Here is a 282,226-nt window from a genome sequence, read left to right as displayed (position 1 = left end):
CTCCTACCTCTGCCTCCTGAGTGCTGGGATTAAAGGTGTGTGCCACCACACCTGGCCACATAAATAATTTTTTTTTAAAGGAGATGGTTATGTTTTGTTGTTTTATAGTGCTGGGGGTGGAATTCAGGGCCTTGTATATGCTAGGCAAACACTTTACCACTAAGCTACAGACCTCAGCCCAGGAGAAGAATTCTGACATGTTCTATAACATGGATAAACCTTGAATATATTATGATTAGCAAAATAAAATAATCGTGGCTTAGTGGTTAGGTTTGCCTGTGAAGCCTAAGGATGCCGGTTCAAGGCTAGATCCCCCAAGATCCACAATAGCCAGATGCACAAGGGGGCAAAAGCATCTGGAGTTTGTTTGCAGTGCCTGCAGGCCCTGGCATGCCCATTCTCTCTCTCTCTCTGCCTCTTTCTCTCTCTGTCTGTTGCTCTCAAACAAATGAATAAAAATGAACAACAACAACAAAAATCATCACATACATACAAAGTAAACACTGCATGCTGCCACTTAATATGAAGTACCTAGAGTAGTCAAATTCATTGAAACAGAAAGCTGTATGGTACTTGCTTGGTGTCTGGGGAAACATGGAGGAGCAAAAAAAGTTATTTAATGTGTAGAGTTTCAGTTTTCAGCACGATGGAAAAGTTCTGGAGATTATTGCCCAATACTGTAAATATACTAAACATTACTGAACCTAAAAATGGTTAAGTACATGAAATTTTGTTACATGTACTTTGCCACAGTTACAAATAAATCATGCCCAAAGCAAGAGAAAGCCCTCCACAAGTGTTAAAGGGCTAATGTAAAATATGCCGAGATGACGAATGTCCCTTAGCTACCAACCTGTTACATTTCTAGTCAATGCAGCCTCAGATCATGGACTTCACCTAACTGAGCCACAAATTTGCATTATTAAAGCATATTGCATGTATGTGTGGTCGAGTGAAAAGCTACCAAGCTCTTCTTCACATGAAAAAGACTTCTCTAGTTCCTAACTGGTATAAAAAATATACTGTCACTTTAATGCATAAAGTAATCTATGGAAAATCAAATAATCCTATTTATTGTCATTCTAAGTTTTCAGTGCCTTCCAAAGGACAAAAAGGAATTTTGCTATGACTCTGAAATAATTCCTGGATGATCCTTATAAAAATCTATGTATCGGTAAGCCATGACTATTATCTAAAGATGTTGACATTTATACTGCATCAGTATACCTGTGCTCAAGCTAATATTTCTTTATTCAACTATCATTAAGCCAAAAGCTATTATTATAAAACAATACTAAAAATGATTTACATTACAAATAAACAGTTAAACATATGTTGCAATCATCTACTTTTGATGTTCTTAATAGCTTCTATTTTAGAGGAAGGGATCAGTAAGAAACCACTGGCTTGAAAACTGAGGTGTCAAACACATACAAAGTCATGTAATTTATTGAGAACCAGTAACACAAACATGAAATACTGTGACCATTGGCAGGTATAATTGCAGTTCTTTGACACTCAAACTTGCATACATTTTGGAAATTTTCTCAGCCAACTCAATATGTTTTTTTCCAAGGTCCAATAACTTCTTTGTCTTTTTCCCTTCCCCCTCTCTATTCTCTCTCTCTCATAGATCTAGTAGCATATTTCAGTCTGTGTGGAGGAAAGCCGAGTCAGATGAGATAAAAAATGTGTCACAAAGTGCATTTTACTGTGGAAATGCTCAAATGCTACCTGCCTCTGGAAGTGTAATTTCCACTGTCTTTTAAGAGATGAGAAGGTTTGTAAGAGCTCAGTCACACTTCGCAATTATAGGAAATTGGTAGGTGCATTTAAATCAGTCAACTGTACAAATGGACCAATTTGGTTTTAAAAAAAAAAAAAAGGTCTTATGAGCCAAGTCATTCAGGTGCCACACACAGGAAAAGAACAAATGATTCCCCACATCTGCATGCACGCACACACATACACACATACACACATGCTCACGCACACAAGACAAGAGAAACATCTCCTGTTGTTTTGCAAATATCAATCTGAGAGCAACTTACATCCAAGACTTTTTTTTTTCACAAAGATGTTCAATTCTAAGAAAAAGCAGGACATTTAGTAAGTGAGGATTTTTCAGTTCCAAATATTATAAAAGGTCATTAAGAATATTTGGTCTTAGCTGGACATAGTGGCACATGCCTTTAATCCCAGTACTTGGGAGGCAGAGATAGGAGAATGGCCATGAGTTGGAGGCCACCCTGAGACTACATAGTTAATTCCAGGTCAGCCTGGGCCAGAGTGAGAATCTGCCTCAAAAAAACAAACACAAAAACAAAACAAACTAACTAACAAAGAATATTTTATTTGGGACTGGAGAGATGGCTTAGCCATTAAGCACTTGCCTGTGAAGCCTAAGGATCCTGGTTCAAGGCTTGATTCCCCAGTACCCACATAAGCCAGATGCCCAAGGTGGCACATGCATCTGGCGTTCCTTTGCAGTGCTGGTGGCCCTGGGTGCCCATTCTCTCCTCCTCCTCCTTCTCTCTCTCTCTCGAATAAGTAAATAAATAAACAAAAATTTTTTTAAAAGAATATTTGGTCTTAAGGAGTAAAATAAAGAGATCAGTTCTATAGCTTCAAAGTTATTCTTTTTTTGTTTAAGTTTTTAAAAAAATTTTATTTGCAAGTGAGAGATACATAGAAAGAGAGATATACAGCAAGAGAGCCCATTTTTGAAGAGTTTTTTTAAAAAAAAGTTTTGGGGGCTAGAGAGATGGCTCAGTGGTTGAGTCGCTTGCTGGAAAAGCCAAAAGGACTCAGATTCGATTCTCCAGGACCCATGTAAAGCCACATGCACAAGGTGACACATACAACTGGAGTTTGTCTGCAGTGGCTAGAGGCCCTGGTATACCCATTCTCTCTCTCTAATAATAAATAAATAAAATATTTTTAAAAAGTTTTTGTACATGCATACATTGTATGCTAGGCACATTCCCCTCATGTTCCAACACTTCCTTTTCACCTCCTCCCCCTCCTGTTAGTTTCTTTTGTCACTCTAGATATCTTTACCTCTATTTTCATGCCATATATGCATACATGATTTCTTATACTTATATAAAATCTAAGAATCATAAGTGAGAGAAAACATGATATTCATGTTTCTGAGATTGGCTTTAGTATAATGATTAATTCCAGTTGTGTCCATTTACCTGCAAATGACATGACTTCATTTTTCTTTATTGCTGAAAAAAATCCACTGTGTAACCCATCCTTTCCTCATTGATTCCTCTGTCTACACACCTAGGATGGTTCTATAATTTAGCTATTGTAAATAGAGCTGCAATAAACATTGCTGTACAAGTATCTCGATAATGCTAGGAGTCTTTTGAGTAAATATCCAGGAATGGTACAGCTAGATCATATGGAACAACTATTGTTAATTTTTTTGAGAAGCCTTTATACCTATTTCCACAGTGTCTGGACTAGTTGACACGCCCACCAGCAGTATATAAGTGTCCCCTTTTGTCTACAACCTCATCAACATTTGCTTTGTGTTTTCTTTATGGTTGTCATTCTCACTAAGGTAAGATGAAATCTCAATGTCAAATGATTTACAGTTTTCTTATGGCTAATGAAGTTGAACCTTTTTTCATGACTTTTGAGACACTGGCTGTTCATGTCATTAGCCCATTAACTGATTAGGTTGTTTGATCCTTTGTATACTAGTTTTTTTTTGAGTTTATCTAGACTAGATATTAATCCTGTCAAGGGTATAGCCTGCAATATTTTCCTCCCATTCTGTAGGCTAAGACTTCACTCAGTTATGTATTTCCTTTTCTGTAGAGAAACTTTTCAATTTCATGAGTTCCTATTTGTCAGTACTGGCCTTATTTCTTGTGTAACCAAAATCCTATGGAAAGTCCTTGCCTAAGCCTATGTCATAAAGTGTTTTTTCTACTTTGTCCTCTAGCATTTTCAGATTTTTCAGGTTTTAGTCTTTGATCTGACCAAAACCATGATAAGAATAACTCATATGGAGTTACGTTTGATATGCAAGAAACTCACAGCTTTGTTTTCCAAAAGAAAATTAACTCAGAATTCTTGTGTATATAAAATTAAGCTTTTGGAAAGTTATGACTAAACATCTTTAATTTATGCTTAAATGAATAAATTTGTGGCTTGTTTATGGTTTCTATACATGCTATAACTTTAAATGGATTTTTAACATCTAAATTTTAGTCCACAAGTAGTAGGGTTTTTTTGGTGTTTGTTTGTTTGTTTGTTTTTGAAGGATGGTTCCTGTAATATGGAAGAATGAGATCTCATGACCATGGTTTTAGATTGAGAGACTGTGCTTCCTTGGAAAGCTAGCAGGGCAGAGTTTCTGGGAGTCATGACTGAGTATGTAAAGTGGTAACTCATTAGGACAAGAGGAGTTTACATGTCACATAATCATCCTTTTGCTCTGCTGAAAGAGAAAAAAAGATACCCATAGAATAGGTCTTGTGAAATTGAAAATGTTCAGCATGGCTAGGGCTATAGTGAGACCCACCTCAAAAAAAATGAGAAAAATAGTTATTAATGAGCTAGGCATTGCACATGGTGCCAAGAGTATGACAGACATGACTCTGAAACTTCTTGTTGAACTCCTCTGAAAGAAAGGAAAAGACTTTAAAGAATATTTTACATATTCCATCATAATAATTAGGACCTTTCATTCTGGAATAAAGAAGAAAAGAACTGGGTAGCAGAGAAGTTGGGAAAAGATCATGTCTTGGGCACTACCTCTATCACCAGTTCTTATAAATGGGGTGGTGTCTTCTGTACTCTTGACACCCTGTCCAATGCCTGGCTCATTAATAACTATTTTTCTCAATTTTTTTCTTTTTTTTCTTTTTTTTTTTTGAGGTAGGGTCTTGCTCCAGCCCAGGCATGCTGAACATTTCAAAAGGGGAGAAATCTGAAAGTATTTTACAGAGAACAAAAGTATACTCCCTATTCTTACTTCTCTCTCTTTTCCTCCCGCCCCCTCTGAGACAGGGTGTCACTATACAGCCCAGACTGATCTCAGACTGACTACTATGTAGCCCATGCTGGCTTTGAATTTGCAATAATACTTCTGCCTCAGCCTCCTGAGTGCTAGGATTTAACACTTTAATGCTTTGCTTTAGCCATTGATTTGCCCAGGCATAATCTCTCTCTCTCTTTTTTGTATTTCCCAATAAGTCACAGCTATCATTTCACATCCCTAAATCCTTCTATATGCATATGAGTCAGTAGGGTTACATATTTGTTTATAATCCTTTTATCTGTTTTTGAACACATAATGGCATACACTGGTTTTAAATGTACTTGCTAATGAATTTTTGACAAATGCCTACACCTATTATCCAAGCCCCTTTCAAGATAGAGCATCACTTCCCTCACCTCCAGAAGAGCCTTAAGGATATCCCGATTTCTACCATCTTCCTTCACCCATGTCATACCTTTTCAACCATAGACTAGTCTTTCCTGTCCGAGAACTTCCTACAAAGGGTTTCAAACAGATTGTACTCTTTGAGCCTGGCTTATTTCCCTCCACATGATCTTTTTTAGATGAACCATGTTGCTGCTTGCAGCAGTGCTTTTCAATAAATATTGATTAGTTGATTTCTATCAGTGTTAATCAACCAAGGATTTCAGCTGATTTTTAAATACAGTCATTATAGTTTGAATGTGTCTTATTAAACCCTTTGGGGATTTAGAACTGCTGTTGGTTGATGACTCAATAAAGGTGGGGCAAGTTTTGTGGAAAAGAATTGAGGCAACATCGTTTGAAAATTAAAGATGAGATCCAAGGATGGGTATGACTTCAGCACGTGCAATAGGCCAGAGAATAACTGGTTACAAGCCTCTCCCTGTCTCTCAGGCATAGGTGTGATGCCTAAATGGCATTTTTTCACTGAAATGTTTTCTGGACCACTCACAGTTGGAAGACTATGGGAAGGGAAGGCAGGCTACAGTTTGACAGGGGCAGGGGGATGTCCACATTTGAATTCTTTCAACCACAGTTCCCCGTTCTCTAGAGTGGGAAGGATGATCCAGGAAGTGGAGGGCCATACTTCCACCCAGTGCCTGTTGCCACAAAGGTGACTGGCTTCTTGGGGGGAGTTCCAGCTCACTGGAAGAGCCCTAGCTGAAAATTTGCAAAAGAATCCTCCTGTAACCACAACCGTATTCCCTAAAAGTGGGTTCCCAGGTCAGAACAGATAAGCAGCTCTATTTGACACGAGAATTTGTGTTTATTAGTGATTTGACATTCCTGTTAAGTTACTCAGGTGCTCTTTACTCCTCAGAATTTCCTCTTAACTGGGCTAAAATCACCTGTATGCAGGAGCTGACTCTGGCTTAGAGAAGCCCTGATTGCAATCTGGAAGCACCAGCAGGCCCAAGCTCCCCAGGTGTTGAAGCAAAATTCTTAACTAAGGGCTTGGCTCCACAGCCTCTTTCCAGAGCGCTGTCTGGAGCATGGGATACAGCATTAGGATACATTTCGATTTAGGAACTTTAAAGAGTGTACATTCTAAGACTTCATCAGCCCTTGGGGATTGTGCCTCTTGTGGTTTTATTTCCCTTTAAAATCAATATTGAGTACCCTAATTTGAGGACAGTAAAGGTGAGAGGAGGTTGAGTAGGAAGTAGGGGATTACTACATGTAAACTAGTAATAAAAGCCTACACAGGATTGTGATTGGTACTTTTGCTTTTAGAATAAGGGGAGGACTGGGCACATTAAGAAACACCCAGGTGAATGCTGCCTAAACCAGCTAAGGTGATCATTTGTAAACTCATCCTGCTCCTGGCTATGTACTCCCCAAATATGGATTAATTTCTTCAGGAATGATCATGATGGGACACGTCACCATGAAATCACTTTCCCAAGGTGCACATTTTGGACTGTTAAAACACCAAGATTGCCACATCACCTTTGGTAGCTTTGAACCAATATACAGAGCAGTTAGCTCTGTTGCTTCACTTCCCCCACCCCCGAATAGCTGGCACTGGAGATACTGTCAATACGGAGCCCCGCGTCTATTATCACAAATATCTGCCTTTTCGTGCTGTCGTAACAACACGTTGGGAACTTTTCCCTTTACCCACCAGGTCTAGGCGGGCTGGGACTCCAAAACTGACCTTTGGAAAGTCACGATTTCCGCAGGACAGTAATGTTAAGGGTAAAATCTGTGCCCATACTTCCATGAAACTGTTGTCCTAAAGAGCTTCCCCTTCAACCCGCCTGGAGAGGGACTGGCAGAGGCGTCAGCCAGCCCCTGGGTTTCCTTTGACCTTGGTTTTGACCAGGAGTGTCGATGTTAATTGCGAAGCCCGCCTCGAGGTGGAAAGTGGCATCTGTTTCCACCACCAACACCCGAGAAGCCAAGTTCAGCTGCCAGCAAGGATGGTGAGGTCTTTTCCCAGACCCACATCTCGCCGCCACCCAGAGAGCTGCTCGGAGGCCGCCTACAGGTGTAAAGCCGCCACTGCGCCCCGGCGCCGACGGTGTCTCCGCGCGCTCGCCGCCCTCGCCCTGCGCCCCGGCGCGGTCTGGGGAAGGCAGCCGGGAGCCCGCCGCGGCTCCTCGGGCTCGGATTTGGGTGTGGGTGGCGCGCGGCCGAGGCTTTCCCCCGCTCCTGCGGCAAGCCTGGCTCCGGGAAAATTTTGCAAAGTTCCCAGCAGCGTCGGCCCAGGTCGCCTCCGCCGGACGAGACCGAGGCCAGCGCGCCAGCCCCGCCGCCGCCATCAGCGCCCCGGGCGGCTCGTGCGCTCCCGGGGGGAGGGGGGAGGCGGGTGGCAGGCCCTCCTCCAGGGAGACAAGCCGCAGCTGACGCAGGCGGCACCGAAGGCGGAAGCAGCCCGCTCCGACCGACCCACCGACGGGCCGCGGCGCCTTCACCTGGGCCCGCTCGGGCAGGCCGGCGGAGGCGCTCATCCCAGGGCACCCGAGGAGGCGGGCTAGCCGAGGCGCCCCGCGGGTCCCAGGCGACAGCCCAGTCCAAGGTCCTCCCCTCCGTCCGGCCCCAAGGCGGGAGAGTCTGTGGGGGGGGGGCGCTGGGACGTCCGCACCACCCAGCCCGCTCCGGAGCCCCCAACCCCTTCCAAGTTCCTCCCCATACTCCCCCTCCCCAACACCGAGGGAAGGGGCGTGGTCGTACGAGGCACGCCTCCTTATGAATATTAATAAGCACGCATGCGCCTTGCTCCGCGTGCTGGGTAGAGGTGGCCAGCTTCGGCCGCTGCTCCCAGACGGGCTCTCCGAGTCCCTCACTGAGAGAGAGCCGGGCGGCACGCGTCATTGTGTTACCTGCAGCCGGCCCGCGAGCTGGGCTCAGGTTTTTTTTTTTCTTCCCCTCCCTCCCCCGCCTTCCATGCAGCTGATCTGAAAGGGAATAAAAGGCTGCGCATAATCATAATAATAAAAGAAGGGGAGCGCGAGAGAAGGAAAGAAAGCCGGGAGGTGGAAGAGGAGGGGGAGCGCCTCAAAGAAAACGATCAGAATAATAAAAGGAGGCCGGGCTCTCTGCCTTCTGGAACGGGCCGCTCTTGAAAAGGGCTTTTGAAAAGTGGTGTTGTTTTCCAGTCGTGCATGCTCCCATCCGCGGAGTATATTAGAGCCGGGACGCGGCGGCCGCAGGAGCAGCGGCAACGGCAGCACCGGCGGCGGCGGCGGCAGCGGGAGCTCCAGAGCGAGCAGCAGCGGCGGCGGCGGCGTCTGCAGTGCCCGCGGCGCGCGGCGCAGCGATGCGGTCCCCACGGACGCGCAGCCGGCCCGGGCGCCCCCTGAGCCTCCTGCTCGCCCTGCTTTGCGCCCTGAGAGCCAAGGTAGGAGCCTCTTTGCCGGTTCTCTCTCCCCGAGGGCCATCCCCTGTCTTCCCTTGCGGGGTCCTTGACCCTGGCTGTGCTCCCGAGAGGCTGCACCTGGACTGGGAACCCCGGCTCCCTGGGGACTATTTGGCCCCGAAGGGTGACGCTTCCAGGCTGAGCAGAGTGCATTCGTTCCACTCTGGGCTCCTGGGGCTATGGTCTTTTTTTTTTTTCTTCTTACACTCTTTGTGTGTGTGTGTGTGTGTGTGTGTGTGTGTGTGTGTGCGTGCCCTCTAATCACGTCGAGTCCTTGACGCTAGTTTTGCAAAGTAATTTTCGCTTGGCGCCGAAGGTTCATCGGGGCGAGCGGGAAGGAAGTCACCACCTTCCACCCTCGAAGCAAACTTTCTCCTGCGCTGACCTTCTTCTCTTCCTCGCCGGCAGGTGTGCGGGGCCTCGGGTCAGTTCGAGCTGGAGATCCTGTCTATGCAGAACGTGAACGGGGAGCTGCAGAACGGGAACTGTTGCAGCGGCTCCCGGAACCCTGGGGACCGCAAGTGCACCCGTAACGAGTGTGACACCTACTTCAAAGTGTGTCTCAAGGAGTATCAGTCCCGTGTCACGGCCGGCGGCCCCTGCAGCTTCGGCTCAGGGTCTACGCCTGTCATCGGGGGCAACACTTTCAACCTCAAGGCCAGCCGTAGTAGCAACGACCGCAATCGCATCGTGCTGCCTTTCAGTTTCGCCTGGCCGGTGAGTGACTCCCGGAGGGAGCTCGGGCCAAGCGCGCACCCCCGCGCCCTCCATCCCTCCCTTGCGAGAGAGATTTAAAAGGCTTTGGCTTGAAACTTGGCGCTAGTGGGAGGCGGGAGGAGTTGGAGGACGCTTCTAGGGTGGCGGGATGAGGAGCCCAGACTACAGCTAAGTATGAGCCAGACTGGGCAGGACGGGTCTCTAACAATCACTGATGTTTGCTCAGCGCAGCGGTGGGGACCGTAGATGGTGACCATAGGGTTGAGGGGCAAGACTCCCAGGAAGGCCGGTTTTAGCGGGCAATTTCTTAGCCCTGGAAGACCCACCCCACAGCCAGGAGGTCACTGTAGGGGATCTCTTTTGCTTGACCAATTAAACTTGGTGCGCCGTGGAGGGCCTGCGAACGGCAGTCCGAGTTGGCACCCTCCCCTTTCCCGAGAGCTGCCCCGAGGGCGGGTGTGTCCTTCCTGGAGGGGGCGAGCCGGTTTCCCGCGGCTTCCCGGGAGATGTCGGTGTGTTCCAGGGCGCTGTGCAGACTTGAGCTCCAAAGGCGGGGCCGAGTGAGTGTGTGAGTGTGTGAGTGAGTGAGTGAGTGTGTGAGTGAGTGAGTGAGTGTGTGTGTGTGTGTGTCGGGGGTGGTTGTCTCCGGGCCCGCGCCCGGGCTTTAGGCCCAGGAACCCCCGCCCCCTGCCTGCCCCTTCCTGCCCCCGCCCCCGCGCCGAGTAACCCTGGCTGCCTCGCTTCCAGCGGTTCCCGGGCTCTGGAACAGCTGTGTTTGCAAACTTCCCCGGGAAGGGCGGACGCACGCCCTAGTCCGGCGGGCACACGGACCTCCGCCAGTCCTTCCGGGGTCGTGCCAAGGCTTGGGAGGGGCGACCCGTTCGGAGGTAGCGCTTTGGAGCTACAAGTGCATTGCATCCCAATCCCCCCGCCCCTTCTGACGCCATTGGAGCTGTTTTAAGGCCAGCGTACAACTGGCAGATCCTTGTAGCAAAACCCTTGCAACATCCCAAGATGGGTGTAAGGAAGATGGGTGCGATTACAGAAGGAGAGGAAAGGAAAATGTTGGGGGTGTGCCTGTTGTCCTGGAGGCGTGACTCGTTGCCAGGACTGGGACTTGGCCAAGCTTGTGCTCAGAGGGTGGGTGGCAAAAGCTGGGGAGCTCGGAGCCCTGAGGATTGCCTTCCGCCACGTGCTCTGGTGGGATGCGCTCTGCTGCCTCCTACCCGCCGCCTCAGGTTGCGATGCGCAACTCTGGGGTGAGAGAGAGGAGTCTGACTGGCTCGGTCTGTGTGAAGCTTGAGGTGGCTTTTAAAGCCCGTATTTACAGGAGCTAGCCTTTGTCGTAGGTGAGATAAGATAGTTATATATTTAAAGAAAAACTTGCCATTAAAAGGGTCTTGTTTTTAAAAAGTTGCCTTTCTGTGAATTTCTCTTGAGATCTGAGGGGCTGTTTGTGCTGTGGGATTTCACTTTTACAAAGAGTGTTTGTCTTGTTTGTTAATCCCCTATTAGGGAGAACTTTAAGCTAAAGAGGTTGGCCACCTCTAAATCTGGCTGGGCCCAAGCTTACCACGCATACTGCCTGCCCTTGAACTGCATGTGTTTGGAGTTGAGGAGGAAGGGGCCTGCAGGTGGTTCCACCCTCCCTAGAATCTGTCCGACCTCCTCGCTTTTCACAAGACCATAAAAGGAGTCTTATTAGTGATGTGGAAAAGCTGCAGGCCTGGCTGAGGTTCATTTTTGAAGAGAGGGGTCAGAGGGAGGATGGCTTGGATGAAAACGGGGAGGCTTGCTCCACCAGCTGCCTGGGGAAAAGCAACCTAGAAGGTGTGGCTGTCTGCTTTTGACACCTGGTGGAGAGTCCTCTCTTTGGAGAAGAAGCCGGAAATTGTGGGAGAGGGCAGGAGAGACCACTGATTTGTTGGTGCTCTTCTGTGCCTCCAGGTCCCTTGGGTCACTAACCATGAAATAGACTTGCCTTTTCTCGAAGGGGGAGACCTCCGGGAAGCAGAGAATGTGGTTCTTTTGAAGTTGGGCCAAATGCATGTATCACTCATAAACAAGTCTCCACCCTGCTGCCCCAAAAAAGGCCTCCTATGAAACATAAGCTTTACTTCCCAAGAGAAACTGGAGTTTGGGTGTATTGTTTTAGTTTATTTTCCTGAATGTGGTTAGAGGAACACTGCTGTCTGTAACTTTCAAGAATGAGTCCAGGGTGAGTAGCTTCACTGAAAGCCCTTAGCTACACAAGTGAAGTGGTAATACAGCTTTCTTCAGTTTGGCAATTAACATTAGTGTCTTGATTTCCAGGGTGGGGGTTGTAGCTCTGTGGTTAGCATGTTTGCTGGGTATTCTCAAGGCTCTGGGTTTGATCTCCAGCACCAGAAATTTAAAAAAGAAAAAGTGATAAAATTGATTTTTCTGGGATAGGTAATAACTGAATGTGACATGTAATATATACATACTTATTTCAAGAAGATGATATAGAGTTTAAAAACAACAAAACTCCAGCTACCTTAAACTCCCAGGCACATAAGCTGCCTACCCCCAGGCAGCCACAATTGTCATTTGTGCTAAACCCCCTAAATTTGCTGACATGGGAAGAGCTGTGGTTGGAGAGCAGGGACAGGTCAGGGGAGAAGGGCATGTCTTTTGTTTGGAGTTATGGCCTCAATCAAGCAACCAGTCATGTTCTAGAGAGGAAGAGGAGGAAATGATGTGGTCAGTTATGAAACACAATTATATTCCACTGTGTATGTGAGAAGCCTGTCATCTCACATCTGCTTATGTGACACTTGGTATCCACTGCTCCTATAGATATCTGCTGCAAGGGAGCCTGGCTTGAAGCAACAAGCCCCATTTATTATCCTCAGATTATAGGACTGAGTGATAAGGACATCTTTGTGAGCAGTAATTGAGCTTAACACATGATTTTGGGAGTTGCCATTTGTAAATCATTGGAATAGTTAATTTGCTCCTCCCAAATTAGTGCAAAATCCCAGTAGGGCCCGCTTATTAAAAATGCATTAGAATAATTACCTGTCAGTTTTGGAAACCATAAGAATCCCAGTTCTTACTTGCATTGGTGGTCCTTAAGCAAATGACTCAGGAAAAGCTTTGGATGAAACGATGGGGAGGGGGATGGTGGTAATCTGGCTTCATAGCCTGTATTTAAATACCACCGATCCCCATTCAGAAGTTTACTGAGGTCAATTTACTTGTTTTAGGAAAACCTGATGGGATGTGATTCTTACAGGTCACAGGGATGCCAGCTGTATCCCCTTCTCACACTTACAGTGTGAATGACTAAATGCCAGAAGTTTGGGTCAAATTGGCTGTCAGGATGCTAATCACAAAATGTCACTGAGCAGCATTTACCTACAACTGTATGCCCTTTGCCAACTTTCCTGTGTAGTCAGGGAAGCAGAGGAGTGGAATTCTCCTTCAAGTTCTTTCTGCCCATCTATATGGGTGAGCATGTGTGTAGATAGCAGCCCCCCCCCCCATGTATGTGCTTGATGCAAGGGACTTTCTCTGTATGGAGGAAACACCCCTTTGCCTTAAGAAATCTACTGAGAGCGATGGAATGTTAATGTTTCATGTTGTAAAACCTTGAGGACAGTGAGGCTGTGGTGATTTTAAAGGAGCCATAGAATGACTAGCAGCTCCCCATATGAAATCTACATGGAATCCCTGACTCAGGTATTTACTTAGTTTCTGATATTTTTCTTCTGTTGCAGGTATAACCTTCCATAGTCTTCCTCTTCTTGTTTCTTAGCAACTTACTCAAATCTCCAGTACTTACATGAGTGGTCAACCCACCAACTCCATACCCATAATTCTATCGAGACTTAAAACATCTGTAGAAACCAGTGAAGATTTGAACTAGGTACTACTGAATTAGAATGGGTCAGGAGAAGAGGCAGCAGCAATGTAATAGACATATAACCTCCCAGAAAGCCAGCAATCTGAATGCTGTCCAAAATCTTTTCACCAAATAGTGGTGCCTGCAGGGACATTTTGGATAGAAAGCATGCAGGAAGTTTAGTATGGAGGGAAAAAAGTTTCATGAAAAAACAAGACCAAGGCAATAAATCTGCAAACAGGAATGCAAGCAGAGGCCTTGGCTAGATATGTAGCAGCCACTGGTCCCATTGTAGAAAAGGCCCAAACAGATGCCAATGTCAGGCTTTAAGATTAGCTATCAATATACGAATGCATAATCTCTGGGTGTGCCTTACAGTTAGCTTCATAATCCATAATGACAAATATTTCTGAGAATTCTCATTTGTTAAAACTAATCTAGAGACATCCTCCCCTCCAAGGTTGGGATCCAGGCTGTTCAGAAGAAGTTACTCTGGGCTCCAGTACTTTTTTTTTTTTTTTTTTTTTAGTTAGAACCAAACTAGATTAACCTTAACGAAGTTAAGGGAACTTTCAAGGGATGGAAGATGTATTTGGAAGGCTTGAAAAGTAAAGGTTGTACCATGGAAGTGGAAATGGAAGGTGTCCTGGGTTCAAAAATGCCTCACCATTGCTGAGTGACCATGTTTGAACATCTTGCTGTTTCTGATGACTGTGACCCGCAGCAGCCCCTTCACCCTTATTTTTATGTTGTCAGTGGCATTCTCATTGGTGCAGTGCATGTTTTGGGAAGACATTTCCAGAGTGGTTCCTCGTGATTAAGGGAGCATGTAAATAATCAGACCTAGAGTCCTCCACCAGCTCAGCTCAGTTTTTATGCACTTTTGGTAAATAAGTAGAAAGGCTTCTTGTTCGGGCTTGCTCTGTGTGAACCGGACCGTTGTGCTTGGCTGGCTTCTCGGTATTCTATCTATTAACCTCACCACCCTTTTGTAACTGGCGCATTTAATTATCAGTGGGATGCCTTTCAAACAGGTAAGGGTAATGATGGGAAAGGGGGTAGGGGCCTCTCATTGAGAATCTCAAATCTGGATGTGAGCTCTGGGGCCCCTTGGTGAGCCTTTGAGGTGGGCTTTGATGAGAAAATCACCCTTTGTAACCAGATCACACTCTATTGACATGTCAAGCCCTGCAGACTTCCACTGCTTTCTGTGGCTGGAACCTCTGCTTGCACGCTGTAGGGGAGTGGTCTTTACTTCATCCCTCACCTAGCTGAAACCCCTGTGAGACATGCATTGTGTATGCCCACCCGTGAACTTTTTTAGACCATTTTTGTTTCATATGTTATGTGATGGAATATTTTCTACTTTGGCCACCCAGACACAGACAGGACAATAGAGCTGGACAAACTGACTGAAGTGAGGATTACAGAGAAGAATGGGGCCTCTCCAGAAATACTGCTAGTACAGGACAAGCGGCCGGAAGCAACAGTTGAGTCAGCACAGTGCTCACAGGGCCCCCTGACAAACCGGGGCCGGCGAGTTGTGCACAATGGCCATGTTGGCACACTGGGCATTCCCAGGATGTGTGTGCCTCTGGCGGGCCTGCGTGTTGCAGCGGCCTGGGGTTTTGGACTCCACACGTGCCTTTTGGATGGTGGTTTGTTTGTGTCCCTCAGCTTGGCAGGAGGGGAGGCAGCAGCTTCTCTGGCCTTGGTTTGGCCGCCACTGTTGCCAGGAAAAGGAAGCTCCCAGCTGCCAACACAATTACCTTTGTTTCTTACATTCCCCCCCCCTTCTTAATGTGGCAATTAAGTACTTACTGATCTTCCCAGTGCCAAGGTAACCACCGTAGTGGGGGACAGGAGTCAGGACAAAACCTGAAGCAGCAGCCCATGTGTGGAAGGTGGAAGGAGTTGCTGGTCACCTAGCCTTGGTGGGAGCACCTGGTGACTTGCCTTGAGGATTTTGATGCTATGACTCTCCGGGGTACAATGGCATGAAGATCTCCCCAAAGGCAGTTTTGAAAGCTGACCAGGTCTTTTCAATGCTGTACAAAAAATGGAAACCAGCTGCCGTACTGCCAGATGTCCTTGGGCTTAGAACTGGGATGGGGCAGAAATGACTCACTTTGCAGATCCACACCAAGGGTCTGTTAACTAACTACCCATGCCTCCTGCATTGCTACAGAGTCTTGCTCTGAGGAGATTGAAGGACAAAAGATGAAATCCATGTGGCTCCTCCTAAAATGCCTGTTTTATTGAGCATAAGAAAAACCCAGTCTTGGCTTTTTTTTTTTTCCTTGTTTGTTTCTTTAGTGAGATCTTAACATTGAATACAACTTGCCCTTCTTCCAAGCCCTCCTAAGACTAGAGACTCAGCCTCTGCTGGGGGTCAGATTTTCAGCAGCCAATCATGTAGGACTGATTTGTGGCCTGGTACCTGCTTTGATGGCATTAGGTCCACATGGTCTGGGATCTCAGTGTCTGGATGTATATTTCAGGATATACAGAGGTCAAGCGTGGGCCTGGGAAAAATTAAAGCTCCCTAGCAACTAATAATCATTGCCAAATTATCTTGATTGTTGATCTATAATGTGGGGATGGAGTGGGAGGGAACAGTGCCTCTTAATAGAAGCCTTAAAGGGAACCCTTTTCTCTGCAGGCTGGGCACCCATGCCCCAGGAGACCTGAACCCTTAATCCCAGCTCTGAAATAAGGCAGAGTGATATTCAGGGAATGGCTACTGGTACTGCTGGCCCTGTCCTCGCCCCCATCCCCTACCTCCTAGAATAGAAGGAAGGCACTTGGTGGGGGATCATACCATCTGCCTCCAGAGCTGTGATTACTATTCTTTCCCCTCGGGGTGGGGTGGTGTTGGTCAGCAATTTCTGAGTCCAGGATGAGTCTGGTAGACTGTGTGGTCTTCCAAGTTCTTGTGCAAGGCCTAAGAATGTCTTCTGCCTCAAGCATGAAGCTGAGTTAACACTGCCATGCCAGCTCAGGCCCAGGGCACCTTCCCTTGCAGTGGCGTTTGTGGGTATTATGTGTTTAGTGCTTGTGCAAGACTGTCAAAACTCTTGGTATCAATGCATTTAATCAGAGGATTAATTACAGCAATATTGTTGAAGTGAAGGATGTGGGCCCCAACGTGACCAGCAAATGAAGGGCTTAATTATACAGAACCAGCCACACATCTGGCCTCATTTTGATTTGGCTCTCACCTCCAATCAGTAGAAAAATATAATTTCTTGCTGCTCTTTGGGAAGAGTCTGTAATTTGTAGGAAGTCCTAGGAAACTTAAAGAGGCTGTAAATAAGGTGTAACTTTCACTAATAAAACATTAACGATGACAACAATGTATTTAGACCTGTGGCCACTCACAGGAGAGGGCTGGGTATGTGCCCCGGCTTGCCCGGTTTTGCTTGCTTTTGTGAGCATTTTCCCACAGTTATCAGTGAACGAAATGGAATCCTGCTGTGAGTATGAAACATATTTCGGCTGAATTCCAAGGCAGGGTCTATCACAAGATATTTTTGTAGTTAGAGAAGACCTGCTGTGTCACTGTGAAAGTAATGAGCTTGCCTTGATTTATGAATGAAACTTTTCTCACTTTCCTTTTTCTTTTCTTCTTTTTCTTTACCATATTGTCACCTTTTCTTCTCTGGCAGGAGTGTTTCTGGTGGCCCTGTGTTATTTGATCACTATAAGCATTGCATTGCTTTGTGTGACAATGGCAAAGTAGGGCTGCATAAATGGACTCCTGTTCCTTTTCTCCCCACCTGCCATGGGTGTATTTCCCAAGCCCTGAAGATAGGGGTATGGAGTCTCACCTCATTGCATATTGTGGGTGAAGATGCCAGTAAAAGCAGGAATTTGCTAATGGTGTGGGTCTTGTGGGGCGGGAAGGAGGAATTCAGAGATAAGCTTGGAAGATAAAAAGTGCCTTCAGTAGAAGAGCTGGCATCTTGCCAGTATCCAGGGAATTTGTTTAGTTACTGGACTCTGCTTATTCCTGGAATGTGAGATCTTATTGATAGATAAGCTCATCAATAACTGTAACCCATGGGTTTGCAGTGATCTGTCTTTGTACTTCTGTTGTCTGCTGGCCACCCCTTCACCCAAGCTGGGTTACTGTCTTTGTCTTGGAGTCTCCTTGCACTTACCCCTCCTTCTTCCTAAAGTCACCTGATACTTGTGGGAGCTGGGATGGTCTCACACAGACAGGGCTTTCAAAGGGGTTCTGAAAAGGAAAAGAGGGCCTCCCTGGGGACTGCCCTATGAGGGCCCAAACTGTAACCTTAGCAATACTCTCTCAGCACAAATACCTGTGTAGGTTGGCTTCGAATAAATTCTTTGTGTAGGCTTTTTTTTTTCTTCCTCCTTTATGCACTAAGATTGGGGTCTGGAAAGCTTTGGAAAACTATGTGCTGTGTTCCCATATAGGGAGGTAGTATTTCATGATCAGGACTTTGGGCTGCTTGCTTATATGCATGGTGATCCCTGTATGTCCCTCCCTGCCAGGTGAAATAAGTTATTTGTCCACCTAGGGGGAATGCCAAAGAGGGCAACAGAGTTGGCCCAGCTTTAAATATCTAAGACTTCAATATGCTGGCCAATAGGATTTTCAGCTTGGCTTTATGGTTTGGTGGGGTGTACAGGCAGGCCTTGGGACTCTGACATTGGAAAGCTGATTCCAATTTCTGAATCACTAACCTTTGCTTTCCTATCTTGCAGAGGTCGTACACTTTGCTTGTGGAGGCGTGGGATTCCAGCAATGACACTGTTCGTAAGTATCTCATCAGCGGATTCTCTTCTAAATGCATGGAGAAGGGCTTGTCTCAGTGCTGGGGAAAGTCATGCCCTCCCCCCAGTGCCATCTGCTGCACCCCTACACAGGAAGAACCAGTGTGTGGAGTCTGTTCCTTAGCATCCCCTAGAACTTTAGCCCGGAATATTAAGTAGCCAGAACAGACTCCCAGTTAACTTGGTCCCTGAAAAAGGTACCTAGATTATCTCTGGATAGAGATCTTAATAGTGTCACAACTTTAAAACCTTGTAGACTGCTAAAGGATCAAAGTAGTGACTTTTTAAAAGTCCATTTAAACTTTAAGTGAGCATTTAATCTCTCATCAGAAAGATAAAGCTATAAAGGTGCGTTGGGTTCTAAAGACCGACCTTGAATTTCACTTGGTGGGCAAGGGAACCTTGAGTCTTTTGAAGTTTCCCACACTGCTTACCACAAACCTCCCATTGAAGTGGAATTTCAGAGCCCCACAGTCATGACCTGCCCTGTCCCCTTCTGAAAGATGGCTCTGTTTCCAGGGCAGGTTGCTTTTCAGGCCTGCACGGGGGGGGGGGGGGGGGGGGTTGTGGAGAAAGGCTGTGAAGGTGTGTGTTTGGGTGGTGGTGGTCTGCCTTCTACAGTCTTGCTCTGTGATCGTAACTGCACATGTTTTCCTTCCCAAGTCCAGAGGTTGGTTCCCTTTTTGCCAGAGGAGTTTGGGTTGTTGTCATTGGAAAGCTTGATTCGCTTCTGAAGATTCTTGGTCTGTTTATGAGGAAGGAGTCAGTGGATCTAACTTCTTATCTTTGCCCTTCCATTCTAAGATTGCCTTGTGTCTTTTGCCTCTCTGGCTCATGGACCCTTTCTTGGGTTTTCACTGCTAAAAACATTTTCCCATTGTTTCATCTTGCTTTACTATGGGATCTGAGAGGTTAGTGTCCAGTGTGGACACAGTATGGACAGGATACATGCTTCTGTCATCTTTCAGCATGGCAGGTTCCTTGGGGCTCTTAGGGTCACAGAAGCCCTGCCAAGTCCTGGCAGGCTGCGGGCTTCCTGCCACTTGGGGCATCCTCTTGAGTTGGCATCTTCCATCCAGCTATTTGGACAACAGGAGAGCTTGTGGGAATCTGTGGTATGAGCTGTCCCCCTGGAGGAACTCTTGTTCCACTGTGGGGAGTGTTTTACATTTAGAGGGGTGCCAGAGGCACTTTGCCAGCCTTTCCTACTGCTCCTGCAAGTCAGCGGCCTTGGATACATGTTTGTTTTCCCCTCCCACAAACACTGAAAACTATGTGTACATGGTGTCACTATGCCCTGCTTACAGTGAACAGTGAAATGGATGGGGACAAGAGAAATGGACCTGCCAAATACGCTGGCGTAGGCATGGTGTTTTCTTCCTTTCTAGATGTTAATCCCAGTGATGGAGTGAACATCCTTAAAAACAGGTTAGGACAATTGTTAGAGGGCTGTGAGAAGATCACAGCCATGTTTACCTTCTTTGTTTGGGATGCTTCTAAAATATCACAGATCTAGCACCATCAAAGATAAACATTAGGTCTCCTCTTCAGAACAGTTTCCTTCCTGGGTACTTTCTAGGTGATGACAATATTTGTATAACCAGTGCCTTAGGTATAAATCTGGCAAGCCTCTCTTAGTTAGCATCCACACCTACCTATTTCTGAACAATCTTATTTTCAACTCTTCACATGAATCCATCTGTCTCCCGCCATGTCCCTGAACTCTTGGAGTAATAGCCAGCTGGTCCGCCCAGAGCTGCTCTGGCTGACCTTCAGTGCTTTCTCTATTCTTGAACCTTCCTGATCATCTTGGAACATAATATTTGATGGTCACCCTAATGCTAAAAGCTGACCACTCAGTGGCTTCGTGAATCTGGCACAGTTTTGCACAGCCCAGCCCTGGCTCCCTGCTAGGTCCCTGCAATGTTGCCCATCATATCCATATGCTAGCCATTTCTCCGCCATGTCCATCCTCGACTGCAACATGCTTTCCTGTCTTGGGGTGGGCCTTTGCATGTCCTCTTTGTTCTGTCATGATGTCAGGTTTTCTTTGGTACCTAATCAAGTTGCCAACATCCTGGATCTTAATGTAGCATATAGGCAGATCCTTGAGTGTGGGGATGGAATCCTCTCACTTTGGCTCTGCAATGAACCCTCATAAATAGTCTGGACCAAATTAAACTCAGGTTCTGTTGATGTGTTAACACTTTCTAGGTCTGCTATTTCACTATCAGCCCTCTGAAGTCATTTCTTCTGTTTCACGACTTTAGCATATAAGGATCCAAATCTGTCTTTCTTCATCAGAGCATAGGGTTCATAGCAATGCTTAATTAATGGGTCAGTAAGGAAACAGGTTTGTTTCTTTTCTTGTACATCCTGGGGTTATGCTTGTAACTTGTAACTGGTTGTCCCTCCTTGGCATGCCAGGCTCCTGTGCTTTGTGACATGTCTTCATGCTGTTGAAATTTGCATCCTTTTCCAGTGATGGGGGTGCATTAATCTGTTGGTAATATGGAGAAGCAGCAATCTGCAGACTCAGTAGTCTCCATGACCTAGACTGTAGAAAGCATGTCAGACACACCAGCCTTGGCAGGGTGAAGCTGATTCTTTGCTCCATTAGCCCCATTCAGGGCTCTGAAGAGATCATCATCATAGCATTTCTTGGAAGGAGTTAGAAAATGCACCGAGCAACAGAGAATCCCATCATTTTGCACCCTTGAGCTGGCCCTGACCTCTGGGCTGTATTGTTGGTACCAACCTGAGACAAGCTAGACACCTTTAAGCCATGGCTTGTGTGTTTAATAATTCCTTCATTAAGCTCTCATAACCATGTGGTAATAGCCTACTACATTTCTTAACTAAACCTGCAAAGCAAACACTGAGTTAATGGAGGAACATTTTTGTCATTCTTCGTGAGCAAAGTTACCTGCAAGTGGTTCTGTACATAGTGGGGTGTGAGTCTGCAGGTGTGTGCTTGTTCAAGGCTTGTCCTGCCCACACGACAGTTTGAGCCCCAGTGGGTGAAGGCTGGAGCTGCGTTGGAAGAAGAGGGTTCAGAGGGAGCCGCCCAGGAGTTCTTCCTCTGGTCACCTATAGGGCATGCCTAGCTTTGTCAAGGAGTACAGACAGGCCCAGTGCCTAGAAAAACAGTGGTGGGCGTGTAAGAATCTCAAAGACCTTGTAGGTTGGACCTAAGCTGTCTCTCCAAGGTGGCCTTGAATTTGACAAGGTGATGAATGGTTAGTGCTGGCAGGTTTAAGAAAGCAAACAGCACCAGACTGGGTGCTGACCTGGTGCCTTGTTACCTGTTTACATCCCTCCCCTGCACTCGTGGCACCTGGGGATGGGAGCTGTCAGTACCTGTCTCTCTCAGACTAGATTGCAAGTGACCTCAGGGCAGGGGCCACTTCTTAGTGCTTCTGAGCACTGTTTGGACTCTGGGCGTTTATTTTCTTCAGTAAGTAACTTTCAAGGAGCCTAGCTTAAAATACACAGTTATACAATAAGTAACTCAATTTGCTTGTCTGTAGGCTGGGATGAATTATTCTCCCATCCTCCCTTTGGGCAGAGGAGAAGGTGGAATGCATTATGTTTGTGGTGTTGCTGCTACTGAAATGCCAGCTTCAAAGGTGCCACAATCAAAGTTTTTAAAAAATGTGTCCCAATCCATCTGTTGGCTTCTTGATGACGTTTTGTAATGACCAAAGCTTTTCCAAAGTAAGACATAGACCTGTAAACCCACAGTAGAGATGACGATTAACTTTTTCTGGAACAGCAGATCTTAAGGGGCAGCCTTGTGTAGCATAAAGTGTTTTTGCAAACAGTATGGCCAAGAGTGTGTTAGAAAAAGCTGAGAAAAGAAACAGGTTGCAGGTCATGGGAACAAATTCAAGTGGTTTGAGAAGTACCTGAAAAGGTAAGGTACTACTTGCCATCACGTAATTAAATGTCAGTTAAAACTGAGACACCTCTTTTCCTATCAGACAGATCAGAATGTTTGCTAGTCAAAGGTGATGGTGCCGGTGCTAGGAAGGTAGACTGACTGGGCCTCATGGGTGGGTAGCTGGGCTTGTCGACGGCATGGAATGGAGTGGTTGTGCACATGCCCTGCATCAGCACTTCTGTCCTTAGGATATTGTTCAGTGCTGGCCTCATACTCATAGGTGGATCTGTTCAGCATGCTCATTGACTTCAATAGCAAAAGGCCAGAACTTGAATACTTGTAGGTCAGAGACTATTTAAGTTTATTTAATGGTATTTCCAGGCAAGAAGATATGCAATGGACCCATTAAAGAGAGGGAATAAGTAGTTGACAGTGACCTGTGGGGAAGAAGATGAATTTTAGTTTCTGCTGTTTTGTACACTGTTTGGATTTTGTACTGTGTGCATATGTTTTCATATTTTTAAGTAGCCTAAATGGGCAGAGCAGAAATTTCTGGTGTGAATGTTAATGTGCCTCTTTTTTTTCTTTTGCCTCTAGAACCTGATAGCATTATTGAAAAGGCTTCTCACTCAGGCATGATAAACCCCAGCCGGCAGTGGCAGACGTTGAAGCAGAACACAGGGGTCGCCCACTTTGAGTACCAGATCCGAGTGACCTGTGACGACTACTACTATGGCTTTGGCTGCAATAAGTTCTGTCGGCCTAGAGATGACTTCTTTGGACACTATGCCTGTGACCAAAATGGCAACAAAACTTGCATGGAAGGATGGATGGGCCCTGAGTGTAACAGAGGTGCGCGTGCATATGCTGGCTGGTGTGCCTTGCATTGCCTGCCCTTAAGTTTGCTGTCTGGTTCTCACTGCTCCATCCCCCAGGAGTCAGGTGGCAGGGTGATTTTAGTATTATCTGGGACAGAAGCATGAAGATGCAGAGTGTAGAAGATGCTGCTGGTGCCCCATGCAGAATCCCTTTACCAGCTGGTGTCCCCACCCCCAGCTGCCATGAGTGTTGGCTGCTAACAGCTAGCAGCTGCTCCTTCTCCAGGGAATCATCCTTGGTCACGCAGGAGCCACTCCATGTCCCCATCCCTGCAGCTCCCAGTGACTGGCAGGGGAGGTACAAAGGCCAGCCGCTTTGCCTTACCATTGGTACAAGATTCATTGAAGAGCATCCCAGGGGAGATGAGGCTGAAGCTATCAAGTCCAGCTGAGACCACATCCTTGCTTATAGCTCCTTGTCCTGCCCCATCTGTTACTCTATCCCTTCCTCCTGTTTGTGAATCCTTCTCTTGGGCTCTCCTCCTGAGGACTGGGATGCTAAGTGAGATTGGGCTAACCCAGTGATGTCTGGAGTGACATTGCCATGGGGAGTGCAGTCCCTGGGCTCCAGTGGCCCCTCCAGTGAGCTTCAAGTTGTGGTATTAAGTGGTCAGTGGTCACCTCGAGCTTTCAAATTCCTTTAATTGAGCCCCCCCCCCCCAAAGGAGTATGTTTTCAGAATCCCTTGCTGTCTTCTGTCCCTCACACTCAAATTCAGTTCTTTTGATTCCTAGCAATTGGATGGGGAATTCTAGCACAATATATACTATATTGATGTACTATGTATTATGCCTCCCCCATTAACAAACCTGATCTTGAACTCTGCTGGTCAGGCATGATGATTAAATAGACTCACGATAAACATGGCAGGCAAAGGTTTGAAATGTGAGGGATAGGACACAAGGAGAAATTTGAAGACTCCAGGGCAGTGTTTCTTCAGTAACTGCTGACAAGACTTTTAAAAGAATGCCATTTCTGGGATTTATATGAAAGAAGGAATTATGCAACATATTTTAACTAGTTAAGTTTTAGAAATGAGTAGCAATTGCTTAAACTCTCTAATGTTAGGTTTTTTCTAAATGTCATATCAGTTTTTCTTGTATTGAAGTGTATTATAGAATTGCTCTGTGAGGACACTGGACAAAAGTCCCACCAGACTTGGTCCCAAGATTAGCTTGCCAAATGAAGCCAGGCTTTCTTGGCTCCTTAGCCCCTTGGTTATTGAAACTAGTCATTTGATGAGAAGTTTTTAGGAGGCTGGAGCTCACCTGAAGACATCCTGATGGGACAGAGGCAGAAAGGGGGCAAGGAGGATTGTGTACACCTGTCTTGGTGAGAGGGAACCCGGCTCAAGGAGCAGCAGACATGATGAGGAGACCCCTCCCCCATCATTTTTCCATATTTGGTCCCCAAACAGTATGTGTTTTGAGGGTCTGCTGGCGTGGCCTTGAAGTTTAAATCTGGATTTGTTTTGGGGCTTCTCCCATTTCTCCTTACAACAAGCTTGACATGAGATCTAAAATCATGGGTTTTATAGGCTTAGTGTACTAGAGCATTCTCATGACAGTGGGCTACAAGATGCAAGCATTATGCTCATGCACCCTTCTGTGTGTTTTGTCTTCTTTTACAGCCATTTGCCGACAGGGCTGTAGTCTCAAGCATGGGTCTTGCAAACTCCCTGGTGACTGCAGGTAAATGGCTAATCTGATCTTCTGTACTTTTCTTTTTCTTTAATTTTTTTTGTTTTTAATTTAGCAGAAGTATTGGCTTCATTGTAAATATGCCTTTTTTTGTTTTTGGAGGATGAGAAAGTTAAAAAAAAAATGGATAAGTACATCCAAAGCTTATTAAATTATACCAGCTGTCTGGTGGAATGCACACACTTTTCCCTTGGATGAAAAAAACTTATGGGCATAGCCAGTGACTTCATGTATTAACTGTTCTGTAAATTGATAACACATTTTTGTAGTCTTCCCTTAAAGTGCTAATGGACTGGACAGGGATGTGGCTTTGTTTGCTTGGGTCTCCTCCTCCACCCTGGCTTTTCCTCTCCTGCCCTCCCCCACTTTTCTCATCAATAGGGGAAAGTCCAGCATTCTTTAGAATGGGATTAGTACAATCTCCTGGCCCCTTTGCAGGCGGGAGCTGGGCTGGTGCTGAGAGGTTAATGGCTGCGCTGGAATCTGCTCAGTTGATCCTGATGAATGCAGACTTTTGCTGTTGGCCTTTGAAGTTTTTTTCTTTTATGGTCCAGGGACAATGCTGTGGCCAAACGGAAACCTACCCTGTCCGCTTCCCAGTGACCATTTGGGGGCTTTTTGAAATGTATATTATGCCAATGTGGAAAAAGGCTTGTTTTAGGAAATATTTTTGGCTTCTGTGACATTTTCACTGTCTCACGCTTTACTTCCCAACTTTGAAGGATTAGCAGATTTCATGTGACGCTAAGTGGACCCTTTGGGCTTATCACCTTTGCTCCGGAAGCTGCTCTGACTTGAGCCAAGGGCAGCTTATGAAACAGTCTAAAGGAGCACACCCCAAAGAATGTGGTACCCAGGGCTCTTATTAAAATGTAGTTCCAACTCTGTAGGGCTGGGCTAAGTCCAAGTGTCTGTATTTCGAGTGCTGGCTGTGTTGTTGGGGGATCCATCCTTTAGAAGATACTGCCCCCAAACCACAAAGTAAAGAACTGTTAAAATTGCAGGTTTCCTGGCTCCATCCCACTGCCATGAATTCATTTGGCCCAGCCCCAGAATCTAGAAGTGACAGACTTGCTATTGATCTCTTCTCTAGCTGAGGGCTACCATTTGAAAGAATTACCTGTAGGCTTTACCTTGATCACTCCACCTGCTTTGAATGGTGGCCTCATGTGCCATGAAAACACTGACCTTGAGGCTGGAGTGGGATTTGAGACAGCTGGAAGTAAACTAACAATAATAGATTTCCTGATTTTTTTTTTTTTTTTTTCTGGAAGGCCGAAGGGGAATGCCTGCTACTCTTCTCCGTGGCAGCTGACTGGTATCTCACAGCATAGCTGTTAGATACAGAGCAGGAACCCACCTATGATGACTCTGCCTAATTAAGGGTGTTCTGGAGAAAGTAAGAGCCACAGTGCTATTAGGGCCTTGGAGCCTGCTCCCAGCTCAGATGCCTATCAGTGAGGCTGACAGCAAATTGTGCTACAGTCATCAGAATAAACACGGCTGTGCAGGGGAGGGCTCTCCGAGCCAGAACAACAGGCTTTGTTTCCAGAATTTAGTCCTTTCTCTTTCGAAGTCTCGCCTCCCACTCCCTGCCCAGACACGCACTGGTGCCCTTGTTTACTTAAGGTGCAACTTTCCCACACGTCATTTGCATAGTCTCCCAGCCCAGTTCCTTCTCCTTGCCTTGAAAGAAAATCAAAACAACCTTCCAGCTCAGGAAGTTCAGGTTGTGTCCTGCTGCAGAAATAGTTGAGTGACAAGTTACCTGTAAGTTGTCTTTTGGGTTATGTATTACACAGGTTTTGTTTTGTTTTTACTCCTCCCTCACCCACAGGAGAAAACTTTACTGGTTTTGTTGTTCCAGTATAGACTCTGGTCACCCCTTAGTGGGTGCACATGTCGCTCTATTACCAGCCTGCCAGTCATATCAAACTTAATTATGTAATATCTGAGAAAGTCACTTCATTTCTCATGAGAATCATAACCATACCTTATTAACCTGGGATAAGTTGGTGGATGCATCTTTTTTAGGGTCAGTATTTTTATTTTCTTTGAAGTTATCCATGGCCTCTGGTGGTTTCTTTTTTTGCTTAGGATTGAGCTTTCATTAATTAAGAGGGTAGGTTGGGTCCTCAGCTGTTTCTGCTTGCTTTTATTAGGCCAATTGAAGAGGTGTACCCATCCTTCATTATTTGGGAGGTTAAGAGAAGACAGCAAGAGTATTCCTATGTCCCTAGCAGTTTCTTCAGATTGTATTCTAGGCTAAGACTCTTGGCCAGACAAAATGGCTTTCCAACTTCCCACTAATTTGGGTGTCTGCTTTTTAAAAGAATTATGCCTACCAGCTGAGTTGTTCTGTTCTTACTTTACTCTTGAACAGTTGCTTGTCATTTAGATTGAGGGTCTATTTTACAGAAACCAGAATCCTGTGTCTGATTAACATTAAACCTCACATTTTAGTGGCTCTGGTGTTTGGGTGTAGATGGCTGTTACGAGAAGTTAGGAAGTAGTGTTCTCAGGGGTTCAGTTGATTCTCGGCCTGGGTGATTAGCTATGAGCTAGATCCCTGTAATTTTCCCATGACAAGGATTTGCTTGCTTGTCTCCAACTCTCCGGATCTGAAAGCCCTTCCTTCTGGGATGTGTGTGTGGGGTGGGGGGACTTTTCCAGAGTCACAGCTGAACAGCTTACAGGCAGTCGACCCTGGTCATGCTTTCCCCAGGTCCTGTTCTGCTGTGACTTTGCAGGACCTATGTTCTACCTTCATGTCAGCCTTAGGCTACTGGCTGGTGTTCCCTGCTTTTCTCCAACCCCTCTTTTTTAAAGCTTAGTTTTAGAGCTTGAAATGAGGGGAGAGTGGCTTCAAACACCCCCCCCTCCAGCCATGAAGGCTTGTTGTTTGCTTTGTTTGGGGATCAATGATGCCATTTGGCCTCAAAAAAAGTCTAAATAAGGTACTTATAGAGGAAACTGAAATCTCCCCAAAGTAGACTAAGCTTACTCTCACTCTCCTGCAAGGGAGAAATAACTATAAATGAGCATGTACAGCCAGGGTAAGGGTTATAACTTATCTATGGAATTGGTTCTAGTGCAATTGCTACCCTCTCCTGCCCTCAGAAATGGGTTTGGTGAGCCTGCTTTTTGCAAGGAGGGTGCCGTCTTTCCCTCCTGTTGGCTTCTATAAGCCAGTGAAGTACTTTCCTATGACACTGGGTGTCTTGTTGAGTTTTCTGTGCACTGGGGTCACGCAGACAAGCTGAGCAGAGCTGTGAGCACAGATTTGTGGAGACTTTCACACAGCTATTGTTGTCACCCAAGACTCCTTTCCTTGTATGGTCTGTCCCAACTAGGTCCTGGGATTGATTTATTCCAGGCTCTCACCCTCAGCTCATTCGTGAGAGTCTGAGGCTGGTTTTGTGGAGGCCATCTCACACTGGCCCCTCCCTGAACAGCCCTCTTTTTGTCAGAGTTGGCTGGGAGGGCATGTTGGCCCAACTGTGAAAAGGTGTGTTTATAAGGAGCCCTGGCAAGCCTGGAAAGTCTGCCATCCTGTCCCCTGCAACTAAACGGAAGCAGTCTGGACTTTGTAGTTTTCTGTTGTAAACACACTGATCACTAAGGCAAGTGTGTTGTCTGTCTGCAGGTGCCAGTATGGCTGGCAGGGCCTCTACTGCGATAAATGCATCCCGCACCCGGGATGTGTCCATGGAACTTGCAATGAGCCCTGGCAGTGCCTCTGTGAGACCAACTGGGGTGGACAGCTCTGTGACAAAGGTATGCACATTTTGGAGCCCTGAGGGTGGGATGCATACCTAGGGAGGAATTGGGATTGTGGGGTAGGACGGGGGTCATTTAGATTTACTAATCTTTTCAGTGTTGCTGGGGACTGAACCCAGGGCCTCATGCATGCTAAATGCTCTACCACTCTGTCCCTGGCCCCAGGTTTCGCAGGGACTTTTCTTCTGAATGTGTTTGAATTTGCCTTTAATGCTATGGAGTTATTTTATTTGAAAGGGGGCTTGCTTTTAACACAGGTGTGGGGCTAGAACCATGTCTGACAGGTGATATTTTTATAATTCTTTTCATAACTTCATAACTTGGGCAGATCTCAATTACTGTGGGACTCATCAGCCTTGCCTCAATGGGGGAACTTGTAGCAACACAGGTCCTGACAAGTACCAGTGCTCCTGCCCTGAGGGCTATTCTGGACCCAACTGTGAAATTGGTAAGTGGTCCAAGCTGGGTGGGATCTCAGCTTCTTTTTCTGTACATTTGACTTTAAAAGTCAACACCCTGCAACACATTGAATCACCTATTAAAAAATGAGAATAAGCTGGGCGTGGTGGTGCATGCCTTTAATCCCAGAACTCGGGAGGCTGAGGGAAGAGGATTGATGTAAGCTCAAGGCCAGCATAAGAGACTATACAGAGAGTTTCAGGTTAGCATGGACTGGAGCAAGACCCTTCCCCCCAAAACACACACACACACACACACACACACACACACACACACACACACACACACACAAAAAGAGAGAGATGGAATTAGCCTAGGACTTGTTATCCAGCCCTTCCATGAGTCTGTGATGTGAAACCTCCCAAGTCACTGGAGTTTTGGGGATGATGCTGCCTAGCACAGGGAGTAGTGGGAATTTCAGTGACTCTCAGCTTCAAGAGGTGTAGAAACATGGCTGGGGGCTGTTTAGTGAGAAAGATGACTTCGTTTCTTCTTTCCTGCACACAGCAGGGTTATATCACAGGCTTATTTTCTAGTGGCCAAGGCGGGGACTAGGTCATGGGGAAGGCTGAAGGCACAGCACATCCTAGCTGATGGCTCTTCTGGTTTTTGCAGCTGAGCATGCCTGCCTCTCTGATCCCTGTCACAACAGAGGCAGCTGCAAAGAGACCTCCCTGGGCTTTGAGTGTGAGTGCTCTCCAGGCTGGGCAGGGCCCACGTGTTCCACAAGTAAGTCAGTCCAAGGTTTGACATGCATCTGGTCTGGGCAGGCGATGGGGGAGGAGGTGGTCACTGTATTGAAATACAGGGTTAGTGGGAGATACCTAGGCTTGTCCAACAGGCTGACCTCATGACATGTAACAGTCTGATGGTTAGTCTGATGGCTTGAAAGTCTCCCAGAACTCCTTTGCTACCCACCAACATGGTAAATGTGTCTGTGATGGGCAGAAATTTGTTGTAGAATTCAGCTCCTCTGCATGTGATATTTAGAGCTCTGTCTCCCAGCTGGGTGTGGTGGTGCACACTTTTAATCCCAGCACTCGGGAGGCAGAGATAGGATTTTTGTAATTTTGGGGCCAGCCTGATACTACATAGTAAATTCAAGGTTAGCCTGGGCTAGAGTGAGACCCTACGGGGGGGAGGGCTGTCTTCTTCTTGGGAAGGCAGTTCTGGTCATCAACTACTGAATTTTTGTCATAAGGCTTCAAATGAAGGGCTGTAGTTTAGCTGTGAGACTTGGCCATATGTCAGTACCTCCTAGGGTGCTTTTCAGGGAAGAGTTGTAAGTTCCATGGTATTCCCTTCAGAATAGGACAGTCCATGGTCTTTAATGAGTTCCTGGAATTCTGAGGTACAACCAGGCCTCAGTACCACTGGCACCCTGAGAACAGCATGTGGTGTTGTTAGGGATATGGGTTTTGGGGTCAGGTTGTCTGGCTTGTACTGGAGCTCTTGCCCATCACTCATGGGACTTGAACAGCTCTTTTAACTTGCCTGTGCATTATTTAAGCAAGCTAGTAGCAATTCCCATCTCTTGTCATGAAGTCTTGGTGAACACATTCCTGCGTAGAGTGTGGCACATGGTATAAATTAATTAGGGCTCCGACAAGGAGTATGTTTGTTATGGTACTTGGGGTGGGGAGAGCTGATCCCAGGGCCTTGTGTATGCTAAGCAAACACTTTATATACTACATCCCCAGCCCTTGAGTTAGATTTTGACAGTCCAATGCAGGCATGGGCAGAAAACCCTGGGTGTATGATTTGGGAAAAACTTTGTTAGGTTTTCTGCAAGATTGTGAAGAAGAGTGACTTTCCCATTGCTCCTCTTTGTGACCTCTGAGCCAGAAAGGAACTATTTCTTTAGAGATTAGTCAGATATGAATGTCCCTGTCACCACTGAGTTGATGCTTTGAGTCTCCAGCTGTCTTTTCCCCACTGCTTAGGAGGGATTAAATGAACTGGGGCAGTGGGGGATTTGAAGCTAAAATCAAGGATTGGGCCTTATCACCCTCCCTCTTGCCCTGCTGTGGCTTTCCTTGTCATTTACTTACTTGTAGCAGGTGTCTGGTGTCTTCTAGGAGAGCCGTTCTTGTGAAAGATGCTGTTGCCAAACATTGATATTAAATTGTTGCCCCCTCTCTTTCTCACTGGCAGACATTGATGACTGTTCTCCAAATAACTGTTCCCACGGGGGCACCTGCTTGGACCTGGTGAATGGATTTAAGTGTGTGTGCCCTCCCCAGTGGACTGGCAAAACATGCCAGTTAGGTAAGAAGACTCTTGTGACCATAATTCTTGAACCAGAGTTGGCTTTGCTCATGAGTGCTGTGCAGAAAGATGAGCATGTGGCTAGCGGTGTGAGTTTGCACTCCGTCATACTAAGTGATTTATTATCAGGAGCCTAGTGGGCCTGAGAGAAATAACTTGCATGCAAATGGCCTTGTTCTTTTAGGCCCTGTGGGAAAGTTGTGGGATTCCTTGAACCATGTCAATCGTCTGTCCGAGGAGTGTTCAGCTGGGTTCCAAACGGGGATGATCTCATGAGGAATGAGCTGTCTGCATTCTTTTTGCCACATTTAAATCCCAGCAACTAGGCTGTGCTGGGTTTTGCACAGAAATGTTGGTGGCTTTCTGCTATTCTGTTGGGGGCCAGTTGTTAACCAGTAGCCAGAAAGTTATCAATTAGCGTTCCTTATTGGATAACGACTGGGGAGAAGGCTCAAATGCTTAAAATAGAGGACACTTAACATTTCTTATTTAACTATCTTGTTAAAATGTCTCATATTTCACACCAACTCTATGGTGTTTCTTTTCAGGGAGACAGGGGGAGGGGTCCCCACTTCCATTTCTCACTGCTTGCTCTTGCTTCCTTTCAGATGCAAATGAATGCGAGGCCAAACCTTGTGTAAATGCCAAATCCTGCAAGAATCTGATTGCCAGCTACTACTGTGATTGTCTTCCTGGCTGGATGGGTCAGAACTGTGACATAAGTGAGTGTGACTTTGTGTGGATTTTGATTTTCATGACAGTTGGGTGTTATTCTTGTCCATCCTTTTATGATTGTCCTATGATTTTTTTTTTTTTTTTCTGTTTCCGTGTTAATATACAAGGGATTGAACTGCAGGCTTTGTGTATGCTGTGAAGGAGCACTCTTACACAGTAGAAGGGAAACCTTATAGCGGGAAGGGACTGTTTTGGGAGAGGGAGTGGCTAGCCAAGCAAGGAAAACAGGCAGTTTATCAGGCTCGTTAGCTGCTAAAATTGGCCATATTCTGATAAGGCAATTAAAACAATGATGTGAAGTTTTACTGGCTGGTTTGGAAGAATTAGGGAGAGTCCCCGCCCAGTGTAATAACCTTATCTTACCGGAAGCACAAGGAAATCTGATTTGAAATTTTATCAGTCCTGGGCTGAGAAGACTTTTCAATTAAGCCCAATCTCATAGTCAAGTGCCTCTTTAATATGATGACTTACTTATTTTTTTAGACATCAATGACTGCCTTGGCCAGTGTCAGAATGATGCCTCATGTCGGGTATGTAAATTTTTGCTTAAATGTAAACCTTTTCCCGTTGACAACAATCTTAAAATGTATATAATGCTTGGAATGCCCCTTCTTGGTGAGATTTAAAACTATAGGTAGAAAGTGAGTCCCTGGGAGTTTCATGTTACTATCCCCAGCCTCCCAAGGGAGTTATTTAAAGGAATGCATGCAGACTGCTAACCCATGTCCAGAGGCTGGCCATTTGACTGTTTTCAGGAATCAGCTGAACTTCAGCACTCCTGCTTAAATAGCTAGAACCTCTCTTTGTGGAACTCCTAGAAAAAAACAAAATGTATGTTTCTCCCCCCTTCTCCTCTTCCAGGATTTGGTTAATGGTTATCGCTGTATCTGTCCACCTGGCTATGCAGGTGATCACTGTGAGAAAGACATCGATGAATGTGCCAGCAACCCCTGTTTGAATGGGGGTCACTGTCAGAATGAAATCAACAGATTCCAGTGTCTGTGTCCCACTGGTTTCTCTGGAAGCCTCTGTCAGGTGAGTGGAGGCAAAACTTCAGATGACCACCACGTTTTTATAGTGGAGCCTCGTCACTGTCATTCACCCTCCCTCCCACCCTCAACACTCGTGTCCAGGACTCCTGAAACCTATTACTACCCTACTGATAAGGGAACTTGTGCTAGACAAATGCTGGTGGATGGAGACATGGATGAATTATTTTCTTTTTGCTCCCTGTAACCTATTTGGCTTTGAATTTTATTTCAAACTTCATCTTGGCTGCTCCCTGCCATTCTCTGCCCTGTGTTGTACATGCTTTCTTAGACTAAGAGTGTAAGCTGTGATTGAGTTTATATATGTAAAATACACACACATATATATAGTGTTTCCTCATAGATTCCAATATTTGCTGCCCTAGAGAAATGATGGTGATACCTTTGTTTTACTTTGCTCCCTCCCTCTCCCCTGCCCTCACTCCTTGCAGCTGGACATAGATTATTGTGAGCCCAATCCCTGCCAGAATGGTGCCCAATGCTACAATCGTGCCAGCGACTATTTCTGCAAATGTCCTGAGGACTATGAAGGCAAGAACTGCTCACACTTAAAAGACCACTGTCGCACGACACCCTGTGAAGGTACCTTCCTTGCCGTAGACCTAGCTATTGGCAGACTCTACCACCTTCCCTTAACACCTTAGAAGTGGGTACCTGGGGCTTGTACCGGAGACTACTTGATCTGATTGCTTCTGAAGCAGGAACACGTAGAGGCAGTCAGTTGAGGCCACCAGTGTGAGAATTGCATGTACGAGTGGCCTGGGGGAGAAAATGTAAAACCCATTGATCATTCCCATTCTGGGGTGGGCAAATTTGCGACATAGAACTCCGAGGAATACTGTCATAGAACTCTGAATCTGCATCTAGTTGTAGCCACAGGTCACATGTAGCCATTGGCATTTCAGTTATCACTAGTGCACTGAGACACTCATATGACTTCAGTTCATGTAAATGTAGGTGTTACTTGTGGCCCATGGACAGTACAACTTTAAAGCTTCTGTGTTAGTTCTTTAGCTTTGCTTAAGAAAGATGGAGGAAGAAGTTGAGCTGGTCTTTTTGCCTTAATAAGCATTTAAAAAAACAAATCATATAGATGTCAAAGGTGTTGGGTGAAAGGATTTAAAAAAATCTTTGCAAAAGAATTCTGTCCAGGAGTTCTCAATTTTGCCTGTCATAGGTACATTGCTGGAGTTTTGGTCTCCAGGGTGCCTTTTGACGTCTCACCTCCTTAGCCAAAGTGCCCCTCTCCAACCAGACAGGCATGGATTAAGCCAGTACTTTGGTCAGGAATTCTGGGTCTGGGGGTCTGTGGCTGGATTCTGATCCCAAGCCTATCTTCAGTGATTGACAGCTGCACTGTGGCCATGGCTTCCAACGATACGCCTGAAGGGGTGCGGTATATCTCCTCTAACGTCTGTGGTCCCCACGGGAAGTGCAAGAGCCAGTCAGGAGGCAAATTCACCTGTGACTGTAACAAAGGCTTCACCGGCACCTACTGCCATGAAAGTAAGACTCCTCACCGGGAATGGAGCAACTGTGCCCCAACTCTTGCCACTGCCCAGCTTGGGGAGCACAGGAACTAGAATTGCTTTAGTCAGAAACTGAGGTAGAGGAGACCAGTAAAGGTTTATCTATCTGGGTTGCAAAACTGAGATTTCAACAGATCACCCAGCCATCTCTGAGCCTCTGCTCCTTTTCTGGAATGTTTTGGAATCTTACTCATTTGAGTGGTTCCTCTTTTCTTTAGAAGTTCCTTCCCTAAGCTCACCCAGTCAGTGTGAGAGGGCCTTAGAGAAAATGCAGAGGCACCTTGTTGGAAGCCTCTGCTTGGTAAGCTGCCTATCTGAGGAGAAAGGGTCCCTGGTAGAGTTGAGTATTGAGGTCCATGTGCATTTTCTCAGGAGGCAGCCCTGTGCTGTCTGTAGCACAGTGCTTGGCTATGACCTTGCTTGACCTTCACTTCCTCATTTCCCCTTTGCTTCCTTCTGCAGATATTAATGACTGCGAGAGCAACCCTTGTAGAAATGGTGGCACTTGCATAGATGGCATCAACTCTTACAAGTGTATCTGTAGTGACGGCTGGGAGGGGCCCTACTGTGAAACTAGTGAGTCTGGGCTTCTTTTGGGATTAATGGCACCCAAATGTGGGGTATGGGTAAGTGGGGGGAAATCCCACCTTCACCTGGGAAATCTTTCTTTGTAATGGAACTCTCTGGAAGTGAGAGCCCAGCATTCTCTGCACTGGAATTTCACTGGCCTTTAGTAAGGCCAATGACAGAGGTTAGAACTTCTGATGGTGAACTATGAAACTAGACTAGAAGTCAAGGAATATCTTTGCTTGCAAGGAAAGGATGTTTTCTTGTTTTGATCTTAATTTCTGTCCATCCTGATTTTAATCGCCATGGGAATTCCAGGGTACAGTATCCTGTATTCTCTCTTGCCTTATTTGTGGCATTCCTTCCCAGTTGGAAGCTTGTTTATTCCTTGAAAAGGGTGATGGTGTTGGAACTTTGGGTTGCTCACCTGTTCTTCAACATGGAGAGTGGAAGCAGGGAGTGAGGGTAGTTGTAGGAAAGCTTCATGCTGTGAGTGAACTTGGACTCTCCCTCAGCTCCTGTCTCTTTGGTTCTAGACATTAATGACTGCAGCCAGAACCCCTGCCACAATGGGGGTACATGTCGAGACCTGGTCAATGACTTCTATTGTAACTGCAAAAATGGCTGGAAAGGGAAGACCTGCCGTTCACGTAAGTGTCTCTACCTGAGTCCTATCTGTCTGCCTTGGGAAGATGTGACTGGAGGCTCATGCTGAGATTGTCTTCTTCCAGGTGACAGCCAGTGTGATGAGGCCACGTGCAACAATGGTGGCACCTGCTATGACGAAGGTGATGCATTCAAGTGCATGTGTCCTGGTGGCTGGGAAGGAACAACCTGTAATATAGGTAACTTTCTGCCCTGAGCCTGGGGGGTGGGGGGGCCAGTATGTGCAATGACAAGGCCAGCTGAACATACTGGCTGTTGGAGCTTTGGGTCATTCTTCGGGCATTGGCTATTATCCCTTCAGATTTAACTTGGGGAGGGTGGTCTTGTCTCTTGTCTCGTAGCCAGAAACAGTAGCTGCCTGCCCAACCCCTGCCACAATGGGGGCACCTGTGTGGTCAACGGCGAGTCCTTCACATGTGTCTGCAAGGAAGGCTGGGAAGGGCCCATCTGCACTCAGAGTGAGTGTTCTCCCCCTTGAACTCTCCCTGAGCTACTGGAGCCTGTTCTGACAGCCTTGGGGCCTTACAATCCAAACCAAAAGCAGGAATGTTTGATGACTGCCTTTATGTCACCTGGGTCCTTATTAATGACTTGATGGAATACAGCCCTGACCTGGGCATGAGAAAGTCACCCATGAGATAAGTGGAGACAGATGGCATGTCTGTTCCCAGCTTGGGGGTCTGACCAGCAGCCTGCCTGCCTTTCATTCTCCCACTCCTACCCCCACCCAGGCCTCTTCCTGTGTACATGTGTCCCACAGCACATGAAACTGAGTGTGGTGTGGGCCTGGTTCCAATTTAGCAGAGGTTTTGAGCTGGTGTTAACTGCAACTCCATCATTTCGGAATTATGGAACTATGTGGTATTTTTACTTCAGGCAAAGACCTTATTGAACTTATGGTTGTCTTTTCTTTGCAGATACCAATGACTGCAGCCCTCATCCTTGGTAAGTGAAGTGACCTTTTAGTTGGCACTTATCAGCTGTGATGCACCACTTGTGGGAATCCCCTGGGGACAGTGCTGAGCATGCACGTTCTGATGTAGGCACTCTGAGATGGGGCTGTGCTTTTCTAACAAGCTCCCAGGTACGCCTGCCCTGCTCCTCCATGGACCACACTTTAATTAGTCAGGTTGTGTCTTCATTTAGAGAAATGATTCTCAACCTTGGCTGCACGAGGGAATCATCTGGGAAGCTTCTAAAAGTCCTCATGCCTGACCTGCAATAGAGACCTAGGAAATTAGATTCTCCAGGGGTGGGGTCGAGGCATCAGTATTTTTCAAGTTCCTTAGGCGGTAGCAGAGGTGAGACTGATGGGCATGGCTTCATGTGATGAATGCTCAGGCAGCCTGGGTCATGGACTTTGAAGGTTGGTAACTGACACAGTCGTTTTCCCTTAGTTACAACAGCGGCACCTGCGTGGATGGAGACAACTGGTACCGGTGTGAATGTGCCCCTGGTTTTGCTGGACCTGACTGCAGAATAAGTAAGGACCATCCTGTTTGTTTTTCTCAATGGCTTTAGTTGCCTCTACTGCTCATTAGCCTTCACATTTTTTATGTTTTCAAACAAGACCATAGTTCTGACAAAACAAGTAATCTGCCTTCAGCTAGGATTAAGGTACTCTTGGCTGAGTCATCCCTAGTACTGGCTTGGTAGTTCCCTGGGTGGCCACAGCCTTACTTGTTCTTAGGAAAAGTGGCAGCTATAGAGTTTGTCTGGGGCCTTGAGGAAAGAGTGCTTTTCCTTGTGACTAACATGAAATTATGGGCAAGCTGATGCTAACCACAGCTGCACTGGTATAGTAAAGACCAAGCTATGTAGAAGGAGGGGCCTGGCTTTGTAGCTTCCATAGACTGGTCTGTGATGGGTTTAATCAGGCCCCAGAGAATGATTCAAACCAAAAAGCTGGAGGCAGACAGTATTACGAGCTTTTTTTTTTTTATTACTTACTATTCTTTTTGTATCCTTCACATATTCAAAAAAAAAAAAGTTGGAATAGTTGTACTGTAATTTTTTTTTGTTCTTTTCCTTAAATTGTTTGAAATTTTACTTGTACTTAAGATCTCCTGTCTGGATTGGCTAGACCACAACACTAGATGGGAATCAGTTATAAATATTTTATGCTTCTAAATCAGGTTTGGCAAATGACAGCCTGGGGGTCACATCTGCTGTACTGCCTGTTTCTGTAAATGATGTTTTACTTGTACATACGTAGAAAAGTGTAACTATCTGTGGCTTCTTGTGATGCTGCAAAGAGTCCAAAGTTCAGTCAGAGACCTTATGGCCTGTAAAGCTTAAAATAGTTGAGTTGATCCTTTTCAACAAGTTTGCCAGACTTGTGTCAGAGGAAAAGGAACTTTAGTAAAAAATGCCACTTCTAAGAATGTTTCTCAGCTGTTAGAAGCCAGGATAGTGGTGATCTTTCAGGGTCGGTGACTAGTAGGGGCTTTTGGGAGATTCATGATCAGTGGCATTACTTGGGTGTTGCTACATGAGTAGAAATTAACCAACCTTGTATTTAGTTAGAACTTGAATTTAAGTTTGAGTAATTTTTGTTTGCCATTGGAGCCTAAATTTAAATTCTTTTTTTCCCCAGATATCAATGAATGCCAGTCTTCACCTTGCGCTTTTGGGGCTACCTGTGTGGATGAGATCAACGGTTACCAGTGTGTTTGCCCCCTAGGGCAGAGTGGTACCAAGTGCCATGAAGGTAGGTGTGCAAGGCCCTGGATGCCTGTGTGTTATCTGGGTAAGCACTTACTGTATGACTGTTCACAATGGGGCCTATGGGGCCTATGCCCAGGGAGGAAACACATAGTGCGGGCTGCGGGGGGGGGGGGGGGGAGCAGGAGGGGTCATCCCCAAATAGGATGGTTGTTGATTTCTGTTCTCACAGTGATGTGTAATAAACAGTCTAAAAACTGGATGGTTATATTAAGTGTGTGTTTTGTGGCTTGTGGCATATTAAGTGGGCAGGATGTTATGCCAGGTCTAGTTCAGGTTGCCAGCTGCCTCTTGAGCATGCTCTTTTCTTGACAAATGGCAGGGGGGCACAGCTCAACTTTGAAAGCCTTGTTAAAGGGTCTCTCAGGTCACATCTGCTGATACTACATTAGTCAAAGCAGGGCACGTGGCCCAAGTGACAAGTCAGCAGGGACGGCCAGTACACATGCCCAGTGTTGTGGGAGGAATTGTCATCTTGTGGCAAAGGGCATGGGTGTAACCATTTCATAACATGGAAGGAGTGAGGAATTATGAACCATGACCCAGTGTGCAGAAAGAAACTCCTCCTCACGTATTTCTACCTCTCAGTTTCAGGAAAACCTTGCATCACCATGGGGAGGGTGCTACCTGATGGAGCTAAGTGGGATGAGGATTGTAACACTTGCCAGTGCCTGAATGGACGGATTGCCTGCTCCAAGGTAAGGCACTAGACTTCTGCAGTCCTCCACTGTTTCCACGTCATGGCTGGTCTTTCCTGCTAAGCCACTGGCTCTTACTTTCCTTTATCCAGGTTTGGTGTGGCCCAAGACCTTGTCTTCTCCACAAAGGACACAGTGAGTGCCCCAGCGGACAGAGCTGCATTCCCATCCTAGATGACCAGTGTTTTGTCCGCCCCTGCACCGGTGTTGGCGAGTGTAGGTCTTCCAGCCTACAGCCTGTGAAAACAAAGTGTACCTCTGACTCCTATTACCAGGATAATTGTGCAAACATCACTTTCACCTTCAATAAAGAGATGATGTCGCCAGTACGTAACAAGTTCTTTGGGGAGTGGTGTGTGTGTGTGCTTGTTTCAAAGGATACTTACAGGCTAGGGTCCTCTACTTCTTAAGACTGAATTCTTACAGCATAGGAAGGTTTGAATTGGGTTGATGAGAACAGGGGTCTTTTTTTTTTCCCATTGTGTTACACATGTATGGATTTTTTTTTTTAAACCATTGTAGGGCCTTACCACTGAGCACATTTGCAGTGAATTGAGAAATTTGAATATTTTGAAGAATGTCTCTGCTGAATATTCCATCTACATAGCTTGTGAGCCTTCCCTGATGGCAAACAATGAAATACATGTAGCCATTGTGAGTATACGACCTTTTTACTCCTAATTTTTCAATTGTAAGGGAGTTTAACATCAGTTATCCAGTGTCAAAATGCAGCCAAAACATTGATCATTGTCTGTATTGTCATGTTACTTTCAGTGAAGGCTGCCATCTGACAGTTTTGCTTTTTCTAGTCTGCTGAAGACATCCGAGATGATGGAAACCCCATCAAGGAAATCACAGACAAAATAATAGATCTTGTTAGCAAACGTGATGGGAACAGTTCTCTAATTGCTGCTGTGGCAGAAGTAAGAGTCCAGAGGCGACCTTTGAAGACCAGAACAGGTGAGTGCTTGGTGACAGGTCAAATCTATTTCATCGTGCCTCCAGCAAAGCATCAGATGGAGATGAACTGACAGTGCCCCTTGTATCTCAGGAGCCTGTGTACTGGTGAGAAGATAGATGAGCTTACTTGACCAATGCCACATGGCCCTTTTCCCCTACCAACAAGCCATGGGCACTATTTATTTGGTTTTATAAGGTAGGGTCTCTGTCTAGCCCAAGCTCACCTGAAATTCACTATGAAGTCTCATTGTGGCTTTGAACACACAGAAATCCTCCTATCTCAGCCATGTGTACTCTTGAAGGCTCTCATGCAGAAAAGATGTGCTCCAAATCCATTGCCCAGTCCTATACCTGCCCTGAGCTTGAAACAGGGCAGAGTCTTGCTTGGCCATTGTTGTCATGGCATAGCCTGTCCTGAGCACTGGGAGACACTGGCTCCACGGAGGCTGTATGGCCTCACACTCTGCTTCCTCCCCTGCCCCCCCCCCTTTTAATCTCGAGTATCATTGTTCTGGCCAAGGCAGGGACATCTAATCATTGGGAATTTGAGCTGTCCCCACTGGCATCAGTGTTCTGATCATGCTGAAAGCTAGCCTCAGTGTTGAGTTGCCTGAGTCATATTTGCCTGGACTTACCCTGAAACCATGCTATCCGTGTGGAGTCAGAGACTAGGAGCTGCCACCCTACCAGGTCTCTGGAGACAAAAGTGTCAGGGCCTCCAGGCCCAGCACTAGCTTATCAAGCTGTGAAGTGACAATGTGCAGTTGTGAGAAGGAACGTGTCCCCAGGCGCCCCTTTTGGTCACTCCGGACAGGAGAACCACTATGGGTATTCTTCAGTTCCCATGGTGACAGCTTTCTTGAGTTAATTGGTTCTGCGTCTGTCTTGTAGATTTCCTGGTTCCTCTGCTGAGCTCAGTCTTGACGGTGGCTTGGATCTGTTGCTTGGTGACGGCCTTCTACTGGTGCGTGCGGAAGCGGCGGAAGCCAGGCAGCCACACTCACTCAGCCTCTGAGGATAACACCACCAACAATGTGCGGGAACAGCTGAACCAGATCAAAAACCCCATTGAGAAGCATGGAGCCAACGCTGTCCCCATCAAGGACTACGAGAACAAAAACTCCAAAATGTCTAAAATAAGGACACACAACTCTGAAGTGGAGGAGGACGACATGGATAAGCATCAGCAGAAAGCCCGCTTTGCCAAACAGCCGGCATACACGCTGGTAGACAGAGAGGAGAAGCCCCCCAATGGCACACCCAACAAACACCCCAACTGGACAAACAAACAAGACAACAGAGACTTAGAAAGTGCTCAGAGCTTGAACCGGATGGAGTATATCGTATAGCAGACAGCGGGCACTGCTGCCCTAGGTAGTCTGAAGGGCACGTGGGGCTGGTAGTTCTTTACAGCTGTTGTCATCTTCTGGTCCAAACTGTGTTAATTTAAGTTCGACAAGCTGGCTGACACTGGCAATGGTAGTTTCTGTGGTTGGCTGAGAAATCAAGCGCTGAGTCTCACAGCTATGCAAAAAGTCATGAATGTGCCCTGGGTACGTTCCCCTGCAGCCGCCACATCGCCCATCGGGCTCCCAGGACCCTGCCCAGCCTCTAGGCTTTGAGCTTCCTCTTCTGCCAGAGGTCCTAATGGTGATGCAGTCTTAGGATCATAGTTTTATTTATATTTATTGACTCTTGAGTTGTTTTTGTATATTGGTTTTATGATGACATACAAGTAGTTCTGTATTTGAAAGTGCCTTTACAGCTCAGAACCACAGCAACTATCACAAATGAGTTTATTATTTATTTTTTTTATTGTATTTTTGTTGTTGGGGGAGGGGGGGCTTTGATGTCAGCTGTTGCTGGTAAAATGAAGAATTTAAAGAGGAAAAATGTGTCAAAAGTAGAATTTTTGTATAGTTATGTAAATAATTCTTTTTTTATTAATCACTGTGTATATTTGATTTATTAACTTAATAATCAAGAGCCTTAAGACATCATTCCTTTTATTTATATGTATGTGTTTAGAATTGAAGGTTTTGATAGCATTGTAAGTATATGGCTTTTTTTTTTTTTTTTGAACTTATTTTCTCATTACCTGTTGCCTATAAGCCAAAATTAAGGTGTTTGAAACTAGTTTATCTTAAAACAATAGGATGGGCTCTTGTGCCTGGGCATACTGATGGAACTTTTTTTGTACGATGTCAGATGTTAAAACACCTTCTATATAGCATCACTTTAAGACAAGTTTTAAGGACTGACTGAGGCAGTTTGAGAATTAGCCTAGAACAGGTTTTTTTGTTTGTTTGTTTGTTTGGTTTTGTTTTGTTTTTCTCCTCTCCTCTCTACTTTAGACTTGAAAAGCCAGACAGGCAGGTGATCTGCTACAACAGAGCAGTTTAAGGGAACAAACTGAGCTATGACTTAATGTAGCCAAAATGTGAGTGATTGAATATCATTAAAAATATCAAGTTGATTGTGTGAAGTTGGAAGCACGTCAATCTTATTTTGTAAATTCTGAGTTCTTTCTACCATTCGTATGTAAAACTGAACCACATGTAGGTTTGAGTTTTGTTGTCGTCTACTGCATTTAGGGAGTATTCTAATAAGCTAGTTGGATACTTGAACCATAAAATGTCCAGTAAGATCACTGTTGAGATTTTCCATAGCGTACACTGCCTGCCTTAAGTGAGGAAATCAAAGTGCTATTACTAAGTTCAAGTTCACAAAGGCTTATACAACAGAGTCATCTTGTTGGTTCACCCTGAGACCATGAGGATACTTTGTATTGTCCTGTTAGTGTTATGACCATAAAGATGCATCTTTGATGTGGTGTTCCTGGCAATAAATTTCGAAAAGTAATATTTATTAAATTTTTTTGTATGAAAACATGGAACAGTGTGGCCTCTTCTGAGCTTATGTAGTTGTGCTGGTTTTTGGTGGAAACCTTTGGTACCCCACTGACCTACCTGTGTTGGTCATCCTGTCTGGGCTGCAGCCCAGACAGGGACAGGAAGAAGTGCTCCACAGGACAGGGTCTTTGATAGAAAAAAAAAAATGCATCTGAAGCTCTCACCAAACCTTGGGGACCCCTACTGTGAAAGAACACAACCATGGCAGCCCCATTCCCTTGTTATTCAACAGCAAGTGTGAATACTGCTTGAATAAACATCACTGGATTATGGCTTACAGTGTGGAGGTGAATTGTTTGAGTTTCAACTCTTTGGAATTGGTGTAGATTTAGTGCTTTCTTGTCTCCTCCCTCCCCCTCACTCGTCTAGTGTTTGGATTAATATGATATCCTGCCATCATTGTAGACCACATCCTTGAGGCTTTTGTACATCTTAGCCATAGTGGTCAGGAGACAGTGTCTCTTGGCTGCATAGTGGGGAGTTCTGATAGGGGCCATGTGCTCACCACACTGGCCCAAGAAGTGCTGAGTCTCTTGACAATCAGACTGTGCCCCCACCTGTGCTCCTTGCCTATCTTCACATTGTAGGGTAGGGGAAGTTTGCTTCTGGTTCCTCCTCAGCAAAGGATGAGTCCTGGTGACAGCTTCCAGTGACTGGGTGGAGTCGCCCCCGAGTTCCCTGCTTCTGGTCAGCCAAAGCTCACCTTTGTCAGAACTGTTGGTAGCATTTGAGGCTTCAGGCTCATCTTCTGGACTTCACAGTATAACGGAAACTTGGCCAACAAATATTGAACAGAGGAAAAGCTTGGCATTTCTTTCTGGGGAATTATTTCTACTTTTTCAGATGGGCAACTTAATTAGTGATGAGCTTCAAACATCACTGCTGCCTTGAGCATATTCAAGGGCCCTGAAAGGATTCAGTGTGAACAGCCCCCAGAGTGAGGTTTCTGTGCCTCACTCAGGAAGCAGCTCAGGGATTCAGACAGCGCAGAGTCTGGATTCCCACGGTATCTCCCTGTCTTGGTGTAGCAATACTGTCATTAATTTCCGTGGGTAGACAGCTGGCTTTTGCAAGGTGGGGTCAGAGAGGGAGAAGCAGGGGACCCTATAAGCCAGCAGACAATCCGGTCAGACAGCACTGCATTCAAACAGCATTCTGAGGCAATACCTTGTCCTGGTGGTTTGTGAACTTGGATTCTGCAGGACCCTAGAATTCCTTGGATAGCTGCCAAGTAGTTTTGTGGCAAAAGAGAAAAATAATGAGCCTCTGCAATTCTTTATTCCAACAGGGAAGTGATCTTAAGATTCACCGGTGCTGTCTTGATGAGCCTTTGGTTCCCGCCATGGAGTAGTAGGAGGGCATAGGTCAGGCTCCTCTGGGGCACTGCTCTAAGACAGGATCTTAGTTGTGGAGAGAAGAAAGCAGAGGAGCTCTAGTTATCCTGGGGTCAGGGGTGGAAAAGAGGACTCTGCCCTTACCACTCCCCAGAGATGTACTCAGCCCTCCTTAAAGAGGTCCTGGGAGAGAAAAATTTCCATCCAGAAAGCTCACTAGCTAGAATTCTAGCACTGGATTATATCATGAAATATAGGAAAGAATTAACTTGAAGCTGATGGTTTTAGCATGGGACAACCCTTGAGGTTCTGGACTTACTTATGTGATGAAGTATTAGGAAGTGGTGGGGGGTCCAGTATACCATTCTTGACTAAGTGCAAGTGAGGCTGTCATGAGAAGTATGACTTGTGTTTTCTTAAATGCAGATTTTCAGGCCTAGCCCAACAACTTGTTGGGCCATTTTTTTTTCAACAAGCGCATGCTCTCTCTCTCTCTCTCCTGTTCTTTCCTGCTTAGCTATATTCAGTAAAATTGAAGAACAACCCTGCTAATGTACTAAAGTATAAGCTGTTCATTAATTACAATGTTTTTCCTCCTTGTTAAACTGAATTAAGTAGCCTGGAAGCCAGTTTGTTGCTAAATTGCCACCTGACATCATTTTTTAAGTAAAATAATTACACTACCCCTTGAGCAAGTTGTGGTCTAAGTGCTTCATCTTTATTAGCTGATCTGAGGGGTCAGTGAGTCAAAGGTAACTTATTTAGAAATATTTCTTAGGGTAGGAAAGAGAGCAAGCAGTGTAGGTTTCTCACCTTTCTAAGCAGCTGACACCTGCTAGTCCCAAAGTGAGGAAGTGTGCAGCTAAAAAATAAAAAAAAAAAAAATCTGCCTTTAAATAAGGAAAAAAGTCCTACAGGCCCATAGGGGTTTGAACTTGGGCTGTGCAAAGCTCTACCACTTCCGTTTTGACCGGGTCTCTTTCTTGTCTCTACTGGGAATGAGAAACAGGAGTTCAGAGGTTCCTGGTCAGGGAAGACACCAGCACAAGGGTTATGGGAAGCCTTCTCCTGCCCATGTGTATTTATACTTTGTAAGCTCTGATTCATCCAAGCGTTGGAACAGAAATCTGCTTCCCGAGGTTCTGTTTTTAAATAGATAGTTTGCAAAAACAACAATTATTTTCTTAACATTTTTTTTTCCACCCCACAAGCAGCTAAACATCCTGGCTCAGGCGATGTTAGTCTCCAACAATGCCAACAAAACACAGCACAATGATCTAAGGTAGCAGAGTACCCCTGCGGCAGTTCTTTGGGGCTCTGGGCCCAGAATTCTTAAAGTTTAGAAGCCATTAGGGCTGTCTCGTTGCATCCCTTTAACCTCACCAGGTATTTCTTAGTGTACTGAAAGTAACAAATTTTCCTTTGTGCATAATTGCTTTCCAATGGTTGTGGGAAGGGGAAGCTAGCAGGACTTGGGGGAGAAACGCTTGCAGTGCTGTGGCATGATGTGGTTGCCTGGCAGTCGGCAGTGGAGGGCCCTAAAATCTGCAGGGCATCTTTGAGACAGTGTAGACAGGGCAGGGCTCCCTTGCTTTGGATGTTACTTGCTCCTGCATGCCAGGCACAACCTTCTTGGCATAACATGGGTTTCTTTCAAGTCCAAAGTAGCTTTTACAAGTCTCAAATTATGTATCATTATGCACGGGTCCAGTATTAACCTGTGACATGCAAGTCAGAGAAATTAGAGTAAAGGTTCTTAAATCCAGTAAGAACCTTGAATGGAAATCTGCCCACAGCCTCCCACAACCCACCCCCTCCCCAACCCATCCCTCTGCAAATATCTAGACCAGAATATCCAAGGCTTGAATTACCCACAGAGTAAAATCAGGTACCAGCAACATGAAAGTCAAAGCTTTGTTCTAAAGATGTGTTGCCCTGGCAGGGCTCACCTGTGGTTGTGGAGAAAGCACAGGTTTGCAGCTGGCTTCCTAAATGACTACTCAGGTAACCACACGAATTGCAACCCCCTTCTCCCCCTACCCATTTTTCACTGAAAAGTGAAAAGCTGCTTGCTTTCATCCTCACAGAGATGCGTGCAGTTGAAAGCCTTCATGGTAGGCTCACTTAATGTAAGTGGTGACCTTACCCATTAAAGAACTTTCCTAGGAGGATAAACTGAGGCCTGGAGAGGCTTAGCACTTTGATAAGACAGCAACAGCAAGGGCTTTGGGAATCCTGTGTCCAGGGCTGCTTTCTTTTGTGCTTTACCTGAATTTGGCCAGGTTTACACTAGGATCCAGCCTTGGGTGTGATTTTCACAAGTGAAGTTCTGGAGATCAGTGAGAGATGGCTCAGCAGTTAAGGGACTTGCCTGCAAAGCCTAACGACCCAACTTCCATCTCCCTTCTTGCACCAAGTGGCACATGGCATCTGGAGTTCATTTGCCAGTGGCTAGAGACACTGGTGTGCTCATTCTCATTCTCTATCTGCTTGCAAATAAATACATAAGAGCCAGGTTTGGTGGTGTACGCCTTTAATCCCAGCACTCCGCAGGCAGAGGTAGGAGGATCACTGTAAGTTCGTGGCCACGCTGAGACTACATAGTTAGTTCCAGGTCAGCCTCGACCAGAGTGAGACCCTACCTTGAAAAATCTAAATAAATAAATAAGTTATGAATTTTTAAAAAGGGGAAAGCTCCAGGAAGACCTCAGGAAATTTGAAAAGGCAGTATGACTGAGCTCAGGTACCATTGCCTAGAAAGTGGCATCTTTATAAATTGGGGAGCAATGGGGTATTTTCTGAATCAAAGGGAGATTAAATGCCCTGTTTCTTTGTAGACTTCCCCTTTGTTCTTGGGTAGTTTCAGACTTCCTTTATAAGCTCTGCTGCATAGAATTAGAAAACGAATCTCAGGAAAAGGGATTCTGAAAGGAAACCAACAATTGCCCTTGGCTCAGCTTCCACTCCTCCCTGCCCGTGTGCACAGCCACCCGTGTTCTGGGTTGCGGTGCCGAGCCCACCTCAAGATGAGTCCCAGCTGCAACTATTCTGGCTGAAGCAGTTACATGATTAGACTTCATCAAGTGTGTGTGCGATCCCTCCTAACTACACCCACTTCCTTTGCAGGTTTCTTCCAGATTACAACAGAAAAGCCACCTGAGCAGTTTATAATAGTAAAACCTCTTGAATGTGCCCTAGTTTGCTACATCCAGTGGGCAGCTGGCTGCCAGAGACACATCCAGGAGTTCCTAAAATTGCCTTAGGTAGCTCCACTCCCTCTCCCACCTTGGGTGGATGGATTAGAAATGGACCCACAAGACATCTTTTACCTGTCTGTCCTGGTTTGTTGTGTCAGGGTGGCCAGCCTTATCCTCTGCACTGAGATACCCATGCAGAATAACTTGGACAAACCTCATCCAGGGAACAGGAACATAAACCCTCCAAGTTCAAGACTGGAACATTCAAGGAGCACTCCCTGGATTTGTGATCAATGCTTTTTTGGATATATGGCTCAGAAAATTCAAAACACCAAGTAGATAAAGAGGATGGCACAAGACTGAGAAAAGCACCTCTGAGTAAAGAAAAAGAGGGAGAAGGGCTGAAAAGGGAAGAGGGTCAGGCCTCACCACACCCTTCTCACTTTCTACAAACTCCATGGCCCACTGGTTCTAGTGTCCTGTGAGTTCACACTTGACAGTGCTGGCTGTAGTGTAGTTATCAGAAATCCTGAACTTTTCCTCTGCTGCTGCATGGGCCTGGCCTGCCACTTGTTACTTTAACCTTGATTTGCCAAGCCAGGCTGTATGCCATGTGGGCAAGTACATTTGAGCCATACTTCCTTGATTACAAAGCTCTTCCTTCCAAATCTGTGTATTGGAATTTTCTCTCACTGTAGCCTCACAATAGCTTCTGGGCTTTAGGTTTGTAACGTGTCCATTTAAATGGATCACCAACTTGACAGGACTTATAATCACCTGTGCTGGAGTAGTTACATTAGGTTAGCCTCTAGGTATGCCTGTGAGAGATTATCTTGACTAGGTAATTGTGGTGGGAAGACCCACCTTAACTGTGGGTGGCCATGGACTCTGTAAAGAGGAGAGCAAGCTGTCTGAGGACCAGCATGCATCACTCTTGGTTCCTCACTGTGGATTGAACACGACCAGCTACCTCAGTCCAGTTCCTCCTTCCATGCTTCCTCCACCATGATGGACTGTAACCTCAAACTAGAAGCTGAAATAAACCCTTCCTCCCTTAATTTTTTTTTTTTTTTCCCCGAGGTAGGGTCTCACTCTAGCCCAGGCTGACCTGGAATTCACTATGGTGTCTCAGGGTGGCCTCGAACTCACGGCGATCCTCCTACCTCTGCCTCCCAAATGCTGGGATTAAAGGCATGCGCCACCACGCCCAGCTAATTTTTTTTTTTTTTTTTGGTCAGGTATTTTGTCCCAGCAATGATAAAACAACCAATACAGACAAATTTGGGTAAAGTGGCCAATATTCTTTGTGCCTTAGTTTCTTTACCTGTTGTAGTATCAGTGAGCATGTGGCATTGTTAATATTCATCAAAAGAGCTGTAGAAAAAAATGTATGTTACTGGTAGTATTTAACCAGCCTGCAAAAGGATGCAAATCCATTAAAGATTAATGAATAATTAGATTCCAAATACAGTCTCCTTTCTCATTGGCATTAAACATAGCCCATGTCAGAGAAGAGCTAAGGGCTATTGGATTTAGTGTTAGGCAAAAACCATGATGGCCCTCAAAGATTTCTAGCCTCTGGTAACTCAACCACCAATCCAGTTCAGCAGCACATTTGGCAGATAAAAAGTCTCAAATCAGGGTTTGTGTGTGTGTGTGTGTGTGTGTGTGTGTGTGTGTGTGTGTGTGTGTTTTCCCTCCAAATAAAATTTTCTCTGGCCACAAAAGAAGAGAGAAGATTCAAAATGTACAAGAGATTTAAGGCAATAGAGGTTTCTCAATTAATAAAATAGAAGGGGCCTCCTGACAAGGAGCTAAGAACACTTCTAGGAAATCCCTGGCCAACAGCCAGCAAGACAATGGGCATCCTAGTCCTGCAGCTGCAAGGAACTAAATTCAGTTAGCAATGCCAAAGAGCTTAGAAACAGACCTTTTCTGGCCTGAGCCTTTATTTAGATGTGGATGGAACATAAACTGACACCTTGATTTCAGCCTATGAGACACCAAGAGGCGATCCAGTTAAAATGTGTCATTAACAGTGAGATAATAAATCTGTGTGCTTTTAAGGCACTATGGTCATAGCAATTTGTTATAAGGCAATAGAAAACTACTGGCCCCTTACAAAAGGAATAGCAGTAAGCCATGATCACATATAGATGTGCTATTTGGTTGTGACTATACAAATGGTCTGTTTTTTCCTTGATCAATTCAGCACTTGCTTCCAACTACGGGACTAAAAAAAAAAAAAAAACTTGGTGACCAATTAAATCTTATCCAGTGTGTGGTCTGCATGTTTAGATCGCTGACCACAGCCTGTGAATGATGAGAAACAAAACATAGTGCTCACCTATCCTTCCATCCCCAACCACTGCTTGATAAAATTAGCCCTGAGGACTAGAAAACAGTGAAATAGTGTAGGGCCAGTTTTCAGTTATGAAAGGACCTGATATTGGGCTGCTTTTCTTTTTGTTCCTCAGTGAGGTTTTCAGTGAATACCTTTTGTAATGGCCCCTTCCCTTTGAGGCCTTTCCCTCCATGGCTGTCATTCCTGCATGACAGCTTCCACCCTTCCCCCCCCACTCTGGATGCAGAAGAGGCTACTTGTCAAGGCAAACTTTCCGCATCTCCTTCTAAGGCTGCTCTAAGATGGTGGGCAACTGCTCTAGGTAGACTTGCATAGTTGCTGGCAAAAAAAAAGACTACGGTTTTTCTTGAATTCACAGTTTTCCTAAAATATTCTTGGCATCTGGAATTAGACCTAATGAACATGCAAAACAGAGCCAAATTTATTCCTGCAACCAGACCTATCAGAACATGAAATTTAATAAACCAGCCTCAAGGAATGCTGCCTTCAAGGAAAAGCATTAACAATTTGCTGCAGGAAACACACAGGAATGGACAGTCTGCTTGCCTTTGAGTCAGAACAGAGATTTTAGATGAGATCTAGAATTTTCTTTCAACTAAAGATTGTTAGCATCAAAGAACCCCAACACCAAGACTCTGTCTTCTGAAGAACTCTTATTCCCAGAAATGCTTTCACATGGATAGGGCCCTTTCCACTGGTAAGCCACTGGAGAAAACTTGGCCATATGCCCCAGACTCTGCACATGGGTTTCCTACTGAGCAGAATGGCACTGAGGAAAGGCTCACTCAGGAACCATTTTTAAGAATATACATATAGGAACAGGTGTGCGGGCACATACCTTTAATCTCAGAACTAGGAAGGCAAAGGTAGGATGATCACCATGAGTTCAAGGCCACCCTGAGACTACATAGTGAAATCTAGGTCAATCTGGACTAGAGTGAGGCCCTACCTTGAAAAACCAGAAAAACAAAAAGAAGAGAATATACAAATAAGGCTGGAGAGATGGCTCACTGATGGTTAAGGTACTTGCCTACAAACCCTAAATACTTAGGCTCAATTCCCCAGTACCCATGTAAAGCTGGTTGCACAAGGTAGCACATACATCTGGAGGTTGTTTGCAGTGGATAGAGGCCCTGCTTCACCCATTCTCTCTCTCTCTCTCTGTTTGCAAATTAATAAAAATTGAAAAAGAATATACAAATAAAGCCATGCTGGCTTTCACAAGCCTCTGTTCTTTCCAGGGTAGTCCTGTGATACATCCAAAACACCAGACCCAGCCTTCCACATTCTGGCTAGAGGTCATCCGATTTACCAGCCCACCTTTTTCTTCTGACAACAGGAATGGATGAGCTAGGATGAACCCTCCCAGACACCCAGAGTGGGTTTGGGAATGAGTCCTCTATGTTTTTCTCACCAGTCAAGGTTGAATTAAAAGGGCCTTGAGAGCCACTGGGCTTAGAAAAATTCCCAGTGAATCCATCATCTGCCTCCTCTGGAGCAGGGGCTACCATCTATCCACAGTTCAGGGACAGGTGGAGAGAGGGGTGTGAGGCACTTAGGGGAAACAAGAGCTGTGTGTGTCCTTGTGTACGTATGAGTGGTGGTGGTGGTATGTGTGTGTGCATAGTACGCCTTAAGCAGAGACAGGACTAGTAACAGGAGAGCAGGCGAAAGAGCGTGGGAGACTGGGAACTCATTTATAAAACTTCTTCTGCCCTAAAGCAAGTCAAACTCCCCGCTGAGGCGTGCTTTCCCTTCCTCCCTTTGGAGTCTTATGTGCTGAAGTGACCTCCGCCCCCCACCCCTCCTCCAAGAGGTCAGCAGCGCTCTGCTCACCCTGACACACTCAGCCTTCTGGGGTTTGGCTGCCTTAGAGTCAGGACGAGAGAAGTCTTCAGCTCTAGTTTTTGAGAGAAAAGCTGCAGTAAATCTCATGCAGAAGCAAGTCATTTTCTTTTTCAAGAAATATGTACATGTATAAATATAAGCATTATGATTAAAAAAAACTTTTGGGAACTGTGCAGAAAGCAAAAAGCAACTGTACTTCACCAGAGTCCTTGCACAGCCTACTTCACCCACTAAAATAAATCAGGCTGGGTAATGAATGAGGTTTTAAGAAATGTAACTGAACTTAAGTACAAGGTCAGTATCTCATCCTAGGTAATCCTTCAGAGGATGAGAAACTCTCCTGATTTTCCCACAGGGTTATTTCACATGCGCTTCCTGAGCCAAACTATTTTAAAAGCGTTCATTCTTCCACTGCTCTGCCAAATGCTAGCCTGAGATTCACATGCACTTTTAGAGAGACTATTAATGATATTAATGATCATGGATCAAAGGCAAACCCCAGAGGTTTATGTAAAAACTTCAGACAATTATTTAGGCACTTTAAAAACTCATCTTCTGAATGAGGGTAACAATTTCTCAGTGTTGCCAAAGATGAAATGGTGTTTGTATGTGCAGTGTCCAGTGCAGCACAGCAAATGCTGAGGGGCCTAGGAAAAATAAAGCACACCTGATTAAAGTGCATGATGTCTCACAGACACCTGGTCTCCAAGCTTTCCAGCTCATCTTTCTGAAAGTAGGTACACTTTGGATTTGCAGAAAACCCTTTTCTGAGGGACACTCTCAGTGATTAGTCAACCTTGCCTCTTAAAATCTGGTAGTTACATGAGTACACATATACCCATTTTTGAGACATTATTTGAAGAGCTTTAAAAATACCAACATCCAGGCCCAACCAACCTCAGACTGTGCCAACAAGCTATGCAGGTGATTCGAACACATGGCTACCATAGAGAGTCATTCTTAAACAGATGGAGAAATTAATACATGGCAGTGTGCATACTTCAGCATTCAAAGAACTATGGGTGACACTTAAAACATTTCATTTAAAAATATTTTATTTTTATTTATTCATGAGAGAGAGAATGAGAACGAATGGGTGTGCCAGGGCCTCCAGCCACTGCAAATAAACTCCAGATGCATGCACCACCCTGTGCATCTGGCTTACATGTATCCTAGAGGATTGAACCTGGGCCTTTGGCTTTGCAGGCAAGTGCCTTAATTGCTAAGCCATCTCTTCAGCCCAAAACATTTCATTTTAAAAAATTATTTTGTATTTACTTATTTTTCAATATTTTATTTACTTGCAAGCAGAGAGATAAATAGAAGAGAGACAGACACAGAGAATGGGCACTCCAGGGCCTCTAGCCATTGCACATGAACTCCAGATGCATGTGCCACTTTGTGCATCTGACTTTACATGATTTCTGGGGAACTGAACCCAGGTTGCAAAGCCTGCTGGCCAGGGTTCAGTACCCTAGGTTACCCACAGAAAGCTGGATAGGCATTTGTTTGCAGCAGCAAGAGACACTGGCATGTCCACACACACACACACACATATTAATAAATAAAAATAGGCCTGGAGAGATGGCCCAACAGTTAAGTCACCTGCTTGCAATGCCTAACAACCCTGGTCCTGGCGCAGCAGAGACCCAGACTTGCTGTTACATAGTCCCTGAGCTCCAGCCCAGGCTCCATGTTCAGGGCAGGGCATTTTTCCCATGGGTAAGGCTGCTTGGTGAACCACATGACTAAAACACTCAACACTAACCATGATGACCAAAGCACCAATGCAGGCTGGGCTTCATCATTTGTAGCCATTCTTAGCAGCTCATGCACAGGATCACTGCATTTCCACTTGATATTGAGAAGGTCAGGGATAGGACAAGGGAAACCTATTTTCAAGTGACTAGAGAGACCAGAATTACTGAAATATAAGGCAATGTGGAGAAAGAGTTGTCTCAGGACTTGAAGGTCATGTATTTAAAGCCCCACATACAAGACCTATACCTCTGTTGGGAGCAGAAGTGGGAACACAATGACATGGTAAAGAGCACCCAGAATCTGTCTTTCTCACTGAATTTTCTATACCTAAAGCTGGAGGGCTAATGGTTTAAACAGCCCCTTTAATTAAGTTTCCAAACTGAAGAAAGGCTCTAGGAGTTTAAAACATATTCAGAAAAGGGAAGTTTGAATATACATTCCATGATGCTAATTCTCCTGTTTCAAAAATATTTTTATTTATTGATTGAGTGATTGATTGATTGACTGATTGATTTGAGAAAGGGAGAGATAGGGCTTGTTGCCACTTCAAATAAACTCTACACTCATATGCTAGCATGCTTTGCATGAAGCACCTTTAACAGCAGATCAATCTCTCTAGCCCTTAATTTACTTGTTTTTAAAGAACAGAAGTACAGCACACACACAGGTCATGGTGGCACATCCCAGCACTCAGGGTGCAGATGAAGAACTGAGATTTTGAGGTGAATTTAGGTTACTTAGAGAACATAAGAAGAGTCTGGTCTACAGTGTGACCCTCTCTCTCTGCATAAAACAAAACAAACCCCCTAGTAATAAGAAAATAAAATAAATTTTAAAAAGTGACACACTAAGTTTTAAACAATTTTTCTCTTTATTCAAAAGCAGGTATTTTCACCACATAAACACTTTTATCCCTATACATTCAGAACTATTGAAGCCACGCAGACAGTTTAAAACAAATGAGAAGACAGGAGCTCTCCTGGCAATGATGGCTGTACTTGGCTTTCTAACTCTATTACAGACACTCATTCTGGGAATCTTCCTGATCAGATGTGTCAGGGAGCCAAAGGGTTGATTTTACTGATCTTGACCTAAGTAAATTAAGAATCAAAACGTTTTGGTAAGGAATTGTATGCAATGGCAATTTAGTGTGACATGGTAGTTTTGGTAACATGCTACAAATAAAATTTATTTGAATATGATTATCTGAACCCACTACTGAATAGTTCATAGATGATTAAAGATAATTTCATCCATCTAAGTCTCTTCTGTTATGTTACATATTGACAGCCATCTGTTCCCTGTCTTGTTAAATATATATAGAAACCAAATTAGAGGGAGTTCTACAGATTTCTGAGAGTTTAATTATACCTTGAAAGTATAATACCAATGATATATAAGGTTGAACTTCAGTACTAGTAATTAGCTGAATTAACTTCATTTTACAATACTTAATTTATTTTGTACTGAGGAAGGCTTTAAACTATTTAAGAGAGACCAGCTTAATTTTGATTTGTTTTTTGGTTTACTTGCTCCAACTTGTTTCGATTCATTACCGTTTCAATACTAAGGAATGAACTCTCTTGTCTTGACAAACCAAGCATGGAAATTTCCTCATAAGAGAAAAGAAGAAATTAAAATTATTTCCATCTTCAAGTCACAGCATGCTGCATAGCATGCTGGCTCCTGGGAAAGCGGCTTGTTACTGCAAAGGATGGCCACTCACTACAGCTTTGTGGAAATATTACAGTGGGGCCTGCCAAGCGCTCATGGAAATGTCAATGGCGACACTGATCCCAGACCATTCTCTTGGGCCCAGAGGTTTCCTTCTGTGTCTGCACTGGCCAACTTCTTTCTGAAATCAAAGACCACTGATATACACAGTAACTTCTGCTGAAATCCAAACATGATGCCAAAAAGAAAAGTTACACTGTGATATCAAGCCCTTGATTCCCCAAGATACACTCTGAGCTGTTTCACTCAGAGAGAAGCTATGTTCTTCATAGATTGGTCAAAGTCCAGAGAGGGTCTGACACATGCAAAATACCCACTCTAGGGTGGTTTATGAAAAAATACACTTTCCATACTTTTTTGGTATTAAAGTAGGGAACAAAAAGCTGAGGACTTACTCCCTTCTCAGAGCCAAATGTTTGCTCCTTTGCATTTATCGAATCATATGCATATCTGAATGACGGCTAGCCTCTAGTGGCAGAGAAAAGCAAATGTATAAGAAAAATCACATGGATTGTTCCCACACATTTCTTGTATGTGAACATTTTTTAATAATAGCCAATTGCCATCTTTTAAAATGTCATTTGAAAGCACATGGAAAAGGCTTTGAATCCAAGACACTGAGAAAGTTAGATTGCAGTTATAACTTTAATTAAATTTTATTAACATCTTCAAGCATCAGAGTCATAGGGACTTGAATCTAAATTTAATGTGGAATATTATATAGTTGAAGAATTTGTTGTTTTTGACTATCAATATTCATGTGCTCAAACTTTCAGATGCCAAATTATTATGATTGTTAGGAAAATAAAAAACACATCATTCCCAATAGTAGAGAGTCTTTCATATCACACCTAATAAACAATAATAAAAAAAACCTTGGCATCCATTTTCTCTTTTGTCCCAATATGCAAAGAACACAAAATCACTTAAGTAACAAGAGATTCAGACATGTGGAAGGAGAATGCTTAAAGGCAAAACTCCTCATAGGCCGCAGTGAGGAAGCCCAGAACTATTCCCTGTTAATCTAACCAGAATCTTGTTAGAAGAGAAAGCTCAGGGACATACCTAAGTTATAAGCAAGAGCAAGCCTCCTCTATGACTTACCCCAGTGTTCGGATAAACTACCTGTAAGGTTCTGACCATCATAAACATAACTCTCAGCTCCCTAGGTACTGTAGCTGGCATACAATAGAACCTGGGAACTACGTGACTTGCATACCAAGCCCAGTTGTTTCACAAATTTGAAGAAGCATGAGTGTATGTGTGAGCACGTGGCTCTAGCTGATGAGCTCAGGCCCATAGTAGCCAGGCTGGAGGAAATAAGTACGTTGGAAGCCTTCAGTTAATGCCTCAGAGGTCTTAAACCTGAGCATAGTTCAGAATTACAATTCTTATTTGGTAGATCTGTGAACCCTCTGCCCCCACCCCCACGTTCTGATTATGATGCTAGTCCTAGGACCATATTCTAAGAACTGCTAGTCTATCTTCACCGCCCTGCACTCATTTTAAGGAATAAGAGAACTAACTGCATTGCTAGAACTGAACCATAGCACATGCCACCATTTCTCCATGTTTTATCATGAAGTCTTCAGTCATGTGGGGAGGGGCCAAGTATGACTAGTTCTCCACACAGTCCTTACACACATGGCTTCTCTTCTATCTTCAGCAAATAGATGGCTCTTTGTCAATGAAACAATGTCTAAAGACAGTCACCAAGTATGAGTAGAAAAAAAAAGCATATAGTCTCCTTGAGGTTACTATGTAAAGGTTAATTCTCAAATATTTTTGATTTGAAATAATTAGCTAATTAATTCCTTTTAAGTTTTAGCAACTATACACACAGCTTTCTTGTCACACATTTGGCCATGACTTCCTCAGCTACAGCTTTGCAATCCTTTGCAATTTCTTTCTTTTCTTGGTCAGGCTACCCTGAATAGTAGCTAATCTTTCAGTGGTTGTGGCTGAGCTGGTTTGCTGTGCCTGCATTGGGTTATTTTTCATAATATGTCTGGAGGAGAGCTTTTCCAAAACATGCAGCTCTTCCTTAGACATGACTAGTGCCAAATCTTGTTTCAAATGTAACCCCGTATCTGACAAATGTGAAGTTGGCAAAGTATCCACAGCTGTGCTTTTCTCCACTCTTACTTGTCTGGGGACTGATCAATCACTTCCAAGAGAAACGCTTGAGGTGGTCGGAGTCTTCCACAGAGCTGCAGTTCCTGCCTTTCTGTTGTGTTTTGGCTGGTCATGGACTTTGCTTTGGACCTGTTAGTGCTGACTCACAGCTATAGACAGGGCTCCTGCTTAGCAGCCCTGTCTTTAACCGCACCCCAGGATGAGGTTTGTGCTGGCTTCTAGTGTCTTCTGGCTGGGTCTGATTAACATTTTCCAGCTTTTGAACAGGAAGCCCCGGGTGGCTCTGGGCTGTCTTTATGTAATCCAGTGCTTGACCTGTGGGTTCTGGTAGGAGGCTGGCTGAGGCATCCCTTCTCCCTGGTACCAGGGTAATCACTGAGTCACTGGACGTTCCCACAGGGTTCCTGCTGCTCTGTGATTTGCTCACTGCACTGCTTTTCGTTTCAGTTCTTTTCACACTAAAACAGACAACAAAGCTTTTATGCTGTGTGAAGCTGCAACGGAGTGATCCACCTCTCCCTGCCACATTCCTACCTGAGAAACCTCTTTATCAGCCCAGGAAATCTAGAAAAACCTCAAGTGTATATTTAAATACAGATTGGATTCAACAGTAACTTTCATACTTTTCATTATACTAAAATACATTTTAGTGTTTGGTCACTGGGTCATGAGGTATGAAGGAGGTCACATTTTAATTGAAGCAAATAGGTACTCACTTTAGATGTCAGAGGCAAATACTGGCTGTTTCTAGGAGCAGATAATTAGATTTATTCGAAGCTCAGGCTTGTGTTGTTCACACACACATGCACAAATACACACAATTTCTATCTGTGGGTAGAGGATACTCCTGGAAATTTTCTTAGGCCATTTCAGGTATTGTTCTGTCGGTGCCAGGCTTGCTCATGATCCACATGGGTCTAGGATTCAGTAAGCAGAATTTGATATGTCCTGCAAAAACTTCAGACTACCATAATGAGAGAAAGCATATCATGGCAGTATGTCTGCCATGTCTGTCTGCCATGTCTGTCTGTCTGTCTGTCTGTCTGTCTATCTATCTATCTATCTATCTATCTATCTATCTATCTATCTATCTATCTATCATCTATCTATCACCATCATCTATTTCCCTTTTCTACAGGACACAGAACATAAAAGATAAACTTTATTTTGACTGTAAAATAAACTGCAAGGGTCAGGACAGGAAAAATTTGACATCAAAGACTTTAACCTTGCCAAGAAGTTGATGGCAAGATATTTGTGAACAGCAAGAAATTTTCTTGAACCACCATTCTCAAAGGATTAAAGCTAGAATCTTTACCTTGACTAAGTATATCAAGTATAAGAAAAAAATATATATGTATTTCATGTTCTTCCTGTTGCTATCAGGGCACAAGGATTATCGTAATTACATTAAAGTGAGAACAGGCATCTTAGAAAAGAACTGTAGTTTTTCAGCCTGCCCATAGCCACCTCAAGAGCTGTAGGAAACATATCAGCAGCAGGTGCTTCATCTTCAGAGCTTATCACTAATTACTCCTTGCAACACACAGGTGAAGCCCAAGCCTACTCCCACTGTCCAGAAAAGCAAGAGAAGTAGGAAAGCGGGAAAGGCAAGCATGTAACTGGGGGGTGGAACCAGTGTTGAGCTGCTTATGACTGGCTTCCATGCACTCTTGTTTAACTCTAGACTTCTGGGATCTGTTCATCCATACAGGCAGTCAAACACAAAACTGAGAACAAGCAAACATGCTGGACCTACGTGTCTTTCAGAGTACTTCTGAGCTCTGTGCGGGGAGGAAATGGACTCTCCATGCCCTCAGCAAAGTAAGCAGACATTCCATGGAGACCGCTTTTTGTCTCCTCCGAAAGATAACAAGAGTTTAGCCAGAAATCTATTAGCTGAAGATGAGAGAAAGCAGTTATACTCTCAATGCTCATAAGAAAAGCTTTATCTTTATAAAGAACAAATAAAACTAATTGCTGTTATAGGATATTTTAACTGTTTCATCTGGGACTTTATGGTAAATTACAATTTCAAGTCAACACATTTCATACATTAGTATGTAGCACAAACATATGGGACAGTAATATAAAACATGTTGATTGTAAACCATCTGGGGACTCTTGGAGAATATTTGGTATTTCTGTGACCCAGACTTTGGTAAAAGCCCAGAATCACTGAACCAGGAGTCAGCATGTTTGAGAGAAGACTTGGTATTAGAATGATCAACACCCTGGTTATTCTAAGAATTCATGCATAAATTCTGTATTTAAAAATACAGAAATGTGTGGGCTGGAGAGATGGCTTAGCAGTTAAGTGCTTGCCAGTGAAGCCTAAGGACCCCGGTTCGAGGCTCGGTTCCCCAGGTCCCATGTTAGCCAGATGCACAAGGGGGCGCACGCATCTGGAGTTCGTTTGCAGTGGCTGGAAGCCCTGGCGTGCTCATTCTCTCTCTCTCTCTCTGTCTTTCTCTCTGTGTCTGTCACTCTCAAATAAATAAATAAATAAAAAATACAGAAATGTGGCCTTTGTAACCCTTAACACAGTATCAAGTTAAACCTTTTAATAGTGTCATCTTGAAAAGTTCAGTCTATCATAAACAAAAACAAATAATAAACTGTCTCCCTTTCTTATATAAGCCATTATAGTTCTATAGAATGCATAGGTTATCTGCCTTGTTTTATATACCCATTGGAATATACTGAGGAGGTAATTATAACATTTAAAAACTTTCCAACCTTTGCCCACACTGACTCATAAAAAGCTTATGGAACTTTTTCCTTTCGGAATAAGCTGATAACCCAGACAAGGTGTTAACTACTCTTGCTTTCTGGGACACTAAGCACTCTTTCCCATCAAATTCCAGTACAATGTCACTATTACAAAGAACATTTTGGTAGGTCATAAGTAGGATTTACATGACAATGAACAGTGACAGTCCCAGAGATTCTGGCAACCATCATTGTTAGGCTGGAGTATTCCCCCCCCCCCCCCGCCCGGGTGTGGCAGGCTGTAGCTAATCACTGCTCACACCACCAAGCTGTGAGGAGTCTTGAGCTCTTGAGCACTGCCTGTGGCTGTGAACCCAGGCCAGCTTCACTCAGTCATATCCGGTTGTAACCAGGTCCATGTAATGGTGACGGAAGAATATTTTGGGCTTTTCTGGATTCTATTACATTTTGATGCATCATTCTGTTTTGTGTTAATATACATTGTTTTGTGTGCATATATTTTGTGTGTACATATGCACTGTGTGTACATGTATGTGCATGTTCATATGTGTGTGGACATTCATGTGGAGGCCAGCATTATTGTCGGGTATCTTTCTCAATTATTATTCTTCTTTAAGACAGGGTCTGTGGCTGAATTTACTGAATTGGCTAGACTAGCCACTGAGTCCCAGGGATTCTGTCTACACCCCTCAGCACTGGGATTACAGGTGTACCACCAGGCATGGTTTCTGGGCATTGGAATTCAGGTCCTTATGCTTTGTTGTCAAGTACTTCACCCAATAAGCCATCTCCATAGCCCATTTTTATCCTTTAAATTAGTCAGCTAAAAAAGAGTAATAGTTTAACAGAGAGAAAAATGAGTGAGAGAAAGGGAAAGAGTGGGAGACAGGCTTGCTGAGATTGGAAGCGATAGAGATTTATATGTGAAACACTTCTAAACATGTCTTGTAAGTACAGTAGATTTTCCCCTTGCAGCCACACCCTGTAAGTGCTGTATTTTCTGAGCTGAACAATTAACATGAGGCGCATGAGTCAGGCTTTGAACAACTGTGTGGGAACCAGAAAGCCTTTTGCTATTAGGAATGATGTAAATTCCCCAAGGCTGGAAGAAGTCCACAATGGAAGGCAGACAGGGTCATAAATAACAACAATGGTTCTGCACACATTACACAAAGTACCATATACTGATAGTGACACCTTCAAATCTTGGATTCAAGCAAGCACTGCCTATTTTTTAAATTTAGTTTGCAGAGCACATGTATTTCCTCCTGGAACTTCAAAAACTTCAAGAAACTCAACAGTCTACTTTCATCCCACATTTCTCTGACAGCATTGGGGAAAATAACAGTGGAAGAAAAAGAACAACAGAAAAGATGATTGAAATGTCAAGTTCAAAAAATACAAATTCTGTGACAAAAGAAAGAAAAGAAGGAAGTAAAGAAAGGAAGAAAGAAAGAAAGAAAGAAAGAAAGAAAGAAAGAAAGAAAGAAAAGAAAAGAAAAGAAAAGAAAGAAGGAAGAAAGAAAGAAGAGAAAGGCAAGACAGGTCACTTGCTTCCAAATTAAAACCACATCTGGCAGTTTGCTAAAGGAGGCATATTTACATTTGTATGAAGGCTGGGTGGGCAGGAAAAGAAAGATTAGCCTGCTTCTACAGCCCTTGAACTGTCAGATCTCATTAGAAATCTCTTATTCACACATTTCCAGGGTCAGTTCTCTTTCCTTTGTCACTAAGTCACAGCTTCTGGTGTCTGGTGTAGTCCTGTTTATGCCCCACACCCCTAAGAGGCTACCACTTGAGAACAGGATTTCTCAGAGGGTTCTGTTCTGATTGTTACTGCTTTTCACATCTGGTATAAAAATGAAATCTCAGTTTACCCAGAGACAAAACTCCAAGGTACAACTATGTGGAATATGGGAAGGGAAGAATGCCTCCAAGGTTCACAAGGTTGTCACCACTACTCTTTATATTCTGTGTGAAGAGAGAGCTGATCTACTGCAAGGAATACAGACAAACCTCACATAGTCAAAGGCTATCTTTTGGCCCTCCAACTCTAGAATGGAAGTGAACAAACCACAGAGACCAAGAATGGCCCTCTACATAAGTGATTCTTTACAACCCTGGAGGCAAGCTCTTTGTATATTCTCAGGAATAAAATTCTGCAAATATTAGTCCTTGGCACACCTGTCCACCATTCCTATCTACCTGTCCAATCACTACCATGCCCCTCAGTTTAATTTTTGTGATATTTTAACGATATCAGATTTAAAGCTTTCTATCTGTAAATAGTATCAAACAAGGAGGACAAAGTCACTGGTCTGGAAGTATAACATGGGATATTCCTTGCCTCAAGAACCTGTGCAGTTGAGGGAGGCCCCATAGCAAAGCAATCAAGCCTTTTCTAGATATCTGGGGATGCTTTGGAGACCAGTCAATGCACCTCAAGTTTGAAGCCAGTCTAACCCTATGTCCAAAGGGAGAGCTGAGCTAGGTGAATGTGGGGGTACTGGGAAGCAATTTAAGTTCCTAGACAGAAAAAATGATGGGAGAGTCCCCACCAAAATGAGCTATGCAAGTATGACACCACATGTTCTTGTATACTTAACTTGGAATGGCTACGGTTGGCTGGGGATGGGAGTCCAAGCCCCTGAGAGACCCCACTCTGGGAGATCAGCCCAAAACATTGCGGCCAGGGAGACTGAGTCCTGGCTGGCTGCTTGGAATGCTTCGCTGGAGTCAGCTTGCTGGCTCACTTTGTTCATCCCCAATTCAAAAGATCTCCCAGCCCCTTGAGGCTGAGGTAGGAGGATTGCTGTGAATTCCAGGTCAGCCTGAGCTGAGACTACATATTGAATTTCAGGTCAGCCTGGGCTAGAGTGAAACCCTTTCTCAAAGAACAAAAAAACCCCCAAATTCCTGGTAACTACTAAACTTTCAGCAGGGCATGGTGGCGCACACCTTTAATCCCAGCACTCCGGAAGCAGAGGTAGGAGGATTGCTGTGAGTTCGAGTCTGCCCTGAAACTACATAGTGAATTCCAGGTTAGCCTGAGCTAGAGTGAGACCTGCCCTCAAAAAAAAAAAAGGTTTATCTTGCTGTCATAGAGGGGCTAACATGAAGGGAGGAAGACCACTGACAGATAATGAGCCCTGCAAGAAATGGTTGTTGGAAAGAAAAGGTTATATTAGAAATACAATTTGAAGAGAGACTGGGAACATGCTAATGAACTAGATATGGAGACATGGAGCAATTAAAGTCAAGTATAACTCCAGGTCCATGATTTGCATAAAGGATGCTGTACATTTGTCACTGCAGGAAATACTAGGAAGGGGAAGGCTTGGGAAAGTAAAACCAAAAAATCAGGTGTAAGTGCTGGTGTGGATTCAAGTATTGCCAATGTGATAGAATTTAGAGGAGAGCCTTTAAGAGGTGATTGAGCCATGTGGGGTTTGCCTTCATGAATGGAATCAGGTGCCCTTGGCAGAGGGAGTTTGCTCAGCTTGCCCTTCTGTTTTCTACCATGTAGGGACATGTTGCCCCCTACTCCAGATGTTAGAGCAATAAGGCACCATCCTGGAAGCAGAACTTAGAACCTCCCAGATGGTGAGCCTACTGGTGCCTTGTTCTTGGACTTGTCAGCTTTCACACAGTGAGAAAGAAACCACAAGCAAGGCTAGGAAAGCCTCTCCAGAGCCATTGTTGGGTCAGGATGGGCTCAGCAGGGAAACATGTCTGGATGAGGGGGGAAAAAAGTGTTGAGGAAATAAGGAAGACCCAGGAAAGGAGAGAGAGGGAACCCTGGGCAAGGAAAGAGAAAGACAAGATAGCATTATGTCCTCAGAGGCAAGTGAAGAATGTAGGTGACAAGTGCACGCAATGCTGCTGCTCATCTTTATGAGTGAAAACTGACAACTAGGGGAAGATGATGCTGACATGAGTTGTTGTGGATGAAGGGCTGGGACCCAAGCCTACCCAGGATAGGGCCAAGACGTAAGTTGAAACATAACAGAGATTAGAACTCTCCAACAGAAATATAATGGGAGCTGTTCAAGTAACCTGGAATTTTCTACAGCCTATTAAAAAAAAAATAAAAGGAAACTGGTGAAATTAACTTCCAATATATACTATTTAACAAGATATATAAAATGTTATTGTGACATGTAATCAACCTAAAATATTGAGATATTTTATATAGTAAGTCTATGAAAGCTGGTGTGTAGTTTACACTTAATGTCCATCATTTCTGATTCACCATACATTTCAAATGCTTAACAGGTGACCGGCCATCGGCAATAGCATGGGGTAGTACAGGTCTGTAAAGAATTTTTTCAGGAAAGGGGAGAAACCTTGAGATGTAGGCATGTACCAGGATCACTCTCAATATAGTGTGGTGAGGTGGGTTTTCTTCCTGTCACCGCAGCCCAGGACCTGATGCTGCTGACCAGGACCTGATTCCATATGCACAAGCAGCAAGAGATGGCAATGCCAAAGGCTACCTGACTAACAGGGCCTCGGAGTGAAAGTCTTGAAGCTTGAGCACCTACCTGGAAGCACGGCAACATCAATATTAGTTCAGGTGAGAATGGGAGGGGATCCTTGGGGCCAAATCTATCACTGATCATGCCAAGAGTTCAGGAGGTACACTAGTTAGTCAGTCCTGCCTCACTATGCCTTCATGTAGCCTCACCCCTGACAAATAGTCCTCTTGCTGGACCTCACAGCCACAGCAGAAAACCTGTGTTAGGGGCTATCTCACCAAGCTGTTGTTTATAAGATTTTAAGACAACATATGAAGACAAGGCAGGGGAAAAATCTTTTCCATGCTATGAGATCTTTTTCAAGGTAGTACTTAATGTAGCCATGTGGTATTCTTTTAAAAAAAAAAAAAATTTAGGGCTGGGTAGTTAAGGCACTTGCCTGCCAAGCCTAAGGTCCCTGGTTTGAGTCCCCAGGACCCACATAAACCAGATGTACAAGGTGGCACATGTGTTTGGTGTTCCTTTGCAGTGGCTGGAGGTCCTGGCATGCCCAATCTCTCTTTCTTTCTCTCTGTCCAATAAATAAATAAATAAAAATTTAAAAATATTTTATTTACAATGAGAGAAACTGTGTGTGTATGTTAGAGAATGGGCACCAGAACCTGTAGCCACTGTAAGTGGTGCACGCATTGCTTTGTTTATCTGGCTTTATGTGGGTACTAGGAATTGAACCCAGGTCCTTAGGCTCTGCAGGCAAGCACCTTGACCTCTGAGCCATCTCCCCAGGCCCCATGAGGTATTCTTAATTGTTATCTTTCCAGAGTTAAATCTTATTCTCATGGTTCTGCAGAGCAATTTCTTCTGACTGTGCTATATACATCCCAGGTAGAAATAATACAACCAGAATTAAAAAGTAGGCAATTCTCTAATAGAGTATTACAATACACACATATTATCTTAGGGTGCACTCCAGGTGTTACTACTGTCACTCACTCCTCATGATCACATGATCTTTCTGCTGCCATGATCCAAACAGAGTTGATCAAGTCGAGATGGTGTAGAGGGTGCAGCTGAGGGGGAAAGGAGTCCAAGGTCTCCCACTCACTGTTGCCTTGTCCCAGGCCAGTTTCTCAACACAGGATGATTGGAATCTCAGCTGTGCTTCATTGTTGCTTGTGAGTGCAGAGAAGTATATGAAGCACCCACTAGAAACTGGAAAGTGTTACACAATTTTTTAATAGTATTTCTTACACTATTGGAGAGAAAAAAAAAAACCTTGATGCCTTACCAATCATATAGCATCTGCAAAAAGAGATATTTTTCATTCCTAAAGAACTTTACAACTGCAAAAGTCACAATTCCCTGCCATCTCATCTGGGAATCACTGAACTTTGGGTGTGAAGGCACTGTCACTGACTGTTAACTATTTAGAAGACAAGGAGCAAGAAGTGCCTAAGGTCATGCCTCTCAAGGGGCAAAATGGGGTCTGGACGGTTGCCCTGGGCAGTCCAATCCTCTCACTGTCCAGTGACCACACATCACTTATTTTCAGAGTCAGGGATGGAGGTGCAGGATGGGGACAGGACTGAGTGGGAAGTCTTTGGCTCCAAGCTCTTCATGGTCACTCTCTGGCTGAGAAATTTAGAAAACTGACTTATTACCTCATCTTCTAAAGGGGGATGAAAATAATACCTCTATAGTGGTGACTCATTCATTTCCTAAGTGTTCATGTCTTCTACACTCATAAAATCTTCATGCTTTTCAAGAGACCTTATCTCCATAAGTAAATGCAGAACTGGCCTATGTCTCAATCCAGGACAACTGGAATAATGAATTCATTATAGTGAAGTGGTGCCCAGGCCATAGCTGTCTTGAACAGAGGTCTAATTTCTTTCTCCCTGTGAGGCAAAGTCCTAGAACAGTCAAGACCAGCCACCACATACAGGCTGAGGGTGAAGCCAACACAGGGAAAGGCAGAGCCAGGAGGGGAGAAAGACTGGGTTTGAATGAGGAATGCTGTGCCTCTGATCAAGCTCAACCTGAAGTCTGGACTTCTCAAGAACATGTGCCACAAATTAATCCTTTCCTTCCTCCTTTTTTTTTTTTTTTTTTTTTTTTAAACTGAGTGCTTCATTAGAAGTTGGCCTTCCTGTCCCTTGAAAATAAAAAGGTTCAAAACTGATACAATCTCTTCTCAGGTTTGTTGCCCTGGATAAGTTATTGTATGTGACAGCCTCCTATATCTTACAAACAATAAAAGCACAGTAGAAGCATAATATCATCTTATTTAGGCAACAGATAAGAGTCTAACAGTAGGATGGCCTACAGTTCTTTATGACCTAATTATAACAAGGAAAAAGAAGTCACTCTCATATTTATTGCAATGCCTAGTGGGTTTTGGAGCATCTGTGCTTGGAAATGTAACTTGTACAAAAGGCTGAGTCAGTTACAGAGAAGCAACTGAACCAAAGCATGGACAATCTCGGATGACAATGTAGTATGACCATGCAGAAGCATGTGTTTGAACCATGAACAAGTCTCCAAACTTCAATTCTATATTTTCTTAAATTATTTTGCAATAAGTTAGAGTAGTAAACAGGGGAAAAATAGGTGCAATAGACTCTTAAAGGACAGATGCATTTAAGTACATGCATATTGACTTAAAAAGAAACTGAAACAAAAGGGGGTCAAATGAAAGGGAGAGTGGCATGTGCTGAATTCCATGAGAATGAAGTCATTTCTCCGGACAATGGTGGTAGACATGTGACTTAGAGGTGCCACAGGCTAAGCACACGAGATAGGAACCAGCAGCTGGCATACGGAGCTGAGGTAGCCATGAGGAAGGAACGATCTTTCCCATTTCAACAGCTCTATGAGGCCCGTCATCTGTCCAGTTCCCATAGTGAGAGATGCCTTTTGCTTTCTCCCTCCAAGCACTTCACTTCCTTGCTTTCCATGAAAGGGTGGACCTCTGGGTAGAGGTCAAGTCAGGCTTGCTGATGATGCTATTATCCAGGTTATTTACAAACATTCTAGTTGTTTTTTTTTTTTTTTTTTTTACTTTAAGATATTTTCTTTTACGTTCTTGGTCCTGGGAATATAGCTCAATTGGTAGAGTGCCTTGCTACCATGAACAAAGCCATGGGCATGGTGGCACACACGTGTAATACCTCCCACTATTCAGGAGGTAGAAGCAGGAAGTTCAGAAGCTCAAGATCATTCTTGGCTACACAAGAGAGTTTGAAGACAGTCTAGGTGTGGTGGTTTGTGTTCTGAATGCTAGGTTCCCAGCTGATGGAGATTTGGGAATTAATGCCTCCTGGAAGGAGTGTATTGTTAGCAGCGGGCTTATGGGTATTAAAGCCAGTTTCCCTTGCCAGTGTTTGGCACACCCTCCTGTTGCTGTGGTCCACCTTCTGTTGGCCAGGGGGTGATGTCCACCCTCTGCTCATGTCATCGTTTCCCCCTGCCATCGTGGAGCTTCCCCTTGAGCCTGTAAGCCAAAATAAATCTCTTTTTTCCCAGAAGCTGCTCTTGGTTGGGTGATTTCTACCAGCAATGTGAACTGGACTGCAACACTAGGCTACATGACATTCTATGTCAAAAAATTACTTTTTTCTTTCACTTTGAATTTGAGACAAGGAAGATACTATACACAGTAAGTACCAATAAATAAGTGCAAAGAATGTTGCCCTAACAATGCAATCAGTGAAAAAAGATCAAGGAAGTTATCTGTAGAAGTATACACTTCACATAGCCTTCCCAGTTCACATTCACTTACCTTTAAGGAGCTAAAGGTAAATTCAAACCAGCCTTAAGCCTCACTGTTGAGCTTCTGGTGCCAGACAAGTATGACAAAACATGGACATTTTGGAGAATTTGTAGGTTTGGACCAGCAGGTAACAAGAGGCTCAAGACCATTCTGAGAATTGAATAAAAGCTATTTAAAGGCTGAAGGGATAGCTTAGCCATTAAGGCACTTGACTGCAAAGCCAAAGGACACAGGTTTGATTCCCTAGGGCCCATGTAAGCAGATGCACAAGGTAGCACATGCATCTGGAGTTCGTTTGCAGTGGCTGGAGGCCCTGGTGCGCCCATTTTCTCTCTCTCTCCCTTCCTCTTTCTCTCTTTCTCAAATAAATAAATAAAGAAAATAATTTTAAAAAATCGCTATTTAACTTTGACCAGAAAAACATAAATACACATTAAAATCATTGTTTAGGAAATTTATGGAGCATAGTTTAGTATTCCCTATTTATAAGTAAAAGGAAGCAGCTGTGAGAAACAGAAAGTTAATGGAAATTACCCAAGGAGAAGTTGTACATCTTTGGGGTCAGCTTGTTAAAAAGCACTTCTTTTGACAGAAAGGTCTGTGATGGCTGGAAAATATCTACACCTGAAACAAGGCAGGTAATTGCTCGCCTGGCATCTCTTGTGGCACAGGCAGAGCAGGTGGGCTTGCATGGGATGGGAGAGGACAGAGCCAGGCATGAGGCAGTCCAGGAACACAGGAGATAGGGCTGGCCAGACAGGGACCTGCAATAACCCTGGGTACTGGTGGGAAAGAGGAAAAAGGCCAGAGGGAAGACATCATAGATGACTGTCTTGTTTCAAATTTCTACCCAGAGTTGGCCCTCTGCCCAAGGATGTGGAAGGAAGATCTGCTATTTCCTTGAATACAGACAGGCCCCTCATTCCAAGACTCACATCTCCTGACAGGAATAGCTTTGCTGGACTGAACCTCATCCCCATCAAGACATTGTTTCCTTGGGAAAATAATTGGTGAATTCTAAATCATCTGTTCATTAATGAAGTTTCCAAACAGAGCCCACTCACACATTGAACCCCGTTTATGTTGTCACTGTGGGTGTTCTGTGGAGAATGCACTTGTAGAAAATCAGGCTGAGAAGTCTGCTGTCTCCCAGAGCCTACTGCCTTGGAGAAATGACTCGGTTTTTCTTCCAAAGCCTTATCTGCTCTGGCAGCTACTGGACATGTGAGGTGTTCAGCTGGGTGGTCTCTATAATTCCTCCTCCTCTGAACACTGGTTAACAGAGCTCCAACCCCTGACTGGGGACTAAATGGAGACTTACTGCTTTGTCTATTGGGTTTTCAGTCTTTATAGCCACAAAATGAAGCTGAGAAGCAAAGTGGAAACAAACAAAAATAAGGTGATGTGCTTACATGATCGAATATTGTTCTCATTTTAAACACCATGAAAAAGACAGAAAACAATCTGTTAACTGACATAATGGCATTTAAAATAACCCTTCTCTAGGTAAGAAGGAAAATGATGCTGACAATAATTAATTCACTAGTGCTTTAAAGTGTTCAAGCCATTTTATTATTTATTTCACTTGATTGTTAGGACACTTGCACGGGCTTCCATGTAGACACCAATTTACCTCTGTTTAACAGGAACTAAAGTCAAATGATGTATCTGAGTGCCTCCAGTGAGTGAGAGGAGAGGCAGTGGCCAAAGCCAGGTCTTTCCATTTTAACTAATATCTTAAAAAAAAAAAACAAAGAAAGAAAACTATTTGCATGGGGAAGGGGGAAGAGAGAGAGGGAGGAGGAGAGAGAGATAGAATGGGAGAGAATTTGTGGGTGCACCAGGGCCACTAGTCACTGCAAACAAACTCCAGATGCACGCACTGCTTTACATGGGTACTGGAGAATCTAACTAGGGTCCTTAGGGCATTGCAGGCAGGTGCCTTAACTGCTGAACCATCTCTCCAGCCCTCTAACACTTTTTTCTGTTGTTCCATTCCACAAGATATTTTCCCTAATAAAATCCATGACATAACTAGGCACCAAGGAGAGATTAAAGGTCTCTAGACATAGAAAGGAACATTATGAGAAATAACCAGAGGATTAAAGGCCCAGATATTCTTTTCAAACTGACTTTAGCTAATTATTTATCCCATAGTCTTATAATTCATCCAAGGACAAGTTCCCTTGGGGGAATGGAACATGATATGTCTCAATATCTCAATTCACATTACTATTGTTGAAACATCTGACAGAACTAAAGGTTGATGAGGAGTACCAGGGAATGTTCTCTTTTGGAAATGACATGGCCAATGAACTAATCAACTCACCGCAGCTGTGGTTACTTGCTTAAGACTGGATCTATCAACTTTCTGTCATAGATGGTGGAGGGACTTGTGAGAACCCCCCTCCCTGAGGAGCTACTGGCAGTTAATGGCTTCTAGTGGAATGGGAGTTAGTGGGTAGCCACTGGTAAGTGGCCCATGATCCAGTAAATAATTGCCCACCATAGTGATGTCAGCAACCATTATTAAACTCAGTGGGTCACCAAATAAGACACCAAATTAGAAGTGGGACTATCTGGGAAGAGGAAGCTTAGTGGGAGCAGGAAGGGGCTAAGAAAAGGTAGTGGGAGGTGAATGTAATAAAAACACATTAAATACATGTACTAAACTCTCATAAAATATATATAAAATAAACTTTAAAAGATTTGAGAAAATCTTATTACTTGGAAAGGAGAAAAACAGTAGGTTACTATACCAAATACGTAAGGATAGTTAATCTTTTGTCTTTTTTTCTTATCTTCTGTGACAATTTAAAGAAATCAAACAAAAAGGAGTATTTTCATTGCTACCACAGCATTTTCATCAGCAGTTGGTAGGCTTCTTAAAGGCAGAAGGTGGTGCTGCTGCTACCGACCCCATCCTGTCTAAGGAAGTGGTCTATCCATAGGTCCAGGTGATTCCACTGCTCTAATTTGTTCCTTGACTGTCTACTACCCACCTTCTGACACTGAGCCTTGCCCTGGAAAAGGAGCAGGTGGCCAGCATGATGAGAGTTCTTCACATTCCACAACAATGCAACTTGGGAGAAGTGTTTGATTAGGTATGCTTTTCTGTTTGGTTAGGATTACCTCAGTAATTCTCCGAATGAGACCATGACACAGTGAAGACCTGGTCCTGTGCGGCTGGGTGTCTTGGCGCAGCCTTGGCAGCTAGTTCCACAGGTTGGCCACAACTCAGATGCAGCATAAGGCAGAGATTGGCAATGTCTCAGTGGCATCAGTGATGTCTTCCTTCTAAAGCAAAAGCAGAGCCTGGTTCCTAGAGATACCACATTGTCATGAGTGCCCTGACAGTGAAGCCTGGTAGTTCTGACAGATAGACCATGTCTGTCCCTTTAAAATATTTTTATTTATTTATTTGACACAGAGAGGGAGATAGTGACAGGGTGAGTATGGTCACACCAGGTCCTGCTGCCACTGCAAAAGATCTCCACTTTTGTGCATCTGGCTCCACATGGGTACTGGGGAATCAAACCTAGACCATCTGGCTTTGCAAGCAAGCACCTTCCACTGCTAAGCCATCGCTGCAACCCTGTTCCTTTAATCTAAAGGCCATGATCAGCATGATCTGACCAACACACAGAATGAAAAGAACCCCATATCTCAAACTAATAAATTCCATACAATACTTGTTGAATACTAAATATAATATCAAGATTCTCAAGGAAGAGAGCATTATGAATCTGAGGAGAGAGACTCCTATCATAGAGTGATGACTGTGATTGAAAAGTAAGTGACAAACTAACCAAGAGTTACTCTCCCTACTAGGGAAGGCCATTTCATATAGCAAGGAGCTTGTGAAAACATAAACACAGTAACAAGCCAGGTGTGGTGTTACATGCCTTTAATCTTGGCCCTCTGGAGGGAGAGGTAGGAGGATTACTGTGAGTTCAAGGCCTGAGACTATATAGTTAATTCCAGGTCAATCTGGGCTAGAGTAAGCCCCTACCATGAATCCCCCAACCCCTCCCAAAAAAAACAGCAATAGAAGAGACAAACTTATTCACAAATAAATAAGGTCCTAGTTAAAATAAATTATGCTGACCTCACTTATTAGGTATATCAAGTATAGAGAGATATAAATTTGGTCACTAACAAAGGCTCTTTGGGACTGAGAATTATGGGTAATTTTAAAAAGTTAATTTATTTTTTATTAACAACTTCCATGATTGCAAGCAATATCCCATGGTAATGCCCTCCCTCCCCCCACCTTCCCCTTTTAAACTCCATTCTCCATCATTTCCATTATGGGTAATTTTAATTTTCTCTGTGGATACTTGGATTTTAAAAAAATATTTATTTACTTAGAAAGAAACAGAGAGAGAAAGAGAGAGACAGAGAGAGAGAGAGAGAGGGAGAGAGAGAGAGAGAGAGGCAGGTATATATATAGAGAATGGGCATGCCAGGACCTCTAGCCACTGCAAACAAACTCCAGACACATGCACCACCTGTGCATCTGACTTTACGTGGGCACTGTGGAATAGAACCTGGGTTCTTTGGCCTTGTTGGCAAGCACCTTAACTGCTAAGTTATCTCTCCAGGCCCTATATTTAGATTTAATCTATGTTTGTTTTTTTTTTTTTTTTTGTACAATGAATATGTAGGATTTTGATAATCACATACCAAGTAAGAACTAAGTTCAGAACACTGGAAACATGAACTACATAAATAGCCTTTCCGTGAATCTCTTAGAAGACTCCATGTAATTCACCACTGGCATTGTTTAGGAAATATGATCAAAAAGAAAAGAATGGATTTTGAAAATTTATTATTTATTTATTTATTTATTCTTGTTTTTTGAGGTAGGGTCTCACTGTAGTCCAGGCTGAACCTGGAATTCACTATGTAGTCTCAGGGTGGCCTTGAACTCAACAGGATCCTCCTACCTCTGCCTCCCGAGTAAGGCCACCATGCCTGGCTTATTTATTTATTTGAGAAAGAGACACAGAAATGGGCAGGTAGAGGGAGAGAATGGATGTGCCAGGTTCTCTAGCCACTGCAAATGAACTCCAGATGTGTGCAACCCTTGTGCATCTGGCTAATGTGGGTCATGGGGAATCGAACCTGGGTCCTTTGACTTTGCAGGCAAGCGCCTTAGCCACTAAGCCATCTCTCTAGCCCAAAATTTATTTATTTGAGAGAGATAGAAAGAGAGAGAGAGAGAGAGAGAGAGAGAGAGAGAACGTGCCAAGGCCTTCAGCCACTGCAAACAAACTCCAGATGCATGTGCCACCTTGTACATCTGGCTTACATAGGTTCTGGGGAATTAAACCTGGGTCCTTAGGCTTTGCAGGCAAGCGCCTTAACTGCTGAGTCATCTCTCCAGCCCTAAGAATGGATGTTTAAGGTGTATGATATATCACAGAAACATGGGAAAGCCAACCATTGCTTATTTAAAAATTATAGCACAAACATTACAGCACAATAAAATCAGAGTTCTTTTCTCAAAAGATCTGAAATAGCTATAAAAAATTTAAAAGTCCTTCATCAAGTATAGAAATTAGTGTACCGTCAAATTGTTAGTTTATTTATCTTGCTCTAAAAGCACAAGGTCTAAAATGTTTTCTTGAAACTTCTGTTTATTTTTCTTAGAATAAAATATGATCCAACTCTACAAGTTTTTATTGCATTAAAAAATCTAACAGTAAAGCTTTCTTTTGTAAAATTTATTTTTTAGTTCTTATTTAGCACATTTTCATGTTTTTTTTCAATAGTTATTCCATGTGAGAAAGGATTTTTGAGATAATGTGATATCATCCTCTTGATAGGGAGGAGGGCTAGACCCATAGAGGTTGGATTTCACACAGCTGAAGAATACAATAGCTATGCTAAAAATAGCCCAGCATTTCAGTCTTATATTCACAAAGTAGAAAATTTTTTTAACGTAATAAAGTAGTGTGGCTTAAGAGAAGCATTCAATTTAGTGCTTAAATATTGTGTCTTATCACCCTGTAGTGGCTGGGAGATGTCTGTAATCCTGATACTCTTTCCACAACTCGGATGAAAAATAAGACAGAGAATCCAAATGTCTTAATGTATATATCATGTTTATTACATGTTTCCAAAAAGATCAGACTTCAGTGCTGTGGGTTCAAAAGTAAGAATGGAAATGCTTTTAGGAAAAATGGAGGCCTTATTGAAATACATTTTTGGGTCACCAGGATGCTCTATACAGTTGCCTTGATCTCCTAGATTGCAAGCTCCCTTAGGGCAGCAGTATTTTTACTTTACGTTGTTTCCCCAAAGTCTAGTAGAGATACTGACATGAAGCCAGCACTTAGCACCTTATGTTTCATGTGATGGTCCAAGCAGATGGGAACGGGTGCTCTCTGGAGACTACAAGCAATAGCTTCTAACCAGGACACAATGAGACAGTAGCTTTCTTATGACCCTGAAATGTCCTAGATATAGGCAGAGTTCTGTGATCATTTACATAACTTTAATAAAGAAATCATCGAAACTAACAAATACTTTTAAATTTCCCAAAAGTTCTAAGGTTTTACATATGAAAAAGGAAAGTTTCTATACAAGAGACTAGAGTTTGTTTTAAAAAAAGAAAGGAAATGTCAAAATAGAGTATAAATGAATCCAATAAAAATTGACTTGACATTCTTCATATTTCTAAGGACAAACATGAGAGAAATAATGAAAGGTAAAAATTCTCAAATAGACTCTTTAAAAGCTCCATATCTAGTAATAGGTCAAAAACTGAGGCTACAAGAGTTCTGAGATTTCTTATGAGAAACTCTAGCAAGAAAAATACAGTGACTCATTTCATAATAATGCCCTTTCTTCCCAAAGTACACATCACCGTTCCCACATCCCTAGCTCATGCAGGGCTGTTGCAACACTGAAGATCTCCCTGGGCCACTGTCCCTATGTGGACAGAGAAAGCTGACAGCAGAAGAATAGACCTCCCTAGAGTAGTGAGAAGAGGGGACAGCATGACAACATGCTCTGGGCCATGTAAAGGAAGGGATTTCTTTTCTCTTTGTGTTGCCTGACCTGAACTCTGCTTCTTTTGTGCAGCCATCTTTAAGAACTGAGGAGCTAAGTACAGCTGGCTTCCTAGTCTGCAGGCTGGGAGGATGGCTGGGCACAGCAGTTGTGAATGGATGATGCTGGACGTCCTAACAAACTGTCACTCACACTTAGATGATACAAAGGGGCAGGGAGTTACAGGAAGAGCTTCCTCTGGGCTACAGCATCAGGGAGTCACTCAGGTTGCTGCTCAGGTACCAGCTCACTTCCCAGTCACTTCTGTGGGTGTAAAAGAGCAAGTTATATAAACAACTATAAGAAATAACTGCAGTTAACTGACAATATAGTTGCTCAGGAAGCTGAGTTCCCAGACCTTGCCCAGTCAGAAAATCCTTGAGAATCATTATCAAGAGAGAATGAGATGGATCCTGCCCTTTGGCGATTATCAATGTGAAATGATAAAATAATTCAGGGCTTGAAGGAAGGTCAAGGAATCCTAGGGGTGTTGTACATCACTAGCTTTGGGAATTTAAAGCAGAAGGCAGTTGTTTATTGATTCTTAATAGCTAAGACAGGGGAACTCTGAAGAGGTCAGGTATCAATGAGGATTAAGCTCCAAGCCACTTCTGGTAGAGGGACAGGATGGGCATTTTGCAGGAGAGGGCTGTCACTTGACCTGGATAGATTACATCTTCTCATGACAGTAAGTGTGAGGATGTGGTGGACTGAAGCAGGGGAAATACTTAGGTGATCAGTTAGGCAGGAAGTGAACAGAGATTGCTCTTGGTTGGTAGAGTTGTTTACTATTGTTAAGTGTTTCCCTGTTTGTCTGTTTTGCTGGAAAAGTGTGTATGTGAAGGGAAAATGAGGCATGGGTAATAAGAGAAACCATGGAAAGACCAAGAATAACCCAATATAGCCACACAAAACATTGAAAGAACTTCATAATGTAAATGGCATATTTCATATAAGATAACATAAGAAATCAGAACATTCCAAAGATAAGGAAACTGAACTCCTTTATGTAAAACACTCAGATTGGTCAACATTTAGGAAGTCCTGCAGATTATAGGCTTTACAGCAGATACAGAAAACTTACATCTGTATAAATACCAGGGCCCCTAAGGGAGATAACATTTCATTTGTATTGAGATGTTTTAATTCCTCCTTAATAATTTAAGATACTAAGCATTAACATTATATATCAGATAGAAGATCTAATTTCTCCTGTATCCCATATGAAAGCAATAACATTCTGGTACAGTTAATGGCTGTTTTCTTAAACTGCAGATCAATTTCTTTTTTGCTCTGAAAAATCAGTTAAGCTATATTATATTAAAATTATATGCCAACAGCATTATTACTTTAGTAATAACTAATTTACTAAGATAATTCAACATCCTGGAATTATTTCAAATGACAAATTTTTAATGCTTTTTGCCAAATTTGTTTAATTTATTTTACTTTATACACACACACACACACACACACACACACACATATGGAGAGTGTGTTTTGATGGATGAAGAGGAAATAAAAGGGTCATAATGGCTTTTCTAAAGGGATGTTCTGCTCAAAACACAGGAATCTAAATATAAATATGAGTTTTCTGCTATTTAATTTTTCTGGGTCTTTCTTCTCTTGTAGAGCCTCTGAAACACTCTTTGTATATATTTATTTAAGATGAGATAAGAAGCTGATTTTAAGCTATGTGGGCCAAATTTCAAATGGGTTAAAAAATAATAAACAACAGAGCTAATCTAATACCCCATAAATTATTTTAGAAGCATGATAATCATGTCATACTTCATGGCTGGGTTAATGTCTGCTATATGTAATGTATTTTTTTCTGTTTGTTGAAGGTTCATGTTGTATGCCTGAAGTATTAAAGAAAGATAAGTTACATAGACTGAACTGTGATTGCAGCAAGATACACATATACACACAACCAAGACTATGTTAAGTGCACATGCTAAATTTAAAAGACGCAGCTGTAAGCTAAAGTATTCTGACGTAGGTTTACTCTATTTATCTGTCTGAGTGGAGAACTCCTGTGCAGCAATTATAGGCACTGATGGTGCTCAAGGCTTAGCATGAGAAAGGACAGAAAGAATGAACTCTATCAGCTAAGAAATAATACACTGGGGAGAAGTACTGGTTCTCATGAAAATGTCCGTGATTCACCATGGAAGAAAATTCAGAAGCCAATGACCCCAATGAAAACTTCCAGTGGAAACATGTGGATTTTGTTTCATTTCATTAAAAAAAAAAAATTGTGATGTGTTACCTTATCGTTTCAAACTGACAGTACAAAGATACTCCTTATCAAATTAAATATTTCAGGGTCCTTCAAGAAAAAGAAAACAGACCTAACACATAAGTGAATCTGAATCAATGTTATCATGCAAGTAGGTGAGACAATTTTGATCTCTGGAAGTACACAGCACAGCTGAATGACAATAGAAAATAACCCTTTGTCACTAGGACTTTTTATTTGTTTGTTAGGTTGGATTTTCAAGGTTGTGTCACTCTAGCCCAGGTTGACCTGTAATTTACTATGTTTTCTCAGGATGGCCTTGAACTCACAGCAATCCTCTTACCTCTGCCTCCCCAGTGCTGGGATTAAAGGTGTGCGCTACGATGCCCGGCTCATAGGATTTTATTTTTAAAATGGTAACTCAGTATATTTAAGCAAGTTTATTTGCTTATAGATTTTTTTTTTTTTTTTGGATACATACCGATTTTTCACTCTGACCTGCCAAAGTATCATGATTGAAAGCAAGTTGACTAACACAGACCACAAATCTGTCAGGAAATACACGGAGTTCTGTACAAAATCAAGAAAAGAAAGTTATTAAAGGTATCCAAAAATTATGGCAACAATTGATTATCCCACTAATTTTATATTTGGGCAGTATGCACATACATATGATGGGTATCTCTTCACCCTTTGCAGAGTTTCCATCAGTAGGGCCTGGGGGAGAGCAGAGGAGGCTGCAAATTGTTCCACTTGTGGCCCTGAACTATTAAAGCCCATTGACCCCTCTGTGTCAGTTTGCTGCTTTGTGTCAAAATGCCGATCTGAAAAGTGTTTTCTAATAATATGTGGACATGTGTAGAAAGAAGAATATAAAACAAAATCTGTAACTGTGACCCATTAAGATTTCTCCTCATTTACTTATGGCCCTGGTCAGCTGGTCTTATGGAGGGCCCCTAAACTAATGGGAAAGCTTCCAGCTGAATCTGGCTATAAAGGCAACAGCTTTTCTTAGGGAATTAGCAATTAATATGCTAAGGAATGCTTAAATAGACAATAGTAGAGATGATACCACAATACCAGTCAGAGTTACCAGTTACTACATATTTTCACAGCAAATCTACTGACTTCTGAGTGGGGAAGGATGAATTACTCATCCCCCAGTCAAGCAAAACAGTAATGTCATCCACATCAGCCCTTCTCTTATTTGTCTGTCTGTCTGTCCAAACATTACCAGCCTCAATTCAGCCATGGGGCAATGTCTGGAGTGATGTGTGGTAGATGCTAACAGTGCCTGCTTTCATTGGGAGGAATTTTCTCTTTTCCTTATCTTTTGAAACATTACTTATTTATTATTATTCCTGGTTATTTGTGTGCATGTATGCATGGTATAATGTGTGAGGAGGTTAGAGGACAACATTCAAGTTAGGTTGTCTTCACTAGTCTGCCTCATGTGAGGCAAGAATGCTTTTAACCTTCTCTACTGCTGTTTATTTATTTATTTATTTTTCCTCCGTCTTCTTTTTGCATCCAGAACTTCAGGACAATTCTTCTGCCTCTGCCTCATATCTTGCAGTGACATTTCTGAGATTCTAGAAGCTTACTATGGCTTCCAGTTTTTTATATGAATTCTGAGGATCTAACTTGGGAACTTGGATAGTCAGACTTGATCCATAAGCACTTAATCTACTGAGCCACCTGTCCAGCCTTCTCCTCTCTTAATACTTGCTGTGTTGCTAGAATATTTCTATGCCAGGCTGGAGAGATGACTCAGCGATTAAGGCACTTTGCCTGCAAAGAAAGCCTAACCACCTGGAATTGATTCCCAACTACTGACATAAAGCCAGACACACAAAGTGGCACATGCATCTGGAGCCTGTATGCAGTGGCTAGAGGCCCTGGCATGTGTTGGTCCTCTCTTTCTCTTTCTCTCTCTTTCTCTCTCTACCCCTGCCCTTGCAAATAAATAAATAAATACAAAATATTAAAAAAGTTTAAAACAGAACTCTCCCTCTCAAATGTTATCAGATTTTTAAGAGACAGATGTGATGATCTAGGTAAGTGAATCCTATTACATACATGGGAGGTGAAGTACTGTGTGAGGTAGAAACATGTTCATATTCTGTTTTCTTCTATTTATATGGGAGGTAAAGTACTGTGTGAGGTAGAAACATGTTCATATTCTGTGTTCTCCAACATACAAGTACTATGTGAGGTAGTAAAGTGTTCATATTCTGTGTTCTTCTACACACTCGGGAGGAGAAGCGCTGTGTGAGGTCGTAACATGTTCATATTCTGTGTTCTTCTACACACTCGGGAGGAGAAGTGCTGTGTGAGGTAGTAACGTGTTCATATTCTGTGTTCTTCTACACACACGGGAGGAGAAGTGCTGTGTGAGGTAGTAACGTGTTCATATTCTGTGTTCTTCTACACACACGGGAGGAGAAGTGCTGTGTGAGGTAGTAACGTGTTCATATTCTGTGTTCTTCTACACACACGGGAGGAGAAGTGCTGTGTGAGGTCGTAACGTGTTCATATTCTGTGTTCTTCTACACACACGGGAGAAGTGCTGTGTGAGGTCGTAACGTGTTCATATTCTGTGTTCTTCTACACATGGGAGGAGAAGTGCTGTGTGAGGTCATAACGTGTTCATATTCTGTGTTCTTCTACACAGATGGGAGGCGAATTACTGTGTGAGGCAGTAACGTGTTCATATTCTGAGTTCTTCTGTGTATATGTGAGGCGAAGTACTGTGTGGGGTAGTAATGTGTTCATATTCTGTGTTCACCTTACATACATGGGAGGTGAGGTACTGTCTGTGGTAGTAACGTGTTCCTATTTTGTGAACTTGGAAGCTATGCACAAAGGTGTTATGAATGTAGACATGATATGAAGACGGCACCTATTACTATTTGGCTGTATCAAATTATACCAAGAAACCCCAAAGAACTGATGTCCCAGTACTGGTTCTCTCCTGACCCCCCGGACCACTGCAGTCTCCCTGATAGTTTCTCTTCCTGTTCTCCTCTATCTGCCTCAGCACAGCAGCTTACCCAGTTCTAAACACGAGCTTCACTCTAAGCTCCTTTGTACCCAGCAAGGATAAGCAAGCACTGAAAACCTTCCCAGAACTGGGACTTAACCTGCTGCTCTGGTTTTATTTCCAATCTGTCCTCCTCCTGTAGAAGCCTTCTTTGTAGGTGGGGGCTTGGGTGTGTTTAAACTTTTACTGTACATGGATATTACATCTGCCTTGGTTATTCAAATGGCCTTTAAAAAGCCAAAAGGACATAATCATCAAAGCAGTAATACTTTTCCATTAATTCTTAAAATTAATTATTTGGATTAAATGGTAAGTAGCCAGTTTTCTACTTGGTAGAAGGAAAGGTTGAACCAGGAATTCATGACAAGTCTTTTTTCCCTCTTCTAAGACAGTAGGGAATCAAAATACAATATGCTCTTTGGTGGGTCAGAATTCAAACTTATCAGTCCCATCAAATAATCCCTCTATTTTGTATTGATATTTTTTCTCTGAAAAATACAAATTTTCTCATATCATTCCAATTTTAGCTTATGTACTGCCAAAGCAAGCACAAAAAGATTTTAAACATTTTTGGTATAAGGTATTAACAGAAAGCTGCTTCTTAGGTCATAATTGAGTTGTACTATTTTAATATTTATAGAAAGCTTGCTCATGGTTTATGTTATAATGGAGTTGCATTATTTTAGTGATAAGCAAAGATTTAAGCAATGTCTGTTCCTCTAGAAAGTGTAGTGAGATTGTACTATGACAGGTGCATGGCTGGCTGACTTTAAATGAGGTGAATGAGGTGGAAAGCCCATCAACAGCCTAACACAAGGATATTCTGCTAGGCATTGTTTGTTTGCTTGCTTACTTGTGTGTGTTTGTGTGTGTGTGTATGAAATATTTTGTTTAGACTTCCAGGTAAGATCGTAGCATAGTAGCCATGCCAAAGCAGCCTAGGGAGAAAAAAAAAAAAAAAAAAAACAAAACAGCAAAATATATTCTTCTACTGAAAAGTGAAGGTGTATAAGGAATTGTCAAACACAGCACAGAAGCAGGAGAGACCTAGAATTCTAGCAAACAGGAAACCAGCCAAAAGTGGCTCTCACTGTGGCGCTGATCTGTGTGCAGCCCAGCCCAGTGCCGTACAGAGCCACAGGAACAGAAGCCAGGTGAAGGGATTTTCTACTCACATCAACCTTGTGGCAAAGTCAAGAAAAAAAAAAGTCAAGAAACCTGAAGTGGAAGACAACAGGAACTAACGGAGCAGCTGCTGAAGGAGATCACAAACAGGGCAGGTGAGCAGCTCAGGCGCAACTCCAGACATCCTCCCTTCCCCCATCTAGTAGTGTCATGAAACACCAGAGAACTTACCTACCCCACCCACAAAGCATCCAGCACAACTATCAGAACAACAGATCCAGCAACTCAAACAATCTAACCAAATCCAGAGTGCAATAGAGAGGGATCAAGGTGGGCATTCAGCACAGGTGAGATTGGAAGCCATCCTAAAAAGTAACAGGGCCTACTTACACAAAGCCAGGGACATAGGCCTTCACTGACAGTACTAATCTCACCTTTCATGTCATGGCAGGTTATGTCTTAAATTTGATTGATGTGTTCTTAGTTGAGTTTACCATTCTCAAATAAGCTATATTTTGGTGTTGTCTATTATTGCCTTTGCCATTTCCTGATTAATAGGGCCTTGGTCTTTTTCTTTTTTTTTTTTTAAATATATTTTTAAAATTATTTATTTATTTATTTGAGAGCGACAGACACAGAGAGAAAGACAGATAGAGGGAGAGAGAGAGAATGGGCGCGCCAGGGCTTCCAGCCTCTGCAAACGAACTCCAGACGCATGCGCCCCTTGTGCATCTGGCTAACGTGGGACCTGGGGAACCGAGCCTCGAACTGGGGTCCTTAGGCTTCACAGGCAAGTGCTTAACTGCTAAGCCATCTCTCCAGCCCGGTCTTGTTCTTTTGTCATTATTGGGGGCAGGGTCTCACTTGACCCCAGGCTGACCTGGAATCTATTTCAGACCAGAAATCTCTTCCTCTACATGCTTGGGTTACAAAGTCACTGAGAAATCTTGCTGAGCTCAGTTGGAAACCTCCTCTCTATAGACCAGTTGACAGAAAGCTGGAAAAAGATACATTTTTGGAGCTCAGTGGGAGAGAGAGAAGTCATCAGTAGAGATAAACAACAGTGGATACTACAAGGCTTAAGATGGCCAGCTAGGCCAAATGAGCCAATGGGTACAATAGTGACATGTCTGTTGTGAGGGAAACGAAATGCTCTCTAATTGCACTGGAGGACTTCTCCATGGGAAGGAATACATGCCTGGTACTGAAAACCGACAACAGGGGTAGTCATGAGTCCTAGGGGTATAAAGCCTGCTAGTGTCTAGCTAAATACATATACTATGCTCACCAAACTGCCCAGTAAGCACTTCTCTTAATGTTTAGACCCATATTATTAATGCTATTCTCATTTTTGGTTAGAGAAGCTTCTCTTATCAGATGGCAGTGATCTCTAGGATGACTCAAAAGGCACAATAGTGCTAAGAAGAGACAGAGGAGTCCAAAGCCTGTCAGGGTCCTTTGTGGAAGAGGTAGTAGAAAGAATGTAAGAGCCAAAGGAAGGGTAAGACTGCTTACAATATACTCTTCCAGACACAAAATAGCCTGTATATTCATGACCTCAGTGTCTGGCACTACCTACACAACACCCTCAGAACAGGAGGAAAAGATGACATCACAGTAAACAAGAGTAATTGAGATGGGGATTTGATGCAGAGTAGAGTTAAGGGGAAAATGTGTATGGGGTGGGATTATGGTTTATTGTCTAAAATTATGGAAGTTGTCAATAAAAAATTTCAAAAAAAACCCCTAACACAGGGCTGGAGAGATGGCTCAATGGTTAAAGGTGTTTGCTTACAAAGCCTGGTTTTAATTCACCAGTAGTCACATAAAGCCAGACACACAGAATTGTGCATGTGTCTAGAGTTTGTTTGCAGGGGCAGGTGGCCCTGGTGTGCCTATGCTCTCATATTCTCTTTCTCTTAAATAAATATGAAACAAATATAAACAAATACTTTTTAAAAAAGGCAATTGTACCTGAGCTAGCAACACTCAGTTAAGAAAGCACAGATAATCAAGGAGATTCTGTAAGCAAATCTGCATGCAATTAATTTTTAAAGTTGTTGTTTTATAACCTATACATACATTGTCTAAGAGAGGTAAGCTAAATGTTCTTTCTAATGATCAGCTCTACTCAGAGAATAGCCATTAGCTTCTGATGTTATTTTTGATGGCTGGATATGACATCATTTTCTCAGGAGATACCATGACCTAGGGGTGTGAGGGGGGGAAATTGGCTTCTTACATACCTTAAGATGGCTCTGATGGCTTTGGGCTGGCAAAGGATGTGGTGGTTTGATTCAGGTGTCCCCCATAAACTTAGGTGTTCTGAATGCTAGGTTCCCAGCTGATGGAGATTTGGGAATTAATGCCTCCTGGAGAGAGTGTATTGTTGGGGGCTGGCTTATGGGTATTAAAGCCAGTTTCCCCTTGCCAGTGTTTGGCATATCCTCCTGTTGCTGTGGTCCACCTATGTTGGCCAGGGGGTAATGTCCACCCTCTGCTCATGCCATCATTTTCCCCTGCCATCGTGGAGCTTCCCCTCGAGCCTGTAAGCCAAAATAAATCTCTTTTTCCCAGAAGCTGCTCTTGGTTGGGTGATTTCTACCAGCAATACGAACTGGACTGCAACAAAGGACTTTCTCGTTGATACATGTGCCCCATGTCCTAGGACCCTGGGGTGCAATGACCTTGGTGATTCATCCTTCACCTGTGCATTGAATGAGAATCCTGAGATGCTGCAGGAAGCACAGCATGGCCCCACTCAATGTTCTCTCACAGGCATTAAAGACAGGATAAACTGGGGGTAGGGGATCACACTTGTTTAAACCACTAAATGACATAAAGGCAAGGAAGCAAAGAAGAATTTCCATTCCTTAATGTTCAACCTTTTCTTAGGACAAGTTGATTGTGTAACATGGCTGATGATCCAAGAAATCAATTTCTTACCAGTATGCTGTGGGCTTTGAATACAGCGAATTTTTATCCCTCTTTTGACAAAATAGGCTGTGATCTGATAGCCATAACCTGTAAAATGAAAGAGACATCAGTATAAATTTGTCTCAGCCTAGTGCCTGCTATACATTATGATAAAATAGTTATTTAAAGGATGAAAGAATCAACAGAGGTCCCCATCTGAGGGGAAAGAGTGGATGTTACGATGTTACTGTACTGGATCTTCCAAGAGACCTCGACACAATAACTGGCATAAGCTCAAGTCTCTGAAATGGCTTAGTCACTTCATTTGTAACATGGAATAAATTAAGGTGTAGTGTGCCTAGAAATTAGTGCTTTGAGATGGAATGTTTAATTTAGTCTAACATGATGCATAGATCTTAGTTAGCTTCTGATATTCACCACTTACTAGTTTAGCAATAGTTTAATATCTCTTAAAAAATGAGTGTACCTTGTAAATAAATTATTACCATATTCAAATATATTCAAGTCTTCATACATGATGAGATGAAAAGAAATATGGCACGAGTGAATACACACACACACACACACACACCACCACCACCAACAACAACAACAACAAACAATGGAAGTTCAACCACTCCCTAACCTACCAAAATAAATGAAAAAGGTGTTGGTGATTATGTGGAACTACTGGAATTCTCATATGCTGTTCACAGGAGTACAAATTGCCTCAACCATGTTGGAAGAAATACCCGAGTGTTTAAAGGTGACCTTTGGCAAAGATATTTCTTGTTCATAATAGCATTCTTCATAACATTCTCTTACTGGAAGCAATGTAAAGATCCATCAACAGTAGAATTTTAACAATATTTTATTTATTTATTTACAAGGAGAGAGAGAGAGAGAGAAAGAAAGAAAGAGAGAAAAAGAATGGGCATGCCAGTGCCTCTAACCACTGCAAATGAATTTCAGATGCATGCACTACATTTGGCTTTCTGTGGGTACTGGGAAATCAAAACATAGTTGTCAGGCTTTGCAAACAAGCGCCTTAACCATGGAGCCATCTCTCCAGGTCCCCCAATAGGATTTTTTATAATGAGGATATACTTATACAATGAAATACTGTACTATCCCTAAAAATGCATGAGCTGCAACTACAGACAAAGGCAGCAGTTAGTCTCACAAACATAACAAGTTAATGAAATCTGTCCAAAGGAGAAAATCTCATCTGTGAAAATAGGATGTGTCATTGATTGTATAGACTGCTGTTCACAGAAAACACAACTCTCACCTTAAAGAGCATAAGAAATAGTTTATTCTGGAGCAAAGCATAACTATGGCCTGAGAACACATATTTAGGTTACCCCAAATTCTATGTTCTGACATGTTAACAATTTCATGAAGAAAAAGAATAAAAGAAAGTCATCAGGTAAGGCACATTTCAAACACACTGTGGAAACATCAAGTATATGGCTCATAGGAAAGTGGGGAACCTCTGCTCTATGCAGATACTGTTTAATAACCTTCTTAGCCTTTAGGTTGGTAGAAGCAGGTGGTCTGTTGGTACATTAGGTTTTATCTAATGTGCTAATCAAACGATAGTCATGAGGTTATTAGGTCAGACACAAAGGTTGGCAATAAATAGCTATTAAGGGGCTAATGGTAGCTTTTGTATTTACATTCACATTGCTGGGACACAATACCTAACCAAACGCAGCTGATGTGGGAGAAAGGGTTTATTTTGGCTTCATTATGGGAAGGGACAATATGGCATGAGCAGGGGCTGGACCTCATTCCTTGCCACAGCAGGTGGAAGATAGACACAAGAGGTTGAGCTAAGCTAGCATAGACAAGCTGGGAACTAATAAACCTCAAGGTCCACTCCCAGTGACATGATGCCTTAAGCAAGGCTCTACCTCCAAAACTGTCACCCACTGGGAAACAAACACCCAAAACCACATGAGTTTATAAAGGACATCTGATTCAAACCACTTCAGTAGTTCAAGGTAATCTTGGCTCTGATCCTGCAATATTCTCTCTCTCTATGATCACAGGAGTTATCAGTCCACTCAGCCTTGTTTGAAGTAGAAGCAATACTTTTTAGAAACTTTAGGTCACAGTGCTAACAGAATTTCAAATAATACACAGAAAGTATCAGCCTGATTTTTCCCTCTTTCCCTTTGTCCCTCTCCTCCAGACTCCCTCCAGATGATAAACTACTCCACTGGTGACTTTCTTTAAAAGGTCAAATAGCAGTGCTCCTGATCCTGATATCTAGTGGAAGAAGTAGAAGTGAAAGTGTGAACACCCCTAAGTGTTGAGAAAACCCAGAAAATTGCTAGGCCTTCAAAACAGTACTTTCCTAGAAAGGCTGAGAGTTGTAAGAACCACTGGTCTGTAGGACCCTTAGACTATCTATAGGGAAATCAGGTTCCTTTCTATCCTTAAATTCTATAACAATAATTGTTCTGAAATAACTAGAAAATACAATTTAAAAAGTTCCCTCTGTTATATTCAGTATACTCCTAACACCCTGTAGAAGACTCAGAATACCAGTGAACACAGGCATGATGTTCTGTCTAAACAAGCTATGGCTCCATTGGTGCAACAATTTTAGTCACACAGATTGTGAAATAATAGTGACATATAAAAAAGAGTAATTTTTAGATTTATTGGGATGAAATATATTTTTCCCAGTGCATTAAAAATCCAATTGTATTTCAGTCAAGTGCCTTTCTTCTGTTAAAACATTAAACAAAGTATGTACAACATTGGCATTCCTCTAGTGCTTTAAAACATATCTTTGCATAGGTCACTGAGAGAATGGAAGTCACTTCTACATTTGTTTATTTGTCCTACTGCTGGGGAAGGAGGAGCTATAAGAGAGGGATTCATGAACACAAGAGAATTAGAAGTAATTTTTCATGTGATTATGTATGAGTCTCCAAAGGACTGAACATGGAAGGAAATACATACTAGCTAACTCATGTTGGTCTCTAGTTCTAAGTGATTAAGATGCAGATGGTATGTTCAAAATTCCATTGTTCCTTCTGTATAAAGTTGCCTGCAAGAGAATGTTATTCAGGAAAAGGCTATATGTAAAGCTGATCATGAGAGTGATAGCCCTGAGTTCAGGAAGTATGGTACTTACAGATATCACATGCGTAACAGCTAAATCTAGAATGGTAAAACCTAACCAGTAAACAATGTTGAACAATAAAGTCCCAGTATGGCCACCTCTCCAGTAGAAAAGAATGTTGAGCAAGTCAGCTTTTAAGAAGTTAGAGAAAGTGCTAGGAGAAAGTGTGCCCTCACCCGTGTACCCACACCTGCTTCCAGACAGGATTAGCTCAACAAATCATTTCTAAACTGGCCTCCTACTATTAGTGGTTTCAGGGGAAAATGTGGCCTAATGGCTCCTTCAAGTGAAATAGTAAATTTAACATGTAAAAAAGATTTGCACCTGCTTAGTACAAATTCCAATGGATATATGAAACTTTACTGTTTAAAAAGAACCTTGAAGAGAGATTAAGCACAAAAGGTACTTGTGTCAGAGCTTATGGAAAACTGAACTTGATATATAAACAGAAAAAATGACTGCTGCTGAAGTATCCTGAACTGAAATGCTTTGGGGAGATGTGTTTCATGTATCCCATGTATCCACAGATAACAGGGATCGATAAAGACCACATCTTATCTTTGCTCTTAATGAAATTAAGTTTACAGAGTTCAGCAGGCCATTGAAATTTTTGGATTTAGGCAGTGTTAAAGCAGAGCTCCATGCTTCTGAAGCAAAACAAGTTGGTAAAGAATCCAGGAGGCCCTTTTCTTTCCCCACCCAGTCACCAGTACCCATGTTGCTGCCCTTGGATTCTAAATGAAGAAAACCCATGTCAGGAGGAGGCTAGGAGGAAATACACAGATGGAAATCATGAGGTGACCATTATCTGGCAATAGTCTTCTAAAGTCAGGAGGCACCTGCAAATCATAGGACAGTATGCCTATTTTCTTACTGGCTAGGTGATCCACTTCAGCCTCAGGCAGTCTTCTATAGGAAGAGCCTGTTCTAAAGGGGAGAGGTGGCTCTGTAATGGAAGCATCTTTCCACCACAAGTCTTCAGCTATGCTGACTCCTAGAAATAAGTTGGATTTACAAGTTCCTCAACATCACATGCTTGCCCAGTATCAGCAAGTCCATCTTCTCCCTGGCCTCTAAGAAGCTCCCATGGACTCCAGGCCCTGTGGCACTCCTTGCATCCTGTGCTTGGGAAAGAGCTGTTGTTCTTCACCCTACCCTTCAACTCCCCCCAGACACCCAAAATGACAGCTTGTTCCCACATTAACAGTCTTCTGGGCTCATTTGGTTGCTCACCAAAAAATGTAGTCTCTTAAACCAAAGGGGAGTGGAAAGGCTCAATGCTTAGAAACCAGAGTTCTGCTACTTTGTTATTTTATACTTTATCTAAAGTTGTTTCCGAATGGCTATATTAAAAATAATGAGACTTCATTAATAGAAAGGTAAACATTATAATCTAAAAAAATTTAAATATGGACTGAACAGATTTCACCCCGGACTAGCAAAGAATGTAGATTAGTTTGAATAAGACTTTTCAATAATGAGTAATGATCACTTAAGGGAGTGGTCATTTACGTAGGTTTGTATAGTTTGCAGTCCCAAGGCATTGAGAGAATTTTTACTGTAAAACTATCCAGCCTTGTTAGTTTTCTAGTATACTCATGGCCAAAGAGACTTGACCTTCTCCAAGGATGCCAAGAGAAGTTGGTGACATACAGCATCTCACTGTTATGAAACTATGCAGGAAGAAGCCTGGAAAATGCTTCCATGTGGCCCTTGGAGCATGGAGATGGCAAGGCAGGTGAGTGCCTATTGGGAGGTTTCATTGTGGGCTCTACCCACAACATGCATGGCTGTTCTCCAGCAAAGCCTGCTCACAAACCACAAGGCAAGCTCAGGAAGACCTCCTGTGGCCCTCACCACTTCTTTCACTGAGCTGACTTTTTCATTCAATCACCTTATCATAAAAATCTCAAATAAAAAATTTCAAATATTCACAAAAATAAAAATAAATTGTGAAAAATATCCTCAAGCCCACCAGATTAGGTAATAGCTCATCTTACCATTTCATAAATTATTTCATAAAATATTTTATTTGCTCAATCATGTATAGTGGTTTGAATGCAAATGCATCTTCCCCATAGCCTGAGGTATTTTTGGTTAAGATTAAGCTTCCTACTTAAGCCTCTAGCAGGCAGAGCCTTACTGGAAGAGGTGTCATTGGGGGGGGGGGGGCGTGGATCTTGGGTATAGCCCTATAAGGTGTGTTGAGAGCCAGCTTGAGCTCTGGCTATTCATGCTTGCTGGTGCTGGCAGTTTTCTCTCTGCTGTGGTTGTATGCCAAAGTGAGCCAGCTTTTTCCGCCATGACGGGTGAGGCAGCAGAAAGTTGTTTTGTGGGAACAAAAAACTAAGTTTAAGAATACATCACTGGATCTTAGTCTAAGATCACAATTGGGAAACAATTTAGGTCCACAAGTAGAATATTTGGTCCTAGGCTAAAATTTCACTTATTACCCAAGACACTTAGAAATGCTAAAAAGGTTCCCTTGAGATAACATTTCATATCCTTAAATAAGGATAGGACTAGAATCTGAGTCACAATAAAGTTATGTCTGATTCCAAAACAAATAGGACAAACTAGTTAGTTTCGGGAAAAAAAAATTCTTAAGCTGAATCAAATAATGAAGCCAAATTTATTCTCTCATCTACATTTTTTGACATGTGCAAGTGTGTATGCATTTCTGTATGTGTATGGGTGTGCATGCATGTTCAGGGTATGTGTGTGTATGTGAAGGCTAGAGATTGAAGGTGGGTGTCACCTTCTATTTCTCTGTTTTATTTACTGAGACAGAGTCTCTTACACAGAGAGAACACAGAGCTTACTGATTCAAGTAGTCTAGCTGGCCAGGGGGATCCTCTCATCTCTGCCTCAGAATGCTGGGATTACAGATATGTGCCATGACACCTCAGAATGCTGGAATTACAGGTATATGCCATGACAACATGCAATTACATGGTTTTGCAGGACCAAATCTGGGTCTTCACATTTACACAGCACATACATTACTGACACATATCTTCCCAGCTCCCAAATTTTTATTTATTTGTATTTTTTTATTAAGTAGAAAACTTTGAATGGACACATCATGTGTGGTACCATAATTTCTCTCCAATTTTTATTTTTTTAAAATCAAATTTTATACCTGATACCCAGCTGACTTATAGGCAATACTATAGGCCTCATGTGTTATTATCTATAGGCTCCATCAATAATTGTTAACACTTTTTGGAGCAGACAAAAGTTAGAATAAAACAAATTAAGAAATTATCTCTTCAGATCTCTTCTCCACACTGCTTTTCCACTTTTTTTGTTTATAAAAATATACTCTTGATAAAAAAACAGGAAATCCATGTTATGACAATCTAAAGCACAGATGGAATGAGATTCAAAGTTGTACTTCCCAGAAGCCTGCCAGACCATGCATAATGGTAACTGATATAATACTGTGTACTTCTACAACACTTATCTTATAAGAGACAGAAAATTTTAATAACCTCCTAAATGAGGTAGATGGTTGTTTGAACTGCAAGCTGTTCAACACACCCCTCAGGAGTAGCTTTTAAATTTCCATATTTAAGGAGAATGTTCTGTGGGGCCTCCTTTTCTTGCAAAAGGCTGACTCAAGATTCTAGCACCACTTGTTCATAAACCACTAGGATATTCCCCCTGAGGGCAGAACCACAGGACAAGAGAGAGCCTTGACAAGTTGTCCAGTGCACTTCCTACCTGTCAGAGGATCATATCTTTAAAAAATAATACCAAAAAACCAAGTGAGGAAAAGCCACACCCACTCACATGCAAATCCATTCTTCCCCATCAACTGCATCACAGGTATTTACTTCCTGATTTCAGCACAAAGAACAGGTAAGAAGGTAAAAATGTAGTGTTTGCTTAAAGGGAATAGCAGCTACTCAGTTCCAGCCACCAGCTGCCACTGTCAACTATGGAACTGGGTACCTGAAAAACTAGCAATCCAAATTTTTACATAAAATTTTCTTCAAGTTTTAAATTTGATCAAATTAAATATTTTTAACTATGGGTTGCAATCCAAATCAAAGATTTCCTAGGAGTACTACAAACTCATACAGCCACTTTGTGGCCTCTTGTCTAAATTCCTGAGGCATGGCAGAAGCTCACTGGTGTTTGATGCTAAAGGAGACACCCTAGGCAGGCAGCTCCAAGGGGCTCACTCATTCTATGTAAGTTACCCAAGTCCTCAACTTCACTACCCACACTCCTTAATCTACTTAACATTCATCCTTCTGACTTTTCAAGTTCTGACTTTCAGTTAAGGGTCTGACTTAATGAGGGAAATAAAATTTCAGAAATTATTAATTGAACAAATATGTGGGATCTATATTTCTAAAAAAATAGAAAGAAAATCAGAAGAGTTCTATGACTTAAAAACAGCTTAAAGAGCTGGGCATACTGGTGCATGCCTTTAATTCTAGTACTCAGAAAGCAGAGGTAAGAGTAGTGCTGTGAGTTCAAGGCCAGCCTGTGCTGAAGTGAGACCCTACCACAAAAGAAAAGAAAAACAAAACAAAACAGAAAACCCCAAATTTAAAAAATAAAAATCTTGAACCTAAAACAACAGTTTTCTTCACAAGAATTTAATACTGATTATCAAACCATCTTGATAAATTACAAATTGAGATTTTTCTCTAACATATTATCATCTTCATGTTTTATTTTAACCAACATAGCAATAATAATCTAATATATATATATACAAATATATATATAGATACACACACACAGATACACACACACACACACACACAGAGAGAGAGAGAGAGAGAGAGAGAGAGAGAGAGAGAGAGAGGGAGAGAGAGAGAGACAGAATACCTGTAACATCAACGTGCAAAGGGGAATACTGGGGCAGAAGGGATCTAGTAGGGAGGGGTGGTAGGGAGATGGGGAAATGTGAAGAGAATCAGCTGAAAGAAAGTCACATATGAAAATGCTATAAGGAAGTCTGACCCTATGTCTTTGAAAGTTTACAGTAGAGTAATATACAGCAAATATTTGCTTTGTAATCCAACTAAAAAAATCAGTGTTAGTCAGGGTGGCATACACCTATAGTCCCAACGCTTGGGAGGTGGAGACATGGAGACTACAGGTGAAAATCACCCTAAATTACTAGAGAAATCCACAGCTATTGAGCAAGGTCTCAAAATACCAAAACAAAATAAAAATCTCAAAGTTATCTCTGTTACAGTGAATGGTATTTCTCTCTCTCTCCCTGTTTGTGTGTGTGTGTGTGTGTGTGTGTGTGTGTGTGTGTGTGTGTGTGCCTTTAGATAGGATATTATATAGCTTAGGCTGGGAATGAACTCCTGATCATCCTTCCTCCATCTCCCAAGTGGTGGGATTCAGGTGTGTACCACTATACCTGGCTAACAATGTTCTTCAGATTATAGATAACAGGCAATTTCATTGTTTATTTTGAGACAGGGTTCCATTAAATGTAATTTAGGCTGGCCTTAAACTTGTTGCAATACCCTTGCCTTGGCCTCTCAAGTGCTAGGATTACAAATGTGTGACACCATGCCTGGCCCAGTGCTATGACAATGTAAATGTACCTGATACCTCATTCAAGTCCCAAATGAGTAAGCAGTCAAAGGAAGACCACCACTGATCTCAATGTCAATGCTCTTAAGAACAGCCCTCTTTCTGACTTAATGTGCACCAATGACTTGCCAGTCAATACACGGTGTTAAGTACCTAAGCTTTACAATAATAAGTGTTAATCTGGTAGAGCATACTGTCCTGATCCTCTTCATCAGGAATACTTGTTATACTTGGCCCTTTGCCATTTCCTCTTCCATGCCAAGTTGTATGAAAAAAAAACAAACAACTTTTTGAGCATTTGGTCAAAAAGACCTTGAATCCATACATAGATCAATTTGAAAATAATGATCATTGTTATAATAAGACTTCTTAAAAACTTAACATAGCAAATCTCCCAATTTTTTTTAAAGTTTTTAAGAACTTTAATGTATTTCGGGCTACAGCAAAATACTAACTCGAAAAACCAAAAGAAACAGAAACCAAAAAACATAACAATATCAACAACAACAACAAAAAACTCTGTTAAAATGCATCAAGCTTATTAGAGAGTAGCACTCACTTCTTTTTTCTTATTCTGGTTACACATGTTATCTCCTAAAATAAGTATTTCAACTATCTGACATCTGTATGCTTTAGATGAAAACCCCATTAAACTCACATTATATTTTCAAGCACTATTAAAGTATATAAAAATTGTATAACTTGGCCAGGTGTGGTGGCTCATGCCTTTAATCCCAGCACTCAGGAGGCAGAGGTATAAGAACTACTGTGAATTCAAGGCCATAGTGAAACTACATAGTGAATTCCAGGTCAGCCTAGGCTACAGTGAGACCCTAGCTAGAACCCCCACTCCAAGAAAAAAAAAAGACATCTGTATATTCTGCACATCAGATCCACACAGCTTCTTTATCTTGTAAAGAGAAATTTGTACTCTATCTTCTCCCTTTCCGCCTCCCACCTTCTCCTATACCTAACTGATGTTCCCCTAATTCCTGCCTCTGCTCAGTTTGGTTGCTTTCCATATGTTTTTATCAGATTCCGCAATATCAATGAGAACATAAAATATTTGTCTTTCTAGGTCTGGCTTATTTAACTCAGCACAGTGTCCCCCAAATTCATTCAAGTTGTGATAAAATGTCAGGCTTGTTTTTTCTTTATGGCTGAATTATATTATACTATTGTGTATATTTATCACGCCCTTTAAAAAATAATACATTTATGGACTTAGGCTATTTTTATATGTTGTCTACTGCAAATAATGCTGCAATGAACATAGTAGTATAGTATCTCTTAAAAAGATTGATTTCATTTCCTGTGGACATATCCCCAGAAGTGGGATTGCTGAATCACACTGTAATATTATATTTAACTTTTGAAGTCTCGATCCTGTTTTCCATAATGGCCACATAAGCTTACATTTCCATTCCTAGTGTACAGAAGTTTTCATTTCTTTACCTGGGGTAGTTTGAATGCACATGCCAGCCTCCGTCCCTGCCATAGCCCCAGGTATCTTTGTTTAAGATTAAGTTTCCTACTTAAGACTCAGGCAGGCAGAACCCTGCTGGAGGAGGTATGTCATTGGGGGCAGATCTTAAGTCCAGTCCTAAGGTATAAGTTCAGAGTCTGCTCATGCTTATTGATGCTGGCTGGCGTCTCTCTTTTGCAGATGCAAGATGAAGTAAGCCAGCTTCCTTTGCTATGACGATCCACATATTAGGTATACATGCATTTAATCCTTCAGAGTACCTCTTTGTTATTAATTTATAACTTAATCTTATTGTACAGAAAAGGCTATCTTTATATATAATCATTTTCTTTGAAACTTTTTGAGGTTTGCATTAAGCTAATGTAGTCTAGTTTTATAAATGTTTTCTGCATGTTTGATGAAAATATCCATTCAGAATAGTAAATTCAGTGTTCAAAATATATTCATTGGGTCAAGTTTTTATAATTGGGTCATGCAAAGCTATATCTATTTTTTTGTTGATCAATGAACTAATGAGAATAATGGGTAAAATTCTCACTCTTTTTTTTTAAATTTTTTATTTATTTATTTGAGAGCGACAGACACAGAGAGAAAGACAGATAGAAGGGAAGAGAGAGAATGGGCATGCCAGGGCTTCCAGCCTCTGCAAATGAACTCCAGACGCGTGGGCCCCCTTGTGCATCTGGCTAACGTGGGATCTGGGGAACCGAGCCTCGAACCGGGGTCCTTAGGCTTCACAGGCAAGCGCTTAACCGCTAAGCCATCTCTCCAGCCCATCACTCTTTCTTAAAGTTAATACACACACACAAACACACACACACACACACACACACACACACACACACACACACACGCGCGCGCGCATATATTATTAATCAGTTTTGTACTCAGTGAATACAGTCAGTTTGGTATCATTATTAGGCTCATCTGTGACCTACCCCTGCCCCTTGACTCCTTGAGGTATATGGGTCATGCATTGTGGAGTTAGCCCACAGTTATGGGTAGGATAAATGTCTGCGTATCATGACCCAAAATGTAGCTCTGACATTCTTTCCAGCCCCTCCTCCATAAAATTTCCCTGAGCCATGTTGGGTTCATTTTTGGTCTGCTTCAGTGATGAGGTATTGGGGGCCTCTGGGTCTCTGATTTGGTAGGAGTTGATTTTTTTCTGTGTTAATCTCCTTCACCCTTGTGCTGGTACCTGGTTCACCAAGAAAACAGCACCCTTGCTTGTTTTGCCAATTATTCATAGTTTCAGCCAGGGCCCTTTTGAGGTATGATGGGGTGGCTCTCTCCTTAGGATCTACATCTATCTGAAAAAGAGAAGAAGATTCTTCAACAGAGTAAGTTAGCACCAGACAAATGAGATAACCCTCACTTTTTTAATAGAAATTCTCACTCTTTGATAGTGAGTTTACCCCATTTTTTTTTTCAATTCTGCCCATTCTGTATGGCATGTTTTAAAGAAACTGTATAATGTGCTTGTATTATTATATGCATTATATTATATAATACATATAATATTAGCATTATTATATATCAGATGAGTTGAACCTTTAATCATTATTCAGTGGTACTATAGCAACGTTTAAGATTATTTTATTTGATCCTAATGTACCTGCTCTAGATTGCTTTTGATTAGGTACAACCCTGTCCTGCCTGGAGTTTGGTAAAGTTAACACCAAAATATGGATTTTCAGTTTCTCTTGAATAAAACTACACCATGTGGCATTCAGGTCCAAATTCTCAAATGGCACATAATGGTTTCAATTACCAGAAGCTCTGGCAAACTGTTAAAGCTGAATAATCAGGAGGCCATTAGTTTGCTTCTGTAAGAAAACAAATAAACTGAATCTTATCAGCACTCCTTGTAACTAATTAATGTTTACTTGAGTTTTCAGGTAATCCCAGGAAGCCAAAAAACAATCTGTTACATAACTGGAGACTTCCCCTTGAACTGCAGGTAAATAAAGCTAATGTCTACTTATATCCAATCAAGCCAACTGCTCCCATTGCTGGAAGACAGCTCTCTGAAGTTCCTACTCGGAATGCTGGCTGCCTCACCCATAGATTGCTCTTTGCTCCAATAAACTCCACTGGATTTATTTCACTTCAAGCCAAGTGGGAGAAAAGAAAGCTATCAGTAACCACAGGAAAAATGACAAGTATAAAGGACACTCAGAACGAAATAAGAGACAGGTTTTGTTGTCCACTCAATATATAGTGCAAAGGAATAGATTATGATGATTTTTCCTCATTTGTGAGTTCATCTTAGGTCAGCAGTAGCTTGCTAGAAACAGAAAAGTTGGGGGGAAATAAATGAGCTAATGAACTATACATTAGAAAGAAAAATCAGTGAAGCTCTTTGGGTGAAGCTAGTTGAAGGGCAAAAAGATGTATGTATGGAGGTGAGAGGAGATGTCAAACAGGAGATATACCAAGGCAACTCTGTCTGAAAAGCAGTAAGATCCACATGTTCAGTGAGAAGTCCATTGGACACTCCCAGTGTCCAGGTGTCAGCCAAGAGGAGTAACAAGACAAGAAGATAACCAGAGACAAATCTTAGAAAAGAGTTTAGGGATCAGATTCCACATAGCATTAGTAGCAAAAACAGAATAAAACCCTGAGTTGGCAGTCAAGAGGTGCTCAGAAAGAGTTTTGAGGTCGCTTTGGGGGAGAAGAATGAAAGAGAATAACAAAGCGACTACAAAAAGGCTAACATCTGGTTCAGGAATTTTGTGAAGATGGGAAGCAGAGCATAGCATAGGAGCTTCAGGGGAAGCCATCACATTAAAGGAAGGTCACCATGTCACTCTTTCATGCCACACTTTCATTTCCTCATCCTGGTCTTGCTAGCTTTTAGCTTTCTCCTGATGTTTGGGTAGTCTGTTTTCTGTTCAACCTTTGCTGTTCAGTACATGACTGTTTAAAAAACTGACTATAAATTGTGTCACAGTCATTTGAAATTTCTATCCCTTTTTTAAAGTGCTAGGTCTATCCCCAGGTCTGAGGCATTGACTCAAGATGGGGGTGGAAACACTATTTATTCCAGTAATTATAGAAACCACCATGAAGTTCAAGTAACTAGTCTCGAGTCTCTTTCAATTCCCAACCCTAAGTCCACAGTCCAAACCTTCATCAGATGTTGAAACTGACTTTCCACAGCAGAAGTCAGTTTTGGAAATCACTTATTTCTAAATATCATCTCATTCACTGAAATTTTACAAAGAAATCAGTATTAGGAGTCCTGTTATGTTATCTCAGAAAACAGAAATATAATAAAAGTTCTGTCAGTGAAAATAAACGATGAATTATCCTAGTTCCTTAGACACAAACAAATAGGCATCTAGCAGGTGTACTATAGCAACAGAGAAGAGGCATGGTGACAAAGGTAATTTCTAAGGCTCTCAAGGCCCAAAGTACCAAGGCAATTTGTGAGAAGCCAATGCATATTAGCTCTGTTATTATCACACCCAGGAGAATTTTAGAGAATGGATCTTGTGCCTTGTTTCTTTTCTTTCTTTCCAAAACTTCTAATCTGCTTTCACATAAAGAAAGAGAAATTAACAGTTTTCAGTTTTATCTTCTCCAAGTTCTTAAAGGTTCACAAGATGTATCATGTTGATATATAGACTTTACAATTACAATATTCAATGACTTAAAAGCATAATTATGATGCTAAATCAGAATTTACAGATGGATTATAAAGGAATTCTGCATATTAGGTTTTATTTAAATCACTACCTTTGGTAATTTTTAACTGTCCTCATTAGATAGAGTTCAAGGAAAAAAAGGTATCTTTATAATTTTATTTTGGCTAAAAAGAATTTTCTAGCAATATGAATCTAAACGAAGAAATCTAAAATACTGATTATAGAAAAAAACAAAGAGGGCTGGAGAGATGGCTTAGTGCTTAAGCACGTGCCTGTGAAACCTAAGGACTCCGGTTCAGGACGTTAGCCAGATGCACAAAAGGGCACATGTGTCTGGATTTCATCTGCAGTGGCTGGAGGCCCTGGCACGCCCATTCTCTCTCTCTGTCTCTATCTGCCTCTTCCTCTCTCTATCTGTCATTCTCAAATAAATAAATAAATAAAAACAAAAAAAAATTTAAAAACCAAAGAATATATTCTCCACTTTCTATGAAACTACATTGTTAGCATAAAATTAAGAAGAAATGCAAACAAATCACAGGTTGACAGATGACAAGCAATAAGAAATAAGTCTTGGACTGGAGAGATGGCTCAGGGGTTAAGCGCTTGCCTGTGAAGCCTAAGGACTCCAGTTTGAGGTGCGATTCCCCAGGACCCATGTTAGCCAGATGCACAAGGGGGCGCACGCGTCTGGAGTTTGTTTGCCGTGGCTGGAAGCCCTGGCGTGCCCATTCTCTCTCTTGCTCTCTGCCTCTTTCTCTCTCTCTCTCTGTCACTCTCAAATAAATAAAATAAACAAACAAACAAACAAAAAAAAACAAAGAAATCTCATCTGCCACCAAATATTCTTACACAGAAAGAAGACGTACCAACAAGGAAAGACTTAAGTGCCATCAATCTGTGTCCCTGAATGTCAATGTGCATGCAACACAGGGGCGGGAAGAACATGTCAGCACCACCGGCTCAATCAGCCAGCGAGCCAAATCCAGATATGAGAAAATTCCAGGGGCCACTTTACTTGGTTTGTTTGATAAATAAATAGGGGGATAAAAGCAGTTTGAGAGCAGGGTTGCTGTAGATTAAAACAGATGCTTTTTACTGTGGAGAAGCACCCAATACAATGAATGAAATGGTCTACCTTGCTTGAACCTTGCTTTGTACATTCTGATTATAAAAATATTGAGGCATTCAGAAAAAATCTGAAAATCGAAAAAAATATGGAATAAAATGAGTAACTTTGCAGTTGTCAATAGCATTTGTTTAAAAAATGTCTGTTAGAGCCATTTATACTGAATCATTTATCTATAAAATTATTCTAAATTTACTTTTAAAACAATCTCCAAGTGGGAAGGAGAGGCAAAAGTAGGTGAAGGTACAATTGAAATAATATTGGCCATATGTGAAAAATGTGGTGCTTGGCTGGAGAGATTGCTCAGTGGTTAAGGTACTTCCTTCCAAAGCCTAATGGTCCACATTCAAGTTGCACAGTACCCATGTAAAACCAAATACACAAAGTGGCACATGCATCTGGAGTTTGGTTGCAGTGGCAAGAGGCCCTGGTATGCCCATTTTATCTCTTTCTCTCTCCTTGTAAATAAATAAAAAAAAATTTTAATGTGATATAGATAATAGATAAGCGGAGATTCCCTATGTGACTCCATCTTGTGGATGTTTAAGATTTCTGAAGCCGGGCGTGGTGGCGCATACCTTTAATCCCAGCATTCAGGAGGCAGAGGTAGGAGGATCGCTGTGAGTTCGAGGCCACCCTGAGACTCCATAGTGAATTCCAGGTCAGCCTGGGCTAGAGTGAGACCCTACCTCAAAAAACCAAATTAAAAAAAAAAAAAATCTGGTAAGTTTAGAAAATGAAAGTGATGATTCTTTATTTTCATTTTCATTCTCTCTCTCTCTCTCTCTCTCTTACCCCTCTCTTTCTGGTTACAAATAAATCAATAATTTTTTTAAAAAACTAAACAATAAACATAATTTAATGAAAATTTTAATGATACATTTCTTCTTTTAAATATGTGTGTTAATACAGTCTCTCTTCCAAAGTCTCAGAATACAAACATTTTTTTCAGAATATAAATCATGATTGAAACTTGCTTGTATTGGTAGCTTAATAAATCTGAAAATATTGTTTAATTAGGAATGTACAAGTAACCTTTTACTATATTATTGCATGTATAATCTTTTAAACAGTTTTGCTAAATAGATAAAACTCAAAGGAAACATAAACAAAAATGCTTATAGGTGACTGACAAGCTCACATCTCCTCTAAGATTCAGGTAAGGAAATGACTGTGGTAAGAAGAGTAACTCCATCTTTGTTGCTTTAATACACACGCCTGACAACCCCATGTACAGTTCTGCACAGGGATTGGTTTCTTTTCATTGACTTGGTAAAAATATAACAATTAAAATCAACAAATTTTATGAAAGTGTTTAATTTAAAGACACTAAGGGAAAAAACCTTTGGTAAAAGCAATGATATTTTATTAACTCTTCAGTTTTAAAATTTTTTATATTTTTGTATCTGTATGTATGCATGTTGGTATGTGTAAGAGCATGTGTGTGTACAGCTATGTGTGTACGTGTGTATAGGTGTCAAATGTCATTTTGGGTCTTCCTTACTCTCTCTCCAGCTTAATTTTTTTCTTAAACTTTATTTTACACATATACCATAATAGGTTATACTCTTTTATTCCCTCTCTCCTGTTCCCTTTTCCCTGGGGCCCTCCTCTGTGGGGTTATGGTATTCACTGTGGAGTCATGAAGACTTCAGCCAGTCCCTACCGTGCCCCTGGGTATTCCTACCCAATCTGTGGCTCTTAGAATTGTTCTGCTCCCTTTTTCATAAGGTTCCCTCAGTCACTGCAGGCCTGTTGTCAGTCTGATTTAGTGTTGAATTCCTTACTGTCTCTGAATTTCTGCTTTGCTATGTTTTGATTGATTACCATGCTTGTCACCATCACCCTAGAGCTGGCTGTCAGACTAGCAGTAAGAGTAACATTCATGTTACCACTTCCTCTGCAAATTCTCCTGGGCCTCTCCAGCTGATTTCTGAGAGAGAGTTTCTCACTGAACTTGGGAATTCACCTATTCAGCTAGACCAGCTGAATAGCAAGCCCTAGGGATCCCCCTTCTTCACTCTCCTAGTGCTGGAATTATAAGCATGCATGCCACATACCCAGCTTTTACTCTTTCACTGAGGATCCTAGCTCAGGTTCTCATGCTTGTGCAGCAAGGACTTTACTAAGCCATTTCTCTAGCCCTTAACACTTAAAAAAATAAAAAAGTTGTAGCCAATTAAGGTTACATTTAGACTGATTAGGTTAAAACAGATTATTGAGCCTAAGTAGCAAATGGCAGCTTTAATCTGGCCAAAAAGAAAGAAAATGTCTACTAAAATAAAGGTAAGATGATTTAGGGCTTATTCCACAAAATTGCAGTGATAGGACATGGTAATACTAGCATGAAAAACAGAAATCAGAGTATAGTAAGAAATACTCCTGTTTACTCTCAAGTGCTGTTCAATAAAGGTAACAAGAAAATTACATGAGGACAGTCATTTTGGTACTGGGACAACTGCATATCCACATGCAAAAGAATGAAGTTAGACCCCTTTACTTCATAAAGCTAAAAATTAACTCAAATGTAACAATTAGTAAACCTCTAGACTCTTAGGAAAAAGGATATAGATCTCTATGACGTAGGACAATGCAACAGTTCCTCAGCTATGGTACCAAAAATACAATAACAGCAAGAAATGGCTAGTGTGCATATAATCTAGGTTTGAAACTATGGAGAATGTGAAGACAATTGAAAGAGAAAGTATAAGTCGTGATATGTGATGAAAGACTCATCTATAATGTATAAAGAGCTAGTCTAAGCTAATCTAGACAACCCAACTACAAGTGGTCAAGGATATAAACAGACACTTTCTAAAGAAAATATAAACTGGTCAGTAAATACTCAGTAAACATCACTACTCATCAGGATGATAGAAACCCAAACCCCAGTGAGATACCACTTCACACTAAGTAGAATATTGAACATTCCATAGAATGGAACATTATTTAGCAATTAATAAAAGAAATTAAGTACTAGTGGATATATATGCTACAACAGACTGAATCCTGAAAGCGTCATGTCCAACTAGAGAAGCCAGCTACAAAGAACAACATGGTGCATGATTCCATTTACATGAAATGTCCAGAATAGGCAATTCTATAGAGATCTTAACCACTGGCTGCTATGGCTAAGGGTGAGAGCAGTATAGCGGAAAATGGGAGTACCTGCTAATGTATACAGCATTTCTTCTTGGAGAGACAAAAATGTCCTAAAATTGATTCTGGTGAAGGACGTACAACTCTGAACACACAAAATTCATTGCACTGGGTAATGTACATATCACATTATAGCTGTCAGTAAACAAAGGGATAGGAAAAGATATTCTTCAGCTAAATAAACAGAACTTTCAGTGGTCCTTTTCCTTAAACCCCTGAAACAAGAACTTAGGAATTATTTCCTTTAACTAAAGACCCTCAAGCCTTTTGCACTGTGGGAGTTTGACCAATTGAGCCCAGGGCTCAGTTACAAGAGGTTGCTACATATCACTTAGCAAACATTCTCATGAACATTGGAAGCATGACTACCATGATTTTCCACAAGTCACCTTTCTGCCCAGGGGTCATCCTGACAGAATCCTTCACTGCCTTGTATCCACTGGAACATGTATAGCTACAGCTGCCCAAGGGTAATCCAGCTAACTTTTACCTTTCTGAAAGGTTAACAAAAAAACAAAAAAACATTCAGTAAGCTAAAAATGAGGAGTTTATGAAAATAATCTCCTTGCAAGATGATTATTTATAAACCCTACACTTGTTATTAAAATATATTTTACTAAAGTAAGGGCAACCTTACACAATGAAAAACTTAAAGTCACTGAAAGTTCACATCACTTTGATGGGAAACACAGAGCTGCTTTACTTTCAAGATTCACTAAGTATTTCAAAAATGTTTTCTATTTAGGAGAAACTTTTACAAGTCATCCTTGTAACTGATGAGAATCCCCTCACCTCGCCCCAGGAGTATTGTCTACTTCGGTGTTTCTAAGAATACACAGGGTTAAAATCATGTAAAACAGATTTTCTCACAGTTGGAGGGTGAAAAATACCACAAATAGGAAACCAAACAGCTAGGGGGTCAAAACACTACACTTCCAGGTCAGACTTCTGGTTGCAATTAAGTAAAATTCCTCCAAATACTTGTAAGGAAATATTATTTTGGGTGTTCCTTTCAAGACCTGTAACTTTAATTTTCTTTAGCAACAACTTATATATATATATATGTATATGTATGTATGTATGTATGTATGTATGTATGTATATGTATATGTTTATATGTATATTCACTAATGCATACAAAACACATTTTTTTTTGTATGCACACAATTCTATGACCCTAGAATTGCACTTTGATCTTGACTTAAGACAAACTAGCATTTCTTCCAGGTATTCTTTTTTTTTTTTTTTGTTTTAATGTTTGAGATTATATGTAGTTAGTTTTGTTTTTGTTTAATGTGGACATAGATAATTTTCCTAATAAGGTAGTTCAAGCTAGACTAGGCCAAGTATCCCATTGGGTTACATGGTTCATAATCAAAGAGTTAAACTATGAGACTGCTCAGGGTTTTGGCATTACTGACTACGACTGCAGTAGAACAACAAATTGTAAAATACTGCTGTAGAGTTAAGATGCCTCAAGTTATCAGTATGCCTCCATTAGTTCCCTAGGAATAACCCAGAAGTTCTTAAGGCTTCAGAGATACCTCACTCACAACTGTGCGTCAAATCCATTTAGAAACATGTCTATGGCAGAGGAACACACACCCCTGCCCAACACTCAGAAGCTAGTGCTGGATTATAAATACACGAAGCAGCTAACTGAAAAATATTTAATGACTATAAGAAGTCTCAACTGAAGATTCTCTACTTTTATTCTAGGTAATTAGAATAGCTGGATGCCATGCCAGGGAATGTGAAAATGGAAGCTCTCTGGTTTTAATCACCATCTTCATTATAGTCCCCCAAATTCCTCAGGCATCTCACTAGCAAATCTCAGTCCCAAAGCAATAAGCCACAGTATATTAGCCTATACCAGTGCTGCTACACTTATCCTTTCTACCCTTCAAAACCAGAGGGTTCTTACTGACATTGAATCTGTTTCTCTTTCACGCTTCCTGATGGATATTAATATAAGTGATATAAAACTTAGCTACTAGGAAGTTAAACATCTTGGCACCATGACAGGAAGTCCTAGCCTGAAGGGGTGGAGAGGATGTAGAGAACAAGCAAGCTGGTAACTGCTCCAGGCACTAGCCTGGGAAGGCTACTGCCAAGTATGGGCATGAAACTACCAAGAGACAAACAGGTCATGGTAAACAGTTTCCACTACACCTTATCATCCTATACATAAAAATTATATGCTACCCCTCTGAGAAAAGGCCATTGCATTATGGTGGAATGGGGAGAGCACTCCTTAATTAGTATCTGTTAAACATGGTGGGGGGTAGCAGGTATCACTGACTTTCAAGTCTTCAACCAGGATGTGTCAAAGGAAAAACGGCCTAGAGGACATCTCATCATTGCCTTGTGCCCTCACCTCTGTTCCCAACACAAACACACATATGATATGTGGCAGTATGGCCCAGGCAAGTATGGTCCCAATGTGCTAGATCAAACCATAATTTTCACAGATAAGTCTGCTGTCCTTGGCTGGGTAAAAGAACCACAGGTCTCTCATCTGTTTGTCACTATTAGACATGGATATCAAAGGCCTAAGGATGCAGCTCATGGACAAAAAAAAAAAAAAAAAAAAAAAAGGTCAAAATTAGAACTATGACAAACCAAAAGAAAGACTATTCATCTTACCTGTATGCCAATCTAAGGGCTGGCAGTTTTATCTTTTATTCATTTTCTTCCCACTTTTGGCAGACAGGAGTGCTAACCAGATCTACCAGGCTTCCCAAGGGAATATGCCTTTGGAATATAATGATAAATTGTCAGTCAGCAAAGAGCTGATGAAAAGCAGGGCTCTCAGTCAACTGGCACAACTTCTTTAAAAGAAAAAAAATAAAAAATAAAAGAAGCCCTGGGGCTGGAGAGATGGCTCAGTGGTATAAAGGTACTTTCTTACAAAGCCTGCGGGCCTGGGTTTGATTCCCTAGTACCCACATAAAGCTAGATGCACAAAGTGGCGTAGATTTCATTTGAATGTAGTGGTGGGAGCCCCCAGAGTGCCCATTCTCATTCTCTGATTCTCAAATAAATAAATAAACAAACAAATTAAAAAACAAAAACAAGCCTTAAAAATTACCACTTGGGGCTGGAGAGATGGCTTAGCAATTAAGGCACATGCCTGCAAAGCCTAATATCCAGGTTCGATTCTCCAGGTCCCACGTAAGCCAGATGCACATGGTAGCACAGGCATCTGCAGTTAATTTGCACTGGCCAGAGGCCCTGGCGTACCCATTCTCTCTCTCCCTAATAAAAAAAATAAAAAATAACATCTTAAAAAAATTACCATTTGATGACAAAGAAATTTCTGGAATTCCAGAGAACTATGGGACCTGGTAGAGTTACTGAGACCTTTTTAGCTTTAAGACATTCAGTAATTTGGAAGCAAATTTTGCATTTTTAATTGTGAACAAACTCAGGCAGCTTCAAAAATAACACTGGGCATGAATCATTGTAAAGGCTCCAGTGGAACTGGTACTATAATTTGTAGCTAAGCAAAGACTTTAAGAGGCTCACTGTCATCTTTTTAGGGTAGTGGGCTCAGGGGGAAGGGGTTGGGGAGAGAGCAGCAGTATACTCATAGGCCCATGGGATCATTCTATATTAAGGTCTACATTTCACCAAAAATACCTTCTGAAGATTCAAATCAGGTTGAAGATAGATAGCCACTCCATGTGGTAAGAAGAATCCTAACCTTGTTTGAAGTCTTGGTCATTGGACATTTTTATATTTTAATCCTCATAAAATTAAGTAGACAAAGTATAAGACATGACGACTCTGGCAATGCCCCTAATAGGTAACTGTCAGTGGAACATCACCCTTCAGAGTTCTATGAGTTTCATCTCCTGCTCATGTCTTGCAGTCACCCCAACTTTTGAGTAAGCAAAGTATCTTGAGTTGTCATTGCTGCTTTAGGATACTTTTGGTAAAAAGTCTAAAACTTCCAAGTTTTACAAATTGCCTATTCCTGGAAAAATAATCTCTGCTGAAATTGTGGCATATTCACCAAGGGGGCTTATAGGCACTGGCTTTCATGATTGCCCTTTTAAGCTTTTCATGTGTGGATGAAAGCACATAAAATGTTTTGACTGAGTACATTATGGGGAGAAATGTAAATAATATCCAAAGCTATTTAAACACATGTGCAAAAAGAAAACACATGTTTCCACTGTGTTCTATCAATACTGGGGAAATCAACTTCTACTCTTGATGGATTGTGGCCAGAGAAAAAGAACTGTAAATACTAAGCATATTTAACAGCATATACAACTGAAAATGTGCTGTGCTGGTTTACTATTTATAAAACCACACAAGTGCCTATTTCTTCCTTTTTTAGTCCTCTATGTCTGATTGTGAGTCAGAAACCTACCTACACTCCCTCTGCTGTGTCTGTAATACCGTCGCATCCCTGTTGCCAGTGTGCACACTGTGAGCTCTGCTGTATGAGCTGACTCACATAAGAAGTGATGATAAAAATCATGTTATTTGTCAAGGACCTGTGTTTACTCAGGCTCCACAGATGCTGGCTGTACAGTATTTTTCACTGTTGTTAACGTGTAAAAGTAATGCTGAATGAAGGGAAGTATATGGGTGGTGTTTTAGGCAAGTTTGCACAATGTTTTCTGAGAATGCCTTGACATGGAAGAAGGGCAGGACTCAAAGGGGAAAAGTATCTCACTTCCAAAATTTGTTTTAAATAGGAAAAGGCTCTTTTTTCAATGGGCTGGGAAAATAAATACAATACAAAACAAAACACCACATATAGAAATTTGCACTCAAAGGGACAAGAGAGAGAGAAACTCACAAGCAAGCCAGTGTCTGAAGAGTAAGAAGAAAGCTTTCTTTGGCAGGAATTAGGCATTGCATCAGGCACTGGGGAAGGGAGGGAACATGTCTCAGACAGAGGGAAGAATAGGAAGAACTTGCTTGTTTTGGCGATTCTTGTCTTTTTTAATTTCTTTGTGTAAATGCCCACTGATTCCCTAACATGGTGGTAATATGCCCCACCACCATAGGCTGCAAGGGAGGTGGATATGGATGGAAAGGGAGGAAACCTGGACTCTTCCATCTTGGCCATCCGGACACCATACCTGGGATGCTGTCACAGAACAATGAGCAGATTGGCTGGAGCCATAAGCTAACATTTTAGAGGAATGCTCATCTGAGAGCGGCCAAGCAGAAACCTCTGCAGACACAAACCACAGTGCCCAGGAAAATTTAATTCATCTGATATTTTCTGATGGCCTGGCTTTCCTAGATGTTAACTATAAGGAAAAATTACACACAATAGAATGACAGGGTATAAAAACAAAATTACTCTTCACAAATATCCAGGGAGCTGTTCCAACAATACACTGATCTACATGCTTTGACCAAGAAGATAAGCTACTTTGGGATCTAGTGTTTTCATCTCGTGCTCAGAGACCAGAAATACAAAGCTGAAAAGATGCTCACATGGTAATTCACATAGAATACTGTTTCTGGCTAATTTAAAGAGAACCGTGAGGCTGGAAAGGTAGTTCAACGGTTTAAGCACTTGCCTGTGAAGCCTAAAGACCCAGGTTCAGTTCTTCAGTACCCATGTAAGCCAGGTGGCACATGGATCTAGAGTTCATGTCCAGTGGCAAGAGGTCTTGGTGTGACCCTTCTCTCTATTTCTTTCTCTTTCTCAAATAATTAAAAAACCAAAATATTAAAGATAACTGTGCTTTAATAACTAGGTGAAATGTTATTAAAATCAAACACATGCACACAGCATTCTCCTGAACTGAGACACAAAATAGTTAGACATTAGTCAGAGGTACTGTTATACTGTATGACACTTAGTGGCTACAAGTTACTTGAACTCCAACTCTAGTTTTCAGCTTTGGAGCAGGGATTAAGAATGGCAGTTGTGGGGCTAGAGGTATAGCTCAGTGGTAGATCACCTGACTACTTGTATGAAGCTTGAGGTCAATCCCCAGCAAGAGAGGGGAAAGTGGCTAAAAAGGGCTGTGCCAAAGATGGGCCTAGCATCTGTGAAAGAGCCAGCCCAGTGCTGCCACCAGTGGCTGGTGTTCAGTAGTGTCACTAGCATAGTAATGCTAACGGATGAGTGAGAGGGGATGGGCTAAACTCAAGACATGTCCAACCTTCTGACACTATGACACTATGTTGTCACTTGCAAGGAAGTATAAAAGAGAAAATGATAGCAATATAACAGATTAAAATGTCAGTAAGAAGCTTTCAATTTTTCAGGGTATAAAGGATGAGTTCAAGCTCAAGAAACACACAGTTAAGTTACAAAAAAAAAAATCAAAAACTAAAACCTCATAATGTTTTAAATAAGTTTATGATTTTGTGTTCAGCCACTTTCATAGCTCTCCTGGGCCATAAGTTGCACGTGGCCCATGGGCCAGGGTTGAACAGGAAGGAACACATTTTCTGTCCCTTTGCATCAAATTTCCCTGTCTTACATGGAGTAGGATGCGGCGTTGACTTCGTGCAAAAGCAAGAAGTCACTCACTGATGTGAAACTCAGACAGCACTGTCATCTCTGCTTCTGCTCTATGACCAGAAGTGCTGCAGTGGAAGAAGGGCACAAAGACATGGGACCAATCACTAGTAACAATTCCGTCATTTCTCTCAACATCTGCTCTCCTCCAAAATGTCTGGCTGTCCAGAGCACTGTTGTGAAATGGGAAGTTTGCTCAGAGGAGCAAAAGCAATGCATGCAAATGCTGAAAATAAAGAGCGCTGTGTTCTGGGGACCATGGGTTGGTCAAGGTGGAAGGACAAACTGATGGATGACTAGGCGAATTTTCTTGGTGTGCTGACTGACCAAAACCATGTGGGTAAGGAACCCCTCATCTTTGGAAAAAAGGGCTCCCCTTATACTCAGAACCACCCTAGAAGACTGCCAGTCTCTAGTCCTGAGCTTTTCCAGTATTTCTTTGTAATAGCCAGATTGCTCACTGCCTGAACTTGGACCTGATCCACTCTCATTCTTTCCAACAAAAGGATAATTCAGTGGGAGAACTGGGGTTCCAGCGTCAGAACACACTATGGGGTACACTGAGTTAGACCCAGCCAAGCACAACTTGCTACAGGATACCATGAGAATAGACAGTCTGCGTGAGGAGCTCCAAAAGAATGCCACTCTGTGCCAAGTGGCTTCCTCATCTCCCCAAACTCCTTTGCAACGTGGTTTCAAGCTGCTCCTGAGTGAACAGCTCTCTTGAGGGTGGGGACAACTTGGGCTTCCACAGCTGATTAATAACCAGACAGATGGTGTCGAAAAACCTATCAAAGCCTAAGAGTGGGAAATCCTCTGGCGACTGGGTGGCCAGAAAAACCACAATTAAAACCCAGGACTGGACATGTTGCTTGACCTCCTAAAGGCCATAACCCAGTGGTACCAGGTAGGAACTTGTGTTTCAACTCATGGTATTTCTGGCTTGTTTCTTGGTTGTGTACATAGCTAAATACAATGGAGAGAATGCTCGAGACCCTTCTTAAAATAAACACTCAGGGGAATGGGGAGATGGTTCAGTTAGTGCAAGCATGAGGACTTGAGTAGGGATCTCTAGCACCATGGTTATAGGTCAGAATGAAAGCACTTGCCTGTACTGTTTTCCTTGACATAGCAAGCATTCATTCAGATATATGAACTGGGGTTCTTTTCTGTTTCTCTTTTCTTTAAAATACACCGGCAACAGTTAACTTCATAATTTAGTCAACAAATTAAGGATGTGAAGGAACCAGAGGGCAAGCACATACAATACACACACACCACCATGCAGACATTCTAAGCCTGCAGATTGGACTTAGAACTTGGTTATCTCTTTTGGAGGAGGTGGAACACATTTTCTTTATATCTGGGAATGCTATGTTGTAAGGTGACAGCATGTTATCATTCAGAAGCTCATGGAAACAAACAAGAAGCCAAGAGGAAAACTTTAACTGGTAAGAACATGTGTCCAGGAACCCAAAGGTTTGACTGTTCTCCTTGCATCTTTATAAACCTCATACTTCTAAGATGATGGCCCCATACTTTGTATTTACTGACTCACTTGTGACTGGGGAGCAGCTATGAGATCTAGTTTTGCTGTACAGAGCTGTGGCCACAAGCTGGGCCATCTCATCAGGCTCCTGATCATCAGTCACAAGCTTCAGTGACCCGTATACTGAAGGTGTCCACAACTTGTGGCTGAGCCTGTCCTGTATGTGCAGCTTCAGAACAGTACTGTCTGGTCCACCCAGAGATCCCAGGAGCTTCAGTCAGCTTCTGGACTAAAGGGCCAGACCCATTCTGGCTCATATCATGTGGATAAGAAAGTAGATAACAGAGGATATTAGGCAACTATAGTTCCTGACCTCAAAGGGTTTCAAACTGGGCCTACCACATTTTTGACAGTAGAGGTGGGAATGAATTGGAAGGAAAATCAGTACCCTGTGGTGATAATCCAAGAGCTGATTAAGAAGGACCTTGACCTAGGGAGTGGCACTAGGAAAAAAGAGAAAAAGACAAGAGCCTAATCTGAACCCATACTGTAAACACACAGTTCATGCAGGGAACATATGCAAGCATACAGATAATAAAAATCATAGGCCTTGATTCTTCTGTTTACGTTTTGAACCATTAGACAAAAATGTAAAACCACTAGTAATACCCAATTTTGGGCAAGCCTATGGAAAACTACTGAGGCAGAACTGATAGGAACTGATAGTTATATATTACAGAAATCTTCCTTACATCATTAATTTTTGCCAACTATTGAAACAACTGTTTAGGTGTTAGGTACTGATAAGTACTTGTGTTCAGATATTCAGTGACTGAGTCTGAGGTCATTCTATTATGAATGAAATAGCCTCAAAGTAGTTTATGGAGTTTTTATGAAGAAAACTGGAAACATGAATATTATTTTAGTAATGAGCAAGGTTACCAGCATAAAGACTTCAGCTTCTCTAGGATTACACAATAAGTACACATGCCATGCCGAGGCATGTTACCTTGACATGGGTCTGCAAGTTCAGGGAAGTGTGTGCACAGCCCAGCCCAACAGGAACCTCAGCACCAGAGGAAACAATCTGTGCAGAGATGGTGGATAGTGGTTCATGTTGGAGACCAGCAGTTTCATGTGAGGGAAAACGACGAGGAACAGAAGTAGTTTTCTTATTTATTTATTTATTTACTTACTTATTTATATGTTTATTTATTTAGTTATTTATTTGACAGAGAAAGAGAGAGAGAGAATGGGTGTGCCAGGGTCTCCAGCCACTCCAAACAAACTCCAGATGCACGTGTGCCACTTTGTGCATCTATCTGGCTTATGTGGGTCCTGGGGAATAAAACCTGAGTCCTTTGGCTCTTTAGGCAAGAACCTTAACTGCTAAGCTATCTCTCCAACCCCAGAAGCCGTTTTCTGTGCCCTAGAGTTCAGGACATGGCAATTTGGAGATGAGGTCCTGGGAATGACAAAAAGTCACTTTTCTTCAAAGGGAGAGAGGAAGACAAGTATACACAATAATAAGACAATGTGATACAGGTTATGGAATGTTAAATAGCAAGCAATATAAGATCAGAGTAAAAAGGAAATAGGAAACTTGTTGGAAAATAAAATTTGAGGGCAGACTTAAGTTTTCCAGGCAAAGAAAAACATATAAAATTAAAGGCAGAGACATATAAAGAAAATAGGTTTGCTGGAAACAGGAAAGAACAGGTAGGGAAGTTATGGCAATTCTCAACCTAAATACGAATAGGAAAGATCAAGGCCTTAATGGGACCAATTACCTATCAAATACTTATTAAGTCCATATTGCATGTCATGACCTGCCCTGCATGATGGAGAGACAACAGAGACCATATGGGGCAGCATTTGTCTTTGGGTGGCTCACACATTTGTCAAATGATAAAAGGGTGCTTGGACAGAGTACACTGCTCTGAGAAGTGGGCTTTGACCAGAGAGCTAAAGATGACACAGGAGAAGGAAATGGAACTTCGGAAGAAAGGAGTTAAATCAATGGTAGATTGGGCAAGAAGGAGAAAGTGGTCCAAGCTGAGGCTAGAGAAGCAACTCCCTGGAACTATATAGCCTTTATCCTGAGAACTCTGAGGAGATTCTAAATCCTATATGTACATAAAAGTCAGGCCCATGATTTAAAGAGATTTCCTATTCAAGTGTGGATAGAACGTGGCACATGGGGCACAGTACAGGAAAGGCAGCCAGCCAGGTGCCTACTGAGTTTCCAGGCAGAGTGGGAGTGGCTGATGGCTGTAGAGAAGGAGATTGGCCATAAGGTAAACCTCAAAAGATATGCTTGAAGGCGGTTAACATCAGGAAGGAGACAAAAGATGGGGCTACTTTTAAAGAGAGGGTCAGACAGTATAGCATTTTCGAAAGTGAACACAACAGTATTGTGTTAGTACCATGCTGCCATTCTCTGGCACCCCACCACAGTATCATCACATACCTCACTACATGGAGTTCATTCTACTAGTGGTCAATGGAGGCTTCATGAAGCACATGAAGTCTGGTTTGTGGTTGTACAACTAAATAAACAAAGTCAAGGGCAGATGGCAACTACAAAAAAATCATTTGCAACTAACATATCATTTATAGCATTAATACTCTTAAACTGTTCCTATAGGTTAGATGGTGTGGTACCTGTCTATACTCCCAGTACTTGGGAGGCTGAAACAAGTGAATCTCAAGCTCAAGACTGGACAACTTAGGGGGACCCTGTTTCACTGTTTAAGAAAAAAAGAATATGATGGAGAAAGAAAAAAAAAAAAAAACCAAAGAGTTAATGCAGTACTATAGCACATACCTGGCATATATAACCTTGAATTTAAACCCCAGCAAAATACACAAATATACACACATGCACACACACATATTGACATCTTACAAAATGGCAAAACCGATGAACACTAAATCAGAACTACTATAAAAATCTGAAATACTCAAATATGAATATTAGTAGGATGCTCATTATACTATTATTTAAAATTATTACATGCAATATAAATAAATCATACCAATTAATCAAGAACACAGATATTTAATAGAATATAAAGTTTTGTTCTAGAAAATTCCCCAGAATTTATGTTTAAGAGAGAAAATACAGGAAAAGCTTTAAGATACTGGATTCAACAATGACCTCCTAGGACATGATATCAAAAGTATCAGAGACAAAAGATGACATGGACATACAGTTTTATAGCAACCAAAAACTTGTGTGTCAAAGTATACTATCATGAGAGTTAAAAGGCAAACCCGAGAATTGGAGAAATATTTCCAATCAAATATCCAATAAGGAATAATACATAAAGAACTCCTACATATTAACCCCCCTGAACAACCCAATTAAAATGGATAAGGACCAAGACATTTCTCTAAAGAAGATATATGACTATCTAATAAATACATGCAAAGTGGTCAGTATCACTAATCTCTAGGAAAGTGTCAAACAAAATCACATTCAGATATTGTTTCACATATATTAGGATGACAATTATCAAAATAAAAGTAATTAAGTATAAGTAAGGTTGTGACAAGTGGGACTCTTATGCACTGCTGGTGGTAAAATTATATAGTCATTGTGGAAAATACTGTTAGTACCTCAAAAAAAATTAACAGATTAATTATGTGATCTGGCAGTCATACTTCTAAGTCTATATTCAAAATAACTGAAAGCAGAGACTTGAACAGATCAAATGTATACCACTATAAAAATGTGGAAACAATTTGCAGTACTTTTTCACTGCTAGGACAAAGCATCTAGCCAAAATCAGCTGATGGGAGAAAAGAGTTAATTTGGCTTACAGTCTCAAGCAGAAGCTCCATGATGGCAGGGGAAAGCATAGCATGAGCAGAGGCTGGACATCACCTCTGCCACAGCAGGTAGAAAACAGCAGCAGGGGAGTGAGCCAATTTCTAGCAAGGGGGAGCTCCTCTCAAAATGCCACCAGCTGGGGAACAAGTATTCAGAACACTTAACTTTATGGGAGAACATGTGATTCAAATCACTGTGCAACCCATGGATGGATAAATAAACAAAATGTGGCACACACTGGGATATCACAAAAATAAGCCAGACAAAAGGGCAAATGTTATATAATTCAACTTATATAGCTATCTATATTGTTCAAATTAATAGCCCCAGTAAGCAGAACAGTTGTTTCCTGGGGCTGGGGGCAGAGGACAGGGAGCTACTATATAATGAGCTTAAAGCTTCCATCTGGATAACAGACCAAATGTGGAGAGTTGGTGATGGTGATGACTGCACAACAGTGTGAGCATACTTCAAGTCTCCAGAATGCACACATCAACATTGCTACAGGATAAATTCGATATGTATCTTCCCACGATAAAGAGTTTTCAAATGCTGGTATATGAAAGAACTTTTGTCTATATATTTGGTGGGAAAAATAGGTTATACAATTTCACATACAATACGTTCAGTTTTTTGTTTAAAAATCAACAGTCTTTTTTTGTTTTTGTCCTTTTCCCCTTCAGGGGCCTAAGGAAGACTGTTATCTTGGAGCCAGAACTGTGATTCCTTCTATGAGTGAGGCTGAGAAATCGAGTTCTGAGCTCCTTTCCCTCAGCAGTCAGAGAAGCACAGAAGGGCTGGTTGAGAGTCAGTACTGAACAAGCCGACTATAGTAGCAACCACGGAGATAGAGGTCCTGGCGTCTGGCTCCTTTCCTTTTCCTTTTGTCCCAGTTAGAAAGGGAAGCTAGCCAGGTCTGCTGGGGTATAAAGGAGACAAACAGTATGGCCTTTCACAAGCTTTATAGTACATCAAGTAGGCAACCAGAAGGCATCAAGTAATGCTGTATTGTTTGCACTGAAAATTCCATTTGTTTAAGCTTTCATTCTGGGAAACATAAATCTACCTGTCTACTTATCTATATCAAGGTGAGAGCACTCAGGATCAAGGAAGCCTTCCGAGGGGTTACTTAACCCAGTACTTTCCTGAGAAGCTGTTGCAGTACCTTTATTGGGTTCACACCAGTCCAGTCACTCACCATATTCTCAGAACTAAAATGACTGATTGTATTTGTGACAAGGAGTGCTATGAAATGATGACTTAAAGCAAATTAAATGCACACATGTGCATGTGTGCACACACATATATGAAGCACAACATAAACGGAGCAGAAAGAACCTTAGGGTAGAAACCACAAGAGCTAGGTTTAGGTTCCAGATCTGCCATGTACAGCCCAAGCACTCCTTCAATCAGCATGTCCCTGTATGTGTATAACAAGCACTGTCATCACAATGGCCTTGTACTTGGACAAGCCACTCCATCTTGCAATGTCACAGTAAAACAGGTGTCTCAAGGCTAGTGCCCTTCATGTTTTCGGGCTGATGATCCTTTATTTGGGTGGTGAGAGGGGCTGCTCTGCACACTGTAGGATGCACAGTGCCATTCCTGGCCTCTACCCATTCCACACCAGGAACATCCCACCTCTTGCCAAAAATGACAACCAAAACCCTGCTCACATTCCCACATGTCTCTTGGGAATAAAACCTCCCCCCCCCATTTGAGATCATTTGAAATAGAATTACATGTATGAAAACATTTTAAAAAGCACACAGTCCTGAATCAATTTAAGTCAGTATTAATATAAATCTGTTTGTAAGGCTATTTGTCAAAAGAAAAGAAACCCTTAAAAAATTTACAGTTTCCTTAGGAATGTTTTATTTGCTATTTTTATACATTTTGCCTACCATTAAAAGCCCTTCAGGGCTTTTTGGTGTTGTTTTTTATTTTTACCCCCACACAGTATCTTCATTACAACATGTTTTTTAAAATGTATCACTATGCTAGTATGACAGTCAGAGTCAAATATATTTGCAATCTCTACAAAGCAGGAATTTTATTTTCTCTGTCCAAAATCAAAGTGCTCCATGCCTACCTTTTAAGGACAACGGACTGGATCTTGTGAATTCTGTATTTGATGGCCTGTGCTGTTTATGAACTCCCAAGTACTCCTTAACTCTTGAATCAATGGTTTCCTTTAACAGCAAACAGACTTCCTAAAGTAAATTAAAAAAAATGGATATAACTTTCTACTTTAATATCATACAAAAGAATTAAATCATACACAATAAAAAGCCACTGCTGACCATCCCATTTGCTTTTCACTTTATGAACAGATGATGAAAAGAATGCTACTTGTGCTTGGGGACAACACTGCACATTTAGATGTGCTATTGAAGACTGCACCAAGCCAGGATGTTGGTTTATGGAGTCAGCTGAGACATTCATTTCACTACTCTCTGCCTCAGTTTCACAAGTCCAAAAGAAAGATTTAAAAGCTTACTCCAAAATTAGGGTCAGATGTGAAGTCAAGAATGTTCTCATATAAATATTAGTTCATTGTACTGCGATGAATAGAAGAGACAAGCCAGATGGAGCCAACACTGGCTGGCAGCAAGGCCCTAGGGAATGCTGACGGTGGCTGGCTGAGCACTGTAGCCAGGAATGGAGGCAGGAGTAAGAAAATACTCCCATATGTCATGCATAGGCATGGAGAAGCCAGGCCTCAGCCTGCAACAGCACAGATACCCACTCTCATTGCACTGTTGCCCTGAAAACAGGTACAGGACTGCCAGATCATGTGCTGCATGCCCCCACTGTCACTGTAATGCTGCCCTGTCCATAGGTCCAGGACTGTCAAATGACTGCATTTCTTCCAGTGCAGCTAAAGACAGTGATAGTTATATAAAAAATTTCCAGTTTTTAAATATGGCTTAAACTTTTGTTTTCAGTGTAAACACAATCATTCATTAGTTTCTGACCTTAGGTTTTCAAAACTACTAGAGGGAGTAAAACATTGAATAGTGGGTAACTAGATTAAACAGACAACTAGAAATAGATCATCTGAATTTCTTCCTTGCTCTTGTTGGTGATGCTGGATACATCTACTTGCTTTGGTTAAAACTGTACTATATTCAACTATCAAAGATGAAATTGGGGTCGGAGAAGACAGCTCAATGGTTACAAATGCTTTCTAAGCTGGGTGTGGTCACGCACTCCTTTAATCCCACCACTTAGGAGGCAGAGTTTGGAGGATTGCTGTGAGTTCAAAGCCAGCCTAGGACTACAGAGTGACTTCCAGGTCAATGTGGGCTAGACTAAGACCCTAGACTGAAAAAAAAGCATGAAGAATGCTTTCTGAACAAGCATGAAGGCCAAGGGAGTGTGAGATTAGACTGAGTTCTATTCTCCAGCACCCATGTAAGCAGCTAGGCATGGCCACACATATCTTAGTCCTGTAGGGAGCAGAGACTGAAGAATCACTGGAACTTGAAAAAAAAAAAAAAAAAACCCCACAAAATCCAAAATCAATAAAAGCCTCAGACTCAAGGAAATAAGCAGATGAACAATGAAGGAGGAGGGTACCCATTGTTCTCCTCTGTCTACATGTACCTGCAAGGGACACACATACTCACACACATAACCCCAAAATAATGAAAATTACCTCATTTCTCTGAAATAGATTAATATCTATTAGGACATAGAAATACAGGTTTTGGTCAATTACAACACAGTGCATCACTAACACATTTTCTGGAGGTTTCATATCAGCTGGCTTATATATTTGTGGTATTTATAAAAGAAAACAAAACTTCAAAAGTCCACATGTGCATTCAGAAGACACTACACCGTATTCTCTGCATTACCAGAAAATGTAATCTATGGTAGGAAAAAGGGGGAGATGCTCCACATAAAACTGATAGTTAAGGACAAATAAATTTTGGATCAAGTCCCAGTGACTCTGCAGCAGGCTCAGAGGCATTCAGGTCATTCAAACCTGTTTCACTGGTTTCTTGAAAAGCCATCTCAGGTTGGTCGTTTAGAATCTTCATAATTACATGAACCAGGTTTTAACCTGACCTGAGAAACAGTCATAGTGAAACTTTTCTTTTACTGTAAATACTTGTATCCTTCAAATGGTCTGACACCCTTGATTTAACTCATAAACAGAAGTTTCTAGGTAAAAACACAAGCACAGGTCTCCTCTCTCCTGCTTTTCACTTAGAAGCCCCAGATGGAAAGGTTTGTGGAATATGAGGATATCCCTTCGTAGATGAGTGCTTTGGCAGCCTTGTCCCATAATGTTGTTTTAGCAATTAAATAATTTTGCTTCACATGCAGGGTTCAACTATGACTGATCTAGAAAATATGTGGAAGACATACATGGCAACAAGGATTGTTAAAATTTGGCCATGAATACCCTATAAGGCTGGAACTAAAAACAGTAGGACAAAAATAGAGCATAGGACCATACGCATAGTTTCTTTCCCCCTATAGTTACAGTCACTCCCCTCTGTGAATCAGGTTTCACAAACAATAGATGGACAGTATGCAGTGTGGCCAAAATATCTAGCAACTGACTGGACCCTATTAAGTATTAAGTATCTTCTTCAGACTCAAAGCAATGCATGAAAAGGAAAAAAAAAAAAAAAAAAAAAAAGCAGCCAGTAACATTTGAGGAGCAAATGAGAGAGAGGACCAGTTAAATTAATGAGTGAGTGAGAGCTACACGACATCTCTAGGCTAGCAGGGGCCATGTTTGCTTCCCCAAGTTTACAAATGGGGCAATCAGAGTTTGATTGTTTGGGTACAGAGACTGCTGGAGCTGGTCTCAAAATAAACATGTATTTATTACATGTAATTAGTTCCATTTTCTGAGAAGGAACTGGATATTCTTAAGACTTTCACTATATAAGTCACTATTAAAATGCCATCAAATTGGTTGTTCATGAACTCCCAATCATGAGATGATCTAATGACTTCAAAAAAAATTAAAGGACTGAGACAGTGAAAATATGTAAAGTTATAACTTTTCTTCAACTCTCCTTTGCCAGGCCACATGCATACATGACACCAGAGCAGCCTGAACATTAGTGAACATATATTTTAAAGGATCAACTTAAGGAAGAGACAGCAAGTCCCCAACTTCGCTTTGAGAGCAAAGCTTGGTTGCGGGCCTGCGTAGATCCTGGCAGTGCTTCTCTATAGATCCTACTGTTCATACTGTGGCTTCTCTGAGTCCTGCTCATGGCCCAGGCATAGGCACTAGCTGGAGGCAGCTGTGTATGACACCTTGAAAATAGCTAGCACTCTCAGGCATGGTGCTACACGCTTTTTATCCCAGCACTCAGGAGACAGAGGTAGGACGATAACTGTGACTTAGTGGTCAGCCTGAGACTACACACTGAATTCTAGGTCAGCCTGGGCCAGAGTGAGACCCTACCTTGAAAAACAAAACATAAACAACAACAACAACAGAAAAAAAAAAAAAACCCACAGAAGAACAAAATAGCTATCACTTACGTTTTGCAGAGGAGGTAAGTCACACACCTTTATCTCTAGAATTTTATGTCAACAAGTCTTTTGGGTCTAACTCCCTAAATATAAATAAAAAAAATACCTATTGTTAAAAAAAATCTATTGCTGCAGTGGTAAAGCTGACAGGATGTGGGAACATTGGGGCCTGGAATGGGGGATTCTAAAAGACAAATCAGAAGCATTTTGGGGTAAAGGCCCCTTGTGTTAACAGTCATATTCAGGGAGTCAATGAACTGATGTGAACATGTGTCATTAAGCTAAAGTTTGGAGTAGGAAGGAGGTGAGTGGTGAAGAGAGACACTGACCTGATAAATATTACTTTCTCAAGACATGGACAGGTCACAGCCAATTTCCTGAATGGTGAAATCATGAGACTGAACCTTGTACCTTCTCTGAGCTTCAATCAAAATAATAACAGCTAAGTCCTGATGACACTACTTCTTTACTGAAAATATATTTTCCTATAATTTTGAGGTTGTGGGAGAGCTTTAGTGATTTCCAAAAGATGACCGGGAGGGGGGGAACATTACAGAAGAGATTTTTCTTCCCACCTTCATTAGTTTCTTTATCACTTAATAAAGATTACTCTTGTTTAGTTCTTTAGACACAATGGCAAGAAATGAATAGCCCAGGAACAAGCCTTAGCCTCATTCCCTAGCCCTGGACTCAGGTGAGCAGGAAATGAAGAGCATACTGGGAACCAGGAGCACCACTCATTGGCCACCTCAGCAGTTTGTGGTAAGTAAGAGTAGAGAAATTGAGGAGACTGCAGCTGGGGGAGGTCAACAGTGCAGATTCAATCCTGGAGTCATGGGGGTTAGGGACACTGGTCTTCACACTACCAGAAATCAGAGTGCAGCTACTTGGGACTCCAACATAACTACTAATAACCTACTATTGACTAGAAAACAGTCAAATGATACATATTTTCTATGCTAGATGTGTTATATATGGTTAAAAAAATACTCAAGAACATTTACTGATGACATACAATGTATTGGGGAAAGGCAAGCTATTCACAGGGCACTGGCTAGCTCAGTTTTAAGTAAACTTTCCCATCCTTTAGCTCACTGTAACAGCAACAAACTTCTTACAGTAATTTATACTGCAGTAAATATGGGTAGTAAGTGATACTTTTCTTCTTCTTATTATTATTTTTTTTGGTTTTTCGAGGTAGGGTCTCACTCTAGCCCAGGCTGACCTAGAATTCACTATGGAGTCTCAGGGTGGTCTCGAACTCATGGCGATCCTCCTATCTCTGCCTCCCGAGTGCTGGGATTAAAGCCGTACGCCACCACGCCCAGCTTCTTATATTTTTCAAATATTTCCAGAACACAAAATTTACCTGAGAGTATCTTCAAATTATTACAAATCTCCTAAGATGTCATGTGTGTATGGACCCACAGTCCAAATATGAGTTGTTCAAGGGTGAATTACACATCCATACTCAACTATCTGCAATACGGACTGCCCAACATGAGAGAAGAACAGGTGGGTATCTCTGCTTGTCAAAGACCCATGACAATGAAGGGATGGTAGAAGATGAAAGATGAGGAATCACACAGATGTGATGATTAGCAGTGTGTGAACCTCCACACCTGCTCAGGTATGCAGTTATCCTTTCCACCACCCAGATCATCCCTCCTTACCTAGAATAGTTTAGCCTCACTTATAGACCTTTTAAATTCAGAGAACTATCTACCACTTTCCAAACAAAGGGATGGAAAATTTCTGGTTTAAAATTATAGAGTTGGGCTGAAGAGATGGCTTAGCGTTTAAGGTGTTTGCCTTCAAGCCCAAGGATCCAGGTTTGATTCTCCAGTCCCCACGTAAGCCAGATGCACAAAATGGCACATGTGTCTGGAGTTTGTTTGTGGTGGCTGGGGGCCCTGGTGTAACCATTCTTTCTCTTAAATAAATAATTAAAAAAAATACAATCATAGAATCAGGGATGGGGAAACAGGCAGGTGATCAGGTGCTTGCCTAATATGTAAAAGGCCTAGATTCAGTTCCCAACACCACACATATGCACACACACAACAATCAGATTGCTGACATAGAAACACAGGAAGCATATGCATGTGTCACTTTTAAAAGGGAAAAGAAGTGCATATATGCATGTTTAGCACTGGGAATGCTATTATTTTTCAAGGGTTAACCACTACATAATACTTTTTTCTGTTACCATTAATGAAAATGAAAGCTAGAAAGAGGTAACATTTCTTCCAGTAGCTACAGAAAGAACCAGTGTTTAACGAGTAGGTTTTGTTGTACCTCTTTCTTCTGTTCAGAAAACCAGCTGGTATCTTTGTTTGAACCTTGTGGCAACACGTGAAGATCCACCAGCACGGCAAAGTTGTTACACTGAAAGACATCAATGGCAGAGTCAGTGTCATTGAGGCCCAGCAAACAAGAAGAAAGAATTTCACAAATTCCACTTGACTGCTCATGATAAAATGGCAACAAAGACAGAAACCTTAATGTAAGACAATGTCACAGGTTATAACTTACTGCTTTTCACAGGTGTGTCACTTACAGTGGAAATGCTAAAAATAAATGCAGGGTTAACCAGGATAGAAATGAGAAAACATATATGGGCAACACCTCAACAGGAGGATGCCCAGATAACTCAGTGGCAGTTAGAAGGGAAGGATGACAAACATGGAGAAGTTAAAACGGGTAGTATCAAGTAGGCTTCAGAAAAGAACAATTCTATACACAACCAGAGCCCTCCTTTCTTCTCAATAGGAAAGAATCAATAAGGATTGGCTGGACCAAATAGCTTGGGACAGAAAGAAAAACCCAGAAGAATGAGAAGAAACCAAAGAGAGCAAGGAAGATGTTGGGATACCATTTACCATAATGTGAGAAAGTTTTATTAAAATATGCTACAAACTACACTGGGCCTGTTCCATGCTTACCCTATTTGCTAGTTGCATCTGGCACTTACAAACGTACGTCCATGTTGTTCAACAAGATAGCCAAGAGCCACATGGTTTCTGAGTACTCAAAATGTGGCTATTGCAGCTGAAAACTTGTTTTAATTTTAAAGTTATCTTTATTTTATTTTTTTATTTGCTATTTTTATTTTTTAATTTTCATTTAAAAATTTATTTAATTTCACTTATTTTGAGAGAGAGAATAGGCACTCCAGGGCCTCCAACCACTACATACAAACTCCAGATACATGCGCCACCACCTTGTACACCTGGCTTACATGAGTACTGGGGGAACTGAACCTGGGTCCTTAGGCTTAGCAGGCAAGTGCCTTAAATACTAAGCCATCTTCTTCAGCCCCCTTAAGTTTTAATTTTAAAATGCATTTCAACAGCTTCACATGCTTAATAGTGTGGTACTGGACTGCAGAGATACAGACCGGCAAAAAACTGTGACCTTAGAAATCCTTGTACAGTTTCTGAGTGATCTCTGAGGCTTGCAAGAATACTTTAAACAAATGATTTTGGAAAGGGAAGGAATGGGCAACCAAGACCATGGGTTGAGGATCTAAGACACTCAGAGGTTCTGTTTACAAGCAGCAGGCAAAAGTCACTTTTGTACCTCTCTGGCTAAGCAGATTTTAGATATTTTAAAAAAAAGTGAAAACATGATGAAAGTAGCTTCAACAAATGGTGTTAGAACAACTGATATAAATATAGAAAAGAAATGAAACTTGACATTTGCCTTTTTTTAAAATAATTTTTAAAATTTATTTGAGAGCGACAGACAGACAGAAAGAGGCAGATAGATAGATAGAGAATGGGCACGCCAGGGCCTCTAGCCACTGCAAAGGAACTCCAGACATGTGTGCCCCTTGTGCATCTGGCTAACGTGGGTCCTGGGGAATCGAGCCTTGAAACAGGGTCCTAAGGCTTGACAGGCAAGCGCTTAATCGCCAAGCCATCTCTCCAGCCCAACACTTGCCTTATTATTGTATATAAAGCGTCATTTGAGATTGACTCTCAACCTAAGCATGAAAGCCAAAAATTATCACCTCCACCATTAGGGCAGGAAAAAATTTCTTACAAATGATCTGAAAAACATGAAATATTGAAGGAATATTTGTTGGTTCAATTGGACATTGTCAAAATTAGAAACTTCTGTTCAAATGAAAAACATCATTAGAAAATGAATATGTATGCCACAGACTGGAAAAAATGTATTCATAAATACACATCTGATTGGTATTCAAAATATGTAAGAACTCCTACACATTGATGTTAAAGAAAAACAAACAATCTGAGCTTGAGCAGACACTTCACAAATAAGGGAAATGAATGGCTGATAAGGAAATGAAAAGCATCTTGTTCCTCAGGCAAACAAATTTAAACCCCCAAGAGATAAACCACAATGCCATCAAAATGATGAAAAGTGACTGATGGGACACTACACCAAATGTCAGCAAGGAGATGGAGCAGCCCAAATGCTCACATACTGCTGGTAAAAATGTAACCTGGTTTAACTACTTGCCAAATGGTATGTCAGTTTCCTACAGCTGCCAGTATTTACTTACTGGCTAAGCCAACAAATCCACCCCAGATATTTACCCAAGAGACATGAAGCTTTTGTGCACACAAAGGTGTATGCAAATGTTCATGGACGTTTTATTCATGATAACCGGGCTGAAGACAGCCTCAAAGCCCATCAACAGGAGAATAACCGAGTTGTGTTAGAGTCACACAATGGGATGCCACTAACCAAACTATTGACACAGTCAACATGGATTCATCTCAAAAACTTAGGAAGCAAAAGAAGCCAGACCCAAAGAATGTGCATGGCATGACTGTATTTACATGAAATGCTAAAACAGCAGAAACCACGTGTGTCGAAAGCAATGGAAGCAGTGACAGTGACGAGCCAGTAAGAAACTGACAAAAACATTACAAAGAGACTGTGTGCCAATGGGAATGTTCTGGGGCCTGATGGGGTTTCTTACTTGTACGCTTAAACATGGTTCTTTTTCCTGTAGGTAAATGATGCATCAATCATAATTTTTAAATGCTGTGTAAAAACAGACATATTTGTTGACAGGTATTCAGACTATATTACATCTCTGAGAATGTATGGGTCTTCAATGGCCTCCTATATTATGTTAAACAGTATGCTGTGACTCACTCAGCTACAGTTGCTTGTGTGTATTTTATTGTAATGAAAATGATTACAGAGAATATTAGAACGTTATAGAAAATATCCATGGTAAGATTGAGGATTGTTTTGTGAAGTGTAGGCTGGTGCACGCATTTCTTAGTGTGGATTGTGGTAAACAATGTTTGAAAACCATACTCAAGTATATTATTAGGTTCAACATTTCTTCTCCATTGTAGATTACAGATCTAACCTTTTAGGAGTTTGCTGCCACCAGGTGGAATTCCAGTGCCACAACCATATGATTTTAGCCAGGGACTGTTAATATGTCTGGGATCTGAAGCCAGCTGATGAAACTCATGAAAATGTTCTTAGAATGTTTTCAAAGACATGACAGAGATTAAAAAGAAAACTGATTACATTGAAGTAGTTACCAAAATTTAAAACAAAACAGAATAATTGATGATACAGTAATATATACACGTTTTTAAAGACACTGACATCACATAGTGGAAGATTCAGTCAGAATGATTATTTTCAGATAGGGACACCAACTATCATATGAAGGTAGATGTAATTGCTAATGGTCATAAATACAGCTAATACTATTTTATTTTGAAAGCCTACATTCATTAGAATTTGTTCATATAAAGATATAACTTTTACTCCATCCAAGTCCACTGAAACTCCCAACTCTATTACAGGACTGCTGAGGTTTGAGGGAGTCTCAACAAAAGCTCCTTTAAACCAGTGTGGGATGTGTCCCCAACATCTTACTGAGGTTTCCTGTAGGTGTTTCACCCAGACTCCTGTCTCAACCAAATTTTCTGCTATGGCTTCATTAGCAAGAGCAAGTCAAAATTTAAAGAGTGATCCCTGAATAACTCAAGCTGAGAGGTCTAATTTCTAGTTTTCTCACTACTTTGTGACTTTCACAGTAAGCAGAGTGGTTAGAATGTGTTTTTCTTCTTTAAATAAATCATGTAACTTTACAGTGATAATTGAGCTTCCCTAGGTTTCTATAAGATTCCATTGTGAGGTTCTCCCTCTGTAGCCAGCAGGCCTTGGTTCTCACACAGGAGCCTGCTCAAACTCCCACACTAAGTGGAGACATTTTGCCTCTAAAGTCCTCTGCTCTCAAAGTGTCACTGCTTTTTTCCCCATGAGTAAACAGAAGTGAAAACAAACCCAAAGCTTCTCATCACAGCAGGCTGCTCACCCTCCCTTTCTCCTCCTCTGTAATTGGAGGTTATTTCTACTCAAAGAAGATAAACTCCAGCTCTCTTCAGAGAGGAGTCACTCAGTAACCACCAATTCTTTCTCTTGCCAGCAAAGCTGGTCACTTTAAAGGCCAAGCTGCCTCTTTAACAGCGATGAGCAATAGCTTTGTATCCCATGCAGCAGTTTGTGTATGAACAGCTCTGTGTCTATCTAGCTTCAACCCTCTCGACCTGGAGGCATCACACCAAACCCTGGGAGTAACCTCATCTTGTAGATTTCATGTTTTGGCATAGGATCGGTTTTCCATTTCTGTTTAGTGAATCTGTGATTCCCACACTTCTAAACGTGATGCTAGCAACTACAGCATGAATACAGGCTTGTGCAGCAGTACTGCAGGTGCAGAGGAGGCCATTTTTCACGTTCATCCACTTGGCACGGACAAATTATATTTACCTGTCTGTCCTTGACAAGGGACAGACAAGAAGCTAAACAAATCAAGGACTGGCCTTCCTCGGGCTCAAACCACCAACCTTTCAGTTAATGGTCAAATGTGCTAACCGAGTGCACCACAGAGACTTGAATTTTATCTTTAAAGAGTTCTTGAAAACAACAACAACAACAAACGCTTGTCCTCTTGCTGTGCTATTCATAACATCTACTTGGAATGTGAGGGCTTTTCCTACAGTGTTCCAGACAGTCCTTCATTGTCACCACAGGGCAATCTCTAACATAGGGATGAATTGCAGCCTCAGTAGAACCCACTCCTACTGCAGCCTGGAGCTGGCCTCCCAGCACACCAAGCCTCTCTTCAGACTCCGCCTCTCCATGACCCCCACTGCTTGAAAGATTGCTGCTATACATCCTCCAAGCCAACCCAACCACAGAAAGCTCTGTCAAGTTCTAAATAGTTCCTCTTCCTTCTCTGAGGCAGACATTTTCTTCATGTGCTTACAGACTTCACATTAAGTGGCAGGTCTATGTCAGACCAGGAGCTCTGGTAGAAATGAGTCCATGCCCATAACCTGGGAATCCTCAGTACAGTTCACTAGCAGCTCCCAGAGTATGCTTTATATTTAGTGAAGGGAGAAAGAACAAACTAGCGCTGATACTTAGGCAAACCACATCAAGCAAAGTTAGGACTCTAGTCCTTTCTAGGGTTAGGACCATTGCTATTTAGCCCAAAGCTTTGTACGATGTCCTCTCTCTTTAGTCCCAACAAGTGTGTCATCACCAATGAAAACTTGCATTTTGAATTAGCAAGACAGGGACCCTGGGGCTTCTTTGTCACATTAGTCAAGGATGTTGGTGATTTCAACTTTCCTAAGAATTCCAGAAATATGACTTATTCTATTTTATTTTCAAGACTTAAGAAGGGAGAGACCTTGTCTTCTGATTTCACATTCAGTGGAACATAATGTTAGCCTGTCTCTCTCACACATAGATCTCCATAGCGGGTTCAGAACTCAGAGATGCAGAAGGCATCCTCTTACTCTCTCATCAATTCATTTACTAAACACCTGCTGGTTTTCACAGGGGCACCATGCCAGGAGTGGGGTTACAGCTACAGGGTACTGCTGCATGCATGACCATAGCATACTCTCAAGGACCACAGAGAGCTGAGTGCTACCAAGCTAGCTGAGGCAGATCAAAAAGGAAATGTTGAATGACTTTGTGAATCTCAAGTAACAGAGCAAGCAGTGGAGAAAAATAATGAGCAGCACTGTTCATACATTGGCTAAAAAAAGAAGTTATGACCAACATAAAGTCTTCTAATTGCATATGTATATCATCTTTGATCAATGCTGCTCTCACTCTTGGTTAGAAGAACCTACTATTTACAGATGATAGAGAATAGCAGGGAGACCCAAGGCTCATTGGAATGACAACAGAAAGCTGAATGAGGGTCTAATATAAGACAAGTCAACTTTATCACATCTACCAGGGTTCAGAAAATATCAAAAAAGAAGAGGCAGATTAAATATGAGTGTTGCTCTCATTGTTAGCCAGAGAATCTTCTCCAGGGAGGTGGCAGAAAATACTGAGAAGACTCAAAACTCATCAAAGCAGAACAGAGGCTGCTGAGAGTTCAACATGGAAGGAGATTTGTAATATGCCCTCCAAGGCTTAAGAAACTTATAGAAGAGGGGGTAGGAAGAATGTAAGAGCCACAGGGTGGGAAGGTGTACTGGGAGGCATTGTCCTCCTTATAGGAACTATCTGGTACAACCATGACCCCATAGTGACTACTATTGGGAATATGACCAATTTGCAATAGCTTCATATATTAAAGTTTCCAATAATATTTAAAATTAAAATGGAGAAATGGCTTAGAGGTTAATGCATTTGCCTGCAAAGCCAAAGGATCCTGGTTAGGCTCTCCAAGACCCACATAAGCCAGATGCACAAGGGGTACATGCATCTGGAGTTCATTTGCAGTGGCTATAGGCCCTGGTGTGCCCATTTTCTCTCTCTCTCTCAAATAAATAAATAAAATGTATTGTTTTAAAAGTTACCTTTAGGGCAGGAGAGATGGCTTAGTGATTAAGCGCTTGCCTGTGAAGCCTAAGGACCCCGGTTCGAGGCTCTATTTCCCAGGACCCACATTAGCCAGATGCACGGGGGGGGGGCACATGCATCTGGAGTTCGTTTGCAGTGGCTGGAGGCCCTAGTACACCCATATTCTCTCTCTCTTCCTTTCTCTCTGTGTCTGTCGCTCTCAAATAAATAAATAATTTAAAAAAATAAAAAAAATTACCTTTAAAAACAGGTTTTTGCCAGGCATGGTGGCTTGTGTCTTTAATCCTGGCACTTAGGAGGCAGAGGTAGGTGGATCACCCTGAGAATACAGTGTGAATTCCAGATCAGCCTGGGCTGAGCTAGAATGAGACCTTACCTCGAAAAACCAAAACAACAACAACAAAAAAGTTTAAGAAAAAAAAGAGGTTTCCCTAGCTCAGTATGCTTTGAAGGACAGAGAAGAATTAAGCAGAGGGGCTAACATGGCAAGAAGCTTCAGGTGATAGAGAAATCCAAGACAAGTAGAGGAAGCAAGGAGACTGAACTCTCTTACACAGGTGAGCAGAACAGGGGCACACAGCAGAAAACCACCAGACCATTCAAAAATTACCTCTACAGTACAAACAAGAGATGAAGAAAGGTGATACTGAGGAGAAGGTTCAAGGGAAGACAGGAGCTAGAAGGTCTGGTTTGATATGAGAGGGAGGAAGGAAAGGAATGAACTCTAAGCTACTTGAACAGTTTCCAGCCTCCCCATGGGAAACTCATACTTATAGATCTGCTACTGGGAAGCAACACAAGTGGTTACAGGCATTTTTATTTTATTTTATGTTTATTCACTTTAGAAAGAGAAAGAGGAAGAGAGAGATTGAGAATGGGCATGCCAAGGCCTCCAGCCACTACAAAAGGAACTCCAGACACATGCACCACCTTGGGCATCTGGCTTTACATGGGTCCTGGGGAATCTAACCTGGGTCTTTTGGCTTTGCAGACAAGTACCTTAACTGCTAAGCCATCCCTTCAGTTCAGTTAATAGCATTTTATGCTGATGTGACATTAGGGATTTAAGGTAGCTACAGCAACAGGTCAAAGACTTAAAACTGAGAACAGTTTAGAGAAACAAGAGTAAACACTGACAGTGACAGACCTGCACAAAAGTCACAGCATCATCCTAAACCTTTACAACATTTGTCTCTCAGTTCCCCAGATGCCAGTATAAAGTGAATGGCAATCAGTCTACAGAAAGGTGTTAGTGTGAGAACAAGGCAATCATTCCCAGCACTCAATCCAGAAAGAGTTTTCTCTTGTAGAGTTTTATACAAATCCTAGCAAGTACTCTGAAGTGTCAATTTTACTGAATTTTAGGAGAAATATTAAATATTCTCATATTATACAAGTTATGTCTATCATGCAGTATGAGAATTAATAATTACATAACTATTAAAGAAAAATCAGGGTTTTTTTTAGTGCCACTTAGATAGTACCCATGTTCTAGGCATTATGGTAACCTTTACCCAAAACATTCAATTTCATTCTTTTTTAAAAATTTTTTTTATTAGTTTTGTATTCAGCAAATACAGGCAGTTTGGTACCATCATTAGGCTCATCCGTGACCTGCCCCTCCCCAGTGGCCCCTCCTTGTTGATGCAATAGTGGCACACAGCCATGGTGGGGAACCAACTGCTCCTGATCTGGCTGACTGATCCCCTCAGTGGTGCGGGACCCATAGCTGGAGCTGGGGAACAAGTCAGAACCACATCCAAACATAAGACCACTCTCCAATATCAAGTTACCATCAATCATGGGGTATAAGAGGGCCTATACCTATTAAACTCTCTATTAAAAAGGTAAGGGTTATCTCATTTGTCCTGGTGCTAACTTACTCTCCAATGGAGATTCTGCTTCTCTTTTTCAGATAGATGTAGGTCCTAAGGAGAGAGCCAGCCCATCATTCCTCAAAAAGGCCCCGACTGAAACTAAGGAAAATTGGCAAAACAAGCAAAGGTGCTGTTTTCCTGATGAACCGGATACCAGCACAAGGGGGAAGGAGACCAACACAGAGAAAAATGAATTTAATTATTATTATGAAGCACAATTATTATTCTTATTTCATAGTTAATAAATAGAATTGAAGAAGAAAACAACTAGTTCAAGCCTATGTCTGCAAATGAGTGACAGAGCCAAGAAACACATTTGTGACACTTCAAAGTTTACTGCCACACAACACTTCTGGTAATGACAGAGACATTCTGAATGGGTTAGCGCCTTCCTGTGCAGCTTTACTCCATGCTTGAAGGGATGTACCAAGACCTGAGAAGCAGCCGCCACTGGTGCTGCTGCTGTGGGCATACCACATTGGAACAAGAGTATAGTAAAGAGTGGAATCCCCATGGTAGACAGACCCGGAGATTGGGCTGTTACAGAGGAGAGATGGGAATGGGAAGGAAGATGATGGAGCACAGCATCACAGTAATGAATAATGCAGAAATCTGGGTACAGGTGTTGGAGGTAGGCAAAGAGTTCTCATGACATTAAGAACCCCCTGTCAGAGCTGGAGAGATCGCTCAGAGATCAAAGGCACTTGCTTGTAAAGCCTGATCATCTTGGTTCAGTTCCCCAGTAGCCACAAAAAGCCAGATGCACAAAATGGCACATTTGTTTGGAGTTTGTTTGCAGTGGCACTAGGTACTAGCATACCCATTCTCATTCTTTGTCTCTCTCCTTACAAGTGTGTGTGTGTGTGTGTGCGTGTGTGTGTGTGTGCGTGTACATACATGCATAAAGAATCCCTATGAGGGAGAGCAAAAGTAAAGAAAAGTTAGGACAAACATTTTGTCAAGACAATCAATTCCTTTGGCCTGTTCCTCATGGAAGATAGTGGATCAAGAAATCTAAAAGCTTGGGCTGAAGACATGGCTTAGCAGTTAAGGCACTTACCTGTGAAGAATAAGGACCCAGCTTCGATTCCTCAGTACTCACATAAGCCAGATACACATGGTGGCGCATACATCTGGAATTCATTTGCAATGACTAGAGGCCTTGGCATGCCCATTCTCTCTCTCTGCCTCTTTCTCTCTCAAATAAATAAATAAAAATTAAAATTAAAAAGAAAAGAAATCTAAAAGCTTGAAGCTGACATTCAAGAAAAAGAATCAGTAAACCTTTTGGATGGCACAATACAGGAAATGGGAGAATGGTCCTTCTGTTAGAATATTCTATATTCTTAGTGTACTTGTGAAAACACAAATGGTGACGTCTGTGAAGTAGCATTTGTTAAAATCCACTAAGTGGGCTGGAGGATATGGCTTAGAGGTTAAGGCACTAGCCTGCAAAGCCTGAAGACCCTGGCTTGATTCCCCAGTACCCATGTAAAGCCAAATGCAGTGGCACATGCACCTGGGGTTCATTTGCAGCCATTTGTTATCTTTCAGTTATTAATATTCTGTCTGGCACACAGGTGGTTATGAACAGTATTTGTTAGGTGAATAAAATATTAGTGATGAAAATGTCTTGTTTTCCCTCTAGGAGGGATCACCTCCCTCTCTTACACCCCATCCTCAGAATAAGACAATAGTATCAAGTTCTTGCCTCACATATACACGGAACTGGACAGTCATTCCCAATGCTTAAAGCCAAAGGGGTGATTTTTCTACCATCCAATCAATTAAATGCATCAACCAAGGTGCAGGCATGAAACCAGATTTCATGATGTAAATTCATACCCATTCAGATCCATTCAAAGGAACTTCCTTGGGTGCCAATGGATAACTAATTCTTTGAGCTTAAGGTGTTCTTGAAAGGGATGCAGAGGAGAGTGTGGCCTCTCTGAGGTCAAAGGCACTGAGAGAGGAATTTCTTTCTCCATTTTGTGCCTTCTGTAAATCTTCTAAGTATAGGTCAAGGGTATGCAATTTTCTAGTCAGTCCAGTCCAACTTTTATAGCAGATTATTACTATGATTAGGAAGGTTCTACAAAGATAAGAGAACAAATCACAAAGAAATGAAAAAGTAAGATGAGGGAAAGCAGAACAAACCCTTTGATAGCAGCTTCTAAAGGAAAACACAGTAAGAGGTGACTGATGTCATCTAGTAAATTTCTTGTCTTCTACTAAGAAGTTTTTGCTTAGGGTACTGACAGGGCAGATCACAGTCTCCTTGTATAAGACTTGGGAAGGGAAGTACAGTGCTGCTGGGAATAAAACAATGGATGCTCAAAGTGGTGTTTAATGAAGGGATGCTTTAATGTATGCCACTGGAGCCTCTGGGTAGAATTAAAGGCTGAATCACAGGTTCTACAACCCACCACTGAATGAAAAGTACTGTTAGTTCGCAACGGACTTTCAGTAGCTCTCTCAGATGGATAAGATGTGGCCTCATTACTTCAGACACTTTCCCTCATCATTTTCAAATGCAATCTGCAAGCCCTGCTCCTCCGTCAACTGGTCAATGGTAGGTTCCGAGCATATGTGGCAAGAAGGGGCACAATGGCCCTGTGGTAAGACAGATGACTTCAAGAAACCTGTGTCTCAGTAGCTTCAAGACTCTGATACATTACTCCAATGAACAATGAGTGCCCAGCGGAAGATGTGGGCTTTACCACTGTGCTTGTGTGGGCTATGTTTGACTGACAGAGGACAGGACAATAGTGAAGATAAACTGTACTTTGAAGAACAAACGAGAAAACAAAAGCACAGGTTTCTATACAGCACTAGCTATATAATGACAAAAGAAAGAAATATTAGTTGCTTTTCTCTCTCTTTTTGTTCTTCCTCCAAAGTTGAATATGATTTCAAATTCTAGGACTTCAAAATTATATCAGTCATAGTCTAAATATGTAGGGCATAGGTATCTACCTATCTCTACTAAGAGCTTATAAATAACTCATAATTCTTTGCACAATTTTACCCTGACCATACATTGCTTCTCAGAAGAGTAGGCAGATGGCCTGTATGCATGCCAGATGACAAAGTGACAATATAAACACTTCTTTTACATGTTTCTGCAACATAGACTATGAAAACATAGATAACTTTCTGGAAATCCCTGTGTATTTGTAGGAACCCTGACTTGAGAAACTCTGAGGGATCTAGAACAAGCATCATTCTTGCCAAATGCAGACTGGTCAGGGGCGCACTAGAGATCAATGACAGCACAAGGAAGCTGGAGTTCAACAATGGGATGGAATCCGCAGCACCATATGTAAGTGGGGGATCAATAATGGCATATGTAAACTAAATTGGAGTTTGGTAAAAATAGGAGTACCAATCCCTGTAATTGTTTTCTTTATTTATCTAGTATGTGTTATATATGAAGCTTTGGAACATGTGCTTCAATTTAAATTCCCTAAAATTCACATCAAGGAAAATATTCTCTTATATCTCTAAGACTTATTTTTAAAAAGTATGAGTAGAAGATTGTATGAAAACCTTCAAGTGAGTCAAAGAAAAGCTACATGAGCATGCCCCTGGCAATCAATGCCTAGATTGGGTGATGGTTTTAAATGTAGGCAGTCTTAGAGGGAGATTCCTGAAAGAAGAAGGAAAGTGAAGGATAGGAGGTTACTTTCCTACCTCTTTTGGTAGGCCAACTATCTTCACTGAATCATTTTGGAATTTTTGATGACTTAGAGGAACCCAATTTCTTTAACTAAATATAAAATAATTTAAGAAATTCCCCACAAAAGTTTTTTTTTCTTTTTTTTTTTTTCCCTTCTGGAATCCTTTCACCTACTTTATAATGCAATGAAGGGCTTGCTAGATAAAGCAGTCATAGGCACTTTGTTCATTTAAGTGGTCTTTTTTTTCTGGGGTGGTAACACTGTATAAATGCTATTGATAAATACAGCTATATATGCTCTTCTAAATTGGGTCCAAGGTTGACAAGCCAATGACAAGGCTACAGATTGCTTGTACAGAGAAAACTGTGTGCTTACAAACCAAGACAGCCTCAGCATGAGGATGTCTAAAGCCCATCCACATATGCTGGGTTTGTACTTAGGTAGGTCTCGGGTCTCCATAACCCCAGAGGCCCCAGAGAGTCAAGTGCGCCATGCCAATTTGTGTCCTTGCCATACTTTCCTTTCTGGTCTGGCTTCTTAGGAAAGCTCTCTGTGTACAACTTGAAGGGAATTTCTAAGCACAGCCTCGGGTCTTGACCACTAGTTCTCATAATACTAGGAGTGCCGGCAACTCCTGTAGCTGCAAATTAGGGGTCTCATACAGATTGGGGTCCAGAATCCTATGATCTAACAAGCCTCCTGGTGATTTTCCTGCACGTTCAAGCTTGAGAAACACTGATGCAGGTCCATGTATATTCAAGGATTACTCACACCAGTCTCAGTACAATACAGGAACAGATTTTAAATGACTATTTGAATACAAAGGAAGAGAAAATTAGCTGACAGATTTCATCACATAACACGAAGGAAGATGACAGCTCACGACAACATACTACCATTCTAAAATGCCCAAGTATAGAACATTACACTTTTATCATGATCGTGAAAAAGAGAGCTCCTCTAGTATAATTGATGTTCTTATAAACAAACAAACAAACAACAAAAAACCAGGGTCTGGAGAGATGCCTCAGTGGTTAAGGTGCTTGCCAGCAAAAACAACAGCAGCAAAACAAAACAAAAACAACCCTCCTTGGAGGTCAGTGTGATGTGACAAGTCAGGATGAGAACCACAGATGCCTTATTGAATAGCTTAACAAGCCACCTCTGGCTTTTTCTCACGTTTGGTACCAACATGAAACAAATCTTCTCCAAAGTAAGATGATAAAGTTGACTATGGAAATCTCTCAAGAAAAAGGAGATAACTTGCTGGATCAATGCAGAGAAGTTGGAAGAAATAGAAAAGGAAGGCTAGAAATGGAAGAAAAGAGAATTCACTCCAGTCAAGGGGATTCTATAATAGCACTGGAGTTCTTGACCAAGTTCAGATCCTTAGGCCCATAGGAGTCCATCCTGGGAAGAGGGAGAAGGGGCACCACAGTGCATGGGCACTGGTGTAAGGTATGGCATGGAAAGCTAAAGCCAAATAGCAACACGTTGTTCAAAAGAGCTAGAAAGGCACATTTGCCCCTTAATTTTTTGCTGATGAAAGAAATCAAGAATTAAAGCCTATTTCTTCCTTGAAGGGTGTTTAGATGACTATGACTGGCACAAAATGGCTGGCAAAGTACACAAGAACTCCAGCCACGAACCAGTTCCCCACAGTATCGTCTGTCCATACCACTCCACCAAAATAGCTTTCATCCACGTTACCAGTGTGGCTTTCACATGCCAAGCCCAGTGGCCCAGTTCTTGGTTGTCCTGTTACTTTACCTCTCAGTGCCAGCTAATAAAGCAGTTCACTCACCCTGTCACTCCTGTGATATATGGTCAGCTTTCTTGGCTCTCCTCCCTCACAAGCCACTCTTGCTCAATCTTTGCTGGCTCGTCTCCACAGCACTAACTTCTAAATAGTAAAGACTCCATAGCTACTCACTCTTTGGGCCTCTCCTAACACCCATGCCAACTCACTCTAGCCAGTCTCAAAGTTTTGGATACTAGGTTGTTCATTAGCTGATGACATACCATTTTTATTATTTTTTCTTTAATCTGGACCTCCCCTCAACACTCACTACCTCTATCTCTCTCATATATGAATTCTCCAATTGCTGACTCCATATCTCCATTTCTTAAACAGACAATTTAATAATTTCAAAATCAAACTATCAATGTGTTAGCCTGAAACTGTTCCTATCAGCTTTAGCTGAGCTGACTTGGCAAATGGCAATGCCATTCAGGTCAAAACCTTACAGTGACTTTCTTTTAAAATATTTAAAAAATATATTTTTAATTTTTTATTGGAGAGTGAGAGGGAGAGAAAGAAAAGAGGTAGAGACAGATAGAGAGAGAGAGAGAGAATGGGCACGTTAGGGCCTCCAGCCACTGCATAAAAACTCCAGACACATGTGCTACCTTGTACATCTGGCTTACGTGGGTACTGGGGAATCAAAACTTGGATTCTTAGGCTTCACAAACAAGCACCTTAACTGCTAAGCATCTCTCCAGCCCCTAAAGTGACTTTTGATGCCTGTCTTTTCTCATATTTCACATCCAATCCCTCAGCAAACCCTAACATTCGACATTTAAAAGGGTTTGCCACATGGTAGGACTGAAATAAATACTAAAAGAATGAATCTAAAAGTGAAAAAAAAATGGGTCCTGGACAATAAAAAGCAGAAAAAATAAAATGGATGGACAAATTAGGTAGTTTCAGAGCCAAGTGTACTGCCACAGGAGGCAATAATGGCCCAACCATGTCACACAGGAGACAAAAAAGTTGTTTTATTTAATTTTAAAATAATTTTTATTTTTATCAATTATGAACTTTACTATATAAACAAACTGCATGTTGGTCATATTCCCCTTAAGTTATCCTTCTATACCCCTTCTTCCAACCTCCATTTTACTGAGGGACATCCTCAATGAGGTTACTGATATTCACTTTGGGGTCATCAATCAGTTTTGAGGGCAAGAAGGAAGGAGAAAATACCTCGGGATACTCCTTCCCACCCTGTGGCTATTACAATCAGAATAGTTTCTTCCTTGGCTCTGGGCTTGTGCATTTCCAACAATTAGCCAACATGGGTAAAAATATGGCAGGTAGACTCACAAACAAGTGGCCAATGCTAGGCAGGAAGATTCCTGGTATAGCAAAAGCTGGAGTTAGTTGGTGGAGAGATGTTCTAAAATTGTATCTCTGTAACTTAAAGAGATGAAAGCAACCTAAGTAGATGGAATTTGATGAGGATATCTTCTTGTCATGCCTAAGGATCAACAATGACCTCTAAAATACTGGCAGCCCAAGCACAGATGTGTACTCAGTTAAGAATTAGGTTATGAGTGGCAGTATAATGCTGTGGCCATTCAGAATGTGTATTTCCAGCTGGGCGTGGTGGTGCACGCCTTTAATCCCAGCACTCGGGAGGCAGAAGTAGGAGGATCACCATGAGTTCGAGGCCACCCTGAGATTACATAGTGACTCCAGGTCAGCCTGGGCTAGAGTAAGACTCTACCTCAAAAAAAAAAAAAGAATGTGTATTTCCTCTTATTGGACAAAATAAGTGACAGGATGGTCCTGACCTTATTCTCTTAGTGCTCATTTGTCCTCAATACACAAACAGAGAGGAGCTTTCATGTATTCAAGTAAGGATGAGTTCAGGATAGATAGCAGCAATACTTAAAATCATGTCATTAAGATTAGGTGACAACAGAAAACAAAAAGACAAGACAAAATAAATTCCCCAGGCCTTCAAAGGTAGAACACCCTTTTTTTAGTTCTTTAGGGCCTTACTGGGCCAAGCACAGAACTGTGAGGAGACAGGTACTGGCATGGTATAAGGAAGACTTCCTGTCCATCAAGACTTTCCAGACAGGAAGTGATCTGCCACAGGAATTGATCTCACCACTCAATATAGAGGATCAAACTCTGCTGACACCAAGTCCATAAAAATGGGTAGGTGGAAATATGACCACAGGTTATCATGGAATGCAGGGCTTTCATTGTGAGGAACGATGAAAACCACACAGGAGAGATCTGTTGTGGTACTTTGAGAATCCCAGAATGCACCACTGGTTATGGGCTTTCAGGTTTTTACCAATGTGCCTCTTAAGACACAGGGTCACTGACATTGACAATCACAGAACTTGTCTTCTGAAGGAGATGTTAGCACAGAAAGCATAGGCTTTAGAATCATGCTGATGGTCCCTTTTAACCCTGTCAGAATCTCAATCCCCTTATCTATAAAATAAGGGGTAAATAATGCCTGCCTTTGCTGAGATGTTGTTATGGCTAAGCTTAAAAAGAGAAAATGGGGCTGGGGAGATGGCACAGTGGTTAAAAGCAATAGCTTACAAAGCCTGCCAGCCAGGGCTCGATTCCCTAGTACCCATGTAAAGTCAGATGCATAAAGTGGCTCCATGCATCTAGAGTTCATTTACAGTGGCTGGAGGCCCGGGCGTATCCATTCTGTATCTCTTGCATGTCTATCCTCTCTCCCTTTCTATTTGTAAATAAATAAGTAAAATATAAAGAGAACAGAGAGATCAGTGTTAACAGACAATAACTTAATAGTTAATCATCATTTATAAACTGGGAGGCGTTAACAAGTAAATGAAATTCTCAACTTCAGTATCTCAACAAATGAGGGTTACAAAATTGACCAGCTGACCAGCCCATCCAGTAACTTCCTGTGATGATGGAAGTGTGCCATATCTTGCAGTGCCTAACATCTTGGTTTTGAGCACATGTGAAATGGAACTAACTAAAATTGGTTAATTAATCATTTATTAATCTCCATTACTGCATGCAGCTACTGGCTAGTAGATAGTCCAGGATAATATACTTCCCTAAAGTGAGTCCTGGGTCGAAAACCCTGGTTCTATTATTTTAGCAAGAGACTAAAACCACAAAGAGCAAACAACACCATGGACCCCATTACAGGAATTGCCCTGGTGATGTAAGGGGATTCCCATCCCACAGGGAATTCCAGGACACTCTTAGCACTACATGTGAGGGAATGAGAGGGACTAACCTGGGAAATTTCTATGAACTTTACTAAGGAAGATGTTGGATCCAATAAAAATTTTATTGAAAGGTATTTTCCTTGTAAATAGAAGATGAGGCAATAAAAAGGTTACTGACAAATAGAAGATTAAGACTAGGCATCCCTTCATCCTACTTTATCAACTTGGAAAGCAAGTACAATTCTGGAAATTACTAAATATAGTCATTATCCTTTGGTTTTGCTGGGAATAGACCTTAAAGTTTGGTGCTTCTCTGAGTTAAGCAAACAGTCTTGTTACTACTTTCATCCCTGTGAAGGTTTCTGCAAATGCATCCAGTGTTCAAAGGGAATTTTCAACCAAGTCCTGCCTCGGGCAGGAAACTGAAATCCAACTGGCACAGCAGTGTAGTAAGACAGACACTGCCAGGTCCCAGGTCTTCTGGGGAAAGCTGAGATTTTCTTCTTCTGGTCCATGTTTAGAGAGTTACAAAGAGGAATAAAGGGAGGTGTTGGCTGGTCACAGAACTTGCTGAGAGCCACCTCTACTTTCCTTTTATAACTGACTGCTGGGAGAAACATCCCCTTCAAGAAGAGCAGTGTGCTGGGACAGGAGACCCCTGATGAAATGTTTCAGAAGCGCAGATCATTAATTAAGAATATTGAGAGAGAACTTGAAAGCTTAGCTACAATGAGTGGGAGGGACAGCTCACTATCAGCTGCCACCTACACATTAGCAATTAAGTCTTATAAAGACTCAGTGGAAACTTACATCTCCCAGGCAGCCTCTTAAGGGATGTGAAGAGTCTCCTGAGGTGATTGAACTCTGAGGATCTTAGCATTGACTTTGAAGCATTATTTATAAAACCTAATTCTTAGAACTTGACTGACGTCTTCTAAGCCCCACTGACTATGGCTTGAAGAAGTGTCGCTCCAACTTGAGTGTTCACCAAGAGGGCTTGTCTAAAATACCTTGAGGGGTCCTGGCTTGGGGTGAGGTTTATATTTGTAACAGGATCCCAGGTAACTGTGAAGTTGTGGTCTAGGGACTGCACTAAGAATCAATGACCTACCATACTGGTTGGCAACCCTGGCAGCATAGTAGAAACTAATTGTGTCCAAATTCTCTGTCAGTTCAAGCAGTCTCTTGGGATGGAACCTGGCTGTAGCGGCTTACACCAGCAGCATAGTTCAGGAACTCTCTATCTGTGCCTAGTGTACTGCCTGAGCTGAGACCCACTGTGGAGAACACCCCTTCAAGTATGGAAGCTACATAAGCTCTGAATAACTTAAACTACTTCCTGTTTTAAGTAAAGCCCATGCCTTTCAAATTTATAGAAAGAGAAGGAGCAGAAAGTTCATGGCTTTCCTCACAAATCAGAGACAGGGCACTTGCTTACTTCTACCTGTCCTTGGTGGCAGTGTCTCCTTGACTATTTTTCTTTGTTTTATGGGAACAAAAATATGAACATTTTTGCACTGGCTTCAAGTTGCCTGGGATTCTCTAAAGATTCACAAACTACAACACCTGAAGACTAGTGACCACAGACCAATATAGATGCTTTTTTAAAAAATTTACTGAGTTTTCTTTTAATAGAAAGGGTTATAGTCTTATACTCCCTGTCCCTGTCACCCTTGTACTGATTTTTCTGAAGCAGGGCAGGTACAAGTGGATGTGCTCTGAGGTGAGAATGACCAGCCAAGCAGCAGCAATCATTCCTGAAGCAATCAAACCTTCCAGGCTTTCTGCCTTCACTCTATGCTCTATGTATCCCAAACTCATTCTTTCTCAATGAGAGTCTACTTTTCCTCATTTCTACTTATAATTCCACTGTGTCTATCCTTCCCTCATTGCCTCTACTGTAATAGAACTACAAGAGAATGAATTATGCTTATGAAACAAGAGTTCTTTGGTGCCTGGTCCTAATTTGACAGGGGAAGGAAATATTTTTTCTTTGGTGAGAAAAAAAGCAGCCAAATTATTTCTGGTATGTGCTTTCTTGTTAACTCTACCTTGGACACTGGCCCTTAATAACCTTTTAGCCAGGCGTAGTAGCTCATATCTTTAATGCCAGCACTCAGGATGCAGAAGTAGAAGGATGGCTTGAGTTTGAGGCCAGCCTGGAACTACGGAGTGAGTTTCAAGTCAGCCTGGCTTAGAGTGAACCCCTACCTTGAAACCTCACCTCCAGAAAAATAACCTTTGTCCCCCCCTCAATTCCTTAAACTAAAGAAGCTTCAGGCCATCAGACACTGTATGTCATAAATCAGTATGTATTGGTGAAATGTGACAATGCAGGTTACCTCCACATGAGGCTAATAAAAACAATATTTCCCAGAATCTAAATTCTGCTATTAGATTCTACATTAAAAGGGTGATGCTCCAGATGTACAATTTTTCTCCTATATACAATGTCTAGAAGCATTTCCAGCGGCTATAACTGGCACCTAGTGGGCAGACGATCGGAATGCTGTTGAGCATCCCACAGGGCAAAGGCCAGCTCCCACTACAAAGGATCAACTGGTCCATCCTGTCATTAGTGCCCACATAGGGAAACCCTAACAGGGAGCCAGCTAACTTCTCAGCACTAGAGAACTTACAGGATCAAAGACTAGAAGGAATAAGCAAGGGGGCGATTGTGCAGTCAATGGAGCAGAGCTCAGGCAGCTGCTTGTCCTCTCGGCTGCCAAACACAGCAAAGATCCTGGTAGTCTTTGCCTTCTAGGCATTCTCAGTGAGGTGACATGGTACCATCAAGTAGGAAAAACCACTCTTTCCTGTGATTCATCATCTGGTCAGATGACAGATGACCCCCCCACTCCAGAGAGCATTCTTACATTATTGTTCACTTACATTGTTCACTTTTTATTTTCTTTAATTTGAGGTAGGGTCTCACTCTAGCTCAGGCTGACCTGAAATTTACTATGTCATCTCAGGGTGGCCTCGAATTCATGGCAATCCTCCTACCTCTGCCTCCCGAGTGCTGGGATTAAAGGCGTGAGTGGCCACGCCCAGCTCCACTGTTCTGGATTCAGTGGCTAAAGAGAGGCCCTAGTATGCTTTCTCCCTTTCTCAAATAAATAAATAAAATATTTTTAAAAAATCTAAACGAGAGTACATCCCCTGTTCTTGAGGGTACATTAACTATTTTGATTTTGGAAAATTAGCATAGAGGTCTTTGCATAAGGGACAGAGAGGGTAATACTTCAGGATCCTTCTCCTGCTTCATCAATACCATGATGAGATCATGGAATTAGATGCATTCTCTGTTGCTCTTCAACTCCTAGAAAAAGTATACTAATTAATTGAACTGTTAATACCAAATTGATCCAGCTAAAAGGATGAACATTATGTCTTTAGATCCATAATAAACAATATGAAGGAGCACAGTGGTCAGCTTTTCTCTAGACTAACCTTTAGGTTTAAGTGTCAAATAGCTACTTCATGTGTTAGCTGTAAAACTACATTTTTAAACAGGGTTCTATTAAAGAAGTGCCTAAAAGACTAATAAAATACCGTTTCCCTTGTAAGTATTAATTGTGAGCAAAACCCACATCATCAGTGGAATGTGGCCCAGGAGGAGATGTCAGAGACAGACCAGAAAACAATAAGCATCAGGGAGGATAACAGGGAGGGTCCTTAAGTAGTCATCATACAAAGTAGCATGATAGTCCCATCTTCTCAGTGCCCCTTCCTAATGGAGTTAGTTATTTCAGCATCTTCTAAGATTTGGTTAGGTAACATAAACTCATCTCTCAATTATTAATCATTTAAATATGTCACTAAAATGCTAAAATACCTCTATCAAATATGAATTGTTTATCCCAGATCTATATAATGTTCTAGGCCCAGATGCTTTAGAGATACTAGATACTGACATTTGATTAAAACCATACTCGGGGGAGGGAGGGAATTACCATGGGATATTTTTTTTTTATAATCATGGAAAATGTTAATAAAAATTTAAAAATTAAAAAAAAAAAAACCATACTCTTTGTGTTTGCTGCCATTATCAATGATGCAAATTCACACATGTGCTAGCTAATGAAGCAGCCAGACAGGCTTTCACAGGCAGAGAAAGAGGCGAACAAAATCTCTTTGCCAAAGAGAAAGTGGCCAACTGTGGAAAATGATAGGAATATCCAAGGTAGTCCCCACAAGCCAAAACTGTAAATAAGGTTAGACTCTCACATGGTGCTGTGGTCTGAGTATACATTACAATATTTTAAACCAAACATTCATTTTATTATAGGGAATTTTGCCAGCTGGCAGAGCAGAGTTGACAACAGTAAAAATGAACTGGCGTTTTTCTTCCTTGTGTATTGGATGAGTTTGTAGCATTCCTTCCTTACCAGAAGAGGGCAATGGTGGCCAGGCTGAGGGTTTCTCACAAAGCAGTTACCTGTAGTCTAGGTGGCACCTGCCACAGGAGGCTGATCTCACAGAACACCCCAAGGTACTGATGGCCTGCAAAGACATGGGGGCTCTTTGTCTTTTCTTCCTCTTGGATACATGAGCATAGGACTAAAGGGCAAAGCTATTTCCAATATACTTCTACCTGATGATATAGAGGTACTACTCACTGTAACCCACCCATCCACATCTTAAAGTTACCCTGCCATATTGACAACATAGAACAGAGATTAAGAAGATGCTCTGAAGATCTCCGACCCCTGGGGATTTGTTGCATAATATATAAGATGTTTACCAACCGCAGATGTTCCGAACACACACACAAGTTCCCTTGCAGTACCCTGGCTCTTCAGAGCCAGTTAGAAGACTGTCCAGGTTCCATCTGGGCTCCTTTTTTTCCTTACTAGTGGAGAATATGACAAAGCTCATATTCCCAAGTCAAATGTTTTCAGCCCAGAGTCATTGGGATTTCTCTCAGGAAAGCAACCTGCAACTGCCTCTCACTGGACAAACTATTTGCTCTGCTGGGCAAGCTAACTCACCAGCTGTGTTGGAAAGGCATTCACATCTAATGAAGGGAAGGGTTTGTTTTAGTTAACACTTCAGACATAAGTGGACAGTGACTGGGGGGGTGGAGGGGCGTAGTGCAGAGGAAAAGGACACGCAAGATCGGTGGAGTTCCATTATCCTCTGCTTCCAAGACCTGCTACTCCCCTTCCTCAGGAGTCACCTGTAACCTATCACTCTGTCCTGAAGTCCTATCCACCCTCATCCCTTCCTCCAGTCCAAGACACCACTGTATCCAGGATAGCCCACTATAATAGTCTTCCATGGCCCCTTATCAACCCATCTGTCTGTTAATCTATTCCTGGAGAGATCAAGTTATTGTCCCTTTGTCCACTATTCTCACCCAACCTGAAGATCCTTTGAGGAGCCTTCTAAGCTCTCAGAAAAAAAAACAAAAAAACAAAAAACTAAGTCCTATGAGAAGCTGACTTACATCCAATTTGCCCAAGTCAGTTGCATTTTATAGCCTTCTAAATATTACATATTAATAGCCACTCCCTTCACTCTGCAAACCATATCTGTTTTCATAAGCAACATGGAGGTGTGCCCTACTTGCCAGAACTTCAACCTGAACTGAAGCCACCATCCTTGTGCTCAGCTTAGCTCTGCTATATCTCTGCTGGCTGTCCATTCGCTCAATTATTTACTGGGCACCAGCCTTATGTCAGAAGCCAAAGAGCAGACAAGATTGAACCTTGACTCTGATGGCAGACACTTCTCACCTTGTCTCCTTGGCCTCCCTGGGCTCACCCCAAAGCTTCCTTCAGTCTCGGCTTGCAGCTCCTTCACCGAAACTATCTGAGGCTCCAGACCACTAACACTCTCCGTTTAGCTGGTTGGCAGTATCATGGCTCTTTCTGAAGCACTGGTTCAAAGTTACAGTTTTTCTGGCTGCTGTATGACCAGCTTCTTCCAGGAGATGGTGAGCTCTGCATCTACTTTTCTTAGCTTATGCTCTGATGCTTAGGAATGCCCGGCCAAGAGAAAGTACTCAACAAGGTATTGCAGAAAGATGGGGGTTGGATTCTGATCCCCAACTTGGGACCAAGTCTCCTTACTGGATCCCAGTGCAGAATTGATGTAACAAATCCTTCTACTCTTGGCTTCTTCCCTTACTTACCTGACCCTCAGTGGCACAAGGCTGGTCTGAGGGTCTAGTAGGGAGCAAAAGCCACACGTGCCCTCCACCATCCTTACCACCCCCTGGTCTGCACTCCACACAGGGTCTTGGTATTTCAACAAAGGTGCTGAAGGAAAAATTCGTCCAGGGGAGACCACAACCACAGATGTGGAAGGCAACATGAGCATCTAACAAAACAGACTTGATAGCAAAAATCAATACAACTGAGAGATGTTTCACATTAAAAGACTCAAACTATGCAGAAGATGCAAGTCAGAGCCTCAAGCACTGACAGCCTCCTCAAGCCTGTGATTCTGCTCAAATTTCTCTTTATTTCAGTGTGGATCACTGCAACAGAACAAGCACCAACTTTTTTAAAGTTCACAAATAAGCCAGGCGTGGTGGTGCACACCTTTAATTTGAGCACTTGGAAGGCAGAGGTAGATCACTGTGATTTCGAGGCCTCCCTGAGTTTACAGAGTGAATTCCAGTTCCACCTGGGCTAGAGTGAGACCTACTCTTGGAAAGACAAAAAAAAAAAAAGTTGACAGCTATCTGTGGGTTATAGTACATTATATACGCACATATAGACAATAGTAATTAACTCAAGATTATCAAACATATCCATCCCTTCACATACTTTTTTATCGTACAGGTAATCTTTTGGTTGTGGCAGGAGAGGGTTACATATTACACGCATGGTCCAGGAGATTAAATCCAGAGCTTCATTCAAGCTAGACAAGTGCTCTACAAAAGGAGAGATACTCCTAGCCCTAACTGGCTTTCTTTAAAAGTTAAACAAACTAAGCATAGATACATGTTCTAATATTTTTACCACAGTGCAGTGAACCATTTAATCCCCTTTCTCGGGCTGGAGAGATGGCTTAGCGGTTAAGCGCTTGCCTGTGAAGCCTAAAGGACCCCGGTTCGAGGCTCGGTTCCCCAGGTCCCACGTTAGCCAGATGCACAAGGGGGCGCACGCATCTGGAGTTCGTTTGCAGAGGCTGGAAGCCCTGGTGCGCCCATTCTTTCTCTCTCCCTCTATCTGTCTTTCTCTGTGTCTGTCGCTCTCAAATAAATAAATAAAAATTTAATCCCCTTTCTCACCTGGGCAAGTGCACACACTCAAAGAGGCAACTGTAGTCAGTCAACCTCAGAGATGTCTGGGTAGTCCAGATGAGGCCCAGATTAAATAAAGGCAAGTCCAGCTGCAAAATGCAAACCCATGTCAGGAGCTATCAGAAACTTAAACCAGAGTGACAAGAAGAAAACTGAAGTACAACATTTATATGGATACAAAAGCAACTTAAAACTATCTTGTAGCTGGGCATGGTGGTGTACACCTTTAATCCCAGCACTCAGAAGGCAGAGGTAGGAAAAATGCCAAGAGTTCAAGGCCACCCTGAGACTACATAGTGAATTCCAGGTCAGCCTGGGCTAGAGTGAGACCCTACCTGGAAAAACCAACCCCATCCCCAAACAAACACCACCAACAACAAAAAACCTATCCTGAGAATTCAATGGTACAAACAGCACATGCGGGTAGCTACTCCTCTCAACTTGCCACATCTGATGCTCCCTCTGCCTCAATCATTTCCTCAGCTCCTTGGGTGGAACCTCCCTGGAGTTCAACTTCAGTGCTCCTCCCTCACAAATCCCTGGTCATCCTATCTAAGTCAGTACCACCTCTAGTCACTAGTCTTCAAATAACTATTTTATTTTCTTCATCCTACTTCTCAGTACAGGTCAAATATCCCCCATTCTGGGAATAGAAAGTCTTTGGGTTTCAGTTTATCGGGTATTTGGAATATTTATATAGACTTTACCAGATAAGCACTACTAATACAAAACCCCAAATCCAAAACTCTTAGATTATCATGTCAATACTTGAAAAGTTTCAGATTTCAGCTCAACCCAAAACTAAAATTGTTCAGTTCTGCCATTGCACACTGTGTTGTGGTGAATAATGTTACCTTCATGACACCAAAGACCTTGCTGGTCTTTAAAATTGTGCCCTCACACTGCAAATCACCCTTGGGATATAAGAAGTGATAAGCATTTATTGAATAGATACACATAAATAGATATTTATTTATGAAAGAGAGCAAAAGGGAGAAAGATGCATGAGCCACCTTGTACATCTGCCTTTATGTGGGTACTAGAGAATCAAACCTGGGTTCTTGAGCTTTGTAGGCAAGCACCTTAACCACAATGCCATCTCTCCAGCCCCCCAGACACAACTTTAAAAACAATAAGGGAAACACAACAGTAAAAGAAAACAATCCACTTCCTCATCACACAAGGAAGAAAAAACAAAGTGTACTACACAGGACAAATAATACATAATGCAAGATATGTCTCAAAGCCTACCATGTGAGAACAACACACAACCTTCTCAAACATACATGAAGCTATCTATATATAAGATTAAACTTAAGCTTTCCAGATGAATCTGATCTCTATCAGGTCAGGGAAGAATGGAGGTAGGACTGAGGGCCTGACTCAGAACAGTACAGAGCAGTCAGGGGAAGATGATCTGCTCCCACAACAAGCTGGGCAGTCACTCAACATCCTGTCTACCCATTCCCTCCATCCTTAAGTCACACAGCTCAGCAGACCATTTATATGCTCTCCACACAGGAAAATACAACTTAGCAGTAGGGTAATCCTAAAAATGTGGCAAAACTGAGGACTCCAGAGGGTATGAAGGCATACAAATATACTACCAGCTACACAAGAGGTTGAGGTAGGAGGGAGGATCACTTGAGGCCAGAAGTTGAAGGCCAGCCTTGGCAACATACTGAAACTTTGCTGCCCCTTCCCTCCCCTTGTTTCTAAACCAAAATTATTTTCTCTTTATAGTCAAGCAAGAGGGAAAAAAGTTTACTACCTCTATACCAAACCCTTATGTTGCTTCTCAGTGGCAGGCTCAAATTGTCACTTTAATCAAAACTGATTTTGAAATCTGTTTCTCAATTTACATGTGGCCAGGGAACTTCTCACCATGTGAGCCCTCAGACTCCTCCATGGAAATGGGCATACTTCCCAAACTCTGTAAACATCAGGACATTATTAACCACTTGTAATCATTTTTTTCTACCCTCTTAACTTCATCAAAGTTTAACAGCATGGGGGTAGCTTCAAAAGGAAATCAAAAGCTAAAATCCCAAAATACCCCTAGAACCATATTCACTGATATTTTGAAATATGTCAACAGACTTCTCAAGAAAAAGACAGCTCAAAGATTCACTGAATTATATAAACATACAAACTCATACCAGAAAAGACCAACCAATAAGCAGATAAAAAGTACTAACCACTGTATTACTGTACCTCAGATTTCCAGAGTCATATCTCTTGGTCTGCTTGGTTTTACTTCAGGGAGGGCAAATAAGTAAGCTTTTTAAGACTGTGGTCAAGTGCTTGCCTAGCATGTATAAAGGTCTAGGTTTAATCCCTATTACCACATAACAAAAGAAAAAAAACAAAAACAAAAATATTAAAGTCAATCTTTAGTCACTCTTCTATAATTGAGCTTTGAAACATTCTGTCTTTTCAAAGTAGATCCCTTACATTAAGTACCATGTGTACAGTGTCAGCTCTGCTCACAACAAGGTTCCCAACACTGCTGTCAAGGATGTCTTCTCCATCTCTGAGCAGAAAACTAGAATTTGTCTCTGACAGTACTGCTGGTTGGCGCCCAGCTCTTGCTCTGTAGGTGGAACCTCTGCAGACTTTGCATAGCCCTGGACTACTTATTGGCACAGAAATGAAGCAATTGCTAAAGTGAGGGCAGAGACTCAAAAGGCTTCCCGAACTCATGAAATTCTCCTGGCGGGGAGATCATTGCTAATTTTGGCATACACTGGATTATCTCCAGGGGACTAGGATGAAAAGAACATTTTCTATGATAGCAATTTTGGGAGGAGAGTTTTGAATTTTCTATAATTTTGGAATGTAGTTTTTCTTAGAGAAATGGACTTCTGACAGAATATGGATTAAAAGAAAAAAAATAAGTCATTGAGATCACTTCTTAACTAACCATTTTATCTCTTCTATCAAGCAGCTAAAGAACACAATACAAGATCAAATCATAAAAATGAAAAACACCTCTTGCTAGTATGACAAGAAATTTCTACCCTTTAATTTTCCTAAAACTGGACTTTCAATCAAGTTAAAGGAAAAAGCAAAATATGAATTTGCTAGTTAGCCTTTAGATATCAATTCTAACTTTATTATTACAAAAGAAACCTCAGAATCATGAAAACAAATAGACTAAGAAATATATTTAAATAAGTCACTGATGTATCAACACATTTTTTTCCTTGCATAAGCCAAAATGAAATAATAATTGAATTCTCCTATGTTAAGTCCCTTAAATAAAGGAAAGCCCATACAGGATGAGGGGTCTGAAATATTTATATTCATGCTCAGAAGGAAAAGCTCAAATTATAGAAATATGTAACACAGGGCTGGGAAATAGCTCAGCAGTTAAAGGCACTTGCTTGCAAAATCTGCTGGCTCAGGTACGATTCCCCAGTACCCACATAAAGCCAAATGTACAAAGTGATGCATGCATCTGGAGTTGTTTGCAGTAACAAGAGATACCCCTTCCTCTTCTTCTCTCTCTCAGTGCAAATAAATAAATAAAAAAGAAATATCTAACATGACAATCCAAATATGCCGAGTCTTTGGAAACACGAGAAACGGAGCAAAAAATAGCTAGCCCCTCTGGTCAGGGAGGCATAAGTCTTCCCATGGAGAGAAAAAGTTTCCTCTTTTGAGTTCTCAGATTGGGCAGACAAGCCCAAACTATGCTTCCTCAGCCTGACACATAAGGAGACAGATCTGGAAGGTCAACAAATAATTAGACTAGTACAATGGCAACATACTGCCAGGAGGTGAGCAGGAGGCAAAGGAGAGAGGGACAGAGAAGTGAGAAAGAGAAAAGAAAGAAAATTTTCTGAGATTATAACAAGGTCAATGAAGTTAAATCTCCAAAGCCCTTTAACATCTAAGTAAAATTAAGTTTTACTCTATAAATGTTAAGTTGTTGCTTTCATTATTACTCATGGGTATTAGAGAGAAGGGGAGAGTGATGGTGGAAGGCAGGAATTCTACTTGAATGAGTCAATCTCACTTTGAAGATTAATGCCATTTCAAAAATGATGTATCAATTTAATATTATGTTCGCATAAAGGGGCCAGGTTAAGCAACAAGCTTCCTCCTTCTTCTCCTCCACCTTCTCATCTCTGACCCTCTATTGTTTTGATATAACTCCAAAACATAGAGAGTCATAAGAAAAACATAAAAGTGGAAAATGTTTTTATTTTATTTTTATTGTTTTTAGGCAAGTCCAACATATTGGCCTTTCTTTTTTATGAGAGAGAAAGAGAGAGAGAGAGAGGGAGGGAGGGAGAATGAATTTGCATACCAGGGCCTCAGCCACCATAATTGAACTCCAGATGCATGCGCCACTGTGTGTGCATATGCGACCTTGCACATGCCTCACCTTTGTGTGTCTGGCTTACATGGGACCTGGAGAGTTGAACTTGGGTCCATAGGCTTCGCAGGCAAGTTCCTTAACTGCTAAGCCATCTCTTCAGGCTGAAAACATTTTTCCTTTTTAAAAAAAAACAAAAAACAGGGCTGGAGAGATGGCTTAGTGGTTAAGCGCTTGCCTGTGAAGCCTAAGGACCCCGGTTCGAGGCTCAATTCCCCAGGACCCACGTTAGCCAAATGCACAGGGGGGGCGCACGCATCTGGAGTTCATTTGCAGTGGCTGGAGGCCCTGGTGCACCCATTCTCTCTATCTGCCTCTTTCTCTCTCTGTCACTCTCAAATAAATAAATAAAAATAATAAACCAAAAAATTTAAAAAAAATACAAGCTCTCATACAATCCACTTTGGCCTTGAACTCATGATAGGTAGGTAGTCAAAGGCCTGGAACTCCTGAATTTCCTTCTTCTACTTCCAAAGTACTGAAATTACTGGTGTATGTCAGCATACCAAGCAAAAAGTTCTTAAAAGTGGTTCTGAATATCTTCTAAGAACTTTAACTATTTTAAATTAATGCCTAACATAAAAAAAATCATTTTACCTGATAAAGGCTTGCACACTCTATAATGACCAATTTGCTTGGGACATGTAGAACTGTCAGATCTCCTCTCTCTCTCTCTCTCTCTCTCTCTCTCTTTCTCTCTCTCTCCCACACACGTGTGCACGCATGTATGTAGTTTCTAATGGAACAAGGCAGTGGGTGGCATTTGTTTCCTGCTTCCAGGAATGCAAAGATAAGACAGGGGTGGGGGGTTGTGTGCAATTACAGGGGTACAAGCTGTCTCTCTACATTTTTTTCCCCCAAATGAAAGAGCAGAGTGGAATGCAAATGAAAAGGAACAATTATAACAACAGGTAACCTTAAATGTGTGCTGATCTTTTTTATTTTGCTTTTTTGAAAATGCCTTTAGCCACTGAGCCATCTCCCTAGCCCCTCCTTTTCCGTTTTTTTAATGGTAAAAAATCACAGACAAGCTTTGGTCCCTTACCAAAGATTCAATGAACTGCAAAAGGCAACAATGGATTTGTACTACTGAGATGCTAAGATGATCATTTCTGGATTTCTAAATCATCTGTTTTTATTGCTCAAGTCAGAGAAAATCCCATGGAGAAGTAATGTTGAGTGCAATCCAATACTCTAGAACAAATAAAGCAAAAAAGTATTTCCAAAGGCTAAAGATTACCTTGCATCTGCCTTACACCTTACAAAAACACCTTCCTCAGAAGTAGGCTCAAGTAAATTTGACAAGTAAAGGAGCCCAAGCTAAATATATAGAGGCCTCTAGAGAGAGAGTTTAAAGCCTAGCTGGTTCATTTTTGTATCATAAGGCTACTTTGCAGACAAAAGTTCAGTTCAAACACCTCTGGGAAATGAAAGAATACTCTTGTACCTTCCACTTCCACACATGTCTAATAGTCTTGTCAGAGTTTCTATTTGTATTTGAACCTCCTTTTTTCTAATGTCTACTTAAGAACATGTTCAAAGCGTGTATTAAGGCTCTCATGGGAAAACTGGCCTTTCTGACCACAGTAGCTCTTTGAGGGGCAGGATTTAAATTTTATTAGTTTCTGTACAAAGCAGATTATTTCCAAAGTGAATGAATCAAACAGGAAAATATCAATTGGTGTGTGATCACCATGATCAGATGAAAACATACCCTTCAGTACTGGCAGAGACCAGTATCTTAATGGGCTCATGCTTTGGAAGCTATTGTAGGATTGAATGGAGGCCCAGTTGTCTATGTCCTAATGCCTATAAAAGGGGTCATTACAGATACCATTGAGATAAAGCCTTAAAGACAGCACCCTCGATTACCCAGATGGGCCCAAAATCCAGTCCTCAGTGTCCTCACAGCCCACATAGGGAAGACATACACAGCAACAACAAGCTTTGTAAAGACAAAGCAAAGGGCTGTGTTCACTAAATAAGAAGCAGGTTCCTAAGAGTGGCAAAGAAGGAATTTCAGCTGGCCTCTCTGCTTTAAATCTCTGGCTTACAGTAATTTGGTACAGTAGCCTTAGGAAAGGAAAGCCACAAGTGAGCAGCAACCCTGAAGACACATCACATATAGTTAGCATTTGTTAGCTGACTCACCATTCTGAAATTACCTGCTATGCTGAAGTTGCCATCTTGTGAAAATACTATACATTTATCAATGAATTATATCCAGTGTGACCTAAGACAATTCTTTACCTAGTGTGGCCCAGAGGAGTCAACAGGTAGGACAGTTCAGCCCTGGCTTATTCCAAAAAAAGATTAAGGCCATGGACAAACCCACACACCAGAATACTCACATCCACTTGAAAAAAAAAAAAAAAAAAGACTCAACATTTTGCTAAGCCAAAGCAGAAACCACACACCTGTTCCATTCTAGTCCAACCACCTAAATAGACCTCTGGTTGATGACTAGGGTTTCACCAGGCAGGATGTTGGGTAAGAGTAGAGCAGTTTGGGACAGGAAGAAGACATGCAGAAGATGAAAGCCCCAACCACAATGACACACGACTGAGGGCATGGTGGGGCAGAGGAGCTGGAAACCAACTAGAAGAAAAGCTGGCAGCAAGCAGTGGGAAGAGGACTGTGCTGACAGGCCCCAGCTCTTCACCCACATCCCTTTTGCAGGAAAGTGTTAGAAGTATGGTCCACCAAACAAAAGAATAAGCCCAGAAAGTGGAAGGGATGATGATGGAAAGAGAGGACTTAACTTTAGGACACCTGATACAACTAGTCCTGAAAGCCTAGAAGGACATCGCTATGAAGAGGTGAAGAATGGGGCTGGCATATTACCTGATGGTTTTGATGATAGGGAAAGCATCTCTTTGGAAGGAGTTTGAAGTTTGTTTAAATAATTTTGAGGGAAAATTGTCATAGACAAAAACATAGCAAATAATATACAATTAGGAAGAGATACTCTAAATTCCTCAAAAAGAAATAATCCAGTGTAATAAGGAAATGTATTCATGGTAGACAATTTGTATCATAAGTGAAAAAACTTAATATAGCTATCACAAATATTAAATACAGATTAATGGGGCTGGGGAGATGGCTCAATAGTTAAAGGTGCTTGATTACAAAACCTACAGGACCTGGTTCAAATCTCTAGTACCCATGTAAAGCTAGATGCACAACGTGGCACATGTACCAGGAGTTAAATTTATAGTAGCAAGAGGCCCTAGTGCCCATTCTCTCTCTCTCTCTCCCTGAAATAAGTAAATAATAAAATAAAAATTAAATATAGATTCAATCAAACACTATGATACAACTACAGTAATTAGAAAGATGGGAAGCTTCTCTGGATGAGAGGTTTAAGAAAGCTGAATTCCCATCTACAGGAGTTAACAGATTGTGCCATAATTTGGCAAATCAAGGAGTTTCACTATAAACAACTAAAAAAAGGTATTTCCTGGCGTGGTGGACTTGCAGATTGAGAGTACTGTCAAGGATACCTTCTTTTCATTAAAATCTTTGTAGCACTACTGTTAAATATTAAACTATATACACATGAAAATGATTAAAACATAATTATAAATAAACCTCATTTTGAAAGAAAACAAAAAGGTTGCAAAGATTTTGTTTCATTTTCTTTAGATGTATCTCTAATAATGTGCTAAGGACATTTTATCACACAGGACTCACACCTGATGGCTCTGGCTCTCAAGGGAAGATGAGCATGGAAAGGGAAGCCGCAGGCACATCGTCCTGGTAGCAGGAGATGGATGTTGGCCAAACAAAGATAATGGCAGCAGACACGATGAGGAGAAACACCCAAGGCAGGGTAGGAAATCAGACTTTTGGACATAGTTAACTTCAAATGTGGTGGAGTGCTTTGTCACAGCAAGGAGAAGGAAACTACAATAGTCAGCATTATCCCCAGTTTTGTGACCTGTAAACTGGGGCTTTAGCAGATATAATCAGATGGCTAGTAACTGGCAGAACCCCAGGCCTACTTCACAGAGTGCCGTTGTCTGCACATACATCACTTGGCTAATGCTTTGGTAGCTCCTGCACCCCCACAGGTCAAATAAAAACTTGAAAGCCACTCACAAAAATATTAATTATTTTAAACATCAAAGACATTTTTATGTACATAGCAAACTGAAATTCCAATTAAACTTCTTGCCTATGACAGTGTTCTCATCGCCACTGAGTGAGCCCCTGGGAGACCTTGCTTCTGACTTCATCTGAGGCCTGGCCACAGCTGATGGAACAATTAGGTTGCTCAGCAATGTGGAACTAGGGCAGGGTAGGTGGACATGGGGACCTACCTGCATGGCCACCCCTGTAACTTGTGAAACTGAGCACGGGGGCAGGGGGCTACAGCAGAGCCTGAGAAGAGCCAAAATGAATCCCAAGGAGAAGAAGACATGAGGAATACTGCAGAGGGTCCTGCCTCCACCCAGGAGTTCTATGAACTGGGATGTGAACTGCAGTAAGTTCCAAATGGACCTGTCCAGTTACTTTACACACACAGCATTCTTCCCTCAACAACCCTAGGCCTAGCTCAAGTGTACTGCCACTGCCAGGCCTTTGTGCTCTTTCAGCATCTCCCAAATCAGAATCTTAGGGCTGGCTACATTGGAGCTGCTGAATCCCCACCCTGTACCACAGGCTCAATGCTTAGAGGTGCTGGCCCAGCCTGGCCAGGATCATGGCAGACTAGGGCACCCAAACCCTCTCAACATCAACTTCTACTTACTGATTCACTAGTAAAAATAATACTTTGCCTACCATTTCACATCCTTAAACACAGATTTAATAGCTTCAAATAAGAATTCAGTTGCAACTAAGTGATCGTGTGACTCTGTTTATAGAAGTAACTTAGTAAGATTTCTTATTTATGATTTTAAAAGTTAATGTAAGCTCGCATAATGCATCTCCTAGCAGACAGCCCAAATATACCATCTCCAAGGATAAATTATTCATATGTCCATCCATTTAGCTAATAATCACTAATGATTAATGCCAGCCACTGGGGGGAGGGGGGACAGTAATGGGCTCTGTTCTCCATGGCATTTACAGTCTTGTTTTAGAAAGAATTAACAGTTTAATGTAAAGTTTTAAAAGGTGAGAGAACAATTTATTCTACAACAAATCTATATATGTAATCATGCCTCTAACCATACCAAAATAAAATTTTTAAAAAGTGCTTGACCTGTTGATAACATCCACATACAAAGGCCAGTTGGAAGAATGCGAAGGTTTTAGTCAATCTAACAATAATCAAGAAAATCAATTAAGGAGGGAGCCAAGATGGCAAATTAGAAGCAACCAGCATTTTCCAACTTCTTAGCAGGTCAGAGCTGGGAGCTAGAAAGCAGCAGTGTCTAAGAGAGGGAGAATGACTGAGAGGCTGCACTGACGTTCAGGAGTGGGCAGACTTGGAGTGACTATGAGACTGTTCATCACAGCACATGGTAAGAAACAGTGCATCATTCCTAAGTACATATCAGCTGGGAGTGCAAGAGAGGAGAAGGCTACCAGAGAGAGGAAGAGTGAGAACAGTTGGGAAAAGTGCATACAAAAACAGATAGGAAATAGTAAGGTAGTCTGAGCTTAGCTGATCTGGGAGCTACTCACTGTCCAGACACTAGAGAAGCAGGGTGTTTCTCATTGTAAAAGCATGATACTATATCACAGGGCCATCTTTACAAGGCAGTACCTAAGCTTGCAGCTTTGGGAAGTGCAAGTTCCTATTGGAACTCACATGTGCTACCCTGGCCATCTTCTGCCACTGGCCCAATGTGGCCCTGGCAAAAAGTCAGGGAAGCAAGTTCTCTGAAAACCATCTGCAGTGGGATTCAGGTCAGAGAAAGGAATGAAGTAGAGCTCACTTCCCATTTGAAGACAGCAGCTGGCTCCAGCCACCAGTAGTGTGTAGGGAGACAGAGCAGGGACACACTCATGCAGGCACTGGGCCTTGGAAACCCACAGGGAACTCTAGTCATGGGCAGTGAAAAGCACAGAAGCAGTTATGCCCAGCTCACCTGGTACGGTTTGTTGCCCAGCCTCTGACTGAACTTCAAGACAATGCCTGAGATCCAAATGTGCAATACTTCTCATTCCACCTGGCCGAAGGGTTGCAGCAAACTAAGCTATCTGAAGTAAACTCCACCCCAGCAAACTTTGGTTCCCTACTATCTAGTACTAGCAAGCAGGGGAATAAAGCCAGTTGAGGCAGCTCTGTCCCAACTCATTACCACTAAGTAGATTGTGAACAGTGCACACAACATCCAAGAGGACAGAACAAGGAAGAGAGTGAATATCCACTCTTGCCTATAACTCCCATTACATCTCTTTATATGCTATAGAATAATCAGTATTAGTTCTTTACAAGTCTGGGGAGATGGCTCAGCAGTTAAAGGCTCTTGCTTGTAAAGCCTCCTGGCCCAGGTACAATTCCCCAGTACCCACATAAAGCCAACAGATATATAGAGTGGTACATGTGTCTCGAGTATGTTTACAGCAGCAAGAAGCTCTGGCAGACCCCAATCCCCCTTCTCTCTCTCATAAATGATTTTGATGAGCTTGTCTTTCTAAGTGAGCTGGGGCTTTTTTGTGGCTTTTAAGGTTTTTGGTTGTCTGCTTTTGGTATTTTAATTATATTATCTTGTGGGGTGGTTGGTTCTTTTCAAATATATGTTTGGGTTTCTTAATGTCTCTTGCATGCTAATGCCCATATCTTTACCAAAATTTGGGAAATTTCACAGTATTTCACTGAATAGGTTTTCTTTGTGTTTATATGTACCTTGGCGTCTTTTCCCATATTAACTAACACAGGTTTAGATACTTTTTGGTGTGGATTTGTATATGTTCATATATGTGTACACATGTGTGATGTGGGTTCTCACTCATATGTACATGCAAGTGTGTGGGTCCAGAAGTTAACATTGAGTGTCCTCAAACACCCTCTATCTTTTCTTTTTTTTTAAGAGCTAAATTTGACTTTTATTCTCTTTCCACAGAAAACGCTAGCATCTTTTTTTTTTGAGATGGTTCTCACTGAACTTAAATTTTACTGGTTTGGCTAAAATAGATAGCCACTAAGCCCTGATGATCCACCTATCTCTACTTCTCCACCTCTGAGATTACTGTGTGCCACCATCCCAGCATTTTTAAAAAAATTGACAGCTTCCATGTATATACACAACATGCCTTGATCAAAATCCCCTTATTCTATTCTTTAATCTCCCTGCTTCCACTGAATCCTCTCTTCTTTCTAACTAGTCCTTCTATCTTGATGTTAATTTTTTTGCCCTCCTCCATTATTCATGAAATGGTGATGGGGCCAATATTTTGAAGGTCTTGTGACAGTAATGACAGCCACTGTGAGGTCATGAATGTCACTGCCACTTTGCGTCTGGAAGACAACATTCCAAAGCACTCCTTCCTATCCTTTGGCTATCATATTTTTTGTGCCATCTCTTCCACATTGGTCCCTGAGCCTTGGGGGGGGGGGGGAGGGTTGATAGAGATATCTCATTTAGTGCTCAACATTCAACTAACATTTTTTCTTAGTACTTTGACAAGTTTTAAGTCTTGTCAGGACTCAATGTCATCCAGAAAGTGAAACTTCACTAATTATAAACAAGAGCAGGGGCTGGAGTGATGGCTTAAAAGTTAAGGCACTTACTTGCGAAGCCTAAAGACCTAGGTTTGATTTCCCAGTGCCCACATAAGCCAGATGCACAAGGTGACTGGTACATGTGTCTGGAGTTCATTTGCAATGGCTGGAGGCCCTGGGGTACCCATTCTCTATCTCCCTCTTTCTCTCTCTCTAAAATAATAAATAAATAAAATATTTTTTAGAAAACTAAGAGCAGCTTTTATATATGGATGTAAACATTAATATTCAGAAGTCAGGGCTGGAGATATGGCTCAGCAATTGAGTGCTCTTCCTGCACAAGCATGGGGCCTTAGGAAGCCTGAAACACTCCCCCCTCCCTTTCAATTTCCAGATCCCAAATACCTGGGTGTGGCCATGTGTGCCTGTAACCTCAGTCTTGCAAAGTGGAGGGAATTGCCTTGCCTTGCAAAACACAGCAAGCTCACTATTAGTAAGTCACTGCTTCAAATAAGATGGGCAGAAGTGCAATGGAGTTGGACACTGGATGTTTGGGTCTGACTATCACAGGTGAGTTGTCCCCATCACTGGCAAGCATATAGCTCACCACATGTGCATGTGAGCAAAGAAAAAAATAAATGGAGGGTAATTTGGTGGGCATAATGTCCATTTAGCCAAATTATAGTAATAACTTCTCCACTAGTGCTTTATGACCTTCACAGCTATAGGCTTTTGGCTAGGTTTTCATGACCAGGCATGAATTCCCTGGTATATATGGAATGGGTCTCAAGTCCAATCACAGAGCAGCTGGCTACCCCCTGTGGTGGTTTGATACAGGTATCGCCCATAAATGTACATGTTCTGAATGCTAGGTTCCCAGCTGATGGAGATTTGGGAGTTAACACCTCATGGAGGGAGCGTATTGTTGAGGGAAGGCTTATGGGTGTTATAGCCAGTTTTCCCTTGCCAGTGTTTGGCAGACTTTCCTATTGCTATTGTCCACCTTATGTTGGCCAGAGGTGATGCCCACCCTCTGCTCATGTCACTTTCCCTGCCATCATGGAGCTTCCCTCTCAAGCCTGTAAGCCAAAATAAACCTTTTTATGCCTCACAAGCTGTTCTTGGTTGGGTGATTTCTACCAGCACTGTGAAACTGACTGCAACTCCCCCATAACAGGCATGCCATTATGGCACTAGTGAGAACATTGTTCCTGGCTGGCCAGATGTGTAGACTGCAAAATCCACAGATGGTTAAGACTACTGATAACTTTTCTTTTCCAGCAGGTTGTGTAGTAGTGCTGTCTAGAACTGTGACAGCTAACCATCAGGGAAGAGGCTTCTAGCTGTGCTCCAACTTGGTTTCTCAGTGTCTCGCAACACAGGCACATGGTGTCTTCAACAATACTGTCTTACCATCTAGCTTTGGTGGGCACCCAAGAGCCTTGGTAATGGTCAGTATTGTTTCAGGTACCTCACAGGCCACTCTGATCCATCAACTCACTGGGAGGCAGCACACCCTAGAACTGGAATTTTTTGATAACAACCTATGGCTTCTAGCTTCAGCATATAATCCAGAGTATATATGCCTAAACTCTCTGCTTCTTTAGATTACACTTTTTTTATTAGCTAACAAAGAAGTAGGCGTCCATAGGGCTCATTCATAGCATCTTTAGTTCTGATTGACCCTCCTCCCACACCTTCTCTTCCACCCATTCTGTTAACCTCTGGCCATTCTACCCCCAGTATTCTACCCCTTAGGTTCTCCCTCTCTTCCTTCCTTCATGGCCCCTGCCTAACTTCCTTACCACTACTTCTGACTCTTATACCATATCACATACAAGCCTAAAAATTTGAAGCTAGGATCCACATATGAGAGAGAACATATGACATTTGACAGCCTGGGTTATCTTAGTATAATCTATTCCAGACCCATCCATTTTTCTGCAAATTTCATTTTTCTTTATAGCTGAAATACCTAGCATCTTTATGTAGGCACTGGGGATGACCTCAGGTCCTCATGCTTGTCCAACAAGCACTGTGTTCACTGAGCCATCTCTCCACTTCCACTTTGAACTTTCAATCTTATCCCTAAAGTCTGGCATAGTCTGCTCATAATTATGTCATTTTTGTTTATTTCTCTCTGAGCTTCCCAATTCATCAATCTTGACTTCAGGGTCCTAAATTGCCCCCTCGACTTGATTGAGACTGTTGGTACAAATTTCCACTGGGGTTTTATCTTTTCTTGGTTTCTTGAGGTAGGGTCTCACTCTAGTCCAGGCTGACCTGGAATTCACTATGTTGTCTCAGGGTGGCCTCGAACTCATGGCAATCCTCCTACCTCTGCCTCCCGAGTGCTGGGATTAAAGGCATGCACCACCATGCCCAGATCCACTGTGTTTTAAAATTTGGTTTCATGAGCTTTTCATTCCAAGATTTCTGCAGTCTTGTTTTGTCCAATATTTTTATCTCTTTTTAGAACTTAAAAAGGTATAATCTGTATTATCGAATCTATATTATTGTCCTTAAATCATTCAGCTATTGGGGGGGGGGTTCAAGGTAGGGTTTTACTGTAGCCCAGGCTAACCTGGAATTCACTATGTAGTCTCAGGGTGGTCTCGAACTCACATGATCCCCCTTCCTCTGGCTCCCAAGTGCTGGGATCAAAGGCGTGAGCCACCACACCTGGTTTGTTGTTATTCTTTAAAAATATCATTCTTCTAAGTTCTTTATCTAGTATCTCATATACTTCAGTATCTTTTGTGATCATTTGCTAGACAATTACAAGTTTTTAGAGGAGCAATTCTGCCTTGAATTTGTTTTCAAATATTTTCAATTGAACTTTATAACAGTTTGAGTATAGGTTCCCTGTTATTTCTTTGGTGGGATTAGTGTGTCCAGACAGTTGTCTTGGTGTTGGAGCTCGAAGTACTGTCCCCTTGTGGCATGTGTGGATATCATGCAGATGCATTTCATGCAGGAGTTGGTGAAGCCTGACCTCTCTAGTTTCATCATTAATCTTTTCAACAATGTGTGTTCCAAATAGGTAAAGAAACAACTTAGGCTATGGTGTCTCTTATGTGTCTTGTTTGTTTTCTTTCTGTTATTTGTCTCTGCTGTTGCTGTCAAGGTAGAAAACCAAGATTGGGTCTTCTGCCCCCACCTAGGCATGTCTGCTTAGAGGCTGGTTGACAGCCTGTGGTTGTTATCCCCCATATACTTTGAAATTTATATTAGGGTGGTTTGTGGGTATCACAAGTTGTACAGATACTTAGCTGGGCTGGGAGAGAAGCATAGCATGTACATACCACTCAGAGTTATTCTTGATTCCCAGCATTTCACAGGAAGGCAAAAACAAATAACCATAAATTCAATGAATAACAGCAAACCAGGTACAGAGAGATAAAAAGCCAAGCACGAGAGATGACGTCCACAGATCCAGAAAACAACATGGATGGTAGAAAGAGAAATAACATAAAAATGAATTTTTTAAAGCTAACAAAAAAAGTTACAAATAATTTTTTTTTGTTTTTTGTTTATTTTTATTTATTTGAGAGCAATAGGCAGAGAGAGAACAAGGTGGAGAGAGAGAAGAATTGGTGCGCCAGAGCTTTCAGCCACTGCAAACCAACTCCAGATGCACATGCCACCTTGTGCATCTAACTTGCGTGGTCCTGGGGGATTGAGCCTCGAACTGGGGTCTGTAGGCTTCACAGGTAAGTGCTTAACCACTAAGCCATCTCTCCAGCCCAAAGATACAAATAAAAGGAGAAGAAAAAATATTGGAGTGAGACACAGCAGACAAGTTAGAATGTTCCCAAAAGTACTAAGGAAGAAAGGTGGAAGTGAACATTGTGATTATAAAGAAAATTTAAAAAATAGAATATGATAGAAGAATTTGAATATTAAGAGAAAAATAGAGTAAAAAAATTTCACATTTCTATATTTTACATACAGAAAATATATTTCATATATTTTCTATATTTCAGAAATATAGAAAAATATATAGAAAAATTAAGAAAGAGAAAAATAAAGTAATAAAAAACAAATTGTATTATATAAATATGTACTCTTTCACATACATATACATGAATCAATCAATTAATCAGCAATTCAGAGAGAAAGGAAGGAAGAGAAAGGGAGGGAAAGAAAGAAAATTTGTTCTTAACAAAGGAAGGAAGGAAGGTGGGAGATGGATCAGCAGTTAAAGGAGGCACTTGCTTACAGAGCCTGATGGCCTGGGTTCAGCCCAGTTTCAAATCCCCAGTAACACAAAATGGTACATGCATCTGCTATGTCTTTGAGTTGCAAGAGGCCCTGGCATGCCCATTATCTCCCTCATCACCAAAACAAAACAAAACAAAACAAACAAAAAACAAAAAACACTATAACTTAAAAGAAGGAAGGAAAGAAAGGGAGGGAGAGAGGAAAAGAAAAGAGATAAGAAAGAAAAAGAGAAGTGAAAATACTGCTTGTGTTGAACCCAGGGTGACAAGCTCTGCAAACAAGCATCTTTAACCAAAAAGCCCTCTCTCCAGATCTTTAAGGAACTAATACTAATGCTCATCAAACTATTCTATATCATAGAAAGAGATGGAATGCTTCTAGACTTATTCTATTCATTATTACTCTGAAAACAAAACTAGATAAGTACAAAAGTAAAAATATGCAATAGCTTTAATGAGCATAAATATAAAAAGCCTCAACAAAATATCTGCTATTCAAATCAAAATCAAACACTTTATAAAGATTATATACCACAGTAAAGCTGGTTTCATTCCATAGATAAAGATGTTTAACATATGGAAAGCAATAAATGCAATGCAGCTCATAAACAGAATGAAGGACAAAAATCTCAAGATCATCTTACAGATGCAGAAAAGCTATTTGACAAAATTTAACATCCCTTCCTAAAAAAAACCTCAGAAGAAACTAAGTATAGAAGGACCATACCTCAATATAACAAAGGCTACATATGACAACCCCATAGTCAACATCATACTGAATGGTGAAAAACTGAAGGCATTTCATCTAATCAGGAATGGAACAAGGATGGTCATTCTCAATAGTTTTATTGAATATAGTATATTAAATCTTAGTCTGAACCATAAAGAAAGAGAAAAAAATAAAAGGGATATAAATAAGGAAGAAGCCAAATTACCTCCATTTACTAAAGTCTCCACCAGAAGACTTTTAGATGAGCACATTGAGAAAAATAGCAGGATACAAAATTAACAAGTAAAAGTTAGCAACTTTTCAATACATCAATAAAAACGAAGCCGGGCGTGGTGGTGCACGCCTTTAATCCCAGCGCTCGGGAGGCAGAGGTAGGAGCATCGCCATGAGTTCAAGGCCACCCTGAGACTAGATAGTGAATTCCAGGTCATCCTGGACCAGAGTGAGACCCTGCCTTAAAAAACCAAAAAATAATAATAATAAAATAAAATAAATAAAAAACAGCCAGAAAAGAAATGAGGAAGATAGTACTATTCACATTCACCTTAAAAAGATCAAAATATCAAGGAGATGAAAATTATCTGTAAGGAAAACTTTAAAACACTAAAGAAATCACTTGAAAAAGGACTCTAGAAGATGGAAAGATCGTTAAGTTCATGGACTGGCAGAATTAATATTATAGAAATGACCATATTATTAAATGTGATCTATAAATCCAATGGACACTTTATCAAAATTCTAACGACATTCTCCACAGCAATGGAAACAATAATCATAAACTTAATTATGGAAGCATAAAAGACCCCCAAAGCCAAAGCAATCCTGAGCAAAAAGTGCAATGCTAGACTATTAAAATCTGTAATAAGAAAAAACAAATACAGTACTGGCATACAGAAAGATGTATAGAACAAATACAAACTAGAGGACCCAGAAATTGGTCTACAGCCATTTGATTTTCAACAAAGGTGCTTGTAATAGTGAATTCTAGGATGCAGGAATGAACATCAACCAAACACAATTTTATGGGAATAGGGACTTACTTCAATCTTAAAGATCTAGAGGGAGTTCCATCGATGGTGGAAGAAGCTGGCTACAGTCATAAATCCAAGCACAGAAAAACCACCAACAGCCAGCAAACACCAAAAAGCAACAAGCAGAGACCCCTCCAGAGTGAGAATACTCTCTGATACCTTAGAACTGGAATCAGGTACACCCCCAAACACATCTTTGGGCTGGATCCCAGGGTCCTCCTCCAGTGACATCTTCTCCAGCCAGGCAGCTGGAGACCTAAGTTACAAGCTCTAATAAAATACTAAAATACCTGAGTTGCTGGGCGTGGTGGCGCACGCCTTTAATCCCAGCACTGGGAGGCAGAGGAAGGAGGATTGCCGTGAGTTTGAGGCCGCCCTGAGACTCCAAAGTGAATTCCAGGTCAGCCTGGGCTATAGTGAGACCCTACCTCAAAAAAACAAAAACAAAACAAACAAACAAACAAAAAACCCCTGAGTCTATGGGGGACATGCATTCTCATTTAAAGCACCACTGTGCTCAAAACCTATACTGGAGAAAAAACAGGTTCTTTAACATACAGTGTTAAGAGAATTGTATATCCAGATGGAGAATGAAACTAGATCCACATCTTTTATATTAGATAAAAATCAATTAACAATTGACCCAACACATTACCATTAACCTGAGTAGTTTACACCATTAAAGGAAAACAAAGGAGAAATACTTCAAAATATTACAGGCAATAATTTTTGGAGTAGGACTTTAATTCAGGAAGTAACGGATTTAGCAAATGGAACTGAATTAACAGGTTTCTGCACAACAAAGAAAATAAGTACCACAGTCAAGTGACAGCTTACAAAGAAAAGTATTTGTCAGCTATTCATCCAGAAGAGGATTAATATTCAGAATAGACAATTCAAAATATCAGATTATTATCAAAGAAATTCATTATGTTTTTAATTAAAATCTGGTCATAAAATATTAGAGTTATTTGAGTTTTAGAAAGAGGCATATTTTATTTTTTAAAAGCTCAACTTGGGGCTGGGAAAATGGCTCAGCAGTAAAAGGCTCTGGCTTGCAAAGCCTGCTTGCCCAGGTTCAATTCCCCAGCCACCCATGTAAGTTGAACACAAATAGCGGTGCTACAATATGGTGTTCTCTTGCAGTAACAAGACATTCTGGTGTGTGCATACTCTCTCTCTCTAATAAAAAATATTTTTTAAAAGCCAGGCCGAAAATGATTTAAATGCATACAACTCTCTCCTACCCACTACAACTGTATCTTTATCACTGGAGAAAAGAATATGTTAGAAATATCTACACAGGAGAGAAAACTATCAGCTATTTCTATCTCTCCAAAGCTATTAGTAACTTGGAGCAGTGTCCTTACCAGGTAGAGCTGAGTTTGAGATTCATCTGGAAGGGGAAGTAGAGACCACAACCTTCTCCATGTAACCTACTTGATCCATCTTGTGCCCAGACATTGAGAGGAAAATCTGATCTTCGCGGTTCAAACCATGGACATATGCACACACAGAGAAGCATGTGTACTCACAGATCTGGCAAAAGCAGGGAAGGGGGTATGCCAGGAGCCTTAGAGGCTAACTGATAAGAATCTGCAAGGACTCTATGATAGCTCACAGCAGCATGGATGGGGGCTGTGAATCTAGGGAGGGGGCTATGATAGGCTGCCCTCCTAAACTTTGAATGCGCAAGTAATCTTGTCATAGGACATCCTTCCTGACCAACAGGCTGTGCCCAGAACCAGAAAGATATACCCTTGGTTATTTTGCAGCCTCACTGTCATTGTGACAGTGGAAAGAATGAAGAAAGAGGCCCAATAGCTGCCACCTAGACTATATAGCTCATTGACACAGCCAACTCGCCAGAAAACACCCAGAAGCAGTTGAGGAAAGAAAATTTCAAGGGGGAAAGCAGCAGGTGGTTGAGATTACAAATCAGCAAGATCTGTTTATTTATTTATTTATTTATTTATTTATTTGAGAGCGACAGACACAGAGAGAAAGACAGATAGAGGGAGAGAGAGAGAATGGGCGCGCCAGGGCTTCCAGCCACTGCAAACGAACTCCAGATGCGTGCACCCCCTTGTGCATCAGGCTAACGTGGGACCTGGGGAACCAAGCCTCGAACCGGGGTCCTTAGGCTTCACAGGCAAGCGCTTAACCGCTAAGCCATCTCTCCAGCCCAGCAAGATCTGTTTTATCTTCATGAACTGTCACAGATACCCAGGGGCTAAACTCTATGCATCTTCTTCCTTCCTTCATACTTCCAGGGTTAGGAAAGACTTGGGAGAGCAGATGTCCACTAACAACACCACTCTATGGGACTGTGTGCATGCTGTTTCTGAATATTGTTTCATTGCAAAAGGACTGCAAATCTTCGAAAAGGGGTAAAAAGCTACCAAAGCTGTCAAAAGGGCTTTAATAAGTCTTTATAGAACCATCTTAAAATCCCAAGAAAAAAGCCAGCAGTAAGAGAACTAACAATTGCATCACATTAACTACTATACAACCTAAATTTTACTTACTTATTTATTTTTGGGTTTTCAAGGTAGGGTCTTACTGTAGCCCAGGCTGACCTGTAATTTGCTATGTAGTCTCACGGTGGCCTTGAACTCATGGTGATCTTCCTACCTCTGCCTCCCGAGTGCTGGGATTAAAGGTGTGTGCCACCACACCCAGCTTCTACATTTTATTTTGAAAACAGAAAACCAAAGCAGACATCTTTCAGTTTTATTCTACTAGTAATACTTGTCTCTGATTTTTTAATTTATTAGATGAGAGACAGAGGGCCTTTTGCTGCTGCAAATGAACTACAGACACATGTACCACTTTGTCCGTCTAGCTTCATGTAGACGCTGGGAAATTGAACCCAAGTATTCAGGCATTGTAAGCAAGTGCCTGTAACCACGGAACCATCTCTCCAGCCCCTGATACTTGTCTTCTTTAATGCTTGCATGTCACACACATTTAATCAAACCCCTACTAGGTGTCTGTACAGTTTAGCATACCTCTTCCCACATCTAGCTGCCACTCATTGTCACTTGCCAGGGAGTTACTTCTTCAAGTCCCAGGGCTGCGGTTAATGCAGGCACTAATTAGTAATAATAATAATAATAATATACTGTCTGGTCAAATAAGTCATTGTTGCAAATTAAGACATGAAGAGAGATTAAAAGATGGTTTTAAATTGTCCCCAGTTTTCACTGGGTTCTGTAAAAGAAAACCAGATTATTCAATGGAGAGTGAGACCAGCATAGGTTAAAGGGGATAAACATAGTTAAGTAAGAGAGATTTTGATGGGTGTAGCCTCTTTTTTGGCCAAAGACTAGTGAGAGCTTCTCAGTGGAGTCCATAACCCTCATCCCCATAAAATTCTGGCTTGGTTCCCTGTACCAGCTATGAGTTCCTAAGATAGGTAAATCCCTATCATGGGATGAGCCACCTCTCACACATCAGCCAGGGCCCAGGTGAAACCACAGAGGAATTGGTGAGTTAAGCAGAGTGATGCTCTCAACATGAGCCTGGCAATAGACATTGAAGCCCTGATGGCAATATAAACTGAAGACACTCAAAATGTATCAAAGCAGAAATCCAGAAGTCGCTGACAGCTGAACATTAAAGTAGATTTATAACACATCCACCACGGCTAGGGAACATTGCAGAGGGACTGTAAGAGTCACAGGGTGGAAAGGAGAACGCAGAGGCATTGTCCCCTTCATAATGACTGACTGCTGCTCTCACAGCTCATAACGCACAACCCCATTAACCCCACTGAGGAGGGCCCTTAGTGAAATGGAGGAGGAAGAAGGGGAATGGTGCCAACACAGCAACACAGGATTTGCATATACAAGGTTTCTACTTAATAAAAATAAATAAGTGGAAAGATAGTTTTAATATTTATTTATTTATTTAATTATTATTATTATTTTTGGAGGTAGGGTTTTACTCTAGCTCAGGCTGACCTGGAATTTTCTCTGTAATCTCAGGGTGGCCTCGAACTCGCAGCGATCCTCCTATCTCTGCCTCCCAAGTGCTAGGATTAAAGGCCTGCACCACCATGCACGGCTGAAAGATAGTTTTAAATACTACCCATATATACACGTATATCATATACATGTACATATACTTTTCTACTTATTGGACATAAAGCAGCTTTCACATATAAGTACTATTTCATTTGAAAGTCAGTTATGGTATGCATTTATTTTATTTTATTTTATCTTATCTATCTTATTTTATTTTGAGGTAGGGTTTTGCTCTAGCCCAGGAATTCACTGTCCTGGGCTGGAATTCACTATGTAGTTTCAGAGTAGCCTCAAACTCATAGCCATCTTCCTACCTCTGTGTGCCAAAGGACTAAAGGATTATGCCACCATACCCAGCTGATAAACTTTTAAAAGCCAAAGATAGGAGGATTAAGTTGTCAAATCTAATTGGAAATAGGCATTTTTTCTAAATTAAATTTATTTTTTAATTAATAAATAAAAACAAAAATTGCATGTATTAATGGAACATGATGTGATGTCTCTATACACGTTTATGTTATAAACATCTAACTAACATTAAATTCATCTCAAATGCTTATTATTACTCTAAAGGTTTTTTAAATTTTATTTGTTTATATGGGAGAGAAAAAAAAACAGAAGACAGACAGAATGAGCATACCAGGGTCTCTAGCCACTGCAAAGGAACTTCAGACACATGTGCCACCTTGTTCATCTATCTGGGCTTAAATGGGTACTGGGGAATTGAATCTGGGTCATTAGGCTTTTCAGGCACACACCTTAATCGCTAAGCCATCTCTCCAGCCTGTTTATCATTTCTTTTTTTTTTTAAAATTATTTATTTATTTATTTATTTGAGAGCGACAGACACAGAGAGAAAGACAGATAGAGGGAGAGAGAGAGAATGGGCGCGCCAGGGCTTCCAGCCACTGCAAACGAACTCCAGATGCGTGTGCCCCCTTGGGCATCTGGCTAACGTGGGACCTGGGGAACCGAGCCTCGAACCGGGGTCCTTAGGCATCACAGGCAAGCGCTTAACCGCTACGCCATCTCCCCAGCCCTGTTTATCATTTCTTTATGGAAGAAACATTAGAAATCTTTTCTTCTGGTGATTAGAATAGTACAATGTACTTCTGTTCCCTGTTGTCAACCTACTGTGTGCAACAGCATGCTTCCTGATCCTATCTAACAATAACTTAAGTACCCTCTGGTCAACTTTCCCTAATTCTTCCTCCTTCCTACTGTCTAACTACTAGCAATCACCATTCTACTATCAATTTCTATGCAATTAAAATTTTGAAGTTCTATATATGAGTGAGATCATGTTGACACTTGTCTTTCTGTGCTTATTTCACTTAACACAATGACCTCCAGTTTCAACCATGCTGTCACAACTGACAGGGTTTCATGCTTCTCTATGACTGAATGGTAATCCATCAGTTATGTGTGCCACAGTTTCTTTATTCATCAAGTGATGGACAGGTTGTTTCTATTTCTTGGCAATTATGAACAGTGCTGTAATATGCATCAGAGTGCAAATGTCTCTTCAACATACTGATTTAATTTCCTTTAGATGGTGAGATTGCTTGATTTACCTACTAATACTAGTTTTATCCCAGTAGGTAGTCTATTCTCATAAAATATAAATTGTGTATGTGTCAATAAATAAATAAACATATATATATATATATATATATATATATTCATTTATTTGCAATTATCAGAAAAAATGCTCTAAATAAAATTGTTATATAGTTAAGTAAAACTGTTTAAAGCACTTTATGCCTATTAAAAAGACTGAGAACAAGTTTCTCGCCCAAAGGAGTTGTTAAACAACTTTGTTTAGCTCCCACCCCTCGCCCAAGAAAGAATGAGTTCTAAGATCTCCCAGTGGATCCACAAAACTGCACATAGTACTTAACCCTTTATATACTGTTTTTCCCCATCCATGCAGGAAGATATAAAGGAAGGAAAGATCTACAGATGAGGAGGGCTATAATAAAGTCATACCTCAATATGATCTTGACAGAGGACTTCTTGTAATGACATTAAGTAATGTATGCTTCAAGCCCTTATTAATTATATGTTGATTTCTTTTTTTTGAGGTAGGGTCTCACTCTAGCTCAGGCTGACTTGGAATTCACTCTATAGTCTAAGACTGACCTAGAACTCATGGAAATCCTCCTACCTCTGCCTCCCAAGTGCTGGGATTAAAGGTGTGTGCAACCGCACCTGGCTATACGTTGATTTTTATTGTAATTTCTCTTTAACAAATAACACATTCTTAGTTATATTAGTGCCCTCTGTTCTAAATATTAAATTTTTCAGGTAATATGTTGTGCCCTAGAAAGCCAAACCATTAAGCAGTTCAGAACTCTATTGATTATATCATTTTTATATTGGTAGATTTAGTTTTCTCATATTTTATTGTTTTGTTTTTCACAAATACATTAAAAAAGATTTGTGTTCTGTTGTATAGTATGACCTAGTACATATACATATAGCATGTGTAGTATGTATGAGAACATGATATATAGTATGTCATATATATATGTGTGTGTATGTGTGTGTGTGTCACATGTAATTAAAATACATATAATGGATCATTAAATTTATACCAAGTCTCCAAAAAGCCACTAAGGCCAGGCAATGTGTTAGATTCACTTCAAAGAGAACCTGACAGGTCACTGCATAGAGCTGTGAAGGTGAAGCCCAGCTACAAGGCAGATGCCAGGATTATGAGAGGTATATCCAGGAGTGCTGCAGGCACTCTTAGAGCTGCACGGAGCTGTGAAGGTGAAGCCCAGCTGCAATGCAGATGCCAGGTTGGAGAGATATTATGAAGTACTTCAGGCACACTATTCGCTCTATGAGCTGTGATGGTGAAACCTAGCTACAATGTAGACACCATGTCATGAGAGGTCTATCAAGGAGTGGGGTAGGCATGCTTAGAGCTACATGGAGCTGAGACAGTGAAGCCTGGCTACAATGCAGATGCCATGATTGTGAGAGGTCTGTCAAGAAACACTGCAGGCATGGGTGGAGCTATCCTGAGAGAAAGGCTACATGTGTAGCAGTTGGCAGAACTAGGGAGATAGGGCTGCTCAAGCCAAGCCCACATAATGCCACCAAGAGCCACAGATGTTGGCTTTGAAGCTGCAAGACTAAGCATTTGCCCACCGGATCTTGGTCTTGTTTTGGTCTGTTCTTTCCCTACTTCTCTCCCATTCCTATTTTTTGGAACAGGAATATTAATTCTGTGCATTGTACCTGTGGAGGATATAGCTTGTTTATATTCTAGAGAGGCTCACAGGCATTTGTCTTGAGCCTCAGAAAAAGCTTCTTTAAAGTTCTGAACAATGTAGGACTCCTGAAGACTACTCTTATTTTTTTTTTTTTTAAGGTAGGGTCTCACTCTAATCCAGGCTGACCTGGAATTCAGTATGTAGTCTCAGGGAGGCCTTCAACTCATAGCAATCCTCCTACTTCTGACTTTCAAGTACTGAGATTAAAGGCGTGCACCACCACACCCCGCAATACTAATCTTGAAGCTGGACTATTAGAATATAAAAGCTGACAAAGGGTGGACTTTGATAGCTAATCTGCTAACTTCTTTGGATTTAGAAACACCTCAAATCATGATGGTGTGTCCAAAGAGGTTTAACTCGGGAGAAGTCCAACATTAACCAGGGGCCAACATCCCATAAGCTAGGATGCCAGACTGAAACAAAAAATAAGTGAGAAAAGAAGTAAATAGAGTAGTGTTGCAGTCCGGTTCACATTGCTGGTAGAAATCACCCAACCAAGAGTAGCTTCTGGGAAAAAGAGGTTTATTTTGGCTTACAGGCTCGAGGGGAAGCTTCATGATGGCAGGGGAAAACGATGGCATGAGCAGAGGGTGGACATCACCCCCTGGCCAACATAAGATGGACCACAGCAACAGAAGGGTGTGCCAAACACTGGCAAGGGGAAACTGGCTTTAATACCCATAAGCCGGCCCCCAACAATACACTCCCTCCAGGAGGCATTAATTCCCAAATCTCCATCAGCTGGAACCTAGCATTCAGAACACCTAAGTTTATGGGGGACACCTGAATCAAACCACCACAAGTAGCAATCTTCATTTCTCTCTGATTCCTTGCTGTGGATACTGTGTGACCAGCTGCCTCATGTTCCTGCCACCACAGTAGAGAGGTCTCTTGCTATCACATGGACTATACTGTCTCACTGAAAACCCAAATAAACCTTTCCTCCCTTAACTGCTTCTTGCTATGTATTTTGTCACGGCAACAAGTAAAATAACCACTACATATAGTATATGATATAATACAGCACCACAGAATTTATAATTTACCTCATGTCTCTGGCATCCTCCTAAGTAATAAACCAATCACATCATCTCACAAGGAACATCTTCTTATACTATAATGCTTCCCCCTCATACTTTTTGTTTTGCCAAGTATATAGTTTATGTATTCTCCTCCACATATAACTAATACATGGCTACCAAGTAAAAAAAAAAAAATGAATCATATGTAAAAAAGAGAAGTAGCCTCTGAATGAGGCAAGCTCAGTGAGCAGAACCCTTGAGCTTTGGTGGCCATATTTGGGTTTGCATGATCACCTCTGGTCTTTCTGTGTGGCTTCTTGGCTCCTAGAGTTCTGGTTTTGTAAGAATGCCACTCTGATTAACTGCACTGTTCTGACTTAGCATTTTCATTTGCTCTTGGTAGCTTTGAGCAGGAAAAGAAGCAATATGGCTCAAGTACCTTAGGTAAAGGGTTTCATCAGTCTAGGTATTAGGATCCTCAACTCTATGTAAACTATCTCTGCAGTAAAGCCCAAGCTAGGAAGTGGGAAAGCCAAAGCAGACAGAGGTAGAGGAAATTACTGAAAAGAATAGCAGGAAACTTCTAGAAGTCAGCAATAATGGAGGGCAACCAGCTGAGAATGAAGGGCAGAAAAGAGAGGAAAACAGAAGGGAAGACTCAGAAAATGAAAATACAGAAGGACAAAGGGGAAAATGGAATAGAGAGATTATCTGCTAGGGGGCAGGAGTTAATGGCCAAGGAAATGTAATCAGAGTATTCTGCTTGGCTCAGCAGTCAGTACTGTCATAGTAATAACAGTAGGGCTTTATAAAAAGTGTGTCAAAGTTAAATACATTGCATTTAAAAACATTTATTTTTATTTATTTATTTGAGAGAAGGAAAGAGGCGGAATGCGAGGGAGAGAAAGAGAGAGAGAAATAATGGGCTCACCAGGGCTTCCAGCAACTACAAACCAACTCCAGACCATGCGCCACCTTGTGCATATGGCTAACATGGGTCTTGGGGAATAGAACCTGGGTCCTTTGGCTTTGCAAGCAAGTGCTTTAACCACTAAGCCATTTCTTCAGCTCTACCTTACATTCTTAATGATATTCAAGAAAATGGCAAATAAGCATGCCAAAAAGAAAAATTGAAAAAAAAAGCAAGCATCTTTGTACAGTAGTAATAGATGACAGGTATAGGTATAGGGGCACCTATTGTTTTTCCTTCAAAGTAATGTGACTCAGAAAATTAGAGAGAAATAATTAAAATAAGAAAGAAAAACATATGTTCCTACAGATGGTGTTGAGAAAACTGGATAACCACATGCAAAAGAATTAAGTTGGAAGTGTCAGGGGGGAGGGAGGGAATTACCATGGGATTTTTTTTATAAGCATGGAAAATGTTACTAAAAATTTAAAAATTAAAAAAAAATTTTTTTAAAAAAATGAAGTTGGACCTGTTCCTCAATCCATATACAAAAATCAACGAAATGGATCCCAGCCTCAAATGGAAGAGGTAAAACTAGGAAACTGCTGGAAGAAAGCCTAGGAGTAAACACCTGCCACCATGGTTAGGCAGTAATTTCTTAGGGATGATACCCAAGAAAAAGTGGCAAGGGAATAAACATACTAAATTAAGCTATAAACATTTAAAACATGGGTGCTTCAAAGCATGCTATCAAAAAAGTGAAGAAAGAGAAAATCATCTCGCTCATATGCAGAACTTCAAAAAATTGATGTCACAGAGGCTGAGACTAGCTAAGATGGTGTCTACACGAGGCCAGAGTAGAAGGAAGGATGGGACGGGCGAAGGCTGGCCAATGGTACTAAGATCACAGCAAGAAGTTCCATGTTCTGTTTGTTGTAAATGAAGTGAGTATGGGCAGCAGTAATGTACTGCAGATTTCAAACAGCTAGAGGGATTTTTAGTATTTTTACCATAAGGAAGTCATAAATGTTAGAGACAATAGATATATTTACTTGATTTAAACATTACCCACTGTAGATACATGTAATAAAATATCCCATGGTAATACATTACTATATATAATTTTTATACTTTACGCATAAGTTAAAATAAACTTAACTTTAAAAAAAGTGAAGAGATAATCCATTAAATTGAAAAGACCATTTACAAATCATATATCTGATCAGAATATAGAAAGAACTCAAGTTAACAATGAAAACACAAGTAACTCAATTTAAAAACATATATATAAGAACTTTCACTCTGGGTATAGTAGTTCATACTTTTACTCCCAGCACTTAAGAGGCCAAGATAGGTGGTTCACTAAGAGTTTGAGGCCAGCCTAGGACTACAGAATGAGTTCCAGGTCAGCCAGGGCTACAGTGAGAAACTATATTGGAAAAAAAAAAAAAAACTTTCAGTGGACAGGTCTCTAAAGAATTAACACATGACCAATGAGCACAAAGTCTCACCTGCCATCTAGAAATGCTAGTTAAAACCATGATGTATTACTTCATGTCACTAAAGTGGCTATAAACAAGACAGGCAGAAATAAACTTTGGAAAAGGACATGGAAAAATTTAGAATGCTCATTCTGATGGTGAGAGTATAAAATGGTTTAACCAGCATGAAAATAGTTCATCAGTTTATTTCCTAAGAAAGTTCAACACAGGGCTGGAAAGATGGCTTACTGGTTAAGGCCCTTACGTTCAAAGCCAAAGGACCTTGATTGGATTCCCCAAGACCCAAGTCAGCCAGATGCACAAAGGGGCACTGTAGTTCATTTGCAGGGGCTGGAAGCTCTGGTGTGCCTATTGTCTCTCTCTCTCTCCTCTCTCTCTCTCTCTCTCTGCCTCTTTCCCTCTCTCAAATAAATAAAAAGAAAAGTTCAACACAAACCCACTGTAACAAACAGCTTCAGGTTCAATGAGATGAACTTCCAGATCAGGCACAGTTATGGAGGAAGGGATTTGTTGAAGCTTACAGATACAGGCAAAGTTCCATAATGGCATAAAAAGCTGGCCTGCTTTCACCATACCAAACACAGAGAGAAGCACCAGCCAAAAAGCCAAAAGTCACACAGTACAGCACACTTCAGGAACTCCAGGTAACATACTTTGCATACCTTTAGATTGAAATCTCAAACCCACCACCACACCTTAAGATCAGCCCAGTGACACTGCCTCCAGCCAGGTGGCTGCAGATGCAAACTATAAACTAATAAAACACTGAATATATTGGGGGCCATCTACTCAAACTACCTCAACTAACTTATAACTTATTAATTCTATCCCTGTGTTATAAATACCAGAGAAATGAAGCCAAATTGTATAAATGTTAACAGCAACATTATTTATAATACTTCAAAAGTGGATGGGTTAGCGGTTAAGCACTTGCCTGTGAAGCCTAAGGACCATGATTTGGGGTCCAATTCCCCAGGACCCACGTTAGCCAGATGCTTAAGGGGGGCTCATGCGTCTGGAGTTCGCTTGCAGTGGCTGGAAGCCCTGGCATGCCCATTCTCTCTCTCTCTCTGTCTCTTTCTCTCTCTGTCACTCTCAAATAGATAAATAAAACTAAACATAAAAATTTTTTAAAAAGTGGAAAGAACTAAAGCATCTGTGATGTACAAACATGAGGTAGCATACCCACAAAATGAATATTATCTGATCAAGAAAGGGAAGAAGTACTGATACATGCTACAACATGAATAAACTTTGCAAACATGCTGCTAAGTGAAAAAAAGCCAGGCATACATATAAGACATGAATGATCTATATTAACTATTCCAAATAGACAATTCTATTCTATAGACCAAAAGTAGACTAGTTTGTCCAGGGCTAGGAATGAGGGTAAAGATAGCAGGAGCCATGAGGTTTCTTTTGGAGGTGAAAAAAATGAACTAATAGGCAGGCGAGGTGGCACACACCTTTAATTCCAGCACTTGGGAGGCAGAGGTAGGAGGACTGCCATGAATTGAAGGCCACCCTGAGACTACATAGTGAATTTCAGGTCAGCCTGAACTAGAGTGAAACTCTACCTTAAAAAACAAAACAAGACTTCCGGTTAAGATGGCAGCGTAGGTACCACGCCAAAGCAGCCTAGGGGGGAAAAAGGCCAAAAAAACTCAGCAAAATACAAACTTTTACTAAAAAGTGAGGTGTATAGGAAATGGAAGCAGCAGCAGAGAAGAAGAAGAGTTCCAGAGCATCCAGAGCCCACACAGGCAGAAAAGCGGCTCTGGCAGCTCGGCCAACCGCCGCGGCCGCGGCGCACCAGAAAGCCGCCAGACTCGGCTCGGGCCGCAGGAAAAGCCAGGTGCAGGAGCTTTCCTTCACACCGCCCTCTCCGCAACTCGGGAAACGTGAGGGGAGAGCGGCAGCAAGCAATGGAGGAGCAGACCACGAGGTAGAAGAACACGTGGAGCAGCGAGAGAACCGGAGCAGCTGCGGCTCCCTCCCCTCCCCCATGCCTGAGCCCAGCTCCGGCGAACAGAGCAGCGGCCCAGGACCCGGCCACACCAACTTGGGCTGACAGCGGGACCCAAGCAGGAGCAGAGTTCTGCAGCAACATCAGCGGCTCCAGCACCAGTAACAGTGGCCCCAGCAGCAGCAGACTCGGCAGCAGCAGCTTCAGGGCGAGCAGCGGCAGTGGACACAGCAGCAGCAGCTTCACCAGCAGTGGTGGCTCCAGCAGTGGCAGCTACAGCAGCAGCAGAGGCAGCAGCAGCAGCTCAGTTTGCCCCGCAGGAAAAGCAAGTGCCCAGCTCCAGAAATCAGAACAGCAGCCCGACGACCCAGGCAGCAACTTGACTGAGACCAAAATCACCCAAGGTAACTGGGATTGCACCAGGGAAGGGTCTCACTTGGTCACAAGCTGACTTGGATCCCTCAAGAGACCAGAAATCTTAACCTCTTTGTTGATAGAGGATCTGGTCGTTATAATAACTACTCTTGCATACATACTCAGGGCTGTTTTTGATGGAATGGGTACAGTGTTTAGTTAAATTTAGAATCTACCTGTATTTTATTCCACTAAGCCTACTTGGATACTCCCATAGCATGGAAACTCAACCCCTCGGAGCACCTTTGTAGATACTCTGAGAGTCTTAAGAGCCACACCTAATACCTTAAGCTCCTACCCTGAAAATACATAACATCAAATCAATTGATACAGCTAAGAATACCCAGCTAGCTAGAAAATCCAAGCATTAACTTAATCCAAGATGCAAAAATATATACATTATAACACAAGAAACACTAAAAAGCAAGATGATGTAAATCCACCTAAAAGTATTAATGCATCAGAAATGTCCTCCAGTGAGCAAGAGTTAGAGGAAATGCCTGAGAAGGAGTTCAAAAGAATAATTATAAATATGTTCAAAGAGGTCAAAGAACACATGAAAACAATCAAGGAAGAAATCAAAGAGGAAATCAAAGGAATCAAAGAAGAGACAGGACACCAATTTAATGAAATAAAGAAGGCAATACAAGACATAAATAGGGAAATAGAAATAATAAAGAAAAACCAGTCAGAATTACTAGCAATGAAGAACACAGTTAATGAAATATAAAACTCTGTAGAAAATCTCAACAGTAGGATGGATGAGGGGGGAGGACAGAATATCTAAGCAAGAAGACCAGGTGGCAGACCTAATGCAGTCCAACAAAGAGAAAGACAAACTTATAGAAAAGTATGAGTGGGAATTTCAAGATATTTGGGACACTATGAAAAGATCCAGTATAAGAATTCAGGGCATAGTAGAAGGAGAAGAACTCCACTCGAGAGGCATAGCAGGCGTCTTCAACAAAATCATAGAGGAAAACTTCCCCCAAATTGGGAAAGAGGTGCCAATACAGATACAGGAAGCCTTTAGAACCGCAGCCAGACAAAACCCAGAAAGAACCTCCCCTCGCCATATTATAATCAAACATCCAAACACACACACCAAAGAAAAAATATTGAAAGCAGTTAGAGAGAAACATCAAATTACCTACAAAAGCAAGCCCATCAGGATTACAGCAGATTATTCAACACAAACTTTTAAAGCCAGAAGGGCTTGGAGTGATATATTCCAAGTTCTACAAGATAACAACTGTCAACCAAGGTTACTTTATCCTGCAAAGTTATCCATTCAAATAGATGGAGAAATAAAGACATTCCATGACAAAAGCAGGTTAAAGGAGTATTTGAAGACAAAACCAGCTCTACAGAAAATACTTGATAGAATCCTCCATGCTGAACAAAAGGAAAAGCACACATATAAGGAACCTAGAAAAAACAAGCTATACTCAAATACCAGTTAACAGAAGAGAGCACAGGTAGAACCAGAAACACACACACACAAAAAAATGGCAAACATAAAAACACACCTTTCAATAATATCTCTTAATATCAACGGCCTCAATGCCCCAACGAAAAGACATAGATTTGCAGACTGGGTTAAAAAGCAGGATCCTACAATTTGTTGTCTCCAAGAAACTCACCTTTCTACAAAGGATAGACATTATCTTAGGGTGAAAGGTTGGAAGACGGTGTTTCAAGCAAATGGGCCTAGAAAACAAGCAGGGGTTGCTATCCTAATATCAGACAGGGTAGACTTTAGTCCGGCGTTAGTCAAGAAAGATAAGGAAGGTCACTTTATATTGATTAAGGGCACACTCCAACAGGAAGACATTACAATCCTAAACATATATGCACCTAACATGGGGGCTCCCAAATTCGTCAAACAAACACTATTAGAACTAAGGTCACAGATAACACCAAACACAGTGGTGGTGGGTGACTTTAACACCCCACTCTCATCAATTGACAGGTCATCCCGGGACAGAGAGGCATCTGGACTAAATGAGGTCATAGAAGGAATGGACCTAACAGATATATACAGGACATTTCATCCAAAGGCTGCAGAATATACATTCTTTTCAGCAGCACATGGAACATTCTCTAAAATAGACCATATATTAGGACACAAAGCAAATCTTAACAAATTCAGGAAAATTGAAATAATTCCTTGCATTCTATCTGACCACAATGGAATTAAACTACAAATCAGTAGCAAGAAAGGCTATAGAGCATACACAAAATCATGGAAACTAAACAATACACTACTAAATGATGAGTGGGTCAATGAAGAAATCAAATAGGAAATCAAAAAATTTATAGAGTCAAATGATAATGAGAACACAACATACCAAAATCTCTGGGACACAATGAAGGCAGTTCTAAGAGGTAAATTTATAGCCTTAAGTGCCTATATTAAGAAATTAGAAAGGTCGCAAGTAAACGACCTAATACTTCACCTTAAAGCCTTGGAAAAAGAAGAACAAGACAAACCAAAAATCAGTAGACGGGAAGAAATAATATGAATGAATGAAATAGAAACAAAAAGAACAATCCAAAGAATTAATGAAACAAAGAGTTGGTACTTTGAAAGGATAAACAAGATTGATAAACCCTTAGCAAATCTGACCAAAAGAAAGAGAGAAGACACACAAATTAAGAAAATCAGAGATGAACAAGGTAACATCACAACAGATTCCAGAGAAATTCAAAAAATCATAGGGACATACTATAAAAGCATATACTCCACAAAGTATGAAAATCTGAAAGAAATGGATGATTTCCTTGATCTATATGACCTACCTAAATTAAATCAAAATGAGATTAATCACTTAAATAGACCTATAACAAACATGGAGATCCGAACGGTTATCAATAATCTCCCAACTAAAAAAAGCACAGGCCCGGATGGATTCTCTGCTGAATTTTACCAGACTTTTAAGGAAGAGCTAACACCATTGCTTCTTAAGCTTTTCCAGGAAATAGAAAAGGAAGGAATTCTACCAAACTCATTCTAGGAGGCCAGTATCACCCTGATACCAAAACCAGGCAAAGATAGAACAAAAAAAGAAAATTACAGACCAATCTCCTTCATGAACATAGATGCAAAAATTCTCAACAAAATATTGGCAAACAGAATACAAGAGTATATCAAAAAGATCATTCACCGTGACCAAGTAGGCTTTATCCCAGAGATGCAGGGATGGTTCAACATACACAAATCTATAAATGTAATACATTACATAAACGGGTTGAAGGACAAAAATCACATGATCATCTCATTAGACGCAGAGAAAGCATTTGACAAAATCCAACATCCCTTCATGATAAAAGTCCTACAGAGCCTGGGAATAGAAGGAACATATCTCAATATAATAAAGGCTATTTATGACAAGCCTACAGCCAACATATTACTAAATGGGGGAAAACTAGAAGCTTTTCCACTAAAATCAGGAACAAGACAATGGTGTCCACTGTCCCCACTTTTATTTAATATAGTTTTGGAAGTCTTAGCCATAGCAATAAGGCAATAGACACACATAAAAGGGATACAAATTGGAAAGGAAGAAATCAAGTTATCATTATTTGCAGATGACATGATTCTATACATAAAGGACCCTAAAGACTCTACTAGCAAGCTGTTAGAGCTGATCAAAACCTACAGCAATGTAGCAGGATACAAAATAAATACACAGAAATCAGTAGCCTTCATATATGCTAACAACAAACACACAGAGGATGAAATCAGAGAATCACTCCCATTCACAATTGCATCAAAAAAAATAAAATACTTTGGAATAAACCTAACCAAGGAAGTAAAGAATCTATACAATGAGAACTTTAAAACACTCAAGCGAGAAATTGCAGAAGACACTAGAAAGTGGAGAAACATCCCTTGTTCCTGGATTGGAAGAATCAATATTGTGAAAATGGCAATCTTACCTAAAGCAATCTACACATTTAATGCAATCCCTATCAAACTTCCAAAGGCTTTCTTCATGGAAATAGAAAAAACAATCCAAAAATTCATTTGGAATCACAAAAAACCTCGAATATTTAAAATAATACTGAGCAACAAAAAAGATGCTCGTGGTATCACCATACCTGATTTTAACCTACACTACAGAGCCATAGTAACAAAAACAGCGTGGTACTGGCACAAAAACAGACATGTAGATCAGTGGAACAGAATAGAGGACCCAGATGTAAGCCCAAGTAGCTATAGCCACCTGATATTCGATAAAAATGCCCAAAATACTCATTGGAGAAGAGAAAGCCTCTTCAGCAAATGGTGTTTTGAAAACTGGATATATATCTGCAGAAGGATGAAAATAGATTCTTCTCTCTCGCCATGCACAAGAATTAAGTCCAAATGGATTAAAGACCTTAACATCAGACCGGAAACTTTGAAACTGCTAGAGGAAAAAGTAGGGGAAACCCTTCAACATATTGGTCTTGGCAAAGACTTTCTGAATACAACCCCAATTACAGGCAATAAAACCACAGATTAACCACTGGGACCTAATGAAATTACAAAGATTTTGCACCGCAAAGGACACAGTGAAAAAAGCAAAGAGGCAACCTACAGAATGGGAAAAAATCTTTGCCAGCTATATATCTGATAGAGGATTAATATCTAGGATATACACAGAACTCAAAAAATTAAATAATAAGGAATCAAACAAGCCAATCAAAAAATGGGCTATGGAGCTAAATAGAGAGTTCTCAAAGGAAGAAATACGAATGGCATATAAGCATCTAAAAAAATGTTCTACGTCACTAGTCATCAGGGAAATGCAGATTAAAACTACATTGAGATTCCATTTCACTCCTCTCAGATTGGCCACCATCATGAAAACAAATGATCATAAATGTTGGCGGGGATGTGGAAAAAAAGGAACCCTTCTACACTGCTGGTGGGAATGCAATCTGGTCCAGCCATTGTGGAAAACAGTGTGGAGGTTCCTAAAACAGCTAATGATTGATCTACCATATGACCCAGCTATAGCACTCCTAGGCATATATCCAAAGGACTCATCTCATTTCCTTAGAAGTACATGCTCAACCATGTTTATTGCTGCTCAATTTATAATAGCTGTGAAATGGAACCAGCCTAGATGTCCCTCAACAGATGAGTGGATAATGAAGATGTGGCACATTTATACAATGGAGTTCCACTCAGCGGTAAAGAAAAATGAAGTTATGAAATTTGCAGAAAAATGGATGGACCTGGAAAGTATTATACTAAGTCAGGTAACCCAGGCCCAGAAAGCCAAGCGCCACATGTTCTCTCTCATATGTGGATCCTAGCTACAGATGACTGGGCTTCTGCGTGAGAATGAAAATACTTAGTAGCAGAGGCCAGTAAGTTAAAAAGTAGACATAAAGGGTAGAGAAAGGAAGGGAGGAGGATACTTAATAGGTTGATATTGTATATATGTAATTACAATGATTGTAATGGGGAGGTAATATGATGGAGAATGGAATTTCAAATGGGAAAGTGTGGGGGCGGGGAGGCAGGGAATTACTATGGGATATATTTTATAATCATGGAAAATGTTAATAAAAATTAAAAAAAAATAAAAAAATGAACTAATATTGTAATGATGGTTATAGAAGTCTGTAAATATACTCTTACAGTATGTTATTTATAGCTCAACGCAACTGTTTGTAAAGGATACAAGCCAGAACTGCTTACCTACCTAGATGTAAACACTTGTCAAAATTCATCTCCTAGTGCACTAATAAGGGTATATATTTTATTTTATATATAATTTGTAATCAAAACTTATATGTTTTAAAAATATCTCCAATGCATTCACTTTATTACAGTGAATATACATAAGAGAACATGAAATAGGGAAAGACATGAAACACAACCCTGTCTCTCTGTGGCCAGGACTGATCACTGGCACTACACAGGCATGCTTCAGCTTTTGTTAGAAAAGCTCTCAATGTCACTGGAGAATGGCCATGTGTGAGTACCACACTAACATCCAAAAGGAAAGCAACAACCTCATACAACTTTTTCCTGGAGCTCTTAGCAAGCATGCCTTCTCATCAGAGTAGTTATTTTTCTATACAGAGCTCTTAATTGTTAAAGTACTATTCATTCTGTTTGCTCTTTGGAACAATATAATTTTACCTTAAGAATATAAATTTTTTCCTTCTAGAAGGTACTTGGACATCAAGTTCTTTCATTTAAAGGCTGACTTTGATAATGATCTTGAAGACTGTAAGTCTTGCTCAGGATCACCAATATTAGCTGACAAAGCTCTAATGAGAGCTGGTCATTCCCATCCTGCTTCCTGCCTGCCAATGTGACAAGCTGATTTCCCACTGCTGCCACCATGCCTTCCCCACTAAACTGTAAGCTGAAAATAAACCCTTCTCTTCCTTTAGGTTGCCTCTGGCCAGGCATTTGTACATGGCAACAAGAAAGTAACTGATATAAGGGACCATCATTATCCTCCTAATCTACTGATGACAGAGGCACTGAGCAGTTATAAACAGAACACAATCAAGGAGTTCAAGAAGAAGGGAGAAGTCCTTACCAGCTTCTCCAAACTCTTTTGAAACAGAACTTCTAACCAAAAGAATATGCCCAGGTCAATCAGCAACTACATTTCTATCTCTTTCAATAAATGTTGATGTTTCCATGGCTAATACATGAGCAGAAGCTTCCTGGCACATCATTTCTATTAGAACACCCTAAACACTCTTGCCTTGGATGTGTTCCCTCCTCTCCTCGTCTGCTTCTGAATCTGCAGAAAGGAAGTCCTGGTGCATGCTACAACATGGGTCCAACAGCTTCCTGGCCCTTGGCAATGCTGTCACTCACAAGCATGGCCCTGACCACCCAAGGGCCGGGGTGACAAAGATCTGTATGCCAGAGACTGCAACAAAGAACCAGTAATAGATGAAGGCATGGGGTTGTGAGAAAAGGATGACCTAAATTAATTGCACAGGTTTTAAACATCCTCATAGCCTTGACAATCTGAAAGGATGCACTGGGCTCCTTTCAAGTCATTCAAACACAATGGTCTTCTGGGCTTGCAGCTGCCTAAAACATAATCCTGCCTTGACAATAATCCATATTACAAGGAAGCAAGAGAAAATGAAATAGATGTCTTCTGAGAAGCAATACCATATTTGGACTTAAGAATCCAATGGGATGTAAAACATGGAGGAAATTTGGGGTCACTTTAGAAGAAAGCTGTAACTATCCAGGCATGTTTCATTCTGCTAAAAGGGAAGATGAATGAAAGCAAATAGAGACAACTGAAGCCACACTGATATTTTATTCACTAAAACAAGTAAATTTTGTTTGAAAAACTGAGACAGCACACTGTCACTATACACTTGCATCACCACTATCCTGAAAGGGGTGAATGTGAGTTGCTCCTTGTTGGAACCATATTAACAGAGAAGAGGCAGAGAGAAACAAGAGTATTATGAAACACCCCAGAACTGACACTTGCAAACAAACATACCTCTTAAAAGACAGAATGCTCATTCCTGTCAGTGCTTAGGGATTTCTCTTCTGAAAGAGGTCCTAGACTCAATTTTTAAGTTCCAAAGAAAAATAAACCTATTTTACATTCATACCTTTGTAACATCAATGGCCCTGATTATCTATGATAGTCAATACTCTGAACTGGAAAACTAAACTTCCTTCCAAGAATAATAACTGGTCAGTATTCAAAATTTATGTGTGCACATGTAATCAAGATAAAGGTGCACCTAGGACAGATACAGGTGATTATACAGCAAAATCAAATGACAAGTCTCCGGGACTGGGGAGAAGGCTCAGTGGGTAAAGTGTTTGCCATGTAACATAAAAACCTGAGTCAGACTTCTAGCACCCATATAAAAAGTGGGCAAGCCGGGCGTGGTGGTACATCCCTTTAATCCCAACACTTGGGAGGCAGAGATAGGAGGATTGCCTTGAGTTTGAGGCCACCCTGAGACACCATAGTGAATTCCAGGTCAGCCTGAGCTAGAGTGAGACCCTACCTCAAAAAACAAAACAAAAACAAGAGGGCAAATGGCACATTGATAATCTCAATACTGGGCCACGGGGATTATCCCTGCAAAGATCCCTGGGACTTTTTGGCCAGCTCATCTAGCCAAATCAGAGTTCTCCAGGTTTACTGAGAGATCCTATCTCAAAACACAAGGTGGTGATCCATTGAGGAAGGCAGTCTAACACTGACCGCTAGCTTCTGCATGTACACATACATCTGAACATACATGTGCACCACACAGACATACATGCAAAAACTGTAAAGGAAGCCGGGCATGGTGGTGCACACCTTTAATCCCAGCAGTCGGGAGGCAGAGGTAGGAGGATCACTGTGAGTTTGAGGCCACCCTGAGACTATAGAGTGAATTCCAGGCCAGCCTGGGCCAGAGTGAGAACCTACCTTAAAAAACCAACCCATCAACCAAAAAAAAAAAAAAAAAAAGTAAAGGATTGATTTTCCCCCAAAATGTTTTATCAAAAAACTAAGCAATATTCAAATGCCAATCATATAAAAAGTCACAACAATGATATATGCAAATGGCTTAAGTTTGCAACCAATATCAAAGTATTTAAGAGTAGGTAGTGAACTGATGAACTATGCTTATGTCATGAACTTTATCCAAAATACATCATTTTTTTCCAAATACTTGAGAAATTTCTGTTTCCTAGGTCCTTTTGTATGCGTGTTAAAACTGTGTTTTGACTGGATTACCCTTGGAGCCAGGAGCCAAAATCAAGAAAAACTGGTAATTACATTAAGATACTTTGTCCTTGTTAATCAGGTCTTCCTGAGATTTATATAACAACTGTGTCATTTCAAAAGCACACTTGTTTCACCAGAAAATAATTCTGAAAAGAATTCTTCAACTTAGAAATAAAACTGAGTTCAATTTAATATAAAACACATTGGCCTTCAATATTTTTTTTCTTGCCCTCTACCCTGAATGTTCAATTTTCTACAATACTTCAAAAAGGACCAAATTCAAACAGTTCGCATTCCCAATCAAAGAACAAGGTCTTGAAGCCAGAGACCTGTGTTCCAAGAATGACTTGGCTGCCAACTGGACTCATAGCTGCTTAGGCTGACACGCAGCAGACACACCAGGGTGGCGGGATGCTTCTCCTCAACCCAGAAAGGATTAAACTGCAAAGAAATGTGAAGCACTGGGTCAATACTTACCCTATTTTTATTGTCTCTTTCTACATAAAAACTGCTTTAAAAATATGCTACTTGTTGCTTGGCTTTATAAACCTCCAGCCCTTCAAAGCTGCTTCGAAGAATCTCTCAATTTGACGCAAGTTAACTTGACAGTGAAGAACTACATTTTTTTTTTTTTTTACCACATTAAGGCTCCCATGTGGCCCATTAAAAGTGCCTGGATTATTAGTACAGTTATTAAATGTTTAATGCATTATACAGAGGGTGATCTTTCCATGCTATGAGAACTTTAACTTCAGTATGTTCTGACCGGAACACTCAAACATGAAAGCTAACTGTTTGCAGATTTTTGCACTTGGTGCCTAACATTGGTTAAAATGTGGAATACAAGAGGAAAGAATTTAGCCAAGAGTCAGGCAAACAGGAAACATCCTCTCATTTGTCCTGATGCCAGAATGAACTTAAGACAGTTGTCTTGGGGCAGCACTCACAATCTGGGAAAACATATCAAATAGAATATACCTTAAAGGGTTGAGATTTAAAAGGCTGGGGCCAACAAGATCTACCCACTGGTTCCACTCCCAAGCATTTGCAAAAGTTCCAAATGACTGTCCTCCCTGTGGCTAGGGTCACTGCTCTGGAAACGATACAAAAAAAAAATACCACCCACAAATAGTAAGAATGATGGAAATTATTTTTAAAGATTTCCTTTTGGCACAGGGTTATCTAACAAGGGCAACACCCGTTGGAAGTTACATATAACTTGGTATTCTCTTTAACTCACAGGCTAGAGGATAGGAGACTGAATACTAAGAGTCCAATACTGGTGTGGGTTGCTGTCCCTCCTTGTATACCCCACAAAAATACAGATCTTAGTGGTGAGGGAGATACTGTACTGAGCAAAGACTTCTTCACTTTGCTGCAGTGAGTGAAGACCAAGGAGAAGCAAAGCTAGGACCCCCGCCACCTTCCTCACCTTTTATCCCAGCCAGCCAAGCCCCTGAGGGCATCAAAGCCCATACTCCCTTTTCAAGCCCTTTTATCCTTTAAAACGTATGGAAGGGCCACACACCTTGGCACCCTCAAGTCCATGTAGGGCTTTGAGGTTAACTTCAACTAGGATCTGTTATTCCTTTTCTCCCAATGAATGGTCCTAGCCAGCACCCTGTCCTCTGTGATGGAAGGCTGTATCTGTTAGCTCCTCCATCTAGGCAATACCTTCTACTGGCATGCGACTGACTTGTTAAATTCTATTACTGTCTCTCTGCTCAGCCTCAACATTCAATTTCTGGGTTGGAAAGTCCAGATCTGAAACAAAAATCTATGAGCTCTGTGATTCTGGGAGATTCTCCTAACTCTTCTATTTCACCTTTTTTTTTTTGCCAGCAAAATGATCAAATTTAGCTAAGGGATCAAGAAATCTCTCCTAGAATGGAGAGATTGCTCAATGGTTAAGGCACTTTCTTGCAAAGCTTAACAACAGGTGTTCAATTCCCCAGTACCCACATAAAGCCTGTTGCACAAAGTGGCACCTGCACCTGGAGTTTGTTTGTAGTGGCTGGAGGCCCAGGTGTGCCCATTCTGTCTGTGTCTCTTCTTTCTCTCTGCTTGAAAATAGACAAAAAAATAATTTATTTTACTTCTTTTTTAAAAAAGAAATCTTTCCTGAGAGACATCATATAAGGCTCTTGGTACAGCATGGCTGCAAACAGACACTACTCCTCAAAGAAACTCTATGGGGGAGGTCTCTGTTGCCCTCCCTGAGTTTCCTCCACTGCTAGGACACCTTCCTAGACTGACACAGGAAGGAACATGTGGAAAGGTCAACAGACTGCTTTAACAAAACAATCCACTGCAGTAAGGACAGAAACCCATTTTCATTTCATTAAGAACTTTAAAGTATCACAATACTACAGCAACAACTTGCTGACCAAGACAGTTGCGAAAATGAAAATTTGTGCTTATCAAATAATTGTGCCAAAACATCTAAGTCTGTCCTGCTTAGCACCCCACTAATTAAAAACTATGACCCCGGGGCTGGAGAGATGGCTTAGTGGTTAAGCACTTGCCTGTGAAGCCTAAGGACCCCAGTTTGAGGCTTGGTTCCCCAGGACTCACGTTAACCAGAGGCGCACATGTCTGGAGTTCGTTTGCAGTGGCTGGAGGCCCTGGCACACCCACTCACTCTCTACCTGCCTCTTTCTCTCTCTGGCTATTGCTCTCTAATAAATAAAAATAAAAACAAAAATAATTTATTAAAAAAAAAACTATGACACTGCATCAAAACACAGCTCTGCACTGTTTTTTTGCAAACAAAGCTTTACTAGGCTAAAAACATGCTCATTTGTTTGTACCCTGTCTATACTTGGTTTCAGGAAATGATAGCAGTATTGAGGGGTTTGCTGTTTATTTTAGTTTGTGTGTGTGTGTGTGTGTGTGTGTGTGTGTGTGTGTGTGTGTAGGTTTTGTGATGCTACATAACCCAGTCTGTCTTCGTGATCCTCCTGTCACAGCAGCCCAAATGCTGGGATTAGAGGCATGAGCCACAATGCATAGCTTCAGTACTGAGTTACTACAGCAGAAACTATATGGTCTGCAAAGCCTAAAATATTACTATCTGAAAAGGTTTGCCAACCCCTGGAAAGGTTTGCTTAAGTAATTTAGAGGTACTGTCCCCTAATCTCACACTCTCAAATTGTATGCCATTTTCTGAAAAGAAAAAGGAAAAGGGGGAGAAAAACAAATTGCTCCTTATGATAAGGATGATGGAGCAATTTCATGTTTAAAATGAAACTAAAATGTATCATAGTACAGCTTCTTCATAGTCGCCAAGTGCCCGGGATTCTATCCAGTGAGAAAGGATTCAAAGAAGGAAGAAGAGCTGGGTGTGACAGCTGAGACATGTGTGGAATGGTCATAGAGCTCAAGCATTTAACATGGACAAAGAAAAGACTGCGGGTTGGGAAAGACGTGACTGTGGTTGCTGCACCCAGGAAGGCTGTCACATGAAGGCATGAGTCAGCATAACATGTGCCTCAGCGATGACTCCTACCTAACAGTAGACCATCACCTGCTCCAAGTCTAGCTACAAAAGTGGAGAAGCCTCGGTCCTTGCCTCACAGTGAGGTTGCAGGCATGAAGACAAAAGCAAGTGTTCAGCCGCTGCTGCCCCTCGTATTAGTCACTGCTATAGTGGTTTCTATTGAAGAGCAGGTGGACATAAACATAAAACAGCTCAAGAGGGTCAGATGTCTCCGATGCAATGGCACACACCTGCAATCCCAACACTAGGGAGGCTGAGGCAGGAGTACTGCAGAGTTCAAGACCAGCTTGGGCGGCAGAGTAAGACTCTGCACCCCTCAAAAGAAAACCACAAAAAAAGAAACCAGCTCAAGGTAAGTGTCAGGGAGACAGATTTCAGTTCAACATAAAGAAACGTACCATCTCACTGACAGATTAATTACCCGGTGTTCTAAGTCTGCTTTCCACTGCTGTGTCAAGACAGCAGAAGGGAATCAAATAGAAAGGAGGAGAGACTTGTTTTGACCCAGGTGTCAGTGGTTTCATTCCATGGTCACTGGCCCTGCAGCTGTGCAGTATGGAGAGACAGAATCTCAGGGCAGGGAGCTGAACCACTTCCCTCATGGGGGTCAAGAAGCAAAGACAGAGCATGACTTTGTAACAAGCCCTGACCTCAAACTCTCCAAGGCATGAATCCATAAATGGAGTAATAAAATCTTCAGCTATAGCCCTCATGATCTAATCAGTTCTTTGAATTTTTTTTTAAATTTATTTATTTGCAAGCAGAGAGAGATATGGAGGAGAGAGAGAGAAAGAGAAAAGGCATGCCAGGGCCTCTAGCCACTGCAAACCAACTCCAGATACATGTACCACTATGCATCTGGCTTTATGTGGGTACTGGGGAATTGAACCTCTGGCGTGAGGCTTTGCAGACAAGCTCCTTAACCATTGAGTCATCTCTCCAGCCCCTCCAATTATTCTAAACAATGTTCCATTGGGGACCAAGGCTTTACGTCATGAGAATTGACAGAGTAATTGTTCTCAAAATATAATTTAGCAATTTTTTGATGCTGAGAATAGAACCCAGGGCCTTTGCATGCTATGCAAGAACAGCCGCGAGTTCTGTATCTTTAGCACTATCCACAGAGGTGACATGACCCCGTGGCTGGATGAGGCAGAAAGGACTGTAAATGCACCTAACTACATGCTCCTGTTGTTTTTTCTCTCTGTGATTAAGAAAATTTTATGTGACGGGAAAAAAATGATAAGGCAGATTAAGTAGATGCTGGTAGAGGAGAACAATGTTTTGCTAACATTTAAATTTTTAAAGAATCATAAACAACTCAAAACAGCAAAAGAACAAACTGGTTCCCTATTGTCAGCAAGATAAACAGACTGGCAAGAGCACGGCACAATGCCATGGCTCTGTGAAGAGTACTCCTGGAAGCAGTCCAGTCTCCAACAAAAGACTCAGTGGTTTTGGCTGGCAGGATACTGGGGAGATACACTGTGCCCAATTCTTACCAGATCCATTCACTGTGGCCCACTGATAATTTACCAGGTGCCTAAGGCTAAAGCCAGGCTCCCCACCCCCTGTAGCCTGCCTTATCTTTAGTGGAGCTGGACAAGCCCCTACAGGAGGATCCCATGAGAAGCAGGCAGGGAAGACAGCTGAATTTATAATGGGCCTGAAGCCTAAGTTCCTGCAATCCAGAATGAATGATGTGGCCACAAGATGCATTTCTCATGGCTCACACACCCTTCAGTACCTTAAGGAACTGAGTGTCATTACTTCAGAGTCAAAACACAGAGTAATTTTTTAAATGGAAAAGGACAGAAAGCATGAGGTTATATAGAAGTCACATCTGTAGCACCAAAAAGGCCACAAAGGCTACCAGTGCAAAAAAGACAAATATAAGGGCACTACTAATACACCGTGCCCACTTCCCCTCAAGTGATTGGTATGAAATGGATTTTCATAGAGTTATTAAGTGTTGGATGGTGTCCATCTCAAGTCCTCAGCCCAGGTGGAGAGGTGTACTAGGACACAGAACAATGGTGGGCCCTTGGGGCGGTGTTGCAGCTTGTAAAACGCACTTGCAGAAAAGAGTTAGTGGGAAATTCTATTCCCATTTTTGTAGACAAGGGAACAGGCTCAAAACAAGCAAAAAAGATCGCTTTTCTGAGACCTCACAGCTAAAAAGAAGAAAGGTGATCACAGCCTCCCAACCCAATGCTGTTTTGATCAACTTAGCTTTGGGTGCTGGAAACCTCACACAAGGTAAGTGGAGGATGAAGTCGGGAGAAAAAGAGGAAGGTATGTCAGCCCATTCTCAAGACATTATTTTATTATTACATTTATTATTATACCAACCTCAGACAACTCTGCCAGGTGTGTATGATATCCTTAGAGCAGCACAGGGAGTCATGAAGGGTCAGATCCAAGATCATACCAGGAGAGCCAACAGCTTGAATCCCCTTCTGCAAGGCTACCTGGAAAGCAGGTGTGAAGGCATCGATGGGAGCAAAGTGAAGGGATAATATGCTGGAGGACACAGCGCCTCAGATGCAGGCTGATTCACTGAAGCAGGTGGTACTAATGTCCCAACACTCTCACCACAAGCAGGTACAGGAATATATACCACTCAGAGTTTGCTTTGACTTTGACAGAAAGATAAAGGAATACCCAAAGAGCAAAAGGAGCTTAGATGTTGCTAGGGCAGCAGAGGCCTTGCTTCCCTGCTGTTCCCACATCCCATGTTCTCCATACTACCTGGGAAGGCTGCCCTGACCCTTTCTGACCCTAGTGTTTCTCAGCAGTTTCCAGAAAGAGGACAGGAAGTAGAAATTGGAATTCAAAGATCTCTTAGAGCTTTCCAAATTCTACTTCTACACTTGATTTCTCAGCCAGTCTGCTACCACTGCCCTTGGCTCTATCAGTGACAGAGGGAGCTTGTGGTACAGCTAATTACATGGCTGTGACAGACCGAAGCACGAGATCTTAACTAGAAGCAAGCCGGGGCTATAACCTCAAAGGCCTATCCCTAGTAGCCTAAGTCTACCAGCAAAGCACCTTTGCCCCCAAAGTTCAACAACTTCCAAAACCAGCACCACCAGCTGGGGAACTGGTGTTCAAATACCTGGACCTGCAGGGTCAAACCACAATAGGTAGATACCCCACCAAGTTTGGGAAACAGGTAAGGACAAACCAACTACTTTATGCTGTTGGCACAGCTGGTACTGTGGTGCTCAGATATATTACATTTTCAAAGAAATTTGGTCTGCAGTGGCCACAGTGACAACTCTAGCAACAAAACTATGGACAGAAATGGGACTACATCCATCTCCTCCATCTATTAGTGACTAATATTGAAAAAAATGAATACACTTTAAAGTGATACTGCCTAGGAAGAGCCTAGGGGAAATTTTCAGTTCTCTGCCAATCAAAGAAGTAAGAAGCAAGGAAATATTTTAAAAGAATAAAGTTTATTTTAGAGTAAGAAGGGAAAAGAGAGGGGGGGAAGAGGGGAGGTAGAACTCCTCCAAGAGGAGGCTTCCAAAGGTCAGAAATAACTAGTTTCCATGAGAACTGAACTTTTATTGAAAGGGAAGACCCAACTGTCCAGAGTGTACAGTTTGTAGGCTTGGGTGAAGGTGAGAGGCACTGTTTGGTTTATGGTGTGTATCCAGTACTGCATAAGTCTCATGAAGCTGTCAGGCCTGCCCACCAAGGCAATATAAAGGTGGGAAGTTCTTCCAGGACAGGAAGGAGAAGGGGAAGTGATTGTCTTCCATGTTCATGAACCAAGGGCTCTTCCATACCTAGTCTGCCTATGCAGAAAACAATCTCCTGCAGTGTTTCAAAAGACCAATAAAGACTGATTCTCCAACTTGATGCCACCCAAAGTGGCAGTTATGAGACCCTGTGTCCCCAGTACTAAGTTCAGACAATGTGGGAAGAGTAGCAAAGGGTAGGCAGGGAACCTCTGACCTGCAGCAGGAAAGAGAAATGAATGGATCTAGGAATAGGTACAGAATGCTTCCAGAGTTTCACCTGCCCAAACTGTTCTCTTACTCTCCACAGGGACCCACCAGTCCAAAGTGTCTGCTCATCAGTGAGTGGGAAGTCTAACAGAAAGCATGAATGAGACCCAAGGCCCACAGGAAATCCTCAATGGAGAGCTACATTCTGGGCTCACCTAGAATTTACTTAAGCTGATTATAGACTTCCAAAGATGGCCTCTCACAACAGATAACAGACAAGACTATGAAAGTTCCCAGTTGAATGTGAAAAGCAGAGCAGTCTGGAGCCACTTACCATAGGAGCATATAGTCAGCAGCCACTGGGAGCACTGGCTATAGCTACAATGGATCAAAACTAGTCATTCTTCCTTAAAATGTGCTCCCCACAGACACAAAATGGCCTGGATATCCATGACTTCAGAGTGTCTGATACTACCTACACAAGACCATCATAAGAAGAGGAAAAGATCATGACATCAAAATAAAAGAGAGACTGATTGAGATGGGGAGGTGATATGATGGAGAATGGCATTTCAAAGGGGAAGGTGGGGGGGGGGAGGGTATTACCATGGGATATTTTTTTATAATCATGGAAGTTGTTCATAAAAAATTTAAAAAACTAGTTGTTCTGATTTGATTTGGCCAACTAAAATAAAAATAAAGTATGATTTGTTTGTGAGTGTGGGGAATAGTGGTTCTGAAGAATTCATACCACAGGTTAACGGGACAATCTAAATCCAGGGAAGAGTTTAGGCCAATTTTTCCCCAAAGTGTTCTAAACAAAGAAGGTGTAATGGTACATACCTCACCTATAAGGACAGTACTAGGGGCAATGAAAGAGAGGGGAGATGGCAATTGGAGGCCTGACTAGACTATATACTGAGGTCCAGGACAGCCTGAGCTATTTAAATGAAGGAATGAAGAGTTACTCAGAAGTAGAACACTTATCTACAATGTACCAAACCCTGGTTTCAATTCTTGTTACCATAAAAAGGTGAGGGCGCTGGTTGGAAGGGTCCTTATTTGCCAAAGAAAGCATAGAGGCAAGAACAAAATGATCAGGGACACATTCCGGCTGGGCTGTTTCCGGCTCTACCCATGTTGGCATTGTGCCCAGCCTTGTGTGAAGCACAGGTTTTCACTGAAGCAGTCTGGTACTCCATGCGCAGAGAGGTCAGTATGCCCAGGTCTGTGAGCCCAGTCAGATGGGTACCAGGACCCAGTGTAGATTCTGTTACAAATACTGACCATGCTCCCTATCTTCCCCTTCCTCTAGATGCAAACCAGCAGAGGAGCTGCAACAAGATTAGGCAGGTGCATAACATGGTTGCATCTAACATGGGAAAAACAAGAACACAAATGTCAAAGAACTTCAATGTCTGCATGCATGCATACAGACAGGTTGTTTGCACATGATTCAACTATACATAAAGAAGTATAAAAAGCTAGAAGTGAATATGGCAAAACATTAACTGCTTTGAATGTTTGGTATAAAAGTTTTGGTATATTACTATTAGAATGTAGTTATATTTTTCAAATATTTAAAAAAATAAGAAGAATTAAATGGCTTATATCCACCAGAAGCATATCACTAAATTATGTGTCCATTTTCTCAAATGCTTACTACTTAACATTGCCTAATACCTGCCCCATCTATCTCACTACCAGGACACAGGAATGAAGGAAACAGATCAAATCCTGGCCTTCCTGAAATTTTCAGTGCATAGGTTCAGCTTATGTTGCATTCTTCTCTCTTCTGAGATCTAGGCAAGAAAGGCAAATAAAAGTACCCTTCTGCTGAAATTACAACCTTTGGACCAAAGCTTAAAGGAACAGGATCCTCCCTTGTCTCACCTCACAGTCCTCTCCTTCCTCCACGGGGCAATCACAGCAGCCTCTCTCCTCTCCTAACTCAGGCCTTTTGTTCTTACTGTCCATCTGTCTAGAACACCAAACTCTTCATATAACGGGATTCTGAAAGCCTCTGAGATTGAACTGAAGTTCAAATCTAACAACTGACATCTCTGTCTAAAACAATAATCCTTGATCCTTAGTCACACCACCTGAGGGTCTTTCATACCAATTTACCTCACTTGCATGGAGTTTCCATACTTGTCTCCACCTCCCATCCAACTTGCCTCCTGGCCTATAAAACACACTAGCCTTCCACAAACCTAGAACCAAGAACTGGTGTGGTACTAATTCTCTCACCCCTCAAGTCTGCTTGATGAGGTTTTCCTAGGCTACCAACTTCACTTTACTTAAGAGCTGCACAAACAGCCCCCTTTACACACACACTGTGATGTGATAATCTGTTAGAGTCAGCTGACAATCATCTTGGAATGTACAACAAATTACCACAGTATACACCTGGAATAGTTTTCTATCAATTATACCTCAATAAAGCTGGAAAAATAAATGTAAACAAACCTAAAGACTACATTTTCATGGCTAGTACTTGCCACCTGCCAAAATACTCCATAATGTGATTATTTGTCCTGGTTACTGTCTCCTTCACTGAAATGTGAGGTCCACAAGGGAAGAAATATGTGCTTGTGTTGTTTGCTGACAACAGGGTCCTAAAAGTGCTGCTAGTAAGCATTTGATACTGAACAGATTCAGTCATAGCCACCACCAGTATCATTAGACTTGATCACGTGTTTGACCCAAGTCAGTTTGGGAGCAAGGACAACAGCTTGGAGAAACAGCCTGTCATGTTTAATCCATATCACCACTAGCAGAAAAAAACAAACAAACAAACAAAAAAAAAACTGATGCATGTAAGGTGTGCAGAAAATATCATCAAACCAAAGAAGACCCTGTAAGGCCAGGTCTGATAAGGGCTGTTTCCACAAAGGAGCTTCCTAGTAATCTACACATTTTCCTGTGATTCTCTCAAAGAATTTTAGCCATCTGTAAGGAATCATTGTTTTAACCAGCAGAATCATGATGCAAAAATAATTATTTCACTTATTCTGTATCCCAATTTTGGATAACTTTAGGCTATAATTGTGGCCTAAATCCCAGCAGTAAACACACCAGCTTTGCATTTTATATGTTACCATGAGGCTCTCCCCAGGTTGGCTCTTCAGAGCCAAAGAAATGTTGACACAGTTGCACACCAAGTTTCAACATGCTGATCATGTTAAAATAGTGCACAAGAAATATTTTTCCACTTTATAAAAAGCCAGACTGTTTACATGCTTAAGTGGCCAGAGACTTTGCTATCTGTGTGTGGTCCTGAAGTTTCAATATCATGACCATGAATACAAAGTGGAAAGCATGCAATACTCTAGTTTATAAAGTTCCACAGCCAAAATGGGAATCAAGATGTTATGACCAAGAACTCTAAACAGGCTAAAAGGAGATGGGGGAGGGACATCCAAAAATCTAATTTTACTATATCTTTGAAGAAAAAGGATTTAAAAGAGCTTAGTTATATATACATATGCATATATACATATACATAGAGAGAATACAGAAATACATATATGACTAAATAGAGAAAAAGAGGAAATAAGAGAAGACAGAAAAAGTGTACACAGTTTTCGGCTTATAGATTTCTTGCAAAGTCATGTAGAAGTAGGTTAATCACAGCATTCAGTAACTACGAGAGTCAAGTGATAAAGACCAATGCAACAGTTAGTTAACAAACATGATATTCAGTACAAACATGAGATGAGAGGCCTTACTTATTCTTGGCCCAGTAGCTTAACACAGGCCTTGGGCAACTTCCCAGAAGCACTCACTGGAGGAGGGGCTCCAAGTTCACAGCCAGCCCAAAGAAGACATGCCCCGTCTTCTGTGTCTTTCCTATTTTCCAAGTAGCGCTGGCTTTGGCTGACAACAATTTAGGTTTTCTTCAAGCTAGGAATAGAATTTACAAAGGGGCTCCACCCTGTCCAGACAAGATATAAGTGACAAGAGACCTCACAGAAAGAAAAATTATCTACATCCGACTAACTGAAGACATGTACACATTCCCAGAGTCTAGAGTTTAAATGCTCAAGACAGTTTCTGGATTCTGGGCTGTTTGCATTTATCATTCCTCAGAGTCCCAAATGCTTCAGGTTAGTGAACACGGCCGGTTCTCACATTTTTAATAGCTCTCCACTTGAAGAAAGTTCTCAGTACACTGTCTAAACAAAAAAATAAATCACATAATGTAAGCAGGTTCATGTTGCAACACGAAATGCCGTTTCCCATCTGACTGCCAAATGTACAAACTGCTATTCTCAGTTGACTGAATAAGCGAAAGAGTGGTACTTCATTAATTTTTTTTTTTTTTCCTGGCATTATTATTTTTTCCTCCTACAGTTTCTTTTACAGAATCTTCTGTGGCTATAGGTCAGAAGAATTTTCCTGTTGCTATGAGAACAGTATAAATAAGTGAACTTTAACATTCACTTTGGGGTTATGGAACTGCCACGTTTCTGGCTACCTAAGCCCTGCTGGGTGTGTACTGCACACTCTTCTCCAACAGGCAATGGGGTTGTGGCCATCTAACATGGTCTTCCTCCATCATGGCCACCATCTTTCTGGCCAGAAAAATGTCAGAAGCCTTGCAGAGGCCCTCTAACTGCTGGGACCTCTATACATTTAATTATGGTCTCCAGTGCTGGGAGAAGAATTTAGGTTTAATGCTACATTTTGCAAGTGCAGAAATGCATTTACCAAGCCATCTGCAGTACTTTTTACAAGATAATGCCAAGGAATACTGATGACAATGAAAAGTCCTTTGGAAGGGCAGGGTAGAGGGACAGGCACAGACCCTGAAACAGACTCTACATGCAAAAGCCTTCCAGATTTGTCTCACTGGTGTTCTCAGAGCTCTAAGGAGAGGCCATATATATTCCTTCAGGAGGTGGCTCCTTCTGTAACACGAGAGAGATTTCTATCCACTGTTCATTTCTCCATTCCTCCAGTGCTCCTGGGCCTTAGAGAAGAGGGAAATGAATGGAAAGGGAAAAGGGGGAGGGAGGAAAGGAGGAGAGAAAAGAAAGAGAGAACATGAACAAATACCTGACTCACTTTACTGGACCACACCCTGGCATTTGAAGACCAAAAACCCCAGTCCCATGACAAGCCAGCCAATCAAGCCAACAGAATTAGGAAAGCTCAAAGCTTTTAGGAAAGGAAAATCTGCTCTTTGCCTTTAACTTCTAGCTGCACTTCCTCATGGGTGCTACTTCTTTCTCATAAGGAGGGTATAGTAGGTTGAAATGAGTCTCCCTACAAGATATTCAGGTGAGGTCTTTGCATATATAATCAAGTTAATATCATTAAGAAGGATTTAATATGGTGGTCATCACTATAAAAGAAGACAAACATAGAGCTAGAGAGATGGCTTAGCAGTTAAAACATTTGCCTGCAAAGCCAAAGGACCTTGGTTCGATTCCCCAGGATCCACATAAGCCAGATGCACAAGGTGGTGCATGCGTCTGGAGTTTGTTTGCAGTGACTGGAAGCCCTGGCATGTCTATTCCCCCCCCCACTCTTTCTCTCTCTCTCTCTCTCTGCCTCTTTCCCTCTCTCAAATAAATACATACATAAAATATTTTTTAAAAAAACGAAGACACACAGAGAAAGATGGCTGGATGATGGCAGTGGCTAAAGTTATGGTGAGGTGCCTATCAGTCATTTCAGAATGCCAATTTGCAAAACTGAGGATAATCTCTTTTGAAGCCATGGAAGACATATCCCTCTCTCTGTCTCTGACTCTGACTCTTCTCTCTCAGTCAAATAAACAAGTTATTTTTTTAAAATGAGTTCATGGATGAGGAAAAACAGCAAAAAAAGGCCATCAAAATAGAAGCTCTTGTTGGAAAGGAGTTCAATGAAGAAAGATGGGTGAAGTAGGGGATAAAACAAGTGGCTGGGAGAGGATTATGATAATAATAATATGATAATTGTGAATAAAAATTTAAAAATATAAATTCCATAAGGGTTGGAACTTTATACTTTCATGACATAGGCTTAACCTCTAGACTAGCTCCTGGAACATAAATATCCAGTAACTATAACAAAAATAAAAATAAGGGCTGGAGAGATGACTCAGCAGTTAAAGTGCTTGCCTGCAAAGCTTAATGACCCTGATTCAATTCCCTAGTACCCACGTACAGCCAGATGTATAGAGGCACATGCACCTGGAGTTCCTTTGCAGTGGCTGGAGGCCCTGGTATACCCATTCTCTCTGTCTCTCCTGATCACTCTCTGCTCACAAATAAATTTAAAAAATTTAAATATTTAAATATTTTTTGTTTATTTTAGAGCGACAGAGAAAGAGAGAGAGAACGGGCACGCCAAGGCCTCCAGCCACTGCAAATGAACTCCAGATGCATGCACCCCCTTGGGCATCTGGCTAACATGGGTCCTGGGGAATCGAGCCTCAAACCGGGGTCCTTAGGCTTCACAGGCGAGAGCTTAAACACTAAGCCATCTCTCCAACCCCCAAATTTAAATATTTTAAATACTTAATTTTTTTAAAAAAAAGGAATTGTCAATGTTAACCACCTACAAACTATCCTAAGCATAGACAAAATCAGGTTTAAAGCTCAACAAACTGGGCTGGTTAATTCAGTGGTAAATGACACTTGCTTAGCATTCCAGAGGCCCTAGCTGAATTACACCCCAAGCACAACAAAACAAACAACTCAGAAAAATATCTCCAAGGGCCAGAAATGTATGTAAAGTGAGGGGCACAAAAATACCAAGAATAGCTGTCATAAATGTTAAGACTTAGGTCATTTTGTACAAGTTACTGTTTAAATAAAATATGTTAAGTCTAGGTAACAAACACAAAAAGGATAGAAATTTTTGATGGAAAATTTTGGAACTAAAGATATGTGGAAGATATTCTATAGATAGTCTGAACCCCAATTCTCAATTTTTCCCTAGCCTCCTGTCAGCTATGGAAGACTACATGGCACAGTGATGGCCAAAAAGATGGACATGTCCTGGCTGGTAGTCCAGGAGAGCCTTTGCTTTTGTTGTTGTTGTTTTTGGTTTTTTTTTTTTAGAGGCAGGGTCTCACAAGCCCAGCTTGACCTGGAATTTACTATGTAATCTTAGGTTGACCTTGAACTCACAGTGATCGTCCTACCTCTGCCTCCCAAGTGCTTGGATTAATGGCCCCAGCTGAGCCTTTCCGTTTTAACAGCTTTCTTTTCTCCCTTACCCTCTCCCAGCATCACCCTGCTGAGTATATGGATGCAATATATAGAAATAAAGCACCTAGTTTGCAGCCATGAAGCAAACAGAATGAGAAGCCCAGGAGTTGTACGGTGATGTATGAGGCTAAAGCCAGAAACCTGAGGCGAAAATGGTAAGTCCTACACTGGATTTTTTTACTGGACAATAAAAATAGCATTTATTTCTTTGTGCCTCTCAAAATGCATGATCAAGAGCTGGAGAGATGGCTCAGAGGATAAAGGTGTTTGCTGACAAAGACTGACAACCCAAGTTTAATACACGTATACCCATATAAAGTCAGATGCACAAAATAGCACATGCATCTGGAGTGCACTTGCAATGGTAAGAAGCCCTGGAATGCCTCTAATTTACTTTCTCTTTTTCTCTCTCTCCCACCCTCCCTCCCTCTCTCAAATATTTAAAATAGGATGTAAGGGCGATCTGGCTGTGACATCTGTTACCCCATTGATCGCCAGGGTTGATTCAGCTAATCTGGCTAGCTAGGCGGGTGTCCCTTCCTCTCTCACCACTCCATGTTTGTCTCTCCTCAAGATGCACACTCAGTCAAAGAGGATGACTTTCCCGAATAGAGGAGGACCTATCTGCAGCAAGGGTATATGAGTAGCTGTGCTCCCCTGCTGCCTCCAAAGAAGCTCTCAGATACATAAAATATTTATAAAGGATTAAAAGAAGACACAAATTAGAAAGGAAGAGATCAAACTACCGTTATTTGCAGATGATATGATTTTATACATAAAAGACCCTAAAAACTCTACCAACAAACTGTTAGAGCTGATAAACACTTTAGAAATGTAGCAGGATACAAAATAAATACACAGAGATCAGCAGCTTTCCTATATACTAACAACAAACATGCAGAGGATGAAATCAGGTAATCTCTCCCATTCACAATTGCCTCAAAAATAATAATAATAAAGTACCTTGGAATAAACTTAACCAAGGAAGTGAAGGATCTCTACATGAGAACTTTAAAACACTCAAGTGAGAAATCACAGAAGACACAAAGAAATGGAAAGACATCCCATGTTCTTGGATTGGAAGAATCAGTATTGTGAAAATGGCAATCTTACCAAAAGCAGTCTACATATTTAATGCAATTTTCATTAAAATTCCAATGGCAAGGGGAACCCTTGTATACTGTTGGTGGGAACATAGTCTGATCCAGCCATTGTGGAAATCAGTGTGAAGGTTCTTGAGATAGCGAAAAATAGACTTGCCATATGATCCAGCTATAGCATTCCTAGGCATATATCCTAAGGACTTTTCTAACTACCTTGCATAACCATATTTATTATTGCTGCTTTATTCACAATAGCTAGGAAATGAAACCAGCCTAGATGTCCCTCAACAGATAAATGGATAATAAAGATGTGGTACATTTACAAAATGGAGTTCTATTCAGTGGTAAAGAAAAAATGAAATTTTCAGGGAAATGGATGGATCTGGAAACGATTATACTAAGTGAGGTAACCCAGGCCCAGAAAGCTAAATGTCATATGTTCTCTCTCATACATGGATCCTACATACAAATGTTTAGACGTATGTGAGCTGAAACCAAAAATCGGTAGCATAGGCCAGTAAGCTAGAAAAAGGCTATGAAGGAGGGAAGAGAGGGAAGGACTTAAGGGGACAGTATTGTGTATGTGTGTGTGTGTATGTGCATACACACACACACACACATATATACATATACACACACACATACGATGAAGGGGGGGGGAGAAAGAGAGGAATAGATTATAGGGAGTGGAATGGTCTAAGCAAGGCCAGGAGAAGAGATTGAGTAAAAGAACAGTGGGGGGAAGGTCAATCAAAAATCAAGATATTTTGAATAAGACATATGAAAGCTTACTTTTTTGGATAATAGCACATCCAGAAGCCAGAAAATTTTCAGTGCCACGAATGGGATACAGTCTAGGGAGTTGCTGGCCAGGGAGGTCTCTGTTGCCTCTAAAACATTATAGGTTATTGCCAAGGCCCTTGGCTTCCCACCAGAAACAGATGGTAAGACCCTACTGCTGAAGACTCCACATGCCTGGGTTGCAAGGTCACTGAGAAATCAAGCTGGGGCTGGGCTGAAAACCTTCTCCCTATAGACTAGCCAACTGAAAGCTGGAAAAAGCTGCACACCTATGAAAGACAGAAGTCATCAGACATGAAAACAGTGGACACTGGAAGCCTCAGGTTTGGCGAGACAGGCCAAATGACCAAATGGGTAAAACAGAGGCATGTCTGTTCTGGGGAAAGACAATGGCTCTCTAATTGTACTGAAGGCCCACTCTATGGGAAGAAACACATGTCTGGTACTGAAAACCTAATCAAAAGTCTATGGTAGAGGAGGTCATGATCCTTAGGGGTATAAAGCCTGCTCTTGTCTGGCTAAATGCATATATTATGCTCACCAGACTGCCCTAAAAGCACTACACTTAATGTTCATATTCATGTATTGATGCTAATCACAGTTTTGGTTAGAGAAGCTTCTCTTTTCAGATGGTGGTGACCACTGGGATGACCCAAAAGGCAACATAGTGCTGAGAAGAAGTGATGAAGGAGTGTCCAGCATGGAAACATCTCTATCACACCCTCCAAGGCTCAGGATCCAAAGTGGAAGAGGTGGTGGAAAGAATGTTAGAGCCAAAGGGAGGGTACAACTCCTTACAATGAAACTATCCAGACAGAAATTGGCCTCAATATCCATGACGTAACAGTGCCTAGCAATACCTTCACAAGACCCTCATAATAGGAGGAAAACACGATGACATCAAAATAAAAGAGAGACTACTAACAGAGAGAGGAAGGAGATATGATGAAACATGTTGTAAAGAGGAAAGTCGGGGAGGGGAGGGAATCATCATGGTTTATTGACTGTAAGTATAGAAGTTGTCAATAAAACAATTATACATTTTTTAAAAAGTTTGAGTAAATTAGAAGTCAGGAAGGGAACACACACATAACAAATAAATCTCAAACAAAAAAGTACAGAAATAATTCCAACTTTATCACTATTTTCAATAAATGTAACTTATCAAGAAGTATAGATTATACTAGACAGAAGTTAAAAAAAAAAACAAAACAGAAGAACTCAGCTGCTTGCTACCATTGTAGTTACCTCCCACTTGCTGGGATAAAGCAACTAACAAAAGCAGGTAATAGGATATAAGTGTTTTATTCTGGCTTATAGTCTTTAAGGGAAGCTCCATTATGGAAGGCGAAAGGATGGCATGAGCAGTGGCTGGCAAAACCTCCTTGCCAACAGAAGGTGAACAAACAGCAACAGGAAAATGAATGGCTCCAACAATGGCTAATAAATCTCAAGGTCCACCCCAGAAGCACACCTCCTCCAGCAAGGATCCATCTCCTAACTTGCCATCAGCTGGAAACCAAGCATTCAAAACACACGAGTTTGGCCTGGATATCCATGACCTCACAGTGCCTGACACTACCTACACAAGACCATCATAAGAGGAGGAAAAGATCATGACATCAAAATAAAAGAGAGACTGACTGAGATGGGGAGGGGATATGATGGAGAATGGAGTTTCAAAGGGGAAAGTCGAGGGAGGGAGGGTATTACCATGAGATATTTTTTATAATCATGGAAGATGTTAATAAAAATTGAGAAAAAAAAAAAGAATAAATGTTAGAGCATAGAACTGGGGCCTTCTCAAACTGTTCAGACAGAAAATTCTAGACTCAGGGGGAAAAACCAGAGGTGACTTTAAGCTCTTCCACAACAGGTGAAGGAACCAGAGAAATGGCAGCGGTGCCACATCCAAACAGCTCTGAGGAAGCAAGCTGGATCTGAGAACATGGCACACCTGTGAGTTGCTGTTTCAGGACACATAATAGGAAGTTCATGTTCAAAAGGACAAGGCAAAAACATCAGGAGAGTGTCTAAGAACCCTTCAGAAGAGACTTCTGGATCCATCCCACTCACTGAAATGTAACAGAGAAGGGGCAGAAAGGGGAATATATGTGTATTAAACACAAAACACATTTACAGAAAAAAAAAGTGACCAAACATCGTAACTATGACTGTAGAAGCTAATAATCCGAGCCGCCACAGAAAATAATATAACAAAAGTAGAGAAGTTGAAAGGGACAGGAGAAAATAGAAAGGCATTATTAATTTCATTTTTAGGGAGTTGGTGGATGATACTATATTTAGAAAAAAATTAAAGATGATTAAATTGGGGGAAACATACAATGATATTCCTTATGTCATTATACATTTTATTAAATATTTCAAACAAAATTATTTTTAAGAATCAACTAAATCCAAAAATGACTAAGGCAAGCATACAAAAGTGTTTAACAATTTGTTTTTTCACAAAGTAGAACCAACTGAGAGCAATGTGAGAACTTCTATGTGCTTCCTAAGGTATAACCCCAGTGGGAAGGACTGGGGTAGAATTACAAGTGGCTTGCCGAACTCTGGATGCACTCCTACAAGCTTGTGACAGCTGCTGTGCTGTAGCAGAAAATGGATTGGGAGCCCCTGAATCACAGCACAGATGAAAGAATGAACGGAAATTGGCTCTCACCACCAGAAGCCATGCTGCATGAGGAAAGGGAGGGACAGCAAAATAGATGAACAAATAGGAATGAAAAACAACAACAACAAAATCCCAAGTCACTATTTGGCCAATAATTTCAAACTACAGGCTCATCAAATCTTTTCAACTTCTAATAACCAAAAGTCATATGGATATTTGAGTTCAGAGTCCCTCCATTTCTCAGGCTCCTTCAGAAAAGGCACACAGGGGAAAATGACATTGCCAAAACAATTGTCTGCCAGGAAAAAAGAAAAAGCACTGGAATTGGAAAATTCACAAAATGAGTCTCCCCAAAGATGTGATGCTGGAAGATTCTATGAGGGTGAAAGAGAGGCAGTTTATTTACTTTTAATTCAAACTTCATTCTATATGAAAAACCTTAGGGCAAAACACATGGGTCAAATTAAACAGAGCCTCACTCCTTTAGTAGCACTAAAAGCAAGTGCTATTAAGCACAGTGAGTTTTAAGGTTTGCATGAGAGACTGTCTCAGGCTTCTTACAGTGATGGTGCTTTACCAAGATGTGTCATACATATAGCTATACAGGTGAGTCATCAGAAACTCCATAGAATTGGATATTTATGCTCAGGACATTTTAGAGCATTGTTTTGACTTGTGCCAGCAGGTATGGTGGCTTACAACCTACATAAGGCAAAATCCATACCAGACCCAGAACTAGCCCATTTTAGTCATCTTATTTTATTTAGAAGTAAAATAAATTATAAATACCTATAAACAATCTCATGCAATTGTACAAGAAAGTTTTAGCATTAAAAATGTTCTACTACTTTAAATACTAAAAATATCTCCTTCCCAAACACGTCATGCTTTAAAAGGTTTGCATGAAAGATTGTCTTCAGGCTTCTCACAGTGATGGTGCTTTCCCAAGGTGTGTCATTCATATAGCCATACAGGTGAGTCATCAGAGACTAGTGGATATTAAAGCTCAGGACATTTTTAGGCCCTTGTTTGACCTGTGAGAGATGTATGAGAAGAAATTTTGAATCAGAAAGCAGATTTAAATGGCATGGGTTAAAAAAGAAGAAGAGAAGCTGGGCGTGGTGGTACACGCCTTTAATCCCAGCACTCTGGAGGCAGAGGTAGGATTGCCATGAGTTCAAGGCCACCCTGAGACTCCATAGTGAATTCCAGGTCAGCCTGGGCTAGAGTGAGACCCTACCTCAAAAAACCAAAAAAAAGAAAAGAAAAGGAGAAGAAGAAGAAGAAGAAGAAGAAGAAGAAGAAGAAGAAGAAGAAGAAGAAGAAGAAGAAGAAGAAGAAGAGCATGCGTGGTGGTGCATGTCTTTGATCTCAGCACTCAGGAGGCAGAGGTACAAGGATCACCATGAGTTCACCCCGAGACTACACAGTGAATTCCAGGTCAGCCTATACTAGAGTGAAACCGTATCTCAAAAAAAAAAAAAAAAAATCTGGGCTGGAGAGATGGCTTAGTGGTTAACAAGCCTAAGGACCCCAGTTCAAGGCTCGATTCCCCAGGACCCGTTAGGCAGATGCACAAAGGGTGCACATGTCTGGAGGTCCTTTGCAGTGGCTAGAGACCTTGGCGTGCCCATTCTCTATCTATCTATCGGCCTCTTTCTCTGTCTGTTGCTCTCAAATAAATAAATTTAAAAAAAATCTACGACGAGTCAGCACAGTAATTCTTAAAGAATCACGTAAGTGCCATGAAATGTTAAGTTGGCAGTGAACTTATCTCTTCCTCACCCATTTCTTTGTACAGTGGAAAGAAAACAGAGGGGCTATTAGGACATATGCAGGACCCTCTGCCATTGCTGATCCTATTTCTGTGTATAATTCTCCCCCTGGCCTAACCTTGCCCTTTGGTCATTTTGTGCTGGCATGCTGAGGAGAAGAGACACCCTATCAGAGCAAGAGGCATAAATGGGTTCTGAGAAAATTAGAGAAAGCTTCTCATGGGAAAGCAAGTGTATCAAGCTTCATATATACAGCTTGTTTAAAAGATTTCCTTTTCATGCTTCGAATCACATATATGGAGAGTTTCATTAGAAATGAAAGATAATGGGGGTGAAAAGGCCTAAGTGAGGTCAGGGGAAGAGATTGAGTAATGAAAGGTGGAGGGAGGGCTAATCAAACTCTAAGAGGATATAAATAAATCATATGAAAACCTGTTTATTTGGACAATGGAACACTGGGGAGTCGTAGATTGTTACTAGAAAATTTTCAGTGCCAGGGATGGGATACCTCCAGTGAGTTGTTGGCCAGAGGGTCCCTGATGCCCCCAAGACATTATAGGCCATTGCTGAGGCCCTTGGTTTCCCATCAGGAACAGATGATAAGACCCTATTGCTGAAGACAACACATAGTTGGGCTGCAAGACCTCTGAGAAATCCTGCTGGAACTGAGCTGATAATCACCTCCATGTAGACCAGTTGGCAGAAAGCTGGAAGAAGCCCTTCTGCATGGAGATCAATGGGAGAGAAAGAAATCACCAGTGAAGATACTCAATAGTGGATTCTGAAAGCCTTATATTTTGCCAGCCAGGCCAAATGAGCCAATGGGTGCAATAGTGGCATGTCTGTCATGGTGGAAACCAAACGACCTCTAATTGGACCAGAGGCCTGCTCCATAGGAGGGAACACATCCCTGATACTGAAAACCTAAAACAGGAGTAGTCATGAGCCCTAGAGGTGTAATCCCTGCTGCTGTCTGGCTAAATGTATATATTATGTTCATCATACTGCCCAGGAAGCACTTCTCTTAATGTTCATACCCATATATTAATGCTACTCTCACTTTGGGCAGAGAACCTTCTCTTTTCAGATGGCAGTGACCTTGAGATGATTCAGAAGGCATCATGGTGCTGGGAAGAAGTGAAAGGAGTGCTCAGCACTGCAATTTCTCTATCACACCTTTCAAGGCTTAGGGCCCATTGAGGAAGAGGTGGTGAAAGAATATAAGAGCCAAAGGAAGAGTAGGATTCCTTACAACATGCTCCTCCAGACACAAAATGACCTGGATATTCATGACCTCACAGTTCCTGACACTACCTACACAATACCATCATAATAGGAGGAAAAGATCATGACATCAAAATAAAAGAGACTGATTGAGAGGGGGAGGGGATATGATGGAGAATGGAGTTTCAAAGGGGAAAGTGGGGGTAGAGAGGACATTACCATGGATATTGTTTACAATCATGGAAGTTGTTAATAAAAATAAATAAATTTAAAAAAGAAATGAAAGATACATTCATAGTACTTAAAAACCACACACAACAATTTAGTGACTAAGGGTACAGTGGACAGCAACTCTCAAGGGCAGTTAAGGTGCAGGAGACATTTTCTCCAAAGGTATCTTGTGGGTTTCACCTGCCTATTTCCTAAGGAAAGCTATTGAAGGAAGATGAGTGGTCATTTCTCCCTAAATCTCTCTGGGTCTGTACCATTTTTCTTCATTTTGCCAAATCACTGAGCCACCTGCACCGCAGAGAAAAGTGAAGGAAGAAGGGCTCCCCATCTGAGCTCTGGCTCACGGGAAAGCTGAATTGAACACTATGTGGGATGCTGCAGTACAGCTGTTTATAGAGGTGAGGCATCCGGCAAGCATCTCACTTGCAGGCTCATTTGAGAACACTAGACTAAGCCTGGGGATTTCCAGAAGCAACTGTTCTACAAGTCTAGGAAAGAAAAGCTCTTGAAATAACATCCAAAACAGGCTAACCCCAAGGCAGTAGAGAATAGCTATGTGCTTCGAAGTCATGATTTTTGTTGTTGTTGTTGTTGTATAGCATACTCACATACAGAGTAGACATGTGGTCAGTGTTTAGTGCGTCAACTTGAAAGGGACAGCCTTGCTCAATCTTTTGCTTAAGGGAAGTACCAGCAATGACTCTTGAATGAAAAGGAAAAAAAAAAAAAGGAACTGAAAATGGCATGTTCCTTGTACATTTTACCTACATTAAGAAATGTAACAACAACTATTTCATCAAAACTGAATTCACTTTCTGAATTGTTGGTCACCACATGGCAGAGCAGAGGGTCCTTACAACATTTAACTCCAAAACTTTTCTTTAGAAATTTGGAAGCAGAAGTCCATGGTGAAAGTTTACTCAACGTTTTGTGGCTTTGGCTAATCAGGGTTGCCATTGTATCCTGAGGCTACCATAACAAGATACTAGCAACTAGTGGATGGCTTAGCAGCTAAGGCACTTGCCTGCAAAGCCAAAGGACCCATATTTGATTCCCCAGGACCCACGTAAGCCATATGCACAAGCTGGCGTATGCGTCTGGAGTTCATCTGCAGAGGCTGAAGGCCCTGACACACCCATTCTGCTTGTTTCTCTCTATCTAAATTAAACTTTAAAAAAATTAAAAACCTCTTTCCTTATAAAAAAAAAATACTTCCAACTAGGTAGCTTAAACCAATAGACACTGTCTACCATTCTGAAAGGCCATGAGTCTGAAATTAAGGTGGTTCCTCTGAAGACTGTGAAAGAAATCTGCTTCATGCTTCTCTCATGGTTTCTGGTACCCATGTGCTCCGTGGACTCTTGGAGTTCTTCCTAGTCTTAGTATCATCTTTTCTGTGTGGGTGTCTGTTTTTCTGCCCAAATTTCCCCTTTCTATGAGGACAGTAGTCATAATGGATTCAGACTCACCCAAATGATGTCATTTACCTCTATTCAGACCCTATATCCAAATAAGGTCACAATCAAAGTTACTAAGAGTTAGAATGCCAACATATATCTTTTGGAAGACACCCAAGTCAACATTTAATGAGCAATCTACTCAGGATCGAGGCAGAACCCAGTCCTTCCAACTCATGCCACAGTGAGTGTTTCTTTTTGATTAAGGCTTTCTCTGTTTTGGGGACACTGCACGTTCCACAGATGACAGGGTCTACTTAAAAAAGTCAGACACGACCTCTATCCATAAGCCCTCTATTGCACAAAACAGTGCAAACTTCAAACCACCTGAAAAGAGAAACCATCACCCCAGCAGGTTACAAATGTCCAGCAATTATAGTGGTTTGAATGTGAAAGGTTCCCCAGAGCCTCATGTGTTTATTATGATTCAGCCTCGTACTTCATCCTCAGCTGGCAGAGATTTTGGGAGGTGGGGCCTTGCCAGAGGAGGTGTGTCACTAGGGGCTAGCCTTGAGGTGTTACAGCCCAACCCCACTTGTTACACTTAGCTAGCTTACTCTGTTCTTCCGCCCTGATGCTGTGGTGATGTGAAGCCTGGCTGGCTATCTGCTCCTACCATGATTTTCCCACCATGATAAAATTTTTCCTTGAAACTACAAACTGGAAATAAACTGTTTCCTTCCATAAACTGCTTCTAGCTACGTGTTTTGCCCTTGCAAGGAAATGGTAACTACTATACCAATATATTTTAACTTCCTTCCTTGAAAACATGTCTGAAATATTCCTGTAATAGGTTTGTCCATATATGTAAAATGTCTAGTATTCAGAGGAGGGAGTATGCAGACATACAAATGTGGAAGAAGAACAAATTAAATCCATATCTTTCTCAAAGCCATCCCTCATAAGCATCATAACCTCTATAAAAAAGCCACTGTGTGGGGCTGGAGGAACAGCTCAGTAGTTAAAGGCACTTGTTTTGCAAAGCCTGACAAACCTGTGATTGATTTCCCAGTACTCACATGAAACCAGATACACAAAGTAGTGTATGTGTCTAGAGTTCTTTACAGTGGCAAGAGGTCCTGGCATGCCCATTCATATTCTCTCCCTCTCTCTCTCTCTCCCTCTCCCCCCACCCCCTGCTTGCAAATAAATAATAAGATCGCTTTTTAAAAAGCCAATGTGTTCAGAGTTTCTTTTGTGAGAAGAAACCTTCAAAGTCTTGGCATCCTAAAAGGTCACGGGGCCTTCCTATTGCCAGGTTGACACATTGAGAGTGCAGTAAGAAGCAATGAGGCCCACAATACAGCTGAGCACCAGGGCTGTAGCTTAGGGCCATGCTACAGCTGCCTCTGTTCAAACTATTCAATCATCACTCACCCTGGGCCTAAGGATTCTTAAGTCAAAAGATAATTGTCATATTGTCTCACAATTTTCCATTATAAATTAATGACATCTGTAACACTGAGTCATAAAAAGTCTGTCCAAAGAACTGTATTAAAAATTACATGGAACTGGTTTCTGTAAGTGGCCTCTTGACAAACACATTACCCACCCTTTTCCATTAAGGCCTTTAGAATCCTGATCTACAGCTGGCCTTGGAAAATTGGGAATTATGTTTCACTGCACAAGATCTAACAAGTTATTATGGTTCAAAAACGGGAATAAATCGGAACTGAGCAGGATTAGACTGGCCTCTAGTTTTGTTTTTGTTAACCTATTGTTAACTATTGCAGTAAGGACTCATTTTCTATGGGGGCTCTCCCTCCCCCTCCCCGCAAAAATATTGTTCAAGACAGTGCAAGAATTCCCATGTAGAGCTGGATTTGATGGTATGCACCTGTAATCTCAGCACTTGGGAGGCTGAGGTAGAAGGAGAGTTGGAGATCAAGCTAAGCTACACAGAGAGACCTTGTCTCATTAGAAAAGAAAATAAAGTCCCTATCTACCATGTGATAAAAATGGAAAAAAGGAAAGAACTGATGACTATTTTGCTTTCAATGTCAGAAAATAAAACAAGAATGAAACAAACAAGTCTTCTGACCCTTTAAGCATCTTTTACATAAATAGTAATGTAACCTTCCTGGTCAAACGGTAACTTTAACAACAAGTTAAAACATGTTACTCCCTTCTGGACTCTAAGAACACATTCCAGCTATTCACTGGACCTTTAATAATGGCAACTGAGCAACCTGTATCCACTTTTTCCAATCAACCCTAGTTCCCACATGTCCCTTGGCTTGAGTGGCCCTGCCTCTTCCAAGTCCCCATATACTCCATCTTCATGTCCTCTAATGTGTATGCATGCATCACAGTGAGTAGATGCTCCGTTCTCAGGGATTCAAGCATATCCTATGTTGCTTCAACTCAGGGCACAACACAAAAGGGGAAGCAGGTGCCAGGCAAAACACTGAGGCACAAGGGGCAGACTCACTTTCTAAAAATCCATTTTCACATTCCCATGCCACCCTCATCACAGCAAGAACTCACTCCCACCAGCCAACATGAATCCATTCCACCAGTGCCAATGAGCTTTAGCAGGACAACAGTTAACCAAATCACTTCCTAACTAGAATATACTTCTTCTGGGGACAAAGGCTACACCTTACTTATTATTTCATTCACTTGGGTCTGAAATTTTTATAGAGCACTGGTGATATATAAAGAACTAGCTATATAAAAATGAAATTTATAAGAAATGAATAAACAAAAAAGAGAAAGAGAAAGGAAGAAAGGAAAGAAGGGAAGGAGGGAAGAGAAGAAGGTAGGGAAGAAAGAACATTATATGAAATAAGGCTTTCCTCAAAGACCTCACAATTTTGCTATCTTCTATAATACCCCACAAAGTGACCAGCACAGAGAAGTGTTTACTGTTTACTAAAGGACTAACAGGAAGCTTAATGTATATCTTTCCATAGGCCACTGACTGATCACTAAAGCAGTGAGCATCCTCCGCCAAAAAAAACTTCTTAGGGCTGGAGAGATGGCTTAGCGGTTAAATGCTCGCCTGTGAAGCCTATGGACCTCGGTTCGAGGCTCAGTTCCCCAGGTCCCACGTTAGCCAGATGCACAAGGGGGCGCACGTGTCTGGAGTTCGTTTGCAGTGGCTGGAAGCCCTGGCGTGCCCATTCTTTCTCTCTCCCTCTATCTGTCTTTCTCTCTGTGTCTGTTGCTCTCAAATAAATAAATAAATAAATACTAAAAAAAAAAAGTAAAATAAAAAAACTTCTTAAATAAGTGACTGAAATTCCTAGCTAAAAGAAGTGTAGGCTATTCCTAAATTCAGCAGCATTTTATAAAGACAAGACTGTTTTACTGTTAGAATGAGTAAATAAACAACAGGCTACATCACTAGAAGAGTAATAATTCTCCCCCTCATGTCTCCTAGTTTCATGCCTAAGGGCTCTATAACAAGAGCTAGGTGAGCAAGAGAAAAACATATAAGTCTTTGTAATAACAGAAGTTGCATACTCAAGAAGGCATGGCAGCATTCATAAGGAAAGAAGACCTCAACAAAAAAGTGGACTCATATCGTTTTTGTGCCAGATGGTCTTTCTAACTAGATAAAAAACAAGATCTAGGGATTTTCCTGCTTGGAACCCCTCCTAGTAGGGAAGCCTTTCTGCTATATTTTCCTAAAATAAATATTTTATAACTTAAAAAAAAGATCTAATGGTAACAAACTACAGGACAAAAGCATTTCAATCTCCCTCAAGATGAGTTTTCTCCACTCCTTTGCCCCTCTTACAAATGAGCTTTTCTTCCTTCTATGATCTATAGGAAATGGCTATTTAAACAAACTAGCAGATACTGATAATGGAACCCCACCACAACTTCAAGAAAGAGTAAGGATCCAGGTAGGAGGGTGGATAAAGAAGTCTTTCCCAACAGATACTCTCCTTTGCAGATTCAGAAAAGATAAGCTGATCCATGTTTCATTGCAGAGAGATGTGTTCAGCCCTGTTCATAGCTGTTCAATTCATACTAGCTAAGAACTGTTATCAACCCAGGTGCCCATCATTGGATGAATGGATAATGAAGTTGGTTACATTTACATAATGGAATTCTATTCAACAGTAAGAAAAAAATGATACAATGAAATCTGTAGGAAAATGGATGGATTTGTAACAGATCATACTCAGCAAACACCCACAATCACAGAAAGACAAACGCCACATGTTCTTACTCATTTGGGGTTCCTAACCTGGATCAGCTTGAGTTGCTGGCATACTGGATAGGCAACTTGAGACCCAGACAATAGGATGGAAGGCTTATGGGGGGAAAGACATGGGGAAAATGGAGGAAACAAACGCAAAACTAAACCCAAAATGCAGTGATACCATAGAAACCTTTCTCCTTGAAAGCCAACTAAAAGATTTAATCTTCAACAGGAGTATGGGGAGCATTTGGATATAAGGGCCCTGGAAAGGGTGGGATGAAGCCTAACCTTAAAACATTTGGCTCTGGCCTGTAACTCCCAGTACCAGAAATAGGTGCTACCCACATTGAACTGTTGATTAGAGAGACCTATGAGGTCTCCAAAACAAGACAGGCTTCTGTCAAAGAACTTGAGTACCTGCCTGAGGTAAAAGGTAAGACCTTATTGCTCAAGACACCATATGCTGCTGATACAGATCACAGGGAGAACAGGATGGAATCCAGAAGAGAGCCAGTCCCCAGACATGTAGCCCATCTAGTGCTGGAAAGTGCTACATGAGCTGGGGGAGGGAAGTGGTCAACAATGGTGTGAGCAAGCAGGGTCTAAGCTACTTAGAAACAACCAGCCTGACAAGATGCACACACCAGTGCAATGGTGGTACACAGCCTTAGTGGGTAACCAATGGCCTTCTGATTGGCAAAGAGATCTGCTCAGTAAAAAGAAATCCATAGCTAGAACTGGAATCACATTAGAATCTTATAGAGACCAAGATTATGGTCTCCAATGACAAGCTCCCTCTAGTCTTTAGATAAAAGAGGGACTATATCCACCAAAATCTCCCTAAATTAACAATGCTTATCCCATCTTACCTATACTGACTTCACTCTCTTTTTGAGAATTTTTTTTTTCAGAAGGTAGTGAGACCCAAGGAGATAAATTACCCCTCACATTTCAGCCAAGGCCCAGGTAAAACCATGAGGATCTGGGGAGATGAGCAAGTGCTGCTTCCATGGCAAGCCTGACAATCAGTGCCAAGGTGAAGGAGACAGACATTGAGGACACTCAACACCTACCAAAGCAGAAATCCAAAAGCTACTGAGAGCACTGAAGTGAACTTAAAACACACCCATCATGGTTCAGGGAATTTTGCAGAAGAGGGGCAGAACGACTGTAAGACACAGGTTGGGACATCATACTCAGATGCACCCCCCCTCAATAACTGACTGTTGTTCCCATAATACATACCCCATAATCCCATGAAGAATACTAGCAACCCCACTGAGGAGGGCTCTCAGAAGAATGGGGACAGGGAGATGGGAAAAGATGGTACCAACACATGGATATATCCATTAATTTAAAAAAAACCAACAACAGTATGTTCTTATTAAAAAAAAAAAAAAGCCCAAACTGTCTAACCCCCAACCTGTACTTTGAAGGGAATCACATCAACCTCAAATACAAAAGGAAGAATCTATGCTAGATTAAGACAAACACTATGTATGAAAGAGACTATAAAACCAAGAATAAAATTAATAGCCTAGCTTTCACTGTGTCTCCATCAAAAGCAGAAGACAAAGAAGAAACAAACACAAAAGACACACACATGCCTAACCAAATAGGAAACATAATAGGAGAACACCAGATGCTATAAAGGAGTCTAGGACTCCAAAATGACCCTTGACTACCACAATCCTAAAGGACTTCTATTTTGAGGTACAGAGCAATGAAGAACAAGAATCTGGGCTCCACAGTCCCTACTTTAATTATACCTAACCTTCCCACTTCCTAAAAGAATGTGCTTTGGGCTAGAGAAATGGCTTAGTGGTTAAGGTATTTGCCTGCAAAGCCAAAGGACCCTGGTTTGATTCATATAAGCCAGATGCATAAGGTGGCACATACATCTGGAGTTTATTTGTACTGGCTAGATACCCTGGCATACCCATTCTCTCTCCCTCTCTTTGCCTTTCTCAAATAAATAAATAAAAATTAAATATTTAAAAGTAATAAAAATGTGCTTTAATGTAGTTGGTAAAAGTAGTATGGTAAGTAAATAATTAAAAATTATAATAAGCAGCTGTGTTATTACTACACAAGGATGATTTGAAACCAATACTTTCCCAAGATTATGGATGGGAGTATCAATCATCATCAAAGCACTTAACTTTACATAGGGCTAGTTTGGAACCTGACTTTCATACCTGAGAAAATGACTCAATCTCACTGGCTGGCAATGGTGACCAGCCAACAAAATGATGTAGTTCCAGTGCTGTGATAATGAAATGGGGTCTTAAGTAGAGAAAGTACTATGCCTTGTTTTACTGTCATAAAGGCTTTTAACCATCTCTCCAGCCCACAACCTCTGGCTTTATGGTGGGTACTAGGAAATTGAATCCTATTGTAAGTAAGCATCTTTAACCACTGAACCATCTCCCCAGTCCACAAAAGCTTTTAAAACAGAGCTTGTGGGCTGGAGAGATGGCTTAGCGGTTAAGCGCTTGCCTGTGAAGCCTAAGGACCCCGGTTCGAGGCTCGATTCCCCAGGTCCCACGTTAGCCAGATGCACAAGGGGGCGCACGCGTCTGGAGTTCGTTTGCAGAAGCTGGAAGCCCTGGCGCGCCCATTCTCTCTCTCTCCCTCTATCTGTCTTTCTCTCTGTGTCTGTCACTCGCAAATAAATAAATAAATAAATAAATAAATAAATAAATAAATAAATAAATAATTTAAAAAAAAACAGAGCTTGTGCAAGGAACATTATACATCTATAGTCTCAGAACTTGGGAGGTAGAGGGAAGAGGATCAGTTGTTCAAAGCCAGCTTCACCTACACGAGATCCTTCTCAAATAAAAACAAGAAATCTACATATAGTACCCTGGATTTCACATGACGAACAACAAATGCCTGAAGAACATGAACCTAATTCTTAGAATTGTTGTTTCTAGATGTCATCTTTAATTTGATTACTAATACCAAAGGTTTACTGGATAAATACTTATTAATTGCAAGGCTATAATGATTTGACTATGAAATGCTCCTATAATTGTGTAAAAAGGTTATTCTTTTAGTGGCTCTACTTTGAGAGGCACAGGAAACTTCAGGAGATAGGATCTAGATAGAGGAAGTAGGTCACTGGGGACATGTCCTTGGGTGTGTGTGTGTGTGTCTGAGGATTGAGCTCATAGACATTATGAAATAAGGATAATTAAAAGTTGATGTAGAAGCCGGGCGTGATGGCACATGCCTTTAATCCCAGCACTCGGGAGGCAGAGGTTGGAGGATCACTGTGAGTTCGAGGCCACCCTGAGACTACATAGTGAATTCCATGTCAGCCTGGGCTAGAGTGAGACCCTACCTTGAAAAACAAAACAAACAAAAAAATCTACACACACACACACACACACACACACACACACACACACACACACACCTTTCTCATGATCCCTGCTCTGAGAAGCTAATTAATGTAAATTTTACAGAAAGTACCCTTTTTGGTATAATTTTAACTTTCCCTAAAAATAATCATCTTAGTCACCAGCCCAGCGAGAGGCAGAAGCTCAGAAATGCAATGTCATGGCAGATGGAGACTGGTCATTGTGGGAAGTGAAAGAGATGTGAGCATCACTGGAATAGATATAGTGACATCCCACTCCAGGGGACCATCTTTTCAAAAGTAAGCATTTCATCAGCTGCTGGGCGATGCTGCACAGTTGGTAGCTAACCACACTACTTGGTGACAATGATAAATTCTGAAGCCACAATGCATTTTTTGTTGTTCATACCCAAGAGGAAGAACACATGGAATGCTGAGTCAAATGCAAATATGCAGACTCATGGATGACTGAGGTATCTTCGGAATGCATTCAATGCTTCAAAATTTAAGATTTCAAGCCAGATTTAAGATTCAAGCCAAATTTAAGGTTTCAAGCTACTGGAGGTTAGTTCCTCTCCCAATACATGTCACCTATATAGTAGGTATTGAGAAGTTCTAGAATGACATACTCTTTGGTACTTTTTTGAATTTCTGCATTACCATGTCTTAACCACCAGGATGCATACATAATGAAGGGTGTGAACAACCCTAAATTACCTCAGCCCTTACTCCATCCAGTATGGTGCTAAAATCTGCATGTAAAGCACTGATTGTGATCATCCTCATTACAGTAATTAACAGAACCTTCTCAAAAGTCAGATTGATTCCAACTACCTCTTAGATGCCCCTGAGGCCTATCTACAAATGTTAAATACTCATTATTATGTTTTAGAATGCCTGTACATGAGACTGCTAAGAAGGAACTTTACAGAACCTATACCTTTATGGGGCAAAGGTGCTACTGGAGAAGAAAGTGCAGTATTCTTATAGAAAATGTCTCTAGTTTGATGAGGAGACTTTCTGTCCTACAATGTGCACAGAGGACCAAGAAAGCAAGGAGGAAGACTAACATGGAAGGTGCAAAGACCACAATTCCCCTTCCATAAGACAGGACTAGTGTACAGCTACCTTCCTGAAGCAAGACCATAGGCAGCCCAAAGCTGTCCCCAGGCCTTCATAGAGCTCAATAGTAGCTTATATCAATGCACTCCAAGACATAGCAGTGCTTCAGGCCATGGTAAGATGAGGGCCTTGCTTCACATGCCCTTCTCTCTGAATCGGTACAGTATTGTGGTCCACTATATTGACAACAGCTCAGCCACTCAGGGAGGAAAAGGACAGGGATCTAGCTTGAGACCTCAGAATGTAATTCTTGCAAGGAAAAAGTACAGAGAAATGCATGGATGGGATGGCTCTTCCTGGATGCACTACCTTCCATTAGAAGAGCAATTTCATAAGGGCCAGTCCATATTCCTCTAAAGACAGTGAAAGATCTGGAGAGATGGCTCAGTAGGTAAAGATGCTTGTTTGCAAAGCCTGAAGGCTGAGGTTTGACTACCCAGTATCCACATAAAGCCAGATGCACAAAGTAGCACATGTGTTTGGAGTTTGCAGTGGCAGGGGGCCCTGGTACACCATTCTCTCTCGTAAGTAAGTATTTAAGAAAATAAGGACAAGAGAGTGAGGCTTCTAGAACAGAAAGCTCAGGGAGGACAAACATGGTTAACCCCGCAAAGCCAAAGACCCAGGTTCAATTCCCCAGGAACCATGTTAGCCAGATGAACAAGGGGCTCACGCATCTAGAGTTTGTTTGCAGTGGCTGGAAGCACTGGCATGCCCATTCTCTCTCTCTCCCCCTCTTTCTCTGTCAAATAAATAAATTAATTTTTTTTTTAAAAAAGTCTGTATCAGGGGCAGAAGAGATGATGGTTCAGCAGTTAAAGGCCCTGATCTGCAAAGCTTGCCAGGTCAGCTTCAATTCCCTACCACTCATGTAATGCCTGACATAAAAAGTAACACAAGTGAGCCAGGTGTGGTGATGCACGCCTTTAATTCCAGCACTCAGGAGGCAGAGGTAGGAGGATCACCGTGAGTTCGAGGCCACCCTGAGACTACATAGTGAATTCCAGGTCAGCCTGGGTTAGAGTGAGACCCTACCTCAAAAAACCAAAAAAAAAAAAAAAAGGTAACACAAGTATCTGGTGCTCTGTTTACAGTGGCAAGAGATGCTGGCATGCCTATATACACATGTGAACATGTGCACGCACACACACAAATACCAAAATATGCTTAACTCTTTCAGATAATAAGGAAGAGAAAGCATCAGAATCCTGATACTTTCTAAGTGAAAGATCTATACTGTGATGAACAATAATCCCAGAAGTGAAATCCATGAAATTAACCCTTATATTTAACACTGGGTACAAAAGCTCAGAAAGACTTATGTCACTTCCCAACGTGCAGGTTTAACAACTTTAAGATCCTGACTCCAATTCAGCCCCAGTTTTTTGTTTTTTTGTTTTTTTCTTCAGGGTAGGGCTCCATTGTAGCTCAGGGTGACTGGGAATTCACTATGGAGTCTCAGGGTGACTTCAAACTCACAGTGATCCTCCTACCTCTGCCTCCAGAATACTGAGATTAAAGGCATGTTCCATCATGCCCAGCTAACTCAAATTATGTTTATTTACTTTTTATTGTTTGTTTATATTTGTTTGTTTATATGAGAGAGACAGACAGAGGGAGAAAGAGGCAGAGAGAGAGACAAAGAGAGAATGGGTGCACCAGGGCCGCCAGGCACTGTAAACGAACTCCAGACACCTGTGTCTCCTTGTGCATCTGGCTAACATGGGTCCTGGGAAATCAAGCCTCACACTAGGGTCCTTAGGCTTCACAAGCATGCACTTAACCACCAAGCCATCTCTCCAGCCCTCAAATTATGTTTATTATATCATGCTCAAAAGAATTCCTCAAATTAAAATTTTAGTATTATAGAAATGTAGGGTTAGGTATTATTTGCAGAGCTCAAAGATCCCCTAATTCAACATTCCCATTTAAGGAAAATAAAATGCTAACCATGTCAAAAGAAGACCACCAATGAGAGTCTGTCCCTTTCTTTGGAAATGCACATTGCTCCCTCTTCCCCTCTAGATCTTATTATTTGCTCATGAATACTATACCCTAGAAGTTACAGTGTGCCAGTTCTGACACATAAACAGGGCCCCCAACAGCCTGATGGACCTAGGGCTTTGCCATAACAACCCATTCAGAAACTGATCACAGCAAACTTTCTGTACTTAATTTAGCTATGATTCAGCTATACAGAGTGAGCTGATGCCTCTGTTTCACTATCCTACTGTTTAAAAGTTTGACACATTAGTCTCTCATTGCAAATCCCCAGAGGAGAAGGCAGATGATCAGCCTTGTCAGTGTCTCTAGTGCCTAGCCAGAGGCTTGCATGGCAAGAGTAAATAAAGACTTGCTAACTGGAACCTCACATATGAAAAGAATTAGACTAGTCCTCACCCCAAAGAATTATGAGACCAGGAACAAATAAGAATTTGAGTATACATCCCTTTACTACACAGAATATCACTATAAAATGATTACTGAGGTCCCATGGCATGCATAAAATTTTATTTTCCCAAATAGTCTCATATCAGCTTGATACACAAACAGATACTATTATTATTCTATCTTATAGCTAAAAAGACAGATGCTCAGAGAAAAGATATGTCCACCCAAAATCATTTCACATATAAAACTACAAGATGAATTCAAGAATCCTGAGGAAAGGCTGATGCTCGTTTCATATTCTGGAATGCTTTCCACAAAAACCTGATGGTTTGAATTGCAGAAATACTATAAAAACAACCTACAGGAACATGAATGCATGGCAAGGATTAGAAATTACATCAAAAGGGCTGGAGAGATAGCTTAGTGGTTAAGGTATCTGCATGTGAAACCTAAGGATCCATGTTCGATTCCCCAGTACCCACATAAACCAGATGCACAAGGTGTTGCATGTGTCTGGAGTTTGTTTTCAGTGGCTAGCAGCCCTGGTGTCCCATTCTCTCTCCCTCCCTCTCTCAAGTAGTAAATAAATAAATAGAAATTACATCAAGAGCAAGATGCCAAAACTAATGTGCAATCTACAGTGGTCTTAAGTAATGAAAACTGGGGTACTAGACCTGTTACAAGCCTCACCAGTGTCTCTATGACACTACACCTCAGAATATTCTTTTTCCTGTCACACTTACAAAACAGCACATGTGTGTGCATATATATGTGACTGTATATGGTAGCCATTAATAACCTGGTACATGCAATAGTCTTAAAATCAGAATACTGTCACATGCTACTCACATGTGAGAAAATGGTGTGTATGGAGGCCCAATTTCCTGTATTACTTAATGATGGGTACTCCAAAAGGTGACTAGTGGATAAATATCTACCAGGACATCAAGTAAACATGCATCTCTACATGACTTGGTCATGACTAGATGGCTGCACACATAGGTCATTTTAGCGAAAAGTTATTTCCATAGAAGTCTCAGGTACTTTAAAATATAAGGACAATTAAACCCTACTCCATCATTCATGTCTTTAACTAAATATCCTCCAATCTGATACTGAAGGTAATACTGGAGAAAGGTGAGCAGGAAAAGCAGTAACTAGAAGAGTATCTTGCAGTCCCTTCTGTCCCCTTAGTCTTCTTCACTGCTGGCAGTTCTGGGCTTCCAACACCTTCCAAAGACAAAGGGGATCCTTACTCTCAGGCTATCATTTCCATATTCCTGGATCTAGAATGGAAGCACAGAAGCAGCAGCCTGGGTCAGCCTGAGAGTAGATTTCTCATGGCCACTTCAGACAGTTAGGGTGACTGTGACTATTGCAGTGCTGAGCATGGCATGTCCTGGTAAGAAAAACTCAAAGACAGAAGCCATCTAAACACGTGGCTCTGGATGGAGATATATATACAACAAACAGACAGACAGATAGATATTTAGTCTATTCTGTGATAATTTAGGTATGAACCAGCAATTTTAAAAGCACTTTGGCTTATGCTTCCGTGGAGCAGTGTGCAAGTTCCCTCACAAAACACAGAGCAAGGATGCCCTCTACAGCTCTCAGAGAGAATCCAAGGCACTTCCTGAGTTGATGACATGGGTGAGAAATCCTGAGTCTACTGTGTCTAGTAAGTATTTTTTAGACCAGAATATGTAAATGAAAACATATATTTTGTATGTCATAAAAAATTAAAGCATCACAATCTAACACTAATGAATTAATTAAAATATAACCTTAAAGGATGTATACATTTTTAAAATAGGTAGTATGTGATTGCTAGGGAGATGGCTAAGTGGGCAAAGCACTTGCTGCATAAGCATGAGGACCTGAGTGTGGTTCGGCAGAGCCCATGCAAAAGTGAACAGAGTAGCATACATCTATAATCCCAGTGCTCCCACAGGCCACACAGAAAGCAAAGTACCCCAAACCCAGCTAATGTGGCATACACAGCAGTGAAAAACCACAACTACCAGGGTCCAGGAAAAAGTGCAGAGGAAGCAGCCACATGAGCACAACTCCCAATGGTGGCCTGAAATCCACAGCCAGGAAAACAGTGTCAAACACTGTGGAGAGCGAGACACACGGCACCAGAAATACAGGGCGTCAAATACTGTGGACAGTGAGCCACAGCGCACCAGAAATACAGAGCGCCAAACACTGTGGAGAGTGAGACACAGTGCACCAGAAATACAGGGCGCCAAACACTGTGGAGAGTGAGACACAGCATACCAGAAAATACAGAGCATCAAACACTGTGGAGAGTGACACAGGACACCAGAAATACAGATGCTGCAGAGAAGCCAATACTAACAGATAACACACCTGCCAAGGCTCAGGAACTGTTGAGGCAAAGGCAGGTGGGGCAGGTGGTAAGAGCCACAGGCAGGTAGAAACAACCTGAGGCAGAGCTCTCCAGAGAGAGGCCCTAATTACCCCATAGTGAACACCAATAACCCTACTGAGAAGGGCCCCTAAGGAAAGTGGAATGGGGAGAAGGGGAAGCAGCACACCATAAGTAATTAATTAAAAAGAGACCTTGTCACAAAAAAAAGTTGAAAAATGAGGGCTAACACCCAAGTTTGTCCTCTGAGCTCCACAGGCTCATCATGGCACATGTGTACTGGCACTCAAACACACACACACACACACACACACACACACACACACACACACAGAGGCACAAGAGGAAAGAAATGTATTACAAATTGAACATTGCATATTCTCTCATTGACACACACACACACACAAATTATCAGGCTGGAGAGATGGCTTAGCAGTTGAAGTGTTTGCCTGCAAAGCCAAAGGACTCAGGTTCAACTCCTCAGGACCCACATAAGCCAGATGCACATGCATCTGGAGTTCATTTGCAGTGGCTAGAGGCCCTGGTGCACCCATTCTCTCTCTCAAACAAATAAAATAAATATTAAAATAAATCGCCAAGCATGGTGATGCACACCCTTAATCCCAGCACTCAGAAGGCAGAAGTAGGAGGAATGCTATGAGTTTGAGGGCAGCCTGTGACTACAGAATGAATTCCAGGTCAGCCTGGGCTAGAGTAAGTTCCTGCCTCAGAGAAGGAAAAACAAAAGACTCTAAGTTCTAGTAACTTTACATTATGAAGCCAGGAGGAAGTTAAGATCTCATCTTTGTTACAAGGAAAGAGCAGTACTAGACAACTGAGCAGTGAGTGATCTAGAATACTCAGGGCCAATGCAGGCACAAAGGAAACACAGCACTGATCCTTCTTCACAGGATGTGAGAACAGTGTGTACAGATGCTCATCGACATAGACAAAAACTACCAGTCTGTGTGCAATGTGACAATAAGCAACAGATGCCCAACAATGAACATGAAGTAAGAGGGCAGCCAGCATGACAAAAGCTTGGCTTGTATATGGAAAAAAAAAACCCAAGTCCTTCAGGCAAACCTGGAAAAGACTGATGGGCAGCAGTAGGCAGAAAACCACCAGCCAGTTGGTTATAGGAAGGAAATGCATCAGGTTCACAGGCACAGGTAAGCCATTTCCTGAGTCACAAGATAAAGAAGGTGGGTCAAGTTTAAGAGGAAGGGCAAAGGAACTAGCAGAGTGCCTTAGAATAGTTTGAGTTTACATCAAACCTGCTCAACACAGGAATTGCTCAGATCACCTGTTGTATTGCAAATTCCCTCTGCATTGAAAGGTATAAACAACTATTGCCAGCTTTATCAAAAGCAGCTGGGCCAACTCACCAGAGGTGGTGTGGGGAGAGTCATTACATGCCACCTGAGATTTAGGTGTCCCTCCCATGCCAGCTGTATAAAATAATGCACAAGCTCTCGTGCCCCTAATTTGTGTGTTGGGGGGTGGGTGGGTGGAGATAGACTATGTAGAGAGGAAAAGATGTCGGAACAAAAAGCTCTGTTGAGGTGGTGTCTCTGGAGTCTTGATGCTCTGTAAGAAAGCCCTCACTTCGAGGCTGCGGAAGGAGCATTCGCGTGGGTAATCCTGGTATATTGAGCCCTCTTTAGTATTGCTTTGGGGTCTCATGCTCTGTACATAAGCCCTCACCTTGAGGTTAGGGAGGGGCATCCATGGGGGTAATCCCAGTATAGTGAGCCCCATGATATTGTTGCTTTGGGGTCTCATGCTCTGTAAGTAAGCCCTCACCCCCATGCTAAGGGAGGAGAATCCATGGGAGTAATCCCCACATAGTGAGCCCCACAGAAGTGCTGCTTTGTGGCCTCACACTCCTAGACAGGGACAAGGAGCATCTACAGGTGGCCACAGTGAAGTTGTCATTCAGGGTGGGATGAGACTTCTCCATGGTACAGCTGCTCTGGGGTCCCAGTACTCTAGGCCTTTATCCTGAGGCTGAGAGAGGAGCATCTAAGGAGTAATTTTGAAGCAGGAATCTTTATCAAAGTGGCTCCTTTGGGGACCCCACATTCCTATAAGTAACCTCTCTTTATGTTCTGTAAGTGACCCCTCAATATTCACATTGGTTCACTGAACTAGTATTGGTGTAATTTTACTTTGGTCTGCCATCTGAGCCCTATTTGGGTTGAAGATACATATCCGCATCTCCTCAGGGGAAAAGCTTCCTGTGATATCACCTAAGCAAGGAAGTAGCATGCAGAAAGTGATGTCATGAAAACAGCATGCTGGCACTCAGCTAGATGAACTAGAAGGATGGCACAAGGCAGGCAAAGGGACTGCAGAGATTATATACAGAAAAACCAAATCTATAACATTACCCTTGAACTGGTAAAAAGGGAAAGGGGGTAAACCCAGGATATTTGTAGAGGGTGGATGCACTAAATAGGTGGCAGAGACAAAGAAGGACAATATATCATGCATAGCGCCAAGAACTTTCAAAGCAAAAGCAGGTCAAAAGAAAACTATGCACTTTATTCTTAGTGTGGGGTTTTAAGAACCAATTTAATAAGAAACCACTGACAGGCAGGTAGAACATTGAGACTAAAAGGAAGGTGAGACGCCAGAGCTGTATTCAAGCCTTTACAATGAAAAAAAAAAAAAGAACAACAACAACAACAACAACAACTTGGGCTGGAGAGATGGCTTAGCGGTTAAACAGCTTGCCTGCAAAGTCTGAGGATCCAGGTTTAATTCCCCAGTACTCATGTAAGCCAGATGCACATGACACATGCTTCTGGAGTTTGTCTGGAGTCGTTAGAGGCCCTGGTATGCCCATTCTCTCTATTTCTCTCTCTTCTTCTCTCGTATAAAAAGTAAACTTATACTCATGGGGAAAAGACTGTGGCAAAGAAATCCAAAGAACTGAATGTATGGCCAGAAAGGCAGAAAACAACGGGAAAAAAGAAGTTTCATTTCAAAACCAACGAAAAGTTTGCCAAGGGGGTTGAGGAGATGGCTCAGTTGCTAAACTATTTGCTTTGCAAGCATGAACACTTGTGTTCAATCCCCAGTACCCATGTAAAATGCTAGATGTGGTGTCATGTGTCTATAATCCCAGCACCAGAGGAGTGGAGTCAGAAGGATCCCTGGAGTTTGCTGCCAGTTACCCCGACCTCACTGACCAAGTGCCAGGCCAGTGAGAGAACCTGACTACAAGGAGGCAGACCATGTTCCTGAGAACAACATCCAAAGTTGTGCTCTGGTCTCCACACATATGCACAGACAGCCATGAAAGGAAAACTCACTAACAATCATAGCAAATGTCCTACTGAGAAGGTCCCCACAAGCTGTAAGCCCATGGTGAACTAGCTGGGTAGCTGTAATGAGGGATTTTATGCTGATCCCATCAAGCACACATTTCCTAGTCTGGGCAATGCAACAAGACACCACCACAATGGGGAAACAGCAGCCTATGTTAGCTGGAACATGTCACCAGACACCACAAAACTCAATGGTCTCATGCCATTAAAGTATAAAAACTACTGAAAAGCAATAGAAGGCATTTGGATTGGAAGGTGATGAGTTTTAGAATCAGGAGACGAAATCTAGAGGTCTTCCTTTCACTTTGAAAAATTTCATGAAGACAAAGGTCATTGCAAAAACATTCTCTCCTAATCCATATTTATTTCTAGTAGATAGCAAAATTACTTAAAATGTTCTTGATTATTCTATTAGATGGCTTCTGTTTTATTTTCTTAAAGTGCTTCAGCAGCTAGAACTCCACCTATGTATAAATACTTGCATCAGTCCTTGCTTTCCATGTGACACATCAAGTCAATTCATCAATTTTCAAAGGGGCACTAGTGACACCCTCTAGGTAGACAAAACCTTAGGACACAGGCTGTGATTCTGGAAGCCAGTTAGCATGACAAAAGCCTAGTGACAGCTCAACTGCTTTTCAACTGTCCCTTTCTCTGGAAATTTTAAGCACAGCTCTTCACATCTACTTTTACTATAATGGGGAAACTGCTGTCAGTTCTTGACATAGGTTTCTTGCTGTGTGGTGTTCTGAGAATGTGAAGATTAAGGTTAACTGAAATTCAGAACTAAACACAAAACTAAAATTGCTGTAAAGAAAAACATATATGAAAGATGTAAGAAGATTTTTAAAATACAGTAAAATATCTCCTTTCTTCTTGAACACTAATAATTAAACCTTTAAATCTCTTACTTTTGTTTTAGAAAATGACTCGGGCTTCCTACACCAAAACTTCCTTAAGCCACACCCCAAAGGAGAAAGTAGTCAACTTTAACCAGCAAAAATCAAAGTTGTCCATCTTCTGCCTTGAGAGGGAAGAGGGGAGGGGTCACTGCACATTCCCAGTGGGAGACAAAGCCAGATCCACATTCCAGGGAAATCTGGCCTGTCCAAGTTCTTCCTTAAATACAAATTGGTTTGCCTGTCACTAAGCCAGGCTTTGCAATCTTCCCAGGCTGCCAATTCTAGGGAAGCCAGGAATCCCTTCTAATTAATCAACCCTCACAACAAAAATGTTCCCACCCACAATAAAGTGAGTTGGGGGGAGGGAAAGCACAAAGCAGTTTCATGGCCAAAATTCTAGACTTTGCTGTAATTCCAACTAATCCAAGAAAACAGATGCAGGAAGCAGAGGAAATGATCTGCAGAGACAGACAACGAGGTAGGAAACTTTCACAGCAAAGATCCACTGTGCCCAAGTTAAACACTTTAAATCTTGTACTTTTATTTGCATTTATTTTATGCCAAATTTATTCCTGTGCTATACATTTTTGTTTCTTCAATTTTTTTCCAGGATTTTTTTTTTTTTTTCATCTGTGCCACCTCCTCTTCCTCTTTCCATGAGGATCACCACATGTTATGGGGAGCTTACTTACAGGCTAACCCTGCTATGGTAGCTTGAGTGTGTGGCCCCAAAGATTCAGTCATTTAAATTTTAAAATATATATATTTATCTTTTTTTTTTTACATATACACAACTGTAAAGAACAATGAAATTACAACATTTGGGGAAAATGGATGAAACAGGATAATATTATACTAAGTAAGGTAACCCAAGCCTAGAAAGATAACACACGGCATCTTCCCTCACATATGACAATCCTAAATTGTAGTATTTGTGCATATGTAAAGGGATGTGAGAGCGAAGGCAGACTGTGAAAGCAACTAGGTGAGCATGACAAAGGAAGAGCAGGTGTGAGGATAGAGGGTGATATAGTTAGTTGCCTTCTCATTACTAGAACAGAACACCTGGCCAAAAGCAGCTGATAGGAGGAAAGTTTTTGTTTTGGCTTTCAGTTTTCAGGGAAAGCTTCATGATGTGAGCAGAGGCTGGACATCACTTCTGTCATAACAGGTGGAAAATACCAGCAAGACAGTGAGCTAAATTCTGGCAAGGGGGAGCTGGATATATCATCCCCTAAGCATGAGCTCAACAACACACCTCCTCCAGCAAGGCTCCATCTCTCAAACTGAGACGAACTAAGGATCAAGCATTCAGTACATATGAGTTTATGGGGGACATCAGATCATCTGATTCAAACCACAGCTATTTCATGAGATTGCTAAATACCATGTACAAACTATAGTTCCTTAATTTTTACACTTTTTGTATCTTGTTTTAAAAGATTTTTATTTATTTTTATTTGCAAGTAGAGAGATAGACACACAGAGATAGAGAGAATGGGTGTTCCAGGGACTCCAGCCACTGCAAATTCCAGATGCATGTGCTACTTTGTGCATCTGGCTTTATGTGTACACTGGAGAATCAAACCTGGGACATTAGGCTTTGCAGGCAAGCACCTTAACCACTGAGCAATCTCTCCAGCCCACTTTACGTATCTTCTACTGAAAATAAGGACTTAATGCTTACAACCATCCCTTAACCTGGTTCTTTCTCCAGCCTTCCAAAATGTGCAATTCACACTGCCATGAATGTAACTTGTGTTCGAAGTCAAGCTGCCTACTGTGCTTATTCTCCTATTTTATACAATCCTTTAGAGCTAAGAGTTACATCATTTTTCTTGTTACTTTACCATATTCCTGTGACCAAACCACTTATTCCTAGAGTCTGACAGACTTAAAACAAGCCCTTCCTTATACATTTAAATTCAGTCACATCTTTCATGGAACCCTAGTCAGAATGTGACTCTGAGCATGAGCATCATGGGATCTACTTAGTATTCTCAAGCTCCCAGATTCCACATTTGATTCTTTGCTTACCAACCCTCCCCCCATTTAAGGGGTCCACATTCTCTCTAAAACAGGGTGCATTAGAAGGAAATTTTTCTTGGACTATGCATCAATGAAAATTTCTACATGGACAGTAATGGGAATTCTGGATTCAAAAGCATTTTTCCTCCTATTCTAAGTATCAATGTAAAAAAAGTATTGCTGTTTTCTAGCTACTATTGATGAATACACTGTTATGATTCTCTCTCTCTCTCTCTCTCTCTCTCTCTCTCTCTATATATATATATATATATATATGTATGTATGTATTTTTTTTTTTTCTGTACAGGGGACTGGGGACTAGGGACTGGAGACTAAGCAAGTGCTCTATCCCTGAGCTACATCCCAGCAGCTCTTGATTCTTGACCTTCTCTGTGAGCCTGACCTTCTCTACTGTTGTGGTGTTACAAATTTTATTATGACAGGCCACAGCACAACCCTTCTTTAATCTTTTTCAATTACTCACTCATAACCTTTCAAACAGGAACTATATGTCCTCTGTGGAAAACTTTTATTTATTGTTTTCTCTCCAAAGATCTTTTGTTCTACTTTCTGGGAAATATTCCTCGATAGTCTTTGTTACCCTCAAGGAATTTTTATTTCTATCATGGTTTTCACTTATGAGAAGTCTTTCCTAATCTCAGGAATTTCATTTTATTGTAACATCCTGATCTTGTTTCATGGTTACAATACTTTCCCTTTGTGTGCTGAGAATAAAAATTACAGTATAGTCTTCATCTCCTCCACTCTGATCTTTGCAGTTTGTTCATTCACTTTATTCTCTGTTTTCCATATTCCAAGTTTCCCTTAAATCCATGCTGACACTATCTTCCCAATCAAAATTAAAACAATGAGTTAATTAGAAGCTTTGTGTTTATGGCTGGGCTTATTGACTGATGGGCTGAATCCCTCAGGTACCTGTGTTTGGCTAATGGATTCCAAAATAAAGCTATACTAATGTCAGACAATTTGACTATAAATTAACAGGCATTACTAAAGTTAAAAGAACATTTCAAGCTGGGCATCTTGGCATACATCTTTAATCCCAGCACTGAGAGGGGGACCTAGGAGAATCTATGTGAGTTTTAAGCCAGTCTGAGAGTACAGAGTGAATTCCAGGTCAGCCTAGGCCAGAATGAGACCCTACCTCAAAAGAAAAAAAAAAAAAAAAAGAAAGAAAGAAAGAAAGAAAGAAAGAAAGAAAGAAAGAAAGAAAGAGAGAAAGAAAAGACAAGACAGGGCTGGAGAGATGGTTTATCAGTTAAGGCATTTGCCTGCAAAACCAGATGATTCCAGTTCAATTCCCCAGGACCCACATAAGTCAGATGCACAAAGGGGCACTGTATCTGGAGGTCTTTTGCAGTGGCTGGAGGACCTGACATGCCCATTCTCTCTCTTTCCCTCTGTCTCTCTCTCTCTCTCTCTCTGCCTCTTTCTCTCTCAAATAAATAAATAAACTTTTTAAAAAGACATTTCAAGATAAATATTTGATTCAATGATGACATAACTATAAACTTATACTTAACTACTGACATAGTTTCAAAATGCACAAAGAAAAATCAGTAAAAAGAAGAGATAAATTTAAAATCATAATTAGAGATTTTAATATATCTCTTTCAATTGAACAAAAGAACAAAAATATTAGTGATATAGCACAACTGTCAAATCTGATTTTACATATACATATACATATACATATACATATACATATACATATACATATACATATATATTTATATATTACCTGACCCTGATGTTATATATGTGAATATATTTCACTCTACCTAGCATAAAATTTTTCAAATGCTTGCTGGGCGTGGTGACGCACGCCTTTAATCCCAGCACTTGGGAGGCAGAGGTAGGAGGATTGCCATGAGTTCAAGGCCACCCTGAGACTACATAGTGAATTCCAGGTCAGCCTGGGCCAGAATGAGACCCTACCTCGAAAAACAAAAAAAAAAAAAAAAAAAAATTTCAAATGCTAATGGAATATTATTTACCAAAACCAAAGAACTTTTCCTAACCAAATGTAAAATGATAATTAGAAATTTTCAACTAGTTAGAGACAATAGACAGTGAAATAACCAATGGACCATAAAAAAAATCACAATGAAAATATACATTATTTTGACTTCAATTATAACCAAATCCCTAACTTGACTGCATCCTTATTAAAACATAAAGGATACAATTAAAATAGGAAATGCTTAGAGAAAACTATAGCTTTAAGTACATATGTCAGGAAAAAAAGGCTTCACAGCAAAGGCTAAAGTTTCTGCCTTAAAAAGTTGGAAAGAGGGCTGGAGAGATGGCTTAGTGGTTAAGTGCTTGCCTGTGAAGCCTAAGGACCCCGGTTCGAGGCTCGGTTCCCCAGGTCCCACGTTAGCCAGATGCACAAGGGGGCGCACGCGTCTGGAGTTCGTTTGCAGAGGCTGGAAGCCCTGGCACGCCCATTCTCTCTCTCCCTCTATCTGTCTTTCTCTCTGTGTCTGTCACTCTCAAATAAATAAATTTAAAAAAAGAAGTTGGAAAGAGAAAATGGATCCACATAAAGTAAAAGAAGGAATATAGATAAGAAACAAAATAGATGAAACAGTAACCAAGTACATTACATAAAGTGGTTATCTTTTTTTTATCCCCTGAGGTGAGTTATCTGTAAAGAGTAATAAAATTAATAAACATCAACAACATTAATCAATAGGTTCAGGCCTGTCTCTCAGAACACTGGTATCAGGATAAAAGCCAGGAAGGTATAGAGCTAGCATCCTAGTGCCCTAGGTATAGACAAGAAAGGAAGCTGGGTATGGTGGCATACGCCTTTAATCCTAGCACTTGGGAGGCAGAGGTAGGAGGATCGCCAAGAACCTACTTCAACTAAGATTGCTAGAGTTGTGAAGAACGTCAACTTGTAGGTCTGTGTATCTTCAGCACATAATTCCATGTTTGACCCGGAAGCAAATATTAATAACATAGTTAATAATAAATATGAATAAATAAATATTATATATATCCTCATACTTTAAGTTCATATAACTGTTTGTATAGTAACAAAAGTTTTAAGTTTCTTGGGACAGGAGCTATTGATTGAGCCTTTTACTTTATTTCGTTTGAGGAATGCTGATTATCCTTCATGAAAATGTAACTAAGAAACCTCTGCTCACTAACCAGTAGAAGCAATGTAGATACCTGCTGATCTACGACCTTGAGCAAGGAAGAAAAGAACAGAAAGAGAGAATGCACTTACATTTTGAAAAAAAAAAAAAAAAACAAGAAAAAGAAAAACACCAAGCTCCTGCCAACTCCACTCTGTGCTACGGGTTCTAAATGTCTATTATGCACTAGGTGGCAGAATCCCAAGCCATGAAATGAACATAAAATGTGATCTAAAACCATTGAAATATCAATGGTCCAGCAGAAGGTTGAAATTGCTCCACTGCTCTGTAGAGCTCATGATTTTCTCAGTGTGTGTGTATGTGTGTACACAAGTGCATGATTAAAAAATAAACACAGCAGAGTGGCGCAAGCATGTAATTCCAGCACTTGGGACAGTGAGGCAGGAGGTAAGTTCCAGACCAGCCTAGGCAACATAGAGAGACCTTATCTCAAAATAAATAAATTTTAAAAAATAAATAAATAACCCAGCAATTTCAATGGCCAAGCTTTTTTACACACTGGGTTCTAAGCCTTGCAGGACAAATTAATGTCTTTCTTACAGCCTTCAAGAAATACTCATAGGACATTTTCCAACAAATTTCAAACAAAAGTTGAAGAAGAGAACAGAGACAGTTAAGAGAAGCAACCCCAGATGGGAGGATGGAAGATAATTTTCCAAAACTGAAGATGCACAGTGCATTCCAACACAGATAAACAAAAGCGGATCTACGCCTAAAAACTTCACAACGAAACTGTAGACTATCAAAGGCAGAAATAAAATCTTAAGAGCAAGCAGACAGAATAGATAGATGCTGCACTTAGCTCCTTGTTGCAGGCACAAAGCACTTGACCAAAAGCAGCTTGTAGGAGGAAGGAGTTTATTTTGACTTATAGACTTCATGATGGTGGGAAACCATGGTATGAGCAGAGGCTAGACATCACCTCCTGGCCAACATCCAGTGGATAACACCAGCAGGAGAGTGTGCCAAACACTGGCAAGGGGAAGCTGGCTATAACACCCATAAGCCTGCCCCCAACAATACACCACCTCCAGTATGGACCCAATTGCCAGCAGCCAGGGATCAAGCATTCAGAACACATAGCGTATGGGGACACCAGACTTAAATCACCACAACAGATAACCAGAAAATTAGGCCATTGATACAATTCCACAGATGCAACCCAATAATCTCCCCTTCTTTGGAAGCACATGCTGCTTCTCACATGTGCAGCTTGGATGAAAAACTTCTGCTTCTCCTCCAAAGTCTTGGAACTATAGGCATGTGTCACCATGCCAAACTCTAAGGTATTTTTTCAATATCAAAAGGTAATGAAAATATTTCACAATAGCAATAGCAGATATCAGAAGATGATATGGAAAAATCTTTAAAGTGTCAAGGAATGAAAACAGAGCTCACATTAGCATTCTTTAGAACCACCTTAAAATAGTTCTAGAGTAAGATAAGAACACACACGTTTAGATAAATAGTGAATGTTCCCCATTTAGACTTCCTCAAAGAAACACTAAGGAACAAATAGATACCAGAAGAAACTGTAAGCAGTGAAATTCATAAATGCTAGTAAATATAAATAAACCCTGACTTACCTACAAATATGAGTAAACTACAATAGTAAGTTATATCATTTCTGGTTAAGTATTATAGCTTATGCTTTGATTTTTTGGGTTTTATTTTATTAAACTTTGAGCCAAGCATGCTGGCATATGCCTTTGATCTCAGCATTTGGGAGGCAGAAGTAAGAGGGTTGCTCTATGTTCAAGGCCACCCTACAACTACAGAGTGAGTTCGAGGTCAGGCTAGAGTGAGACCCTACCTCAAAAAACAAATAATTAATTAATTAAAATTTTGGTATTTTTTTGTTTGTTTGTTTTGTCTTTTTCAAGGTAGGATCTCACTCTAGCTCAGGTTGACCTGGAATTCACTATGTAGTCTCAGGGTGGCCTCAAACTCATGGTGATCCTCCTACCTCTGCTTCCCAAGTGCTGGGATTAAAGGCACATGCCACCACACCTGGCAACTTCTGGTATTTTAACTGCTAAGATAAGGCAATCACACAGAAATAACCTAAAAAAACAGTCAACATATATAAAAGCATCTCCAAGAGTCCATATTATCAATTCTACCCCTCCTCTTCCCCACATGCAATCCCTTCACACCTAGGAAGGCCCTAGCCACTGAAGGGTAGAAAAGATATATATATTAGAGGAAAATGCTGCAAGGCAACCAAGCCAAGAACCCCCGGCATATCCCAAGATACAGCACTGTTGTAAACTTCTTTTACTTTGACCTACCCTATTTAATCACCATCAGAAATGGTGGCAGAGAAATACAATATGAATGATAATTTTGAGGATTAAGGAAATGCTTATTATACAAAAGATTTTAAGAAAAGAATTCCTTATAACTATATGAATTTTCTCAATTTTTAAAATTTTTATTTGAGAGAGAGAGAAGCAGAGAAAGACAGAAAGAATGGGTGTGCCAGGGAGTCCAGCTGCGGCAAACTCCAGATACATGTGGCATCTTGTGCATCTGACTTACATGGGTCCTAGAAAATTGAACCTAGGTCCTTTGGCTTTGCAGGCAAGTACCTTGACTGCTAAGCCATCTCTCCAGCCCAAAATATTTTATTTTTTTTAATTTTTACTTATTTACTTGAGAGACAGAAAGAGGCACAAAAAGCGAGAGAGAGAACGGGCACACAGGGCCTTCAGCCCCTGCAAACAAGGACCAGATGCATACACCACCTTGTGCATCTGGCTTACATGGGTCCTGGGGAATTGAACCTGGGTCTTTTCACTTTGTCAGCAAGCCCCTTAACTGCTAAACCATCCCTCTAGGCCCCTCAAAATTTTAATGTACCTATTTAACTTTTTAGAGTTCCAAATGTTAAGAGCAGGAATAAAGTTCAGAACTACAATTTTCAATGAACCCAGAACTCAGTTGTACTAGATAGTGATCAATCACTTTAAAGGAGGCTATTGAGCATTACTTACTTTAATAGAAAATTTCTTAGATGCCATGGCTTCTGATTTTCACATTAATACAGAACCTACAAGAGAAGACAAAAGAAAGTTTTAATTACATATCAAAATATTTTTTAATTTGGATGTTATATAAAAGACCTAGCTAAATAAAACATCAATGGGTACTTCTTAGATGAATGCTTAACTATAATTGTCATTAACCAGAATATTATGTTAAATTGGTAACTTAAAAACAACCCACAAACAAAAGTGAAGTTCAGACAGTTCCACTAGAGTACTCTACCAAATGTTTACTAAGTTGAAATTACCCAAGAAATGCTAGAGTGGTTTAAAAATCTAAAAATTAATCAATTTAGTACACAATATAATCAGAGGATTTTTAACAAGCACATAATCATGCCAAATGTAAAAAAAATACTTTTTAATTTAGAAAAATCTGAAATAAAAGGAATAGAAGCACATTCCTTAACCTAGTTAAAATCATCTCTGTGGGCTAGAGAGAGAGCTTAGTGGTTACAGACTCCTGCTTACAAAGCCTGATGGCCCAGGTTTGATTCCCCACCACCCACATAAAACCAGATACATGAAGTGGCTTATGTGTCTGGACTGCATTTGCAGTGGCAAGATGCTCTGGTGCATTCATTCTGTCTCTCTCATTCCATTCTCTCACTCTCTTTCCACCCATGTCTCTTCCTGCAAATACAAAATGACGTATTTATTTCAAACAGATGGTTTTAAAAAAAAAAACATGAAAAATTCACAGCTAAAACCATATTTAATGATGAATTACTGAAAGTTTCCTCCACAAAAGGTGAGAAAAATATAAGGATGCTTGCTGGGCGTGGTGGCACAAGCCTTTAATCTCAGCACTTGGGAGACAGAGGTAGGAGGACTGCCGCAAGTTTGAGGCCACCCGAGACTCCATAGTGAATTCCATTGTCAGCCTGGGCTAGAGTGAGACCCTACCTCAAAAAACCAAAATTAGATAGATAGATCGATAGATAGATAGATGATTGATAGATAGATAGATAGATAGATAGATAGATAGATAGATAGATAGATAGATGATAGATAGATGATAGGTAGGTAGGTAGGTAGAGAAATGCTTTCTCATGCCACTGCTATTCAACACTGTACTAGAGGTTCTAGTCAGTGCAAGTTGACAAGAAAAACAAATAAAAGGCATCCAAGAAGAGATAAAATTTAGTCACAAATAACATGTTCTTATATACAGAAGACCCTAATGAAATAATCTCTCTCTCTCTCTCTCTCTCTCTCTCACACACACACACACACACACACACACACACACATACACACAGAAAAGAATCTATTATACTTAATAAACTTTGCAGGTTTGAAGAATATAGAGTTACCACAAAAATATACATAGAGTGTCTGGAGAGATTGCTCAGTGGTTAAGGTGCTTGTCTACAAAACCTAATGACCTGAGTTTAACTCCCAGTACACATGTAAATCCAGATGCACAAAGGGGCCCATGCATCAGGAGTTTGTTTGCAAAGACTAGAGAAGCTAGCACCCATATTTACTGATATTCTCTCTCTCTCTTTCTCTCTCTCCCCTTGCAAATAAATAAATACTATTAAAAATATAGAAATAAATATAACAAAAGAAGTACAAGATTTGCATACTAACCACCATAAAAAAAACATTATTCAAAGAAATTGAAGACTGAGCTAGAGATGAACTCAGTGGTCAAGTCCCTGCTTAGCATACGCAAGACCCTATGTTCAATCTCTAGTACCACAAGTTAAAATACAGAAAGAAAGAAAGAAAAAAACTTAAGGGGATATACCCATGTTCATGGGTTGGTATAATTTAACACTATTAAATAGCAATGCTATCCAAACTGATTCTAAAGATTCAACATGATATGTATCAAAATTCTAGCTCATTTCTTTATGAATATTGAATATTGACAAGCTAACCCTAAAGCATCTATGAAAATACAAGGGATATGGAGTAGCTAAAACAATCTTTAAAAGGCTCACAGTTGGAAGACATACTTACACATTCAAAACCTTAATACAAAAATACAGCAGTCGTCCTCCCTTCTTCAAGATGGCAACGTCTGAAGACGAGTTACCATTGCCCCGGCTTCCGGAGCTGTTCGAAACCAGCGAAAAACTTGTTGAAGAAGTGGAAGTTACGACCGAACCCACCGGCTCCCATATAATCCAGGATAAAGTGGTCAAGGGACTGGACCAACTTGAGAAGGCTGCTGAAATGTTATCTCAACTCGATTTGTTCAGCCGAAATGAAGATTTGGAAGAGATTGCTTCCACCGACCTGAAGTACCTGATGGTGCCAGCGTTTCAAGGAGTCCTCACTATGAAACAAGTCAATCCCAGCAAGCGTCTAGATCATTTGCAGCAGGCTCGAGAACACTTTCTAAACTACTTAACCCAGTGCCATAACTACCACGTAGCAGACTTTCAGCTGCCCCAAACCAAGAATAACTCAGCTGAAAGTAACACTGCTAGTTCCTCCATGGCCTACCCAAGTCTCGTTGCTATGGCATCTCAAAGACAGGCTAAAATAGAGAGGTGGGTCAATAGCTGTAATTTGAGAGCTGCAGTGCTATTGGGGGTAGGAGGGTGCATGCGTTTTAATGTGTGTGGAATACAGAATAGTGTACCTCATTCTCTTGGTTCTTAATGAACACAGGCCATGGTGTCAGGAAACTTTCCTGACATTTAAGAAACATCTACCTTTGTTGAAATGATTTTACCAAATCTTCAAGACCACCCCCAATACCTTATGATTACCAACAGGAGCAATGTAGTTTAGCAATGTGTCTCCTAACCTTGTCCACAAGCCAACATAATAATGTTTTTATGGGGAAAATCTTTCTGAAATGCCCATCATTTCAGATTGGTGGTCCATTATTGAACACCTCTGTTCTAACAGCACTGGCACTAACATGAAACATATTAAACTAAGCAAAGCCCTGATATAAGCTCACCATGTTACTTTAAGGAAGTTTCTTACTCTTGGTTTAAGAAAAAAATCAATAAGTGCTCAGTGTGTAGGAGCTGTGCCAGGCACTAGCAACACACACTGTAACACTGTATGGGTGCTTGTATGAGTATGGTCCTTATGGTCTGGTGAGGACATTGAGCATACTAACAGGATAGCAATATAAAGTGGCGCCATCAGTGTGCAAGGTACTATGAAAGCAGAAAGGGGGCACCTAAACAAAGAGGGAACAGGATACAGAAGGCTCCTAGAAAAGGAAATTCCTGTTCTGATTTGTTGAAGTGAATAGGAGTATTATTTTGAGGAAGAAGTTGGAAGGACATTAGCCTGCATAAGTAATAGCACTGGTAAAGCCATAGGGGCATTAAAGAAGGAGCAGGGGTGGGGGTTTGGGGGGAGAGAACAACTCTCCTAAGCAATGAAGTTATACTAGAACAAAAGGGAGGAGAGGAGAGGAGATGGGGAGAAATGATGCTGAAGAATGTTGCTGGATCCACATCACAGTAAGTGTGGAATGTGAGACAGGTAAAGCAGCAACCTTGGGAAGGTGTTTGTATCCCAGTTCCATCATTAGTTTGTGATTTGGGATAAATTACTTAATTTTTCCAGCTATAAAATTGAGCTAAGTCCTTCTTCATTGACTTTTTTTTGTGGGGACTAATACATATAAAGCTCTTAGCAGTGTCTGGTACAGCAAGCAGTCAGAGTCAGCTATCAGTAGGGTTGTAGCCACTGGACTTTGAGCAAGTTATTTAACTTACCTACCCTCAGATTTCATCCTATGTGAAATTAATTAACCATGGTACCTATTTTATAGGGTTAAGCATAAATCTGATAAGCATAAATGATATACCGTATGCATTTTTGGTTGCTTTATAGGTAGGCTGTGTTGAAGAGCTGCTTTTAGTTGATGACTGGGATTCATGGAAGAATTTTGTTCCTCTTTAAAGATTGCCATTGATTACATTTTAACTAACATATTAGATCCAGTTAGGTCACAGAGGTGATGACTTTAGGGCAGTGGCAGAGGGATAGAGGGGATATAATTATAAGTGTTGAATCTGCAGAAAACCAGGTGATGAGTTGGCTGTGGGAGCTGTGGTAGAGAGAAACAGCAAGGAAGATGTGTATGTTCCTGATTCTGGTGGATGGATATAGAATTCATTGAGATGGGGTATTGAGGAGGAAGAGCAGAACAAAGGATGGAGAGACTATGAATTCAGTACCAAGACATGTTGAGTGCCTAAAAGTGCCTAGAAGACATCCAAGTAGAGCTTTCTGGTAGCATGAAGCTCAGAGGTGAGATTTGGGCTTAGGTTAAAAATTGGTTGAGCCTTTCTTGTATGCCAGGTACTGTTGCAGATGTTAGAGAACGGGCCAAAGTCAGTGTCTTTATGAAGCTGTTATTTTGGAAGAGACATACAATAAACTAGTAAATAAGTTCAGCCTAAAATGCACAAGGCTCTGGATTTGATTCCTAGCACTGAAAAAGTCTGAATCATGTAAGCTGAAGAATAACAAAGTAACATTCTGGGACTAGAGAATCACAGTGACTAACTTGAGGACATGGGGTAGATTGATGTTAAGTGGATTCCAGAATCATCTCTTTGAAATCGTAGACTGCCCACTGGCATAGAACAAGAACTTAAACAGAAAATCTTACATCTATAAAAAATATACCAAGAAAGAATATCAGTACCATAGAGGTACAGAAAGACAAAGGATGGTCACATCCAATTAGAGGAATGAGGAAAAGGTTTTAGAATGTAGAAATGCAAGGGTGTATGAGTCTTGAATAGTGGTTAAAAATAGAAATTTACATAGCAGGGCATGGGGTCACATGCCTTTAATTCCAGCACTCCGGAGGCAGAGGTAGGAGGATCTGAGGCAGATGTAGGAGGATCACCATGAGTTGGAGGCCACCCTGAGTCTACATAGTAAATTCCAGATCAGAGGGCTACAGCAAGACTGTACCTCAACTCTCCCCCCACAAAAAAAGATAGAAATTACAAATTTTCCTGAATGTAAAAGTAATGATGCTTATTGTCAGAAAATTGTGAAACAAGAATATTTTTTAAAATCAAAAAGGCCTTAATCCTAGTAATCATAGATGTCATTGTTAATTTTCTGCTGTATTTTCTTTCAGATATACAGTTATTTTAGCTAATAAATTGGAAATACTACTGTAAATACAGCTTTTAATAATCCTGTTTTTTTCAAGCCTAATATTGTGAGCATTTCCCCATGTCTTTTGAACCCATGATATTAAATAGTTTTGTAACACTTCATTCTATAGCTGTATCATAACCATTTAATTTGTTACTGTCAAGTGTTTAGACTGGCATTTTTTTGTTTGTTTGTTTTCATGGTGGTTTGTGATTCTAAGTAATGCTATGAACAAACATTGAAAAAAAAATACAGCAGTCAATACAACATAGTACTAACATAAAAACAGACACATAGAACAATTGCACAAAATCAAGACAGTTAAAAATATATCCATACTTATGGCCAGCTGATTTCAAAGAGAAGTTTCAAAGCAATTTGGTGGGGTAGGAATCTTTTAAATAAATAGTGCTGGGACAGCTGCATATATATATGCAAGACTTGACCTGTTATATTACAGTTCATCCAAAAATAAAACAAAGTAGATCAAATATCTAAGCATAAAAGCAAAAATGATAAAAAAAACTTAGAAAAAAACATAGGTATAAATATATGTAACTATGTATCAGTCAATACTTTCTTTGATGTTTCAATACACAAATGGCAAAAAAATACTAAATTAGATATCACTAAAATTAAATGTTTGTATAACCCAAAAAAGCGAAAAGAGAGCCCTTACAATAAGAAAAATGAATTATCCTATATCTGATAGAAACTCATACTCAAAATATAAACTCTTTGCACCCAAGACAAGAACAAATAGCTCAATTTAAAAACAAGAAGAGTGTCTGTGTGTACACTGATAGAGAAAGAGAGAGAGAATGTGCACTCCAGCATGTGCCACCTTGTGCATCTGGCTTATGTGGGTCCTGGAGAATTGAACCTGAGTCCTTTGGCTTGGCAGGCAAGCACCTTACCTGCTAAGCCATGTCCCCAGACCCTTGGTTTGCAGTTTTAGGAGGACACATTCCATCACAGCTGGGAAGGCAAAGTAGGTAGACAGGTGGCTCATCACATGCATTCAGTCACTAGAAACAGAAGAACAGGAAGTGGGGCCAAGCTATAAAACCTCAAGGCCCAACCCCAGTAACCCACTTCTGCAAACAAGGCTCTACCTTCTTAAGTTCCACCACCTTCCCAAATAGCACTACCAACCAGGGACTAAATGTTCAAACACAGGAACCTATGAAAGACATTTTAAAGATCTTATTTATTTATTTGAATGAAAGAAAGTGGCAGATAGGGAGAGAAAGAAGGGAATGGGCACACCATGTCCTCTAGCTACTGCAAATAAGCTCCAGACACATGCCACCTTGTGCATCTGGCTTACGTGGGCACTAGGGAATTGAACCTGGGTCCTTAGGCTTCGCAGGCAAGTGCTTTAACTGCTAAGCCATCTTTCAGCCCAAGAGACATTTTACATTCAAACCACAGCAATAATGTTAAAAAGAAACAGACAAAACTGGTTTCAATAATATATTTAACACAATATATTTCCAATAGCATAACTCAATACCTAACACATTAGGCATTTCAACATATGATAGATATAAAAATGTTGTTTGGGGGCTGGAGAGATGGTTTAGCAGTTAAGGCACTTGCCTGCAGAGCCAAGGGAGCCAGGTTCAATTCCCCAGGACCCATGTAACCCAGATGCACAAGGTGGCACACACGCCTGAACTTTGTTTGCATCCACTGGATAGCCAGCTGCATAGAACTTGAACATGTAAAGTCATTTTAGATAAGAAAAGTATCTTTGATATAGGCACAAACGCTTGGAATGAATTAAATGGTGAACTGAAATGTGAAATGAACTAAGCCAATTTGCTAAGCCTCAGAGCATGGTAGAATCATGCCATTCACTCATGGTGGCAGGAGAATGTTGCTCTCTGAGTGAACAATTCTTGGAGCAGGGCCTGACTTCAGGTGCTCAGGAAAGGTGTGCTGAGGCTGCCATGTGTGGAGGTAAATGAAGCACACAAGGTCAAGGCTGCGCTACACTGAGACCCTGTCTTAGAAAGAAGGAAGAAATGTATGCTGCATAAAGAAAAGTTCCACATAACTGGAGGTGAATCACTTAGCAACAATCATTTTAAATTATTTTATTTATTTGCAAGTAGAAAGAAAGAGATGAGAATGGGCCTGCCGGGGCCTCCAGCCACTGCTAACGAACTCCAGGCACATGTACCACTTTGTGGGTTTGGCTTCACGTGGGTACAGGGAGATTGAACCTAGGTCGTTAGGCTTTGCAGGTAAGTGCCTTAACCACTGAACCATCTCTCCAGCACAGCAATCACTTTAATTTTGCTGATATTAGAGATGTTTCCCCAAAATAAATTTACTTATAACTAATATTTGGAAAAAATATCATGAATTGGGGCTTGTGAGATTGCTCAGTAGTTAAAAGTTGTATCCTTCAAAAGCCTTCTAGACTGGGTTAAATTCCCTAGTACACAGGTAAAGCCAGATTCAAAGTGGCCCATGCATCTGTGATCCCAGCATGCCTACAATAATGATAAGCAGAGCCAGGAGAATCCAAAGCTTGCAGACTAGCTAGTCTGGCAGATCATTTGCAGTGGTCAGAGACTGTCTCAAAGGTAAAACACAGACACTTCAAAGTTGTCCTCTGACAACCACATGCACGTCATGGCATGAACACCCATACATACAAAAAAATTATATATATATATATATATATATATTTATATGAATTTTATATATAATTTATATATATTTATATATATTTTATACACACACACACATATATTGGTTTTCCAAGGTAGGGTCTTGCTCTAGCTCACATTCACCTGGAATTTACTATGTTGTCTCAGGGTGGCCTCAAATTCGTGGCAATCCTCCTACCTCTGCCTTCCAAGGGCTGGGATTAAAGGCATGTGCCACCATGCCCAGCAATAAATAAATTTTCAAGTCATGAGTGTTTCTTTGATATTCCAAATGAAAACAGTTATTTGTCATCACAGTGGGCAATGATTCTAACCTGCTGGCACCTATACAGTGCTACTCAGCAGAAGGAAGCACATGGGGTCTTCTGCCAGCCCCTGCAGGCATGTGATGAGGAGCCTGCCTCCCACAACTCCCTTTCTTCGTCCCATTCTTAATCAATGAGACAAGAAAACTAAGAGACCATGATAAAGGGATGTTTTTCAAGCCAATCTCACACAGATTGGCACAGACAATTACAAAGCTTTTAAGTGTTTTAGATAACAAAACTGCTAGGTAGCTAGTTGGATATTAGCAGACTCAAAGGTCAATCCCCACTCCATAATCAATAGCTTGTAAAACCTGGAACTAACCTCCAGGACTCTGATGACTGCCTATAACAATGGGCTCTAAGTAGTAGCTCTGACCTTGGATGGAGGCAGGACATTTTAAACTGCCCAAAAGACATTAAATTACTGTCCGGCAAGGAGCTCTCTGGTAAAGAATGAGGACACTGCACTGGCCCTCCCTTAAAAGTTAACTTAAGTGGGTCTGTCAATCACCTGGGAAAGAAAATGCTCCTCAGGAGGCTGTTTTCCAGGGACCTTTAAACAGTATAAATCCTACCTAAACACTTAGGTCTCACAGCCCATTGCCCACTTCCTCCCTTGAGAGCATTTTCCTCTACAGTGGTCTCTCTAACCACTCTCATCACATTAGAGCATTCTGTTTTGCAAATGTCCCTCTAGCTGTTGTCTACTCCATCCCTTGAAGATGTTCTGCCTTACTCTGAAATAAATTCTAACTATCTTCTACAACAAGAGTCAACAAACTAGGCAGGAACCCATGAGGCTAGAGTGAGATCCCAATAAAAAGAGACCATTACTTCAGTATGAAGGCTGAAACTGATGAGTCACAAAATGGTAGAAAGTATCCCCTGGCTTACACCTCCCATTTAATTCTTCCTGCCTTGGCAAACCATGAAATTGGACAGGATGACCTCTAAAGATTCTTCTGTTTCTAAACATTTACCATCCAAAATCTAACAGTTCGAGAATCAAATAAGGACAGCGCACCAATTCTTTCCACAAAGGGAGTAGAGGGAAGGTATCCCACAACACGTTTTATGGAGCCCTAGTAGCAAAATCAGACAGAGGCAGAAGAAATGCAAAATTCAGCTGATTCTACACAGACGTACATACAACCCGGAACAAACAGAAGCAGTCTAATGGGGTAGCCTACTTCAAACAACAAACAGAACAAGTGAGATATCTGCAAGGTCAGTTTAACACAGAAAGACTGAAAGTTCTAGATTAGCCTAAGCAACATGGCAAGACTATCAAGTAAACACTGAACAAAAAACACATGAACATCTTACTATAGGTAGTACAACAACACATACACACACACACACACACACACACACACACACACACACACCACATTAGAAGCCGGGCAGGGTGATGCATACCTTTAATTCCAGCACTTGGGAGGCAAAGGTAGGAGGATCACCATGTTTGAGGTCACCCTGAGACTACACAGTGAATTCCAGTCAGCCTGGGCCAGAGTGAGACGAAAATCCAAAATAAAATAAAACAAAATTAGAAAACAAAAAACAAAGAAATTTCTTTTTTTCTTTTTCTATTTCGTTTTCCAGAGGAGGGGGTTTATGACACAGGGACTCACCATGGCTGGAACTTGCAATGGAGCCCTGGCCGTCATTGTATTTGCCATCTTCCTACTCAGCCTCCCAAGGCTGGAATCACTAGTACATGTGACTCTGCCCTGCTATAATAGAACTTTTTTAATATAAAAAAAAGCATCTACAGGGCTGGAGAGATGTCTTAAAGTTTAAGGTGCTTGGCAGGAAAGCCTAAAGACCCATGCTCAACTCTCCAGATCCCATGTAAGCCAGACCCACAATATGACACAAGTACACAAGGTTGCACATGCACACAAGCTGGCACATGTATCTGGAGTTCAATTACAGTGGCTGGAGGCCCTGGCACTCCAATTCATTCTCTCTCTCTCTCTTGTAAAAAATAATAAGAAAAGGTTTTTTTTTAAAGCATCTACAAAAATACGTAGCAATCATGCTGGATGTGGTGGTGTACGCCTTTAATCACAGCACTTAGGAGGCTGAGGGAGGAGGATTGCTGACTTCCAGGCCAGCGTGGGCACAGAGTGAGTGCCAGGTCAGCAAAAGTTAGAGAAAACCCCTGTATCGCAAACAACAAAAAGGTAGCAAGCATACTTAATGATGAAGTATTATAAGCAATTTCTTTGAAATGGGCAGAAAATATCAATTTGAAATATCTTTTAAACTAGCATCCCACAAATTAAAAAATCTAGGAATAATTTGTACCCTAAGACACATGCAGGACTCCCTCACATTGATTTACCAACTGAATGCAATTTTAGTCACAATCTTAAACAGAAAACCTGGCAGGGGGAGGGGAGGAAGAAAGGGAAAGAGGGAGAGAAGGCCCTTTCAGAAGAGGAAAACAAAAGAGGAAAATTGTCTTCACAGATTCAGCAAAACTACCACAAGGCTACAAAGAAAACCCATGTCCTAAAAAGAGACAAACTCCATAGGCTAGAAACAAGTCCATGTGATTACAGACATGACCTACAGTAACAGCAGCACTGTAACTTGGTGAAGAGTGTACATATTGCCATTAAATAACTACATATTCCCAATTGGGTAAAATGAAATTGGGATACTAATTCAACTGCAACAACAAAAATTAAGGGCTGGGGAAACTGCTCAAAAGTTAAAGGTGCTGGCTTACAAAGCCTAAGGATCCAGGTTCAAATTCCCAATACCAATATAAAGTCAGATGCACAAAGTGGCACATGCATCTGGAGTTCGTGTGCAGTGGCAGGAAACCCCAGCATACCCATTCCTTCTCTCATTCATTCATGAATTCTGTCTCTCTATCTTTCTCTCTGCATGCAAACAAATAAATATTTTTTTAAAAAACTAAAACTTCTCGGGGACTTCTGGTTAAGATGACGGCATAGGTACCACACCAAAGAGGCCTGGGGGGAAAAAAGACCAAAAAAACTCAGCAAAATACACACTTTTACTAAAAAGTGAGGTGTATAGGAAATTGAAGCAGCAGCAGAGAAGTAGAAGAGATGCAGAGCATCCAGAGCCCGCACAGGCCGGCAAAAGCAGCCCCGGCAACTCTGCCAACCACGGCGGCGGCATACCAGAAAGCCACCAGGCTCGGCTCCAGCCACAGGAAAAGCCAGGTGCAGGAGCTTCCACTCACACCAGCACTCTCTGCAACTCAGGAAAATTGAAGGGAGAGCAGCAATGAGCAACAGAGGAGCAGATTGCAAGGTAGAAGAACACTTGGAACAACGAGAGAACCAGAGCAGCTGCGGCAGCCTCCCATCCCCAACTCCTGATCCCAGCTCCAGAGAACAGAGCAGCATCCCAGGACCCAGCCACGCCAACTTGGGCAGACAGCAGGACCCAAGCAGGAACAGAGTCCAGCAGCAACATCGGCGCCTCCAGCACTGGCCCCTGTAACAGCGGCCCCAGCAGCAGTAGACCCAGTAGCAGCAGCACCAGCTTCAGCTGCTGACAGACCCAGAAGAGGCAGCTTTAGCAGCAGCAGTTCCAGCATCCGGGGTGCTGATCTGCAGGGCCACGGTTGCCACACTTGGTTTGCGCCTCAGGAAAAGCCAGGGCCCAGCTCCAGAAATCAAAACAGCAGACCAACGACGCAGGCAGCAACTTGACTGAGACCAAACTCATCCAAGGTAACTGGGATTGCACCAGGCAAGGGTCTCACTTGGTAACAAGCTGACTTGGATCCCTCAACAGACCAGAAATCTTAACCTCTATGTATAGAGGATATGCTTGTTATAATAGCTACTCTGGCATACATACTTGGGGCTGATTTTGATTGAATAGGAACAGTGTTTAGTTAACTTTTAGAATCTACCTATATTTTATTCCATAGCAGGGAAACTCAACCCCTAGGAGCACCTTTGCAGATACTCTCAGAGTCATAAGAGCCACACCTAACACCTTAAGCTCCTACCCTGAAAATATATAACATCAAATCAATTGATACAGCTCAGAATACCCAGCTAGCTAGAAAATCCAAGCATTAACTTAATCCAAGATGCAAAAATATATAATTATAACACAAGACACACTAAAAAGCAAGACGATATAAATCCACTTAAAAGTATTAATGCATCAGAAATGACCTCCAGTGAAAACAAATTAGAGGAAATGCCTGAGAAAGATTTCAAAAGAATGATTGTAAATATGTTCAAAGAAGTCAAAGAACAAATCAAAGGAGTCAAAGAGGAACTTAAAGAGGAAATCAAAGGAATCAAAGAAGACGCAGGACACCAATTTCATGAAATAAAGAAGGCAATACAAGACATAAATAAGAAAATAGAAATAATAAAGAAAAACCAGTCAGAATTACTAGCAATGAAGAAATCAGTTAATGAAATAAAAAACTCTGTAGAAAATCTCACCAGTAGAATGGATGAAGGAGAAGACAGAATATCTAAGCTAGAAGACCAGGTGGCAGATCTAATACAGTCCAACAAGGAGAAAGACAAACTTATAGAAAAGTATGAGTGGGAATTTCAAGATATTCGGGACACTATGAAAAGATCCAATATAAGAATTCAGGGCAGGGGCTGGAGAGATGGCTTAGCGGTTAAGCGCTTGCCTGTGAAGCCTAAGAACCCCGGTTCGAGGCTCGGTTCCCCAGGTCCCACGTTAGCCAGATGCACAAGGGGGCGCACGCGTCTGGAGTTCGTTTGCAGAGGCTGGAAGCCCTGGCGCGCCCACTCTCTCTCTCCCTCTATCTGTCTTTCTCTCTGTGTCTGTCGCTCTCAAATAAATAAATAAATAATTTTTAAAAAAATTTAAAAAAATAAAAATAAAAAAAAAAAAAGAAATCAGGGCATAGTAGAAGGAGAAGAACTCCACTCCAAAGGCATAGTAGGCATCTTCAACAAAATCATAGAAGAAAATTTCCCCCAAATTGGGAAAGAGGTGCCAATGCAGATACAGGAAGCCTTTAAAACCCCAGCCAGACAAAACCTGGAAAGAACCTCTCCTCGCCATATTATAATCAAACTTCCAAACACACACACCAAACAAAATATTGAAAGCAGTTAGAAAGAAAAATCAAGTAACCTACAAAAGCAAGCCCATCAGGATTACAGCAGATTATTCAACACAAACTTTTAAAGCCAGAAGGGTTTAGAGTGATACATTCCAAGTTCTGAAAGATAACAACTGTCAACCAAGGTTACTTTATCCTGCAAAGATATCCATTTAAATAGATGGAGAAATAAGGACATTCCATGCCAAAAGCAGGTTAAAGGAGTATTTGAAGACAAAACCAGCTCTACAGAAAATACTTGTTAGGATCCTCCATGCTGAAGAAAAGGAAAAGCACATTTATAAGGAACCTAGAAAAAACAAGCAATACTCAAATACTAGTTAACACAAGAGAGCACAGGTAGAACCAGAACCACAAAAAAAAAAAAAAAAGGCAAACATAAATACACACCTTTCAATAATATCTCTTAATAAAAATGGCCTCAATGCCCCAATGGAAAGACATAGGTTTGCTGACTGGGTTAAAAAGCAGGATCCTACAATTTGTTGTCTCCAAGAAACTCACCTTTCTACAAAGGAAAGACATTATCGTAGGGTGAAAGGTTGGAAGACGATGTTTCAAGCAAATGGGCCTAGAAAACAAGCAGGGGTTGCTATCCTAATATCTGACAAGGTAGACTTTAGTCCAATGCTAGTCAAGAAAGATAAGGAAGGTCACTTTATATTGAGGGTACACTCCAACAGGAGGACATTACAATCCTAAACATATATGCACCTAACATGGGGGCTCCCAAATTCATCAAACAAACACTATTAGAACTAAGGTCACAGATAACACCAAACACAGTGGTAGTGGGTGTCTTTAACACCCACTCTTTATCAATTGACAGGTCATCCCGGGAAAAAATAAACATAGAGGCATCTGGACTAAATGAGGTCATAGAAGGAATGGACCTAACAGATATATACAGGACATTTCATCCAAAGGCTGCAGAATATACATTCTTTTCAGCAGCACATGGAACATTCTCTAAAATAGACCATATATTAGGACACAAAGCAAATCTTAACATATTCAGGAAAACTGAAATAATTCCTTGCATTCTATCTGACCACAATGGAATTAAACTACAAATCAGTAGCAAGAAAGGCTATAGAGCATACACAAAATCATGGAAACTAAACAATACACTCGTAAATGATGAATGGGTCAATGAAGAAATCAAGAAGGAAATCAAAAAGTTTATAGAGCCAAACAATAATGAGAACACAACATATCAAAATCTCTGGGACACAATGAAGGCAGTTTTAAGAGGTAAATCTATAGCCTTTAGTGCCTATATTAAGAAATTAGAAAGGTCAAAAGTAAATGACCTAATGCTTCACCTTAAAGCCTTGGATAAAGAAGAACAAGGCAAACCAAAAATCAGTAGGCAGGAAGAAATAATAAAGATCAGGGCAGAAATTAATGAAATAGAAACAAAACAAAAAAAAAATCCAAAGAATTAATGAAAGAAAGAGTTGGTTCTTTGAAAGGATAAACAAGATTGATAAGCCCTTAGCAAATCTGACCAAAAGAAAGAGAGAAGAGACACAAATTAATAAAATCAGAGATGAACAAGGTAACATCACAACAGATTCCAGAGAAATTCAAAAAATCATTGGGACATACTATAAAAGCATAAGTATGAAAATCTGAAAGAAATGCATAATTTCCTTGATTTAAATGACCTACCTAAATTAAATCAAAATGAGATTAATCACTTAAATAGACCTATAACAAACATGGAGATCCGAACAGTTATCAATAATCTCCCAACTGAAAAAAGCCCAGGCCCAGATGGATTCACTGCTGAATTTTACCAGACCTTTCAGGAAGAGCTAACACCATTGCTTCTTAAGCTTTTCCAGGAAATAGAAAAAGAAGGAATTCTACCAAACTCCTTCTATGAGGCCAGCATCACCCTGATACCAAAACCAGGCAAAGATAGAACAAAAAAAGAAAATTACAGACCAATCTCCCTCATGAACATAGACACAAAAATTCTCAACAAAATATTGGCAAACAGAATACAAGAGTATATAAAAAAGATCATTCACCCTGACCAAGTAGGCTTTATCCCAGAGATGCAGGGATGGTTCAACATACGCAAATCTATAAATGTAATACATTATATAAATGGGTTGAAGGACAAAAATCACATGATCATTTCACTGGATGCAGAGAAAGCATTTGACAAAATCCAACATCTCTTCACGATAAAAGTCTTACAGAGACTGGGAATAGAAGGAACATATCCCAATATAATAAAAGGTATGTATGACAACCCTACAGCCAACATATTACTAAATGGGGAAAAACTAGAAGCTTTTCCACTAAAATCAGGAACAAGACAATGGTGTCCACTGTCCCCACTTTTATTTACTATAGTTTTGGAAGTCTTAGCCATAGCAATAAGGCAAGAAACACACATAAAAGTGATACAAATTGGAAAGGAAGAGATCAAGTTATTATTTGCAGATGACATGATTCTATACATAAAGGACCCTAAAAACTCTACTAGCAACCTGTTAGAGCTGATCAAAACCTACAGCCATGTAGCAGGATACAAAATAAATATACAGAAATCAGTAGCCTTCATATATGCTAACAACAAACACACAGAGGATGAAATCTGAGAATCACTCCCATTCACAATTGCATCAAAGAAAATAAAGTACCTTGGAATAAACCTAACCAAGGAAGTAATGAATCTCTACAATGAGAACTTTAAAACACTCAAGCGAGAAATTGCAGAAGACACTAGAAAGTGGAGAAACATCCCTTGTTCCTGGATTGGAAGAATCAATATTGTGAAATCGGCAGTCTTACCAAAAGCAATCTACACATTTAATGCAATCCCTATCAAAATTCCAAAGGCATTCTTCATGCAAATAGGAAAAACAATCCAAAAATTCATTTGGAATCACAAAAGAACCTCGAATATCTAAAATAATACTGACCAACAAATATGAGGCTGGTGGTATCACCATACCTGATTTTAACCTATACTACAGAGCCATAGTAACAAAAACAGCGTGGTACTGGCACAACAAGAAAAATGTAGATCAGTGGAATAGAATAGAGGACCCAGATGTAAGCCCAAGTAGCTATAGCCACCTGATATTAGATAAAAATGCCCAAAATACTCATTGGAGAAAAGACAGCCTCTTTAGCAAATGGTGTTGGGAAAACTGGATATATATCTGCAGAAGGATGAAAATAGATTCTTCTCTCTCTCCATGCACAAGAATTAAGTCCAAATGTATCAAAGGCCTTAACATCAGACCTGAAACTCTGAAACTGCTAGTGGAAAAAGTAGGGGAAACCCTTCCATATATTGGTCTTGGCAAAGACTTTCTGAATACAACCCCAATTGCTCAGGCAATAAAACCACAGATTAATCACTGGGACCTCATAAAATTACAAAGATTTTTCACTGCAAAGGACACAGTGAAAAAAGCAAAGAGGCAACCTACAGAATGGGAAAAAATCTTCGCCAGCTATATATCTGATAGAGGATTAATATCTAGGATATACAAAGAACTCAAAAAGTTAAATAATAAGGAGTCAAACAAGCCAATCAAAAAATGGGCTATGAAGCTAAATAGAGCATTCTCAATGGAAGAAATACAAATGGCATATAAGCATCTAAAAAAATGTTCTACATCACTAGCTATCAGGGAAATGCAGATTAAAACTACATTGAGATTCTATCTCACTCCTGTCAGATTGGCCACCATCATGAAAACAAATGATCATAAATGTTGGCGGGGATGTGAAAAAAGAAGAACCCTTCTACACTGCTGGTGGGAATGCAATCTGGTCCAGCCATTGTGAAAATCAGTGTGGAGGTTCCTAAAACAGCTAAAGATTGATCTACCATATGACCCCAGCTATAGCACTCCTAGGCATATATCCGAAGGACTTATCTCATTTCCTTAGAAGTACGTGCTCAACCATGTTTATTGCTGCTCAGTTTATAATAGCTGGGAAATGGAACCAACCTAGATGTCCCTCAACTGATGAGTAGATAATGAAGATGTAGCACATTTATACAATGGAGTTCTATTCAGCAGTAAAGAAAATTGAAGTTATGAAATTTGCAGAAAAATGGATGGACCTGGAAAGCATTAAACTAAGTGAGGTAACCCAGGCCCAGAAAGCCAAGCACGACATGTTCTCTCTCATATGTGGATCCTAGCTACAGATGATTGGGCTTCTGCGTGAGAAGGAAAATACTTAGTAGCAGAGGCCAGTAAGTTAAAAAGGAGACATAAAGGGAAGAGCAATGAAAGGAGGAGGGTACTTAATAGATTGATATCGTATATATGTAAGTACAATGATTGTAATGGGGAGGTAATATGATGGCGAATGGATTTTCAAAGGGGAAAGAAGCGAGGGGAGGGAGGGAATTACCATGGGATATTTTTTATAATCATGGAAAATGCTAATAAAAATTTGAAAACAAATAAATAAATTAATTAAACTGAAAAAAAATTAAAACTTCTCATCCAACAACTAGAAAAAGCACTTGAAACAGACATATCCAGCAAAATGCACATACACTAAGACACATCACACAGCACAGACTGAACACTTGCATGTAAAAGTGACTAAGCCTAATAATCTCTTTGGATGAAATCAATGTCAGTTTTCTGGTTTTCATGTTTGCAATATAGCTAGGCAAGATGTAACCACTGGAAGAAACTAAGTGGAAGGTATACATTATTTCAAAATAAGAATCTTGAAAAATAATGGGTCTGTTTATCTAAATATATCATAAAGAACTAGGGAGAAAAGCCATTATATACTAGGAGATGATATCTTTAAGACATATAATTTTAAAAGGACATGTGTCCAAAATAAAACAATCCAATAGAGGGGCTGGAGAGATAGCCTAGTGGTTAAGGCGCTGGCCTGTAAAACTAAATGACCCAGATTTGATTCGCCAGGATCCACATAACCAGATTCACAAGGGAGCACATGTGTCTGGAGTTTGTTTGCAGGGGTTGGGGGTCCTGGCACGCCCATTCCCTGGGTCATGCTCACTCGCTCGCTCTCTCCCTCTCTCTCTCTCTCTCCCTACCTGCCTATTTCTCTCCCTCAAATAAATAAGTAAAACTTAAATATTTTTATTTATTTATTTATTTGAGAGCGACAGACACAGAGAGAAAGACAGATAGAGGGAGAGAGAGAGAATGGGCGCGCCAGGGCTTCCAGCCTCTGCAAACGAACTCCAGAAGCGTGCACCCCCTTGTGCATATGGCTAACGTGGGACCTGGGGAACCGAGCCTCGAACCGGGGTCCTTAGGCTTCACAGGCAAGCGCTTAACTGCTAAGCCATCTCTCCAGCCCAAAACTTAAATATTTTTTAATTCAATAGATAAATGTGCAAATATAGTACCCAGATTTAGTAAAGTGTCCTTGCATCCTAGACAAATCCTTGCCAGTGGACAAGGCTGTAGGAATTGGGGGTGGGAAGTTCTCCTGATTCTTTCTATTATGTATGTTTGCCAATCACAGTGAGACACCTAGCTACAAGTCTTTTACTCCCCTGAAAAGGTGACAGACACAGCCCTCACAATTCTGTTAGAAGACCTAAGAACATCTCCACACAGCCATCTACTAGCCATCTGTGTAGCACATGCTCTCTTCCCTAACTACAGGCACAGAGCCTGTCACATGGGGCAGAACAGATGATGCTCATGGACAATCCCATCTCCCTCTCACAAGAAAGAAACAGAGTATTAAGGAAACAATGTTGGTAGTATCCCCCAAGTCATATGTTAGTATCTAAAACCACTGTGACAGTATCAAGAGGCAAGGCCTTTGGAAAGTATGATCATGAGGACAACTGTCATGGATGGGACTGGTACCTGTATACAGCCTATAGTGACCTTGTACCTTCTGCTGGGTTAGGATACTGCAAAAAGACAAGATATTTAAAACAGAGAGCAAGCCTTTATCATACACTGAGTGTACTGACATTTTGGTCTTGAATTTTCCAGCCTCTAGAACTATAAGCAATAAATTTCTAATATTTATGAATTACCCAGTATACACAGGCATAGTAGAACACACCAGACCCCACAAAGAGGGTTAGCCTTGGGTTGTCCCGCAATCACAGTCTCTTAGAATATAACCGTCAAAGAAACCTGACCTGGAGGCTTGTGTTCAAAACTCATCTCTGGGGTTGCCCACAGCATCACAGGCCTTTGGCTGGTACCCATGCCCACCCCTTCATCCCAGGCTCAGGCTCCTTCACATCTGCAGCTCCAGGTCTCTGTGCCTTCTCTCATTCATACTCAAGTCTGGAATGTCTTTCTTCTGCTAAAGTTAGTTGTCCTACAAAAGCCAGCTGAGATGCCACCAGCTCCATGAAGCCCTATGTGACTCACTTTGCATGGCTCCTAGCTTCCCCACTGCAGTACTGCTTTTACCCTCACACCTATCTCCTTGGGTTCCACGGAACTCTGGTTCTCAATCTCACTCCTTACTATAAGTTTCCTAAGAACAGAGTCCTTTCCTGCCTTTTTTAATACTTGAGGCATGGTATAAGCAATAAGTTTGTTGAACCAAGTCTACTACTATAACTAAATATTAATTTTAAATATTCATACTAATTTACTGTCCTCAAACCACAAATTCCACACTGAGCTCTCTTAAAAGGAAATCAAAGGCTGGAGAGATGGCTTAGTGGTTAAGGCACTTGTATGCAAAGCCTAAGGACCCAGATTCAATTACCGATTATCCACATAAGCCAGATGCACAAGGTGGCGCATGTACCTGGAATTTATTTGCAGTGGCTAGAGGCCATGTGTGCCCATATTCTCTTTCGCTCTCTGTGTGTGTCTCTCTCAAATAAATACATAAAATATTTTTTACAATGGAAATCAAAATATTCTAAACAAGCCAGGCATAGTGGCATATGCCTTTAATCCCTGCACTCGGGAGGCAGAGGTAGGTGGATCGCCATGAATTCGAGGCTACCCTGAGACTCCATGGGCTAGAGTGAAACCCTACCTCAAAAAAAAAAAAAAATTCTAAACAGATTTTTATGAATCAAGACTTAAAGTATGTGCATCATAAAAGGAAACTGAAAAAGCTGTAATTCATATAAAACTCCATACACAAATTATAGCATTTCAAGTTTTAAGTAATGTACGATAAGTCTAGAAATGTAGTTTGGTGACACAGCACTTGCCTATGCCCAAGGCCCTGTGTTAAATCCCTAGCAGCACAAAAGCAAAGCAAAACAACAACAAACAAAATAAAAAGGACAAAAGATCACATGGTTGAAATTTAATCCATTTAAGTGTATTCAGATTTTCCGTGTCTAAAAATTATTGTCATTAAAATGCTGAAATTCTAATATTCATTTATATGAAAAAGATATTAATCTCCATTACTGAGTTTTAAATCAGGAACTATCCTTTCTAGACAGAGCAGCAAGCCCATTGCCTAGGGTTTAAAGCATAAATATTAAAAGCCTTCCTACCAAAGTGATCTGTTCCAGTCTGTAGTCTATGGCACAGTTCTCATGCTGACGGGTTTTAAGGAATCAGGGCAGTCTCCACAAGGACGGGTTTCTCTGACACATGGAAGTGTGTAATCCACATGAGCATGTGGAGAGGCTGAAGCAAATCATGGATCTCACAAAGGCAGCCCACCCTCTTCTGCATGCCTGGGCCCACTTGTCCTGGCCTGTACACAAGGATTCTTCCACCAAGAAAACATTTGGATAAAATATAACCCTCCCAAAAATATGTATCTTGAGGGGTGGTAAATATCCTAAGATCCTTTGGAAAATTAATTTGGGGAAGGCATGGAGAAGTAGATTACATAGTATCACATGATTGTCCTGTCACTTAAATGCATAGCAGAGATAAATTCAAATAAAGAAAGTCCATGACCTTCTAGATTATTCTGTGGGAAAATCTACAGCACTCTGAAACTCACATTTGTCTTTCTTTTAGAATGGCTGGCCTGTGTCACAAGCAAAAGCAGCCAGCCCAGTTAAAAAGGCCAGAAGTTAACATCAAATTTCTAACCTTTGGATCTGACATTTTATCTAGAAATTACTATGCTTCTCAATTCTTACAAAGCTTTTTAGCTATGGGAGTAAAAGCAGAAAACAATAAATGCCTCAGTGCTTCTGAAGTTAAAACTATGATCAAAACTGAGAAATCATTTTAATGCCCGTGAAGTGCACTAATTTTATCACTCAAAATAGCAACAAGACAAAAAAAATGACAAGTGAGAAAAGCCTTACTAATGACAACTTAGATGAAGTTCAAAAGACAGCTTCAGTGTAAAAGACAATCAGCTTTTCCTATGTGCTGGTTTGATTCAGGTGTCCCCCATAACCTTAGGTGTTCTGCATACTAGGTCCCCAGCTGATGGATATTTGGGAATTAATGCCTCCTGGAGGGAGTGTATTGTTGGGGGTGGGCTTATGGGCTTTATAGCCTGTTTCCCCATGCCAGTGTTTGGCACACTCTCCTGTTGCTGTGGTCCACCTTATGTTGGCCAGGGGGTGATGTCCACCCTCTGCTCATGCCATCGTTTTCCCCTGCCATCATGGAGCTTCCCCTCGAGCCTGTAGGCCAAAACAAATCTTTTTCCAGAAAACTGCTCTTGGTTGGTTGATTTCTACTAGCAGTGAGTACCAGACCGCAACACCTATTATTCAGGCCATAACTTTGAATATCAAGTATGCCAGTGGTGGGGTGGGGTGGGGGAAGGAACCCATAACTACCTCCAACAAGGGACAAAGGATAATTCAAGCAACAAAAGTTAACTTTTTTTTTTCTTTTTGTTGCCATGAAATGTACATCCAATGTTGAAATCCTCTACCAAAATTAACCCCATGGACCAGCCCTACCTTTCAGTCCCTTTACACTGTCACCCTAGGCAGGTGACCCAGGTTCTGGGCCTCCCTTTCCTGCCTTGCTCATGGCACAGCAGACTCTTCAGAGGATGCTTTGCTGACAGGCCATTCTAATGATTTAATACTGTATCAGAAACACACCCAGGCACCTTAAGTGGTATAATCATGTCCACAGGCTCTACCAAACACATCCCTCCAAATTTTGCCTTTTGTGTGGCCTCAGACTACCAGACTCCTCTACATCTTTTTGTCCATGAAACAGAACAATCATGGGCCTGGTACAGAATGCATATGATCATGTATACAATCTTACTGGCCCACTGCCTGGTAAATAAAGGCATGCTTATTCTTAAATCTCATCTAAGCATGAACACACAAGCAGACAGTATCCAATTCACTTAGCAACTAAAGACTCATTTTGATAATGATTGTTTTCCAATCACCTTTATTGGAAAGAAAGAAAGAAAGAAAGAAAGGGAAAGGAAGGGAAGGAGAAGGAAAGGAGAAGGGGAAAGAGAAGGGGAGGGGAAGGGGAGGGGAAGGAGAAGGGAAGGAAAGGAAAGGAGAAGAAAGTAAGGAAGAAGAAAACGAACTTCTGAAAACCATTAAGGCAAACTTCCAGAAATCTACTAATACAGTGGTAGAAAATAGATCACTGGTTAAGAGGGGTGTGTATTGGTTACTTTACCCATTTCTATGCCCAAACACCTGACAAGAAGTGGCTTAAGGGCTGAGAAGATGGCTTATTGGTTAAGGTGCTTACCTGTAAAGCCTAAGAACCCAGGTTCAATTACCCAGGACCCACATAAGCCAGATGAACTAGGTGGCACATGTGTCTGGAATTTTCATTTGTACTGGCTAGAGGCCCTGAAGTGCCCATTCTCTGTGCCTCTCTTTCTCTCTCTCTCTTAAATAAATAAATATATTTTTTAAAAAAGAAGTGGCTTAAAGGAGCAATTATGGCTTACAGTTGTACAAGGGATACAGTTCATGATGGGAGAGAAGTACGGCAGCAGGCCTGGGAGACTGTCTGATAACTGCATCCACAGTAAGGAAGCAGAGGAAGAAAAGGAAGTGCAGCCAGAATATAAAACCTCAAGGCTGAGCCTCAGTGAACCACTACCTCTAGCAAGGTTTCACCTTCTAAAGGTTCCACAAACTTCCTAATAGTACCACCAACTGGGGACCAAGTGTTCAAACATATGAGCCTATGGGGGACATTTCAAATCTAAGCCGCATTACACCCCTGGTCTCCATTGGTTCATGGCCATCTCATGATGCAAAATTTCATTTTGTCTAGCTTCAAAAGTCCTTATAGTCAGCCAGGCATGGTGGGAGGCAAAAGTAGGAGGATCACCATGAGTTCAAGGCCACCCTGATAGTACATAATAAATTCCAGGTCAGCCTGAGCTAGAGTGAAACCCTGCCTTAGAAAACCAAAAATTCATATATGTCCAGAGACTTAATTTCTTCTAAAACAATACAATCTCTTAACTGTGACTCCTATAAAATTAAAAAAAAAAACTATATATTCTCAACATATACTGGCATAGAATGAATTTTTTCATTCCATAAAAAGAGGAATAGGAGCATATCAAGGAAACACTGGACCAAAGTAAGACCAAAATTCAGTAGGGCAAACACTTCATACTATTATGACTGGTCTCTGTCTTTGTGATGGAATTATCTAACTCCAAAGGGCTTGGGTAGCTCTGCCGCTCCAGCTCTGTTGCCTATAGCATATACAGCCTCTCTCTCATCTCTTAAGCTGGCTCCACCCTGAACTTTTCTTCTTTTTTTCAAGGTACAGTCTCACTATAGCCCAGGCTGACCTGGAATTCACTATATAGTCTCCGGGTGGCCTTGAACCTTGAACTCACAATGATCCTCCTACCTCTGCCCCCAGCTCTTTTCTTCTTCTTCTTTTTTTTTTTTTTAAGATAGTTTTATTTTATTTGCAAGCATAGAGATAAAGAGAGACAGAAATAGAGAACTGGTATGCCAGTGTCTTCAGCCATAGCAAATGCACCTCTGTGTGCATCTGGTTTTACCTGGGTACTATAGAATCAAACTCCTGTCACTAGACTTTCCAGGCAAGCACCTTAACCACACAGCCATCTTGATAGATGCCCCACAGTTCCAACATCCTGAAGTCTCCACTGCAACTTAGGGTTAAACTTCACACTGTCACACAGATGCATCTTAGGGCATCTATGTAAGGACTCTTACCCAGCCACACACATCTGGCTTCAGGGGCTCTCTGGAACTATGAAGAAAAGCTCCAAGACTCCCTAATTTTTATATTTTTTCCTATCTGTAAAACCAGTCATGTGAATGAGGCTACCAAGTTCTGCCACCAGGCTGAGATGTAGCCTGGCCCCTTTGGACTACAGCTATATCAGCCTCTGTCTGCCTCCTAGGCTGACCTTAGAGAAACACATCTCTAGGTGGTTGTGTTTGAGCAAGGAATCTCTTCAATGTAGGCTTTCTTCCTTCAAATGAACTTGGGGTTTCAGAAGTGGAGCCTCCAATAAGTGAGGTTTTGCCCTCAGGGCACCTTTCATATTGTCCCAGTGTAACATAGGCGGTTCCTCTTTGATCCTATTATCTTTTCAAAAACTACCATTGCAGCCAGGCTTGGTGGCATACACCTTTAATCCCAGCACTGGGGAGGGAGAGGTAGGAGGATCACTGTGAGTTAGGCCACCCAGAGACTAAATAGTGAATTCCAGGTCAGCCTGGGCTTGAGTGAAACCCTACCTGAGGAGGGGGGGAACTACAGTTGCTTTTTCAACAGGAGCTGAACGCCATCCCATCCTGAGGGTTCTTTTACCAACCAAATTAATCCATTACTTTTTAAATTTTTTTAACGTATTTGAGAGAAACAGATAAAGAAGCATAGAGAGAGAGAATGGACACACCATGGTCTCCTGCCACTGCAAACAAACTCAAGAAGTATGCACCACTTTGTGTATCTGGCTTTACATGGGTACTGTGGGAATCAAACCCGGGTCATCAGGCTTTGCAAGCAAGTACTTTTTTGTTTTGTTATTTTGTTGTTTTTCAAGGTAGGGTTTCACTCTAGCCCAGGCTGACCTGGAATTCACTATGCAGTCTCAGGGTGGCCTTGAACTCCTGGTGATCTACCTCTGCCAAGTGCTGGGATTAAAGACATGCACTACTACGCCCTGTGCAAGCAAATACCTTTAACCCCCTGAGCCATTTCTCCAACAGTAATCCATACTTTTTAACTCAGCCTCATTCACATTCTCAGGATGCAGCCAGTTTCTTTGCTAGCCTGCATGAACTGCAGGAAGTCCAGTTTCTAATAGATTCCTTGTACCCGCCTAAATCTTCAGCCAGGCATCTATTGGCAGTGTTTTTCACAGCATTCTGGTCTTCCCAAACTGCAACCAGAATGATATGTTAAGCTTAGTTTATAGCTCTACAGGGTTTTGCTAGTGCAAAGTCATAAACTCTTCTACATTCCTCCTGCAACCAGTCCCAAAGGCCTAAGAACTACATGGTCAGGTTTATCACAGCAACAGCACCACTCCTAGTACCAATTTTCTGTATTAGTTAATTTACTCATTGCTGTGACCACATACCTAACAAGAAACAGCTTAAGGAGCTGGAGAGATAGCTTAGTGGTTAAGACGCTTGCTAGCAAAGCAAAGGACCCAGGTTCAATTCCCCAGTACCCACATAAGCCAAATGCACAAGGTGGCACATGTGTCTGGAGTTTGTGTGCAGTGGCTAGAAAGCCCTAGCACCCATTCTCTCTCTATCTTCCTCTGCCTCTCTCTCTCGGGGGAAAAAAAAAAAAAACAAAACAGAAAACAAAGAAAGAAACAGCTCAAGAAAGGACATATAGTTCCAAGAGATACAGTCCATGGTTAGTAAGACATGGAAGCAGGAGTGGGAAGCCAGCTGGCTGCACTGCATCCACTGTCAGGAAGCAGAGGAAAACAGGAAATATAAAATCTTAAGAACCATCCCTGTGACTAATTTTCTCCAGTAAATTCCCACCACTAAAAGATTCCACAATCTTCCCAAATAGCATCACTAGCTGAGGACCAAGTATAAACACATAAACCTATAGGGAACATTTTACCCATGTGGTTTCATTCCAACTACACCAGGGAGGAAGAGTTACCACAGGAGATGACAAGAGAAAATTTGGTGGGAGGTGGGAAGTGGAAAGTACAACCAGGTGAAAGCTCAATTCTAAAATCCTCATTTCAGTGGTGGTTACATAACTGAACAAATTAATTAAAATGTAGGAAACATCAGTAAGACTGTAGGCTTTTTAGTATATGTCAACTTAAAATATTTTTTCAGGGCTGGAGGGATGGCTTAGCAGTTAAGGCGTTTGCCTGCAAAGCCAAAGAACCCAGTTCAATTCCCCAGGACCCACATTAGGGGGTGCACATGTCCGGAGATTGTTTGCAGTGGCTGGAGGCCCTGGTGTGCCCATTCATTCTCTCTCTCTTTCTGTCCTTTTCTCTGTCAAATAAATAAATAAAAATATTGAAAATATTTTTTCACATAACTACTTTGGAAGCTTTTAGTTTTTAATTCTTGACAGTTTTAAAGATTTTATTTTATTTATTAGAGACAGAGAGAGGGAGAGAAAGCATGGGCATGCCAGGGCCTCCAGCCACTGCATACGAACTCCAGATGCATGTGCCACCATATGCATCTGGCTTACATGGGACCTGGAGAATCGAACCTGGTCCTTAGGCTTCACAGGCAAGCACCTTAACCGGCTCACTCTGGAATTCATTATGTAGTCTCAGGGTGGCCTTGAACTCATGGTGATCCTCCTACCTCTGCCTCCGGAGTGCTGGGATTAAAGGCAGGTACCACCACGCCTGGCTTCCAGTCCTTTTATTGAGAATTTTAAATACATGAATATATAGTAACTTCATCATGTTCTCATCCCTTTATCCTTTTTCCCCTTTCACTACCCCCATCCCTGGAATTTAAGATATTTTTAATTATTTTTAAAAAATCCAACATTTTCTTTAAATTAAGTCTAGAGATTTAATCAAAACACTGATACAAATAAACTTCTATGTCCAAGATATTATAACAGCCATATTCTGCAGTGCCCTATAGTTCACATAGGTCTAATACTATTTTAAACCTATTTGGATTTATTCAAGTACAATGTGTTAGAATTCACTTCTTTACAAAAAAGTCACTGCTTTTCTATAACTGAAGTAAAAAGGCTAATGCTCAAAATACAGGTGGTGTTCTCCATCTGCTAACAAAGGGGAGAAGTGTGATACCTCTGGATTGACTATATATCATTAATTAGAAGGTTTTGAATGCACATAGAATCTTGTTCTCAATCTCTAAAAAATAACATAGACTTAAAGAATTTAAAGCAGCTTAAATGATTAAACAAAAATACATCAACAAGCAACATGATAATAAAAGATCCTGGTAGCAAAGACCTGTAATCCTAGCTACTTCAAAGACTGGGACAAAAGGATTACAAGTTCACAGCAAGCCAGGCAATTTATCAAGATTCTATTTGGCCATTGGGGAGGCAGAGGTAGGAGGATCGCCATGAGTTTGAGACCACCCTGAGACTTCATAGTGAATTCCAAGTCAGCCTGGGCTGGAGTGAGACCCTACCTTGAAAAACCAAAAAAAAAAGATTCTATTTCAAAAAACTTTTTTTTTAAATATTTTTTGTTCATATTTTATTTATTTATTTGAGAGCGACAGACACAGGGAGAAAGACAGATAGAGGGACAGAGAGAGAATGGGCGCGCCAGGGCTTCCCGCCACTGCAAACGAACTCCAGACGCTTGCGCCCCTTTGTGCATCTGGCTAACATGGGACCTGGGGAACCGAGCCTCGAACCGGAGTCCTTAGGCTTCACAGGCAAGCGCTTAACCGCTAAGCCATCTCTCCAGCCCTCAAAAAACTTTTTTTTTTAAATATATTTTTTTTAATTTTATTTGTTTATTTGAGAGTGACAGACACAGAGAGAAAGACAGATAGAGGGGGAGAGAGAGAATGGGCGCACCAGGGCTTCCAGCCTCTGCAAACGAACTCCAGACGCATGCGCCCCCTTGTGCATCTGGCTAACGTGGGACCTGGGGAACCGAGCCTCGAACCAGGGTCCTTAGGCTTCACAGGCAAGCACTTAACCGCTACGCCATCTCTCCAGCCCTCAAAAAACTTTTTAATGTGGGGGAAGGTGGGGTGATGTTAAAGGGTAGGTCAGTGGTTAGGGTATTTACCTAGCATTGCAAGGTAATCCTGAGAACTGTTGTCTTTTCTTGTTTTATTTTATTTTACTATAGTGTTGAAGAATAGACCAAGGCTACATTCAATCTAGGCAAGCGTAGCACTGAGCTACATCTCCAGCCCCATATGTTGTAGTTTTAAAATACCTCATGCTTCATTCATCAGTGTCAGAAAGCATGCAATTGCAAAGGTGAAGTCCCAACACAAATGTTGAACCACTGTCATCTTTTAGTTGCACTGTATATAGAAGGCTTGGGCATCAAACAGGGACTCCCCTCCCCTTTCACTGAATAAGCTAGGAAAAAACCCAGCAATATGGGAATGAGCATAATGGAAATTATCAATTGGTGATGTATACATAAGATTGTGTGACCCCAAATGGGATAGTACTCAGCAATGAAGGAGAAATGGAAGACTATGGATACCTAGTGATAAAACCCAACATACACAAAGCCTTGGGTTAAATTCTGAGCACTGCAAAAGGAAAATGGAAACAAAGGAATAAATTATCAACACAACAAAGATGGTTCCCAAAATAACTGCATGAGTTTCATAAACAGTTCTTCCACCCAAATGAAAGCATGTAGTGGAAGACTCCTTTAGATAAAAGTCTAGAAAACACAAATCCATTCATAGTGATAGGTCAGAAGAAAACAGCTAAAGGGACTATAGAGAAAAAAAAAAAAAACAAAGAGTTAGGTAATCTATACATTACAGAGCTGGAGCTGATAAACAGAAATAGGATGGAACCCAGGGACTGTGATTCCAGACTTATTCCCTTACCCCCAGGTTTCTTGGAAGTTCTCAATATAAATGCAGTATATAAAATTTGGATTTCTCATTAAAGGAAGACACAGAAAAAACCCAGCTGCCACAAAAAGCTAAGATAAACCATAGCCTTGGGTTTCCATATCACTTTAAACTATTACCCACTTGCAAAGTTTTTATTTTTGTTTTCAAGGTAGAGTCTCACTCTAGCTCAAGCTGACCTAGAACTCACTCAGTAATCCCAGGCTGGCCTCTAACTCACAACCTACAGAGATATGGAATGCTGGGATTAAAGACACGCGCAACCACAGCCCCCCACATTTTTTGAGACAGAGTTTCGTATCTCCTAGGCTGGGCTTGGATTCACTCACTGTGTAGTAAAGGATGAGTGTGAACTTCTGATCCACTTGACATTACCTCCTGACTGCTGCGATTACAGATGTGTGCCACAAATAAGGTTTCTGTGATGTTGGGGATCAAACCCCAACCTCCTGCATGCTAGGCAGACATTCTATCAACTGAGCTACATACATTCCCAGGCCCACATACAACTTCTTTATAATTGAAAGTGAAAATGCTTACATTGGATATGATAATGCAAGAAGTATAGAAACAAACTTCTTATAATGTCAACTAGAGGTAAAATAAATGTTGGGGCAAAAAACATTTTGGACATCATAACAGAAACTACACAAAGACATACTGGACTTACAAAATCTCTGCTCAACTTTTTACAATTCTATAATGGAATTGTGAAATCAAGTCAGTGAACTGAAAACATAGGAAAATGTCAAATTGTTACTGCATATAAAACCTGTAATAGCCAGGTGTGGTGGCACATACCTTTAATCCTAGAACTCGAGAGACAGTGGTAAGAGGGACTACAGAATGAATTCCAGGTCGGCCAGAGCTAGAATGAGAAGACCCTACTTCGAAAAATCAAAAATGGTAATAAATAGTGTGTGTGTGTGTGTATGTGTGTTCTTTCTTCTGATAAAGAGAATGAGTATGGATGTGCTAGGGCCCAGTGGCACTGCAAATGAACTACACACACATACTCCACTTTGTGCATCTGGTTCTATGCCGGTACCTGGGAACTGAACCTAGGGAAACAGGCTATGCCAGCAAGCACCTTTAACCTCTTAGCCATCCCTCCAGCCAATTACTAAAAATCTAGTTAAGAAGCACAAGCTGGAAAAATAAATAAAAAGTAAATAACCAGGGCTGGAGAGATGGCTTAGCAGTTCAGCGCTTGCCTGTGAAGACTAAGGACCCCAGTTCGAGGCTCCATTCCCTAGGACCCATGTAAGCCAGATGCACAAGGTGACACATGCATCTAGAGTTCGTTGGCAGTGGCTGAAGGCCCTGGCGTGCCCATTCTCTACCTACCTACCTTTCTTTCTCTGTCTGTTGCTGTCAAAATAAATAAACAAACAAAGCAGGCTATACTTTTAGCCCATGCCTGAACCAGCACTCCTTAAACTTCTTGGGGAAGATCCAGCAGATCTGGTATAGGAGGATGATACTACTTTTCCAGTAAGCTCCCAACTGATGCTAACACCAGTGTGGATGCAGCACATTGAGCGACAAGACCTTTAAGTAAGTTGAATACTGGTTATAACATTACCTAGTTGGCTTACAAGTTTGGTTAGAGCTAGTATTCAAAAAATAAAAGGAGAAAGCGAAGTTTGCCTACCAGTGCTACGAACCATAAAACAACATGTTACTGGTTTCCATCCAGTAGATGCCAGAGCAATAGAATGCGGGCTCAAGAAAAGTCGGGGGGGCTTTTTAACTGAATGCAAAATCTTCATGGCAAGAGTAAGCACTGAATACATGCAATGACTCCGTAAATGAATGGGAAAAACCCATAATGCATTTACACCACATCCTAAAATTTTCTGAGGCAATATTTGTACCTATGGTACAAGAAACCAGAATTTCATACAAATAACTGGCCTATCCGTTGGGCTCCATTTTTCTGTCGTACAGAATTTTTCGTTATCATTTTCGCTTTGAAACTCAGGATTCCTACACACAGGTGTTTAATAACTTCTCAGCTCTTTAAAGTCAATAGGAAAAAGGTGGGGAAGTGCTGGGACAAAAATCTGGGAAAGTCTCAAAATTCAAAGCAAAAAACACCTAAGGGGAAAGGAGATGGGCAAACGGTCGAATACACATAAGAGAACATCTAAGGTAGGCAGAAGCTCCATGCTCTTACCTATGATAGTGGCGGGGGTTGGGTTCAGGCTTTGTATATTTTATTACTGTCCAGGGTCACTGACGGAGGAGTCCTTGGCTGCAGACTAAAGAGGCTGCAGAACACCGAGACAAGCTTCTGTAGCTTGGGCGATTTATTTTACTTTTTTTTTTTTTTTTTTTTTTGCACCCCAGTACTAACTTTTCTTGTCCCGGGTACTCCACGCGCGTTTGGGAAACTTGGCTACGGCACAAACAAGATGGTGTAAAGAGCTTCACTTCGGTTTGAAGCCAAAGCCAGAATCTAAGATGGCGACGAAACATTCGGTGAAGTGTCCGGATAACGCAAAAGTACGCCCAAAAGAAAAATGGCTTCCAACAACGCTATCACGACTTTCAGAGGTTTACCAAAACAAAAATGGCGACATAGGCACGCTGCTTAGAGGGTGGGAATTTAAAATTATGATTGGCAGGTTCGAGTTATCACTACGTGGTTATAGTGATCGGTAGAAACATATGACGCAGCATTTCTGAGGCGCGTTTTGCTTGTAAATGTTCAAGGAAGTTATAAGACAGGTTGAAAACTAAGAGGCTTTTCACAATGCCTGAGGAAAATTAAGTCTTGGACCTAACGTCCTACCTAAATTCCTCCGAGGGCTCTAACAGGGCACAAAAGTTTGGCTTTAAACCAGAAAAGAACTGAGAGAACACGGAAATTATAAGATCACTAAAGTGAAACAATTAGGAAAACTTTAGACCTCCGGCAGGCTTTCTAGAAGACGACCAGCTCTTACCGCGCATGCCCACTCCCCTGGCTGGGAACTCCTTCCTCATTTTCCGCGCAGGCCCTGAGGGGCGGGGCTTGGGTGCTGAGCGGCAGAGCCAGGAGCTCTGTGATTGGCCAAACCACAATACCTGCCAAGACAGTGACTTTTTTCATTCATTTCACGGATACGCATCGAGGGAGCACATGGAGGCACACAGTCTTTACGTGTTTGATGTGTTATTCAAGTTTGGTGTGTTTCCAAACATCTTTACAGTTTCAGGAGTTTACTAAGAGTGATGACTAGACTCCGCCGCCTTATTTCCGGGGAGGGTCGCAGCCCTGGTATTTTGGGACTTCATGTAAACTCCGGAAGAGGCCTGGGAGCTGCCCGCGCCGTGGCGCATGCGCCCTCGGGCTGGAAGGTCAAGGGTTGGCTTCGGGCCTCGGCGGCGCGTGGTGTGAGGCGGCCTCTGCGTCCCGTGCGCGGCGTCCTGCTCCTGGCTGCCAGGCAGCGGCTCGTAGGCAGGTGAGAGGCCCGGAGCCTCGGGCGTTAAGGCCAGCGTTGCGTCCCGCTGCAGAGCGGGAGGGAGTCGCGGAAGCCTGTCCTCGCACAAAGGTCGCGGGGTCTTGTGCGAAGGGTATTTGGGGGCGGGATATGGCGGAGGCCGAAGTCCTATGTTTCTCGGAAAGGACTTCTTAGCAAGGAAGCAGAATCGCTTGCATCGGTGCATGCAGTAAATACGGATGTGGCTGGCCCCGTGACTCAGTAGCACAAGTAGAATTGGAATACAGCTTCCTCAAACCGCCTGCGCCGGGAAGTAAATGGAACAGGAAATCCGCATTGCACCTGCGCTGTTGCCTCTTCCACGGAGAGGGTGCGCATCCGCTCCCCCCCCCCCAAGGCTGCTGGCAGGACAGCTGGGCAGCAAGGTCATGCCAACCGCAGGAAAGCAAAAGCAGGACTTCAGGGCATTTGACAATATTGTAGAGTTCCAAATGCATCCTGAGGTTACATGCATCTTCCTCCCGGATGGGAACATACCTAGATCTTTTTATGAATCGGAGACTTAAAGCACATTTTCAATTAATATTGTCAGTTTTACCATTAACACACACGGGTGTATGAGAGAGGAAGAGTGTGACGGTGTGCTGTTTGTAGGCAAAGCACCGATTAAGACAGGGTTTCTGTCCACATGATGGATGGGGGAGAAAGAACAAGTGCATCATTAAATGAACACGGTGCCTTCAGGCTGTCCTGGGTTGCTTTCGCTGGGAAGTGAACTGGGATTTGTTGTCCAGGATATGTATTTAGAAAAGAATTTTTGGATCTTTACCAAGAATGAAAGCAGAATCAAGTAAATAGAAAAAGATCAGTTGAGCTGGGCATGGCAGCATATAACTGTAATCCCGGCATTTGAGGGGCTGAAGCAGGAGGATTATAAACTTGCTGGTTGGTACCTTAAGGTTGTCCCAGGTTGGAGTTAAGATCCAGGCCTTTTTACTTTGACATTGATCAGTCATTGATTGCCTTGTAAAGAGCATAACTTCCCTTTGTTTTAGCCAGGTCTGTTCTGGTAAGGGCTTGGCAGCTAAGGGTTATTTTTAGCACTCCTATGAAGTGAGGGAATGTCTTTTAAGCACTCACTAAGAATGTAGAGCATTGAAAGGGAACTGTCCTAAAGAATACCTAATTGGGGAGTTAAGATTGGGTGCTCATAGAAAAACTCCAGTAGGAGATAACTCAAAAATTGAGACACACACGAATTGTAACAAATCCCTGAGCTTTAGCTGTCTTCATCAATGAACAGAGAATTTACACGTCTAGTAAGTTATCAGGTGATAGCTAATGCTACTGGGGAGGAGACCACACTTTGTGAGTCACTAGACTAAGCAGGGTCCTTTGAGCCATTGAGAATCTGGATAATGGTATGGGGGAGATCAGTCAAATGACAAGATGACATATAGCATGAAGAAAAGAACAGAATCCACTATGTCCAAATCGGATGTTAGGGTTTTTCTATTTTCCCCAAAGTCCAGGTCAAGCAGTATTCTGGGAAGGAAAAAGAATTGGGTTGTTGGTGGTGGTTTGGTTTGGTTTTGGTTTCTTGAGACAAAGTGCATACCCCTTATTACCCTCTAGTCCCAGTACCTGTGGCCACATCTCCCAAATACTCCTATAGTCATGTCTTCAAGCCATTGAGTTTGATTAGGGTTACTTAGAGGAGTGTGGGCGAGGGGTTATTTATAGGAGCATGGGCATTTTGCAGATCAGTTGCTCAACCACTGAAGAACACATTTCTTCTCAGCAAACATTAACTGACCATAAATCCTGAGAAAAGAGCAGAACCTGAGGATTTTGACAGGCCCAGTCTTAAGAAAGTATCAGTCACATCATGCCTGGAGGACAATGTCCCTCCACACTATACTCCTTCTGGTGCCTAAATTCTTGTCCTGCTTTCATTGAGGCATGCTGTCCTAGGCACCTGGACTCCATTTTACAGTTCTTCTATAGTCCCAAGTGCTCTATTACAGGCAGTTTAGTTAGTCTTGTCTAGTTGGTAAGCCCTTGTGAGAAAACCTGTCTCAGTAAGTGGGTAGCATTCTTTTCTCGAGGTTGTCCTCTGGCCTATGCATGTGTGCATGCACACACAAAAAAATGTACTTTCATGTACCATAATCTTCACTGTGCTGACTATAGATCAATTCCTGACTTCAGTGAGGGTCAAACTGACCTTGAGTGGTGGAGTAGGGAGAATGATAGGATTTTACAGACTGGAGACCTTAGAACTCCAGTCTGCACCATAGCTTCATCAAGAGTTACAGCTTGTTTTAGTGTTCGTGTTTCACACTACTAGAAAACTAAAACCTTGTGCTGTTTTAAGTGATATGTTGTTTTGCTGTCATGCTAGTCAGTTTAATAGATATGACGACTATGCATTCCTTATTTAAAAAGATTAAAGCATAACTACATATTAATAAGATATCATGTAGTATTTTGATAGATGTTTATGTTGAAGAATGAGTAAATCAGGTTAAATGTACCTACATCTTCAAACATCATCATTTATGGTAAAAACTTGAAAAGTCCCAACTTTAGTACATTCCTGTCTAACATCTATACTAAGGGCCAAATTTGAACCCTTAGGTAGTGATAAAAGGAACTATTTTTGCAAGAACTACATTTTAAAAAGTATTATACCAACGAATGGTTGGAAGTTAGGAATGAGGAATTCACAAAAATATGAAGCCAACATTGTTATAAAAGAAAATGCATTATTCAATTCTAGTAAACTTCATCAAAGATAATCACAAGATCTAAGTCAGTTAATTTTTTTTTTACTATCCTATCAATGTTCTATTTGAGGTTAAATTGCATTTTACAGAAGGTTTTTTTTTTGGGGGGGGGTACTTTTTCAACTTTGAGCACAGCAGCAAAAAAGAGAATATGTCTTACACAGTCCAGCATACCAGCAGATGGCGCCTAGCAAAGCCCATAGGCAAAGTGAGAGCATCCTCAAGAACATTCCCTGCATTGCAAATTGTTTGTGGCCCTTTTGTAGTGGAAAATAACAAAACTTCATTATCTAAAGTGTTGCATAAAGTAATCTGATGTCTACAGCTTAGCTGTTAAGAGATTTTCTGGGAAGCATTATTGTCTCCCTCACCCTTTCTTTCATAAGAAACATTCATTCATTCAGCTGGGCGTGGTGGCACATGCCTTTAATCTCAGCACTCTGGAGGCAGAGGTAGGAGGATCACTGAGAGTTCGAGGCCACCCTGAGACTACATAGTGAATTACAGGTCAGCCTGAGCTAGAGTGAAACCCTACCACGAAAATAAAAAAATAAATAAATTTAAAAAAAAGAAACATCATTCATCTTGGGGTGTGACATATTGCATAGAAATTTAAGAGATAGTTATTTCTGTAGGACAAAAGTGAAGAGAGAGAAGCTGCTGTTCTAGACAGAAACATTGTAAACTAAATAATATATATGGCATGAAGTACACATTTCAGTGTTTGCCTTTCATGAATAGCTACCATATTTATACTGAGGTAGTGGTATAGCAAGCTTCCTCTTCTGCTCATTAATACCTTCCTGATCATTCTGTGTTAAGAACTATGCTACAGAAAATTGAGCTCAAAAGAGCCTAGCTAACCAAAACTCTGTGAATAGTGTAGACACATTTGTTCTGAATTTGGACAAGGCATGAGACCCCGAAATCTGTGACATGAGAATCTGAAGAGCATGCCATATACAGTGCACAAGACCAGTTGTGACCCTCATCAGTGATATTACTCTGAGCAGTCTCCTCATCCTCACCACACCCTGGAAATTCTGAGTCTGTACTGCCTGATTTGGAGCTAATTCTTGACCTAAAGACCACTTTCTAGAACACCAGCCGAGACATTTTATGAGAATGATGCTCTTCCTACTCCGTAAACGAGGCACCTCCAATACATTTTAAATTGTGTACCACCATTAACTGAGAGCAACCTAGAGTCAGTATGTCTTATGGTCTCATAAAGTTACTACTAGGTGGGTGTGGTGGTGCATGCTTTTAATCTCAGCACTTGGGAGGCAGAAGTAGGTGGATCACTGTCAGTTTGAGGCTACCTGGAGACTACATAGTGAATTCCAGGTCAGCCTAGACTAGAGTGAGACCCTTCCTTGAAAAAAAAACAAAAAAAAAAAAAATAACAATAATAATAAAGTTACTATTAGATGATAATAAAATGGAAAATAAGCCAATGCATAAAGCATATTTTTAGGAGAAAAGTATAAAACATAACCTGTCTTAAAGTCACTTCTCCACTTTTTCTAAATTTGGAGCATTTTGTTGAATGAAATGATAAATACTCTGTTTTGCTTCACTCAAGAATTTCTAATCGCAGCCAGTCGTGGTGGCACACGCCTTTAATCACAGCACTTAGGAGGCAGAAATAGGAGGATCACCTTGAGTTCCAGGCCATCCCGAGACTATATAGTGAATTCCAGGTCAGCCTGGGCTGGAGTGAGACCTTACCCTGAAAAAACAAAAACAACAACCACAAAAATGTTATTAATCATGGGACTGGAGAAATGGCTCAGCAGTTAAGATACTTGCCTGCAAAACCCAGTGACCCAAGTTCAGTTCCCCAGTGTTCACATAGAGCCAGATGCACAAAGTGGCACATGCATCTAGAATTCATTTGCAGCAGCTAGAGAGCTTAGAGCATGCATTCTCCTTTTGTCTGTCTGTCTGTAATCTGCTTGCAAATAAATAATATATATGTAATTTTCCCCCCGAGGTAGGATCTCACTGTGCCCCAAGCTGACCTGTACTCTCAGGCTGGCCTTGAACTCACGACAATCCTCCTACCTCTACCTCCCGAAGGCTGGGATTAAAGGCGTGTGCCAACATGCCCAAAATATATTTTTCATAAAAAAGAATTAACAATCCCATTTCATTTCTATCTCTCTAAAGTAGTTTGTTTGGGGAATGTTTAAAAAAAGATTCAAGAAAGATAAGGGCAGTAGCAGGTGCAATGAAATAGGGTAAAAGATGATATTTTCATTCCTTTCTCTGGTTCCTTTACTCTGGATTTGAAAAGTTAATGAGCAGCAAGCACTAAATTATTTTAACCTGTTACTACTCATTAAAGCTCATCATACTCAGGAATCTCATAAATTCTATTTAGCTTAAGTTTCTGTTTCTCTTGAATCTCCCACTCTCTATGCTACCCCACTGAACCCTTGTAAGTCAAGACTTTAAAAACCTTTTTGCCAAATTAAGTTGAGAAATTGGTTAATTGTTAGGAAATATGTTGATTCACATTATCCTGAGAAGCAGCATACTTTGTAAAATAAAAGGCCCTGTCATCCTTATCTCAATCTTTGTCCAAGCCTTGCTCTCTTCTATTAGCTGAATGATATATGAGATTTATGTAAGGAGAACTTGAGGAAATGGGAACATGTAGCAAACATTAAAGCAATTACCTTTAAATCAGTGCACATAGTTTACTAACCAGGATATACTGAATGAGGCCTCAGTGATGTTTGGCAGTGATGAATTTTCACCCAAAATAGATACTAATTCCAAGATTTAACTAAACCTTAATCTAACAGAAAGACACACAGTTCCTTAAGTTATAAAAAGTTAATAAAAAGATGAATAGACTGTTAAATAGTTATATAAAAAAAAAAGAGCCACCCTTTTGTTTGTAACTCACAAATGCCCCAAAAGGTCATTAAGTGCAAGAAGCTGACATGGTCCTAGCCTTCGGCCCCATTTTTAATCCCCTCCTGGAGTTCCCAGTATGGTATAACCATTTGCAGACAACAGTGTTTCCCAGATACTGTTATGTATGTTGTGGTATTATAGTTTGATTTGTCCTGAATTATAGTAAATGAGTTAGAATTCCCAGTTTGATTACTATGTCCCTTTGTCTAAATTAGTTTCCTTTGTATCAGCTAGTGTTGATGATTCAGGTAAAAGTTGACACATGTTGAATTAAGTTAATGAATGTGGACAAGTAAATAGCAGAGATGTCATCCAAGAACAGTAATACTACTTGGTAACTGCATGTTAAGAATGACAAGAGTCAGAGATGCTAAAGTCACCTGAAGTATTGAGACTTGATGTGAATGTCAGTATCTGTATCATTCAGCTTTTTGTCAATGTACCAAAAACAATGCCTAAGACTAATAACTCAGAGGAAGGAATGGTTTGTTTCAGCTCAGTTGTCTAGGTTTCCATCCGTGGTCAGTTGCTCTGCTTTTGGGCCTGTGGTGACAGTTTACATGTAGGGTGGAGTGCATGGTTGGGAAGCAAAAAGAGAGAAGAAACGAGGGTCCTTCTCAAGGCTACCTCTTAAAGGTTCCACCATCTCCCAGATGCTACAGGCTAATAGCCAAGGCATTACCATGAGCCTTTGAGGGACACTTATCCAAACTACAGCAATACCTTTGGTTAAGGGTGTTCTGTGGATGACTGCTGCATGTGAGCACAAGCCTAGCTCTGGTATATTCTGTATCCCTTTTCCCTTTAGGAAGTAACCCTTATTAAAATTCTTCCCTCATTACTCCAAATCACCTAATCCCTCCCCAATCATTTTACTTATACCCTCAAATCGCAAATGCTCTAAAGGGTCTTGCATAGTGAAACTTAATCATGGTATAGTTTTGGTTTCTTCAAAAAATAGAATATAAGTATAAAGGTTGCAAAAATGAACAGGATACCAGAGCACTTTAAGAGAAGTAAAAGATCATGAGGTGCTTCCAGTTATAAAGTCAGTCATGTTTTCTCTGTCTATAATGTGAGCCTAGCAGCAACAGCCTTAAAATGTGAATTTAGACCCAGAGCAGTAGTGCTAGAAGAGATAAATGTACATAAACATAATACTTGAAGCTTTCTGTTTAGTTTCAGTATGTATACACAGAATACAGAGATAGCTTATGCTGTTTCATTCCTTAGTACTATATTTTAGTGCTAATTTAAAGGGCATAGTGACTAAGTAAAACTTCAATTGAGGTATTTTCTGTTGGCATTTATACAAAATATACAGTATTTTATATAACATTTCTTACATTTTAGGTACAATAAAGCAAATTTTTATCATATTCCATAGATCACAAAGCAATCCTTAATATCCTATGCTCAGAAATGAACTTGCAAAATGGAACCATTTATATCATCACAACCTGTATGCAAATCACTTTCCCTTTAAATATGAATATAGGATGCTTTAAAGGTTATCTAGACTTGAGTCCCAAGCCCAGCATCATCCCACACTGCAGGCCTGTACCGCACCCATGCCACTTTCCAAGTATAGTGTCAACACCAGTTAGGTGTGTAACTGGGCAGTTTATTTTTTTAATTTTTTTTTTTTATTTATTTATTTGAGAGCGACAGGCACAGAGAGAAAGACAGATAGAGGAAGAGAGAGAGAATGGACACGCCAGGGCTTCCAGCCTCTGCAAACGAACTCCAGACGTGTGCACCCCCTTGTGCATCTGGCTAACGTGGGACCTGGGGAACCGAGCCTCGAACGGGGTCCTTAGGCTTCACAGGCAAGCGCTTAACCGCTAAGCCATCTCTCCAGCCCAACTGGGCAGTTTTGTATCCCTAGTGTCTTCATGCAAAGTGGACTGGCTAAGTAACCCTCACAGGTGGGTTTACAGTGACATAGGGAAAACACTAAAAAATAAAAATAAGTGGTGAATCAGCATGGAAATAAGCATTAGTCCAATCTGACCTACAACTTATTCTGTAGCCCCACGCTGGTCTCTTAACTCATACCAATCACCCTACCTCTGCCTCCAGTGTGCCCTACTCAAAAGTCTTCTGTGGGGCTGGAGAGATAACTTAGTGGTTAGGGTGGTTGCCTATGAAGCCTAAGGACTGATGTTTAACTCCAGATCTCACTTAAGCCCGACAAACAAAGGTAAGGCAAGTGCAAAGTCACATATGCCCCTAGATGGGCAAGTATCTGGAGTTTGATTTCAGTGGCTGAGACCCTGACACCCCAATTCTTTTCTCTGTCTCTCTCTCTCTCACTCTCTTTAAAATAAAATTTGAGAAGTCTTTTGCTACAATTGAATCTAGGCTTGACCATTCTTATTTCATTTGAAACATCATCCTTATACCCTGTCAAACAAGAAACCTCAGCTTTTGCTACATGTTAAAAGATTACCATTTGATTCTTCCATTAAATTTATGATGAAAGCCAGTAGTGTAATCCCAGCATTCCAGAGATGGAGGTAGGGCAACAATGAATTTAGGGCCAACCTGGGCTAAATACTGAGATCTTGCCTCAAAAAGAAAGAAACTTGTAACTAAATCTGACTATATAAAGTAAAATTAAGGGTTGTGGTTATATTTCAGTGGTAGAGTATTTGCCTAGCATTCATAAGCCAAACCTAAGTGTCAGACATTTTCCTAGTGGCATATAAAATAAATAGTAATTTAGATTTTAATGGTAATAATATCAATATAGTGCAGTTAAAGTAAACTCTTAGCATACTCCATAGATCATAAAACAGACCTATTGCCCTGAAATTCTACAACAGGAATGAATAATTTTGAAATTGTATTAAAAATCTTCAAAGCTGTTCACTATGGTTCAGAAAGAGAACAATTAATACCAAATACTCTAAGCATATTTCTAAAAGTTTGTATATACCTTCTTTAGCAGATAATGTTGTTTTATAATTGTTGAGTATATGTTAAATATATCTTTGAAGATTCTCCAGCTTGAGTTTCTGCTATCCCTTTATTTCTTTCTTTGATAAACATTACAATACTGTAACTGAAAATGCTTAAGTCACAGTTTGCCAGGGTGCCATGCACTCACTAGCTGTTACTTATAAATATGATTTGAAATTTGTGGTTTTTAATGATTATTCTCTCTTTTCTCCTTTAGTCTTTTCATAGGTGGGCTGATGTCAAGGAACTATGAACCTCTGGAAAGATTACAAAGTGCTGATTATTATGGTCCCTTTAGTTGGGTTCATACATTTGGGGTGGCACCAAATCAAAAGCAGTCCTATTTTCCAAATACCTAATAAGGAGAGCATCCCTGAGCCTGATAGTCTGGCACTTGCCAGCCCACCAAGGAGCCAAACCCAAGCAAAGTAGCAGGCCTGCAATTTCCAGGTAAGTGTTCATTAAATATGGTCAGCCCTATATTATGTCTTAGTAAAGAGGAACTTGATTTTATAGAGCTCTGAAAAGAAAAAGCCTAAATTGAGAAATTACCTTTTTAAAAAAAAAACATTTTATTTATTTGTTTGAGAGAGAGAGATGAAGCAGGTAGAGAGAATGAGCACACCAGGGCCTCCAGCCACTGCAAACGAACTCCAGGCACATGTACCATCTTGTACATTTGGCTTACATGGGTACTAGGGAATTGAACCTGGGTCCTTAGGCTTCACAGGCTAGTTCCTTAACTACCAGGCCCTCTCTCCAGCTTTTTATTTATTTATTATGACCCACATAGTTCATCTTATTCTGAGACAAGACTGGGTATATTTATCTAATCTTTTAGTTTCAAAATAATGTACTACATTTGAAAAGCACTGAATTAGAATATGTATCAATTCACAATTCTAAGATCCAAAAAGGTCTAAAAAGTAATATTTGTCTTAACTCCTTTGGCAGTAAACTTTGAACTTAACTGGCAGGAGTTACAGTGTTTATTCCACCAAATATTAACATTAAGTTTCACTTTGGAAGTATTTTACTGTGATAATTATGAGCACTAGATTTATTTTGGAGATATACTAATTAATTTCATTATGGATGTTAGATCTTTCATAAAGTCTAGGAAATTCTGAAGTATGAAACTCATCTGGCCCCAAGGGTACAATGTTATACCCTGTATGTATAAATAATTGTCTACTTTTAAGTAGGGCGTGGTGGTACACGCCTTCAATCCCAGCACTCAGGAGGCAGAGGTAGGAGGATCGCCATGAGTTTGAGGCCACCCTGAGACTACATAGTGAATTCCAGGTCAGCCAAAAAGAAAGAAAAAGAATTGTCTACTTTTTATTTTTGTATTTTGAGACAGAATTTCACTCCAGCTCCAGGATGGCCACCATTGCAATCTGCTGCCTCAACTCTCCAACTGGGATTACAGTCACAAGCCCTTTTGCTGGCAGCATTTTCTATTACAATATACCTTTACATGACTTTGTAGTAAGTACTGTGCTCTACATTTTGCAGAAAGTCAGTCATTGTAATGTTTTCCTTACACAAGAAGAACCTCAACGAGGTCTTCCTCATTATAATCTAATTGGTGACAGTTGTCTATAATCCCAGCCCTCTGGAGGCTGATGCAGGAAGAATGCAGCAACTTTGAGGCCATTCTGATGTCATAGCAATACCTTAACTTCAGCAACAGCCAAATAAAAGAGTACACACTATTTTGAACTGAGATTTTTGCACTAACAACACATTAGAGAGATATTTCGTATAAACTGGGGTAATAAAATATTTAAAAGTTTGACAACTTAAAATAGTAAACAGGGTACTCTTTGAGAAGCATTCATTTATAAAAGGTATCTGTGTGTTGTACCTTGCTTCTACTTATGAATTTAGGGACCAGGTGTTGTATAATCCATTTCATTAGAGATGCCAAGCAGTGCTGCTCAGAGTTTACCACTTCTCCATGTGTTAGCTGGAAGAAAATTCCCTCCTTAAATACTTACCCCAAACAGTATTTATATAAAAAGGTTTTAAGATAAATACTTAATCTTTTTATTGATTTTTAAAATACTGAATATGTACTTTAGCAGCTTGAGGCTTAAGGATTGGGTGTCTATCAATTTGTAGTTTTCATACCTTTCAATTAATCCATTATAGTCCCTATTTTGTGTAATGCTCAAGTTGACCCATCTTGAATCCTATGTCCATATATTTTCCTTTAGACTGGACCTGAGAGTTTTGGTAACATGCTTAGTGGTAAGCTCATCTTGAGTGTTTCTTGCCTAAGAACAGAATCAGCCATTTTTACAGAGAGCCTAGATTCTTGTTAGGTTTTTCAATTTTATTTTACAGTGATTCCCTTGATTTAGATGACAATCATTTAAGTTTCACTGTTATTTTAATTGTTATTTAGCATTTTAAAACAATCTAGGAGATCTATTCATCCAGGAAAACTCAGCACTACACCCATGGATCACATTGTTAAGGAAAAGTAACTCAGGCAGGTGTGATGCTGCATACCTATAACCCCAGCACTTGGGAGGTAGAGGCAGGAGAGCCAAGAGTTCAAGGTCAGCTGTGCTACATGAAAGCCTATCTCCAGACAAAGTAACAAGAAGAAAACCTAGAAAAAAATCATTTTATTAAACATAATTTTTACTGTCTGTGTGAATGGAACTTTGTGACATACATAGATTACCACATAAAAATTAGTTTGCTGAGGCTTCACTTAAGATTTTGCTGAATCTGAAATAACCATTGAAATAATATTTAAACCTTGACTATTCATGCCATTAAATGAACACCCCCCCCCAACACACACATGCATACATGCAACCATAATGTTCCTGTCATGGAAGAAAAAAACTGGCTATTACTTTATTTGAGCCCTCTTACTGTGATTACAGTTCTGTAACTAAATAAATAGGTAGCAGTAACGCAAAAAACACTTTGCATAACAGCTCTTTTCATGACTTCTTTACACATCTTCAAATCACTGTTTTGAACCACCATACCAAGCCTTAGTCTACTTTTAGAAGTATTTCAGGGCTGGAGAGATGGCTTAGCAGTTAAGCACTTGCCTGTGAAGCCTAAGGACCCTGGTTCAAGACTCAATTCTCCAGGACCCACGTTAGCCAGATGCACAAGGGGGCACATGCATCTGGAGTTCGTTTGCAGTGGCCAGAGGCCCTGGCACACCCTTTCGTGCGCGCACTCGCTCACTCTCTCTCTCTCTGCCTCTTTCTTTGTCGCTTTCAAATAAATAAAAATAAAAACAAAAATTTTTTTTAAAAAGAAGTACTTCAGACTAAGCACTTAAATTAGTATTACTAATGCTAACTTCTCTCCAAGTAGCCTTAGCACATTCCTGAAAATAACTAATAGCTTGTCCTTCACCTTCAAAATACCAGGCTGCAATGCACATAATTTACCACCTCCTTAAACAGCTTCTACTGTATTTATGCTTGTCTATTTGGTATATAGTAACATTTTGTGGTATTTAATCTTTGTGATTAAGTTACAAATCGGATCCCAATTTCCTATATGTTATTCAGCACATTCCTCAGTTTTTATATTTGTTGGTATTAACTAACTAATTAGTAAAGGTTTGAAAGCCAAGGATTACTGAATCAAGCTATAGAAAATGAACTCTGACTTCATTAGTCCTGTGTATATTAAGACAAGTTGCTTTGCACTTTTCTTGAGCTAAATATGACTATATATACTGGTGAACTACTCTAGAGGTGCTAACACCTGTCTCCTTTTCATAGTTACTTACAAGATGAATTTGATATAAATGAACTCCTGTTCAGACCTAGTTACAAAGCAAAATGATAAAAACATAAGGTTAGGTCTGTCAATAAAATAGTAAAATTATTTGGGACTTTTTTCAGGACTCGGGAAACTAAATTCTCAGTCTGATTGTGTATTATTTCTCTATCATAATCATGTAGCTGCTGTGAGCTATCTAGCTGTGTTTTATTCCAAAGCCATGGAGATAGAAGCCCTTTTCCTTTCAGAGCTGGTTCACTGATGAATAAAGAGACATTAAGTCTTGCATGGGTTTCCTGTTCTCAGTTGGGAAGATGTTTAACAGTTAAGTTCCTTTCTGTAAAAATGAAGCAGAACACTGAAATATTAAACTATAGTTTACAAAATATTTGAAATTACTCTTCTAATTTTTTTTCTTTTTACTTGAAGGAAAAAAAGAACCTTTGAATTTGAACTTGATATTTAAAAGAAGAAATGAAAAGAAACAGTTGGATTAGAAAGAACTGGCTTCTTGTTGCTGGCGTGGCTTTCATAGGGGTCCATCTTGGAACCTACTTTATACAGAAGGCTGCAAAACAGTCTGTGAAGTCTCCGTCTGGAGAC

General features: G+C 41.3%; 3 protein-coding genes across 3 annotated transcripts; 2 read left to right on the top strand and 1 right to left on the bottom strand.

Moving 5' to 3' along the window:
- Positions 1-8,768: 8,768 nt before the first annotated feature.
- Jag1 (jagged canonical Notch ligand 1) lies at positions 8,769-43,335 on the top strand. Its single transcript, XM_012949433.2, has 26 exons — positions 8,769-8,849; positions 9,276-9,584; positions 18,187-18,238; positions 22,736-22,990; positions 24,647-24,707; positions 28,363-28,493; positions 28,825-28,944; positions 29,571-29,684; positions 31,110-31,223; positions 31,832-31,945; positions 32,442-32,488; positions 32,820-32,993; positions 33,439-33,589; positions 34,349-34,513; positions 34,999-35,112; positions 35,640-35,753; positions 35,835-35,948; positions 36,111-36,227; positions 36,687-36,714; positions 37,167-37,252; positions 38,366-38,479; positions 39,082-39,191; positions 39,284-39,517; positions 39,714-39,845; positions 40,001-40,151; positions 41,043-43,335. The coding sequence occupies exons 1-26, from the start codon at positions 8,769-8,771 to the stop codon at positions 41,498-41,500; spliced, it is 3,660 nt and encodes a 1,219-aa protein (XP_012804887.1). The 3' UTR covers positions 41,501-43,335.
- A 13,464-nt stretch (positions 43,336-56,799) lies between these two features.
- LOC101596825 (SLX4 interacting protein) lies at positions 56,800-268,111 on the bottom strand. The gene is given in 9 exon segments (XM_045157544.1): positions 56,800-57,481; positions 57,483-57,896; positions 59,198-59,295; positions 78,204-78,292; positions 84,837-84,914; positions 116,868-116,988; positions 122,585-122,674; positions 236,527-236,582; positions 267,923-268,111. Coding segments are annotated over 8 exon segments (1,218 nt in total). The 5' UTR covers positions 236,554-236,582; positions 267,923-268,111; the 3' UTR covers positions 56,800-57,180.
- Positions 238,588-239,196, top strand: LOC101596533 (immunoglobulin-binding protein 1-like). Its single transcript, XM_004661450.2, has one exon. The coding sequence runs from the start codon at positions 238,600-238,602 to the stop codon at positions 239,194-239,196; it is 597 nt and encodes a 198-aa protein (XP_004661507.2). The 5' UTR covers positions 238,588-238,599.
- Positions 268,112-282,226: the final 14,115 nt, after the last annotated feature.

The sequence above is a fragment of the Jaculus jaculus genome, chromosome 8 (assembly GCF_020740685.1).
Source record: "Jaculus jaculus isolate mJacJac1 chromosome 8, mJacJac1.mat.Y.cur, whole genome shotgun sequence".
NCBI lineage: Eukaryota > Metazoa > Chordata > Mammalia > Rodentia > Dipodidae > Jaculus > Jaculus jaculus.
The sequence above is the reverse complement of the archived record's forward strand: the minus strand, read 5'-3'. Positions and strand labels throughout refer to the sequence as shown.

Excerpts from the sequence above, each read along its gene's own strand:
- Jag1 (XM_012949433.2), top strand. The coding sequence starts at position 8,769 with ATGCGGTCCCCACGGACGCGCAGCCGGCCCGGGCGCCCCCTGAGCCTC. Across the intron at positions 35,113-35,639 it reads GGGGCCCTACTGTGAAACTA|ACATTAATGACTGCAGCCAG; the intron begins GTGAGTCTGGGC and ends CTTTGGTTCTAG. Across the intron at positions 37,253-38,365 it reads TGGACCTGACTGCAGAATAA|ATATCAATGAATGCCAGTCT; the intron begins GTAAGGACCATC and ends TTTTTTCCCCAG.
- LOC101596533 (XM_004661450.2), top strand. The coding sequence starts at position 238,600 with ATGGCAACGTCTGAAGACGAGTTACCATTGCCCCGGCTTCCGGAGCTG.